The 288,358-nt window shown below is 41.1% G+C and overlaps 6 protein-coding genes and 1 long non-coding RNA gene across 7 annotated transcripts; 5 read left to right on the top strand and 2 right to left on the bottom strand.

Moving 5' to 3' along the window:
• Window positions 1-3,764: 3,764 nt before the first annotated feature.
• Window positions 3,765-139,251, bottom strand: mon2 (MON2 homolog, regulator of endosome-to-Golgi trafficking). The gene is given in 37 exon segments (XM_080436709.1): window positions 3,765-4,965; window positions 9,233-9,315; window positions 11,291-11,498; window positions 12,951-13,074; window positions 13,264-13,324; window positions 13,933-14,123; window positions 17,053-17,181; window positions 21,177-21,194; window positions 23,799-23,942; window positions 30,296-30,564; window positions 31,835-32,314; window positions 35,429-35,627; window positions 39,556-39,660; window positions 39,662-39,850; window positions 43,642-43,804; window positions 47,209-47,384; window positions 51,248-51,358; window positions 54,812-54,913; window positions 55,716-55,806; window positions 56,407-56,480; window positions 57,852-57,932; window positions 59,134-59,238; window positions 64,002-64,114; window positions 71,774-71,955; window positions 75,979-76,060; window positions 77,842-78,032; window positions 80,711-80,864; window positions 83,526-83,665; window positions 84,789-84,913; window positions 85,836-86,030; window positions 87,658-87,783; window positions 88,670-88,767; window positions 95,582-95,711; window positions 99,707-99,838; window positions 103,483-103,610; window positions 109,620-109,683; window positions 138,867-139,251. Coding segments are annotated over 37 exon segments (5,235 nt in total). The 5' UTR covers window positions 138,975-139,251; the 3' UTR covers window positions 3,765-4,801.
• A 3,559-nt stretch (window positions 139,252-142,810) lies between these two features.
• Window positions 142,811-143,269, top strand: LOC308091423 (small ribosomal subunit protein uS13-like; the record flags this gene model as incomplete). Its single annotated transcript, XM_080437041.1, has 1 exon — window positions 142,811-143,269. The coding sequence occupies one exon, from the start codon at window positions 142,811-142,813 to the stop codon at window positions 143,267-143,269; it is 459 nt and encodes a 152-aa protein (XP_080293167.1).
• A 1,125-nt stretch (window positions 143,270-144,394) lies between these two features.
• Window positions 144,395-161,960, top strand: LOC308091622 (uncharacterized protein; the record flags this gene model as incomplete). Its single annotated transcript, XM_080437284.1, has 3 exons — window positions 144,395-144,448; window positions 155,978-156,058; window positions 159,659-161,960. 3 exons carry the CDS (start codon window positions 144,395-144,397, stop codon window positions 160,778-160,780), a joined length of 1,257 nt encoding a protein of 418 aa, XP_080293410.1. The 3' UTR covers window positions 160,781-161,960.
• A 6,353-nt stretch (window positions 161,961-168,313) lies between these two features.
• On the top strand, window positions 168,314-226,565 carry ankrd27 (ankyrin repeat domain 27 (VPS9 domain); the record flags this gene model as incomplete). Its single annotated transcript, XM_080437285.1, has 28 exons — window positions 168,314-168,392; window positions 175,421-175,546; window positions 181,544-181,654; window positions 183,333-183,662; window positions 186,167-186,226; window positions 186,330-186,383; window positions 187,381-187,446; window positions 187,567-187,643; window positions 188,688-188,809; window positions 191,494-191,572; window positions 193,686-193,827; window positions 194,653-194,745; window positions 197,134-197,255; window positions 198,689-198,771; window positions 199,903-200,018; window positions 201,532-201,624; window positions 203,715-203,912; window positions 206,485-206,544; window positions 207,584-207,700; window positions 210,913-210,957; window positions 212,159-212,284; window positions 214,780-214,974; window positions 217,624-217,743; window positions 219,383-219,556; window positions 221,226-221,319; window positions 223,431-223,506; window positions 224,113-224,176; window positions 225,876-226,565. The coding sequence occupies exons 2-28, from the start codon at window positions 175,445-175,447 to the stop codon at window positions 226,563-226,565; spliced, it is 3,609 nt and encodes a 1,202-aa protein (XP_080293411.1). The 5' UTR covers window positions 168,314-168,392; window positions 175,421-175,444.
• Window positions 226,566-227,887: 1,322 nt separating this feature from the next.
• Window positions 227,888-231,534, bottom strand: LOC308091771. The gene is made up of 3 exons (XR_013933740.1): window positions 231,217-231,534; window positions 229,309-230,857; window positions 227,888-228,836 (listed from the first exon to the last, which is right to left on the bottom strand). It is a non-coding gene; the product is annotated as an uncharacterized lncRNA (long non-coding RNA).
• Window positions 231,535-234,736: 3,202 nt separating this feature from the next.
• Window positions 234,737-262,836, top strand: LOC308091378 (palmitoyltransferase ZDHHC7-like). Its single transcript, XM_080436963.1, is given in 9 exon segments — window positions 234,737-234,884; window positions 236,550-236,627; window positions 241,570-241,716; window positions 241,718-241,918; window positions 247,191-247,315; window positions 248,173-248,269; window positions 251,355-251,436; window positions 257,785-257,915; window positions 258,772-262,836. Coding segments are annotated over 7 exon segments (948 nt in total). The 5' UTR covers window positions 234,737-234,884; window positions 236,550-236,627; window positions 241,570-241,575; the 3' UTR covers window positions 258,943-262,836.
• Window positions 262,837-274,026: 11,190 nt separating this feature from the next.
• Window positions 274,027-276,848, top strand: LOC308091624 (transmembrane emp24 domain-containing protein 6-like; the record flags this gene model as incomplete). The annotated part of the gene is made up of 4 exons (XM_080437286.1): window positions 274,027-274,233; window positions 275,239-275,365; window positions 275,873-276,027; window positions 276,492-276,848. The coding sequence occupies 4 exons, from the start codon at window positions 274,027-274,029 to the stop codon at window positions 276,711-276,713; spliced, it is 711 nt and encodes a 236-aa protein (XP_080293412.1). The 3' UTR covers window positions 276,714-276,848.
• Window positions 276,849-288,358: the final 11,510 nt, after the last annotated feature.

Genomic DNA, 288,358 nt, shown 5'->3' on the forward strand with positions numbered 1-288,358 from the left:
GGATAGGTGGTAAAGCCAGGCTTTAGCTCTAATTCACCTTTTGAGGAACAGGCCCCTGGAAGACTAGCTGACGTTAAGCCGTCAGCTATGGGGATCCGTGTAAATAAACATACACTTCAATAAGATTGAATATCTTATCATTACAAACCTTATTACGGGGATCTACAGCGTCGTTCTCACTTGATAGAGTTACGGATTCAGCAGAAGGTGGATGTTCAAGGTCCAGGGGGTCCTTAAGGGTAACATTATCCAAGTGTGTGTATTGGCCATGACAGTTAAAAAGAAGTGAAAAAAATAACAACATGCTATGGTGCTTCCCTGTCATCTATGGTGGTGGTTTTCATATCAAGGTCCATTATTTATTCTGCATTTGAGCCACGGACCACCGTTTGATGAGATTTAGACTCTCAGACCCAAGACTTAGAATATTTTGTTATGGTTACTTGTTAGATAAGATGCTGTAGGTACCATAGGAGAAATAATAACAGGCAAACGTTGATCAAAATAACAATTCTTCTACATTCTCTAATTGTGTAGACTTCTTGTAAATTAAGTAATGCAGATGTTTAACAATAATTTAACTCTTGAGAGAGTAGGTTACCAACTCCATCATTTAGCTGGGGACCACCTGGAACCCCCTCAAGGACCACTGGTGGTCCCCGGACCACTGATCTATGGTGCTTCCCATGGCAAACTCAAATTCTCCTTGTAATTCAGCATATTTTGATCATCGCAAACACTATTGTGAATTGCATTAATTGCATCTTGGCCGCAATAATCACCACATGACATTTGCATTATGGTCCCATGATCCCTAGTGCAGAGAGCAAGGTGACACGAAATACGTTGAACACACGCAACTGTCCTGTTTATTGTGCGTACAGACACGTACAGTACATCCCTTATGCAGGTGGCCGTCTTAAAATGATGACAAAATGGAATGTTACAGTTCAGATTTTCTTGCTTGCATAAAACCCTTGTTGTCGCTCCATGCATGTACTGAACACAGTAGCTTGCTGTGAGCCCCAGGTTGCTCAGTTGGTAAGAGCGCTCACCTTTGAATCACAAGGTTCTGGGTTTGATCCTGGACACTCACTGTGAATAGCAGAGCTTACAAATGGGAATGTCCCATTATTAGATTTTGCAAAACCGGAAGTGATTTATCCTCTTCAAAAATGAAGCTGTGTTTTGACCCGTAGCCTTTATACAAAACATGGATAGAAGACATTTGGGATTTACACTATGAGCGCTATATCGTTTTGCTGCTGTTAATTTTGCCCTCAATTTGTCAAGTATTTTCTTTGCAATTGGATTTCTTCATTCACCGTAAAGGAACGTAAAAAAAAATCTCCCTGTATTCATCACATCATGTGGGGTGAGTAAACCATAGAAATATAGCAATTTTTTAAAGCATATTTTGATTAACGCAAAAACATTGTTAATCACAATTCTTTTTGGCCACAATATTCACATGAAATGTTCACATGGTCTGTCGGGTGGAAACCTCATATGTCCAAACGGTTACTTTTCAGGATTCAAATTCAAAAATGGCAAAAGTAGCAGATCTACAAGCTCGAAACACATCGCGTTTCCAGCTTGTAGATCTGCTACATTTGACGCTTTTGTGTGACTCTGTAGTGTGATCAAGTAGGGCGTTAATTTATGAAAAAACACAAAAAGTTAGAATACGGAGATAAGAGGTTTCTATATGGTCCCCCACAGTGGTGTAAAGTAACTAAGTACATTTACTCAAGTACTGTACTTAACTACACTTTTGAGTTACTTTTACTTTACTGGAGTACTTCCAATTATCAGTACTTTTACTTCTACTCCACTACATCTCAGAGGCAAATATTGTACTTTTACTCCACTACAATTATTTGAAAACTTTAGTTACTTTGCAGATATACATTATTGCTTTATAAAACATGCATTTATCACTTTAGCCCTATTTTATACCTAGGCTATTTGAAAATAGCCGATCTACAAGCTCACAGCGCGTCGCAGCGACGCGTTGTGAGCTTGTAGATCTGCTATTTTCAAGCATTTTAGTACTTTCACTTTGGGTACTTTAAGTACATTTTGATACCAATACTTTTGTACTTTTACTCAAGTACATTTTTAATTCCGGACTTTCACTTGTAACAGAGTATTTCTACATTACAGTATTGATACTTTTACTTAAGTACAACATGTGAGTACTTTTTCCACCACTGGTCCCCCATGATCCCTAATGTCGGCAGAGAGCAAAAGGTGACACGAAATAAGTGGAACACACACGCCCAGTGGTTTGGTTTGTACATCTGTCCTGTTTATTGTGTGTACAGACACGTACAGTAGGCCTACATCCCTTCTGCAGGCGGCCGTCTTAAAATGATGACATCATGGAATGTTACGGCTCAGATTTTCTTGCTTGCATAAAATCCTTCACCGTTTTGAAAATGTCACAAACAAAAAAACGTCTTTTGTTTTCCGTTCGTTCGATTATGTTATCGTTTTTGTTTTAGAGATCAATAAAGCCCAAGTATTTATTTATTATTATTTTTTTATTTATTTTAATTACATCATGAACACCACACACTGTACACCGACTCTCCTCGTCTAGGAAAATAGAACGAAGCTACAAACCCAGAGAGAGAGAAAACACTGCAATTATTTATTACAACACCCGCTTCTCAACGTGCGGTTCCGGGGGACCCACCCAGCGGTCCCACAAAATGAACCCTTTAACGGGGGGGGGGGGGGGGGGTTGGTCTGTAACTCAGAGAGTTGTACAAATGGAACAAAAGTGGACCCTTAAAGGAGTAGTTCACGCAAAAAGTGACTTATTTCCTATCAATTACACACCCCATGACGCCTTGAATTCATGGACTTTTTTTTGGTTTTGTCGCATTCCTAAGGCAATAACTAAGATTACCGTCTCCAATCGACTAATGTATCCGGTAGGAGACACAAAATTCCAATTTTTTTGGCTTAGGAATGCGACAAAACCCCTAAATTCTCCATGAATTCAAGGCTTTATGGGGTGTGTAATTGATAGAAAATAAGTAATTTTTTGGTGTACTACTCCTTTAAGGATTTAAACATAATAACACTGACATATTTGACAGTGTAGATTGGAGGTTCCACTAGAGCTTAGTTTAGTGATTCTCAACCTTTTTTTCTCTCCCAGTTTAGGCCTCGGACCCCCCCATTCCATACCATTTATTTTTTTAATCTCTGGGACCTACATACTTACGGGTTCATTTGGTTCCGTTTGTTCGCCCTTAACGAGTTCTAGACCGGTAGGTAAGGGTCCACTTGGTTCAGTTTTTCTACGAGATACGTTCCTGTACGGGAACACCCTTCAATGACTCGTGGGGGGTCCCCCGGACCCCCGAGAACCACTGTATTAAGAACACACGCCTCCAGCCGCTGGAGGCGGGGGTGGGGGTAGGGGTAGGGGCGGGGGGGCTGGCATTAGAAGCACAACGTTTGTGTGTGTGTGTGTGTGTGTGTGTGTGTGTGTGTGTGTGTGTGTTATCAGCGGAGGTCCGAGCGCGTCGCGGTCACCATGAGATGAGTTACTGTCCGTTCAATGGATGTGGGGGAGGGGCTTCACCTGGTGAAAATGTCCATCCACAGGTGTGTGTGTGTGCGTGTGTGCGTGCGGCATGCTTCTAAATGACACCGCACTAGCCCCTAAGGCCGCACCCCTTGAACCCAAACACAGCCCCCCCCCCCCCCCCCCCCCCCCAACGGCCGTCCTGAGCGTTTGCTATGAGATCATAGGCTAACGCAGCTTTATATATCAAGGCCGATGACGCGACGCAATTATTATATTTATATTATACGCCACTCTTAGTTCTTTTAGATCACCCTTCTGTTTGCTCTGTTTGGACGCATCGCTGTCACTCAAGGCGGCCGTGGGGGGAGTGTTTGGGTACAAGGGGCGCGGCCTTAGGCGCTAGTGCGGCGTAATTTAGAAGCGTGTGTGTGTGTGTGTGTGTGTGTGTGTGTGTGTGTGTGTGTGTGTGTGTGTGTGTGTGTGTGTGTCTTAGGGCTGGGCGATATGGACAAAATCAAATGACAATATCCTTTGACCAAATACCTCGATAATATCGAGATATACATTTTCTTGTTCATTTTTCACATTTTGTTCACAAAATTGCGATACAGCAGCTCTACAAGCTCACTGGAAGCTTGTAGATCGGCTATTTCCGCCAAAAAAAAGAAAAAAAAGAAAGGTTGGATAATTCTTAAAGTATAAAAAAGGTCTTATGTGATTAAAACCAAGAAGAGTCAACTCCTCCTATGACATATTACCATATTACCATATCACCATATCACCATATTACCATATCACCATATTACCATATCACCATATTACCATATTACCATATCACCATATTACCATACTGTTGCTGTCAGGCAGAAACCTTGTATCTCCAAATTTCGATCTACAAGCTCGCACCGAGAGGCGTTGTGAGCTGGTAGATCGGCTATTTTCACTATTTTCAAAAATAATTTTATAATTATAATTTTTTTGAATTCTGAAAAGTAACAGTTTTGGACATGTGAGGTTTTCACCCGACATAATATTGCTCAGCCCTAATACAGTGTGTGCGTGTGCGTGTGTGTGCATGTGTGTGTGTATGTGTGTGCATGTGTGCGTGTGTGTGTGTGTGTGTGTGTGTATGTTTTGGAGTCAAGACACATTCATGAATTCTTCATTGTGTAAAAAAAGAAGAGAAAAAAAAGGGAAAAATAAAACAAAAAGGTTGTTTGTTGTTTGTTGTTGTTGTTGTTTTGGTGGGCGTGGTCAGGACTCTCCGTTTTGCACTGTGCAGACAGGGGGGTGCATAAAGTCTTTGAAGGGCATCAGCGCCTCCTTGAGGGCGGAGCTGACCTCGGGGGAGGAGCAGGTGATGCACTCCACCAGGGTGGGGTAGAGGGCGATGACCTGGGCCCACGTGTTCCCGTCCACTGTGGAGGGGACAGCATGTCCCACCAGCATGACATATGGACACGAGACAAGAGAGACACAGGGTTATTACAGTCTACTGTGGAGGGGACATGTCCCACCAGCATGACATATGGACACGAGAGGAGAGAGACACAGTGTTATTACAGTCTACTGTAGAGGGGACATGTCCCACCAGCATGACATATGGACACGAGACAAGAGAGACACAGTGTTATTACAGTCTACTGTGGAGGGGACATGTCCCACCAGCATGACATATGGACACGAGACAAGAGAGACACAGTGTTATTACAGTCTACTGTGGAGGGGACATGTCCCACCAGCATGACATATGGACACGAGACAAGAGAGACACAGTGTTATTACAGTCTACTGTGGAGGGGACATGTCCCACCAGCATGACATATGGACACGAGACAAGAGACACACAGGGTTATTACAGTCTACTGTAGAGAGGACATGTCCCACCAGCATGACATATGGACACGAGAGGAGAGAGACACAGTGTTATTACAGTCTACTGTGGAGGGGACATGTCCCACCAGCATGACATATGGACACGAGACAAGAGAGACACAGTGTTATTACAGTCTACTGTGGAGGGGACATGTCCCACCAGCATGACATATGGACACGAGACAAGAGAGACACAGTGTTATTACAGTCTACTGTGGAGGGGACATGTCCCACCAGCATGACATATGGACACGAGACAAGAGACACACAGGGTTATTACAGTCTACTGTAGAGGGGACATGTCCCACCAGCATGACATATGGACACGAGACAAGAGAGACACAGGGTTATTACAGTCTACTGTAGAGAGGACATGTCCCACCAGCATGACATATGGACACGAGACAAGAGAGACACAGTGTTATTACAGTCTACTGTGGAGGGGACATGTCCCACCAGCATGACATATGGACACGAGACAAGAGAGACACAGGGTTATTACAGTCTACTGTAGAGGGGACATGTCCCACCAGCATGACATATGGACACGAGACAAGAGAGACACAGGGTTATTACAGTCTACTGTAGAGAGGACATGTCCCACCAGCATGACATATGGACACGAGACAAGAGAGACACAGGGTTATTACAGTCTACTGTAGAGGGGACAAGTCCCACCAGCATGACATATGGACACGAGACAAGAGAGACACAGGGTTATTACAGTCTACTGTAGAGGGGACATGTCCCACCAGCATGACATATGGACACGAGACAAGAGAGACACAGGGTTATTACAGTCTACTGTAGAGAGGACATGTCCCACCAGCATGACATATGGACACGAGACAAGAGAGACACAGGGTTATTACAGTCTACTGTAGAGGGGACATGTCCCACCAGCATGACATATGGACACGAGACAAGAGAGACACAGGGTTATTACAGTCTACTGTAGAGGGGACATGTCCCACCAGCATGACATATGGACACGAGACAGAGGAGAGAGAGACAGGGTTATCACAGTTAACCCATTAAGACCCTAGGCCGATTCTACAAATGTCTTCTAAATCCTAACAGTTTTCTGCAACACTTATGTTGCTATAATATCAGTGGTTCTCAAACTTTTTCATGTAAACATGTAAATATATATATATATAATATAATATAATATATATATATATATATATATATATATATATATATATATATATATATAATATAATATATATATATATATATATATATATAAATATATATATATATATATATATATAAATATATATATATATATATGTATTTGGCTACGGACTCCCATCTCAAAATATTTTGATTTGCACATATGTTCAGGATTTTTCAAAAATAGCAGATCTACAAGCACATAGCGCGGCACTTGATAGCGCTATGAGCTTGTAGATCTGCTACTTTTGAATAGCTAAAGTATAAAATAATGATTAAAGTGGTTAAAATACGCACCATGGGAGCACCACAGTCGGTCGACTGCTTTGAGAGAGGACTAAAGACCTACCTTTTTAGCAAAAAATTTTTTTTTGCTGGTTTTACCTCGAGGCTTTATGCCCCCATGTTTTAATTGTTTTGTTTCAGTTTCTTAGTTGTTGTTTTCTTTTATTGGCGTGATGTTTCTGTTTTTATGCAATTGCCTTCTGTGGCACTTTGAGATTTCTTGCAAATGTAAAGTGCGTTATAAATAAAATCCATTATTATTATTCATTATTGAAGAGGTGAGTCTTCAGATCACGGTGATGCAGTGCAGAGTGTGTGAATATCAGCAGCTGACAGGAGATCAATGTTCTGTCATTCCACTGACAGGCGTACAGAATGCAAACCGTGTTGCCAGATTTGCGAGAGAGAAAAAAGCGGGTCAAGTCATACGAAAATCAGTTGAACCGCTTGAACCCTACGTATATAGGCTACCTGTATATCGGCCATTTGAAAATAGCAGATCTACAATAGCAGCTTGTAGATCTGCTATAAATGGTTGAAACATTCTATCTACACAAACCTTGTATGAGGGTCTTTGGCACAAAACGTTTTCAGATGGGAGGGTCGGGGGCCAAATAAATATTAATTTGGGGGTCCTTGACATGAACATGTTTGAGAACCACTGGTTTAAACAACATTTAGGAAGCAAGCCCGAATGAGTAATAGTCAGGGGATATTAGCAGAAAGATTAACAATCTTGGAATAAATTCCTTACCAAAAAAAATCTTCACCAATGTGTTTGTAAAGGTGTCTAGTAACACATCTCACAAAGACTGAAATTCAGTTTCCCTAGGAGAATTTTTGACAGCTGCTGAAAGTTGGGGTACCCACCATTTCCCTGCATTTCCATGCAGGGCAAAAAAAATCTAATTTTAATTCTGTTTTAAGTAGCATGTGAGGGGTCAAACTAGGGTGTTTTTATGATTCTGAATCCATTGCAAGCATTTGTTTTGCACCAAAACCACTCCTTGGGCTAAAAACGGCCATAGCCATCCTTGTCCAGGTATACTTTTTGTGTAAAAAGCCCATTGAGATTGGGCTGTTTTTAGCCCAAGGAGTGGTTTTGGTGCAAAACAAATGCTTGCAATGGATTCAGAATCATAAAAACACCCTAGTTTGACCCCTCACATGCTACTTAAAACAGAATGAAAATTTGATTATTTTTTTTGCCCTGCAGGGAAATGGTGGGTTCCCCAACTTTCAGCAGCTGTCAAAAATTCTCCTAGGGAAACTGAATTTCAGTCTTTGTGAGATGTGTTACTAGACACCTTTACAAACACATTGGTGAAGATTTTTTTTGGTAAGGAATTTATTCCAAGATTGGAAATCTTTCTGCTAATATCCCCTGACTATAACTACACTTTAGAAACAAGCCCCAAAAAAAATAACCCAACCGCCAGTGTGTTTACACTTTACAGTAGCCTACAAGCGACTTCACAGAAAAACAAGCCCAAAGTCACTTATAATAAGAGGACACGTCAACACTATGAATGCAAACACTTAGTTCAAGGGCACTTCAAAAACATAATCACTGCTCGTCTCATTTCTATCTTTCTGCATTTCACAGACACAGTATAATTGGCCTAATTAACCCTTTAAGACCGGGAACATTCTAAGATTTCTTTGGGCTTTTAAAAAATATTTTTGAAAAATCTTGAAAATTTGTGCAAATCTTTGAATATATATATTTTTTAAAGTGAACATTTGTAACTCAAATCTTTGCTTCTGGGGGATTCTACAATTTTCTTCTAAATCCTAACAGTTTAAAAAAAAAAAAACGTACGTGGTCTCGAACTTTTTTTCATGTCAAGGACCCCTGAAATGCGGACCCCCATCTCAGAATATATTGTTCCAGGGACCCCCCAGAAGCAAATATTTGAGTTACAAATGTTCGCTTAAAAAAAGATATACATATATTAAAAGATTTGCTATCATTTTCACAATTTTTCAAAAAATAGCAGATCTACAAGCTCATAGTGCGGCACTCGGTGCCGCACTATGAGCTTGTAGATCTGCTATTTTTTAATAGCCCAAAGAAAATAAAAAAATGACACACATTCTTTCCCGGTCTCAATAGATTAACCTTGTTGGGTCCATATAAATACATCTCCCCACGACCAGAAACACAAAAATAATCATTCAGAAAGCGGTCCCCAACGTACAGGACCACATTTATGTGAAATTAATAGATGACACATATGCTAATGTAGGTTGGCATTTTCCTTCTTGTTTTGCCTCGTCTTTCTTTCAAAGATCTAAAATGTGTTTTTTCTATTTTTTTTTCTTGGCACAGTTATGAAAGCTCACCGTTTTCCGGCTGGGTCTTTTTAAGAGAGTCCATCAAAGTGCTGATCGCTTTCAAGACGAAGATGATCTCCGTCACCTGTTGCCTGCGACGAAAGAGACGAGACAGGAAAATAAAACGACATGTTCTTTCAGCTTCCGTTTGCACTTGAAAGCACTCTAAACAGTTATGCACACACTGGCAGATACAAAGCTTCAATGGATGCCAGCGACATGAAGACACAAAGCTACAGGCTACCATTCATTTTCAATGTATGCCAACGACATGACGTTTGTAATTGAAGCTGCTTGTAGCTGCTACAAAATCTACAAAGCTACCATTCAAGTTGAGCTGGCTTCAACTACAGCTACAGAAACCACTAAGTAGTTGTTTAACCATTTCCACTCGCATTCTATCTTCACACAATTCCTGTTCGTAATAGTGAGAAAACGTATTTTTCCCGTCATCCAGTTCTGTGTTCGTTTTAACACATTGCCTGCCAAGGACGTATGTTTACGTCCTTTCAAATGTAAGCTTGTAGATTTGCTTTACACGAATCCACGGAGCGCTGCCCTGTAGCGGGAGCCGCCATCATTGCGGTGTCAGACTCAGCAGCTTCTGCTGCTGTTCTGTCCGTCTGTTGACGTTACTCTTCACCTGCTTGGCTGTTGGAGCAGCCATAAACTACACTGGTTCATCCCCATTTTCTGTACATCTTTGTAAAAGTTAGTGTTAGTAAAAGTTAGTGAAAAGCAGGTTAAAGAGTAACGTGAGCAGTCAGTGACAGCAGCTGACTGACACCGCAGCAATGGTTGCGCCACCTACAGGGCAGCGCTCCGTGGATTTGTGTATATGAAATAGGGCTGTCAAAGGAATATTCAATATTCTAATATTATTCGAATATTGGGAAAATATGTATATTCGAATATGAACATTTATATTTGAATATTTAAAAAAAATATTTAAAAAAAAACGTTTTTTCTTTTCTTTTTTTTTATGTTTATTTGACAGGGACAATACAAAAAAACTCATGTCTCAAGTTATAAAAACAAACAAAATATATGTTTTATTGGATCCGAGCACTCGATACATTGTTTTTTTGTACTATGTCTGTAAAAAAAAATATATATATATATATATTTTTTTATAATAATAATAATAATAATAATAATAATAATAATATTCGAATATATTCGAATATCTGCACATTTTAACTCATTGACTGCCAGAGTTAAAACCTCGTTCATAGCAGCCCTTGCCAGCGATTTTCGTGTTTTTTTGTTTCGTTATTTTGTTATTTAATTCACATCTAGAAAGTCTAGCTTGACACTTGAATCGTTTTGATCGTTCCACCACTAGAGAGCAGCACATACCAAGCTTGATCGCCTCTCGATCACACTCGCCCCCTCCCAGACCCACTCACACAGTGAAACACATGAACCGGAAGTGAAATGTCTCAGATTCTGTTATCGGCGAAAATTACTTTGTGATACACAACGGGGATGACTGTTCGTCACCCAGACCATAGATTATAGGAGGGGAGGTCTCCGATCGTTTTTCATAGCGTGTGAAAAACCGTTTGTTTCCCTATTATGGTCGAAAATGACTGGGGGGAAAAATGTAAAACCGAAAACGGAACCCAAGTCATGGAACCGGATGCAGTGGTGGTTGAAGTAAGTGGAACCTGAAACTTAGCCTGATTCATAACAGAATAGCGTGATCAGAGCATAAAGATCAATAAAGACCATAGATCGCATTAACGCGATCCTGGCGGCCAAGCGCGCTATTTATTAGATCGCGTTAATGCGATAATGGCGGCCAATGAGTTAAAGACCAAGATTTGAATATAATCTCTGAGGAGAGTTGACAGCCCTAATATGAAAGTGTTCAGTGTGTCTGTGAGTTTTATAAACAATGAACCAATGGAAAGTAGTAACAAAACCTTGTGACTAAATAATATTGGATGTTTATTTTTTCCCACTTCCACGTTTTTTTGGACGTCCAAGGTTTCCACCCGACAGAGACGATGTATGAATGTTCATGTTGAGTTCATGAGGGGGGGGGGGGGGGGGGGGTGTTACCTTGGCAGGGGGCATCGTCCGCTCAGCCTCTCGTCCTCCACGTAGCGTCTCAGGACGTCCTGGGACCTCTTGAGCAGGACGGAGAGCGCCATGCGGGAGATGTAGCCCTCCTGGGGGGTGCTGACCTTGTTGCTGAAGGAGAACTGGAGGAGGGTCTCGAAGCAAACCTTGGAGAACTCCTCTCGCATCCGTACGTCGATTTCTGCCTCTGTAGAACGGACACAGGGTCATTAAGCGTCACTGAAGATCAATGCTAAGACAACTGGGTCAATTATTTAACCGCTTAAACCCTATATGGTTGACCGGAGCCCCTACTAGTGTATTTTAAATTTTGAGCTCTACATTAGAATTTTATATAACAAGGTTGGATAGCTCTCCTTGGCAGAGAGACGAGAACTGCACTGGCATCTGTTCTTATATAAAGCCATACTTGGAGATTGTCCTATAGCTACATCTCATAGTTTTTGGAATGGGCCCGCTGGACCCCATCACACCCGTTCAAGTACTTTTCTCACATTTAAGGTGCCCAAGGTCAACTCTGAATTTGGTAGATTTGCTTTTAGCTCCTGTGGTCCTACTGCACCACATGGAATGACCTGCAGACTACATTGAAATGAACCACTCTAGTACCCTTCAGTCCTTTTAGAACTCTGGTGACCAAACAGGTCACCACAATGTGTCATTGTTTTTAGAATTTTGAAAAATGTTGTCTTGATTTCTATTTGTAACTTTTATATCTCACATGTACTGTATTGCCTTTTTCTTTTCCAATTCCCAGATGTTTAAAAAATAAAACTGTGATGTTGTTGAATTTGCACCGTATTGTATTACTCGATGACACTGCAAATGAGTTTAATTACTCAGTGTAATTTCGAGAATAAATAAATCTTGAATGAATGAATGAATCTTGAATTAGATATCTATGAAAGTTTTCCTCAGAATACGGATGTTGGGGTTTAAGTGGTTGAGCACTTCATCCATTTCAACCTTATCTTCATATAACTGTTCCTCACTAATTATAAGAGGACACCATTTCTGTCTACCCACTCCGTGTCTCATTGGTGGGCTGTGGACAGTTCATAAACCTGCCTACCAGTGACATCATCGATGGGGATTCCGAGCTAATAGAAACTACAGCCTTTCTCTTCCTGGAAAGTTAGCATGCTGAATTAAATAGAAGCCATTGTTCTAGCGTCGAGAAAAAAAAAAGGTTTGAAATCGTGTTTGGCATGACCAACCCTGCTTACTGATGAATGATATCACAGGTTTCTGCAGTGTCCACAGCCCCCCTCTGAGACACAGAGTGAGTAGACACAAATGGTGCCATATTATAACAAGCATTAGTGAGGACCAATTATATGAGGATAGGATAAAATGGGTGAAGTGCTCCTTTAAGCCCAATTTTATACTTTGTCGTATGACAGTGTCAATGCGAAATTAGCATTGAGATGTGACACAAAGCTTGTAGATGTGCTTTTGTTGGGGAAAAAAAGAGAAAGAATTCAATATCTCTTGAATCTCTTGATTCTAAGTTAGCCTACTGGCAATGTGGACAAGAAATATGGCGCTGATCAATCCTGTAGTTTGTGAGATTAGCTCTGGACAAAACGACACGCACAGACAGACACAGACAGACCCAGTTATAGACGGCCCATGTTACCTGTGAAGGAAGAGGACTGGGAGTGTATGGATCCTTTATTGAGCATGGTCATGATCTGGCCAACAAAGTCTTTGGGGATGAAGTTGGCGTAGGGTAGGATCTCTGTGCTGATCAGCTGGACCACCTGGAATGAGAGGAGACAACATGACACAACCCATGAGCAAACAACACTACGAAAACAACATGGAGACACAACCCATGAGCAAACAACACTATGAAAACAATATGGAGACACAACCCATGAGCAAACAACACTATGAAAACATAATAACAATGACTGATGGGTCGTATACAGAGTCACTGTGTAATGTACCTCAACATCAATGGCCTCGTTCTTCTGGAATTCCTGGATGGACAAGTTGTCCGGAGGAGTGCTGTGAGATCCAAACCAAAAACACAAAAAACAGTCACTATTTCCATTGGCATAATCAACCAAGAGGGGATACATGTTGGTCTGGCCCTAAAACACAGGAAGGGGCTTTACATAATACAAATACCCCCCATTGTACAATATTTAATTATTTGTTTTTTAGGTAGTTTTTAATTTATTTATAATGTGAGCGCAGAGAGGGGGGGGGGGCATGCAAACACAGGAATCTTGAAAACGTATTACAACGTATACACAGGATTCTTATAAACCAGAGTTTCCTAAACTTGTTTAAGCTCGGACCCAAAAGATACATTTTGTTTTCTACCCGTGACCCAAACTTCTGCTATTTTTGAAAAATCGTGAAAATTTGCGCAAAACTTCACATGTATATATATTTTTTGTAACTCAAATCTTTGCTTCTGGGGGGTCCCTGGAACAAAATATTTTGAGATGGGGGTCTGTGGCCATATACATACAATCTTGGGGGTCCTTGAGATGAAAAAGTTTGAGAACCACTGGTCTAAATCCGTCAGAGAAAGCCCTCATAACTCCAGCGGTTGTACAAAGCATGACAGTTGGAAGACAAAAGTTCCGCTGCAGATCAAACCAAACCTTTTGGTAAAGAGGAAGTCTTCAAAGGCGTTGGCCAGCTCGGGCCACATGGTGTCAAACTTCCCCGAGGAGGCGTGCTGGCGCGCAACCAGCAACCCGATGGACAGCACCTTGAGCAAGGAGGACACGGCCAGCTTCCAGGTGCTCTCTGACGGACAGGCGTACTTCAGACCCAGCGGTATCCTCAGAGTCTGGAAGAATCACACAATATCGTCACGTCAAGAGGTTTACACAGGTGTTTGAGAAGAGGTTTACACAGGTGTTTGAGAAGAGGTTTACACAGGTGTTTGAGAAGAGGTTTACACAGGTGTTTGAGAAGAGGTTTACACAGGTGTTTGAGAAGTCGGTGAAATTCAGCTTTTTTTGAGCGAGCTCCATTGTTTTTTGTTGTTGTTTTCAGAAAGAGAAAAAAATAAGAGAAAAGGGGGAGGAGGGTGGGGGGGGCAGGAAGAGCAAGGAGAAAAATCTAACGGTAAAGAAAAACATGTCGAGGAGAGGCAATAATCAAATATATCTACACATCGTCTCTGTCGTGTGGAAACCTCATATGTCCAAAACTGTTAATTTTACGGATTCAAAATCATCAAAAGTAGCAGATCTACAACAACGATATATGCACATCGCATAAACTAGCAGGTACAGTATGTACATGAGATCAGACATTAATGACATTAAGACAATAAATAACGTCACAATCCTTTTAACCACTTCAACCATTATTGTATACTTTGGCTATTCAAAAATAGCAGATCTACAAGCTCATAGCTCATCTAAAAGCTCATAGCTCATCTGCTATTTTTGAAAAATCGTGAAAATTTGCGCAAATCTTTAAATATATATTTCTAAAGCCAACATGTGTAACTCAAATCGTTGCTTCTGGGGGTCCCTGGGGAACAACATATTTTGAGATGGGGGTCCGTGGCCATATACATATATTTTTGGGGGTCCTTGAGATGAAAAAAGTTTAAGAACCACTGGTCTAAATCTGTCGTAGAATTCCATTCTATTTCAGGTTGACATAAAATGGTAGTCCACATAGGGCCATAACTTTTCGTCCATGGGGCTAATGCATATCAAACTGGGGGGTCCTTGAAATGGAAAAAGGTTGAGATTCACTGATGGGGTGGTCTCTAAACAATACTGGAACCCCAATCTACAGTACACTGTCGAATCCTCAGTGTTAACTCTTAAACTGCCAGGGTTTTTCAAAAATAGTACTCAAAAACTGCCAGCAGTTTACATGGTAAAACATACGAAAAATGTTATTTATTTCTCTGTTTATTTTTTAACATTGAAGTGAATGGAGCAGCAACTTTTTGGAAAACGTTATCTCCTGGTTCTTTGTGAAGAACGGAAAAACGGAAAAACCCCAAAAATAAAGAATCATTTTAGATTTATTTTAATTTTGTTTTTGATAAAAAAAATAAAAAAAACGTTTATAAACGTTTTTGGCAGTCAGAGAGTTAATTATACAAAGCATCAAAAGGCTTTTTACATTTGAATCCTGAAAAGTAACAGTTTTGGTCATGAGGTTTCCACCCGACAAGAGACGAAATGGAACCAAACGGTCCTTATGGCTCCATGTGTACACTCTCAAGAGTTACAGACCCCTAAGAGTCCATTTGGACCCCTGGTGGACCCCTGGACCTGACAGTGGTTTAAATTAATTAGCCATGGAACAGCTGGGGTCCCTGAGGTGGATATTTTTCACAAGCAGTGTGTCTTAGCAGAGACACTGAGGGGTGTAGGGATGTGAAAATTGGCCCTCATTTATCAATGGAGCGTATAAACCGGCTTATATTTTTCCATATATTCGGCTGTACACCAACGTCGAAGTCACATTTATCAACGAATACACAGCCAATCCTAGCGTACATCAGGTCGGAGCTTTGATAAATCTCACGTCTGAAAACGAGCGTCATTTAAATAACACGCCCTTAAATATTCTCAAAACGCCCCGATTTTACGACATGAAGAACCAGAATACGACCAAAGACATCAAAAGCCAATAAGAAAGAGTTTCCCCCGATCGCCTCGCCGCACACGCCACACACACACACACACACACACACACACACACACACACACACACACACACACACACACACACACACACACACACACACACACACACACACACACACACACACACAGAGCTGTGTTTTTCATGTATTGTAATCCGTAGTGTAGCGGTACAATCTTTGTCACGTAGGCTTGTAGCCTACATGAATGACATTATGATACCAATCACATCGCCATGAATGGAATACGTTTGTATATTAATTCATTGAACCCATACCAAGCAGTGCGCGTTCGAGTTACACTAAAATAAAGCCGTCATGTAGGCTATTCCCATTTCCCAGTGAGACTCGGACCGTCAGACGGGCGAGTCCGGTCTCGCTCCGCAGATAGCCTGGAGAGAACATTAATGGATGAAGGCTGGTGTGTGTTGGACCATGGGTTAAATGTCTGATCTCCCGGTGGCCATGAAAATATAACAGCAGCGCCGCTGCACCGGTCTAAACTAGACGAGCGCTAAACGAGCGCTCGTATATTTTGAAAATAGCAGATCTACAAGCTCACAACGCGTTGCGATGCGACGCTGCCTTGTGAGCTTGTAGATCTGCTATTTTCAATGCAGCCAGATCTACAATCTTATCTGTTTTTACTCCTTTTTCTCCCAGATTTCACTAATCCATTGAGATTGGGAACGCTTCTGTGTCATTTTAAGATTTCTTTGGCTATTCAAAAATAGTAAATCTATAAGCTCATACGAGCTTGTAGATCTGCTATTTATTTTTTTTAATCGTGGAAAATTTCTGCAAATATTTGAATAAATATATTGTTTTAAAGCAAACATTTTTAACTCAGATCTGTGCTTCTGGGGGGGTCCCTGGAACAACATATTTTGAGATGGGGGTCCGATGGGGGTAAGATGAAACATAAAATAGCAGTATCAACATCAGCATAACATTATAAGGGCAGAGAGAACAAGTATACATGTAAAGGGATAATGAGCCATAGCCATTTAGCCGCAGAGAAACACGTGTGTGTGTGTGTGTGTGTGTGTGTGTGTGTGTGTGTGTGTGTGTGTGTGTGTGTGTGTGTGTGTAAATCTACCTTGATGATGTGCTGCAGGACCTTCTGGTTGATGACAGCTTTGTGGCAGGAGGTTTTATGATAGAGGTCCACAACCACCTCCAGGGAACGCTCCGCGAACGGGACGTAGTTTAAGGCAACCCACTCTGCCTGGGGGGTCCGGGGGGTCCGGGAGAAGAAGAACAACAAGAAGAGAGAGAGAGAGGTTCACCTTGTTGAGTCCAACACAGCCTTGTATTTATCCTGCTATGCCTGGTGATAACACATTCAAAGCAGCATTTAAGGGCTAGTTCACCCAATAGTTTTTTTTCCCCTATCGATTAGAGACTTGAATTCATGGATATTTTGAGACAATAATTTGATGACCAGCGGACCGGTAGCAGTGGTGGAAAAAGTACTCAATTGTTTTATTTAAATAAAAGTATCAATACTGCAATTCAGAAGTACTCCGTTACAAGTAAAAGTCCGGAATTCAAAATTTTCTTGAGTAAAAGTACAAAAGTATTGGTATCAAAATGTACTTAAAGTACCAAAAGTAAAAGTACTAAAATATTTGAAAATAGCAGATCTACAAGCTCACAACGCGTCGCATCGCGACGCGTTGTGAGCTTGTAGATCGGCTATTTTCAAATAGCCTACAGTAGGTATAAAATAGGGCATAAAATAAAGTGGTTAATGTATGTTTTATAATATAATAATTTATATCTGAAAAGTAACTAGTAACTAAAGTTTTCAAATAATTGTAGTGGAGAAAAAGTACAATATTTGTCTCTGAAATGTAGTGGAGTAGAAGTAAAAGTATTGGAAATTGGAAATACTCAAGTAAAGTACAAATACCTCAAAATGTTACTTAAGTACAGTACTTAAGTAAATGTACTTAGTTACTTTCCACCACTGACCGGTAGGCAGCGGTTCCGGTAGGAGACACAGAGGAGACTCTTTGTGTTGCCGCTCATTAAATTATTGGCTTAGGAATGCGACAAAAATAATAAAATATCCATGCATTCAAGTCTCCAGGGGGGGGGGGGGGGGCTAATCGATAGAAAAAAATACATTTTGGGGTGAACTATCCCTTTAACCACATACACCCTCTATACCTGGTAAACCGGACTTGAGTCGGTTTTCCCCTCTACCCTCTACAAATCTCTTTGCAGAAAAATAGCCGATCTACAAGCTCATAACGGTTATGAGCTTGTAGATCGGCTATTTTTTTGGAGCGTATGTTCCCCCACAGAACAGGGATGCTAGGATTCAAGTGGATAAAGGCACACTCCGTATATTCACATGACGCAACAAACAGCAGCACAAATTCATTCATTCCAATGGCAGTGAGATGATCTCTTCTTTTATGTTGAAAGTTGGTGTAAGTGATATTTTTGTTTGTTAAAATAAGTGTTAAAATAGTTCTATATTCTGATTGTAATCATTGCTATAGAGTGTTTGTTCAGTAACAGGAGTCTCCATGTCTCTCCAGCTCTTTAGTTAACAGAAAAACCAATAAAACACCAATTGAATCCAATCACAAGAGAGAGCGTTTACAGGATAAACAAGTGAAATTGGAAGTGATGAAACCAAAGACATGAGCAGACACACAATTGGAACTGGAACGCTATAAAATTGAAGGTATCGCCTGATTGGATGTGAGGAAGAAGTTATACGGCTGCTTATATCTAACCTTTATATTTTACCATCACTTATAATATTCTACGATACATTATGATATATTTGACAGTTCTTTGCTTCACAAACTGTCGTGGAATTCTGGATCAATCAGCAATCGATGAGGCATTATAGGAGTGGAGACAATATTCTAGGTGGAGGTGTTTATGCTTTATGTCAGGGGTGGGCAACTTTGTAGATGCTGAGGGCCACTAAATTTCCACACTCACTCTGGGGGGGCCGCATTTGGGCCTGGGGCCGCATTGAGTGACGGTGCGCGCGGGGCCACCAGTTGCCCATCCCTGCTTTATGTGAAATGATATCATGGTCAGAAGTACATTAACACTCATGTCAGTGGTACGGTAATCTGAGTTCCCAGAAGTTTTCGCCCGCTCTCATACAAACGGGAGGGGCGAAGGAACTTCTGGGCCAAAGCCCTGCTATCTGTGGGCCGGATGTGCGTTGCGCTCAGAATCTGAGCGGACACGCCTCTTACCGGTCTACTCGTCTAAAAAGTCCGACGAGAGGCAAACAGCAGTACACAACAATGGCGGCCGCAATTTCTCAAGGGGAAATTGCTTCCCGTCGCTCCTATTTACATGTAAGACCCACTGCATGTGGATCCCGCCCCCTTTTCTTCATTGGCTGTTGATTTGAATCAGAAATCAGTGGCCGCGCCCCTGCTGTCCAGGCTTTGAGCCGAAGCCTCCCAGACTAGTGGTACGGTAGTTCTGCCTGGAGCACAGGGCAGAGATCATAGTTATACTGTAGCTGCCTGAAGGACAAACTGAACCATAACAAGATAGGCTGCACCAAAACAATAGCTATTATTAGGCCTAGTGGAGACATCTAGGCTCTTACAAGCTGTCAAATATATCATAATGTATTGTAGAAGTATTATAAGTGATGATAAAATATGAAGGTTAGATATAAGCAGCCATATAACTTCTTCCTCAGATGAAATTGGCAACCCACCTGAAAAATTATTTTGTGTTTATTAAAGAGCTGGAGAGACGGAGAGACCCCTGTTACTGACCAAACACTCTATAACAATGACTGCTATCACAATGAAGAGCTTTAACTTTTGTTTTAAAAAAAAGCGTTTTAACTCCCAACAAATATCATTTACAGCACCTTTAAAGTGCCCGGTGATGGCAACAACCCCAACCCACTGTTATCGTGCAACTTCCAACAAAGTGTGCCTTTATAAAAGAGCAAAACAAACTGTGCATAATATGGACGCCACCGGAAAAACAACGACAACAACACAAAAGACAACATAATAAAGATGTGATTTCACAGGTACAGCTTAGGACACCGCTGTGTGTACAATATGGCAACAACAACAACAACAACAAAAATACACCAGTTAGTGGCGGGATGGGGGGGGGGGGGGGGTAGCAGCAATGGAGTGCGAAAGTGAGCGAACGATGTAGATGAGACATCATCCTACGGTACATGCTTTATTGCTTTATTGCTTTATTGCAAGTCGCTCTGGACGTCAGAGCGTCTGCACGATGCCTTTAGATTGTAAATATTGTACATGCGGTGAAATGCCTCATCTAATAAAACACAAAACATAATAATTTAAAAGGTAGTCACCATCATTCAGCACAGCTTCATGCTTAATTCATACGTTGTTACGATGGCGTCCCGCACCCAGAACAATAGGCTCCATGCACAGCGGCCATATAGGAAAGAGATTGGGCCTCTTCCTTACTTACCTTCACAGTTCTTACCAATGATTCTAATGAAGGCTCTGTTCCATTTAAACCTTTTAACTCTCTGCCTACCAAAAACCTTTATAAACGTTTAAAAAAATAATAAAAATAAAATAATAAAAATAAATCTAAAATTATTCTTTATTTTATTTTTTTTCCCATTTTTCCGTTCTTCACAAAGAACCAGGAGAAAACATTTTCCAAAAAGTTGCTGCTCCATTCACTTCAATGTTAAAAAATAAACGGAGAAATAAATAACATTTTCCCTATGTTTTACCATGTAAACTGCTGGCAGTTTTTGAGTACTATTTTTGAAAAACCCTGGCAGTTTAAGAGTTAACCTCAAGGACCCCCATAACTCTCTGAGTTACACACCCGTAAGGAGCCATTTATAACCCCCTCAAGGAACCATTTAGGGTCCCTGGACCACACTTTGAGACCCCCTGGTGTAGCAGAGTGTTTCCAGTGAGCCAACATGCAACAACACCATCACCCTGACTCTGTTTGAGCAGAATGGAACAGAGCCTTCATTAGTATCATGTGGTAACACCTGTGAGGGAAAGTAAGGAAGAGGCCCAATTTCCCATCCAATATGGCCGCTGTGCATAGAGCCTATCGGCTATTTCTTTTGGCATGGTACAACACCGTCATACAACCAAAGTATAAATCAGCCTTTAGTAGTACAATTATATACAGAGTGGAGTGGGGGGGGGGTATGGGGGGGGGGTGGATTGGGGGGGCTTGGTAGGAGATGGTAGAACTCACCGGTGCAAACAGTTGAATCTATAACGGTACATCCAGTGAGTTGTCACCACAAGAAACACAACGAGAGAGAGATCGACATTAAACGGGTTTTTTACACTGATGGCTTTCTCGACTAAATGAGATGAATTATAGGGCCTGAGCTAAAGAGAGGATCCCATTCAAATCTGGGAACCCATCTCTGTCCTTTTTAGATGTATTTGGCTATTCAAAAATAGCAGATCTACAAGCTCATGGCGCGGCACAGAGTGCCGCGCCATGAGCTTGTAGATCTGCCATTTACAGTGAAAATGCAAATATATATATTAGATATTATATATATATAATATATTATATATATATTAGATTCTTAGCAATCATTCTATTGATTATATAATTGACCAATCAAGAAGTGCATTTCTTTTCTTTAATTATGATCTACATCAATTGGCCACTTTAGCATTACGTTTGACATCTTTACACCATGGTGTCGTGCCAATAGAAAATAATCATGTAAGCATGTAGATCTATAGGCTATTTTCAGATCACTAGTTTTGAAATCTTTTGAAACTTTTCACCTATAATGACATGCCCAAAATAGGGATGAATCGATCACATATATATATATATATTTTCAGTTTTCGCTCTACACTAAATATCTTTCTGAAAATATATCTTCTAGATCTTCTATTTTCGGCTAAAATGTCCCCTAGAACATGGGTTCCCAAACTTGTATGTATTAAAATGGTAAAATGTACTATTTGTAATCATTTTTAGATTGTATTTCATCCATTCTGTTGAATTAAAAAAAAGGGGGGAAAAAGTGTTTATTTTTATATGACCCAAAATAATTTCGCGACCCCACCGTCAGTGTCCCCAACTTTGGGAACCCCTGCCCTAGAACACGGATGATGGGGTTAAAACCCCTGTAACACTTTCATATCAAATAACGACATGTCCACGGTGTAAAGACTGGGTTGATTCCTACTCCCGAGCCCCAGCCAGACTAATGGTTGACTGACCAGGCAGACTAATGGTTGACTGACCAGGCAGACTAATGGTTGACTGACCAGCCAGACTAATGGTTGACTGACCAGGCAGACTAATGGTTGACTGACCAGGCAGACTACTGGTTGACTGACCAGGCAGACTAATGGTTGACTGACCAGGCAGACTAATGGTTGACTGACCAGGCAGACTAATGGTTGACTGACCAGGCAGACTAATGGTTGACTGACCAGGCAGACTACTGGTTGACTGACCAGGCAGACTAATGGTTGACTGACCAGGCAGACTACTGGTTGACTGACCAGCCAGACTACTGGTTGACTGACCAGGCAGACAGGCTTTGAGGCACACAGGCAGCGAGTAGCGTGTAGCAGTAACATGAGTTAGACTAGAGTAATGAGCTTCAGACAGCCAGCCAATGCTGCCGGATCCAAACAGCATTGAGCCTATCCCTGTGATAGATAAGGCACAGCAGCTGTTGGATTCCTTATTGCTTCATCAAAATGCATTCTTTTAGATTCCTAAGGAAAACAATGAGCAGGGAAGAAGACATGAAAAAGTCAAAGTATAAAGGGTCCTCTTGTTGAGTAAAGAGGTGAGATTGAGGAGAAAGGTCAATCTAAGCTGGAGAGCATTTTTCTCCTTCAGATGCAGCAGAACTAAGTGGTAAACGGTCTCTGTCAGGGTGGAAACCTCATATTGTCCAAAACTGTTACTTTACAGGATTCAAATTCAAAAACATCAGAAGTAGCAGATCTACAAGCTCACAACGTTTTCTGATTTGTGGATCAGCTACTTTTGATGCTTTTGTGTGACGCTGCAGTATGACGAAGTAGTAGGGCGTTAATTCACTAAAAAACACACACAGTTGAAAGGTTTAAATATGGAGATAAGACGTTTCTGTCCGACAGCGACGGAAATGGTCTGCGTTCCTGGAACCAGGAACCGTGTGTGTGAGTCCCAGACGATCCACTCTGCCTCTCCTGAGACACTGCGTTTTGTTTTGCTTATTACCCCTATAATCTTTCCTGTAGCTGTTTGGATAGCAGTATTGGAAAAAGCTGTCAATACTGCAAAAACAATACTTGTATCTGTATCATGGAGTATGCCACTCTATGGCATATCGATCTCATGATGACATCTTATTTACTGTAAACAATTACTTTGTATTTTGAATGCTTTTGCCCCGGTTTATGTATTAATGATCTATTCCTAGATTTAGTTTTGTTACATACTGGTATGGGTATTGGTATCCTGCAGGTATCGGACAAAAAAAATCTTCCCCCCACTCCCTCCCCACTAGGGCTGGTGAATTATTATTTGAATATCGAATATTCCTCGAATATGGGGAAAATATGTATATTCGATATATATATATATTTTTTTTTTAATGTTTATTTGACAGGGACAATACAAAAAACAATGTATCAAGTTATAAAAACAAACAAAAGATATGTTTTATTGGATCCGAGCACTCGATACATAGTTTTTTGTATCGTTTCTGTAAAAACATTTTGAAAAAAATAAATAAAAAATGTTTTTATAATAATAATAATATTCGAATATCTGCCAATTTTATAAGACCAACATTTGAATATAATTTCTGAGGAAAGTTGACAGCCCTACCCCCCACCCTACCTGGTTGTATTTGGCGTTGGCCACGTGCTTGGTCTCCATCTTGCCGTACTGCGGCGGCTTGCAGGAGAACTCCACGAAGAGCAGCAGCTGCTGGAAGATGGCCGGGTACATGACCTGCAGGTTCTCTGGACCCACACAGATGGCCTGCAAGCAGGGGGAGAACAAACAGTCACTACAACGCTGACATCATGCGGTCAGGCCAGGAGGCCCTGCCTGCCATTTGCATTGCACACAAGGATATTTGTCGCTGACAAAAAGGGTCGGAAAAACCTCGTATGTGTCCGAGAAAAACGGTTGTGCTTTTCAGGAAATAGAAAGAAAGAGCCTGTGTGATACCAAAGTACTAAAAATGTTTACTTAAGTAAAAGTATCAATACTGCAATGTGGAAATACTCTGTTACCAGTTAAAGTCCAACATTTACTTGAGTAAAAATACCAAAGTATTGGTATCAAAATGTACTTAAAGTGCCAAAAGTAGAAAGTACTCATTATGCAGAATGTCCCATTTCACAAGTTTTCAAACGTATAAAATGTATAGAAATCCTTTGAAAATAGCAGATCTACGAGCTCACAATGCGTCGCTATGCGACGCATTGTGAGCTTGTAGATCGGCTATTTTCAAATGGCCGAAATGTATATAGGGCTGAAGTGGGTAATTGTAGTGGAGTAAAAGTACAATATTTGCCTCTGAGATGTAGTGGAGTAGAAGTAAAAGTACTGAAAATTGGAGATACTCCAGTTACAGTAAAAAATACCTCAACATTGTGCAGTACTTGAGTAAATGTACTTGGTTACTTTACACCACTGGTTCCTGATGGATCTAATGTAGTTATTATTTAATCACGAGCAATAGAGTAAGTGCAGATGAATATAAACTATTCTGAGCTTGTAGATCGGCTATTTTCAGAGTGCTGACAGTGACACCCACGTGCAGCCAAGCATAAGATGACTCGTCTTACAGTAGCTATACTGGATCCACTGGATCATCTCTAACATTTTAGTCTAGTTTTTATTTGTTGACGAAATTGTCAATATATTTAGTCCTAGTTTTAGTCATCATAGCTTAGTTTTTATTTAGCTTTTGTCAGTGTAAAAAAAGGTAGTCAACAAACATGTTTTGTCATGGCGGTAATTTTAGTCGACAAAATTAACACTATGACATGGGATGGATCTGTGACATGGGATGGATCTGTGACATGGGATGGATCCGAAAGTAACTAATACTTTTACTAAAGTACTGTACTTTTTTTTTGGGTATTTTTTACTTTACTGGAGTATTTCCTTACTTCTACTCCCCTACATCTCAGAGGCAGAATTTGTACTTTTACTCAACAGTACAACTATTTGAAAACTTTAGTTACTAGTTTAGATAGATTTTGATTATTGATTATTAGCCCCTATATCTACTATATACTACGGCTATTTGAAAATAGCAGATCTACAAGCTCACGACGCATCGCGACGCGTTGTGAGCTTGTAGATCGTCTATTTTCGAAAGATTTTCATGCATTTTGAAAACTAGAAATAGGAAATTTCTGCATAATGACTACTTTCTACTTTTGGTACTTTAAGTACATTTTGATGCCAATACTTTAGCACTTTTACTCAATAAAATTTTGAATACCAAACTTTTACTTGTAACAGACAGTATTTCTACATTGTGGTATTGATACTTTTACTTAAAGGGATATTTCACTTTCAAAAAACTTTGGGTCATTTTATCATCTACTCAGGCTTTTGTCAGCCCCCCAGACCGTTTTTTTTTATTTTATTTATTTTTCATTTTCCAAAAAATAATATAAAAAGTTTATGAAAAAAGTTATCGAAAAAACACGGCCCCCTCGCGTATTAGGAGGGCGGGGTGAGTCACCAAAACCAAGGACGGGTGTTTTAGATGAATCTAACATGTTAAAAATTGAAAACAGAGAACCAGGGCCAAAACAGGTGGCCACCATCAGTTTGATTACTCATCTGACACTGGCAAGTCAAGCACACAGAGTGAGAGTGAGGACATCCCAACCAGCCAAGGAGGGACTTTTTTGGACATACCCCGCCCACACCACCATGGAAGAGGTGGAAAAGGAAAACGAGGCGGGGCAAAAGAGGAAAGGGGGCAGCCCAGGAGGTCCCCAAGACAATTCAATCACCGGTAGTAAATCTGTCCAAAGTCCCCCTCACCCCCTCCCAAACCTCAGTTCTAAGCAAAGGCCTCTCATTTTCAGTGACTAATAAAGTCAATGCTTTCAACTTAAAGGTGGACACATATAAGTTCATGAGACAACTCCATTTGAAACATTTATTTTCTCCCCACCATAAGAGTGCACCATATTCCACTGAACAGATATCACCAATTGAGGAGACTGAAACGGGTGCAAAAAATCTCTCTCCGTTTTATCCAAAGTCATCATTTTGCCCCTCAATTAACTTAAGTCCTGTAATTGTGACATTCAACAAACTTGTCGAACATGACCTTGAAGAAATGTTAAAGAAGGATAAAGGCCCCAAGTATGCAAACTTAACCTATGAGGAGCGGTGTGCACTAAAGGAGTTGGAGAAGAATACAGAGATCATTGTTCGTTCTGCTGACAAAGGAGGTGCAGTTGTTGTCTTAGATACTGAATATTATAATCAGAAAATGCTTGAAAACCTTAACAGCCCCACCTACAGGCAGCTTGTGAAAAATCCTCTGAATGAGTACAAATCTGAAATTGACAATCTATTGAAAGCTGCTTTTGAATCAGACTGGATCACAAAAAAAGAGCATGCCTACCTGACTAATCAGAATCCTGTCACTCCCATCATCTACAGCCTTCCAAAAATCCACAAACATCCCACAGAACCCCCTCTCAGACCAATTGTCTCAGGAAGAGGCTCCCTCACTGAACCATTATCAAAATATGTTGATTTCTTTTTGAAAGACTTTGTGAAGGATCTGCCCGCCTACCTTGGAGACACAAAAGATGTGCTTAACTGTCTGAGTAATTGCACTTTGAATCAGAACACAATATTGGTCTCTCTTGATGTTGAAAATTTATATGGTTGCATTCCTCATGAAGATGCCTTGAATGCGGCTGCCTATTACTTGTCTAAGAGAGAAATAACACAAAACCCCCCAAATAAGTTTCTATTAGAACTGTTGCACCTTGTTCTGAGTCGCAATTACATGCAATATGGATCCAACTGGTACCTCCAACAATCTGGGACTGCAATGGGGACAGCAACAGCGCCTTCTGTGGCTGGATTGGTTGTGGGACAATGGGAAGAAAAAGTTGTACATGACTCCAATAATAACCCCTATCATTCAAAGATAAGATTATATAAACGGTACATTGATGATATCCTGTTATTTTGGGAGGGAACACAGACTGAACTAATGGACTTTGTGATATATCTCAACAACTCAAGTTTCCTGAAATTCACTTGTGAGCAGAGCATTGACAAGATTAATTATTTGGATTTAACTATATCCAAGGATGAAACTGGAATGATTCACACATCTATTTTCAGAAAAGACATGGAACGCAATACGATTTTGCATGCTACCAGTAACCATCCTGGACACCTAAAGGACAACATCCCAGTAGGTCAATTTTTGAGGCTTAAATGTAACTGTTCAGATCTTGATGACTTTCACTCCAAACAAACCATTATGAGTACTCGGTTTAAGGACAGGGGCTATTCTTCCAATTCTATTCAGAAAGCCATACAATATGCCAATAACACCTCCCGCTCTGATCTCTTATCTAATGCACCAAAAACAAAAAATCCAAGTCGGGCTTGTTTTTGTACTGAATATAACCACTGTGCTTCACAAATCAAAAAGATACTCAACAGACACTGGCATGTGCTCCAAACAGAGCCATCTGTGAAAGACCTCTGCAAATCCCCACCCCTTGTTGCATTTAGGAGAGCACCCACAATCAAAGGTACAGTCATGTACAAAAATATGGTTCAAAAGAAGACCACATGGCTGACAACAACTGGAATGTATAGATGTGGTAACTGTGCCTGTTGTGTTGCAACAACACAACAGACAAGAAATCATTCAATCATCCCCACACTGGAAGGAAGATTCCTATTCATGAATTTATCAACTGCAAATCGACACATGTGATTTACATGCTGTTATGTCCCTGTGGTCTAGCATACGTAGGACAAACTAAACGACCCCTCAAACAAAGAATATCAGAGCACAAAACTGCAATCCGTACAGGAAATATGGATTATGCAATTGCAAAACATTATGCTGAAGCAAATCATGGTTCACCCTCTTCATTAAAATTCTGTGGGATTGAGAAAATTGTGATGCCTATCAGAGGAGGTGATATTCTAAAGAAACTGGCCCAGAGAGAAATGCAGTGGATATACACACTCAACACTATGACACCCAATGGACTTAATGACGATTATAGCTTAAAATGCTTTTTGGGTTAAGACTATCTTTGATACCCCTTCACTGTGAATTGGATGTGTTAATTTGTTACTTTATGATATATGCCTCAAATTACCTGTAATTGTCTGTGTTCTTGCATACTAGTGATTGGACCTTGGTGATTGACTTCAGATTTCAGCTGTTGGTGAACTCTGACCCTTTGTATAAAGTGAGTTGAATTGATGTGATATGAATGCTCTGAGGAAGGCTCATAGCCGAAACGCGTAAGCGTTCAATTTATTGGTGTGCCAATAAAAAAAGTGGAAATGTGAGTAATTTGTCCTCCATTTAATTGATTTTTTTTGGATGTGCTACCTTTTTGGATTTTTTTTAATTCCTTTTTTTAGATGTATACTGAATTTGGGTCTAGCACTCCACTGAGAACCCATTGTTGATGCGCAACCTCTTTTTCTTATTATGTTAAAAATTGAGTTTGAAGTTATAATGGGTTTGTATAGGAAGGGGGCGTGTCTGATAAAATGAATATCAAATATCTAAATACTGAATCAAGCAACTTAAAAACGGTCTGGGGGGCTGACAAAAGCCTGAGTAGATGATAAAATGACCCAAAGTTTTTTTGAAAGTGAAATATCCCTTTAAGTAAAAAATATGAATCCTTCTTCCATCACTGGATCAGTGTTAATTTTGACTGTTAGTCTTTGACTAAAAGACTAAAAGACTAAGGTTTTGATATTTAGTCGACTAAGACTAGACTAAGACTAAACAATGTCAGAAGACTAAAATGGGACTAAAACTAAATTGTTAGTGTTACTAACACCATTAAATTAAACACCAACTAAAAACTAAATCATTCAAAAGACTAAATCACAATTTGCTGTCAAAATTAACACTGCACGGATCATTTTAACCCATTAAGACCTGGAACGCATTTGTATCAGTTTTTCATTTGAGCTAAAAAGCGTTATTTTACACTTTGGCTATTCAAAAATAGCAGATCTACAAGCTCATAGCGCGTCACCGAGTGCCGTGCTATGAGCTTGTAGATCTGCTATTTTTGAGAAATCGTGAACATTTTAGCAAATCTTTGAATATATATATTTTTAAAGCAAACATTTGTAACTCAAATGTTTGCTTCTGGGGGGTCCCTGGAACAACATATTTTGATGGGGGTCGGCGGCCAAATACATATCATTTTGGGGGTCCTTGACATGAAAAAGTTTGAGAACCACTGATATATAGAAACATACGTTTTTCAGAAAACTGTTGGGATTTGTAGAATTTCTCGTCCGGGATCCATTTTTCCCGTAAAGTGAATTTATTGTCATTGGTGATTTGACTAGTGGTGCAGTAATAACTGGTGCGTTACCACTGAAAATCAGGTTGAGGGATAATGGTAACCTTCGATATTGACCAGTTTGCAGCTAAACCAACATTAGAGATGCTAGACAAATGTCTTCAAGATGAACTGTTGCAAATAGCTGCTTACTACAAGTTACTTACTGCTAAACAAGATAATGCACATTCTCCGGTGGTCAGTGGACCACATTCTCCGGTGGTCAGTGGACCACAATCTCTGGTGGTCCGTGGACCACATCTCTGGTCCAGTTGGTCCTACCACCTCTCCGGGTTCTGTTCCACAGTCTTTTAATGTGAGTAAGAACATTTCGTTGGTGCCACTATTTCGTGAAAATGAAGTGGACTCATAATTCAGTGTTGAGCGCATTGCGGCCGCTCTCCAGTGGTATAACTGGGAGCTCGTTTTTATGTTGAAAAGTGGAACCTGATTTTGTCATAGTAAAGAGAGAAAAATGGCAACTTTTGATTGGGAGGGTGTTATGTGGCTGATCCCTAAATTGGTAAATTTGAGCAAGGTATGGGTGATTTGTTAACAGTGGACAGATTCAGTGCTGCGGTTTCACAGGGGACGGTGAAGTGTGAAACCTAGAACGTTCACTAGGCAAGTGAACTTGGAGGTTGTTGGTTCTGCCAACACAGGCCGATCTGGTGAACTCGAATGGTGGTGCAGCTAGTGCTATGGGGGTGAATTGGAATTGGCTTGAGGTCTTAATGGGTTAAAGCATGTGGAGAGAGAGGCCTTTATTACCTTCTGCAGGACGTCGAGGGCGGTGAGCACGGCCTCCTGGAGGCTGGTGAGCACGGCCTCGGTGTAGGAGGGCAGGATGAAGGGCGAGGCGTCGCTGCTGATGGGCACGGACACGGCGCCGTGCAGGATGACGCCCAGCTTCTTCAGGTCCTCCATGCTGAAGCCCGTCCTGATGTGCTGGTAGAGCGCCGGGAAGATCTGGATCAGAGCCGTCAGGAAGGGCTGGCTGGGGATGAAGGACAGCTTCTCGGTGCCACCACTACCACCACCTAGGGGTTGTCACCAGCACGACGATTAATTTGTCATACAAATAATTGCGATTCGTAATTTAACCCATTAAGACCTGAGAAGATTCTTAAAAAAAATCTAAATCCTAACAGTTTTTTGAAAAAAAACAAAAAAATATTTTTTCACGATTTTTCAAAAATAGCAGATCTACAAGCTCGTAGCGCGGCACTCGGTGCCGCGCTATGAGCTTGTAGATCTGCTATTTTTGAATAGCCTAAAGAAATCTAAAAGTGACACAGATGCGTTCCAGGTATCAAAGAGTTAATTGTGTTCATTTTGGCATTAAAACGTTGGAACCTAGAAATAACATTTCTGTTTTGGCTTTTATAAACTCATTTTGTAAACCTAAATTATAAATTAAATTATAATTAAATGTACACAGAATTGACTGACAATGACACGGTACCAATAATCAAAATAAAGTGCCTAGTACAGTATGGCCAAAACAGGCCATATTTAATCATTTTATAATAAAAAAAAAATGATATAGGAAATAGTTGATCAACAAGCTCACAACGTGCTGCATAATTTGTGACACATTGTGAGCTTGTAAATCAACCGCTATTCCACTATTTTTGAAAATGTTGATTGATTGATTGAATACTTTATTAACACGATTGTTAAAAGTATTTTGTTAAAAGGTTAAAATACTATATTCTGATAGTAATCATTGCTATAGAGTGTTTTTTCAGTAACAGATGTCTCCCTGTCTCTCCAGCTCTTTAATAAACAGAAAATAAATTTTTCGGTAGGTGTCAAAATCTCAGCCAATCAGGAGAAAGTACCCATTTTTAAGCTTAATTTGTATAGTGTTCCAGTTCAAATTTTGCATGCTCATTTCTTAGTGTCATCACTTCCAATTTCACTTGTTTAATCTGTATCCTGATTGAGTTCTCTGTCCTGGTTGGATAAAATTGGAAATGAAACTGAAACTGAAACGAAAATGCTTTTTCTGTTTAATAAAGAGGTGGAGAGACAAGGAGACTCCTAATACTGAACAAACACTCTATAGCAATGAGTACTATCAGAATATAGAGCTATTTAACAATTATTTTAACCAACGCAAATCACTTACCCTACCTTTAACAGTACAGGTAGTTGAAAATGACACATTTTCAACAGATGAATTCATACAAATGAATGGAAACGACTCGGACAATTCTGCAAACATAACTGCGTTAAGTCTCAAACAACGGCGATCCGGGGCCGACGAACGTAACAATAACGACGACAGGACCGTGAGAGACGTACCTCCGGCGGCGGCGGCGGCGGCGGCGGCGGCAGGGGGCGGCGGCCTGGTGGCCTCGGTCCCCGTCCGGTACCACGTGTTCCACGCCGACCACCACAGCGCCGAGTCGTCCATCGGGGGGCAGCAGGACTCCTCCGCCTCCCCCGCCCCCGGGGGAGGCGGGGCCAGCATGTCGCTGTAGCGCGTCAGCCGCTCCACCATGGAGTCGGAGCGGACCAGCGCCGGTCTGCCGGGGCCCGAGGCGCTGAGCGGGTCCATGAGCACGCCGCCGGGCGGGACGCCGCCGCCGGCGGCGTCCAGGGCGTTGAGCGCCAGCTCCGAGGAGGAGGAGGAGGAGGCCTTCTCGTAGTCCCTGACCGGCGTGACGATCTGCAGGATCTCCTGGAAGCTCTTGAGAGCGGCCAGGGACACCTCGTTGTTCTTGCTGAGGGCCGCCGACTGGATGTGGTCCAGGAGGACCTCCCACGCCTTGAAGAAGTCCCCTGGAACGGAAGAAGGGATTTGTGTTAAAGATGGTTCATATCGAGAACCTAATAAAAAATATTAAGAGGACAAATAGGTTTCCTCTATAGCAGGGGTCTTAAAACAGGGGGTCCGGGACCCCTAGGGGGTCCTCAGAGCTACTATAGGGGGTCCGCCAAATCTTTGAGTGATAGGATTTAGTTTTTTACATTAACCACTTGAACCCTAGAATTCCTTTTCTGAGGAGAACATTAGCCGAAAATAGCAGATCTACAAGCTCACAACGCCATTGTATTTTATTTATCTATAAGGCCTTGAGTGGTAAGCTTCCTTTATACCTATACTCGCTTTTGAAACCAAAGGTTACTGGACATTCAACACGTTCACAAACACACATTAGATATACCAGTCCTCGTAAGAGCAGTGAACAAGGAAAGACTGCTTTAAACTCTCTGAAACGGGTGAGATTGGTCTCAATAGAGACATTCAGGGTGCTTCTCGAGGACACACTATGGTCTCAATAGAGACATTCAGGGTGCTTCTCGAGGACACACTATGGTCTCAATAGAGACATTCAGGGTGCTTCTCGAGGACACACTATGGTCTCAATAGAGACATTTAGGGTGCTTCTCGAGGACACACTATGTTCTCAATAGAGACATTCAGGGTGCTTCTCGAGGACACACTACATAGTGACTACACCTGCTTCATGTAACTATGTTTATTTTAATCTGTGACACTGTAATATGATTCAAATGTTTGTTATTGTTTCTCATTATGTATGTATTGTATTTTATTTGCTGTTCTCAGGGCATCCTTGAAAAAGAGAGCTTGCTCTCAATGGGCTTCCCTGAATAAATAAAGGAAAAAGAAAAGAAAGAAAGAAAGTGTCAAAGGTTGTGTCAAACACAGGACACAGGATCTAAATGTCTCAACAGAAGGGCAGGGAGAGCGAATACAATGGTATGACCCATCCAGAGACAATGGTATGACCCATCCAGAGACAATGGTATGACCCATCCAGAGACAATGGTATGACCCATCCAGAGACAATGGTATGACCCATCCAGAGACAATGGTATGACCCATCCAGAGACAATGGTATGACCCATCCAGAGACAATGGTATGACCCATCCAGAGAATCCAACCTCCACCTCCCAATCTCAGGGCAGACACTCTAATCACAAGACCACAGAGCTGGTAACCACTGCATGAATGCATATTAATCAGGGAAGAGGGACATAGGGTCAATATCATGTGCTTTTGTCGATTGTTTTGGTTCGAGGCAAGATGTTATTTTTTTTAACCCATTAAGGCCTGAGTCCGATTCTTAAAATGTTTTCTAAACAGTTTTTTGAAAAAAATATAAAAATATTTTTTCACGATTTTTCAAAAATAGCAGATCTACAAGCTCATAGCGCGGCACTCGGTGCCGCGCTATGAGCTAGTAGATCTGCTATTTTTTAATAGCAAAATAAATCTAAAGTGACACAGATGCGTTCCAGGTCTTAATGGGTTAAAGGTCCCTTATGGTTATCTCAAATCAATAATTAAAACTACCTCTAAAAAAAATCAATGCACTTCTCTTATAAACAACAAGTCACGGTGGCAGAGAAAATCGAAAAGACAAGCAGTGAAATGAGGTCTTGGATATTGCCTCAAGGCAGAGCCAGCCTTTACAAAACCAAATAAATGCAGAACCAAGATAAATGCAGGAAAAAAAACTATCTCAAGAATAGGGCTGTACAGTTCTAAATCCTTCTCAATCCTGCCCTTTGCCCAAAGCAATGTCGTCAGACTGTAGTATAAGCATTGCAAGCAGAGTGTCGCAACATGTTATCAGCTTGCATGGCCGGCATTGCCAGGTTTATTGCATTGACAACGCGGCACTTTTGCAATGCGTCGATTAGCGTGTTCAAGTTTCAGTACCTAGCATTGGCCCGGGTTATTGCGTTATGTTATAACTAGTCCATACCCGTCCGGGGATATGCACACTCAAAGTACTTGCAGACGCTGGGTTATGCGCTGTGTACAGGCATTGCATTTGTGTTGCTGAACAGCCATAAAAAAAGTAGTAGTAGCAACTATTAGCACCATTCAGGTGAACTGATTATCATTTTGTTTAGGCAGGTCGACCACCATCGAATGCTGCCGTGCAACAGTCAAAGTATTTGCAGACGTTTAGTTATGTCTGGGCTAAGTCTGCCCGGTCTGTGGTCGCGCATGCATGCACAACTTCGTTGCGAACACGCACGCGCACACACGCGCGCACACACACACACACACACACACACACACACGCACACACACACGCACACGCCCACCCGTCGCTCCCACAGCCATGGGAAGTTGATGTTTAAGCTGTTTGAGCTTTGTCTGCCAATAACACAACATGGATAAGAACATTGCGTGTGTGAATCATATATCATCATCTGCATGCTTGTGGCATGCAGATGATATCCAAAGCGCCCTGTGTGGACTGTAACCCTGTGATCGGACATGTTTTTTGCAGAGTAAAGGCCTTTGCAGACAGGGTGCGAATCAGTTTTTACCGCATGCGAAAAGACGCACGAATCGAACTGGGTTCGATTGGAAAAAAAACGCATCGCCGCACGGTAAATTGGGAGCCGGTGTGCATGAGGCCAAAGAGAACCATGTGTTCATTTAAAAAATGATATCGTCCGTTTTTTTCGTGCGGAAAATCGCACCCTGTCTGCAAAGGCCTCAGAGGAGCACAATGGAAATAAGTACTAGACTTTCTTGTGTTTCTTCCTTGGAATGTTATTAGAGTTCTCAACGGGCCCGAAAACCCGAAAAACCCGACAAGATGTCAAGATGTGCTTATTGTCCTTAAAGTCACGCATCCAACAAGCTTTGAACTGAGCGGATTGGACCTTCTGTTCCAGAGATAGTGGCCAAAACATCTTGAAAGCGGCCACTTTCGCCGATTTTCGATCGTCAATTTTCAATTGAGTTTTGGCCATTGTCGCCCGTTTTTCTTTTATAACACGGGCTAGGAAGACAAACTAGAGGTAGGGTCGGGTTCGGGCAGAATTTGAGAACTCTAAATGTTATAACTGTACAGTTTTTTCAAATAAACTAAACTAAACTAAATGGAACCAAGCGCTCTCACCTAGCTGCTGGAGCAGGTATCTCCTGGTGTTGAAGATGCGAGCCACTCCGGCCAGCGTCAGCACCCAGGTCTCGGCCCACTGCTTCTCGGCGGTGTCTCGAGAGTGGTGGATGAGGATGTTCCCGCCTCCGGACTCGATCTTCTCCTTGTCAGCGGTGGAGGAGGACCTCCGCACGCGGTCCAGGAGGTGGAACAGCACCTGGTCACACACACACACACACCTGAAGTTCAGTCAACAAGGTAGGCTTGATTACATGCATCTGTGACATTTTTTTGGATTTCTTTGGCAATTCAAAAATAGCAGATCTACAAGCTCATAGCGCGGCACCGAGTGCCGCGCTATGAGTTTGTATATCTGCTATTTTTGAAAAATCTTGAAAATGTGTGCAAATCTTTGAATATATATTTTTTAAAGCGAAGATTTGGTAACTCAAATATTTCCTTCTGGGGGGTCCCTGGAACAAAACATTTTGAGATGGGGGTCCAAGGACCCCCTAGAAGCACAGATCAGAGTTAAAAATCTTCGCTTTAAAACTAAAGTTTTCACGATTTCTCCAAAAAATAGCAGATCTACAAGCTCATAGCGCTATGAGCTTGTAGATCTGCTATTTTTTTAATAGCCAAAGAAATCAAAAATGACACAAGATGCTATCCTGGTCTAAATGGGTTAAAGCTGTATTATGTGACTTTTTTTTGTGAATAATTCAAGTGAATAACAAACATTTTGGCTAAATTTCATTTTTACGATATGAAAATGCTGTGCCTGTGAATGTGACCGACACACAAAGTCCACACTTTGGAAGTGTGTTCTTTCTCAGCTTCCCTCGCAGCAGGTGAGTCATTAATTATCTCGTGCTGCTGCTACAGAACTGTACAACAATCTGCAGGCGGTCCGATGCATTGTTGTCAATTAACATAAACTGTCTGCTGTCATGTAGTTGTCTTAACGGATTTATTGATTTTAAATGCTCCAAAAATATTCATAATATGGCTCTATTGCACTTGACTATGTAACGTGATCTAAATCAGCACTGAAACGCTTGCAACAATTTTGTCACAAAGACCTACAATTTTGTACAATTGTGCTCAACAAGCTCACAACGTGTCGCGCTGTGAGCTTGATGATCGGCTATTTTCAGCAAAAATATTTAATGTAGAGCTCTAACAGAAAATACACTAGTAGAGAGCCCTAAGGGACTCCGGGGACAACCGTTTAAGTGGTTATAGCAGACCATATGCGTGTGTGAAGTTGACTTGAGATTTGAGCAGAGGAGTCAGCAATATGACGGCTTGACAGCGATGGTGGGTTTGTTTTTTGGAAAATAAATTAGTCCCTTTTTGTTGTTGTTGTTTTTTAAGTTGCTGTTTGGCCTGATTTGAATGGAGCTCCTGTTCAATGAGAGAGCCTTATTGGCTGGCTTCCAAGGACGTACTATATGCACATCCACAGTTCCAAACACCATAAGAATAAAAGAAAGATTAAAAAAGGGAGACTTCATTCATTGAATCTAACAGAGATTCCATTTTCTGTCTTGTTTTCACAGATATTTTTTCAGTTTCATTTCTCTTTTCTATTTTTCTGTCACTTAGTGGAGCTGTCTTCTAGCTAACCTTCACATCTACGCCATTGCTTTCTTTTTTGAGTTGTTGTTGTTTCCTACGTTGTTTGTTCTGTCTTCTTTTCCTTAAGAGTCCAATCAATCTATCGTCGCCGTCTCACAGAAACCTCCATATTTAAACAGATTTTTCTTTCGTAAATGAATGCCTTACTTCGTCGTACAGTATCGTGCAAAAAATAGCGAACGAAGGCGATCTACACGTTCACTACGTGTCGCGAACTTGTAGATCTGCTTTTTTTTTTTGTGTGAACATTATTTAAAATGAAAATGGGTCAAATACGTCTGAGTTTTATAAATATTTTCCAATGAAGTGTTTCGCAATGCAACGCATGGTGAGCTTGTAGATCTGCTTGTAATGCTATTTAAAAAAAAACATGATAATAATCAGGGGTGCACATAACTGGTGCGCAGGTGCGCATGCGTGGTCAAAATGCATGCTGCGCGGCACATCAGACGAAGGGAAGCGCTTTCGCGTACCAACAGCTGGGACCGCTGGGACAGGAATTTACCTCCTGAAGCCACACTCACACAATCACGCTAAAGCACCCGTCGGCAGTGGTGGAAAAAGTACTGAAATGTTTTACTTAAGTAAAAGTATCAATACTGCAATCTAGAAGTACTCTGTTACAAGTAAAAGTCTGGAATTCAAAATTTACTTGAGTAAAAGTACAAAAGTATTGGTATCAAAATATACTTTAAGTAACAAAAGTAAAAGTACTAAATATTTGAAAAAAGCAGATCTACAAGCTCACAACGCGTCGCGATGCAACGCGTTGTGAGCTTGTAGATCTGCTATTTTCAAATAGCCTATGTATAAAATAGGACTGAAGTGGTTAATTTATGTTTTATAATGTAATCATTTATATCTGCAAAGTAACTAGTAACTAAAGTTTTCAAATAATTGTAGTGGAGTAAAAGTACAATATTTGCCTCTGAGATGTAGTGGAGTAGAAGTAAAAGTATTGAAAATTGGAAATACTCCAGTAAAGTAAAAGTACCTAAAAATTGTACTTAAGTACAGTAAATGTACTTAGTTACTTTACACCACTGCCCGTCGGCCCCCTACACAGCCATTAGGCGGAGGGGGAGGGGACGCATGCTGCACGTGATTGTGTGAGAGTGGCCTCGAATGCTGACACACAGACACAGTCAGTCGCGCGTCTTGTACGCAGCACGCTGCTGGCTGTGCACTCGTCACCGATGATGAACGCAACGTGATGGTGCAAAATATGCCGCGAACGTCCCAATCTGGCGGATAAAAACAGCGCAGCACCGGGCACCGACCTTGGTGTGGGGGCACCAAACGGCGTGAAGAAAAGAAAAACCGGACCTTTTATTTACCATTTATTTGGCACGCACCAAGTTACATCTCCAGGTGCCCATCTGAGAACTACACCAAAAAAGTTATGTGCACCCCTGATAATAATAATTAAAGGTAGGGTAAGTGATATTTTTGGGTTAAAACAAAAAGTATTTTGTTAAAAGGTTAAAATACTATATTCTGATAGTAATCATTGCTATAGAGTGTTTGTTCAGTAACAGGAGTCTCCCCGTCTCTCCAGCTCTTTAATAAACAGAAAATACATTTTTCGGTAGGTGTCAAAATCTCAGCCAATCAGGAGAAAGTACCAATTTTTAAGCTTAATTTGTATAGTGTTCCAGTTCCAATTTTGCGTGCTCATTTCTTAGTGTCATCACTTCCAATTTCACTTGTTTAATCTATATCCTGATTGAGTTCTCTATCCTGATTGGATAAAATTGGAAATGAAACTGAAACTGAAACGAAAATGCATTTTCTGTTTAATAAAGAGCTGGAGAGACAAGGAGACTCCTAATACTCAACAAACACTCTATAGCAACGAGTACTATCAGAATATAGAGCTATTTAACAATTATTTTAACCAACGCAAATCACTTACCCTACCTTTAAGTTAACCCTATTTTGAGAACCAATGCCATAGAAGACATGCTGGCTTCTATGGAATCTAAATGAGTGAAATCAGTCGTGGGCGACTGGAAACTTTAACCCATTAATACCTGGGACGCATCTGTGTCACTTTTAGATTTCTTTAGGCTATTCAAAAATAGCAGATATACAAGCTCATAGCGCGGCACCGAGTGCCGCGCTATGAGCTTGTAGATCTGCTATTTTTGAAAAATCGTGAAAAAATATTTTTTATAATTAAAAGAAAAAAAAAACTGTTTGGATTTAGAAAACATTTTTAGATCAGCCTCAGGTCTTAACCCATTAAGACCTGAGGCCGCGTCTAAAAAATTCAAAATCCTAAAAAAAAAATCGGAAAAAAATATAAAAAAATAATTTTCACGATTTTTCAAAAATAGCAGATCTACAAGCTCGTAGCGCGGCACTCGGTGCCACGCTATGAGCTTGTAGATCTGCTATTTTTGAATAGCCAAAGACATCTAAAGTGACACAGATGCGTTCCAGGTATCAATGGGTTAATGGGTTAATCTATGCAGATCATTAGCTACAGTTAGTAACGTTACCTTCCAGACCACGATGTGCCAGGTGGGCTGCTGCAGCAAGGTGCCGTGGGCCGCGATGGTGGAGAACATGGTCTGACTGGCGCTCTTCCGCACGGCGGGCCGGGGGGTCCACGCACAGCTCGCCCAGCTTGGCGTACAGGCACAGCCACAGGCAGTCGAAGGGGGGCGCCGGGTGGAAGGGCCTGTGGAGGGCCTCCCCTCGCTCCTGGGCCTGCTTCTGGAGGGACGCCTCCTCGCGCTCCAGCTCCGCCGTGATGGCCTCGCCCCTCTGGAAGAAGTAGTCTGAGATGTTCCACTGAGGAGGGGAGGGGGAGGGGGGAGAGAGAGAGAGAGAGAGAGAGATAGAGAGAGAGATAGAGAGATAGAGAGAGATAGATAGATAGATAGAGAGAGAGAGAGAGAGAGAGAGAGAGAGAGAGAGAGAGAGAGATAGAAAGAGAGAGAGAGAGAGAGAAAGAGAGAGAGAGAGAGAGAGAGAGAGAGAGAGAGAGAGAGAGAGAGAGAGAGAGAGAGAGAGAGAGAGAGAGAGAGAGAGAGAGAGAGAGAGAGAGAGAGAGAGAGAGAGAGAGAGAGAGAGAGAGAGAGAGAGAGTGGTACGGATCAGTTGGTGGAACGTAACCAAATACTTAACCACTAGGGGTGTGCCGATATATCGTCCCGCGATATATCGCGATACGTTTTCGTGACGATATGTATCGTTTTGGGGAAAAAATAAATATATATATTTTTTACAATAATAATAATCAGGCTTGAAAACAGCCCCGAGGTGAAAAGGGTGACAACATGTTGTTTTTTTTCGGGTCAGGTGTCACACTATTGCCCTATTTGGATTCAAAACGGCTATTGTAGCTGAAAAGCTACAAGTTTGCGTCTGAATAATGCAAAAACAGAATTATTTGTTTGCATTTTTTCTCCCCCATATATTTTCATAATAAAAAAATGCGTATCGTATCGTATCGAAATCGTATCGAAGTTGTGAGCCAAATATCGTATCGTATCGTTTGGTGAAATTAGTGTATCGGCACACCCCTATTAACCACTTAAACCCCAGCATCCTTATTGTATTGGGGAAGGATATTGGGGAAGGCTTTCGCAAAAGAAAATAGCAGATTGACAAGCTCACAGACGCGTTGTGAGCTCCAGTCAACCATAAAGGGTTTAAGTGGGTTTTCTTGGTATTTTTTACTTTACTTCAGTATGTTCAGTTTTCAATACTACTCTACTCTTCTACTCTTAACTCTCTCAGTGCCAGACCCCGAGTTATCCCGAGTTTTAGGGTTATACCCTCAGTGCCAGAACGAGATTTTTTTTTTTGAAAAAAGTGTTCAGAACCCAAGATATCATTATCTGAAGATTTGCAGCTCCATCCACTCTTTGTTTAACCTATAACTGAAAAAGGCTGTATCTCGCTTCCTAAGCACTTTTTTTTTACTTTGAAAAAAAGAAAAGAAAAAAGTTGGCATGGTTCGCAATATATATATTTTTTCATTGGCACTGAGAGAGTTAAGTTACTATGCATATTTAGATTGTTATTGCAAAGCATACATTAACCAATTAAGCCCTATTTAAACTTCAGCTGTTCGGAAATAGCCGATCTACAAGCTGATCGGCTATTTTCGCAAAACATTTTGTTTTCTATTTTTACTGTAACTTAACTATGTACCTTTCCCGTTCTACCCCGGATTTGAACCCAGGTCTCCTGCGCAAGTCTGACATTTTTACCACTGAGCTAATATCGCTTAGAGCCTGTCTGCTTGCTCAGGGGAGAAATAGAATTTTGACCTTCAGGTCAAAATTCATGTCAAACCCCAATTGTATACGTTAAATTGTATTAACATACTCTACCATACAGATTGGGTAAGTTATATTGTATCAACATACGGCTCACTCCTTCTGTGAGCTTTGCTATGTCTCTTGTGAGTGGCATCCTCCATGTGTCATATACCTGTCCCTCCACCTCCTTTCTACTGTATGTTATTATCATGAATTGCTTAAAACTGTATATTTTGTATTGTTGTCCAGGTGTCTTAGTGTTGAATGTTTAACACATACAGTGCCAAGATCGCATCGATGCGTTCTTTCAAATCCATCGCTTGAGTGCCAGGATCGCATTGATGCGTTCTTTTGAATTTTCATTGTTTAATCTGTGATCGCACGGCTGTGTTTATTTCTCATCAACACTTTAGTTTTCCACTTACGTCACACTCACCCGGAGCCGGATGTAAAAAAAAAAATTCATTTCCGGGTCACGTTGTTTTTCTCCGGTGATTTTCGGCCAGAATAAGGAAAAACACGGTTTTTCACACGGTATAACAAACGAACGGACAGCTCAACTTCTATTTTCTTTGGTCCGGGTGACTAACAGTCATCGTCGTAGTGTATCACATCGTTTTCAGGCCGATCAGCGGGCCGGGAATTGTCGAAAACGTCACATCCTTTGAATGACCGGATATGACGTGGGCCTGTTTGGGAGGGGTGCGAGCGAGGTGATCAATGTCTGGATGTGCTGCTCTCTACTGGTGGAACAATCGTAGGTGCTTGACAACACAATCAGAGAATGTATTTGAATGAAAAATTACAAACAAAAAAAAATTAAAAACACGCAAATTGCTGGCACAGGGGTGAGTACATTATGAATAAACTCTGGCAGTCAATGTGTTAATGGACCACAATGTAAACAAGCTATTGGCGTTTTGGGGTCTCGTCTATTTGTCGTCTTTTTTAACTCATTGTACTGCTGTACTTAGAAAAACTAAAAACAAAACAATAAAATAACATTTTATTCACTAATAAATAGTGCATAATAATGCTTTAAGTACAGAATGTGAGTACTTCTTCCACCGCGGGTGGGGATGGCGGCACAGGCAGGGATTGGGAGGGCGGTGGGGTTAATTGGAGAGATTGCCTCTGGCGTTATAGCTATCATGTTTCCATAATAAAGAAGTCTCACAGGAAACCGCCGGCCGCGCTGCCAGAAAAAATAATCCCACAACCCGCAGATCAATATCAGCTCTTACATTCAGATCCACCCACCAGATTGCACAGCTTCAATGTACAGTGTGTCTTAAGTACAGTACTTGAGTAAATGTACTTAGTTACTTTACACCACTGATGCAGTGTACACACCTATTAAGTCAAATATGCATGAAGTCCAATATGTGTCTTGTAGTATGTCTTCTTCTTTAAAATTATGATTTACATAAAGTATACAGACTATTTTTTTCTTTTCTTTATGTTTTGTTTTTAAATGCATGTATTGTTTTTATATGTGGACTCCAGGAAGGCTGGCTGTGCATTAGGGCACAGCTAATGGGGATCCTAACAAATAAACCTGCTTATTACAGAGAGTAAGAGAGAGTAAGAGAGAGTAAGAGCCGAAGAAAATACATACATAATGTATTTTCTTCGGCTCTTACTCTCTCTCTATCCTCTCTCTACAAAACGATGGAGCGCGCACAAAAAAAGGGAAAAAAATAAGTATTTCACCCACTAACTTACTCCTGTGATGTGACAATGAAGTTGATTCAGATTCTTCATTGATCTTAAATGTCATCCACTGACATTCATGTTGAAACGGTGTGGTAAAAACTCTCTATGAGACTTTAACCCTTTAAGACCTGGAACGCAACTGTGTCACTTTTTGATTTGAGCTTAAAAGCATTATTTTACACTTTGGCTATTCAAAAATAGCAGATATACAAGCTCATAGCGTGGCAGCTAATTATGAAAATGTGTGCAAATCTTTGAATATATATTGTTTTAAAGCGAACATTTTTAACTCAAATCTTTGCTTCTGGGGGGTCCCTGGAAAAACATATTTTGTGATGGGGGTCGGCGGCCCAAATACATATCATTTTGGATGGTCCTTGACATGAAAAAGTTTGAGCACCACTGATACAGAAACATACGTTTTTTCAGAAAACTGATTTAGAAGACATTAGTAGAATCGGCCTCAGGTCTCAATGGGTTAAAGTTGCTAGGCGTGGATAATTCACCCCTTTGAAAGTCACTACAAAAAAACTGAACTTACTCTAATACATGCCAGCTTATTGACATCACAGATATGAATAAAGTAGTTGCTCTCACCAGCAGGCCGATGGAGGTGAGGCTGATGTTCAGCTCCTGGTTCTGCAGACCAAAGCTACCGGCCACATCCACCACGATCTGGAGGCACGTGCAAGGCATTGTGGGTAGGAAGTCTGTCACCACCAACTGCAGGCACTGGAAGGCTGTTCGGATCAGAGACTCACTGCAGGACACAGAGCGGACAGGACACATCACTGTTAGTTCTGATAGTGAACAGGACACATCACTGTTAGTTCTGATAGTGAACAGGACACATCACTGTTAGTTCTGATAGTGAACACATCACTGTTAGTTCTGATAGTGAACAGGACACATCACTGTTAGTTCTGATAGTGAACAGGACACATCACTGTTAGTTCTGATAGTGAACAGGACACATCACTGTTAGTTCTGATAGCGGACAGGACACATCACTGTTAGTTCTGATAGTGAACAGGACACATCACTGTTAGTTCTGATAGCGGACAGGACACATCACTGTTAGTTCTGATAGTGAACAGGACACATCACTGTTAGTTCTGATAGTGAACAGGACACATCACTGTTAGTTCTGATAGTGAACAGGACACATCACTGTTAGTTCTGATAGTGAACAGGACACATCACTGTTAGTTCTGATAGTGAACAGGACACATCACTGTTAGTTCTGATCATAGACTGTAAAAAAGAATGGACAACGTTACGCCCGTAGACTCATAGTATATATCATACATTTTAAAATAAATGGGACCACAGTTTACCAAAACGCATATCACGATGATTGAAAGACTACTTTAAACTAGCGACTTGAAGCATATAGTATTTATGACAATGTTTATTAAGGTAAGAAAATCAAGTCTAAAGTTTGTCAAAAACCCATCTGCTTGCATTGAGAGCAGGGGTAAAACAGAGAAACCTCAGGCCATTCATAAGAACTGTCACTTCATATATACTCTAGACTCAATTTGAAAGGCGGATGCTGGGCCCTGGGTTCTGCTACACACCTGTGGTGTGGTTAATGATGGTTAGTTCAGTGATTCTCAACTTTTTTACATTTTATTTTGAGGAACCCCAGGGACTAGTGGGTAAAATTATGATGTTTAGGTATTATCATTCTAAACCCATGTCCCTGCTGTTTTACATACAGCCAACCAGTTGAAGAAATTGCAGCTTAAGGCTTTAACCTTTGCTTTTATGAACATATCCCAGCCATTAGGGTTTTTTAAGATGCTTCTGGACATCAATTTAGAATTTAAAGGGATATTTCACTTTCAAACATGTATTGCTAGTTTGATCTAATAGTCTTTAATCATAGAAAAATGACTGAAATCAGTCATGGAGACTGAGAACCTCAATCCATGCATGTAGGCAAAAGAGGGCTGGCACGCAAAATGTCAAAATCCTTGGTGCCATTTTAACTCTGAAAGAGCACGAATGGAACCAAAGGGTCCATTTGGACCCCCGGGTAGTCCTCGGGACCTGAGGTTTAGAAACAGTGGTTGGTGCATTTTGTTTTGAAATACATTTTACCCGTTATAAATGTAAGAGGAAGTGGGCCATCTGTGTGTAATCCCACTGGACTACAGTATGCTTGTCTACTCTTGTTCCCTCGTTTTTAAGCCAAGTTGTTTTCTGTACGTCACCACAGATTATTTCCCTAAAGACTAACTGAGTCTTGAGGCTGTAAACCTTCTGGTGAATGAATGAATAAATGACTGACTGAGTGATTGACCACAATTTGTTCTGCCCAGTCTACAGGGCCTTAACATATCGTTGCAGTCGGGCAGAAACCTCTTATCTCTAGATTTAAATGTTTTGTGTTTTTTCGTAATTAACTCCCTACTTGATCATACTACAGTGTCACACAAAAGCATCAAAAGTAGCAGATCTACAAGCTCAAAACGCGTACGCAAAGCGACAAGTTTTGAGCTTGTAGATCTGCTACTTTTGCCGTTTTTGAATTTGAATCCTGAGAGTTAACAGCATGAGGATTCTACCCGACAGAGAAAGGAAAGGAAACCTCATTATGTCCAAAGCTTTCAGGAAATGTGGGGAAAAGGAACCTGTGTTCCAATGGATCCAATGTAGTTATTATTTAGCCACAAGCATTTGTTATATATATACTAAATACTTTCCATTAGTTCAATATTTATAAAACTCACTCACTTAACCACTTTCGCTTTCACTTGAACATAGAGAAAATAGCACATTTTCAAGCTCACAACGCATCGCTTTGCAATCGACAATTTTCACAGCTTTTGCCTGACACAGTTGGACGACAAAGTAGGGAATTCATTTATGGAAAAAAACCAAAACATTGAAATATGGAGATTTCAAGGTTTCTGCAAGAGAATGAAAATTAAAAAATCGATTTGGCCAGTACTTTCCCACTTGTAATTGAAGAGCTCTTGTAAGGGCAGATTTGCAAATAAGCCTATTGTATGAGTCTGCTCAAGTGGAAGATTGTTTTTATTGTCCTGATAAGAACCCTGTTCCTGTCCTTCTGTTTGTTGCTTGTGCTGTGAAGAATATCACTTCTCTGTACTAGGAGGACGTGACTTCTGCAAATCTTTAATAAGAAAAGTTTCGGTTCCACTGTCTACGACGTTTACATCAGCGGTTCTCAAATATTTTCCTGCCAAGGACAACCTAAATTTATATATATAGTCACTGTCAGGCAGAAACCTCCTATCTCCATGTTTTAAATGTTTATGTTTTTTAATAAATCAAAGCTCTACTTTATCATACAAGAGTGTCACACAAAAGTAGTGAAAATAGCAGATCGTCTATTTTCGCTAGAATGTTTTAAAAATAATAATGAAAAAGGAACGGTTTTGGACCGTTTCCACCTGACAGTGACGATGTATTTGTCCGCGGACTCCTATCTGAAAATATGTTTTGCCAGAGACCCCCCATAAGAGAAGATTTGCTGCTATGCATTTTTCTAAACGATTCAAAACGTTCTACAATGTTTCGAGATTTTTTTTAATGTTTCAAAAAATGTCTACAAGCTCAAAACGATCAACCAGTGTTGATTTTGACAGCACATTTTGATTTAGTTTTAGTCATAGTCTTTTGAATGAATTCCATTTAGTCATATTTTAGTCATCTGAAAAGTTTTAGTGTAGTTTATCATAAGATTTTTGTCGACTAAATCTACAGTTGATTTAGTCGACTAAAATGTATGTTGGCGGTGCCTTGATGGCGTCGTAATGGCAGATTTTACACTTGGTTGCATGCTGAAAATAGCCGATCTACAAGCTCACAGCTTGTAGATCTGCTACTTTCAGAGCGCAACACCCGAGCGCAACCAAACATAAAATAACTTGTCTATTAGTTCTACTGGATCTCTTCTCCACTAGATCCCTCACTAACATTTTAGTCTAGTTTTTATTTGTTGACGAAATTGTCAATTATATTTAGTCTTAGTTTTAGTCATCAAAGCTTAGTTTTTATTTAGTTTTTATTTAGTTTTCGTCAGTGAAAAAAAGTAGTCGACCAACATTTTTCGTCATAGTTTTAGTCGACGAAATCAACACTGAGATCAACACCACTTCTCTCTCTCTCTCTCTCTCTCCAGCAGCTCACCCCTGGTCGTTGCGGATGGCCCCTATGACCCCCAGCACCAGGGGCCAGCCGGGCCCCAGGCCGTCCCCCTGGCTCTGCAGGATCTGCAGCACGCTCTCCAGCTGCTTGTGTCTGATGTCGGCGTGCAGGACGTTGGACAACTCCTTCAGAGGGTTGAGCAGCAGAAGCTGCAAGCGCTGCATGGAACAGAGGAGAGGAGACACGGTCAAGTATTACTCTACCTATGTTTTACTTAAGTAAAAGTATCAATACAGCAATGTAGAAGTACTCTGTTACGAGTGAAAGTCCGGAATTCAAAATTAACTTGAGTATAAAAGTACAAAAGTATTGGTATCAAAATGTACTTAGAAGTACCAAAAGTAAAAAGTACTAAAATGTTTGAAAATAGCAGATCTAAAAGCGCACAAGGCGTCGCGGTATAAAATAGGGCTGAAGTGGTTAATTTATGTTTTATAATGGAATAATTTATATCTGCAAAGTAACTTAAAGAGTTACTAAAGTTTTCAAATTATTGTGTGGAGTAAAAGTACAATATTTGCCTCTGAGATGTGGTGGAGTAGAAGTGAAAGTATTGAAAATTGGAAATACTCCAGTAAAGTACAACTACCTCAAAATTGTATGTAAGTACAGTACTTGAGTAAATGTACTCAGTTACTTTACACCACTGCCTGGCGTTATTTCTTTCTCTACATTCCTGTTTATTCTCTAATTTCTCTAATAAAGCCAACTGGCAGCTACAGTACTAACGATGCGACTTAATATTTTCCTCGCTTGTCGGACGCATGCTTGACACCGATGAGTGTGTTGAACCACACTTCACAACGTTCACCTCTTTTTTATTCAGGTTTTTATTCCATTTAACAAACCTGCCAACAAACATCACTTCCAATTCATACCGTCTCTGTCTGGCGGTCCAAAACTGTTAATATTCAGGATTCAAATTCTCAAACGTTTGGAGCTTGTAGATCTGCTATTTTTTATACTTTTGTGTGACGCTGTAGTATGATCAAATAGGCCGTTCATTTACAAAAAAAAACACAAAGTTAGAATATGGAGATTCTAGCTGTTCTCCCACAGCAACGACATGAAATACTCTAATGAGGGCAGGAGGCTGTGGACTCTGTACAGCAGCAGTCAGACCTTGAAGACGAGCTTGGTTAGTAGAATTCTCCAGAGACACAGACACGTTTCTTTACTGTGTGTGTTTAAAGAGTCTGTTCTCTGTGTGTGTTTAAAGAGTCTGTTCTCTGTGTGTGTTTAAAGAGTCTGTTCTCTGTGTGTGTTTAAAGAGTCTGTTCTCTTCCAGACGAGCTGACCTAGTGTCTTTATCTGTCTGACTAAAGGGGGAATTCACAGACTGTGTGTTTGAAGCGTGTGTGTGTGTGTGTGTGTGTGTGTGTGTGTGTGTGTGTGTGTGTGTGTGTGTGTGTGTGTGTGTGTGTGTGTGTGTGTGTGTGTGTGTGTGTGTGTGTGAGTGGATGTGGGATAGAGAGGTAGAGACCTTATGAAAAACAATAGAATTGCTTTAAGGATGGAAGTGATCTATTTTCATGTAATATCATAGAGCAGTGGTTCTCAAACTTTTTCATGTCAAGGACCCCCAAAAATTATATTATATTATTTATATATTATATTATATATACTAGACCAACATGGGGTTATTGCACGTCCTGTCGCGTTTCTTGTGCATTTCCCTCTCTAAATCCCAACATTTAGTAACAGCAGAGTGGTAGCTCTACTCTAACAGTAACAACATCTAGTAACAGCAGAGTGGTAGCTCTACTCTAACAGTAACAGCAGAGTGGTAGCTCTACTCTAACAGTACCAGCAGAGTGGTAGCTCTACTCTAACAGTAACAACAGAGTGGTAGCTCTACTCTAACAGTACCAGCAGAGTGGTAGCTCTACTCTACTACTCTAACAGTAACAACAGAGTGGTAGCTCTACTCTAACAGTAACAGCAGAGTGGTAGCTCTACTCTAACAGTAACAACAGAGTGGTAGCTCTACTCTAACAGTAACAGCAGAGTGGTAGCTCTACTCTACTACTCTAACAGTAACAACAGAGTGGTAGCTCTACTCTACTACTCTAACAGTAACAACAGAGTGGTAGCTCTACTCTACTACTCTAACAGTAACAGCAGAGTGGTAGCTCTACTCTAACAGTACCAGCAGAGTGGTAGCTCTACTCTAACAGTAACAGCAGAGTGGTAGCTCTACTCTACTACTCTAACAGTAACAACAGAGTGGTAGCTCTACTCTACTACTCTAACAGTAACAACAGAGTGGTAGCTCTACTCTACTACTCTAACAGTAACAGCAGAGTGGTAGCTCTACTCTAACAGTACCAGCAGAGTGGTAGCTCTACTCTAACAGTACCAGCAGAGTGGTAGCTCTACTCTAACAGTAACAGCAGAGTGGTAGATCTACTCTAACAGTAACAACAGAGTGGTAGATCTACTCTAACAGTAACAACAGAGTGGTAGATCTACTCTAACAGTAACAACAGAGTGGTAGCTCTACTCTAACAGTAACAACAGAGTGGTAGCTCTACTCTAACAGTAACAACAGAGTGGTAGATCTACTCTAACAGTAACAACAGAGTGGTAGATCTACTCTAACAGTACCAGCAGAGTGGTAGCTCTACTCTAACAGTAACAGCAGAGTGGTAGCTCTACTCTAACAGTAACAGCAGAGTGGTAGCTCTACTCTAACAGTAACAACAGAGTGGTAGCTCTACTCTAACAGTAACAGCAGAGTGGTAGATCTACTCTAACAGTAACAGCAGAGTGGTAGATCTACTCTAACAGTAACAACAGAGTGGTAGCTCTACTCTAACAGTAACAGCAGAGTGGTAGCTCTACTCTAACAGTAACAACAGAGTGGTAGCTCTACTCTAACAGTAACAGCAGAGTGGTAGATCTACTCTAACAGTAACAGCAGAGTGGTAGATCTACTCTAACAGTAACAACAGAGTGGTAGCTCTACTCTAACAGTAACAGCAGAGTGGTAGCTCTACTCTAACAGTAACAACAGAGTGGTAGATCTACTCTAACAGTAACAGCAGAGTGGTAGATCTACTCTAACAGTAACAACAGAGTGGTAGCTCTACTCTAACAGTAACAGCAGAGTGGTAGCTCTACTCTAACAGTAACAACAGAGTGGTAGCTCTACTCTAACAGTAACAACAGAGTGGTAGCTCTACTCTAACAGTAACAACAGAGTGGTAGCTCTACTCTAACAGTAACAACAGAGTGGTAGCTCTACTCTAACAGTAACAACAGAGTGGTAGCTCTACTCTAACAGTAACAGCAGAGTGGTAGCTCTACTCTAACAGTAACAACAGAGTGGTAGCTCTACTCTAACAGTACCAGCAGAGTGGTAGATCTACTCTAACAGTACCAGCAGAGTGGTAGATCTACTCTAACAGTAACAGCAGAGTGGTAGCTCTACTCTAACAGTACCAGCAGAGTGGTAGCTCTACTCTAACAGTAACAACAGAGTGGTAGATCTACTCTAACAGTAACAACAGAGTGGTAGATCTACTCTAACAGTAACAGCAGAGTGGTAGATCTACTCTAACAGTAACAGCAGAGTGGTAGCTCTACTCTAACAGTACCAGCAGAGTGGTAGATCTACTCTAACAGTACCAGCAGAGTGGTAGATCTACTCTAACAGTAACAGCAGAGTGGTAGCTCTACTCTAACAGTAGCCTCGGAAACCCAGGCTTTTTTTTTTTTTACGAAAGAAAAAAAGCCTGGGGGAGCCATGCAGGAACGATGGTCTTGTACCTTGTTATCTCCTAACCAATCAGAGTGCAGAGGGGCGTCGCTCTAAATTTGGTGACGTCAGCGTGCTCCGTGCACAGGCCGAGGGGGGGAGGGGAGGGGAGGCGGGGACATAGATTGGTGAAGCAATAGGAAGCCACGCACAAATCCGGGCGGCTGTGTTTGGGTCCGCCCTTCAAGACCATGGATTGAGCTCGTAGCCTCAGGCTACTCTAACAGTAACAGCAGAGTGGTAGCTCTACTCTAACAGTACCTGGTTCTGGACCAGTGGGGGATCATGCTTGTAGGCCAGGCCGGCTTTGATGAGCGCCGTCACAGCCTCTGCCCCCCACTCTCTCATCCTGGAGTTGGGATGCTGGCAGACCTGCACACACACACACACACACACACACACACACACACAGAGGGGGGGGGGGTATGGAGAAAGATATCAAACGGACTGCAGGAACTTTGTTCATGTGTGTGTGGATGAAAAAAAGACATCAGAGGAAGCGAGAGGCTGCTGAGGTGGTTGCGTTTCCCCCAGTGGCGGTCCCACTGGGTGGGTGGGACCCCTGATTTGAACCCCCCCCCCCTGGTCAAAGGATATTCTTCAGACACACAGACAGACAGACAGACAGACAGACAGACACAGACAGACAGCATAATCATAAAGGTGTGGTATTGATACACAGTGAGTACAGTAGTACAGTAGGACTAAGTTGGGGAAGCAATTGTCCCGTCTAAACTGTGGAAATATTGACATATTAAATAATTTTTTTATATGTAAAAATAGCAGGAATAGCTGATCTACAAGCTTGTTATAGATATTTCTGCTTTTTGTAATATTTGAAAATGTGTGAACATTATTCAACATGGAAAAGATTATGACGATTATGCAAAGAATAATTGTGATTATCTCAAATAATTGCGATTAGACGATAATGTAATAATTGTGACAGGCTTAGTGAGCTTGTCGATCTGCTATTTTCAGCAGAAGCTTTCCCCACAATACCGATGCTGGGGTTTAAGTGGTCAAGAGTTTAAAACTAGTTTTTTGGCTTATTTTCAAGATTATTATTATCATGAATTCATTATTAATATTAGGCACAATTAATTCTATATCTACAGTAGGTGTCTTATACATTACATTACGTTCTATAAGTATCCCTGCCATACCCATGTGTATCTTATACCATCATTCATAGCTTCATTAGCTCTGCTAGAAAAAAAAGACAAGTAATGGCTCATATCTTTAAATGATATAGATCACGTTATACCAAGGAGCTGTATTTGAACAGAGACCAAACAGGTCTGTCCGTGCAAAGATTTTGCAAAACAAACATGAGCAGTACAGTAGCTTATTACAGCTATAGGTAGGTATAGCAGCCCGGCGCCTTTTGCTTCTGTGCTGAATGAATCAAAAGCAATTTTTGTGTGAGAGAAAAAAAAAAAAGAGACAGAGAACAATTAGATTGGAAGGCATTAGCAGAGTGATGGCAATGCAGACAAACAATGACACTTCAATCCCTCAACTCCAGCAATGGGGGGTGGAGAGAGAGAGAGAGAGAGAGAGAGAGAGAGAGAGAGAGAGAGAGAGAGAGAGAGAGAGGCAGGCAGAGAAAAAGAATGAAACAGAATCTTAGCTTACCTTCTGCAAAAACAGACAGGAGTGCAAAAGAGAGGGGAGATAGAGAAAGAAGACAAATTTGAAGAGATATGTACGTACGTTGTCCAAATGCACACCCCCCCACACACACACACACACACACACACACACACACACACACACAACAGTGACCACAGTTAACCACTTAAACCCCAGCATTCTCCAGTAAGTATAGAAAATAGCAGATCTAGCTTGTAGATCGGCTACTTTCAGCAAAAACATTTAACGCTTTAAGACCGCGAAAGCATCTGTCACTTTAGATTTTAACCGCTTAGACCATTATCTTACACTTTGGCTATTAAAAAAAATAGCAGATCTACAAGCTCATAGCGCGGCGCTCTGTGCCGCGCTATGAGAACATTTGTAACTCAAATCTTTGCTTCTGGGGATTCTACAAATTTGAGTTAAAAATGTATATATATTCAAAGATTTGCACACATTTTCACGATTTCTTTTTCAAAAATAGCAGATCTACAAGCTCGTAGCTATGAGCTTGTAGATCTACTATTTTTGAACAGCCAAAGTATAAAATACTGGTTAAAGTGGTTACACAGATGCGTTTCCGGTTTTAACGGGATAATGTAGAGCGAAAACAGAAAAGACACTAGCATAGAGCCCTGAGGGACTACGGGTCAACCATAATGGGGTTTAAGTGGTCAAGAGGACAGGGCGTTTACTCTAACTACAAAGATCACACAAAGACTACAGAGAAAAACCACACACACACCACCAGTTAGTAACAGGTGATAACATGGGGCTGTCCAGATCATGACGTTTTTAGTTCGACCATTCACTCTCACACAAATAATTGGGATTAATGATTTAATTGTGTTTGTTGTGTTTTTTTTGCATTACTGTTTGGCTTCTAGGCTTTATAATTTACGTATGTTGATTGATTGAATATTTTATTAGGCAAAAAATGTAAAACATCACAATTACATTTAAATTATACTTTGTCTAAAAAAGTCCTTGCGGTCTTGTTTCCATTTGGGTCCTTGGTATTCAATTCATAGACATATATAGTAGCAACCAAACAGTTCAAATATCAACAAAAACTTCAGAGAAAATAACACTATATGTACAAACGATGGGGGGGGGGGGGGCGTCTGTCTAACGGGAAAATGGTACTACCTCCTCTTTTGGCCTCCAGAAAGGTGAGTTTTTAAGACTGTTATGCTCTACTCTTGCTTTTGTGGACTATGGACTGTGGTCTAGCATAATGCTGTTGTTTTGTCTCTCTTGATTGACAACAATAAAAAGATGCACACGGCACAGGAGGTGTGTGTCTAATATACACATGTTGTACATTTGGTAGCAGCATATCTGGGAACGCATCAAGAGTCATTTTAGTTTTCTTTGGCTATTCAAAAATAGCAGATCTACAAGCTCATAGCGCGGCACCGAGTGCCGCGCTATGAGCTTGTAGATCTGCTATTTTTGAAAAATCGTGAAAATGTGTGCAAATCTTTGAATATGTATGTTTTAAAAAGAAAACAACTCAAATCTTAATTTGCTTCTGCGCGTCCCTGGAACAACATATTTTGAGATGGGGGGGTTCGCGGCCAAATACATATTTGTATAAAATATATAAATAAGTTTTGGGTGGTCCTTGACATGAAAAAGTTTGAGAACCACTGATATAGCAAATTAAGTAAAAATAAAAAAAGTTAGGATTTAGAAGACATTTGTAGAATCGAACCGCAGGTCTAAATGGGTCAGAGGCTTGTACTATTGTACTTGGAGCTTCTCAACAGTGTGGATAAGAACTGTCATATTCTGTTTGTATGTATCATTTTTTTTTATAGCTAGAATGTGTTTTTTATCAATATTCCCGTTTCCTCCAGTATGTGTAACTTCTGCCAAACTGCAAATCAGCAGATGAGAAAAGCTGAATGAAATGTCAGCCTACACCTTACAGCCTAACCCACAGCTGCTGCAGAGACTGCAAAGAGGGACTAACCAATTCAATCCACATCTCTGCCATTTTAGATTTCTTTGGCTATTCAAAAATAGCAGATCTACAAGCTCATAGCGCAGCACCGAGTGTCGGGCTATGAGCTCGTAGAGCTGTAGATCTTAAATGCCTAAGTAGTAAATAGTGATTGTGAACAGTAATAAAACCAGTTAAAAAGGTACACCAGTAGTGATGAAGGAGGTGCTGGATGTTACCTCCAGTAAGTGACCGGTCAGAGGTCTCCATAGGATCTCGATGCGGTCCATGTTGACCAGGCCCGTCTCCAGCAGCTTGGCCACTGCAAACAGAGAGGGCTCCTACAGCCAGGGGGACACATGGAGGTCAATGAGGTCAGGTCTGCTCTTGACATCCTATCAAGACTGATAGGATGATCATCCATGAGACTTTATAAAATATTATGTTCCTATTTCCTAAATGCTTAAAAAATGTTATACATTTTGTAGGGAAACCATACGTAAGTACCACAGGAATACATTGTCTCTGTCGGGTGGAAAACTCATATGTCCAAAACTGTTATTTTTCAGGATTCAAATGAAAAAATAGCATAAGTAGCAGATCTACAAGCTCGAAACGCAACGCTTCACTGCCACGTTTCTAGCTTGTAGATCTGCTACTTATGACACTTTTGTATGACGCTGTAGTATGATCAAGTGGGGCATTAATTTATGAAAAAAACACAAAAGGTTAGATTATGGAGATAAGAGGTTTATGCCCGACAGCGACAAAATATTTGAGACCTTCACCACATAGTATGTACTGTATAGTTGATATGATTCACCTTGTTGTTTCATAGTATGTACTGTATAGTTGATATGATTCACCTTCTTGTTTCATAGTATGTATAGTATGTAGTAGTATGTATGTATAGTAGTATGTAGTAGTACTGTATGTATAGTTGAAGTGATTCACCTTGTTGTTTCATAGTATGTATAGTAGTATGTATAGTATGTAGTAGTATGTATAGTATGTAGTAGTACTGTATGTATAGTTGATGTGATTCACCTTGTTGTTTCATAGTATGTATAGTAGTATGTATAGTATGTAGTAGTATGTATAGTAGTATGTAGTAGTACTGTATGTATAGTTGATGTGATTCACCTTGTTGTTTCCATAAGCCATCTCCATGGCCTCCAGAGAGAGGGAGCACAGAGCGTTGATCAGGTGATGCAAGGAGACATCGTCCAGATATCTACACACACACACACACACACACACACACACACACACACACACTTGTATTACTATACTTCTGAGGACAATATTTGAAAACAGTGATTCTATGAAGGACATTTCCTGAGCCAATCAGGTGTGCATAAGACTTGGTTTGCCACCCCCCCCCAAAATAATTGCCATTTTTAACCGTAAGCCTAAAGCCGAAAAATAGAATATCTACAAGCTTGTAGATCGGCTATTTTTCGGTGCATGACACCACCAGCGTCCAACTAAGTTTAAATAAGGCATAACTCCTTCCCTAATCCCCAAATCTAACCTCTAAATGTCTAATCCTAAACCTGAACTGAACCTAATTGTAAACTTATCTCTAAAGATATATTTTATCTTGTGAGGACCAGGAAAATGGTTCTCAACGTCTATTTCTCACATTCTACTATACCTGTGGCGACATTTAGTCTATGTCACACACACACACACACACACACACACACACACACACACACACACACACACACACACACACACACACACACACACACACACACACACACACACACACACACACACACACACACACACACACACACACACACACAGGAGAATAAGATGTATTTACTGTGAGCTCTCAAACAGTCTGGACAGGATGTTGGAGATGACGGGCAGGTCTGTCATCACCGCTGTGGTCAACACCTGGATATATGATACACAACACAAACATAGATACCGTCAGTACTCTGTACACACACACACAATACATACAGTACATACAGTACACGCCGTCAGCTGTGACCGTAACCCATTAAGACCTGAGGCTGATTCTAAAAATGTCTTGAACAGTTTTCTGAAAAACGTATATGTTGCAGTGGTGCTCAAACCTTTTCATATCATGGACCACAACATTATATGTGTTTGGCCGAGGACCCCCATCTCAAAATATGTTGTTCCAAGGACCCCCCCCAGAAGCAAAGATTTGAGTTAAAAATGTTTGCTTAAAAAATATATACATATATTCAAAGATTTGCACAGATTTTGAAGAAAAACAAATAGCAGATCTACAAGCTCATGAGTTTGTAGATTTTTTTTATCGTGACACACATAAATGTAGCTAAAATTTAAATGAAATAAAAACAGATAAATACATTTAAATCTAAAAACAGATAGTTTCCTGGATTGAATGGGTTAAGAAAACAGGAAATTGGCAGCTTTCATTCAGGCTTTGTTAGACTTCTTTTGGTTCAGTACATGAGTGCTCCAAAATTTACCTGATTTAAAAAAGAAAAGTAGGTGAAGTGCAGCACAATTTTTTTGCAGGCAAACAATAAGAATGATAAATAGTGTCTTTAGTGCCTTTTATCCAAAGCACTTTACAATGTGCGTTACAGTCAACCATTCACACACACAGTCACACACCAACGGCAGAGGAAACCATGCAGTTAGGGGTTCAGTGTCTTGCTCAAGGACACTTCGACTTAGGCCTGTCCCCGACTAAGGATTTGTTTAGTCGAATCTAATTGGCGACTAATTGTCAATAGTCGACTGGCAGTCGACTAATGCCAAAATACATTTTATTTCAAAGGGCCAAGTCTACACAGTTTGTTTTGTTTCTCCAGCAGAGTTTCTAGTGTCTCTATCTCTCTCTGGAAGAGGTTGCACATGAACTCTGCAGCCGCACTGAGGCGCTCCAACACAAACAATACCAATACAAAGACGAGGAAGAAGTGAATAAAGTGGAAGTTACGTGTGGTTGCAGGTGTACACTTGGCCAAAAAACTATTTAGAACAACAACAAAAAAACGCGACTAACCAGTCGACTATTCGACTTAGTCGAGTTCAGGCCTACTTCGACTTAATGAGTATAGAGCAGTGGTTCTCTAACTTTTACAAGTCAAGGACCCCCAAATTGATATGTATTTGGACACGGACCCCCATCTGAATTTGTTTTTGTGTCAGGGACCCCCAGAAGAGAAGATTTATGTTTAAAAAATATATATATTATAAAAAACTATTCCACATTTCTTTCTAAATGGCCTAGTAATCAGGGTTGCGGGTTGGAACACTCACCGTGCTGGGTCCCTCCACTGCCCTGCCAGGCTTCAGAGCTCCTCCAGTCCCCGGCTTCAGCCCTAGAATCCACACCAGGTGCTGAAAACAAAGAGAACGACAGTGAGAGTGAAACCTAACCCTGTCACAATTATTATATAATCACCTGATTATTTTAGAGATAGTTGTGATAATGTTTTGCATAATCGTCAGAATATTTTTTCTTCATCTGAATAAATTAATCTGTCAAAAAATGTTCATACGTTTTAAAAAAAACTGTGCATTGTGTACAATATTTCAATATAAAATTATTAAATATAACCCGTTTTGGCCATATTACAATATTTATTTAGATAATTAGTACCAGTCAGTGTCAGTCATTTCTTTGTACATTGACGTTATTTGTCTTATCCGCCGTGTTCAACTTTTGGCCTAAAAGCCAAACAGAAATAAATTTTTTATACATCCAATGTTCAATGCCAAAAAAACACAATTATAAATCATTAATTGCAAATCATTTATGACACAATTCATGATTGTGACAATCCTAATGAAACCGTAGACAAAGTAAACTATAACAGTCAATTATTAATTTCCACCTTTCATTCTATTCATTGTTGGCAGTACCTGTGTGTACGTTTGTTTGTTTGTGTGTGTGTGTGTGTATGTGTATGTGTATGTGTATGTGTGTGTGTGTGTGTGTGTGTGTGTGTGTGTGTGTGTGTGGGCGTGTGCTTCACCAATTGCTGAATCAAATACTACAGTGTGTGTGCGTGTGTGTATAAAGTACATGTTTTAAATCAACTTTACTGGTTAAATAAGGGTGAGTGCAAGCATACTGTGTGCGTGCATGCATGCATGCGTGCGTGTTACTATACTAGCAAGGACCAAATGTCCCCACAAGTATAGTAGAATATGAGATAGACGTTGTGAGGACAGCCATGGACAGCCAGACAAGAGAAGTGCTGGTTTAATGGTTGAAAACATATTTTTATGTTGAGATGTTTACAATTAGAAAAAGATTGAGTTTGGGGTTAGGAGGATTAGGATTAGACATTTAAAGGTTAGATATGGAGTCAGAGTTAAACATGATTTACTTAGTTGTGTGGGGGTGTCATGCACCGGAAAATAGCCGATCTACAAGCTACGAGCTAGTAGATCTGCTATTTTTCGGCTCATAAAATTGCTGTCTTCACAAGTATAGAAATACGAACCTGTGTGTGTGTGTGTGTGTGTGTGTGTGTGTGTGTGTGTGTGTGTGTGTGTGTGTGTGTGTGTGTGTGTGTGTGTGTAACAGTAGTACCTGTAGTGTGGCCAGTACCAGTTGCCAGGAGGTCCCCAGCACAGCTCCGTGGCAGTGGGCCAGGTTTAACAGGGTTCTCATACACTGGATGTTCTTAGCAGTCAGCTGGAAGGGGCAGACAGACAGACAGACAGACAGACAGACAGACAGACAGACAGACAGACAGACAGACAGGCAGGCAGAGAGTGAGACAGGCAGGTCACTAGCCTGGGATCAACTCCTATTTCGGTTTTCTGATCCGGTCCTAGATCCATCATGCCTGAGAGAAATTGTTGACGTCTGCATTTCATTAACCACGTAAGCCTTAAAGGGACTATGACATGGCCCGAAAATGTAATATTTGATACTGTACGTCACGTGGTATTTCTGAAAACAGTCTGAAAACAGGGCGGGACGTATCATAGATTGATTGGCATTTGCAGTAGCTCTGCTCTGAGCTGGCCTCTCGCACGCGCGTCAAACAGACCAGCAAAAATGAGCAAGTGACCTAAACATAATTTGTCTTTTATTTGTAAATCTGTGTATATAAAATATATATTCCCCTTCAAATCTCTTAGTTATACCGACATCGTTCATGTGAAGTAGTTTGTTTATGCTTATTTATTGAAATGAAAAAAATCGCTATAGTTTGAACGCTGCATGGGTCTCCGTCTCTCCGAGGGGTCTCTCAGCTCTCCTCGGAGCCGCTCTGGGCCCCCGCTGGTGGGGTAGAAATGGAGATACACGCATGGCGGGGTGGTGACCGTCACAGCTCGTTTCTAAACAAACTATTCATTATTCTATTCATTTTCAGTCCAATTATAAATGAATGACATTCTTATCGAATATAAAATGTATTCTAACCGTGTTTTGGGGTTCATTCATGTATTCTCCCGGCTCGCCGGGCGGGTCATGCACTGCAGACTGAGACGAGACCCAGCGAGTCTTAGCTGCTGATGTCAAAGTCCGTTCTACACACGTGCAACACGCATGAAATTCATCAATACGAGACTTCAAGAGTTTTATTTTTTTTATGAACACCAGTTCCTTGCTCCATTGCTCACTAAAATAAGTTTATCTTTTCGGCGTCTTTGGTTGATTATTTGCGTTACACAAACAGTAAGCCTAGTAAGCGAGTGAGCCAGTGGCGTGCACAGACATTTTGAGGGGCAGGTGCTCAAGTAAAAAAAAAAGGGCACCTTGCGCGGCGCGCGGAACCGCCGGCTGCCCTAGTAGTGTGAGATTCATAGAAGAAAATTGCAATGCATATTTTGGGGAATTGTTAATATATTAGAAGCTTTTAATCCAGAATTGATCGATGTCACCATGGGCTACATACTGTAAACTGGGATAAAACATTTAAAATAAAAAATAATCTTTCAAAAGGGCACTTGGTCAAGAGGGCAAAGGGCAGGTGCTCTAGCACCACCTAGAGTCTATCTGTGCACGTCCCTGGAGTGAGCGCAGTTTCATTCACAACACCGGGGTGTCACCGGCTCTCCCACGGCAGTCACACGTATACAGTACAAGTATGTGAGAGGCGTTTTCAGTGTGAGTGACTGTTGAGTGAGCCAATGGCAGAACAAAACACTTGCAAAAAAAAAACGTGCGTGTTCACGTAGCAATGCGGAGCCAATAGGCTGGCTCATTATACCAGTGCTTCCCAAACTTTTTCATGCCAAGGACCCCCAAATTGATATGTATTTGGCCGCGGACCCCCATCTGAAAATATGTTGTGCCAGGGACTCCCGGAAGCAAAGATTTGTGTTAAAATGTTCGCTTTAAAATAAATATATTCAAAGATTTGCACAAATCTTAAAGATTTTTCAAAAATAGCAGATCTACAAGCTCATAGCGCGGCACTCGGTGCCGCGCTATGAGCTTGTATATCTGCTATTTTTATATAAGTAAAAGTATAAAAGGTTAAAATTATTGTGACGCTATTTTCACACATTTTGCTGGGGACCCCCTGGAACCCCCTCAAGGACCCCTGGGGGTCCCCGGACCCCACTTTGAGAACCGATGCATTATACCAATGAAACATGAGAATGACCGTGATATGTAAATGTATGCCCGTAGGCTGATTGCTGCGCAGAGCTGTGTTCTATAACGATGAAACGGGTGATTTACCGAGACATAAATGACACGTACACAGCAATCACTCTCACAAAACCCGGACATTTATGCGTGTCCGGGCCCCAAAGGGACCAGCCTGAGATTTTTACATTGACGCCAATACGGAAGAGACAGTTCATATGAATGGCCTGTAGTTTCACTGTTTTACCCCTGCTGGTGTCAGAGAGAATTTATCTCAATGAAAGTGGATGGGTTTTTGACAAACTTTAGACCAGATTTTCTTACCTTAAAGTAATACTAGGTAACGTTTTCAACAAAACTAAAGTTAAATTGTATATCTTTTGTGAGTGGCAAAAGTTTCACAACACCCACTCCATGAATTTCACCCCCGGAAGCCTTTTATTTATATATTTACTATTGAACGATGTCGGGGGGGACTTTCCCGGGAAAATGACGTCATCCTGTTTGGCCAGGAACTACCGCAACGGTTTCCTGTTTGGCCAGGAACTACCGCGCTAATAACAAAAAGGAACCTCACGCTGATTTTAAGAGAATGTAGGATTGGAAGATCGAAAAAGAACAGAAAAAGAAAGCACAGCTCATGGTATCTAATGCTCCACTGGCTAAGAGAAACGATCCGCAGATAGTATAAAACAATTAAAAGAACGCTTTTTGAAACGCTTCCGGTGAAAACAAATGGAATTCTGGGTAATCGAGGACTACGGAAATTGTATGCAGTGACGGTAGTGACCAGCAGAGGTTGCTAAAAATCGTTATTTGTGAATCTGCATTGTACAACTTTAATAAAACATGTCATAAATTCTACTGTATATGCTTCCAGTCGCTAGTTTAAAGTCTTCTTTCAATCATCATGATATGTGTTTTGGTAAACTATGGTCCCATTTATTTTAAAATTGACGATAAAGTAGGTTATGCTCTAGGAGGGGCGGGATGATTTGATTGACAAGCTACACAACCAATAGCATTAATTTCCGGTTGCAAAGGATGTGACGCGATATTGAAAGATGGCGGATTGCACACAGCTGAACAATCGGCTTCATTTTTCGGTCTGTAGAAACCAATGGCGTGACGCTGTCCATTCTTTTCATACAGTCTATGGTCCGGCCAGAGGTTGAGCTGAAAGGGGGAACAGCTAGGCCTCAAACCCACCCTAGCAAAGAGCCTCTGTGTCCCCGCTCTGAGATGCCTTGAGCCCCCCCCCCCCCCCCCCCGGACACCCAGCGCCAAAAATCACTATAGAGATTTTTATCATTTCAATAAATAAGCATTAACTCATTAAGACCTGGAACTGTGTCAGTCTTTAGATTTGAGCTAAAAAGCATTATTTTACACTTTGGGCTATTCAAAAATAGCATCTTGTAGATCTGCTATTTTTTTAAAATCGTGATTTTTTTTAACTCAAATCTTTGCTTCTGGGGGGTCCCTGGAACAAAATATTTTGATGAGGGTCCGCGGCCAAATACGTATAATTTTGGGGGTCCTTGACATGAAAAAGATTGAGCACCACTGATATAGAAACATACGTTTTTTCAGAATACTGTTGAGCTTTAGGAGACGTGTAGAATCGGCTTCAGGTCTTAATGGGTTAACAAACTACTTCACATGAACGTGCGATTTGACGGGGGAAATATACTTTATATACACACATTTACAAAACTATTTCCTGGTTCAGTGGTGCGAGTGAGGGGGAGACGTGTAGGCAGGGAGAGGCAAAATGCTTCTCTCTGTGGTGGGAGGAGCCGTAGAGAGGAGGGTTCATAGGAACAGTCAAATACAGTAGATAAGAGTACATTATAAATGCGGGGGGGGGGGATAAATAAAATATACCCCAGGCGCAGTGTGACGTCATCAAAATATTAGCTAATCTGATTAGCCTTATTACCCCTTTTTTTGGATGTCATAGCCACTTTACGGGCGAAGACAATTTTTTGAGCGGCGCGATTACGCCGATGCAAAGAAACAACTTACCGCAATGTTGCATCAAGCCGGGTGAATGTGTGACAATTTGATGTGTGTGCGTGCGTGTGGAGCTTACTATGAAACCGTGCTCGGGTTGTGTGTGTGTGTGTGTGTCTGTCTGTGTGCAGTATTGTGTGCACTACCTGTGTGCAGCCGCGCCCCCATGTGACTCACGCTCTCATTGGCTGCTGACAGATCTCAGAGTGCACTAAAGTGTGGCTGAAATCCGCCTGCCCTTGGGTGACTAATTACACTCCTCTGAGAGAAATATAGCAGCTACAGTAAAAAAAAAACACATCTAAAAGCATCTAGACGAGTTCAGCTATTGGGATATCTAAGAATTCCATGTCATTTGTGCATATTTCAGAACAATTTAAAAAAGACAAAAAAAAAAAATGGGGCTAGCGGTATGGAGCCTTCTTGTGGCGGCCCTGTTCTCACTAATTTCATTGTACCACCCACTTCTCTACAATTGCTCATTCCTTTCCATTCTTCTTATTGTTATTTTCGAGCTGCGTTCGCTTCCCGCGTTCGCTTCCCGCGTTCGCTTCCCGCGTTCGCTTCCCGCGTTCGCGCGTCTTACTTGTAAAATAAATGTCATTCATATAATTGCCATCCTAAAAATGTCTATGTCCTCATTAGGCCTGTCCCCGACTAAGGATTTGTTTAGTCGAATCTAATTGGCGACTAATTGCCAATAGTCGACTGGCAGTCGACTAATAAAAAACTAGTCGACTTAGTCGAGGTCAGGCCTAGTCCTCATAAGGTAGTAATACAAACGTAATGTGTGTGGGTGTTTGTGTGTGTGTGTGTGTGTGTGTGTGTGTACCCACCACCACAGTGCCCTGGGGCTGGGCAGAGAGGGGCTGTCCCACGGCCACTACCTGTTGATGAGACTCACTGGAAGGGCTGATCATCTGGACACTCTGGCCCTGGATGGAGAAGGCTGTGGAACACACACGTACACACACACACACACACACACACACACCCCCACACACACACACACACACGTGTTAAACTTTGCTGTCAGGCAGAAACCTCTTATCTCCATAATCTAACTTTGTTTTGTGTTTTTTTTCGTTAAAAGCCCTACTTGATCACACTACAGCGTCACACAAAAGCAGCTAAAGTAGCAGATCTACAAGCTCAAAGCGTGGCGCAAAGCGACACGTTTTGAGCTTGTAGATCTGCTACTTTTGAATTTGAATCCTGAAAAGTAACAAGTAAAAAGTAACAAGTAGTTGTGGACAAACTATGAGGTTACTTAGACAGAGACAAAATGTAAAATTAATCAATATTGAACAACTTCATGGATTATTTCTCACCTACCTAACAATGTTATCAGAAATATATATTTTTTTATTTATTGTATTAGGTCACAACAAAGATGAGAGAAAAGTTTGTTGCTCTTGTTTGGACCTGGAACAGGAACATCTGACTGGAACACCACAAAAAGCTCTTCCATTCAGATGCGTATTTAGCCAAACAAGACAAAAGGAATCAATGCTCACACACCAACATAACGTTTTTTTTTCTTTTTAAACGTATGTTGCTATAATATCAGTGGTGATTTTTTCATGTCAAGGACCACTCAAAATGATATGTATTTGTCCGCGTGCCCCCCCCCCCCACATTTAAAAAATAAATAAAATAGAGTGCCATAGGCCTGACCTCGACTAAGTCGACTAGTCGACTGGTTAGTCGCGGGGGGTCCGAGTCGACTAAGTGTCTCTTAGTCGACTCTAGTTTTTTTAACTCATTTCCTGCCAGAATTATTTCAGATTTTTGGCTGTAGACTGCCAGAGATTTTTCATTGAAAAAAAAAATTCTCAGGAGCCGAGATACAGATTTTTTAAGTTTTAAGTTAACAATGAAGTGGATAGGAGTTTAAATCTTTGATATATCATATCTCCTTGGTCTTTTTTTTTTTTTTTTAAATAGAACGCATATCTGCGTCTTTGGCAGCCAGGCGAGAAATTAAATAGAACGCAGATATGCGTCTTTGGCAGCCAATGTGTTGAGGGCCAAAAATGTTTTAAATTGTTTTTTTGGCCAAGTCTACGCCTGCAACCACACGTAACTTCCACTTTATTCTTTTTATTCCTCGTCTTTGTATTGGTATTGTTTGTGTTGTTGTGAGTTCATGTGCAACCTCTTCCAGAGAGAGATAGACACTAGAAACTCTGCTGGAGACAAAACAAACTGTGTAGACTTGGCCCTTTGAAATAAAATGTATTTTGGCCCAAAAAAAAAAAATTAGTCGACTGCCAGTCGACTAATGGCAATTAGTCGCCAATTAGAGTCGACTAAACAAATCCTTAGTCGGGGACAGGCCTAGCTCAGTGCCACAATGAGTTTGTATATCCGCTATTTTTGAATAGCCAAATAAATCTTAAAATGACACACAGATGCGTTCCCGGTCAGGGTTAAAACTACGTAAGCTACTGTAACACCCACGAGCTGATTGCAGGGACAAGGGATCCAGGGCCCATACAGAGCACAGAAGTCCTGACGTCACTCGTTCATCCCGCGTGGGTCCTAAACAGTGGTGGAAAGTAACTAAGTACATTTACTTAAATACTGTACTTAAGTACAATTTTGAGGTATTTGTACTTTACTTGAGTATTTCCAATTTCCAGTACTTTTACTTCTACTCCACTACATCTCAGAGGCAAATATTGTACTTTTACTCCACTACAATTATTTGAAAACTTTAGTTACTAGTTACTTTTCAGATATAACTGATGATATAATGAAACATGCATTAACCACTATAAACCTATTTTAAACATAGGCTATTTGAAAATAGCAGATCTACAAGCTCACAACGCGTCGCATCGCGACGCGTTGTGAGCTTGTAGATCGGCTATTTTCAAATATTTAGTACTTTTACTTTTGGTACTTTAAGTACATTTTGATGCCAATACTTTTGTACTTTTACTCAAGTAAATTTTTTATTCTGGACTTTTACTTGTAACAGAGTATTTTTATATTGCAATATTGGTACTTTTACTTAAGTAAAGAATTTTAGTACTTTTTCCACCACTGGTCCTAAAGTCATTTCTCTATGGAGAATAACATTGGGTCATCTTAGAATCGTCTCATCTATAAGAATTGTGTTCCAAAAATAAACAAACTGTCTCTGCGATATGGTCAGGGAGGAGGTTCTGTATCGTTTATGATAGTCAGTCACTTATATTTGATACAGCCTGTTTCTGGGGAAAATTTAAAGGATGACTTCACCGATTTTCAACCTATCTTCATATAATTGGTCCTCACTAATACTCATGATAAAATGGTACCATTTTTTTTCCTACTTGGTCTGTGTCTCATAGGAGGGCTGTCGACAGTTCAGAAACCCGTCTACCAGTGACATCATCGTTAGGCATGATTTTTTTCCCAACAAGATTTCACATTTTTTATTTAGATTTTTATTAACACGAGAACAATGGCTTCTTTTATTGCATTGCAACTTTCCAGGAATAGAAAGCCTGCAGTTTCTATTAGCTTGGATTCCCCATTGATGATGTCACTGGTAGACGGGACTCTGAACTGTCCACAGCCCTCCTCTGAGACACAGACTGAGTAGATTTTTTTTTTACCATTTTAGTGTATTAGTGAGGACCAATTATATGAAGATAGGTTGAAAATCGGTGAAGTCGTCCTTTAACTAATTCGGCGGAAGTAACATAGTGTTTTCTCACCGTCAGTTGATGCTTCATATCCATATTGGTGCGTTCACACGGGCAGATTAAAAGATACATGTTACCATTCATTTTCAATGGAAACCAGTGACATGAAGATACAAAGTTACATCCCACGTTTGTAGCTGTAGCTCTATAGCGACAAAGATACAAAAGCTACAAATTCAAGTTGAGCTGCAGGTTCAACTTCCAGATGCAAAGCTACAACTGTAGCTCCGATGTCCGCACGTTTGACGACGTCAGCGACCGCGTTGAGCAACACGGATACAAAGCGACACAGCCACAAAGACGCTGTGTAATTTTTGTATCTTTGTATCTTTTAATCTGCCCGGTAGGAAGCGTAAATTACGTCAGACTTTGGTGCTCTATAGGTCAGTGGTTCTCAAACTTTCTCATGCCAAGGACCCCCAAAATGTATATGTATTTGGCCACGGACCCCCATCTAAAAATATTTTGTTCCAGGGACCCCCCCCAGAAGCAAAGATTTGAGTTACAAATGTTCGCTTAAAAAATATATATATTCAAAGATTTGCACACATTTTCAAGATTTTTCAAAAATAGCATCATCTGCTATTTTTGAATAGCCAAAGTATAAAAGGTCATAATTATTCTGATGCTATATTTACACATTTTTCTGGGGACCCCCTGGAACACCCTCAAGTACCCCTGGGGGTCCCCGGACCCCACTTTGAGAAGAATAGGTGGGAGCAGCTTTGTGACAAAGTGTCTTTCTGTGTGAGAGAGAGAGCAGGGCTGGAGAAGCTTTGCTTAATTAACCCTGAGGCAAACATCCTTCACGAGCTGAAACCAATTTACAGACCGTATCTCTTCCAGCTAGTATGCAAATAGAGCAACGCCTCTGTGTTGATCCGTCTGTCTGTGTGTGTGTGTGTGTGTGTGTGTGTGTGTGTGTGTGTGCGCGTGCGTGCGTGTGTACGTGCGTGCGTGCGTGCGTGCGTGTGTGTGTGTGTGTCAGTGGTGGAATAAGTACTCAAATGTTTTACTTAAGTAAAAGTATCAATACTGCAATGTAGAAGTACTCTGTTACAAGTAAAAGTCCGGAATTCAAAATGTACTTTCGAACAAAAGTATTGACATCAAAATGTACTTAAAGTAGCAAAAGTAAAAGTACTAAAATGTTTGATAATAGCCGATCTACAAGCTCACAACACGTCACAGATCGGCTATTTTCAAATAGCATAGGTATAAAATAGGGCTAAAGTGGTTAATGTATGTTTTATAATGTAATAATTTATATCTGCAAAGTAACTAGTAACTAAAGTTTTCAAGTAATTGTAGTGGAGTAAAAGTACAATATTTGCCTCTGAGATGTAGTGGAGTAAGTACAGTACTTAAGTAAATGTACTTAGTTACTTTCCGCCACACTGTGTGTGTGTGTGTGTGTGTGTGTGTGTGTGTGTGTGTGTGTGTGTGTGTGTGTGTGTGTGTGTGTGTGTGTGTGTGTGTGTGTGTGTGTGTCAGGGAGAGGGAGGGAGAAAGTGGTGTGCATATCAGTGGGTTTATGTGAGCATATGCACGCGTTCCCCAGCCAAAACCCTGCCCCCACACTCCTAATTATAAGGCCCAGAGTAACAGCGAGGATTAGTGCCTGAGAGCGGAGCATCAGGTTCATGCAGAGAGATGCTCTCATCATATATAATACATCATATTGTCGCTGTGTCGGGCGGGAACCTCATATCTCCATATTTCAAAGTATTTTTTTTCTTTGGAAATGAATGTCTTACTTCGTCAAAACTACAGTGACACACAAAAATGGTAAAACAGTGGTCGATCTACAAGCTCACAACGTAAAATTACATTTTAAGATGTCTTTGGCTATTCAAAAATAGCAGATCTACAAGCTCACAACGTAAAATTACATTTTAAGATGTCTTTGGCTATTCAAAAATAGCAGATCTACAAGCTCACAACGTAAAATTACATTTTGTTTCCATTTTGTTTTGTTTGTTTTTTAACCCATTAAGACCGGGTTCTGTGTCATTTTAAGATGTCTTTGGCTATTCAAAAATAGCAGATATACAAGCCCATAGCGCGGCACAGAGTGCCGTGCTATGAGCTTGTAGATCTGCTATTTATTTTAGTTTTAATCGTGAAAATTTTTGCAAATCTTTGAATGTATATCTACATTTTTAACTCAAATCTTTGCTTCTGAGGGGTCCCTGGAACATCATATTTTGAGATGGGGGGTCCGTGGCCAAATACATACAATTCTAAGGTTTGAGAATACAAAAAAGTTTGAGAAACACTGATATAGAAACATAGGTTTAAAACAAAAAACTGTTAGGATTTAGAAGACATTTGTAGAATCCCCCAGAACAAACTTTCCCGATTAAAAAAAAAAATTAGCCAAATAAATCTTAAAATGACACAGATGATGCTTTCCTGGTCTTTAAAGGGTTAAGTGAAAGTGGTTAAGTGTGTCCGTGGGTTTCATATATATTGAACCAATGAACAGTATTACATTTTTTTCCATTTCCTGAAAAGTAAAAGCTTTCAGAAATACACGGTTTCTACCCGACAGTGACGATGTAGAATACATCAAAGCTATGATAACACAACACACGTCTAGCCATATGAGAGATGATGATGAGAGCTCATTAAGGTGACATAAATATACATGGGTTAGGATGAGGAGCAGTCCTCTACACTCAGGGGGATTTGGCTTCAATGTGCATCATGTGCAACATGTCTGGTTTCTGCTAAACATGCATTCATACTGTATGCCAGCAGGCACGCAGCCAAGCAGACATGCATGTATGTAATCAATGGCAATGCATGCACACACACACAAACACTCTCTCTCTCTGTGTGTGTCTCTCTCTCTCTGTGTGTGTGTGTCTCTCTCTGTGTGTGTCTCTCTCTGTGTGTGTGTGTGTGTGTGTGTGTGTGTGTGTGTGTGTGTGTGTGTGTGTGTGTGTGTGTGTGTGTGTGTGTGTGTGTGTGTGTGTGTGTGTGTGTGTGTGTGTGTGTGTGTGTGTACCTCTCTGTGTGTGTGTGTGTGTGTGTGTGTGTGTGTGTGTGTGTGTGTGTGTGTGTGTGTGTGTGTGTGTGTGTGTCTCTCTGTAGACGTGCTATTTTGTGTTCATATAGACGCCCGACAAACCGAGGCTTTCTAAAGCAGTGGTTCTCAAACAGTCTTAAAAATGTTCGCCTTTTTAATTTGCACACATTTTCAAGATTTTTCAAAAAATAGCAGATCTACGCTTGTAGATCTGCTATTTTCCTTTAGAACCAATGTTCTAAAGGATGTGCTTTCTACAAATCCCTGTATTACTGTGCAACATGCTGTCCTATGCTTGGCGTTTTTCAGGTACACCTCCCTAGGACTGTACAAGCTATTAAATGTCATGTGTGTGTGCTCTGGTAGGGCACTGGATGATGCAACATCCCATCCCTGGGCTTGATTCCTACCAGAGGCCTGTTGTATGTCCCTCACCTGTTCTGTTCTGTTCTGTTCTGTTCTCACTTCCCTGTCTCTCTAATGTCCTTTATAAATAAAACACACAAAAAAGAGGAAACCCTGCTAAGAACTAAAGAGTCTGAAAGCTCCGTTAGCGCCCCCTAGTGTCCAGCTGCTCCTTATACCCAAGTGGAAACTGGCTGCAGATACTAAACAACGTACTCCACTGCAGTACTCGAGTCAAAGTATAGATACTCCTGGTCAACGATTACTCAACTACTAAGTGAAAATTGCTCAGCCAAATTTGTACTTGAGTTAAAGTACTGAAGTACTTGCGTGTAAAAAAAGATTTAAGTATTCAAATCTACACGTTACAAAGGTAAATATTCCCCCAAAAGTTGAAACATTTTCCAGAAGTTTCCAAAAAAGTCAAAAATCAATAGTGAAAATAGCAGATCTACTTGTTCTCGCCTAAATCGTCCCTGATTTAGGGGTCTTCAATGTTTTTTCAGGCCAAGGACCCCTTAGCTTAGGGAAAGATGAAGCAGGGACTTTTTTAAAGGTACATAGTTTCATTTAACAGCACTATCCTTTAATCATGTAACCCCTCACTTAGTAAATTTGACCTTTGGCTCTGTACTTGGTCTGCTCTTTTTATCCCTCTACACCAAACCTCTTTGCCGAAAATAGCAGATCTACAAGCTCACAGCGCCTCTCAGCGCGAGGCGTGGTGAGCTTGTAGATCTGCTATTTTCGACTAATGTTCCCCTCAGAACAGGGATTCTAGGGTTCAAGCGATTAATGTAAAAAAAAAAAAAGAAGTTCCGATCACGCAAAGATTTGGAGACCCCCCCCCTGTAGTAACTCTGAGGACCCCCCCCCCCTCTAGGGGTCCTGAATCCCTCGTTGATGTGATTAACCCATTAAGACCTGAAGCCGATTCTACAAATGTCTTCTAAATCCCAACAGTATTCTGAAAAAAAAAAAATATGTTTCTATATCGGTGCTCAAACTATTTCATGTCAAGGACCCCCACCATTATATGTATTTGGCCGCCGACCCCCCCATCTCAAAATATATTGTTCCAGGGACCCCCCAGAAGCAAAGATTTGAGTTAAAAATGTTCGCTTTAAAACAATATATATATATACAAAGATTTGCACACATTTTCATCATAAAAAAAAAATAGCAGATCTACAAGCTCGTAGCGCGGCACCGAGTACCGCGCTATGAGCTTGTATATCTGCTATTTTTGAATAGCCAAAGTGTAAAATAATGTTTTTTTAGCTCAAATCAAAAAGTGACACAGATGTGTTCCAGGTCTTAAGTACAGTACTTAAGTAAATGTACTTAATTACTTTACAAGTGGTTAATGGTAAAAACCCCCCCCCCCTCCCCGTAGGGGTCCTGGACCCCCCACGTTGATCGTATTAAAACGGGAGCAGTGGTCCCGGCGGTTTGTTAACCCCGTCAGTACCTTTGTTGCTGAGGTTGGCCGAGTTGCTGCTGAGCACGGTCAGGGCGTAGTGGGGGGGCAGGGAGGCCTTGCAGATGGCCGTGATGAAGGCGTCCCGCGGCGTCACCAGGCCCAGGCGACCGCACAGCGACGCCACGGTCAGCTCCGCCTTCAGGATGTTCTCTGTGGCCGTCTCGTCCGTGCTGAGGACACACAGGGCGCTCATCATCATCATCATGACCTTTTACTTGACCATTTAGTGGTCATACAAAGGGTGATTTATGTCTTAATTGTGTTTTTTGGCATTGAACATATCAATCAGTGGTGGAAAGTAACTAAGTACATTTACTTAAGTACTGTACTTAAGTGCAATTTTGAGGTATTTGTACTTTACTTGAGTATTTCCAATTTCCAATACTTTTACTTCTACTCCACTACATCTCAGAGGCAAATATTGTACTTTAACTCCACTACAATTATTTGAAAACTTTAGTTACTAGTTACTTTTCAGATATAAATTATGATATTATGAAACATACATTAACCACTTTAGCCCTATTTTATACATAGGCTATTTGAAAATAGCCGATCTACAAGCTCACAACGCGTCGCTTGTGAGCTTGTAGATCTGCTATTTTCAAACATGTTAGTACTGTACTTTTACTTTTGGTACTTTAAGTACATTTTGATGCCAATACTTTTCTTACTTTTACTCAAGTAAATTTTGAATTCTGGACTTTTACTTGTAACAGAGTATTTTTATTTTGCAGTATTGGTACTTTTACTTAAGTAAAGAATTTGAGTACTTTTTCCACCACTGATATCAATCCAAATGACATTTCTGTTTTACCATTTAGGCTTTGTGAACACAGCTAATTGCTAATTTTCTGCAGATTAATTTATACAGATGAAAATGATTATGCAAAATAATTGTCTCAAATAATTGGGATTGTCTCAAATAATTGCAATGAGGTGATTATGTGAGAGTGTACAAATGGAACCACAGGTCCATTTGGTTCCATGTTGTGTACACTCTCAGAGTTATAATTCAGTAAACACTGAGAATTAGGATTTTACAGTGTAGATTGGGCTCGCAGAGAAAGAAAAAAAAAAGGTGTCAAATGGGGGTTTGTGGCCAACTTGACTGATTGATTGATTGAACACTTTATTAGCAGTTTGCAGAAAAAAAGCACATGAAAGTACAGTTCAATACAAGGTCAGCTAAGAGGTTAAAACGAGGAACAATGTTTAAAGCTTGGTAAACATGAAGTGTAATACATACACTTACACACAAGTCGGTACTAGGATCTCTACAGGGTCCCCACACATTTTTAGCAATGAATTTCCAAAACTTTTCCAAAACTTTTCCAGAATATTTAGCCCAATTTCCAGGCCTATAAAACAATCATTCAGCGCAATAATGTGTCTCTTACTCCTATGTACAATGCCCAAAGATAGGCAGTGTAGCAAAAATAAAGCATAGAATATAAAATAGTACAATTTCATTAAACATTTCGTGCAAAATTAGGGCATAGTGACCCTGCGAGCGAAAATAGGAGGGGTGGACGACGTCGTTGCACGGTTCGTTGTCGCTCGCGGTAGGTCAGGACGGTCTCATTCAAAAACATGTATTTTAATGAGATTTCATCGCCCGCTCGCTTCGCGTCACGTCGCATCGCTGGCAGTGAGGATGGGGTGTTACACAGCCCGTTCGGCGAAAAACTACTTATGTTACATATTTTGTGTAATGTTTATGCATGTTTATGAAAATGTTTTGTATTAAAAAAAATCAATAGCCAAAAACAATGCATAGCCAAATATTTTTCCAGGACCCTTGATAAATTCCAGGACCTTTGATCAATTCCAAACCTTTTCCAGTACTGGATTTAAAAAAAAAATAATTCAAAATATTTCCAGGAATTTCATGACCGTGGGGACCCTGTCTCTAGGACGTTGTTTTTGCGTCTAGCAGCAGTGAAACTAAACCCAAATCCCAACAGCCCCGTGGGGGTAGATGACACTAGACAGCTACAGTACGTTTCTATTCTAAAGCTAAAGTTTGATCTCCTTTGTAGAAGAGAAACACTCTGTGAAGTAAAGTCCCAGGGCAAGCTGCTCTGTTGAAAACAAGTCAAAGAGACTGAGGGTGTTCGTTAGGGCGCTGCACACACTGATGAAGGAAGGCTCCCTTCAAACTGAAACTGAAGCATTGATCTGCACAGAACTTTAATCATTTTGCCAAAGCCACGGAAACATAAAGGCTTTTTTAACTCGTCCCAGTGGAAAAGTTTTAGTTTAGGATTTCACACACGATTCTGTTCTACAAAGTGGATCATCTTAAAACGTCTCTCTTTATTTGACCCGTCTCTCATCTCATCTTATCTCATCTCAGGATTTGTTTTAAATCACACAAGCCCTGGCCTCCCTCTCCTGGGCATGGCATGATAGGCAAACATTTGGCCTAAACTAGCAGATCTGATATTTTTGCAAAAGAGATTTTTTTTTTGTGAGCTTGTAGATCTGCATATTTCAATTTAACCCATTAAGACCGGCAACGCATCTGTGTGTCATTTTTAGATTTATTTGGCTATTCAAAAATAGCAGATATACAAGCTCATTGTGCGGCACCGAGTGCCGCACAATGAGCTTGTATATCTGCTATTTTTTGAAAAATCTAGAAAATTTGTGCAAATCTTTGAATATATATATTCATGTTTTAAACATTTTTAACTCTGATATGTGCTTCTGGGGGGTCCCTGGAACAACATATTTTGATGGGGGTCCACGGCCAAATACATATCATTTTGGGGGTCCTTGACATGGAAAAGTTGGAGCACCACAGATATAGCAACATCAACGAAAAACTGACTTTTTCACGATTTTTCAAAAATAGCAGATCTACAAGCTCATAGCGCGGCACTCGGTGCCGCGCTATGAGCTTGTAGATCTGCTATTTTTGAATAGCCAAAGACATTTTTTAATGACACAGATGCGTTCCCGGTCTTAACTCATTGACTGCCAGAGTTAAAACCTCGTTCATAGCAGCCCTTGCCAGCGATTTTCGTGTTTTTTTGTTTCGTTATTTTGTTATTTAATTCACATCTAGAAAGTCTACCTTGACACTTGAATCGTTTTGATCGTTCCACCACTAGAGAGCAGCACATACCAAGCTTGATCGCCTCTCGATCACACTCGCCCCCTCCCAGACCCACTCACACAGTGAAACACATGAACCGGAAGTGAAATGTCTCAGATTCTGTTATCGGCGAAAATTACTTTGTGATACACAACGGGGATGACTGTTCGTCACCCAGACCATAGATTATAGGAGGGGAGGTCTCCGATCGTTTTTCATAGCGTGTGAAAACCCGTTTGTTTCCCTATTATGGTCGAAAATGACTGGGGGGAAAAATGTAAAACCGAAAACGGAACCCAAGTCATGGAACCGGATGCAGTGGTGGTTGAAGTAAGTGGAACATGAAACTTAGCCTGATTCATAACAGAATAGCGTGATCAGAGCATAAAGATCAATAAAGACCATAGATCGCATTAACGCGATCCTGGCGGCCAAGCGCGCTATTTATTAGATCGCGTTAATGCGATAATGGCGGCCAATGAGTTAATGTGATAAATGTTCGCCTATAACAACATACCCCAAAATAGGGATTGACTATTGATCGATTATTGTTATTAACACATTGTGTGCCGAAAACGGTCCGGACCGTTTTTGACCCATTTTTTTTTTATACGTGGGGCCCACGTGGGGCGCTCTAACGAAACTTTGGGATCATCCACGGAGTCTCTGAGAAGGAGAGGCCGGGTGTGGATCCATGTCAAAAATCCTTCCGGTCGGCCTTTCCAATGTTATCTCCTTGACTAAAAGCTTAATATCTCCATTTCTTTTTAACGTGGTGGAAACGAGCCGTTTTCGATCGGCGATCACTCTGCAATGGAGGATCGCGTTAGAAATATTATTGTTCCAGGCGTTAGTCGGGACCCTCCGCCGTCTCGCACGCACGCTTTGTTTACATGCACTTCCGCGTCGGGGCTTCTACGGCACGAAACGTATCAACGCAAGTGGATGGAAGAAATGCAGGCACTGAACGTATAATATTCTAATAAACCTCTGGCACCCAATGTGTTAAAATATGCATTATAGATCCATTTTGCGTAAGCTCTGAGCCCCGTGCACAATGAAGTATAACACGTGTTTAATGTGTGTGTACCTGGCATCCAGCAGCAGAGACAGAGCAGCGAGCAGACCACACCAACACGCACTGACCATCTCCTCCCACACCACATGACAACCTGAAACACACACACACACACACACACACACACACACACACACACACACACACACACACACACACACACACACACCTTTATTCAGCTTATTCACTAGTTTTATTTTAAATAAAAATAATGCTCCTCCTGTGCATATTCACTATCAGTGGTGTAAAGTAACAAAGTACATTTACTCAAGTACTGTACTTAGGAACTTTTGAGGTATTTTTTACTTTACTGGAGTATTTCCAATTTTCAGTACTTTTACTTCTACTCCACTACATCTCAGAGGTAAATATTATACTTTTACTCCACAAAAAATATTTGAAAACGTTACAAGTTACTTTGTAGATTTAGATGATTACAAAACCTACATTACCCACTTCAGCCCTATATTCATTTCGGCCATTTGAAAATAGCAGATCTACAAGCTCATCGCGACGCATTGTGAGCTTGTAGATCTGCCATTTTCAAAAGATTTTAATTTTTCATACATTTGCAGACGTTCTGCAAAATGAGTACTTTTACTTTTGGTACTTTCAAGTACATTTTGATGCCAATACTTTTATACTTTTACTCAAGTACATTTTGAATTCCGGACTTTCACTTAAACAGAGTATTGATACTTTTACTTAAGTAAAAAATGTGAGTACTTTTCACTATACAATGTAAGTCAATGGGGAGCATATTTTGAGTTATCAATTTCTAATCAATGGAGCAATTATTTTGTATTTCTTGTCCACCTTAACTCATTCACTGCCACAATTATTGCTGGCCGCGTTTGCCCACTGCCAGAGATTTTTCATTTAAAAAAAAAAGTACTCAGGAGCCGAGATACAGAATTTTTAAGTTTTAAGTTAACAAGGAAGTGGATGGGAGTGTAGATCTTTAAACAATCATATCTCCTTGGTCTTTGGGTCAAATTTGAAAAAAAAACTTTAAAAAAAAAATTAAAAAAAAATTACGTTTTTTACGTCAGTGGCAGGATTGGTAAACGGGACAAATTACGTTTTTTACGTCAGTGGCAGTGAATGAGTTAAAGTTGCATCATGGCAAGTTAAGTACACAACCCAAACCTCTACCAGAGTGGTCTATAAGTTAAGTACACAACCCAAACCTCTACCAGAGTGGTCTATAAGGTAAGTACACAACCCAAACCTCTACCAGAGTGGTCTATAAGGTAAGTACACAACCCAAACCTGTGGTCTAGCCCTTTAAATACAGTGCTTTTTATTTATTTATTATAGTGCTTTTCTGAAGGTACCAAACATGCACAGGTGCAATAGTGACCACCAGGGGTCAGAAGAGTGCTTCCATTCAGAGTGACATTCAGTATGACAAACATAAACAGACATGGCATTAATAAAGTATTTGGTGTCAGAGACATAGCTCCCCCCCGGACCCCCAGTAAAAACCACCGGTGTCACAAAACCTTTTCAGATGGGGGTCTATCCACAGCCAAATACATATCAATTTGGGGGGGGGTCTTCTGTAAAAAGTTTGAGAACCACTGGTCTACACCATTGATCACCGTTGGCACAGAGTGCCACGCTATGAGCTTGTAGATCTGCTATTTTTGAAAAATCGTGAGAATTTGTGCAAATCTTTGAATCTAATATTTTTTATTTTGTAACTCATATATTTGCTTCTGGGGGTCCCTGGAACAACATATTTTGACATGGGGGTCCCCGGCCAAATACATATCAATTTGGGGGTCCTTGACACAAAAAGGTTTGGTCTACCCATCCTCCCCCCTCTTCCTCCTCCTCCCCCCTCCTCCTCCTCCTCCTCCTCCTCCTCACCAGGCTGGGGCTGCCACTCCTGTCCGGGGTGCGTCTCCCTGAAGTCGTGGGCCTGGGCCTCCTCCTTGGCCAGCTCCTTCTCCATCATGGAGGTGATGCCTCTCACCAGGTCCAGCAGGGCGGAGAAGGCTACGGACATGGCATAGCCCTCTGGGATGGAGGGAGGCTCCACCTTGTCCAGCATCTCCAGGCTGTACGGGGGAGGAAGGGAGGACCACAAACATCTGTGTTTTTATTTATTCATTTATTTGGACGGGACAGAGCATATTAACACATTCAAACCAGCATCTGTGTCATTTTAGATTTTTAGCTGCAGTATACAGTACTGTATATATATATATATATACAGTACTGTATATATATATATATATATATATATATATATATATATATATATATGTATATATCTCATTGGTTCTATTCTCATACTTTTTCATAAAAAAATAGCAGATCCTGTATACAAGAACATTTGTAACTCAAATCTTTGCTTCTGGGGGGGTCCCTGGAACAAAATATTTTGATATATATGATTGATATATATGATGAATACATATACCATATAATTTTGGGGGTCCTTGACATGAAAACGTTTGAGAACCACTGATATACAGTAGAAACATAAAAGTTTTTCAAAAAAGACATTTTTAGAGTGGGGCCATTTTTAGAATCGGGTGCTCTGAGCCAAAACAGTTTGAGAACACTGTGGCTTAAGAGAACATCTGGTCATGGATGGACTTGTTACAAAGAAAAAAACGTGTTGAATGCAGACTTTAAATGTGTTTTCTTATGAATGCAGACTTTAAATGTGTTTTCTTATGAATGCAGACTTTAAATGTGTTTTCTTATACAGCTGGAGAATTCTTTATGCAGATTTTGAGTCAAACTGTGTGCGTAACATGCGCGCGTGCATGTGTGTGCACATGTTTTTGAAACAAGAATGCAATAGTTCCGAAATCTTCCATTATTCAAGGACTTTGTTTGTGTGTGTGTGTGTGTGTGTGTGTTTCAAAAGTGGGATTCAACTCCTGTGCACGTACAGTACATCTGTCTTCCCATCTGCTTCTGTTTACAGCAGAGTCTAGTCAAGTAAAAACTGTCTCCAAACACACACACACACGCACACACACACACACACACACACACACACACACACACACACACCTTTCTAAACCACATGCGGTATCATCTCTCAGCCTTAATAATTCAATATGCATTACAGTGTGTAATATAAAACATAAATAGGACTTCCCTTCTGAAACATCAAAAACCAGATCACATTACCTTCAGAGGAAAGACCCATTTATACAAAATAAAAAGCTCTCTGTTACAAAGCAAGGCTGCTGCCCTGTGGCTATCACTGCCATTTCCTGTCTTTTAAGGCCCTGTAAAACAGAGCCTAATGATAATACTGTTTATCATTACTGTCAGCCACAAACATTGTATCTCCTTATTTCAACGTTTGATGTTTTTTTCCCCATACATTAAAAGGTAGGGTAAGTGATTTTCTTTGGTTAAAATCAGTGTTAAATAGCTCTATATTCTGATAGGACTCATTGCTATAGAGTGTTTGTTCAGTAACAGGAGTCTCCATGTCTCTCCAGCTCTTTATTAAAGGGATAGTTCACCTCAAAATGGGAGTCCTTCAAAACTGCCCTAAAAGAGTACCTTCAGATGGCTGCAATTCGAAACTGGCCCGTGTAAAAGTCATAACCTAACCCCCCCCCCCCCCCCCCCCACTGTTTATATGATGTTCTGCATAGTAGTGTATGTCTGTCATTTAATGTCACTATGAACTGAGTACAATGGACCCCAATGGAAACAAGCCAATTGGCTTTCTTGGGTTTTTTAATTCTTATTAGCTGACCTTGTATTGAACTGTACTTTCATGTGCTTTTTTCTGCAAACTTCTAATAATATAATATTCAATCAATCAAACTAGAGAGTTCATGTTTACTCTGCTTATTCTGATCTCACACTTAACACATGGGGTGCCAAAACCGTATATATACGGTTTTGCAAAAGGTGCAAAAAGTGACGCGGAGTGCCAAAACCGTATAGAAACGGTTTTGGTGTCTTTTTTTCCTTTTCGTTTTTTTCCACACGGGAGGGGCTAGAGCAGCTCTGGGAGTACCCATTGTGATCCTGAGAAGGATAGGCCAGATGGATCACCGAAAAAAAAACATGGCTCCCCATCCGCTTCCTGTCTATTTCCTTCTTTAAAACGTCTGTATCTCCGAATCTGTTTCCGGTGGGTAAAACCGCTCGTCATGGAGTCTAGAGCTTTAAACAGCAAAGCGCAGTCAATGGGGAGAATGCTGGCACCCAACGTAAGTTAACACACCCAATGTGTTAACACATTACCTGCCAACAACGAGTATAACCGTTTTTTTCAATTTATCCACACAGAACCAGAGCTATCACGATCCAAAGATTTCTAGCTCCATTCACTCCTTGGTTAACTTATTACTTTAAAATCCTGTATCTCGGCTCCTGTGTACTTTTTTTTTTACCATGTTATTTTGGGTGAAACATGCTATTTTCAACTGGCTGCAATTATGGAACGGATTACCGCAATCGGATTATTTTTTTCCACGATTCTACGAGACTCCTGTGTGTGTGTAATGAGGGGATCACCGTGAGGACGGTGATCACGGAAAATATTTTGTGACTACTTAAAAAATTGTTAAAAAAGGTTAAAACAATGATGGCAGTGGGGGAAGTAAAAAAAAAAAACCCTCTGGCAGGGAATGTGTTAAGGAAGTTGTTCTGGGTCAGAGCCTCTGCTAAATGCCTAAATTGTAAGACAGAAAATGACAGAGACTAACAAGTTGTGCATGCGTGTGCGTGCGTGCGTGGCAGCGGTACTCACTACGTGGCCTTGGCGCTGCCCTGCACGCTGACGGTCATGAGGGGGATCCAGGTGCCGCGGTACTCGAAGGCAGCCTGGGTGGTCAGACTGCCGCCCACCCCGGCCGTCCCCTGTCCCCCCTGGACTGGCCCCGGGGCCCCCGACGCCGACCCACCTGCACAGAGGAAGGACACAGGGAGAGGGTGGGAGAGGAATGCAAAGGTTAACCCATTAAAACCAGGGAACGCATCTCTGTCATTTTTGGGCTATTCAAAAATAGCAGATATACAAGCTCACAGCGCGGCACCGAGTGCCGCGCTGTGAGCTTGTAGATCTGCTATTTTGGAAAAATCGTGAAAATGTGTGCAAATCTTTGAATATATATATATATTTTTAAAGCAAACATTTTGTAACTCAATTTTTTGCTTCTGGGGATTCTACAAATGTCTTCTAAATCCTAACAGTTTTTTGAAAATATCAGTTTCTATATCAGTGTTTCTCAAACTTTTTTATGTCAAGGACCCGCAAAAATGATATGTATTTGGCCGCGGACCCCCATCTCAAAATATTTTAGTTTAAGGGACTCCCATGAAGCAAAGATTTAAGTAAAAAGATATTCACTTTAAAAATATATTATATTCAAAGATTTGCACAAATTTTCACGATTTTTCAAAAATGATGTGCCTGTGAAAACAAAGAACAGTGTGTATGATTGGTCAACCTTCCAACAGTGAAAGCAGTGATAGTTTAGAAGGGGCGGCAGGCAGTAGCTCAGGGGTAGAGCGGCCGGATGGGAAACGCGAGGTTCCCAGTTCGATGCCGGGCTCCCCCAGATTTAGTGTCGAAGTGTCCTTGAGCGATACGCTGAACCCTTGCGCAGGTTGGTGCCTTGCATGGTTTCCTCCGCCATCGGTGTATGAACGTGTGTTTGAATCCATGTAAAGCGCTCTGGATAAAAGCGCTTTATAAATGCACCATTTACCATTTTAGAAGAGCTGCTGGCTAGGGAGGTATAGGAGATAGGTACTAGTGGGGCTGTCACGATTACAATATCTAAGTTGACGATTAATTAACTGTGTTTTTGGCATTGAACGTTGGAACATATATGACAAATATAAATGTGAACTTGTAGATATACTATTTTTGGAAAATGTTTGAAAATGTATGAGCATTTTTCGACATTATGCAAAAATAATTGCGATTATCTCAAATAATTGCAATAATGTAATAATTGTGACACTTGTAACAGCTCTGAAATCCCTCTCTGAGAGACCATGCATTTAACACAGTCTGTTGCCATACAGGAAATAGCAAAACCTCCGTTATCGCCGTAACACATCATGTCGGAGGGAGATCCAGTTATTAAAACCAGCCGGTTCCAGTGCTGGCTGTACACGGTGCTTCAGCAGCTAGAGCGAGGGAGCGAGCGACGGTGTTGCTAGGCAGATTCAGTGAGCTATATGTGGGCAGATTACAGAGTTGGCCAGAACTGAGTTCTGAGGCAGTATATATAACAATGTTGTCCTCTCCAAACTTTCTTTGGATCTGCAAGCCCCTAGTTCCTAAACCATAAATAGTTCTTGCTTGGTTGGGTCTAAAATCCCCAGTTTCAAACGTTATCAAACTTTATTTATAGATGGGGGGGGGGGGGGGGGGGACTCAATCATCAGTACATTCACTTAAATAGGGACCAGAGAAAAGGCCATGGGGTCAGAGAAATCAACCCACCCATGGACTGGAAAGATCTCCCTCATTCTCTCAGATCTGTTGCCTCTCTTGGCCGCTTCAGGACTTCCTTATAGTCACATCTCCAAACAACCTGTTCATGCTTTTAAACTATTTGTCCTTATGTTGATTTCTGTTATGTACTCTAGGCCTGGCCTCGATTATTCCAATAGTCGACTAATCGATCGAGGGAGTTTGATTCGACTGCCGTTCTCTTAGTCGAATCATGAAAAGATTAATATTTTTTCATTATTCGACTGAGAGATTGGCCTCATTTGTTATATTAATTAACTAGTAGTTTGCCAAAAATAGGATATATATCATGATTTATTGGGAGAAACCAAGCAAGTATATGTTAAATTAGACATTAAGCACCCCTACAGCCCAAATGGAATGTTCCTCTATTGCATAACATTTTTTTTGCATGATTCGACTATAGAAATCCTTAGTCGGGGACAGGCCTACTGTACTCTAAATGTTGTTTTTAATTAGTTCATTAGTGTGTGTGTGTGTGTGTGTGTGTGTGTTAGGGATGGGTATTGGCAAGAATCTCACGATACGATACGTATCACGATACTTGGGTCATGATACGATTATATCATGATATATTGCGATACGATACATATTGCCATATATTACGTAATTATTGCGATATATTGCGATATATTGCGATATATTGCGATTCGATACATATTGCAATATATTGCGATACGATACATATGGCGATATATTGCGATATACATATATCACAACTACATATTGTATATATATACACCGGTACACTACATATTGAGTAGCTGCAGATCAGTGACAGGTTTTTCGAATGTTTTTTCATAAACCTGTATCTGAAAAAGATAAAAGATTATATATTTTTTTCTAAGGCCGTTTTGACGGCCTGGAGTATCGATACAGTATTGCGAAATAAAATATTGCGATATATTGCTAAATCGATAATATTGCCCATCCCTAGTGTGTGTGTGTGTGTGTGTGTGTGTGTGTGTGTGTGTGTGTGTGTGTGTGTGTGTGTGTGTGTGTGTGTGTGTGTGTGTGTGGGTGGGTGGGTGGGTGTGTGTGTGCGCGTGCGTGCGTGCTACTGTGTGTATGAACTCACCAGTGGGTGCGTTGGCAGCAGCAGGGTTGCCAGCGTTGGGGATGATGAAGAGGGACTGGATGAAGGATCCCAGAGCGTTGACGATGTCTCTGAACACCTTGGTGGAGTGAGGCTTCATGTCGTAGGACTGACAGAAAGACCTGCACAGGAGAGAGAGCACAGACACATGGCTTTATTTGTTCACATCTCTTCCATTGGAGAGGTCTGAGACACACACTAGGGCTGTCAACATCATTCCATTTTACTTGACGATGAATTGGCAAGTTTGAGATGGTTTGAGGAGGTTCTTCCACCTCCTCAAACCTCACGTCCCCTCCCGCTCCCTCAGGTCTGGTGACGCCAACCTCCTTGAGGTCCCTAAGACCAAGTACCGTACCTGGGAGGCGATAGGGCTTCTGCTTTTGCTGCCCCAACCCCGTGGAATGCACTCCCAAATACTCTCAGAGAAGCCCACACCCTCCGAAACCGTTCTCAAAACCCACCTCTTCAATACGCGACCGTGTGTTTCCTCCCGCGTCTCGTAGTCATGCAGTACTCCGTGGTGGAAGATAAGGCTCTGCGCTGGCATTGCCTAGGTGGGGGGGGGCGATAATTTACAATTCTGTGCCTATCGGTACATAACTCGGACGGGGCTGAGTAGGCTCAAGCGAACGTCGTAACGTTCAGCACGGCAACTCGCTCGCTTTAGCGTGCTCGGTGGTGCTTCTCGTGGCTCAAGTTCGCTTGAGACTGCGCCCCTCCGTCGTGGTCCAAAACTATACTTATATGGTGGGAAAAAAAGTATTCTGCGGTTATTGGAAAAAGTAGTGTCATCAGCGGGAGTTGAACCCTGGAGGTGTGGGTTGGGAGTCTGGTGATTAACGAGGCAAGCCACTGAGGCCGGCGCTGAGATTTGGGTATTCGGGCTGAATTAGAATGTGACAACCCCCACCGTTCCCAACTCTTCTAATGTATAGCGAAAGAAGCGGGGCTACTGAGACGCGGGAGGAAGCACCCGTTCGCCTTGAAGGCGGCTTTCCCCAGTTAACTGCACACCCCCCCTGTCTCGCCATTCCACTGTTTTTATTGATAGTCTGTTTTATTCCATAGTCTTAGCCTTTTCTACGAGTTTTTTTTCCTAATAAAGTTGATTCTCTTTTGTTGTTTTCTCCTCCCCCCAAAGTGTTATATAAATTTGAGATATTATTATTATTATTATTATTATTATTATTATACAATTACAGTGTAGCAGGTGTTTTGGTGTAATGGATCATGGTTTTTTACCGTAGCAGGTGTGGCTGCACACACAGTCTGTGCACAGACTCCACGGCCACTGCTCTCAACCACTGGGGCTTCTCTCCATCCAGGAACTTCACCAGCAGAGACAGGAAGATCTCACATTCTGTCACCTACAAGACGCACACGTTACCGTCACTGTGGCGTGGAAACCTCATATGTCCAAAACTGTTACAATTATTCAGGATTCAAATTCAAAAGTAGTAAAAATTTCAGGTCTACAAGCTCACAGCTTGTTTTGAGCTTGTAGATCTGCTACTTTTGATGTTTTTGTGTGACGCTGTAGTATGATCAAGTAGGATGTTAAATCTCTGCCTGCCAAAAAAATGTATAAACGTTTTTAAAAATTAAATTAAAAACAAAATAATAGATAATAGATAACATTTTCCAAAAAGTTGCTGCTTCATTCACTTCAATGTTAAAAAATAAACGGAGAAAAAAAAAAAAAATCCCTATGTTTTACCATGTACACTGCTGGCTGCTGGTTTTTGAGTACTATTTTTGAAAACCCCTGGCAGTTTAACTCTTTCAGTGCCACAATACGTCAAATACGTCATGAGGCCTAACGCCCTGTGTGCCACAATACGTCAAATACGTCATGAAAAAAATTAATAATAATAATATATATTTTTTTTTTCTTTTTTTTTTTGGAAAAACATGTTCAGAACCCAAGATATGATGATTTGAAGATTTGCTGCTCCATTCACTTCTTGTTTAACTTTTTACTGAAAAAGGCTGTATCTCGGCTCCTAAGCACTTTTTTTTTTACAATAAATTTTGGTTGTGGCACTTAGAACCAAAATTCCATAAATAAGCATGGCACTGAAAGAGTTAAGAGTTAATTTACGGAAAAAAAAAAAAAAAAGTTAGAATATGGAGATAAGAGGTTTCTGCCCGTTTTCGTGCATAGTTCCCATCGTATTGTTATTTACATAGAAAAAAGAAAGGGAAGAAGAAGAAGATAAAAAACTAAAACTAACCCACCTGTAACCCTGTGATGTGACAATGAAGCATGATTGTGATAGTAATGTTTACCAGTAAGGTGTAGAAGTGCTTGATGAGCACGGAGACCACGCGCAGCAGCCTCATGCAGATGGGGAAGTAGGGCTTCTCCACGGGGGCCGGCGAGGCCGCACTGCCACAGCCCTGACGGAACTTAATGTTGGGAGAGAACAGCTTGATGACCAGAGGACACACTCGCTCCTTCAGCAGGAAACTGAACTCCTGGTGCTGTGAGAGAGAGAGAGAGAGAGAGAGAGAGAAGAGAAATATGAAAACATGAAATATGGAGAGTCAAGGTTTTTGCGAGACAATAACGAAGCGGTGTAAAGTAACTAAGTACATATACTCAAGTAATGTACTTAAAAGGTAAGGTAAGTGATTTACTTTAGTTAAAATAAGTGTTAAATAGCTCTATATTCTGATAGTACTCATTGCTAGTGTTTGTTCAGTGAAAGGTGTCTCCATGTCTCTCCAGCTCTTTATTAACACATTCGGTGCCAGAATTTTATAATAACAGATTACGTTCGGTGCCATAAATCTCACCGTTGAGCTGCGCGGCGCTGTTTACGCTGTAGACTCCAAGACGTGCATTCCATGTGAAACAAAGCATGCGTTCATTTTGCACGATGGTCCTGGCTAACGCCTGGAACGATGACATCTTTACCGCGGGTCACAATGGCGCATACAAAATGAGTCGTTTTCCCCAACGTAAAAGGTTTCGGAGTTATAGGGGTTTTAGAGAAGGAGATAGAACGGAAGCGGAGCCATGTTTTTTGACACGGTGATCTATAAGGCCCTTCCTTCTCAGAATCACCGTGGGTGATTCCAGAGCTGCTCTAGCCCCTCCCGTGTGGAACAAAAACGAAAAAAAACAAAAGCGACTGAAAACACGGTTCAGACCGTGTTCGGCACCAAAGCGCTACTCTGTGCAAACACGGTTCAGACTGTGTTTGGCACCCGATGTGTTAACACATTAACCGCCAAGAACGTAGTCCTACGGTCCGTTAAATCCAACTGTTAAGCGCCGAGACCGTAGCCCTACGGGCTGCGGTCTTTTCGCGCATGCGCGGTCCGGGTGCACTTTCGGATTTTTTTTGATCCACTTCCGTTTCCGGTTTGATGACCGGAAATAGAATTATTTGGGATCCGGTTTTGACGATCACGCCCGCTCCCATTCTACAGACGAAACTGAAACTCAATTCTCTTCCTGTAGTTTTTTCTCCTTGCATTTCACTGTTTAACGTAATCCGCTCTAACTACAACATGGATACCCCGTTTGACACGCGATCTTCACTGGGAGATACAGGGAGATGTCGCGGATGTAAACAGACCGTGTAGAGCTCAATCTTAAGGATTTTAACAAGATCTATGGCGACATGAAAAAAACAAAAAAACAACAAAAACACCTTGGCACTGGTGAGTACATTATGAGATTAACCTCTGGCGGTCGATGTGTTAAACAGAAAATGCATGTTCAGTGCTCTCTCCTGATTGGCTTAAATTGTGTCACCTACCTGAAAATGTGTTTATATTCTGTTTACTAAAGAGCTGGAGAGACCCCTGTGACCGAACAAACACTCTGTAGCAATGATTATCAGAATATAGTACTTTAACCTTTTTAACAACAAACAAAAACAAATTAACAAAAAGTATCACTTACCCTACCTTTAAATAAAGAGCTGGAGAGACATGGAGACTCCTGTTACTGAACAAACACTCTATAGCAATGAGTCCTATCAGAATATAGAGCTATTTAACACTTATTTTAACCAAATTAAAAACACTTACCCTGCCTTTAATTTACGAAAAAACACAAACAGTTAGAACATGGAGATGAGACGGCGTGGACATGTACCTGTAGGAAGACTTGAGGAAAGTCATTGAGGACAGACTCCAGCAGCTCCAGTCCAAACGTCCTGGTCATCTCTGTCATCCCCACCAGCCAGTAGGGGGCGTCTGCGTTCACCAGCTGACACAGGTCCTGCGCACACACACACACACACACACACACACACACACACACACACACACACACACACACACACACACACACACACACACACACACACACACACACACACACACACACACACACACACACACACACACACACACACACACACACACACACACACACACACAGTGATTGATTTCACACAGTATATCCACCAGCTTCCAGTGTCCCATGAGGCCTTGCATGAATACCGGGCATCACTTCCTGTTGTCAGTCATTCAATTCATTTGAGTGATGCGTGTCAGTCAATAATAATGTGGGAACACAACCTGACAGAAATCAGAAAGGCTCACTCTCAGAGTTACACACCCGTAAGGAACCATGAGGGTCCCTGGACCACACTTTGAGACCCACTGGTGTAGCAGAGTGTTTCCAGTGAGCCAACATGCAACAATATCAGCACCCTGACTCTGTTTGAGCAGAATGGAACAGAGCCTTCATTAGCATCTATTAGTAATATATGGTCTCTGTCGGGTGGAAACCTCACGTCCAAAAATGTTCAGGATTCGACAAGCTCACAACTACTTTGGCTAATGTTGTGTGGGATGATGAAGTAGGGCGTTGATTTAACACAGACAATTACAATATGGAGATAGGAGGTTTCTGCCCGACAGCAACGATGATATGTTCTCTATAATCTTGCTCTGTGTGGTTTCCTGCCTCTCATAATATACACTTTGTAATTGGCTCTGGATAAAGAGCGTCTGCAAAATGCTGGAATAATCACATTTAAATGATAGTCCTTGGTTCATCAATGTGACAGCAGGTGCATACATACACACACTCAGGAGATGAGAGAGAGAGAGAGAACATCAAAGCGGCATGGAGAGTCGTCTCCCCCTGGTGGCCATACCTGGAAGAGCATGTAGGCATCCTTGGCGCTGGGCCTCAGAGTGCTGACAGACCTCCTGTTGGTGTTGCCCTGGACAGGAGGGGGCTGCTCTGCTATGCCTGGGGGAGAGGGAGAGAGGGGGAGAGAGAGTATGGATTCAAGCAGAGCTCTTCAACAGGGGGTCCGGGACCTCTAGGGGGTCCTTAAGAGTTACTACAGGGGGTCCAGACAAATCTTTTTTTTGTGGTGGGGAAAATAGCAGATCTACAAGCTCACAACGCCTCGCGCTGCGAGGCGTTGTGAGCTTGTAGATCGGCTATTTTCAGAGAGTCTGTGTAGAGGGAAAAAGAGCAGACCAAGTACAGGGTTTAAAGGTTAACTATCTGAAACACATAACATGAATCCAGCTATCTAAGAAATCTGTGAAAAAGTTCAATCTGCAACACAGTTTTATACAATATGTAGAGGGGGTCCCTGCTTCATCCCTCTCTCAGCTAGGGGGTCCTTGGCCTGAAAAACGTGGAAGACCCCTGGATTAAAGTCAAATAAAAGCTCACCACTGAAAAGTTAAGGCTTGTTACATTCCAAACTCATCATCTGCCTAGGTCATTTTAAGTCAACTTTTGAACTTACGCTGAAAAGATTTTTGCTTGTAACAAGCATTCCGATAGGCTGAGGACATAGGCAATGATGCAGGGTGGATCAGCAGTGTTAGTAGAGTAGAGTAAAGGTCTTAACAGACGGGGAGCGGGAATACTCTTCAACCTTAAAATAACAAACTACCGAAAATAGCTGATCTACAAGCTCACAACGTGTCGCAACGTTGTGAGCTTGTCAATCAGCTATTTTCGGTTGTTTGTAGAACGGCTATTGAAGCTTGTAGATCGGCTATTTTCGGTGTGTTTCCATAGAAGTCATGCTGCCTTGTATGCAAATCCAAATGACTGAAATCAGTCGTAGTGACTGACCACTTTAATCTATGAGAGAGAGACACAGAAACAGACACAGAGAGAGAGGAATAGAAATAGAGGGATGATTGAAGGGTTGTGTGTGGGGGGGAGAGGAAGAAAAGATGAAAGGAGAGAGTAAGGTGTTATGACAGGGAGAGAGGGATGGGCGGGGGGGGAGAGAGAGCGAAAGATGTTAGATGAGGGGAGAGTGCGGGGCAGACATAAGGAGGGGATGGTGGGATACGACTGTCTGGCTGGCTCACACACTCCAAACACAAGACATGCAGCTACAAACGTACGCACACACGCACACGCACACACACACACACACACACACACACACACACACACACACACACACACACACACACACACACACACACACACACACACACACACACACACACACCACACACACACCCAAAACAAATAATAACAACAAAAAAGGCCAACCCACACATGTGTTCATTCATGCAGCCAGCAGAACCCCCAGACTCACACAAGCAGGTCAGTCACACCCCTTTCCCTGCAATGGAGAAGCTGGCAGCGTGATTATAGTTACCGGGTAACTAAAACTAAAATGGTAAAAGCTCTATATTGTGATAGTAATCATTGCTATATAGTGTGTTTGTTCATTGTATCAGTAACAGGGGTCTCCCTGTCTCTCCAGCTCTTTAATAAACAAGAAGAAATACATTTTCTTAGGTTGTTGGTTGCCAGTTTCAGCCAATCAGGAGAGAGTACCCATTTATCAGCTTAAATTGTTTAGTGCTCCAGTTCCATGTGTGTCTGCTCATTTCTCTGTGTCATCACTTCAACATTCCATGTGTTTCTCCTGTGTCCTGTGTGAGTTCTCTCTCTCCTGAATGGAGGAAATTGGTATCCTAACCTGAAAATGTATTTTCTGTAGGCCTGTCCCCGACTAAGGATTTCTAGAGTCGAATCTGATTGGCCAAAGGTTGCCTATAGTCGACTGGTAGTCGAATAACGCAACAATAATTTTTTGTATGATTCGAACGAGATTGGCAGTCATCACTGTATTTTATATGATAAAGTGGGTTGGCCATCTCTCGCAGTTCGTAGAGAGCAACATTGTATTTTATTTATTTATAAGGCCTTGTGTGGTAAACTTCCTTTGTACCTATCCTCGCTTTTGGAACCAAAGGTTACTGGACATTCAACACGTTCACAAACACACATTAGATATACCAGTCCACGTAAGAGCAGTGAACAAGGAAAAACTGCATTCATGTATTATGCTCCACACAAATGGAACAAACTTCAGGACTCTCTGAAACTGGTGCGATTGGTCTCAATAGAGACATTCAGGGTGCTTCTTGAGGACACACTACATAGTGACTGTACCCGTTTCATGTAACACTGTTTATTTGCATCAGATTTTTAAATCTGTGTGTTGTTATCCATGTCCTCACTGTATTGTCTGATTCACCGCCTTTTGAGATTATTTTAATGTTGTTTTATGCTTCTGCTTTTCTTTTTTGCTTTATTGTTAAATTAGCTGTGACATTGTAATGTGATTCAAATGTTTGTTATCAGGGCGTCCTTGAAAAAGAGAGCTTGCTCTCAATGGGTTTCCCTGAATAAATAAAGGAAAAAGAAAGAAAAGAAAGAGTCTGAATACATTTTTCCGACTGCAAAAAGGAATTGTTATGCAATAGAGGAACATTCTATTTGTGCTGTAGGGGTAATTATTAATACAACAAATTACAAAAAAAATGTTGAATAATGCAAAAGAAAAAAAAGCAGAAAACATATATATATATATATATATTTTCTTCATGTTTTGACTAAGAGATTAGCAGTCGAATCAGACTCCCTCAATCGATTAGTCGACTATTCAAATAATCGAGGTCAGGCCTAATTTTCTGTTCACTAAAAAGCCGGAGAGACCCATGTTACTGAAGAAGTGGCGTGCACAGACATTTTGAGGGGCAGGTGCTCAAGTAAAACAAAGGGCACCTTGCACGGCGCGCGGAACCGCCGGCTGCCCTAGTAGTGTGAGATTTATAGAAGAAAATTGCAATGCACATTTTGGGGAATTGTTAATATATTATAAGCTTTTAATCCAGAATTGATCGATGTCACCATAGACTACATACTGTAAACTGGGGGGGGAAATGAAGAAAAAATAAATAAATGAATTTCCCCCTTTTTTTCAAAAGGGCACTTCTGGTCAAGAGGGCAAAGGGAAAGTGCTCTAGCACCACCTAGAGTCTATCTGTGCACGTCATTACTATCACAATGTAGAGCTATTTAACAAAACAAAAACACTTAAAAACTATAATAACTTTGGAAGCGGGCAGCTTTTGATTGGTTTGTCATTCCCAACCTGACCGCGCCTCCATTCTGACTGGCACATGGACTAATAATGTAAGCAGGCACAGAGCCTCATTATGTATAATATTATGCATTAAAGCATAATCTGCTTTAGGTAACTTAACCCTTTAAGACCGGGAACGCATCTGTGTGTCATTTTAGATTTGAGCAATAAATATTATTTTATACTTTGGCTATTCAAAAATAGCAGATCTACAAGCTCATAGCGCGGCACTGAGTGCCGCGCAATGAGCTTGTATATCTGCTATTTTTTTTTAATCGTGAAAATGTGTGCAAATCTTTGAATATCAATTTTTTAAAGCGAACATTTATAACAGTCAAATGTCTCAACAAATGTCTTCATTTTTCAGAAAAACATTTGTTGCTATATCAGTGGTGCTCAAACTTTTTCATGTCAGGGACCCCCAAAATGATATGCATTTGGCCGCGGACCCCCATCTCAAAATATGTTGTTCCAGGGACCCCCCAGAAGCAAAGATTTTTTCGCTTTAAAAATAAATATATTCAAAGATTTGCACAAATCTTTACGGTTTAAAAAAAATAGCAGATCTACAAGCTCATATGAGCTTGTAGATCTGCTATTTTTGAATAGCCAAGGTATAAAATAATGGTTCCCGGTCTTATTGGGTTAAAGAGGGAACTTTTCTCTCCTTCAAATCTGCTGCAAGCAAGGGACAAACTCAGCTCCGTGAGAGAAAGTTCCTAAGACAACAGAACGGATCGACAGGAAGCTGCTGGCTGAAAGACAACGGCGTTTCCTACGAAACGCTGACGGACTTTGAACTTTGGTACGATTGTACGTACAGATTTCTATTTTGGGATTGTGGCCGGCCTCCATGTATCATGAAACTGGAACTGAACTTGACTCTTTGTGAACTCAGCTGTCGTGGGGTTGCTGACTCCCTCGCTTCCTTGCAGGAAATTCACTCAACGTATTGCCATAAAACGCTGACGTCGGCTGAATAATACAGTGAGATATGTCTGTATGGACTCAATGATGTCCCACGAGCACAGAGTGTCTAGAGGACTCTGAAGGACCTCTCCACAAGGGTCATCTTCTTTACAATAGACCTGTGGTTCTCCGACTTTATTATCATGATTTCAGTTCCGCTTGGTACACTCTCTCTGAGTTGCAGATCTACGAAGGTCCATTTGGTTACCTATTAACTCGCAATCGTTTAGCTGGGGACCCCCTGGAACCCCCACAGGGACCCCTGGGAGTCCTCGGACATCACTTTGAGAACCACTGAAATAGTGGTACCGAAGACCTGACCTCAAAACCACGCCCCCTGGATCACATAAGTGTTTTTTTTCCCATTCAAAATCCCATTCACTTAACCTATTAAGACCTGGGACGCATCTGTGTCATTTTTTGATTTGAGCCAAAAAGATAGCAAAAATAGCAGATCTACAAGCTCGTAGTGCGGCACCGAGTGCCGCACTACAAGCTTGTAGATCTGCTATTTTTGAAAAATAGTGAAAATGTGTGCAAATCTTTTTTTTTAACATTTTTAACTCCAATCTTTGCTTCCGGGGGTCCCTGGAACAAAATATTTAGAGATGGGGGATCCGCGGCCAAATACATATAATGTTGGGGGTCCTTGACAATTATGTAAAAGTTTGAGAACCACAAACATACGCTTTTTAGAAAACTGTTGGGATTTAGAAGACATTTGTAGAATCGGCTTCAGCTCTTAATGGGTTTTTAAAAAAGTAACATTTTTAAAACTAATTTCAGTTTTAAACTTTGGTGTCGCGGGGAGACAGCAAATGTTTCTTGTGGGTCTGCGGTTGAAAGAGTTTGATAAGCCCTGCTTTAGACACTCTCTCCACTTTAGACTAGACAGAGTAACATGACATCCACCGTTCTGCTGTGTCCTGTTGTAAGGTAAGCAAGTCCTGTTCGTCTGTGTACTTACTACTGTCTACTTTCCCAGGTGTCCTGGTGTTGATTGTTTGACGTTGGTTTGTCACCTCACCACACCACACCACACCACACCACACCACACCACACTACACTACACTACACTACACAGCCCAAAGCAAGCATGGCTGTGTGTGAATCTAATACACAACACAATCCCCTGTGTTCATTTAACTCTATGCACTCTAGTTTGAGGGCAGCTCCTCTGGGGTGTTCTTGTCACTGTACATGTATCACATAGTATGTGGAATGTGTCCTCTTCATTTAACCCAACCTAACAGCAGCAGTGGGTGCCATTAATACAGCGCCCGGGGAGCAGTTAAGGGTTAATCGCCTTGCTCGGGGGACACTTCGACTTCGCCGGGGGGCAAACCGGGGTCCTTCCAATACCAAGGTGTTGCCGTGGCTGTTGCTAATGGCTGTTCATCCTATATTAAAATGGCCTAGAGGGTGGGTGGACGGTGCAGCCAGACTTGTGAGGCGTACCGTGTACTGTACAGGGCTCTGCCATGATAATACTCACACAAAAAAAATGACACAGACATGCACTACAGCACGTTTACAGCAGCGTCTAACAGCAATAACTCAGTGACCATTGCGCTGATCAGCGCACTAAGACTGGATTTGACGGCCGCATAAAAGGCCTGAAAATCTAGTTGCATAATTCTGTGGAATATTACTGATACTCCCACATCCGTGACACCACATAATCCACCATTTTGTCTCAGGATATACAGGGTCCCCACACATTTTTAGCAATGAATTTCCAAAACTTTTCCAGAATATTTAGCCCAATTTCCAGGCCTATATAACAATCATTCAGCGCAATAATGTGTCTCTTACTCCTATGTAGAATGCCCAAAGATAGGCAGTGTAGCAAAAATAAAGCATAGAATATAGAATAGTACAATTTCATTCAAAATTTCGTGCAAAATTAGGGCATAGCTCACTGGAAGACTCATTATGGCATCCGTATGACTTATTTTATTTAAATAATATATGCCATCACACAGCCCGTTCGGCGAAAAACTACTTATGTTACATATTTCGTGTAATGTTATACATGTTTATGAAAATGTTTTGTATTAACAAAATCAATAGCCAAAAACAATGCATAGCCAAATATTTTTCCAGGACCCTTGATAAATTCCAGGACCTTTGATCAATTCCCAAACTTTTCCAGTACTGGATTATTTTTTTTTCAATTTCAAAATATTTCCAGGAATTTCATGACCGTGGGGACCCTGGATATAATGTGAATCTCACCTCAGACAGCGGTTATTATCAGGCGGTTATCATTAGCACCTGCATGGAACTGAGACCGATCACTGAGCTGGGTTGTTATTATTATTTTACACTTTGGCTATTCAAAAATAGCAGATCTACAAGCTCGTAGATCTGCTATTTTTGAGAAATCGTGAAAATGTGTGCAAATCTTTGAATATATATATTTTTAAAGCGAACATTTGTAACTCTAATCTTTGCTTCTGGGGGGTCCCTGGAACTAAATATTTTGAGATGGGGGTTGGCAGCCAAATACATAATAATTTTGGGGGTCCTTGACATGAAAAAGTTTGAGAACCACTGATATAGAAACATAGGTTTTTTTCAGAAAACTGTTAGGATTTAGAAAACATTTTTAAGAATCGGCCTCAGGTCTTAATGGGTTAAATGACACATTGTTGACATTATGTCCCTGACCTTTGAAGCGCTCGTCCTCGGCCACCATCCTCTCAAACACCACGGTGACCACCTGCCGGACCGTGGCGGCCGCGGTGTTGTTGGTGATGTTGTCCTTGGTGAAGTGCAGGCGGAAACACAGCACGATGGCCTGATGGAGAGACAGCCATGGGTTATTATTACTCATGTACAATTGTCGATCATACTAGAGCAGAGGTTTTCAACCGGTGGTCCGCGGACCATTGCAGGTGGTCCCTGGCCATGCATTAAAAAAAAAATTAAACTTCATTCTTTATTTTTATTTTTTTACTTTTAACACATTGAATGCCAATCGCGTAAATCTACGCCAGCGCTACTCAACCCGCGGCCCGAACGCAGCATCTTGGCGGCCCCCTCATGGTTTTTTAATTTCCGTTCAAATATATGGGTTGCTAAAACATTTTTCAAAAACAGACAGACATACATACAGGTGCGTCAATTGTTACAGGTATAATGCATAGTTTTCTATGCATTTCGGGTTTTTGGGGGGGTTTGACCCCCACATTTTTCCGGCCGCGCGGCTTTGCCGCGCGCCCAGGATAGGTGTCCCTTATTTCAATCTCTGGGAGTTGGCAACCCTAACCTTGCCATACCTTAGCTTTTGCTGAACTGATGCCACTGGACATACACACAAAATAAACTGGTACAGTGAAAAGAATATGATGTCAAAATGTACAATTTCTTGTGTGTTACAAAATCGAAAAATCCAAAATAGGACCGTCATTTTTATGGCGGCCCCTTGGACTTTTGGTATTTTGCTGAGTGGCCCCTGAGCCATCTTAAGTTGAGTAGCCCTGATCTACGCGAACCTATTTAAAGCCGCAGCGTGCCAGTCGCGTAGATCTACGCGAACCGCCGATTCGCGTTGAAAATGTTCCAGGTGCACTTTCGGATTTTTTTGATCCATTTCCGGTTCCGGTTTCATGACCGGAAACAGAATTATTTGAGATCCGGTTTTGACTTTCACGTCGGCTCCCATTCTAAAGCGCACACTGAAACTCAATTCTCTTCCTGTATTTTTTTCTCCTCGCATATCACCGTTTAACGTAATCCGCTCTAACTACAATCATGGAAATCCGTTTGACATGCGGTTTTCACTGGGAGATACAGTGAGATGTCGCGGATGTAAACAGACCGTGTACGGCTCAATCTTAAGGATTTTAACAAGATCTATGGCGACATGAAAAAAACAAAAAAACAACAACAACACGTTGGCACTGGTGAGTACATTATGAGATTAACCTCTGGCGGTCAATGTGTTGATAAGTTACAGGAGTTCTTACTGTATTGTATGTGTGATATGAAATGTGAGCTTACCATAATCACAGTAATCCTTAATCATATTCCATCATATTCAGACAAAATCACTGTATTTTATTAGATATTACATTGATATTATAGCTATTTTCTCCAGCTCCCTGCGGTGCATGAACCCCCCACCACTATTGTGTGGGGTGGGTCTATGATGGACCCACCACGCACAATAGTGGTGGTCCCCAGGTTGCTCTTAGTCAGGATGGTGGTCCCTGGGTCAAAATCAGTTCAAAACCCCTGTACTAGAGCGTCACACAAAAGTATCAAAAGTAGCAGATCTACAAGCTCGAAACGCGAAGCAACGCGCTTTGAGCTTGAAGATGTGAAGCTATGTTTTGTACATTATTTATTTTGATTGTTGGTACCGCCAACCGAAGGTTCCAATGTTCAATGCCAAAAACCCAATTCGATCATTAATCGCAATTATTTGTATGACAATTAATCGCTACATCGTGACTGAAATCGATCTAATCAACCTGACAAATTATTATTTTGTCCATTTGAGTAGAGTCACAAATCTGTTACATATGACCAAACTAACTCATTGAGTGCCATTCACGTGTTTCACGTGTTTTACCGCAATGGCGCAACGTGCCAATGATGTGTTTGACGTGTTTTTGAAAAAATAAATAAAAAATACATTTAAAAAACTTGGAAAACAATGTTCAGAACCCAAGATATCATTATTTGAAGATTTGCTGCTCCATTCACTCCTTGTTTAACTTATTAGTGAAAAAGGCTGTATCTCGGCTCCTGAGCACTTTTTTTTAACTATGATTTTTTGGTCCAGACATGTTATTTTCAACATCAGACAATTAATGTCAACAAGGTCGCGATGACCTCGTTGACATTTGTGAAACCACACAGTGCAACCCTCAGTGATTAGCAACCACCCTAGGATCGATAATACTGGAGATAAAAAATCTAAGATAAATTGAAAAATCTCTGGCACTGGGACCACAGAAAACATAGCCAGAAATAAATAATTCTAACATCTTTAAAGACTGTTACTGTTCCTGAAGAAACAGGGTTTGCTCGCTGTGACCTCACACTGACTTTCTGATATGGAGTTAGTTTCCCATCCATTGACTGTTAGTTAGAAAAAGTTAAATACATTTCAAAAAGTTTTTAAAAAGGCTCCGCAATTCCCAAAGAAGCATAACATTTTAAAGTTTGCTTCTCTAGGTGAAAGTACAGTACGCTGGACCGGTCCAAAGTTTTTTAGAAGCATACTGTATATAATGTATAATAAATAGTGGAAACAACATGACTGTGGCTGCCCTAGCGAGCACACCAATTAGACTTACTGTACCTCCTACACAGAAAAGTTCCTCTAGACTTTAGGAACAGGTTGCATACTATATAATGAAAAAAATATTATGACAGAGGTAAGCTATAGTGTACAGTAATAAAGTGGTTCTTTTCTCCTTTCCTGGTGACCAGGACTACAGTCTTTTTCCCTCCCACCAAGTAGCTAGGCAATTTTTTTTTCATCGTATGGCGAATAGCGAAAATAGCCGATCTACAAGCCCAGAAGGTGGTGCATCACAAAGCGTTGTGAGCTTTTTTTCACTATTTTATTTTATGTGACAATGTTTGAAAATGTGCCCAAACAAAGGGACACGTGTTAACACATTGAATGCCAGTTATTTCAGTTATTCTGAGTTATTTCAGATTTTTTTGCTGTTTTATGCCAGAGATTTTTCATTGGAAAAAAAAAAGTACTCAGGAGCTGAGATACAAAATTTTTAAGTTTTAAGTTAACAAGGAAGTGGATAGGAGTTTAAATCTTCAACAAATCATATCTCCTTGGTCTTTGGGTCAAAAAAAAAAAAAAAAAAAAAAAAAAAAACCAGTTAACTCGATCTTGGCAATCAAGTGATGGATTTTAAAAACGAGTAAAAACGAGTTAACTCGTTCTTGGCAATCAATGTGTTAATGTGGTTAAATAACTAGATGAATGAAACCATTAAGTACTCTGTGTCACCAGCATGGGAGTTAACCATCACCGCCCCCCATTAACACAGAAGGGAGCAGATGGAGGAATGATGTAATGCTTGAGTCAGCAGTGTTAGTGTGGGGAGGAGAACTTCATCATGGACGTGATGCGTTATAAGCCCAATGCAAAATCCACAAGAACGATGGCGTTTGTTCTGGTTGGTCCAAAAATACAACAATATGACGTCATTCAGAGGTTGGGCGTGGCCGGGAGCAGAACTGATGTCGGGTGTTCGGTGCTTCAGAGATGTTGTGACAACCCGAACTAGTTCCACTACTGTGACTAGTCAGACGTTGGTCAGACGTTCCGCATTGCTTCTGCATGCATTCATTCAGCACAGCTTTAAGCCAGGGAAAGGCAGCAGTAGTTTGGAAGAGACACAAGCCAACTTCCAGGAGGTAGAAACACTTCTGAAATCTCTCTCTAGTGACCATTCATACACACAACCAAATCGCAAGAAAGGGCAAAGCCCCCATAGGCCCATACCTCCGTCATATCCAGGTATTAATTTAACCGTCTGCTCCAGCAGTGCTGCTGGCTAGTGTACAGTGCTTCAGTCAGAGCAAACAGCACCAACTGAGGTGGGTGGGGCCTGGGCAGGGTCTGGCTTCCAGAACACAGAGCTTCCGAACCGAACTAATTTAGCCTAATTTAGTGTGTGTGTGTGTGTGTGTGTGTGTGTGAGATGGTGTTGTAGTGCTGTGAGGACCATGGAGAGGACTTCATCATGGACCACAGTGTTGGTGTGGGTGTGTGTGTGTGTGTGTGTGATGGTGTTGTAGTGTTGTGAGGACCTTGGACAGGACTTCATCATGGACCACAGTGTTGGTGGTCAGCAGAACCAGGACGGTCTGCAGCAGTTTCAGTTCCTCCAGGCCGTTCTCCATCAGCTGCCACAGCATGTTGATGATGTTCCCTGCTGCCGCCTGGAAAGAACACACACACACACACACACACACACACACACACACACACACACACACACACACACACACACACACACACACACACACACACACACACACACACACACACACACACACACACACACACACACACACACACTTTTGCATTTAAATCAGGTAGGAAAGACCACAGGAGGCTCGTGAGGCCTCGTCTGTGTGGAAGTAGTCCAACATTTTAAACATGTTGCACAAAATCATAACTTGGATAACTTGAAAATAAAATAATAATAATATCTATAAAGGTCACACCGCAGGACGGCGCAGCGCTGTTTTTGCTATTTGTTGGACGGGAAATATATCGGTGCATAAGTGGTTAATATGTCTTCCAGCACCTCTGAAATCTCTCTCTAGTGACCATTCATAAACGCAACCTCTGGCTGTAAAGGACAAAACCATCATACCATCAGGTCTGTCACTAAGTCCCCACAGCGTGATATCCAGGTATTAAGAGCATGGGTTCCAGCAGTGCTGGCTGCAGTGTAGACTGCGTGGCTTGAGCAACAAACAACAGTGTGCGCCGTGGTGGGTGGGGTCTGTGTTTTCAGAACACAGAGGTGTTCTGTGGCAGTATTTGCCTGTAAATAGCAGATTATACAAGCTCACATCACGTCACTTCGTGCCGCAAGCTTGTGCATCTGCTATTTTTGAACATTTTTGAAAATAATTGAAACAACATTTTTATCATTTTGAATTTGTTAACACAATTCTTCTCTTCTGAGGGTCCCTGGCACAAAAGTTTACAGATGGGGGGTCCGCACACAAATACATATCATTTTGGGGGTCCTTGGCACGACAAAGTTTGAGAACCGGCCTCAGGTCTTAACACATGGACTGCCAGAATTATATATTTATTTTTTTCAAAAAACGCATATATGCGTTCTTGGCAGGCAATGTGTCAGTGACCTGGCATACAGAACCTATAAAACCTTACGTTAACCCTAACCTAAAAAGCTTGTGACAGCCCAAGCTGGAGAGCAGGGACAGCTCACTGAGCCCTTAATAACCCTATATCAGCCTGTCATGGTGCGGCAGAGCAGCGTTTATGCGAGTACCTTATTACAGTGAAACCTTAGTACCTTAGCATTTCTCTCGGTGTCCGAGGGCTCTGGACTGCTAGCTTTAACCCATTCAATCTGGGAACGCGTCTACAAAATGTCTTCTAAATCCTAACAGGTTTCTGAAAAACTTATGTTGCTATCAGTGGTGCTCAAACTTTTTCATGTCAAGGACCCCCCAAAATTATATGTATTTGGTCGCGGACAGAAGCAAAGATTTGAGTTACAAATGTTCGCGTTAAAAAATGTATATTCAAAGAGTTGCACAAATGTTCAAGATTTTTCAAAAATAGCAGATATATAAGCTCATAGCGTGGCAGAATGCCGCGCTATGAGCTTGTATATCTGCTATTTTTTGAAAAGCCAAAATATAAAATAATGGCTGATCACTGAGCCGGAATGTTGCGTTCATGAATACATGCCCTCCGTTTGAACTCTGGAAAACATCCAAATACAGTGCATGTCTGAAAGTGGCTTATGTTTGCTCTGCAGTAAAGTATCAAAAATCAAGAAGGTTTATGTCACCATTCCTTCAGGTATAAGAAGCTAAAGGTAATTTTGTAAGGTCGTAAGGTTGTAAGGGTTCAGGTCCCCAGCTAAATCAGTGTTTCACACACTTTTTTACCTGGAGAACCCCCTTCTTAGATCTGACAACAAAAGATGGGACCTCCACATTGTAAACACACACACACACACACACACACACACACATAGCACAAATGACAGATTTAGCTGCTTTTCAAGCTTTTTGAAAATGTCTGAAAAAAAATTGTGTGTGACAAGTTGGACTGATATCACATGGTGAACACACAGGCAGACAATCATTGAAAGCAAGTTAAGATTGTGTGCAACATGTTTAAAATGTCGGACTAACTAACTACCTCCAAACAGACCAAACAGACCTCACAACCTTTGGCGTTTGGCGTTGACCTTTGGTGCCCCGTGAAGGGGGTTCCAGATCCCGGATTGAGAAAACACTGAGCTAAATTATTGATATTTACGGGTGCATTTGGTTCCATTTGGACGCTCTCAGAGTTATGGGAGAGAGTCTGTGGCTTAATAATGCATACCAAACTGGGATCCTTGAAATGAAAGAGTTTAATAACCACTGCAGTGTAGAAGTCCTTCTCCAGAGAAAGACCCTCAGCCGTCTGTGTGTGTGATATATATTAAGCTAGTAAAACAGCAGAGTGAGACTGAAACGAGGCCTCAGAGGTTTGGAGGTACTGTATTATAGACGAATCCACAGACACGCTGCCTGTAGGCGGCCATTGCTGCGGTGTCGCGTCCGCGGAGCGTTGACACCGCAGCAATGGCTGCGCGCAGGGCAGCGCTCCGTGGATTCGTGTATAGTGATAATGGACACAGAGCCGTTTAGATGTTCTTTCTGCTCAAGTCATTTAAACCCATTAAGACCTGGAACGCATCTGTGTCACTTTTTGATTTGAGCTAAAAAAGCATTCTTTTACACTTTGGCTATTCATAAATAGCAGATATACAAGCTCATAGCGCGGCACCGAGTGCCGCGCTATGAGCTTGTAGATCTGCTATTTTTGAAAAATCGTGAAAATTTGTGCAAATCTTTGAATATATATATTTTCAAAGCGAACATTTGTAACTCAAATCTTTGCTTCTGGGGGGTCCCTGGAACAACATATTTTGAGATGGGGGTCCGCGGCCAAATACATATACATTTTGGGGTCCTTGACATTAAAAAGTTTGAAAACCACTGACATACTGTAGCAACATACGTTTTTTTCAAAAAACTGTTAGGATTGAGAAAACATTTGACATTTTGTAGAATCGGAACCTCAGGTCTTAAAGGGTTAAGTCGTGAAAGCTTAGTTTTTGGCCACTTTCCCCCCACAGGATAAATGACACTAAATGTGTGTCAATAGAAACATTAGGTTTAGACCAGTGGTTCTCAAACTCTTTAATTTCACGGATTCCCAAATTGATATACAGTATATTTGGCCGCGGACCCCCTCATTTTGTGCCAGCCAGGGACCCCCAGAAGCAAAGATTTGAGTTAGAAATATTCACTTAAAAAAAAAACATATATATATATATATATATATCAAAGACATGCACAAAATGTTTTTTTCCATTTCCATTTTTTCCAAGCAGATCTACAAGCTCATAGTGATGCGCTATGAGCTTGTATATCCGCTATTTTTGAATAGCCAAAGTATAAAATAATATGGTTAAAGTGGTTAAAATGATTGTGACGTTATGTTAACTAATTTTGCTGGTACTCCCCCAAGGACCCCTGGGGGTCCCCGAACCCCACTTTGAGAACCACTGGGTTGGAGCCCTGCTTCTCGATGTAGGGCCCGGGGACCCTTAACTGATTGACTGCCAATCGCGTAGATCTACGCGAACCTATTTAAAGCCGCCACGTGCCAGTCGCGTAGATCTACACGAACTAAACAAAAAAAAAAACCAGGTCCCCAGAGAAGATTAAACCTTTTCTTATCAAAATGGGGGTCTGTGTGTGTGAGCTCAAACTGAAAGGAATGTCTGGGTTTGGATGGAAGTAGAAGCACCCACCTCAGACACCACCTCGTGGGACATGAGTCTCTGGATGGCAGCCAGACACAGCTGGGTGATCTTGGGCTCCTTGGTTCCACAGCCCATCAGGAAGGGCTGGACCACCTCCGAGCTGTTCTCCTTCAGAGCTGCACGGGGTCAGAGACACATTACATTACATTACATTACATTACATTATATAACATTACATTACATTACATTACATTATATAACATTACATTACATTACAGTCATTTAGCAGACGCTTTCATCCAAAGCGACTTACAATAAGTGCATTCAACATAGGTAGGGAACGAATTAAACTACTAATCACCAGAAGCATTTAAAGGGACTACACCATGAATGTTAACTTTTCCTTCTTTTTTGTGTGTTTTTGGTCTCCCCTACCTCTCTTCTATCCCCAAAAAATACCCCAGTTTGAACACTCAGGCTTTCACAGCAAATCTGGGGTTTTCTGTAAATTGGTCTCAAAACAGGCCAAACTGATTTGCACCCTGACGTGACGTCACGTCAGGGTGCAATCCATCCCGTGTTTCAGTTCCAATAATAATAAAAAGATTTTCTTTTTTTTCCCTTATTTCTTTTTTTTAAACTTTTTCCACACAGAACCAGGAGATAACATGCATACAAACTGGCTGTGTGGTATGTGGTATTGCAGGTGAAAGTGCTTTATAAGCAAGAGAGAAGTTAGTTGGAATGAGTATATCTGAGGCTTGATTTAGGCTCAAACCTTTTGAAAAACGTTTGAGGGACATAAACAATATGATATTAAATATTATTTTATTTTTTTTAATTCCTGGTGTAGATCCTTTAAGTGCATTCTCTTCTAAAACAAGCCACCAAGAGTATACCTAGCGCTAAAGTAAAAGTGCAGTATATCAGCTACCTACTTTTTTAAACAGATGAGACAAAATAGGAAAATCAACTGAGCAAGAGCTACAACAAATAAGTGTATCGAATAAACAAGATCCAATAAGACAGTAAAACAAGAGTTCGTACAACTAGTTAACAAGTAGGCAAGGCGAAGAGGAAGGGTAGTGTTTCCTGAAGAGGTGGGTTTTCAGCCTGCGGCTAAAGATGGGCAGTGACTCTGCTGTCCTGACATCAGTGGGGAGTTCATTCCACCACTGTGGGGCCAGAACAGAAAAAAGGTTGTGACCGTGTAGATCGGCCAGAAGGACCCTTGAGCGACGAGGCAATCAGTCGCCCCGAGGTGGCAGACCGCAGTGGTCGGGGCAGGGGTGTAAGCATCGACCATAGCCCGGAGGACACACAGCGGCCGTGTTGATTAGAGTACGACACATGCCATATCATGTACAGCAGCGTTTCTCAAAGTGGGTGTGCCGCGACGCAAGTCCAGGGGTGCCGCAGAATGCTTTGATAATATTTGGATATTTATCATCATATCAATATCACTTCAGTTTAACCAATGAAAACTCTCCATACTTGGTAAGAAGGACCACCAAACCTCCTTGCCAAAAACAGCCGATCTACAAGCTGGCGTTGTGAGCTTTTAGATCTGCTATTTTTTTGGTGAATGTTTCCCCCCAGAATAAGGATGCTGGGGTTCAAGTGGTTAAATGTCAAGTATGAAGTTATTTTCAATCTGTCCTAATGGAAACTACTATTCTCTCAAAGTTTTCCTCGTGACACATCCTGTATCTTAGGGGGAAGGATTTACATATTTATGCACCGTAATATGACATAAATGTAAAGGTTCTTTAACCCTGTAAGACCCGGATTCTTTTCAAGTTGTGATGATTCCTGGCTCTGTGGGGGGTATTTATATGCAAATATCCTGGCCAATGGCATTGTAAGACTAAACAATAGGAACCCAATGAGGATTTAGAGGTGAAAAAATGAAAAAATAACAGAAAAATAAATTATTTAAACTCCTTTCTTTATGAAATATAATTGTTGCTAAAAAAGCATCGCTGGGTCTTACAGGGTTAAAGTAACAATGTAATTCAGGTGTGCCGTGGATGAAACATTTTTGAACCACTGATGTATATATATATATATATACTGCAGCAGATACAGTATATCTGCTGCTATGCTCACGCACCTTTATGTCTTACCTAAGGTACATAGATATACTATGTGTAAATATGTAGATAAATAGTTTTTCCTTCCCTTTCTCTTATGGATATAACAAAAACCATGGGGCTTTGCACAAAAACGTATTTCACCCACAGGTTTTAAACCTGTAAACCTGTGATGTTACAATAAAGATGATTTTCCTTCTGCCACACCTTTGGGTTGACCTGAACTGAATATTTTTTATTGACATTTGTTAAAGTACACGGTGCAACAATGCAGTGTTGCAAACTTATGAAACACTGCAAACTTTATGGAAAATGTCTTCTATAATGACCGGAATAGGGACACAAAGTTTAAAGAGGTAAAGAAAAATCAGGACATATCGGCTGCATAATAGCCTCGGCTTGGACCTGTCAGAATCGATGATCTCAAACATGGTTGATTCTTATGACAAACTCTGAACCTGACCCTGTTGTTTGTGATTCTTGTCTGCACGTGTGTTTGTGCCTTCATGATGGAGTGTGTGTTTAAACTGTGAAAGTGAAAGTGTGATGTTGAGGCTTTTCACAATGTTAATGGTCTGGTAGAGTGTTCAAGCCTTCAGCAGTGTCAGTGCAAACGTTCCCACAGCAGGGCTCTTTTATAGCAGTGGTTCTCAAACTGTGAGTCGGTTTGGGAGGGTATCTGCAACATTTCTAAAGTGACAATTTAAGGACCTTTTTAAAACCTACAAAATGTCAAAATATGACCTACTGTAAGAAAGAGGGAAACATTTTGAAAATATTTCTTGGCCATTTCACAATATTTATCTGTGGAACCGAGTCAAACTAAAAGTAATGCCTCAACTCCTACAATTCCAAGTGCTTGTCAGAGTGAGGGTTCAAATATGATTATTTTTGAAAAGTTTGAGAACCACTGTTTCATAGGGCTGATAGTCCTTCCTTTGTGGTACATGTATATCTGGATCTGTATTTATCCTCAGGAATGAATCAAGCATAGATCAAGTCTTATCTTAGCAATATACTCTAAACAACACCTTCAGAGACACCAGATTGTTCTTTGATTAAAGCAAATATTTGATCAAGTGATAAGAGTCAATGATTTAATCGGGTACATACTGCATATGACAATGGTTTCCTTGTCAATGCCAAATAGCTGATCTACAAGCTTACAGCGTGAGATCTGCTATTTCTGAAACTTTTCAGACTATGATGACATGCTCAAAGCAGGCCAACCAGGTTGAAAATGGTTCAAAATCATAATTGCCGATACAATGATAAAAAAAAATCTAATAATGACTGATATATCGGTCAGGCTCTAGTTGTTTCTTAGAGAAGAAAAGTCATTTTAATTGTGTTTTCCCTTCATCATGTTGTGAAATGATGTTGTGAACATTGTTGGATAAAAAACAGGGCTCTGGGACTGAGAACGTCTGATGAGGAAACTAACGAAGCGGTGTTTGTTTAGCAAGTCATTTAAAACTTCATTATGAAGGAAAAACTTTGTCTAATTATACCAGCAACTGCACCACACACACACACCTGGAACCTCAGCAAACACTGAGCAATACAATCACACTCACCAATATACCAATGTGTAAGAAACCTTGTAGCTTCTCCACATTTCTTTTTTATATGTTTTAACCCATTAAGACCTGGAACACATCTGTAATTATTATTTTTTTAGCAAAAAAAGGCATTATTTTACACTTTGGCTATTCAAAAATAGCAGATCTACAAGCTCATAGCGCGGCACCGAGTGCCGCGCTATGAGCTTGTAGATCTGCTATTTTAAAAAAAATAGTGAAAATGTGTGCAAATCTTTGAATATACTATATATTTTTAACAACATTTTTAACTCAAATCTTTGCTTCTGGGGGTCCCTGGAACAACATATTTTAAGATGAGGGTCCGCGGCCAAATACATGTAATTTTGGGGTCCTTGACATGAAAAATATTGAGCACCACTGATATAGAAACATACGTTTTTCAGAAAACTGTTGGGATTTAGGAGACGTGTAGAATCGGCTTCAGGTCTTAATGGGTTAATCTATTTTACACTTCGTCATATGACAGTGTCACGGAAAAGTAGTGAAAATAGCTGATCTACAAGCTCACAAAGTGTTGCATCACAAAGTGTTGTGAGCTGCAGATCTGCTATTGTTGCCATCCTATGTTAAACTTGGCTTAAGGGAGGGCCGGCCGGCCGGCGGGCGGGCGGGCCTCCGACATCACATCATGTCACCATGACTCAGCCATAACCATATAAGGAGTTTTCAATGATGCTACGCCCAAATATGGTGTGCTGTGCTGTCTAACCTCAATGTGTCGTCACGGCATCATGCGCAAACAAATCACTCAGCATCCATATATGGGCACAAAAGGGGGCATGCCCATATATGGCCATATGATGACATTAGGGATCTCCATATATATGGGCATAACGTTGCGTTGCGTTGCGGCCCGAGCCTCTAGTTTTGGAAAAAACACATTTAAGCTTTTAGCCTATAATTACGAGCCCAAAACAGGGACGCCTGTGGGTTTTATAAATATTCAACCAATGGCAAGTATTAACACATTGAGTGCCAAAAACGGTCCGGACCATTTTTGAGAAGCTATGCGTTATTTTTTTAATATATATTTTTCCCACGTGGGGCGCTTTAACGAAACTTTGGGATCATCCAAGGAGTCTCTGAGAAGGAGAGGCCGGGTGTGGATCCATGTCAAAAATGCTTCCGGTCGTCGGCTCCAATGTTAACTCCTTGACTAAAAGCTTAATATCTCCATTTCTTTTTAACGTGGTGGAAGTGAGACGTTTTCGATGGGCGATCACTCTGCAATGGAGGATCGCGTTAGAAATATTATTGTTCCAGGCGTTAGTCGGGACCCTCCGCCGTCTCGCACGCACGCTTTGTTTACATGCACTTCCTCGTCGGGGCTTCTACAGCACGAAACACATCAGCGTAAGTGGATGGAAGATATGCTGGCACTAGATGTACCCTATTTTAATAAACCTCTGGCACACGATGTGTTAACAAGAGCTTGTGACTAAATAATAACCACATTGGAGCCATTTCCTGAAAAGCAGTAGTCGTGGACATAAAAAGGAATGTCTGCCTGTCAGCCACACCATCACACCACCACCACAGACAGACGGATTAAATCAATGGCACACAGATGCAGACGGTAGTTTTACAGTCACACACACGAGGCAGCAGTGAGTACTCTACCACTCACTGTGCTGTGCTCAGCATCTCTGTGGCTGGAAAAGTCTGAGGTGAAGGTCAGTGAGAACATCCTCTACTGGCTTATAAATATCTATACCACACCCATCAGTCTGTATCGTATGGTATCACGCTGATGCAAGTAGTGCATCTATCTACAGACTCACACAATGTCACTCTGCACATTCAATTGACTGTTCTACTTTTTGTTACTAGTGTTTATTACAGTAAATCAGTGGTTCTCATAACTTTTTAGTGCCAAGGAACGCCAAATTGATATGCATTTGGCCACGGAACCCCACCTGAAAACATGTTGTGCCAGGGACCCCCAGAAGCAAAGATTTGTGTTAAAAATGTTGTCCTTTTACAAAAAAAAGATTTAAAGATTTGCACACATTTTCAAGATTTGTCAAAAATAGCAGATCTACAAGCTCATAGCGCGGCACCCTGGTATCCCCTCAAGGACCACCTGGGGGTCCCCGGACCCCACTTTGAGAACCAACGTATTAAATCACATAACACACCATGTGCTTTAATAAAGACTAGAGGATGCCAAATGGGAACATCAGTACTATCGGGTCGGGACGGTTCTCAGATACTTGAAGGAGAAGACAGAGCTATCACAAAGATGGAGACGTTCAGGACCAGACATGGGATTAATCCCCCCGCCAGTGAGACATTTCATTTCACGGTGATAAAGAGCCGTCTTTCACCCGGAGAACGAGCTCATTTTCTCTCATCTGCCTGCAGTACAGTGACACGTTCCACCTTTATGAATAATAGTGGTCCCATTGCTTCCTTGGAAATGGAGTGAAGAGCAGGCATCATCTTGGGGTGTGTGTAGCTCTGTTCAGCGCTGTCTGCCATCACTCACCTGCTAATATGTCAGAGCTCCTGGCCGCGATGGTCTTAATCTTCACTATGCCCGACTCTGCAGCCTGGGGGGAGAGAGAGGGGGAGGGAGAGAGAGAGAGAGAGAGAGAGAGAGAGAGAGAGGGTCATTGTTAACACCAGCTGTTACGCATATGGAAGGGTGGCGATGGGTGCACCATCACCACCAGTGGTGGAAAAAGTACTCTCATTTTTTTACTTAGGAAGTACTGCAATCTGCAATGCAGAAATACTCTGTTACAAGTAAAAGTTTAAGAGATTGTAGGAATTAGGAAAAGATTCAGGTTGGGGTTAGGGTTAGAATTGAATTATGCACTTAGAGGTTACTGTATAGGGGTTGGGGTTAAGAGTTAAACTTGATTTATACTTTGTTGCGCACCGGTGTCTAACAAAGAAAGTAGCCTCTCACTTGTGAGCTTATAGTTAAAAAAATGGCAAAAGAAATGAAAAAACTGGCGTTGATATAATCACCGTCCTAAAATGTTGATGTCCTCAAAAGTGTATTAACACATTAAGATGTGGAACTCATCTGTGTCACTTTAGATTTCTTTGGCTATTCAAAAATAGCAGATATACAAGCTCATAGCGCGGCACCGAGTGCCACGCTATGAGCTTGTAGATCTGCTATTTTTGAAAAATCTTGAAAAAAATGTTTTTAGATTTTTTTCAAAAACCGTTAGGATTTTGAAAACATTTTTGAGAATTGCCTCAGGTCTTAATGGGTTAATACGACATGTGCGTGTGTGTGTGTGTGTGTGTGTGTGTAAGAGAGAGACAGAGAGATGTAAAGCATTGAACGCAGGACTGTTCATCTCTCTACAGGTACAGTAGCACAGGGCCTGTCAGGACGTTCTCTGTGGTACCATCGCACACCCACATGCTGCGATGCTTTATATGACTTCAAATCAATAAATCACGCTTATTTTACACTTTTTGAAACGATTACGATCACTGAACCATTGTTTAAAGAAAACGTGAAAATAGCAGATCTACAAGCTCTGTAGATCTGCTATTATTTTAACTATTTTAGTACGGCACCATTGCACAACAAAGGATAAATAAAAGAATAAAGGATTTGGTCGATTAAACAAAAACGAAAATCACAGCATATTCACTGGACTCTCTGATCAAAGCCTTTCCAGTGGTCTATCAGCTTTCTCTTTGTCTAGTTCGTGTAGATCTTCATTCTTATGGAGCTTTTAATCTTTTCCTCGATTGTCTTTCTGCACTTCTCCTTTGTCACAGCTCTTCATGTGGTTCACTTATTTTTTTTATGAATAAAATGTAATTTTGTCCAATCTGTATGGCAGAGTATGTTAAGGCGTTAAGACCTGGAACACATCTGTGTCACTTTTTGATTTGAGCAAAAAAAAAGCATTATTTTACACTTTGGCTATTCAAAAATAGCAGATCTACAAGCTCGTAGCGCGGCAGATCTGCTATTTTTGAGAAATCGTGAAAATGTGTGCAAATCTTGGAATATATATTGTTTAAAAGCGAACATTTTTAACTCAAATCTTTGCTTCTGGGGGGTCCCTGGAACAAAACATTTTGAGATGGGGTCGGCGGCCAAATACATAATAATTTTGGGGGTCCTTGACATGAAAAAGTTTGAGAACCACTGATATAGAAACATACGTTTTTCAGAAAACTGTTAGGATTTAGAAGACATTTTGTAGAATCGGAACCTCAGGCCTCAATGGGTTAAGCCAGGGATAATTGACGGCGAGCCGGTCATCGCTGAGAAATAAACCCAGACAGGGTGACTAGAACCCTGATGCGATAATCTGATAATATTTTTTTTATTTCAAACGATAAAAAAAATGCATTGTGAGCTTGTAGATCGGCTATTTTCACTACTTATGAAATAGGGCTTAATAAGTGGTTATTTCATCGAGCTGAAAACGTATAGGGAAACGCTGAAATACCAAGGCCTCTCGCTCATACAGTCCTACAAGACCCCCGATGCGTTTTTCACATCGTCATTGTCGGGCAGAAAAAAACTCTTATCTCCATATTCTAACGTGTTGCGTTTTTTCGTAGATCACTTTCATTTTTTTTTTTTGTCATTTTATCGTCTACTCAGGCTTTTGTGAGCCCCCCAGACAGTTTTTAAGGTGCTTGATTTAGTATCCATTATAACTTCAAACGGGGGCCGTGTTAATTTTTTTAATGTATTACATTTTTTTCATTTTCCAAAACAAATATTTAAAGGAAATGAAAAAAGGAATGAAAAAATACTCGCGTATTAGGAGGGCAGGGTTAGTCACCAGAACCAAGGACGGGTGTTTTTGACGAATCTAACATGTTAAAAATGGAGTTTGAAGTTACAATGGGTTTGTATAGGAAGGGGGCGTGTCTGATAAAATGAATATCAAATATCGAAATAGTGAATCAAGCAACTTAAAAACTGTCTGGGGGGCTCACAAAAGCCTGAGTAGACGATAAAATGACCAAAAGTTTTTTTGAAAGTGAAATATCCCTTTAACGCCTTATTTGATCGAACTACAGCACCACACAAAAGCCCACAAAGCGAGGCGTTTTGAGCTTGTAGGTCTGCCCGCTTTTGAATTTGAAGCTCTGCCATAAGCGAGACATTGAGTGAATAATACTCAAATAGCCGGGGTTACGTTTGTAACCTATAGTTTGGGATATATGAGGTTTCCACCCGTGTTGATTTAGTCGACTAAAACTATGACGAAAAATGTTCGTCGACTACCTTTTTTCACTGACGAAAACGAAATAAAAACAAAATAAAAACTAAGCTATGATGACTAAAACTAAGACTAAATATATTGACAATTTCATCAACAAATAAAAACTAGACTAAAATGTTAGTGAGGGATCTAGTGGAGAAGAGATATGAAGTCATTTTATGTTTGGTTGCGCTAGGGTGTGCATGCTGAAAATAGCCGATCTACAAGCTAGCTTGTAGATCGGCTATTTTCAGCATGCAACCGAGTGTAAAATCAGGCATTACAACGTTATCAAGGCACCGCCAAAATGCATTTTAATTTATAATCTTATGATATTTTGTCGACTGAAACTAGACAAAAACAAAAATATTTCAGATGACAAAAATATGACTTAAAACTAAAATGGAATTTGATTCAAAAGACTATGACTAAAACTACATCAAAATTTGCTGTCAAAATCAGCACTAGTTTCCACCCAACAGAGACGATATAGATATTACATAGTCTGACCCCATCCCTAGCATGCATAATACGCTGTCTAACAAATGACTCTCTCTCTCTCTCTCTCTCTCTCGCTCTCTAGGCAAATCAGTGATAATAATGTCAATGGTCGATAATGTCAACAGCTAAAGAAAACACAGGCACAGTTCTGACATTGAGTCATTGTTTCCCCTGGCTGCAGCCGTTTACAGCTGCTGTCCCATATGGTCGGGAAAGAAGGCAATCCATATTAACTCAGTGTTGAACAGATGGATAGATAGACACTAGGGGTGTGCCGATATATCGTCCCGCGATATATCGCGATACGTTTTCGTGACGATATGTATCGTTTTGAGAAAAGAAAAAAAATCGTTTTTTATTTTTTTTACAATAATAATAATCAGGCATGCAAACAGCCCCGAGGTGAAAAGGGTGACAATATGTTGTATTTTTTTCGGGTCAGGTGTCCCACTATTGCCCTATTTGGATTCAAAACGGCTATTGTAGCTGAAAAGCTACAAGTTCGCATATCTGAATAATGCAAAAACAGAATTATTTGTTTGCATTTACTTTTTTTCTCCCCCATATATTTTTCATAATAAAAAAAGTGCGTATCGTATCGTATCGAAATCGTATCGAATCGTTTGGTGAAATTAGTGTATCGGCACACCCCTAATAGACACCGCTATTGATCCCGCGGGGGGAAATCCAGGCGCCAGAGACAGCACAGCAGTAAAGGTTACAGATACCGGGCAGAAGTAGTACAGCATACAGACGTACGTATACACCCTATACCATCATCCTGCCTGGTGCAGAAGAAGACAACGTCAATGATAGTAATAGTAAAGTATACGGACATGTCCAAAAGTGTTACTTTTCGGGATTCAAATTCAAAAATAGCAAAAAGTAGCAGATCTACAAGCTCGAAACGCGTCGCGATCTGCTACTTTTGATGCTTTTGTGTGACGCTGTACTATGATCAAGTAAAGCGTTAACTCATTCACTGCCAGGCTTATTTCAAGCTTGTTGATCCCTGTGCCACAGGCAGGAAAAATGGAAAAATGTGATTTTTTTCTCCGTTTACATTTTAACATTGAAGTGGATGGAGCATTAACTTTTTGAAGTTAAAGTCCTAGTTCCTTTGAGATAAAAATAATAATAATAATTTTAAAAAAAATTAGGTGACGTCAAAAGACGTCATTGGCACTAATGGCACACTGAAAACGGCCGTCAAATTGGCACTCAATGAGTTAATTTACGAAAAAAAAACACAAACAGTTAAAATATGGATGTAAAGGTTGACCCAACGGCCAAGGCTCCAAAAAGTGAAAAAGTCTAAGAATACCATTTATGGTGTTTTATTCTTCCCAATGCAGCATTATGTACAGTGGAAAGGCCTTGAACAAACAAAAAACACTGAAGACCTAACTTACCAAAAAAAAAGATGAAAGGCAAAATAAGAACACTAACAGCCCAACAGACAAGATCACTAAACCAAGTACTAAACCTACATATATCACTTCAATTTTACATATATCATTTCAGGAACCACATCATCATGATAACATAACATAACACTGTCCATTCACACAGTCTTCCAAGCCGGCTTGCTGTTAATTGGAAGCAGCTGTGTAGTGAATGCATGTTTGCTCCTCTTTAGTCTATAGCGCACAGGCTGCCCCGTGACAATGGAGATAAGGGGTTTCTGCCCGACAGCAACAATACACACAATAAATGACAATAAATAATAGTTAAGTATACTATACACCCTTATACAATCATCCTGTCTGATGCAGTACAAGACAGGGAGAAGCAACGTAAGCCTGTAGTTATGAGTTATTATGACATCAGCACAAACCACATGTAAACGTAACAGATGACGACCGAGTGGATGTTTACAACGTCGTAGTGCTGCACAATTAATCGAAAAAAGATCGTGATCTCGATTCAGACACCTATGCAATCTCATTTCTAAATTATGACGATTTATTTTATTATTATATATTTTTATATATATATATATATATATATATATATTATTTTTCTTGCTTCTGAATAATACCAGCTTGCAATGTCAATCATACCTAAACGATGTAAAGCAAAAAATAAATTTAACATTAAATTAATAAATATATACATATAAATTTAACATTTTTATATTTAAAAGAGAATCGTGTGAGAATCGTGATCTCAATTCTTATGGAGGAAAATCATGTTTCACATTTGAGCAAGAATCGTGCAGCACTACTTATACTGTAATGGACTGACACAGTTGCTATGAGGGTCTTTCAAACTGTAATCACCCAGTTTCTTCAGAGAGCTAAGACAGGGGACTCCACGGACTCTTATTTAACTGTATAGGCTCTATGCACAGCAGCAATATTATAAAGAAATTGGTCCACTTCCTTCACAGGTTGTTACCAATGATGCTAATGAAGGCTCTGTTCCATTCTGCTCAAACAGAGTCAGGGTGCTGATATTGTTGCATGTTGGCTCACTGGAAACACTCTGCTACACCAGTGGGTCTCAAAGTGTGGTCCAGGGTCCCTCATGGCTCCTTGAGGGGGTTATAAATGGCCCCTTGTGGGTGTGTAACTCTGAGAGTGTACAATTGGAACCAAATGGACCCGTAAGGGTCCATTTGGTTCCAATTGTACACTCTCAAGAGTTATGGGGGTCTACTGTGCTACACTAAATGGAACAGAGCCTCCATTCACTGCCTTTTGCTATTATCTTAACTACAGGTTTGGGCTGCTTCGCGGCCCGATCAGCTACATCACAGCTACGTTGCACCAGTGATCCAACTGATATGGCCATATATGGAGATGTGCAGTAGGGTGGGGTGCTGTGGCTAAAATGTTAAAATGTACTTTTATATTAACTGTACAATATGTAAGTACATGGAAGATGGGGAAAGAAGCCTATAGGTATTAGCCAGAGCACTGATCATCAACAGTCTGTGGCAAGTTTGGAGGCAAATGGAGCGATCGTGTGCTGACCAACCCCGGACGTACATTGGTGGTCATTTCAATTATATAGTAATAATAATAATATAATAATAGTAGGGATGTTGTTTTATGCTTTTGCTTTTCTTTTTTTGCTTTATTGTTAAATTAGTTGTACTTTTTCTGTAATTGTATTCTTGCTCTGTAAAGCACTTTGAGCTGCATTTCATGTCATGAACGGTGCTATACATACAAATAAAGTTTATTATCATCATTATTATTAGAATAATTGTTAACACCTGTGAAGGAAGTAAGGAAGAGGCCCAATTTCTTTCCAACATGGCTGCATGTGCATACTAGACCCCATTGAGTTGGTTTCCCTGTGCGTTGGAGCCGGCTACAATGTGACCTCCGCAGCAGCATGCGTGGCATTGAACAGTACAGTACAGTACAGTACAGTACAGTACAGTACAGTACAGTACAGTACAGTACAGTACAGTACAGTACAGTACAGTACAGTACTTCTATAATCAGCTGTAATCATCTGACCTACCACAAGGGCGCGCCCGCACTGGGGGAGTCAACAACTCATAACCTTTTGAACCGCCCAGTTACTAAGCAACCGGTGTGGTGGGCCGGGCAGCACAGAGAAAAGGCACACTAGCCTAGTATCGCCTCTCAGGAGTTATGTTTAACCACTCACACACAAACTGAGTTTTTTTGTACTTGGACCGTTTTTTCCCCCGTCGATACCAAATCTGTTCGCCAAAAGAATAGCCGATCTATGAGGCGTTGTTGTGAGCTCGTAGATCGGCTATTTTTGGGGGCGAATGTCCCCCTTCCGCCATGAAAATGGATGCTGGAGTTCAAGTGGTTAAAGTTAATCTTCCAAAAATGCAAGTCTCTCCCTCTTTCTCCTTTGTTCCTTGCATGGAGCCAAAGGGGCTTTGCAGGAACACAACACACACAGAAACCCAAAGCACTGAAACTCTGCTGTGTCAACTTTACATGTTCCCAAGGGAGGAGATATTAATACAGCCAATAGAATGAAGAACAATAGAATGGTGCATGCCGTAGGGGGGGGGGATGATTATGCAAAAAGAATTGTGATTTTCTCAAATAATTGTGATCTGATGATTATGTAATAATTGTGACGGGCCTATAAAGCGAGGGGAGGAGGAGGCTCAGGACAACACAGTATTGTGACACAATTCTATCTCAGGCTTTTTGACACACAGGCCCTGCACCATTATACTGTAGTCTACAGCTTGGAGAAAGGTCAGTCTAAGTCTAAGTATGAATTAGCATACTACATTATTACTATCTCTGGGGCAATATGCCAGATGTTGGGTCTGACTCCGATCCCACAAAGATTTACTGATGTTTTCACATCAACGTGGGGGGAAAAAAGTAGAAAATTCAGAAACAGCTGCTATTTTGGGGGGGAAATTTAACTTGGAAAAATGTTTTGACATACATACTAATCTAACATTTGACATACATACTAAGAGATTACATACAGTACTAATAATAACATGACCAAAATAGGGAGTGGTTAACACATTGATTGCCAAGATCGCATTGATGCGTTCTTTCCAAAAAAACATTGAAAATTCCACAAGGGGCGACCTAACACAGCTTTGGAATGATCGATCGTCACTCAGAGAAGAAGCAGTCGGATGTGACGTCCTTCCAAAAAAACAGGAAGCCATCCGCTTCCCTTTTGGGATTTTCAGAAAAACAGCTCAAACTCCAGTTTATTTTTTTTTGCATTGAAAACCACCCGTTTTCAGCGGACCAAAGCCCCAAAATGTCGGATCGCGGTAGGAACGTTATTGTCCCTGTGGATTCACAGATCCCTCCGCCTACTCACAGGAACTTTTTTTCGTGTCTTTTTTTACACAATGTATCTTCCACAGCGTTTCAAAACGATCGTTGATTTAAGGTAATTACGCTGGCATGGGGATAGAAAACTATGTGTAATATCTTGGCAGTCAATGTGTTAATGATGTGGATGATGTCACAGGTAGGTACTGTAGGTTTCTGAACGGTCTACAGCCAGACTGAAGAGACGAAGTGAGTAGACAGACATGTTGCCATATTATAATGAGCATTTGTGAAGACCATTTGTATGAAGATAGCTTGAAAATGGGTGACGTGGTCCTTTAAAGCAGTGGTTTTCAACCAGTGGTCCGGGGACCACCAGTGGTCCTGGGGGGGGGGGTACAAGGGGGTCCCCAGAGAAATTAGTTAACATACCGTCACAATCATTTTAACTACTTAGCTTTGGCTATTCAAAAATAGCAGATCTACAAGCTCATACGAGCTTGTAGATCTGCTATTTTTGAAAAATGTCAAAAATGTGTGCATATCTTTGAATATGTTTATTGCAAGAGAACATTTTTAACTCAAATCTTTGCTTCTGGGGGTCCCTGGAACAAAACATTTTCTGATGGGGGTCCGCGGCCGAATGTATATGTTACAGGTAAATTGGCATTCCAGGTAAATTGGAAAAGAAGCGCTTGTTTTCACCGCCCCTCCCCCCCCCAGGCAATTCTGTAGAATCAACGCTAGAGGGCAATGCAAGCCAGACATGAGCCCCACACCACACACGCATGCACACACGCACAAACGAGCACGCACACACGCATGCGCACACACATACACACACACACAGACACAACCATATTCCATGCAGTTGAAGCACAAGGGGGCGGTGCTGGCGGGCTATGTTAGTGCACTGAGTGGCAGTTGGGGCAAACGCAGTCCCCACAACATCATTTACGGTTCTGTGCCTATCGGTACATAACTCGGACGGCGCTTTAGTCGACTAGCAGACCATCGGCCGGTCGTCGCGGGCAATCGCGCGCGACTCCTCGGCCTCAAGGTCTGCTGAGTCGGCGCGCCTCCGTCATGGTCCAAGTCCGCGGTTGTTTGAAAAAGTAATGTCCCAAGCTGGAGTCAAACCCAGACTCCCAGTGGTAGTGGATGGGGAGTCCAATGATTATCGAAGTGCGCCATTGAGGCTGGTGCTTGCATTTCCTGGTTGCTATTTTGTTCTTGTCGTCCTCGCATCAAAGCCTCGCCTCGCAGCCCCGCGCCTAAAAACAAGCACTCCACTTCCAATTTACCTGGAATGCCAATTTACCTGTGACATATATACATTTAGGGGTCCTTGCCATGAAAAAAGTTGAAACCCACTGCTTTACAGCACAGAACAGAGCCAGAGAGGGAGTGCTTTTGGAGCCTTGCCAAAGTGAGTAGATTAAATAGTGTGATGATGGATAGAGAAGGGTAATAGTGAGGACAATGGAGATGAAGTCATTTCTTCCAGGCCGTGCCCGTAACGGGCACGTACCACAAATTATGCCGCCGCTAATGAGGTCTGATGGTGGTACGGCTAATTATGATATGAGAGTGTGTGTGTGTGTGTGTGTGTGTGTGTGTGTGTGTGTGTGTGCGCGCGTGCGTGTGCTTGTGTGTGTGCGTTGCTATATTTGTGAGGACCCAATATCCCCACAAGTATAGTAGAATTAGAGAAATAGACGTGTGGAAAAGACAAAAAAAAACGTCGTTTTATGGTGGAAAAAGATTTTTAAAACGATAAAAAATATTTTTAGACGTAGGTTTACAATTAGAAAAGGATTGAGGTTGGGGTTGGTGTTAGGATGAGGCATTTAGAGGTTAGTTTGAGGGGTTAAGGTCCTTACACACCGGGGCGATTTTTTCGTGCGAATAATACGCTTTTTTTAAAAACCTTATAAAGTCAATGCAAGCGTACATGGCGCGAAAAAGCGGAAAAGCGAAGCGAAAAAGCGTCTTTTAATTATTCGGAACGAGTCCGAATTTTGCGTATATTCGCACATTCGCCGGTGTGTAACCGCCTTTAGGGTTAGATTCATGCCCGATTTATACTTTGTCGCACGCTGGAGTCTTACACCAGACAATAGCCGATCTGCAAGCTCACAACGACGTGTTGTGAGCTTGTAGATCTGCTATTTTTTCAGCTTTAGGTTACGGTTAAAAATGGGGGAAATGGGTAAATGTATCGCTCACAAAACTGCTGTCCTAAAATGATGTCCTGACAAGTATAGTAATACAAATGTGTGTGTGTGTGTGTGTGTGTGTGTGTGTGTGTGTCTGTGTGGGGGGGGGGGTGGGGGGCTCGCTCTCTGCTGTCTTGCTGTGGTTTATAAGGAGGGCTCGATCCGCTCTCTCTGTCCTTAGAGGACCTTACTGTAGGTCATCTGAGGTCTCTGTCCTTAGAGGACCTTACTGTAGGTCATCTGAGGTCTCTGTCCTTAGAGGACCTTACTGTAGGTCATCTGAGGTCTCTGTCCTTAGAGGACCTTACTGTAGGTCATCTGAGGTCTCTGTCCTTAGAGGACCTTACTGTAGGTCATCTGAGGTCTCTCTGTCCTTAGAGGACCTTACTGTAGGTCAGCTGAGGTCTCTGTCCTTAGAGGACCTTACTGTAGGTCATCTGAGGTCTCTGTCCTTAGAGGACCTTACTGTAGGTCATCTGAGGTCTCTGTCCTTAGAGGACCTTACTGTAGGTCATCTGAGGTCTCTGTCCTTAGAGGACCTTACTGTAGGTCATCTGAGGTCTCTGTCCTTAGAGGACCTTACTGTAGGTCATCTGAGGTCTCTGTCCTTAGAGGACCTTACTGTAGGTCAGCTGAGGTCTCTCTCTGTCCTTAGAGGACCTTACTGTAGGTCATCTGAGGTCTCTGTCCTTAGAGGACCTTACTGTAGGTCATCTGAGGTCTCTGTCCTTAGAGGACCTTACTGTAGGTCATCTGAGGTCTCTGTCCTTAGAGGACCTTACTGTAGGTCATCTGAGGTCTCTCTGTCCTTAGAGGACCTTACTGTAGGTCATCTGAGGTCTCTGTCCTTAGAGGACCTTACTGTAGGTCATCTGAGGTCTCTGTCCTTAGAGGACCTTACTGTAGGTCATCTGAGGTCTCTGTCCTTAGAGGACCTTACTGTAGGTCATCTGAGGTCTCTGTCCTTAGAGGACCTTACTGTAGGTCAGCTGAGGTCTCTCTCTGTCCTTAGAGGACCTTACTGTAGGTCATCTGAGGTCTCTCTGTCCTTAGAGGACCTTACTGTAGGTCAGCTGAGGTCTCTCTCTGTCCTTAGAGGACCTTACTGTAGGTCATCTGAGGTCTCTGTCCTTAGAGGACCTTACTGTAGGTCATCTGAGGTCTCTGTCCTTAGAGGACCTTACTGTAGGTCATCTGAGGTCTCTGTCCTTAGAGGACCTTACTGTAGGTCATCTGAGGTCTCTCTCTGTCCTTAGAGGACCTTACTGTAGGTCATCTGAGGTCTCTGTGTCCTTAGAGGACCTTACTGTAGGTCATCTGAGGTCTCTCTCTGTCCTTAGAGGACCTTACTGTAGGTCATCTGAGGTCTCTCTCTACCCTGGTGGTTCTGTGGGGCATTGCAAGTGGGCCAACAAAAAATGTACCATGTGAAAATAAAAGGTGGTATTTTTTCTTTCAAACCTTGGGGAAAGTTATTTTCATTGTGATACTAAAATAGGAACTTGAATCATACTTCCGAGCCGGAACACAATCGATTGATTGATCACTAAAATAAATGTGCTGTGAAAATGCACACAGTGGCCCACCCAACCTCCATTTAGCCAAGGCGCCAAGGCTTTTATTTTATATCAAAACTAAAAAATAAAAGCCTGGAGATCGCGGCTAGTGTTCATTTAACTCTGAGAGTGTACAAATGGAACCAAATGGACCCGCTAATTTGTACACTCTCAAGAGTTACGGACACACAAGGTTCAATTTGGTTCCTAACTATTCATTTGTCTGGGGACCCCCTGGAACCCCCTCAAGGACCACTGGTGGTCCCCTGGACCACTGGTTGAGAACCACTGAGTTAGAATATGCAGATAAGAGGTTTCTGCCCGACAGCAGCGATATATAAAAGAAAAACCAGACATGTGTCTCCAGCCACAGCAGCATAGGGGGGTATGAGTCTATGTGTTCTCATTAAAAGCAGATCATTTGGCAGCATTTCCTTCGCTCTGTGTTGAGTGAAACCATGTGTTTGTCCCTCTGTCTCTCCTCAAACTAAAGATTGATTTATACGTAGTTGCGTGCGGGGGGGGGTCACACCCGGAAAATAGCAGACTTACAAGCTCACAATGCAACGCATGATTGCACTATGCTCCTATTCAAAAACGAAATAAAATGTACATACAGTACGGTGTCAAGCGTCCAATTACTATTTACCTACATTAGGGCATTAACAGAATAATCAAATATTCTAATATTCGATTACCAAACCACTATTTGACCACTGTACATCAAAGTCGATTATTTGAAGAAAAAAAAAGAATAAAATGTTTTGATTTTGTATTTTTTTCAGTGGCTTTTCTACAGCAGACACGCAGCTGTGAGCTCTGGTGTTGGTAGTTTTCCTAAATCCATTCATGGTTGATTGTTGTCAAATCATTTCATGCTGTATGTGAGGTTGTTGGGCTGTCCCCTAAAAGTCGACGTGTCGGGCGAGGAGCCTGACGTCGACTCGCATTCCTTGAGTGGAGTCGTCAATGCCATTTGGCCAAAAAATATATAATAATTTCTTCTTTTCTTGTTTTAATAATCAAATCAATTAATCGAATACTTATAGGTCGATAAGTTGAATGCTAAAAATCACTATTCGTGAATGCTCTAACCCACATTCCTGCTGTTTGAGACTGTTATAGTCCAATACACATGATAGATAATCGCAATTATTTTGCCAAATCGTCATTATCGTTTCCATGTTGAAAATTTTTCACACAATTTCCGTTTCAAAAATCAGAAATAGCAGATCTCCAAGCTCACACAAAACGTTGCAATGCCAAAAAAAACAATTATGCCTGTGCCGATTTAATCGTAAAGTCAAGTGAAAATATCATGACTGTGAGAGCTTTGACCTCAAACAGCCAACAACATCAGCCTGTGTGTCAGCATTGTGTCAGGAGGCCAGAACATTGTGGTGGAGGATGGAATGTCATTGGTCAGGTCTGGTGGTGATGTCATCATCAGTGCATTGGGGAACCAGTTCAGTTTGTACCACTGTCTGCCTTACTTCCTGTTCCTCTGTCAGTCCTCTGCTTTACCACGGCATTAGGCAGAACTGTGCCCTAATGCTGAGCAGTGGTGGGAAAAGTACCACTGCACTGTTTTACTTAAGTTAAAGTATCAATACTGCAATGTGGACGTACTCTGTTACAAGTAAAAGTCCGGTGTTCAAAATGTACTTGAGAAAAAGTACAAAAGTATTGGTATCAAAATGTACGTAAAGTAACAAAAGTAAAAGTACTAAAATGTTTGAAAATAGCAGATCTACAAGCTACGTGTCGCGATGTGACGCGTTGTGAGCTTGTAGATCTGCTATTTTCAAATAGCCTATGTATAAAATAGGACTAAAGTAGTTAATGTATGTTTTATAATGTAATAATTTATAGCTGCAAAGTAACTACAATTTTCAAATTATTGTAGTGGAGTAAAAGTACAATATTTGCCTCTGAGATGTAGTGGAGTAGAAGTAAAAGTACTGGAAATTGGAAATACTCAAGTACAAATACCTTCAAAAAAAAGTACAGTACTTGAGTACATGTACTTAGTTACTTTCCACCACTGCCACAGCATTAGGCATAACTGTGCCCTAATGCTGAGGACCCCCGCCCCCCCCAAATTAATATGTTTATGGCTGCAGACCCCCATCTGAAAACATGTTGCCAGGGACCCCCATACAAGATTTGGGTTGTTTAAAAATATTTCAGAAAATATTCAAAATTTCAAAAAAGATTGTCAACTATTTTTTTGAAAATAGCAGCTGGCTATTTTCAGATAGCCAATGTATACAGGGTAAAGTAGTTTAAACTGACTTGGATGCTTATATTAACACATGTTTCTGGGGACCCCTTGGAACCTCCTCAAGGACCCACTGACCTAATGTATGACCCGTCGTACGACGGATTGGCTATTTTCGGTTGGCTATATGCATTCGCTATAACGAAGACCTTTTCTGCCTATAACAGGGCAGCGGTCGGCAAGTAAGTTTGGCTTCGAGCCAATTTGTTTTCCAAGCCATTAGACAGCGGGCCAGAACATCGTCAAAGGTTAATTAATTGAAGAAATTGTTAGTCTACATTTCTTTTTTACTGAGACGTTAGTACCTACAGTACTGCTTAGAAGAGGGCGGCAGGGGTCGGCAAGTAAGTTTGGCTCGGTGCCAGACAGTATTCACATTCTATCATAAAAAGCTGCTCCAATTTGTATGCAAGAAATGAAGAAGAGTGTTCTGTCACAGAGGAAGGTTGTTTGAGAGAGGAAGAGGGTCATCGCTGACTTTGAATGACATAATTCATCGAGTAAAGTCTGATGCTTTTTTCGTTGCACTTTCGGGTCTGATTGGAATTCTATGCTAGTGTTCATCAGATCAAATAGGCCTTTCTAAACATTCAGCAAATAGGCCTGTATGTCTTATCAAATGTATGGAAACTGTATAGAAGTATTTTGAAAATAGCAGATCTACAAGCTCACAATGCGTCGCGTCGCGACGCATTGTGAGCTTGTAGATCGGCTATTTTCAAATGGCCTAAATGTATATAGGGCCTAAGTGGTTTAATGTATGTTTTGTATTTGTAATAAGAATCAAAATCTACAAAGTAACTAAAGTTTTCAAATAATTGTAGTGGAGTAAAAGTACAATATTTGCCTCTGAGATGTATTGGAGTAGAGGTAAAAGTACAGAAAATTGGAAATACTCGGGTAAAGTACAAATACTAAGTACTTTAGTAAATGTACTAAGTTACTTTACACCACTGATTTTGAAATTTGAAACTTTAATCACTTAAACCCTGTATAATTCGTTGACCAGCGTCTCCCAGGTGCCTAGGCTGCCTACTCATGGTCCTTTTTTACTCGTTTCCCTCGACTATATATCTCTCTTTAGCGAAAATATCTCACATGTGGCGTAGCAATGCTTGTAGGGCTGACCATTTCCTTCTCGTTGAGAAAGCAACATTAGCACAGCTCATCCCAGACTGATTGTCTTAGCGGCAGACGCATTGTCACATTTTCTGTCAACTCAGCAGTATTTTTGGCACGGGCTTTGCATAATTGAGGTCTTGCTCAACAGCGAACATTTTGTCTAATACTAATAACACCATTAGAGATCTTCCTAGTTATTGCTTCCCGCGCCTCTTGTGTTATCTTCATTAGACTGTCTGTACATGACGAGCATGGCAAAGCCAGCTAGCCCGTAGCGGACTGTAGTGAACTGTGCTCATACATAGTGTTCACTGTAGTGATCTGTGCTCATACATAGTGTTCACTGTAGTGAACTGTGCTCATACATAGTGTTCACTGTAGTGATCTGTGCTCATACATAGTGCTGCTGTCATCAATACCACAGCTTTTCCTAAGACCAGGAGCCATGACTGTGAACAGCTGGAAGTCATTACAGAGAGAAAGAGAGAGAGAGAGACAGAGAGAGAGAGACAGAGAGAGAGAGAGAGAGAGAGGGGGGAGAGAGAAAGCGAGCGAGGGGAGAGAGAGGGAGAGAGAGGGAGAGAGAGAGAGAGACAGAGAGAGAGAGAGGGGGGAGAGAGAGAGCGAGCGAGGGGAGAGAGAGCGAGAGCGAGAGAGCGAGAGCGAGAGCGAGAGAGAGACAGACAGACAGACAGACAGACAGACAGACAGACAGACAGACAGACAGACAGACAGACAGACAGAGAGAGACAAGGAGGGAGGGGGGGGAGAGAGAGAGAGAGAGAGAGAGAGAGAGAGAGAGACAGACAGACAGACAGACAGACAGACAGACAGACAGAGACAGACAGACAAGGAGGGAGAGAGAGAGAGAGAGAGAGAGAGAGAGAGAGAGAGAGAGAGAGAGAGAGAGAGAGAGAGAGAGAGAGAGAGAGAGAGAGAGAGAGAGAGAGAGAGAGAGAGAGAGAGAGAGAGAGAGAGAGAGAAATAGATACTGCAAACTGTCACTGTACTGGGAAATGGATAGCGAGTAAATACATTCGTAAATTAATTCCCTATTTAATTTAGTGTTGTGCAGACAGAAATAGAGATCTTGCAGATCAGCTATTTTCACTATTTAAAATAAAGAAGTGGTTGAGTGTGTCTGTGGGTTTTATAAATATTGAACCAATGAAAAGGATTAACAAGAGCAATAGACTAAATATAAATGGCTAAAATACACTGGATGCAACGTCAGGTTGTTTCCATTTCCTGAAAAGTAGTGGTTTTGAACACACGCCATGTTTTTCCCATAAAGGTCTGAATAAGGCATCATGATCGGCCAGGTGTCTTCAATGTTTCTCAGCCCAAAAGGTCCTCTTAGCTGAGAGAGACCCCTTAGCTCAGTGGTTCAGCCCAAAGGTCCTCTTAGCTGAGAGAGACCCCTTAGCTCAGTGGTTCTCAAACTTTTTCACGTCAAGGACCCCCAAATTGATAAGTATTTGGCCGCAGACCCCCATCTGAAAATATCCCCCCCGAAACAAAGATTTGTGTTAAAAATGTTCACTAATGTTCAAGATTTTAGATTTTTTGATTTTTGATAGCTTGTCTATCTGATACTTTTGCTACTTTTGAGTTTGAATCCTGTAAAGTGCGTTCTGGATGTATGAGGTTTCCCCCCCGACAGAGACCATATACTAGACCTCCTGTTGTTCTTTGATGTGTAAAAGATCATCCATGCTGGCATTGATTTGACTTGAGCTCCGTGCTGTGATGCAACTCCCTCTTTTAAAAGATGAGAGAGGCTTATTACTGCACTAATAGGGCTGGTAACTTTCCTCAGAAAATGATATTCGAATATTGGTCTTAAAAATTGGCAGATATTCGAATATATTAGAATATTATTATCATTATTTAAAACAATTTTTTTTTTTTAAATAAACGTGTTTTTTTTTAATGTTTATTTGACAGGGACAATACAAAAAACAATGTATCAAGTGCTTGGATCCAATAATACATTGTTTTTTGTATTGTTCCAGTCAAATAAACATTAAAAAATAAATTAAAAAAACGTTTTTTTTGTATTTTTTTTTATTCAAATATTAATTTTCATATTTCCCTCATATTCGAGGAATATTCAAAATTCGAATATTAATTTACCAGCCCTACTGCACACTAATGGTCCTTTATCACACTCTCAATAACAGATCAACTCAAAGTTTCAAATAAATCTCTGTCTCTGCAAGCCACAGGTCCAACTCTGTCTCAAAACAGATGCAATCGCTTCCCAAGTCTAAAGTTTGATATCGTTGCTGTCCGGCAGAAACCAGCTAACTCCATTTTGACGCTTTTGCATTTTTTTCCATAAATCAGGGCCATTGAACACCCTTTACGTCTGTGTTGGTAAAACAAATATTGAACCAATGAAAAGCATTAAAAAGCGCTTCTGACAAAACCAGCTAACTCCATTGGATCCTCAAACTTTCTGCTAAACGGTTTTGCTGACTCCAGGCTCCACCCCCTTTTGACCTCCAACCTCCTTGTGAGCTTGGAGGTTCATTCAGCTGTTCTTATCAATGATGAACAAAACCTCCTAACTCCACTTTTTTTTTCATTTCCTCAAAAATGTACATTTTGGAGTTAGCTGGTTTCTGCCGGACAGCAGAGATATATATATGCATTGTAGGGATGTGCATGACTGCCCAAAATCAAAGACGATTATTCTACAGCTATTAATAAAGAAATGTATTATTCGGTTTGGATGACAATATAGCCTTTGCAACTAAAAACATTTTTAAATAGTATTTTTGTAATCGATTTTTTTATCCTCAAAAACAAGGATATTTATTTGAATATTCGATTATTCTGACCCATCCCTAATGCATGGGTTCCCAAACCCAAAGCCCGCGACCCCAAAATAAGGGGGCCATTGACTCGCGACCCCACCCAAACCTGGAGGTAATTTATGCACATAAACTTGCACGTTCGGTGCGCATTTAAAAATGTATTAAAATGGTAAAATGTACTATTTGTAATCATTTTAGGTTGTATTTCATCCATTCTGTTGAATTTAAATTAAAAAAAATAATATATATATATATATATATATATATTTTTTTTAATGACCCAAAATAATTGCGTGACCCCACCGTCCAGTCTCCCGCGACCCCCAACTTTGGGAACCCCCTGCATTGTCGGTAACAAAATGGATATCAAAATAATCCTGATAATTTGGCTATAATATTCATGTTTGAATGTGAAGCTGAAAAAGCCTTTTGGGGATTATTGAAGGCAGCAGATTGAATCCGTGTTTTCTGGGGAAGCTTCCAAATGGGTTTACTTTGTAGAGCACATAAAAGTAAACAAGTTGTAAAATGTTATGTAAAAATAAAATGTTACATCATCTTTACTACATTGAAGTTGTTTGAACTAGTGTGTGCTCATCTCCTTCAGTACTAGTGAAAGCAGATACTTGGAAACAGCGTTCAGCAGACCTGATAAGAATGCACCGTTTTGGTTAGTTTTTGTTAAGTCTGCCTCTGTACCCAGAATCACAGTTATTATAACAGGTGTAAACACCACTATAACAGGTGTAATGTAAACCCTACTGGAAAACTTGTGCTGCAATATTGCGTTTTGAGCTTGTCGTATCTGCTGTTTTTTCATTTGAATCCTGACAGAGCAACAGTTTTGGACATATAAGGTTTCCCACCCGACAGAGACAATATTAATCATCTTACTGATCTTAGTCATCGGATATCAGCCAAAATGTCACTATCATGGCATGTTTAAAAAACAACTAGTTTACTTTTCTTCTTTTTTTTTTTTACACATAGAATCCTGTCCCTGAAATGAATATGGTTTCAATCATAACAATCTAGACTTTGACTGCATCTCTAGAGCCTCATACTATATATACTTTTTTCATACAACGACGTAGTGCTGCACGATTAATCGAAAAAAGATTGTGATCTCGATTCAGACACCTATGCGATCTCGATTTTGAGTTATGACGATTATTTTTTTTTTTGCTTAATATTTTTATATTTACAAGAGAATTGTGTGAGAATCGTGTGAGAATCGTGATCTCAATTCTTATGGAGGAAAATCGTGATTCACATTTGAGCAAGAATCGTGCAGCCCTACAACGACGCACGCCATTTTCAACTGGCTGCAATTATGGAACGGATTACTGCCGATCTGATTCCCCCCCCCCCCCCCCCGATTCTACGAGACTCCTGTGTGTGTAATGAGGGGATCACCGTGGGGACGGTGATCACGGAAAATATTTTGTGACTACTTGAAAAGGTTTAAAAAAATCGTTAAAAACGCTGGCACTGGCTGTACCCTGTTTTAAAAAACCTCTGGCACTCAATGTGTTAATAGAGACCTTGAGTGGAGGAGCCTCGGGCTCTGAGATGACCTAATGTCAGTGCAGACGTCCAACCTGGCGCCCGTGTGGAAGAAGCATCCATTTTCACACAAGGTTGTATCCATGGATCTCTGTCAGCCTGAGGGTCAGGAGCTCCTCTCGCTCCTCAAATCGATGCACAACAACAGGCCTGATTCCTTACCAGAATCTTTCTCTCCCTGAACAAAGAGCCGTTAGCAGAAGAAGCCCCCCCCCTTTTTCAGAACTCTTATTTTGGCGTGCGTCGTTGTATGAAAAAGTATATACAGTATGAGGCTCTAGAGATGCAGTCAAAGTCTAGATTGTTATGACATGACATATTGCATTACAATGTATCAAGTGCTCGGAGTCAATGAAAAATATACTTGTTTTTTGTATTGTCCCTGTCAAATAAACAACTTTTTTTTAAATCGAATATTAGTTTTTATATTCGAACATACATTTCTTCCCCCATATTCGAGGAATATATCGAATATCGAATATTAATTTACCAGCCCTAGTATCGACCAATCTGATATAAGGGTTTGAAGTCTTCACAACAGGAAAAACACAGAGACACTGGCAAGACTGGATGACTCCTCCAACATCACATCTACTAACTTACTACGCACTTAAACCCAAGAATCTTTCTGGCCATGTCATAATAACCCATTAAGACCTGGAACGCATCTGTGTCACTTTAGATTTCTTTGGCTAACTATTCAAAAATAGCAGATATACAAGCTCATAGTGCGGCACAGAGTGCCGCACTATGAGCTTGTAGATCTGCTATTTTTGAAAAATCTTTTTTTTTTTTTTTTTTTTTTTTTTCAAAAAAGGATTTAGAAAACATTTTTAAGAATCGCCTCTGGTCTTAATGGGATAATAGGTGAACTACTGACAAAAATAGGCGAACATTCGCCTATTACATATCAAACTGGGGGTCCTTGAAATGGTTGAGCATCACTGGTCTAGACTGGAGTGTCCTGCAATGCATTACATCATCTGTCAGACACTGGGCTGGCTGCACTCTGTATTTCACTAACATCACCACACAATGTGTGTGTGTGTGTGTGTGTGTGTGTGTGTGTGTGTGTGTGTGTGTGTGTGTGTGTGTGTGTGTGTGTGTGTGTGTGTGTGTGTGTGTGTGTGTGTGTGTGTGTGTGTGTGTGTGTGTGTGTGTGTGTGTGTCTCTCTGCACCATCAAGTACATGTTGTTACCATAGGAACACACTCTACCTACCTTTAACCACTTTCAACCTGTTGTCCCCATTTCTTTGTTTCTCTACATTTTTATCCCACGATTTTGCAACCCCATTGTTTTTTTCACCCAGTGCCAAGTGTCTAAGTCAGGGGTCTACAACCTTTTCAGGCCAGGGACCCCCAAACTGATGGGGAGATGGAGCAGGGACCCCCAAACTGATGGGGAGATGGAGCAGGGACCCCCAAACTGATGGGGAGATGGAGCAGGGACCCCCCCACCTCATAGGGTAGGGGGGGGGCTACCACATATATTGTATAATTATGTATAAAATTGTGTTTTATATGTCTAAACATGAAAACATGGTTGCCTGCTCCTACTAGTCCCAGTAGGTGTGCAAAAGGACCTTTCTCTACAAAATATGTATAAACATAGTACATACCATGTTATTGTGCATTGTGCCTCCATGTATCTGCTTGCTAAAAAATGGTGGATTCATGTTATGTTTAAAGACAATTTGATTTTATTTATTTATTTATTTAAAAAAAAGTTTTTAAAGTTTTTTAAAACAAAAATATTGTTTAAACAAAGAACAATTTTGCAGACCCCCTGCAGTACCTCCGCGGACCCCCTGTTGAAGACCTCTGGTCTAAGTAATCCTGGGCACTACACTCCCTCTGCCAGCCTAGGGAGAGCCCAGAGCCGAGCTCATGCCTCCTTCAATGCCTGAGAGCTAACAAGCCTTCTCATCACCTGACAGGGGGGGGGGTTTCCCCGGTAGGACGTAGCGCGTGGAAGGAACACGTTATTCCAACCTGTTCCTTTCCCCTCCATCAGGCGCACCGGCTGACCAGGGGGACCGCGGGGGAAGAAAGGCCCTTTCACCAACCCCACCTAGGGTATGGGCACTGATGACGCGGAGGAGTGGACACGCCCCCAGCGTCCCCGGCAGGGAATCGAACCCAGGACCTTCTAGCTGTGAGGCGACAGCGCTACCGACTGCGCCACCGCGCCCCCTGTTGTCCCCATTTTAATAGGTCACAATAGACTTAAAAGCTTGCGTCGCAAGCTTATAGATCTGCCATTATTTGCTGTTATAGAAACAGGGCTTCAAGTGGTTAAAGAGAAAAGACCATCATCACATCAAATTCATATAATTTTTTTTTTCTCTGCTGAGCCTCTGAGCTAAGGTTCAACGCAGGACAAAGACATCATTTTCCTCATGCAAATGTGCACCAGCCTAATGGTCAGAGGCTCGCTGCATTTTATTACAGCTAGTGGCTCTCATTAGAACTAGGATATTATGTGGATCTCTGGACCCACATAGAAACATGGCTGCCATGGCTGTGGCTCCAATGTGGATCTGAGGATCCTTAGGTGTTGAGATCCGGAACCCTTGGGAGCCGGATCCAACATTGAGGATCAAATCCGTTGGTATCAAAATGTACTTAAAGTAGCAAAAGTAAAAGTACTCAAATGTTTGAAAATAGCAGATCTACAAGCTCACAATGCGTCGCGACGCGACGTGTTGTGAGCTGGGGGTCCGCAGCCAAACACATTTTGGGGGTCCTTGACATGAAAAGGTTTGAGAACCCCAACCCTACCTGTGATGTCAGTCATCTAACTACACTATGACATCTGTCATCTCTGACCACAAATGTCCAAAGTCCAGCCCGAGGTCCAATCGTGGCAAGAGGGCATATTTTATATGGCCTGCAGTGTAATGCGACTTCCTTCCTAAAAAAGGTATTGTTCATCATGGCCTGTCAGTAATAGTCATGCAAATAGAATAACAGCGGGGGTAAAAAAAAAAGGTTGAATTGTTTTGGTTTTGTTCACAGGTGAATGGCTTCCATTTGGCTACACTGCCAACTACAGACTACTGATAGTGTACTGTAGTTAAATAACATTGTTGTATTGTTGATATCCTAACCTGTGAGGTATTTTCATACGTTCAAATATTTGAAAAACATATTTGGACACCCCCTAGTACAGTATGACTCCTAGTTTGGGAAACGTTTCAGTGTGATCACAGCCCCACCCGACTTCCATTGGAAAATTGAAAAGTTGAATATTTCAAAAAGTATAAAACTTAGTTTGGCCATGATCGGTCCAGCAGAGATTATCTCTGGACAGACAGACAGACAGACAGACAGACAGACAGACCCTCTAGTACATTGGTACCCCCTGGAGGGGGGGGGTTCCAGGGGGTCCCCAGCAAAATGTGTTAATATGCCATTACAATAATTGTAACCACTTTAACCTTTTATACTTTGGCTATTCAAAAATAGCAGATCTACAAGCTCATAGCGCGGCACCGAGTGCCGCGCTATGAGCTTGTAGATCTGCTATTTTTGAAAAATAATCTTGAAAATGTATTCAAAGCTTTGAGTACAGTATATATATATTTTAAAAGCATTTGTAACTCAAATCTTTCCTTCTGGGGGGGGTCCCTGGAACAAAATATTTTGAGATGTGGGTCCTCGGCCAAATTCATATCATTTTGGGGGGTCCTTGACATGAAAAGGTTTGAGAACCACTGCTCTAGTAGACGGCTAGCGTCTAGCCACACTGTCTGTAAGAGCAGGTTAAGTTTTTCGAGGCCTGAAAGGCAGATCTACAAGCTCACAACGCGTCGCGAGCTTGTAGATCGGCTATTTTCAAATCGCCCGGGTATAAAACAGAGCTAAAGTGGTTAATGTATGTTTCATAATATCATCATTTATATCTTAAAAGTAACTAGTAACTAAAGTTTTCAAATAATTGTAGTGGAGTAAAAGTATTAGATTTGCCTCTAAGATGTAGTGGAGTAGAAGTAAAAGTACAGCAAATGGGAAATACTCCAGTAAAGTCAAACATTCCTCAAAAGTGCAATTATGTACAGTACTTGAGTAAATGTACTTAGTTACTTTACACCACTGCATGGAAATGATCATAACACAAAATAATTGCCATTATGTAATAATTGAGAGACAGGCCTACCTAACAAGAGCCTGACATCACACAGCCTCTGGTGTTCTCATAGTACTAAACCGTGAGGTCACCAGCAGCATGATCAACAATGGGGCTTGCCCTCCCTGGTGGCACATCCAGGTTGCACTGTCATGGCTGTATCACATGTCATCCCCCTCTCTCTCTCTCTCTCTCTCTGTCTACCAGCTCTTTCTTTTCTTACTCTACTAGTAGGACAGAGTCTATTGTTTACAAAAAAAAAGACAATGCCTTGAAAAATGATCTCGACAAAGGAAGCAACAAACAATTAGGTCAGTCACCTGGACTACAGTGGTCAACAAGAACGCACACCGCAGATGTAGAGTACATTTGGAAGCATATTTCTACGCTATTACGCTACTATTACTGATCATATTACCCATTTAGACTGGGAAAGAATCTGTGTCATTTTTAGATTTCTTTTTTTTTTAGATCTACAAGCTCGTAGCGCGGCACTCTGTGCCGTGCTACGAGCTTGTAGATCTGCTAATTTCTTTTGAAAATCTTTGAATATATATATATTTTTAAAGGGAAATTTTTTAACTCAAATCTTTGCTTCTGGGGGATTCTACAATTGTCTTCTAAATCCTAACAGTTTTTTGAAAAACACTTATCCTGCTATAATATCAGTGGTTCTCAAACTTTTCTCATGTCAAAGGACCGCCCAAAATGATATGTATTTGGCCGCGGATATATTTTGTTCGCTTTGAAACAATATACAAATTCAAAGATTTGCCAAATTTTTTTTTTTTCAAAAATAGCAGATCTACAAGCTCATAGCGGGGCACTCTGTGCCGCTCTATGAGCTTGTAGATCTGCTATTTTTGAATAGCCAAAGAAATCTTAAAATGACACACACAGATGCGTTCCCGGTCTTAATGGGTTAATACCGGTGTTACACGAGAGGAACATGCCAAACTAAACTTCCTCCTATTAAAGGAGGAGTTCACCCAAAAAAAATCTTATTTTCTATCAATTACACACCCCATGAAGCCTTGATTTCATGGATTTATTTTTGTTTTTGTGGCATTCCTAAGACAATAATTTGATGACCGTGTGTATTTCCGGTAGGAGACACAAATAATCTACTTTGTGTCTCCTACCGGATACATTAGCCGGTAGGAGACGGGAATCAAATTATTAGCTTAGGAATGCGACAAAAACAAAAAAGAATCCATGGATTCAAGGCTTCATAGGGTGTGCAATTGATAGAAAATAAGTAATTTTTTGGGTGAACTCATCCTTTAATGGTGGTGTGAGTGATATCATGTTTTTGTTCAAATAAGTGCTTAAATAGTAGCTCTATATTGTGATAGTATTCATTGCTATAGAGTGTTTGTTCAGTAACAGGTGTCTCCCCATCTCTCCATCTCTTTAATAAACAGAACATACATTTCCAGGTCAGGATACCAATTGATCCAATCAGGAGAAGGGACTCATATAGAGGATACAGGATAAACAAGTGCAAGTGGAAGTGATGACACAAAGCAGACAACATTGGATCTGGAACACTATCAAATTGAAGCTGATAAAGGGGTACTCTCTCCTGATTGGATGAAATCGGCGCCCCACCTGAAAATGTCTTTTCTGTTTATTAAAGAGCTGCAGACCCCTGTTACCAGGGCCGGATTAGCACTATGTGGTGCCCCAGGGCGACCTCAAGTTGAGGTGCCCCCCGCGCGCCCGCGCGCAAAGCGTGCGGGCGCCGAAATCGTGCACTCGCGCGAAAAATTGCCGGATTTTGTTAGTTTCTTTTCGGTTTTTGGTTACTTTATTTCGGTTTTAGGGTTAGGGTTATGTTAAGGTTATGTTATTTAATTCTTATTTAAAAAAAAAAAAGTTTTTTTTTTTTTTTTTTTTTGGGTGCCCCCATTGGCTGGTGCCCCAGGGCACTCGCCCCCAACGGCCTATGGGTAATCCGGCCCTGCCTGTTACTGAACAAACACTCCATACAGCAATGATTCATTTAGTTTAATTCAATTCCATCTTTATTTCAGACTCAGGGTTCCGTATCACATACCAAATGACAAAACCAATAAATAAATAAATCAATGAATAACGAAAAATGACAAATATCTTAATTTTTCTGGAAAACTATTGTTACTATATCAGTGGTTCTCAAACTGTTTCCATGTCAAGGACCCCCAAAATGATATGTATTTGGCCGACCGACCCCCATCTCAAAATATGTTGTTCCAGGGACCCCCCAGAAGCAAAGATTTGAGTTATAAAATGTATAAGTTAAACAAGGAGTGGATGGAGCCGCACATCTTCAGATAATGATATCTTGGGTTCTGTTTTTTTTTCTCCCAAAAAAATAATTCATATATTTTTTTATAATAATAATAATAATAATATTCGAATAACTGCACATTTTTAAGACCAATATTCAAATATCATTTCTGAGGAAAGTTGACAGCCCTGGTACCCTCACCAGCGACCACAAAGCATCATTGTATGCAGCCTTTAGTGTGTGCATGCTGCTAGCCCTGTAGTAACTCCACAGGTGAGAGCAGTCTACAACGGTGTACAAAAAGCCTTAACTCATTAACCCGTTAAGACCTGAAGAATCTGTGTCATTTTTAGATTTGAGCTAAAAAGCATTATTTCACACTTTGGCTATTCAAAAATAGCAGATCTACAATGAGCTTTGCAAATCTTTGAATATATATATTTTTAAAGCCAACATTTTTAACTCAAATCTTTGCTTCTGGGGGTCCCTGGAACAACATATTTGGTGGGGGTCGGCGGCCAAAATACATATCATTTTGGGGGTCCTTGACATGAAAAAGTTTGAGAACCACTGATATAGAAACATACGTTTTTTTTCAGAATACTGTTGGGATTTAGGAGACATCAAAGAATCGGCTTCAGGTCTTAAAGGGTTAAGACCGGGAACGCATCCATGTCATTTTTAAGATTTCTTTGGCTATTCAAAAATAGCAGATATACAAGCTCATAGCGCTATGAGCTTGTATATCTGCTATTTTTGAAAAATGTGTGCAAATCTTTGAATATCTCCTCTATACCAGGCAGTAATCAGCCACTGGAGCAGTGTGGTGGTGTTAACCTGCAGAAACACATTGTCCTGTCGCTGTAATGTGGTGTTTTCACTGTTGTTTTGGTAGACGGGATATTTTTGGGCTACCCAAAAACACCCCTGTTGACGTTTGCCCCCAAAAACACCCCTGTTGGCGTTTGCCCCCAAAAACACCCCTGTTGGCGTTTGCCCCAAAAACACCAACACCTACATCTACCAAAACAAAACCTCAATAAACCCTCAACTTAGCACATACTATAGCTGTAGTATACAACCCTCGTAGACGTATTTATGATTCTGACGTTTTCAATCTACGAGAGTTGTAGGGTGCACTTCCCATAGTGACCTGGACTTTCTGCACTATGCCCCGTAGACACTCCAAACATTGTACAAAATGAAAATAAGGTGCTTACCGCCGAGCCCCAAATGTTAACTGGGTCTACGGGGTAGTAGTGTAATGTAATAATCCATATATTTCAATGAAGAAGTGTTTTAATGTCGTCTGTGGCCGAACGCCATTTTTTAACCCTCGTTTACTTCCTGTTTACATTTAGTGTAATTCCGGGTTCCACCGGATGCGCCCCGTCACTACCCGTCACTACCGCCCATTGGGAACTTCCGACAGAATCGGCCACAGGCGGCATTAAAACACTTCTTTATTGAAATATATGGATTATTACATTAAACTACTACCCCGTAGACCCAGTTAACATTTGTATGTTACACATGTATTCTGCTGCTACGCTCATGCACCCTATGGATTATCTCAGGTACTTACCGCACCAGATAGATATACTATGTGTAAATATGTACGTAGATAAATTGTTGTTGTTTTTATTGATCTCTTTATCTTCCCCTTGCCCCCCACCCCCCTCCTTCTACTTCCCCTTTAGATCCCTTTCTCTTTTTATGGAAATAACAAAACGATGGAGCTTGCACAAAAACGAATTCCACCCTCTGTTTTACACCTGTAAACCTGTGATGTGAGACCATAAAGTTGATGTGTGCAGGCTAACACCACCACACTACTCCAGTGGCTGATAACTGCTGGTGTTGTAGACAGAAATGACTGGTTAAAAAAATACATATACAGTATGTTTATTGTTTTGTTTTGTTATGTAAACACAGAACAGTTACTATGCCAGGAACATAACATAAAACAAACAAAACATGTACGTAATTCAAACTATAAATGTGTGAGTCCTGCAGCTGATACAACTTGTCAGTAGGAGGAGCTGCAGGTGTGTCCACACACCATAACAATACATACATAGTGTAGGTCAGCAGTGGGCAACTTTTGATGATGGAGAGGACCACTATATTTCTACGCTGACTCCAGAGGGCCACATTGCATATACTGTCTCTCCGTATTTTAACTTTTTTCGACATTCTATATCACACAAAAAAGTAGCAAAAATAGCCGATCTACAAGCTCAAAACGCGCCGCAGCGCGCCGCGTTTTGAGCTTGTAGATCTGCTATTTTTGCTACTTTTTGAATTAGAATCCAGAATTTCTTTTTGCTATTCTTGAATTGGAATCCTGAAAAGTAACATATTTAATTTCAAATGTATTTAGTTATACTTATGTTAGCTTTATGAACTTAAATACAAATACATTGGACATAAAAAAGACAATAGAATTTTAATACTTGTCATTAAGCTACTCATATAGACTTTAAGTAATTAAAGCGGGTCATGTTTGCATGTTTGGAATCATAACAGCTGAAATCAATAATATATCAGTATTCTGATATTAACCTGCGGGCCGCATTAAGTGAAGGTGGGGGCCGCGTGTGGCCCCCGGGCCGCCAGTTGCCCATGTATGATGTCGATACATCACTGACCCAATGCCTCACAACCTCAACATATACACAAAATATAGACGTTATACAACTTAGCACAGTGACTCTCAAACCTATTTACTTTCAGGGACCCCTCAGGGTGATATGCATTAGCCCAGGGACCCCCAGTTTGATGTGCATTAGCCCAGGGACCCCCAGTTTGATATGCATTAGCCCAGGGACCCCCAGTTTGATATGCATTAGCCCAGGGACCCCCAGTTTGATATGCATTAGCCCAGGGACCCCCAGTTTGATGTGCATTAGCCCAGGGACCCCCAGTTTGATATACATTAGCCCAGGGACCCCCAGTTTGATATAGCACATGCACCCCGCTGTATCACACGATTTTCACCTCTGGGAGCCCTAATCTACAATCCTGCAGTGTTTAATGTTAGTGAGTCAGTGTGTGTACAAATGGAACATTTGGTTCCATGTGTACACACAGTCACACACTCAAGAGTTGCAGAGCAGTCATGGAAGGGTTCTAATTGGGTTCCTAGCATGGGGGGGACCCCCCTACAACCCCCCCCCCTCCTCAAGGACCCCTGGCTGTCTGGGGGTTGGGGGTCCCCATCAGACCCCCTACCAGTGAGAACCAGTAGATGTACTTTATAGCACATGGAAAAAAAGCAATGAATGGGTCTCTGATGAGAAGCCCTTCTTACCTCTTTGACTGGAGGGAATTTCTTCTTGCATTCCATGGACAGAGAGCGCAGGTCCGTCTGCATGTTCTCCAGCAGTTTCTTCACCGCTTCGGGACTGCTCGTCGACATGTTTCAAACTGACGATTCCCTTCCAATTATCACGTCTTGAAAAGAAGGAGAGAAAAAAAACGAACGTCCAAGACAGTAAGGTTACTAAAAAAAAAACCTCTTCAAACTCGTGCTACTTTATGTCCAGCTCGCTGTGGTGGAGGTAGAAGAAGAAGAAGAGAAAAAAAGGGCACAGTTTGTGGTCATGATCCACACACACAGTACAGTACACACTAGCGTCCATTCACAGTCACACAATAATATCCCACTTTTGTTTCCTCCTTCCTTGTTGCTAGATCCAGCCCTGATTCACACAATAATATTCCACTTTTTCCCCCCCTCGTCGGTAGATCCGGCCCTGTACTGTACGGCCCTGCTGACAGCAGGCATGCGGCTGTTCCTCCTCTCGGCCTCAAACACACAGAACCAAGGCGTCCAGCGGCATCGTAATGTCAACGTGTTCGCTGTGGAATATCCCCGAGATATGTGTGTGAGTTTGTTTAGGACTGTTGTGGAAGGCTTTTCTTCACGCCATCATACCGTCACCATTACTGCTGCCAGAGAGCTGCTCCTCCGCTTCTTGGGTTTGCTTTTCCCACAATGCTTTGGGGTAACACACTTGACACGTCATTTGGACTTCCGTAAACAGTTGGATGGAGTGGATGGGGTGGTTCCTTAACTGGTGTGGCTGCGGCGCCCTCTGCTGGGTGGATGCGAACATGACACGATCAGCTCATAGCCGGTGCCGCGCTATGAATGAGCTTGTATATCTGCTATTTTTTTTGAAAAATCGTGAAATTGTGTGCAAATCATAAAAAAATGTTGTTTTTTTTTATTTTTAAAATATTTTTGTTCCAGGGACCCCCCAGAAGCAAAGATTTGAGTTACAAATGTTCACTTTAAAAATACATACAGATTTGCACACATTTTCACGATTTTTCAAAAATAGCAGATCTACAAGCTCATAGCGCGGCACTCGGTGCCGCGCTATGAGCTTGTAGATCTGCTATTTTTGAATAGCCCAAATAAATCTAAAATGACAGAGATGCATCCCCGGATTGAATGGGGTAACCTATAACTAGGCTAAGTTTGAACTTAGTGTGAGGTGGTGCAACTGGAATCTATTTTATAAGGAAGAGTCGCCGACGTCATTTTTCTCTATCCTACAATAGGGTCTATCTTCCTTACTTCCTTCACAGGTGTTACCACATGATGCTAATGAAGGCTCTGTTCCATTCTGCTCAAACAGAGTCAGGGTGATGATATTGTTGCATGTTGGCTCACTGGAAACACTCTGCTACACCGGGGGGTCTCAAAGTGTGGTCCAGGGACCAGTGGCGTACGGTGGAGTCTAACGTTGACCGGGCCAGAACCGGTTTGACGGCTAAACTGGTTTTTAATGGCCACTCATTAACAATTCGGCCGAATGCAAATGAGCCCCACTTGAAAACAAAGGCAACTTTCTGTGGTCGGCTACAACAGAATAGGGTGACTACTTTTTGTGGTCACAGAGTGCCTTGGAATTATTTTCTTTGCCAGTCCGCAGTCCACACCTTATGGGAGTTAAGCTAGTATACTTCTTTGAAAACTATTTTTTGTTCATACAGTATGTTCCTACCTGTATCACCAAAGAGCACCTATCTAGTCATAATTTGCTGCTTGCTCAAAATAAATCCTATATTTTTTCATCAAAGACGGCGTGCCTTGGAATCATTTTCTCTGCAAGTCTGCAGTCCACACCTTATGGGAGTTAAGCAGTAGCCTACTTCTTTGAAAACCCTTTTTTGTTCATGATCCCAGTGTCTTTCTGGATCAATCAGCAATGGATCAGGCATATAGGAGTCGAGACAATATTCTAGGTGGAGGTGGTTATGCTTTATGTGAATGATATCATGGTCAGAAGTACATTAACACTCATGTCAGTGGTACGGTAGTTCTGCCCGGAGCACAGGGCAGAGATCATAGTTATACGCAGTGGTGGAAAGTAACTAAGTACATGTACTCGAGTACTGTACTTAAGTACAGTTTTGAGGATTTTTTACTTTACTGGAGTATTTCCCATTTTCAATACTTTTACTTCTACTCCACTACATCTCGGAGGCAATTATTGTACTTTTACTCCACTGCAATTATTTGAAAACTTTAGTTACTAGTTATTTTGCAGATATTAATTATTATATTATAAAACATACATTAACCACTTTAGCCCTATTTTAAACCTAGGCTATTTGAAAATAGCAGATCTACAAGCTCGCGACGCGTTGTGAGCTTGTAGATCTGCTATTTTCAAACATTTTAGTACTTTTACTTTTGCTACTTTAAGTACATTTTGATACCAATACTTTTGTACTTTTACTCAAGTAAATTTTGGATTCCGAACTTTTACTTGTAACAGAGTACTTCTATATTGCAGTAGTGATACTTTTACTTAAGTAAAACATTTGAGTACTTTTTCCACCACTGGTTATACTGTAGCTGCCTGAAGGACAAACTGAACCATAACAAGATAGGCTGTACCAAAACAATAGCTATTAGGCCTAGTGGAGACATCTAGGCTCTTACAAGCTGTCAAATATATCATAATGTATTGTAGAAGTGTTATACTGTAAGTGATGGTATAATATAAAGGTTAGATATAAGCAGCCATATAACTTCTTCCTCACTCTACAGAAGATGTGTTCAGCCAGCAGTTGGTCTCTGTGTCAAACACTTTGATGTCATACTATGACATCATCAATAATGACAAGTGCGCTAGGACCAAACTGTGAAACTCACGATAGTAAACAACAACAAGTGTCGCTCAGCGAAGTCAATCTCTGCCAGAAGTCATGTTATTTTCCGTACGTTAATACAGCCTCCCCAAACTCTGTAAATAAGTTTAACATTTTCAACGTAATCGAGGAAAGTTACTTAAAAAAAATAATTAAGGAGTTTGGCAGCACACAGAAATTAATGCAATAATGTAATTACCGACGCACAGATCAATGGAAATGAGACATAAAGCACTGAGACCAAGTAATTCATATTACCAAGTAATTTCATAAGTAAGCAATTAATTTTTTACCATTTGAATACTTGACTACCTTAAAGGCCATAGTTGAATGGTTAGAGAGGCCGCCTGGGAAACAGACGAATCGGTTCGTCCCATAGTGACTAACACAACAAGTGCCTAAGATGGGCTGGCATACTGGATTACTTGACGACTTTGTGGTTAAGTAAGTAACTAGAAGTTCGGGCTGCTACGCAGGCCTCACATCTACGTCACACTGCCGATCGCCGCTCCGACCAATAACCCTAACCCATATATGGAGATCTCTTGTCAGTCCTTGTCCCTTTTATGCCCATATACAGTATGGAGATCGCTGATGTCATCAGTTTACACCTATGTATGGGCATGCCCCCTTTTGTGCCCATATATGGAGCTGACTGATTTGTTTGCACCTGGTGCCGTGACAACACATTGAGGTTAGACAACACACTCCATATTTGGGCGTAGCTGCATTGGGAACTCCTTATATGGTTATGGCTGAGTCATGGTGACATGAGCTTGACGACGTGGTCCGCCCGATGGTCATTTCTCAGTTGATTCAGTCGCCCTAAAACCGAGGGTTAGACACAAAAAACACAAGCTAGTTTGAATAGTAATTGAGATATAGCCACATCTCAATTAGTCATATGGCCCAGCCCTAATAGCACCCGAATGCCCAAATAAGGACGCTTACATCACAAGGAGCATCATCACGCGCAAACCACCCATGGAGGTTATAAGGAACCAAAGTCGTTTAGCGTTACAGAACCTGTTTAGACTGAGTATCATTTTTAAACCTCCCACTTTGCACGGAAATCTGCTCTCCAAGATGTCTCTGGTCGTCCCTGACAATTTCCAGCACATTCTTCGTGTGCTGAACACGAACATTGACGGCAGGGAGAAGATCGCCTTCGCCATCGCCGCCATCAAGGGCGCCGGGAAACGTTACGCTCACGCGGTCCTAGCGCGGGCCGACGTCGACCTGGACAGGCGGGCCGGAGGGCTGACCGAGGAGGAGGTGGAGAGGGTGGTGAGCGTGATGCAGAACCCGGGTCAGTACAAGATCCCAGACTGGTGCCTCAACCGGCAGAAGGACATTAAGGACGGTACCTGCGGCCAGGTTCTGTCCAGCGGCGTGGACAACAAGCTGAGAGAGGACGTGGACACCCTGAAGAGGACCAGAGCTCACCGTGGCCTGCGGCACTCCTGGGGGCTGCGCGTCCGCGGTCAGCACACCAAGACCACCGGCCGGCGCGGCCGCACGGTCGGCGTGTCCAAGAAGAAGTGAAAACCCGGTGTTGCCAGATTGCAAGCCCAAATGAAGCGACTATCAATTTAAACCACTTTTAAACATTATACATGGGCTATTTGAGAATAGCCAATCTACAAGCTCTCATCGCACCGTGATGTGACTCGTTGTGAGCTTGTAGATCTGCTATTCTTTTTCATCTTTAAAGAAAAAAAATTTTTTTTTCTACATTTTAACTATACAAATCTTGTATGGGGATCCCCGACACAAAATATGTTCAGATACAATAAACACTTAAGGGCCCTATTATGCACGTTGTATTTCCAGGTCTTAACAGTCATAACACCACCATCTTACTGTATGTACAATCGCTATTTTACAAGTCGCGCTGAACGCAAACACTGGTGGCTTAAGACTTGCCAGCATATTTAACTCCTGGGGGAGTGTTCAAAAGTTAATTAAGGGTGATATGCGGTATCTGCTATTTTGCCCCTTGACTTAACAAGACTCACCGCATAGCGCTAAGACGTGGTCAGGACGGTGGCGCAGTCGGAGGAGGCACGGTGGCGCAGTCGGTAGCGCTGTCGCCTCACAGCTAGAAGGTCCTGGGTTCGATTCCCGCCGGGGACGCTGTGGGCGCTGGGGGCGTGTCTTCTCCTCCGCGTCATCAGCGCCCATACCCTAGGTGGGGTTGGTGAAAGGGCCTACTCTGTGTGGAGTTTGCATGTTCTCCCCGTGTCTCCTAGGGTAGTTAATACCCTCACAAAAACATGTAGTAATCCTGGTCGCTATACCGCCTCCCCCATGACAGCCGGGGCGCCTGATGGAGGGGAAGGGAACTGGTTGGAATAACGTGTTCCTTCCACGCGCTACGTCCAACCAGGGAAACTCCCCCCTGTCGGGTGACAAGAAGGTCAGTTGGCTCTCATGCCTGAAGGAAGCATGAGCTCTGCCCTGGCCTCCCTACTGTGAGGGACTGGTGTAGGGCTGGTGTAGCGCCCAGGATCACTTAGGAAATTGGCACCGGGTGAAAAAATATGGGTTACAAAAATCGCGGGATAAAAAATGTGAGTAAAAAAAAAAGACGTGGTCAGGACCAAAATAAATCTTTGGTTGTAGGACACCGAGGGCCCTATTAATTACCGTTAAGTCTTGACTTAAGACATGGAGGCGTGGGCAATGCCATTTTGCTATTATGAGAGCGGTAATCTGTGCACGGTGAGGCCTTTGAGGAGGGCCATTCAAGCAAGCCGCAAGTGGAGCCTGCAGTATCACCACGGCCCAAGAGACCATCACGCCAGAATGAAATGTTTGGAACGGGGGAGTCTGTTTATTTTCGGCTGCCATTACCCAGCTCAAGACACACGTTTTCCGTGTGAGACTGATATGGCTATTTTTAATAACACGATGAGAAATAAAAGAATATGAAACAAGCTGTCTTCTGTCAATTTATTAAATCGTTCAAACGGATGCACTCCTGACTACAGCGGTGGTCAGAGGAGCAGTGACTCGATCTCCCCCCAGCACACAGATAAAGTGTCTCTCAGCCCCTCCCAAAGGAATCTTACGGGGGGGTTTCAAGACACCCAGAGGAGTCGAGCCCAAGGTAGTGTCCTTGAGGAGCTCACAGGCACAAGCACACACGTCCGCGAGACACACAAACAGTCCATTGTCAGAATGTGATGTTACTATAGGACACACTAGGACATACACACATGATAATAAACATATTGATACTATGTATGAACAGAAATGAATGAACAGAGAATGCTAGCATCTTCTTCTGCATTTCTCCAGCGCCAGAGGGGACCATAACAATGATATCTTATGAACATGGTCTGACATGTATAGGTCATGACCATGCAATAGTCCTCCAAGGCCCATTGCTCCTGGCCCAGGTCCTAAATCTACACATTAGTAACAGATAATAAACGTATGGTCAGAGTTCATCATGACAAAGGGCAGACTGTCTGCAACATAGATGTTCATACTTCACTTACACAAATCAAACTCAAGTTCATGACAGTAAAGACAGACTGCTCCCCTTAACTAAGTAGCTCATTCACTGCCACTGACGTAAAAAACGTAATTTGTCCCGTTTACCAATCCTGCCACTGACGTAAAAAACGTAATTTTTTTTTAAAAATTTGACCCAAAGACCAAGGAGATATGATTGTTTAAAGATCTACACTCCCATCCACTTCCTTGTTAACTTAAAACTTAAAAATTCTGTATCTCGGCTCCTGAGTACTTTTTTTTTCAATGAAAAATCTCTGGCAGTGGGCAAACGCGGCCAGCAATAATTGTGGCAGTGAATGAGGACTCATTATGCAGAATGTCCCGTATGAAATGTATAAAAAATCATTTGAAAATAGCAGATCTACAAGCTCACAATGCGTCCCATAGGGACGCATTGTGAGCTTGTAGATCGGCTATTTTCAAATGGCAGAAATGTATATAGGGCTGAAGTGGTTAATGTATGTTTTGTAATAATGATCACAATCTACAAAGTAACTAGTAACTAAAGTTTTCAAATAATTGTAGTGGAGTAAAAGTACAATATTTGCCTCTGAGACATAGTGGAGTAGAAGTTATAGTACTGTAAATGGGAATATAATCAAAATTGTACTTAAGTACAGTTCTTGAGTAAATGTACTTGGTTACTTTACACCACTGCCACCAATACAGCGGTTCTCAACCTGCAGGCCGGCGCCCACTGGTGGGCAGTGAGGATATGGCAAGTGGGCCCCCAAATGGTTGGAAAAAAAATTAAGATTCACCATATGAGTGCGGACTGTTTCTATTGACTTTAACAAGTAACATAATAGACCACCGAAGTCTGACGTAATTTACACATCCTTTGTTTGTCTACCTGGTTCGCAGTTTTCCACCCCCATTCTGAATCCCATAGACGTATTTAATATCGCGTCAAATAAGAACTGTGTTCCAAAAATAAACAAATGACCCCGGCGGTTTGACTCTTATGGATATGAAGCATCAACTGACGGTGAGAAAACGCTAATGTTACTTCCGCCGAATTAGTTACATTTTCGCCAGAAACGGACTGTATCAAATATAAGTGACTGACTATCATAAACGATATAGAACCTCCTCCCTGACCATATCGCCGAGACAGTTTGTTTATTTTTGGACCACAATTCTTATATGAGACGATTCTAAGATGACCCAATGTTATTCTCCATAGAGAAATTACTTCCGCAAACCTGGGGATGAACGAATGACGTCAGGACTTCGGTGGTCTATAGGATAAATACAAATAATAATAACTCGAAAAGTGTGCTCCTCTGAGCACAGGTCTCTGCCAGGCCGGGTTGCCTACCCAGGGCCTGCAAACTTTGGAAGGAAGTAATAGCCAATTGGAATGGGATCTGAAAAACCTGACTCATACATCTTGATCACATGACCTGCAGAGATAATGTGTACCGATTTGTGCAAGTTTTGGACAACCTGTAGGAGTAGTAGCAAAAAGTGTATTTTTAAAGAAAACGCACTATGACAGACAATATAATCTGGCACAAACTCTTGTTGTTCCCGAGTGTTTCTAGATATCTAGCAGGTTTGATATTTGGCCGCAATATTACCGTCCAGTCCTGTATTAAGTTAAACATTATAAAACAGGATGAGAGAGTGAGCAAGCGTGCTCGATGGGGGGGGGTTATTTGAGAGGAATTGCAGACAGAGAGAGAGAGAGAGAGAGAGAGAGAGAGAGAGAGAGAGAGAGAGAGAGAGAGAGAGAGAGAGAGAGAGAGGTGTGTGTCTGTGAGCGTGCAGCGTGTGTCTGACTCTGAACAGTGTTGCCAGATTTTGAGAGAGAAATAAGCAACCAGGTCTATGAAAACAATCCCAACAAAAGCGCTAGGCCACATCAGCACGTTAAACCTATATACAAATACATTGGATATTTGAAAATAGCCGATCTACAAGCTCACAACGCGTCGCAGCTATTTTCAAAGAAAAATCTTGAAAAAAAAATATTTTTGGGGGGAATATTTTCTAAATCCACACAAATCTTGTATGGGGTCTATGGCACAACATATTTTAAGAAGGGGGCGTCTGCGGACAAATACATATTATGTGTTGTTTAAACCACTGGTTTATGTGTTGTTTAAACCACTGGTTTGTGTGTTGTTTAAACCACTGGTTTATGTGTTGTTTAGACCACTGGTTTAAACAACATTAGGAATTAAGGCCAAATAAGCAACTGCACAAATAAGCCTAAAAAAACGCAACCCACAACAACCAATATTTACAAGCAACTCTACAGAAAAACAAACCCAAAGTCGCTTATAATAAGCGGACATGGCAACACTGTTTCTGAGTTGCATTGCGCAGTAACACTGTTTAAGCTGGTTGACTTGTTGTTTGTTTCAGAGAGAGAGAGAGAGAGAGAGAGAGAGAGAGAGAGAGAGAGAGAGAGAGAGAGAATTATTTAATGTCAATCAATAGCGTCCTGTCTCAGTCTCGTGCATATATCACGGGAGCCTTGCACGTTTTCCTGAGACGTTGAAATGAATTGTAATAAAAACAAATGTATGTATCGGGTCTAAATAGCATCCTAGTGAACTATCCTACAGTGTGTGATCCCTTGTTGGTGATCAATCGTATAGTGTGAAAACCACAACGATATATATAACAGCCGATTTCAAGAAATAGACTCCTGTAGTGTGAAATGCTTAACGATCAGATGACTACCCGACCACTGTAAAAGTCCTACAGTGTGTACCTGCCCTAACTCCCTCCTTTTCACCTCCAGTCTACTGTCAGAAGCCAACATATCTGGTGTAATGGCAGGATCTATGGGAGCTTCACCACCTCCCCCTGCAGTTAAAAACCCACAAGCAAACACTTTTACCAGCTTCTCCACTTCAATTCATATTCAACAGGTTACAAATCAAACAATGTCACTAGAAAAAACTATCATGTTGTGGTATCTGAATCCACAGACTTCACTATATTTGGTAAAGGTTCTACTGCACTTTTAGTTGCCAAAAACGCCATATTGTAGTTAGTTTGATGTTCCAGAGATGTGTATGAATGGTTGAAGAATGGATTGAGGCATCACTCCAGTCAGTGAGGTTACTTGCTTCCAGTTTATGTCATAGTACAACAGAGTTCCTATGGACCCTGAGGTCCCTCAGCCAGCTCCCCAGCCTCACGGCTTGGAGTGGCACACACACTACACCAAGTTACCTTTCATAGTTAATCTTTATAGCAGTGGTTACATTCAGGGATTTTTCAAGGATTTTTTTTATACCTACCCTAGGAGACACGGGGAGAACATGCAAACTCCACACAGAAAGGCCCTTTCGCCAACCCCACCTAGAGTATGGGCACTGATGACGCGGAGGAGAGAACACGCCCCCAGCGCCCACAGCGTCCCCTGCGGGAATCGAACCCAGGACCTTCTAGCTGTGAGGAGACAGCGCTACCGACTGTGCCACCGTGCCCCTGTCAAGGATTTATTTTGATAAAAACATTACCTCAGGAATGGGACCATCAAATCCTAACTAAAGCAAAACTTCTTCTCTTATCTAACAAAGGAAACCAAAATACAAATATCTATCCCAATATAAACTAACAAAAACAGAGAAACTAATAAGAAAAAGAGAGTTCACCCACCCCTACACACCCAAGGCATTACATTATCCAGAACTTTAAAACATAGTCATTCTAAAAACAGAACAGAGTGCTGGTGTTTGGAGGCTGGCTAAAATTGTAGACCACATTTTTTCAAATGGCCAAAATGTATATAGGACTGAAGCGGGTAATGTATGTTTTGTAATAATAATAAAAATCTACGAAGTAACTTTAAGTGACTTTGAGTACCTAGAAAAGCGCTATATAAATGGTATGGATTATTATTATTAACTAGTACAAGTTTAAGTAGTAAAAGTTATGGATACCTGATGAACCTTCTCCTCCAAATAGAACAACTGCCTATTATTCAGTATTGATCAAGCTGCTTTGCCTGATATTAATTACACTTGGACAACCTCATAATCCTCAAGCCCCCCTGGCCACCAGCCTGTGGACATCGTGGCCCAAGCTGCCAAATATAAAAGCAATGAGCTGACACTACAGTAGAAGTGTCAGCTCATGTATAAGATGTATAATGGCTTGTACTAATGGTTGGTACGTTACTTGTTTAGCGAGGATCTAAACTTGAAATCAAACAGTTAAAACCTCTCTGTTGTCCTCGTCGGTCACAATGACATCCGGTGTATTTGCAGTTATATTTGCAAATACACAGGGGGGGGGGGGGGGTCAGTGCATTGAAACACACACCACACACACACACACACACACACACACACACACACACACACACACACACACACACACACACACAGTTTACAGCACTTTCAAAGACCTGAGACAACGTGTATGTGGTCTTTGTCGCCCTCAGGTGGAGAAAATGAATACTACAACTTAATGTTGTCACCCATCTCTGCCAATGTGGTGTGAGAGAAGAAAAACATCTTAAGTTATAAAAATGAGATACTTTCTCATAATAATGTATAAGTATCTCATAATTAATCATTAGTATCTCATCATTATGAGATACGTAAGTGACAAAGTCCTAATTTAGATATTTATCATATATTTGGATATTGTTTTCTTACATCAAATTGGCGGAAATGGGCTTCAATAGAATGAATATGGCTGAATGGAGGTCTTAGCAGAGACAGTAAACGGACTGATAGGAAGTACTGTACTTAAGTACACTTTTGAGGAATCTTTACTTTACTACAGTATTTCCCATTTCCAATACTTTTACTCCACTACAGAGGCAAATATTCCACAACAATTATTTTAAAACTTTAGTTACTAGTTACTTTGTAGATTTTGATTACAAAACATATACTGAATTAACCACTTCAGCATACAGCATACATTCCATACATTCCGGTCATTTGAAAATAGCAGATCTACAAGCTCACTAGCGTCGCATCGTGACCCATTGTGAGCTTGTAGATCTGCTATTTTCAAAAGATTTTCATAAATTTGAAAAACTTGTGAAATGGGACATTCTGCATAATAAGTACTTTCTACTTTTGGTACTTTAAGTACATTTTGATGGCAATACTTTAGAACTTTTACTCAAGTAAAATTTGAATTCCGGACTTTTACTTGTAACAGAGTATTTCTACATTGCAGTATTGATACTTTTACTGAAGTAAGAAAAGCGTACTTTTTCCACCACTGTATCTTATATCATTGTATCTGTTGTATCAAATAAATATACTGAAAGGCATTAAGTGGCAATTCTTTATTCTCTCACCAAGGAAATAACTACCTTCTACAACCCTAACCTTAAGAAGAGAAACACATGTATGTAAAAATAAGTTTCACCACAGTACTAGTTCCAGCATATCCAAGAAAAATGAAACTACATTAATGTTTACAAAGAGATACCCAATTTACAAGAGGTAAGCGTTAGTCGTTCTACATGGTAGAGAATCAGTAGATCCTCACAGCGTGTAGCTTATCTTGTCTATTTTAACCCATTTAGACTTCTTTGGCTATTCAAAAATAGCAGATCTACAAGCTCGTTGGAAAAAATCATGAACTTTTGTGCCAATCTTTGAATATATATATATTTCTTAAAGCGAACATTTGTAACTCAAATCATTGCTTCCGGGGGATTCTACAAATGTCTTCTAAATCCTAACAGTTATTTCTTTTTTAAACGTATGCTCCTATAATCAGTGGTTCTCAAACCTTTTCATGTCAAGGACCCCCAAAATTATCTCTATTTGGACGCGGACCCCTCCATCTCAAAATGTTTTGTTCCAGGGACCCCCCCAGGAGCAAAGATTTATTGAGTTAAAAATGTTGCTTCCAAAAATATATGTACTCAAAGATTTGCACCAATGTTCACGATGTTTCAAAAATAGCAGATCTACAAGTTCGTAGCACGGCACTCTGTGCCTATGGAGCTTGTAGATCTGCTATTTTTGAATAGCCAAAGAAATTAAAATGACACAAGCTTAATGGGTTCAGAAAATACATAACCTCACAGATCCAGTTGGGGGGGGGGGGGGGGGGGGCAGTTGTTCTTCCATTTCATAAGAATCTGATGCCTTGCTAAGAAGACATGGTAGGTGAGTAACTCAAAGAGTGTACAAATGGAACCAAATGGACCCGTAAGGGTCCATTTGGTTCCATTTGTACACTCTCAGAGTTATGGGGGTCCTTAAACTAAAATAACCACTGTGCCACACTAAATGGAACAGAGCCTTAATCAGTATCATTGGTAACACCTGTGAAGGAAGTAAGGAAGAGGCCCAATATAGAGCCTGAGTTGTGATATTTTATATATCTGTGATATTTCCATGGGTCTCAATACGTTTTCAGGAAGTAAGTTTGCTTCTCCAGTATATCAAACCTAAAACCTTATAACGCATTTTAGTTCTTAGATAACTATTGACTTGGAGTGACTTTTGACAGCAGATCAGTTCTGTGGTCAAAGCAAGCTTTTTCCAACTCAGGCTTTTGGCCAGGATAAAGGCCTATATCTGCCCTCACCCGACCTAGAGAGGGTCATCCATGGCTTTATTTCTTCGAGGCTCGATTACTCTAATGCTCTGTATGCAGGTGTAACAGGGGGGTATGAATGAATATAGCTATGGAATTGCACTCTAGGAAATGGTTCCTGAGGTGCACCTGATTACACAGTATGACTCCCCACAAAGTTTGAGACATTTTAGAATTGGCTCTACTCCAGTGATTCCCAAACGCTTTAGACCTGTGACCCTAAAGAGAACGTTGACGTCTCCCAGGACCCAAACAAGTGAAAATAGCAGATCTATAAGCTCACAACGCGTTGTGAACTTGTAGATCGCCTATTTTCACTTCCGCTTAAAAGTTGCATTTGCGGAATGTATGTAATTTATTTTAATTGTTTTAATTTTATTCATGAAATTCTTTTGAAAAATTTGTTGAATTTCTTTTTAATGTAAAAAAAACATATGTTTTTAAAAATAATTATGGAAAATATTTTGAAATAGAAATAATAAAAAAAGAGAAAAAAGGGGGGTAATATCTGACACCTCTGATCTGTTTTATACTTGTTTTCTTTCTACCTCTATTCTTTTCCCCCTTCCTGAAAACTGCAAATGATGGGAGCTTATATACACCATTAAATCAGTGAAAATACTGAAAAATCTGATCTACAAGCTCACAACATGTCGCACTGTGACACGTTGTGGGCTTGTAGATCTGATATTTTTGGTGCACAACTAAAAATAAGTCACTATTTAGAGGTGAGACGTGTTCCCCAACATGAACAGTTGACTTGAGTCACGTTGCTGTTACAAGCTGTTCTCAACAGTCAGCAGCATTAAATGCAGCAGCAGAGCAACAGGCTCATATGAACACTAAATATCCTCTCATTGCTGCTGTTTGAAGGGTAACTTTTAACTTACAGAGACTTCAGAGTCTAATGAAAGAACTTAATAATTTAAGGCCACACTGTCTGCCCCTTTAAGCTGTCAACTTACACAGGCAGTGTAGGCTGTGTCCCAATAAAGTTTACTGTTTATGTCATTTGGACGAATGCTGTGTAGACTTTAGTCTTACCTAGTTGACCTCTATTATATTTAGTTGTATTGTTTGATAATAAGCAAAATAAAGAATATGTTACATGCACTTTAAAATAACAATTAAAGAATGGCCTATATAATGACTAAAGCCGTTTTCTATACTAGAGTGTTATGGCTATGTTTAGTCAAGCCTATATGGAGAGTAAAGGATGGTTCTATATTGTGTGGATGTGTAATTGAGTCTATACTCTGTGTTGGGGGTCCACTCATCATTCAGAGATTCCATTATTCCCACCATTAGGTTAGTGTGAGGTTAGGGTTAGTTAAAATGGGACACACACACACACACACACACACACACACACACACACACACACACACACACACACACACACACACACACACACACACACACACTCACACTCACACTCACACTCACACCTCATGAGGTTATGAGGTTAAATGTTCATATTCCATCAATCTCCATACAGTGTCTATAATATTTATATAATATGATAGATATAATATAATATAATATACTAGGTATCTAAAAATCTATTAATACATGTACACACATTTTCATTATTATACTATGCTATATATACATATTAATATAATCTATATTAATAAAATATGTCTCCATATTGTCAATAATAAAGATGGGTTAAATATATTACATCTATATTAATAAAATATGTCTCCATATTGTCAATAATAAAGATGGGTTAAATATAATACATCTATATTAATAAAATATGTCTCCATATTGTCAATAATAAAGATGGGTTAAATATAATACATCTATATTAATAAAATATGTCTCCATATTGTCAATAATAAAGATGGTTAAATATAATACATCTATATTAATAAAATATGTCTCCATATTGTCAATAATAAAGATGGTTAAATATAATACATCTATATTAATAAAATATGTCTCCATATTGTCAATAATAAAGATGGGTTAAATATAATACATCTATATTAATAAAATATGTCTCCATATTGTCAATAATAAAGATGGTTAAATATAATACATCTATATTAATAAAATATGTCTCCATATTGTCAATAATAAAGATGGTTAAATATTATTGCTGTCGGACACAAACCTTGTATATCTGCATATTTAAACTTCTTACAATTGTTTTATTTGTAAATTAATGCCCTACTTTGTCATACTATAGTGTTATATAAAAATAGCAGAAACATAGCAGATCTACAAGCTCACAATGTGTCACAATGCCATGCGATAGGAGCTTGTAGATCTGCTATTTTTGCTACATAAAATAAATACTTTTAACTTTAAGTGAAAGTGGTTTTGGACTTACAAGGTTTCCACCTGACAGTGATTGAAAAGCAGAAATTATTTGACAATGTTGTAATGAAATGAATGAATGTTTCATAAGTTTAATTAAAATATAACCTCTCTCTCTATCTCTCTCTCCCCCCCCTCTCTCTCTCTCTCTCTCTCTCTCTCTCTCCCCTGTGTGTGTGTGTGTGTGTGTGTGTGTGTGTGTGTGTGTGTGTGTGTGTGTGTGTGTGTGTGTGTGTGTGTGTGTGTGTGTGTGTGTGCGCGCGCGTGCGTGCGTGCGTGCGTGCGTGCGTGCGTGCGTGCGTGCGTGCGTGCGTGCGTGCGTGCGTGCGTGCGTGCGTGCGTGCGTGCGTGTGTGCGTGTGTGTGTGAGAGAGCTTGTGAATGGTGTGTCCCCTCTTCTTGTATGTCCCTGAACCGTTTTTTAAATTTAAATTTTTATTTTATAAACATTTTAAAATAGTGAAAATAGCCGATCAACAAGCTCACAACGCATAGTTCCTAGGAGTTAGGAACTCGTATAACTCGCGGAAACAAGATAATACATGTCATGCTGATTTTGTATTTGTCTTAAGTTTATCTCGAACAAGTTCCTAACCCGTGGGAACGAGATAAATGTAAGAAATGTTTTAATCAACATGACAAAAATAACCAACACATCATGTCCCTTTAGTGTTTCAGTGTTTTTGTGTTGGTTGAGGGGGTTCCGTACCCTGGAACCCCTCAAGAACTCCTGGGGGTCCGCGGACACACAGAGTAAAGTGTGTCTAGGAGTGTATATATTTCTGGTAAGAAAATATTTTTGACGGCTAAATTTGACTGTGCAACTTTCACTAGTAGTGCAGTAGTATTTGACCAGGACTAGGTTGTGTACCTTGTCCACCACTTGCTGCTGTATAGGGAGGGATATGGACAGAATCAAATACTGTATCGCAATATTTAGGACCACATATCTAGACATCAATATTGTGATGATATTATTTGCAATTGGTGCTTTCCCCAAATATTTGACCCCGGATCTGACTCAAGTAGAGCTGTGTAGCCTACTTTATACTCCACTGTCAGAGAGAATGATTGTGTTGTCATAGTAACAGGCAGTCAGCCCACTCAGCTGAGAGTCAGCCAGCGTGCGTGCAAGTGTGTGCGTGTGGACTTGCTTTACAGAGGATCAGGCCATTTACAAGAAATGCCCCACACACATAATAGTGTAAGATATACTATCTTACACTATTATATTTGCTACTATTGTTATTGCTACTACTTGTATCTCTCTTCTGTCTCTCTCTCTCTCTCTCTCTCTCTCTCTCTCTCTCTCTCTCTCTCTCTCTCTCTCCCTCTCTCTCTCCCTCTCTCTCTCTTCTTTCCCCCCGACACGGTCGAGGCAGAAGGCCCCCACCCTAGAGCCTAGGGTCTGCCTGACGTTTCTTCCAGTTAAGAGGGAGTTTTTAGTTGCCACTGTCGCAAAATGTCTTGCTCAGGGTGGGACTGTCTGGTCTCTGCTCTACATGTAAAGTGTCTTGAGACAACTTGTTGTGATTTGACACTTTAATAAAATGGAATTGAATTGAATTGAATTGCACACAGCCACACACTCACACACTGTTGCCTCTGAGATATAATGGAGTAGAAGTAAAAAGCACTGAAAAATGGAAATACTCAAGTAAAGTAAAAGTACCTAAAGTAACTAAGTAGATGTACCTAGTTACTTTCCACCACACTGGAACTGGGGGGCGGGGGGGCATTTCTTGTAAATGGCCTGATCTGCTGTAAAGCGTGTGCACACACAGGCACGCACATAAGCAGCAGCTGCTCCGAGTCCACGCTGCTGATATGGTGAGAGAAGGGAGTGGCTTTGTCTTTCCAGACGATAAGAGGAGAGGACAGCCTGTCCTCTCAACTCTGTGCTGGTTACAGCCTGGAGCACCAACACAACAACAACAACACAGTAAGTCACTTTACCTCTACATAATACAGTCTGTTCTCTGTGGTTCTCAAAGTGGGGTCCTTGAGGGGGTTCCAGGGGGTCCCCAGCAAAATGATGTTATATAGCATTCAAATCAGTTTAACCACTGTGACCCCACGGTAAATACAGTGGCTATTTTTTGTATTATGTTGTAATTCTCTCCATGTTATATTTACCACTTTAAGCCCTTACTTGGTTGGTAATACACGTGTCTTTTTTTCTGACCACTGTAGTTCCTCAGATTACATCCTGCATGTTTTCTTCTCGTGCTTTTAGACTTTGGAAACTTTGAGAACTACTTAGTTGGTTGGTGCACCCAACTTGAAGTTTTGTACAGGATCTCGTCTCTGGTCAGTAAGAATACATTGAGGACTCTATAGCAGGAGCACTCATCCAAAGTCCGACTACGACTACGCATGCACCTCATGGCACTCTATCACCACCAAGGCCTGAAAAACAAGGCTCCAGACATCCCTAAACAAACTGGTCAGGCTACTGCTTGGCCTCACACCTACAACTCATCTAACCCCTGCTCACTTTGCTAGGGTGGGATGGCTCAGGGTTGAGGACAGAGGACAGCAACTGGTCTGCAAGATACGCTACACCACAAAGACACCCAATGTACCGTGTCAAAATACTTCAAAAACGTCGATGACGTCCACGATCACAACACCAGAGGGAGCTCCACAAATCACGTTCAACGTTCCGTCAGATTTGGCTCTAACAAGGGATTCAATTAGTTCTACTGCTATGCCACAAAAATGTGGAATGCCCTACCAACAGTTATAATCCTTACTCTCCTTCAAAACCGCTCTAAAAGAGCACTTACAGGTGGCTGCAATTCGGAACCTGCCCCTGTAAAAAGTCGCTGCGTTGCAGTCTTAGACATTATGTATAGGGGCCGGGCATAGCGACGTCTCAGGGTCGAGACGCCGTTAAATCAGCCCACTTTCGCCGCCATAGTGAGTGAGTAGATTGACAGCTGCCACAAGTGTAGAGTAGTGTAGTGTAGTCTGTAGTCCTGTTTGTTGTCCAGCAAGTAGACGGTGTACATTATTATCTATCTCTAACCTGTCTGTTGCTCTAATTTAGCAATGGTAGGACAGTGCTGCATTATCGGATGCAATGCCAAGGTTTCAGACGTTAAATTAAAAAAGTTAAATTGCATACATTTCCAACCTGGAAGAAAAGCTTTGGAGATCAGATGTCGGAGATATCAAAGAAACGTCGTATGGCTTGGCTTGGGTATCTTAAATACAATGAGATTGAGCTAACAGCTAAATTGTGTTTCTCTATGTGTCCAGTCTGAGAAACGTTGTCTAACGTGGGTGGCTCTAGCCTGGTAAACCCCCCCTCCCTCCGGAAATCTCATTTGCATTTGGTTTCAGGAAGGAGGGTCTGGGATTGCTCACAGAGTAAAGCTGCCCGAACCGCTGCGCATACGAACCAATCAGCGGCTGCTAGGGGCGGGATCATCCAATCACCTGCCTAGTAGCTTGAAAAAATGAAACTCCGTCTGTCATCGATTCTGCGCCCGGAGTCTCAGATGCAAGTACGCTGTGAAACAAAATGTGTGTCGCAAGCTTCTTCCATTTGACGGAGTGAGGTTAGGGTGGCTCACAGTGGCTGAGTAAACAGCCAGGGACTCTTGTCTGTCTGTCAGCAAGTGTTCAGACGTCGGAGATATCAAATAAATGTAGTATGGCTTGGGTGTCAGCTGACAAAAAAACATAACCTTCAACAACATTCCCAAACACATATAAGCTCAAACGAGCATGACAGCACACAATCAAAAATATAAACGAGGCAAGGCGAGCATCAGCGTTGCCATGTCGGCTTATTATAAGCAAATTTGGGCTTCTTTTTCTGTAAAGTTGCTTGTAAAATTGGTAGCTGCGGGTTGCGTTTTTTTGTGTGGCTTATTTATAAAGTGTACTTGCTTATTTAGGCTTATTTAGGTACTTGCTTATTTAGGCTTTAAAAAATAAATAAATTAATTTAAACCAGTGGTTCTCAAATCTTTTCATGAAAATGTTTTGTGCCAGGGAGCATTTGTGTTGTTAGAATGTTTTTAAAAATATTCCAAATATTATTTATTTTATTGCAAGAGTTTTTTTTAATAGCCTATGTACAAGCTCACGTGAGCTATTCGGCTATTTTCAAGTAGCCGATGTCACTAAGCCACTTCTTTTGGGCTTGTTTTCATAGACCTGGTTGCTTATTTCTCTCGCAAAATATGGCAACACTGATCGCAACAGGTCCGTTGTGCACTTTCTCAATGATCAATGAACAATATAAAATGAATAATAATACTTCGCTATAATAATATTATAAATATATATATATAAATAATCAGTACTCATGATGACTATATTTTATTTCCGTTACACAACTAAGCAACAAAACGTTGTTCTTTTCAGGTAAAATGAATGACTGACTGGGCACTGTCATTACATCTGATCTAGGGCACAGATGTAATGACTTTTTTCCAGGTAGCGTGCCTTTGCGTCTGATTTCAGCTTCTCTCTATAGAGCGTGCCAAAAAACCTGAAGGGGGCGTCAACAAGTGTCTTTTGGCAGCTGCGGACATCTTTGAGGGGTAAAAACCAGGTTGACTTAACATTGCCCAATGCCACGCCCAATGCCTCGCCCCCCGTGGTGACGACACGTTGGCACGCTTAATATGGTATCTCTCTGTCACGCATTGCCCGGTCCATCTTCTGTCCTTTACCAATAAATTCGCTGTAGTTCAGGACACGGTCGTGACTCGTGAGTAACTGTCAATGTTGTTGATACGAGCTGTTGTTATGGAGCTCACCTTATATGGCCACCGGAACTACTTCCGCCTAAGCTTGGCCACGCCTTTTGCCCGTTCTCTATATGTCACAGGGAAATTGGCATTCCAGGGAAATTGAAAGAGGAGCGCTTGCTTTTTTATGCGCGGGGCTTCGGCGCGAGGCGGGGCTTTTCTTTTTTTCTTTTTTTTACGCGAGGAGCAGGAGGAGGAGGCGCTAGGCGGGGCTTTGATACAAGGTGGCGCGAGGAGGAGGAGGAGGAGGCGCGAGGTGGGGCTTTGATGCGACGCGCGGACCTGGCTTTTGTTGTTCCCCCCCACACAGCAACCAGGAAGCTACGCTAGGGGAATGCTGAACAGTTATTGTCCATGACGGAGGCGCGCCGACTCAGCAGAGCTTGAGGCCGAGGAGACGCGCCCGAGCGCCTCCAGGCGCGAGTGCCCGCGCCGACCGGCCGAAGGTCTGCTAGTCAAATCAGCGCCGTCCGAGTTGTAACCCGATAGGGGGAGAATAGATCTTTATATGGGTTACTATCCACGACGACACACATGCGTGCGTGTGTGCATGCGCACACATGCACACGCACACACGCATGTGCATGCGTGTGGCTTCATTGCCCTCTAGCGTTGGTTCTACAGAATTGCCTGGGTGGGTGGTAAAAACAAGCGCTCCTCTTTCAATTTCCCTGGAATGCCAATTTCCCTGTAACATATACACTAAAATAAAAGTGCACTCAGACTGTCTGGCCACTTTTGTTTATATTCAACTTCTCTTTTCTCCCATAAAGGTGCTCTTCATCATCTTCATCTTCTCGTGGACTGGAGCTTGTTGGGGCAACCCACCGGAATTGACTGACCAGGAGCAGACCAGAGGATCGGGTAGAGGTGGAGAGATGTCGGTGGGACGCTTTTTCTCTGACGTCTGTGATGGCATCCCCATCGTTGGGCACGTCAAAGGAGTTATCCACGACATCGCCGGAGACAAAGAACAGGCCAAAAGATCCTACATGTCCGCCACCAGAAGCACGCTGGTTTTGGGCGGCGGGGCGTTGGGAAGCCTGGCCGGTCCGGTGGGGGCGGCAGCGTTAGCCGCCTACACGGGGGCCTTGACGGACACGGTGGCGTCCGTCGTGACCAAGAAACCGGTGGGAATCATCAGGAACGTGGAGAGACTCGCCGAAGCACGGGATCTGGGAGACGTGATCGTCGGCGTGGGAAGAATGGGCCTGGACATCGGCTTGGACGCCGCCACTGGGGTTTCGGTTGGGGCAGCAACCAAGTCAATTGCGCGGCAGTCAACAAAACAACTGCTGAAATCTGCCCCGAAAGAAGCAGCAAGACAAGTAGCGAGACAGGCTAAGGGCATCGGAAGACAAGCTGTCAGGCATGCTGCAGTTGGGTTGGTCACAAAGACGCAGAAACCAAGACTGAGAGTAGATTACTCAGATGATGATCCTAGTACAGACCTCAGTGACGTATCCACTCATGAGTCATCTAGCAGTTCTGAGGAAGACGAAGATGAAGGATTTATCTATTTGTTCACTTGCCCAGATGGATCATACAAAATTGGCAGGACCGGTAGGACGTCGGTATTAGATAGACTTAATGAACACAGGAGAAACGGCTTAATAAAACCATACTCTGATATTACAGTGTATGTATGTCCCCGTAATGTGACAATGGCAGAGGGAAAGATCCTCAGTGAGATTGAAATAAATAATGCGAGAAAAATAAGACAGCGCAAAACAGAAATTTTGGACAACTGTAGACTCGAATTGCAGTATGTTAAAAGTGTCATCAGAAGAGTCGTTGCAGAAGTCAACAACATACCAGAGTCAGCTGTGAAAACTTTCTATTTTCATTTCAATTCTATCAAGATAAGTGAGATAAGCCGCAAGTACAATCCGTAATTCAAAATTTACTTGAGTAAAAGTACAAAAGCATTGGTATCAAAATGTGCTTAAAGTACCAAAAGTCAAAGTACTAAAATGTTTGTAAATAGCAGAGATCTACAAGCGGCTTGTAGATCGGCTATTTTCAAATATCCTATGTATAAAATAAGGCTAAAGTGGTTAACGTATGTTTTATAATGTAATAACTTAATATATTATATAGTAATATCTGCAAAGTAACTAGTAACTAAAATATTCAAATAATTGTAGTGGAGTAAAAGTACAATATTTGCCTCCGAGATGTAGTGGAGTAGAAGTAAAAGTATTTGAGTAAATGTAATTAGTTACTTTACACCACTGCTCCATAGTCAGGATTCAAACTAACGATAATGCAGCTTCTTCCTCAAATACACATTAATAGTATTTAACAGAAGAAAAGGTTAATCTAATCTATACTGTTCCAGCAGAGAGGAATTCCTTTGTGGTACATTACATTACATTACAGTCATTTAGCTTTTATCCAAAGCGACTTACAATAAGCGCTCTAAAACAAAAGTTCGTACAACTAGTTAACAACAAGTAGGCACGGCGAAGAGGAAGGGTAGTGTTTCCTGAAGAGGTGGGTTTTCAGCCTGTGGCGAAAGATGGGCAGTGACTCTGCTGTCCTGACATCAGTGGGGAGTTCATTCCACCACTGTGGGGCCAGAACAGAAAAAAGCTGTGACCGTGTAGATCGGCCAGAAGGATGACTGAGCGACGTGGTAGGAGGTTTACCTTGGTTGGCACTTCTGGAGAGCCTATTTAATAATACAAATATGGCCCCGAGTCGGGTATTTTCTGTCACAGTTCAACTTAAGCAGCCTCTGTTCTCTGTTCAGTCTACGTGCTTCGCTGTCTAAGCTGGGTGTACAGCTGTTTGTTTTCTAATTCCCTCCACCTCCCCGGCCTCCTCCCTGTGGCATTTAGTTCATATTGTTATGGTGTTGATTCTGTGTTGTATACTGTGTTCTATGATTCTGTGTATTGTATTGTGTTCTATGGATTGTACTATGATTGTGGTGGTTTAATTATGCATTGAAGGTTCAATTTTATGTAAAACTGTATTTTATGCTCTGTTCTGGGGGGTTTGTGATTGAAGATCTGTGTCATGTTTGCACAGGGAATCTTTTAATATCACAGGAGCAGAGTCACACCGCCAAACTTGAATGCAATATCATTGCTAGATGACTGTCTCCCAGTCAAATTTGGTCACATATGGTAATGGTTAATATGGGAATGGTTAATAAATGGTAAATGGTTCATTAACGGTCTGGTTATTTCTGAGCTGAAGTGTCTAAATGAACTATGGTTGTGTGTCTACAAAGCACCAACCAATAGACCACCATAATAATCAAGTGATTTGTTCTCTTCCTGGGGAATCAGACAACATTCCCAAATAATTGAATTTAAAAGTTTACAGTCCATGCCAATGTTGTGTATGAATTTGTTTTAAAATACAAAATGACTGTCTGTGTTCGTCAGGGCTGGTATGGCCGACTCCAGAGGATTAAGACTCATGAAGAAGAACTTTTGCTCTTAGATCCTACAAGAACCTGAGAGACAAAGAGACCTCAAGAAGGTCTAACAGGATAATATTAGTTGAGATACTCTTGAACCTTGATTAGATCAATCCTTGATTGTGTTATTCCTACTTTGCTGTTACAGTATCTTCCTTGATGCAAATGTGACTTTGCTTAATCAGGTCACATAATCCCTTCACAGCATTTATAATGAACGGCCTCTCTTCATGTAAACAATACAGATAGATCTCTGACTTGTGACTTCCCCCATTGAAGGAATTGCACACTGAAATATATAAAAAGACAGGGAGACACCAGAGATGAGTAAGTGAGTGAGCTGGTCCTTGTTGATGAACCTTCATAGCCTGTCTTTCCTCTGTCTCTCCAGACCTACATCAGGATTTCAACATTGAAACAGGTAAGACACTGAGACCTCTTATATCTTTTCGTAACATGCAGATGGGAAAGTGTGACCTAACCGGTGACACTTCCTATGAATCCTGTCTATAATACCTTATACAGTAAACATACTTTAAAATGCACAATAATCTAAATAACACTGTATGAGAACTCATAAATAAATAAATACACATAATGCTTTATAACAATAATTATAGCACATTATAAATAATTTAGTATAGACTTTTTCGAGTATCATAATTACTGGTCACTTATAGACACGAAAAATCAGCATCCTACAGACTGGGGACAAATGTAGACATGGGTGTGTGTCCCCTTTGAAGTTGAATCACCTGTGTGATACAAATTGCTAAATTTTACTTACCTTACGGTCTTATAGAAATCATGATGACATCGCAAATCTATAGATGCAGATTCAGCATGGTAGTCAATTGACCCACATTTTCCTTCTTTTCCCTCTACTAAAGATCAGACTGACACTGATTTGTTGCAGTTAGTTAATCAAGTATCATGTATTCTTGTTTGAGAATGTCAAACTGGGAGTACTTCTCTCCCTGGCAACACCGAGTTGCCAGGTTCTGGGAGAGAAACAAGCAACCAGCGTTAGCTCGTTCGGCATTAGCATTAGCCTCTCAGGAACTTTCAGTGCATGTTTGAGTATCATGAGACTCTACAATGAGTAGTAGTAGAGAAAAAAAATAACTTTGCATCGGTTATAATAGACAAATTTCCCTTAGCCACGCGCTCCCATTATGCCACTTTCGCCACTTTCTACGTCGGTAGGTGAATAACGACACATCAAAGATAACACTTAAAATGTCCGGATTTCTCCTTTAATGAAGTCTAAATGTGAGAGTTGTTACTATTACTCAATGACAATACCTACCACACTTATTTCCACTGATAGGTTCTCCCTGCAATCAATACACAGTTAAAGAACCACTACAACGATCAGGAGGGCCGTCTAATACCTTTCCTGTCTTCAGGTGAGTGATGGAAATGAATGTCAAGTTCCGTAACTTCTACTACTTCATCATCATGCATGTCAAATGTCCTGCAATAGTTGTCTGTCGAGGCTAACATGAACAAAATTGACAATATGCTAAATAAAACAAATTATTATTACGGAACAGGTCTATAGGCCGAAATGTTATATTTTTTTTAAATTTGGAGGCTTTGGAGCATTTGTAACTTTTAAGAAGTACCACTCTTATAAGACGACTCCCCTGTTTACAGTATAAAGAGTCTATTCTTCTGTTCTTCTACTGTTGCTGCATTTAGAACATCATCTGTCTTATAAGAATATCTGTTGCTATAATCATACCGTCCCCTCTTACAGAGTAACAAAAACACAAGACAGAAATGGATTCGACAGGTACGTACTCCCTCAACACACACACACACACACACACACACACACACACACACACACACACACACACACACACACACACACACACACACACACACACACACACACAGTATGACTATGAATGTAATCATATCTGTTCTTTTTTTCCATATCATTGAAGAATTTCGGGTGGTGCTGGTTGGAAAGACTGGAGTTGGAAAGAGCGCCGCTGGAAACACCATCCTGGGTCGTGAAGCATTTGAATCTGAATGTGGTCATGAATCTCCTCTGATAATAAACTGTAAGAAGGACAGAGCAGTAGTGGATGGTAGAAAGATCTCTGTTGTTGACACGGCAGGATTGTTTCACACCAGATTTCATAACGAAAGAGTCATTCCTGAGATCAAACAGTGTATTTGTTTTGCTGCTCCTGGTCCTCATGTTTTCCTGGTTGTGATCAGACTGGGCACATTCACAGACGAGGATCAGAAATCGGTGGAAATGATTCAGGAGGTATTTGGTCCAATGACAAACGAATACACCATGGTTCTCTTCACTGGTGGTGACCTGCTTAAAGGTAAACCAGTTGACGACATTTTGAAAGCGAATCCAAAACTACAAAAACTGATCAGCAATTGTGACAACCGCTACCATGTCTTTGACAGCAAAAGCAAGGATCACTCTCAGGTCACTGAGCTGCCGGGGAAAATCGAGTCGATGGTGGAGGATAATGGAGGAACCCACTACACCACTGAGATGTTAAGAGAAGCAGAGAAAGCAATAAAGGAGAAACAACGAAGGATTCTTAAAGAGAATGAACTTGAACAGAAGGTGTTCACCTTCAGAAGGTGCAGTTGCTGTCCAAGAAGATATTTAAAATAATTCCTGTAATGTTGTACTAAAATGAGAAAGATTTGACCACTAGAGCTGTTCTCTGTGTTTTGTATGAAAATGCATAAGGTTTCGGCACTTTGACACTGCATGACAATAGAATACAATAATCCTCCTATAATTCTACAAAGCTCTGTGAGGGTGGTGAGGCCAAAATCTCTTCTGCCCGGTTCTCCTCAGTGTCTGGAGCAATTGATCTGAATTTGCACACAGCCATTGACCATTACCATGTGTTACACACACACACACACACGCACGCACGCACGCACACACACACACACACACACACACAGTATTTTCTAGTTGCATTATTAACATTATTTGAATTAGTGGTAGCCTGCTGGATATTGTCAGTCATTTCTCTGTGTATTCCAATAATATGCTTTGTAAATTATGATTTGTCTACAAACCATACAAACAGAACATTTTCAATGCCAAAACATTAAAAAAAATCATCGCAATTATTATATTCATGACAATTAATGTTTTTGCATAGTATTGTATATTTGTCTGTCATTTCATGTTTCGATTAATTGAATACAATGGACCCCAATGGAAACAAGTCATAGCGCTTTCTTGGGTATAATCTTCTTAGCAGACCTTGTATTGAACTGTACTTACCTGTGTTTTTTTTTTTACAAACTGCAAATAAAGTATTCATTCATTCAATCAATCAATCAATCAATCAATCAATCAATCAAGCAAGCAAGCAAGCAAGCAAGCAAGCAAGCAATCAAGCAATCAATCATCCCATTCAGGCTTCGGTCTGGCAGAGAATATCAATGTTGATGCTCCATTCTCACCAGCAGGTGGAGTCATACACCAAGATGGAATAAAGCAGAATTGGAAGCTTATGAATGTGTCAGAAACAGGGGTCATCATCACCATGCCAGCTTGTGATGGACATTTTGATTTGAATATTTGAGATCTATTTAGCCACTGCCTTTTCATCTTATAGATCGTTATTCAAGAGAATAAGTTTAATATGAATGAAAAAAAGATGACTTATGAAAAAAGTGTTCATGCACATCAAAACGATTTATGGGACTTCAAATCCTGGCTTGAAACTTAAATGGCTTGATCTTTTTAAATAGAAAGAATGTTTGAAATTTCAGTTCCTTAGTTTAATTTATTTTTCTCAGTTCTCTGTCTGCTGGAAATGTTTAGTCAAATCGTTTGTCCGCAAGCGTCTTTCCAAGATCCCTTTCTTCACCATCAGGTTGCTTCCCACAGACCCTGAAAACAGCGCTACCCTCAAAAAAATTACTTGGACACGTCACTGTTAAATAAACCTCTCGGTTCTAAGTAAAATAATTGAAAAAGCTGTATTTCAACAACTGAACAGCTTCTCAAGACTAAACAATGGCCTTGATATCTTACAGTCAGGTTTTCGACCACACCCCAGCACTGAGACTACTCTGTCAACGTTTTCAATGACATCCACATAAATACAGACAGTGGCAAAATGTCAGTCTTAGTAATACTAGATCTCAGTGCTGCATTTGACACGGTCGACCACAATACTGGACAGATTGAAAAATTGGGCGGGACTTTCCGGCACAGTTTGAATCATATTTAGAGAACAGAGACTAGTTTGTATCTATAGCTAACTACTACATGCAGAGTTCTGCAAGGATCCATTCTAGGGCCCCTACTACTAATATCTACATGCTCCCACTAGCTCAGATTATGGAAAACAACCAAATAAGCTAGAGGACTATATGGTCCAATACAAACACTGAGTAAATGCAACAAATCAACAATTGGATGTGCCATAATTCTCTTCAATTAAACTGGCAAAACTGAAATAATCGTTTTTGGAGCCAAGGAAGACAGATTAAAAGTCAGCGCCCAACTCCAATCGGTAATGTTAAAAACCTCTAGCCAAGTCTAAAACCTTGGAGTATAGTCATGGACTTAGACCTATGTATGGTACACCAATACATATGGCTGAGATTTCAGTTCGTTATTTATTTTTCTCAGTTCTCTGTCTGCTGGAAAGCTCTAGTCAAATTATGTGTGGTTTGTCAGAAAGTCTCTTTCCAAGTTCCCTTTCTTCACTATCACTGCATAGTTCCCCCCAAAATAACTAGTTGTATACTATGTCTTTTGTCTCATGAAGTCTGTTTGTCTCATTCTACTGGTGTCTTGTCTCATTAGTTGTGGTTGAAAAATAGTAGTAGCTTAATAAACAGGTAACACACCTGTACCATTGATATGCTGCCAGGGTCAATCCATCCATGTGTTAATTCACACTGCCCCACTCATTTGTTGAGGTTCACGTTCAAACCAACAAACCTGAGCCTGGTTGGACGGTGGACGATATGAATGCATTAGAATTCTGGACTTTTACTTGTAACAGAGTATTTCTATATTGCAGTATTGGTACTTTTACTTAAGTAAAGATTTTGAGTACTTTTTCCACCACTGTATGTAGCCTATACTCTTTAAGTATTTTTTTTTAATAATACTAAGTCTTATAATACTGACTCATCAGTTATTTATTGACCGTTGTAAAAGGGGTTATGTTTTTGAACATCAACCAGATGTTTATTATAATACAAATCTGGTCTGTTACATAGTCGTTAATCAATGCTCCTTGTGGTGTTTACATGGTGATAAATGTAATAATGATAATGATTATTAAATGTATCAGCCACTATTGTCAGTTTTATTCCTTTTTTTCCCATGGGGTCTTAAGATTTATTTAACCCATTAAGACCTGGAACGCATCTGTGTCACTTAAGATTTTTTTTGCTATTCAAAAATAGCAGATATACAAGCTCATAGCACGGCACCGAGTGCCGCGCTATGAGCTTGTAGATCTGCTATTTTTGTAAAATCGTGAACATTTGTGCAAATCTTTGAATATATATATATATATATATTTTTTTAAAGCGTTAGGATTTAGATTTTTTATTTTAATCGGCTTCAGGTCTTTTGAGCTTAAATCTCAGCCCACCTATCTGCAACCCTGTGCACATTCTACTGAGACCCCTGATATCTGGCAACCCTGTGAGACCCCGCCCCTGTACACAGTCAGTAGTACGCATTTTGCTGACTGAAACCTCTGGCATCTGGCAACCCGGCCATTATGCTGACTAAGACTGGGACTTCTGGTATCTGGCAACCCTAGGCTGTACACGAGAGGAAGAGACCAGCTGATCAATGTGATCAATGGAGCCGACAGACAGACAGACAGACAGACAGATAGATAGACAGATAGACAGACAGATAGATAGATAGATAGATAGATAGATAGATAGATAGATAGATAGATAAACAGACAGACAGACAGACAGACATCAGACAGACAATTCAGACAGACAGCTACTGTGTGGATTTGGACAACAATGCTGCTGCTCAACCTGCATGATCTGACTGTGGGAATAACTGGTCGCTAAAGCAGGTAAATTGCTTAGATTGCTATTCAAATAGCACAGGCTTGTTGCACTGCAGGGTCTGGTCAGTTTGAGGCTGTGGTTTTTGTAAAGTCACATTTAGGAAGAAGTCTAGCCTTGAGGATCAAGGAGGCTGTCATAGATGTATTTAATCGATTTTGATACATCGCAGATATATATAAAAAAAGTCAAAATCTCTAAAATAAAAACATCTATGATAGTGTTGATCCAAGGCTATAGGAAGAAGTCCACTGACACACTGACACACAGACAGACAAGAACCCAAGCAGGTTGCTAGCTGGTTATGCTAACTTGTAGCTTAAAGTGACATATGGGTGCTGTCTGTGATGTTGCTACATTGTGTCATTGTGTGTAGCTGTTGTAGCCATGGTTCACATGACGCTTGTACAGTCATGTTTCAGGGCTATAGCTGTTGTAGCTACACACAATGACACAATGTAACCTTTAGAACAAAAGAACAGCTTCGCCTTTATTATCTGATCTGACACTAGCTCCATAAAGAACCTCTCACTCCGCTATACAGCTCCGAGATGAGGTTCTATGTCGTTACCTTCCAGAATCGGGTGAACGTCCACCAAGGCTCCGCTGTTTACCCTTTTGTATACATCGTATCCCAAAACTAATGGTAGATTCCAAACCACACGGATGTTTAAGGTTTGGTTCGGAGCATAATATTTTAGGTCCGGCGCGAAACTACCCGTTTAAATCGCTTATTTAGTCAACCTGTGGCCATGTTTCCCATTGTAGCAAAACCGGGAGCAGTACTGGCAGCGGACGTAGGGGGGTTTTCCGGGTTGAATGGGAAACATGGCCACAGGCTGACTGAATGAGCGATTTAAACGGGTAGTTTAGCTCCGTTCCTAAAATATTATGCTCCGAACCAAACCTTAAACATCCGTGTGGTTTGGAATCTACCATTAGTTTTGGGATACGACGTATACAAAAGGGTAAACAGCGGAGCCATGGCGGACGTTCACCCGATTCTGGATGACAACGACATAGAACCTCATCTCGGAGCTGTATAGCGGAGTGAGAGGTTCTTTATGGAGCTAATGTGACATATGGGTGCTGTCTGTGATGTTGCTACATTGTGTCATTGTGTGTAGCTGCTGTAGCTACACACAATGACACAATGTAAGTAACCTTTAGAACAAAAGAACAGCTTCGCCTTTATTATCTGATCTGTCACTTGTTGTGTTGTCTGAAAGGTGTAGCTCAAAGTTAGCCTGGCTAATAATGAAACCTCATTTATTCTAGAACCTCGTTGTACGACGTGGTGTGTCTCGGCAAAAAAAAGAAGAAAAAAAAAGAACAGATCTACAAGCTGTCAACGCGTTGCATAGCTTGTAGACTTTTTTTTTGTTGCTTAAAGCTACATTAATATAGCCAGCTCTACTCTTAAGAAAGAAGTGTGCAAAGAAACACTTACATTGACTTAATGATTAATAAACAATACCAAAACAAACCAGTTGATGCTGGATAGATGTTTGTATTTGACATTTATAACCTTTAGAGATGAGTTTTATTACTTTGATATAAGTAGCAGGATGAATTAAGTCAGTTGTATTTGCAACAACACAACAATGTGTCTGTCTGTCTATCTATCTATCTATCTATCTATCTATCTATCTATCTGTCTGTCTGTCTGTCTGTCTGTCTGTCTGTCTGTCTGTCTGTCTGTCTGTCTGTCTGTCTGTCTGTCTGTCTGTCTGTCTGTCTGTCTGTCTGTCTGTCTGGCTGGCTGGCTGGCTGGCTGGCTGGCTGGCTGGCTGTCTGTCTGTCTGTCTGTCTGTCTGTCTGTCTGTCTGTCTGTCTCTCTGTCTATCTGTCTGTCTGTCTGTCTGTCTGTCTGTCTGGCTGGCTGGCTGGCTGGCTGGCTGGCTGGCTGGCTGTCTGTCTGTCTGTCTGTCTGTCTGTCTGTCTGTCTGTCTGTCTGTCTGTCTCTCTGTCTATCTGTCTATCTGTCTATCTGTCTATCTGTCTGTCTGTCTGTCTGTCTGTCTGTCTGTCTGTCTGTCTCTCTCTCTATCTCTCTATCTCTCTATCTCTCTATCTCTTTATCTCTTTATCTCTTTATCTCTATCTGTGTCTGTCTATCTATCTGTATATCTATAATAGCTATATCTACATTGCTGTAGTGTACAAGTAGTTAAAGTGTAGTTATACTGTATCTATTATGTTATAATACAAATCTTAGCATTGTATAGAAGGTAAAGTATTGTTTATGTTACACCTGGTACAATTTAATTTACACTGAGCACCTAAACTCAGCCCATGTTGTACCATAACCATACCTAGGATTCACATCTATTTTTGGCATAATGTTGGCAATGCTTGAGTTGTTGTGGGCTACCTGCCCAGGCCAGTCCATCTGTATCACAGCATTCTGGTGATAATTCAAAATGACACAATGCTGTCTGTTACAGCAAGTGAATTATGTCATTAGAGTCATTTGGCCCGCCGTGCTGTGACATCGCTTTGCTGCGGCTGCCACAAATGTGTCATTGCTGATCATGGCTTTATTTTTCAGACAGATGTACTGTCCACAGCATTGGTTCTCAAAGTGGGAGAACCAGGGACCCCCAGGGGTCCTTGAGGGGGTCCACAGCTAAATGTGTTATTACAGCATCACAAACATTTTAACCACTTTATCCATATTTAACCCATTAAGACCAGGAACGCATCTGTGTCACTTTAGATTTCTTTGGCTATTCAAAAATAGCAGATCTACAAGCTCATAGCGCGGCACCGAGTGCCGCGCTATGAGCTTGTAGATCTGCTATTTTTGAAAAATCTTGAAAAGGATTAGGATTTAGAAAGGTTAGGATTTAGAAAACATTTTAAAGAATCGCCTCAGATCTTAAAGGGTTAATACATTGGCTATTCAAAAATAGCAGATGTACAAGCTCGCAGTGCGTCACTTCGTGCCGTGCTGTGAGCTTGTACATCTGATTTTTTTTAAACACAAATCTTCCCTTCTGGGGGTCCCTGGCACAAGACATTTTCAGATGGGGGTCCGCGGCCAAATATGAAAAAGTTTGAGAACTACTGGTTCACAGCGTGCAGTACATAAATCCTACTGTATAAGGCTTAAAGATTATGATAATCTTTAAGCCTTATACTTAAAGTAGGGATGGGAGGATAATTGTTATTATAGTTTATCATGATAAAAAAAATGCTCACGATAATAATGTTGCGGAGATTTTCATTCATGGTGAAATTGTCCCGTCAGACACTGGACCTGAGTTGGCTCTGTTCTTGGAACGCTGATTGTCCCGTCTACGCCAAATCTCTTTGCCAAAAACAGCAGATCTACAAGCTCACAGATGGGAGCTTGTAGATCTTCTGTTTTTGACTAATATTCCCACCCAGAATATCGATGCTGGGGGTTCAAGTGGTTAACAAAAATTGTATTTTAAGACTTTTAAGCATATTTTGATTATCACTATAATCTTATCGTTAATCACAATTATTTTGTCCACAATAATCATGACATGAATCCCTATTGACCCGTTGACCACTGTAAAAAAATGGGTCAACAAGCTCTTTATTATAATAGAAAATCTGGTCTCGCACAGATTTGACTCATAGCTGAGAGTGTATGGAACCTGTGAGGGTCCATTCGGTTCCTAACAATTAGTCATTTAGCTGGAACATTATCTATTGAATTTCTGCTATTATAAACAAAACCAAGGTCTCCCCCCCCAGTGCCTCTGTACTTGGTCCGCTCCTTTTTTCCCCTCCACACCAAATTCTCTTCACCGAAAATAGCCGCGTTTTAAGCATTAAGGACGCTAAGGTTCATTTTGGTTGGCGTGGTGGTTTTCGGTATAGTCAAGTTTGATGTTGGGGGAATTTGAACTTATAAAGACATGCCAGTGGCTGATGCACACACAGCCCCTGTAAAGTGTGCATTTCAGCTGCAGGAGTCAGTTGCAGTTGCATCAAAAATAGCAGATCTACAAGCTCATAGCGCGGCACTGAGTGCCGCGCTACGAGCTTGTAGATCTTATATTTTTTGAAAAATCATGAAAATGTGTGCAAATCTTTGAATATATATATATATATATATATATAACTCAAATCTTTGCTTCTGGGGGTCCCTGGAACAAAAATATGTTACAAATGTAAATATACATTTAAAGATTTGCACAAATTGTCACGATTTTTCTAAAAATATCCAAATAAATCTAAAAATGACAGATACTTTCCTGGTCTAAATGTTTTTTTTTAAAAGCCATTTAAGCTGTAACTAGGCTAAGTTTGAACTTAGTATGAGTCGGTGCAACTGGCTCCACTGCTGTTTGTTTTTGACGTGTCATTTCTCAGCTTCGCATGTGAATGCTGCTCCGTCATGTTCAAGTAATTGCCGTCATGTCTCCCCGTTCAAGCGGTCTCTCATTTTTCCCCTCTGCCATGATATAGCACTCTGGTTTTTTTTTTCAGCTTAAAAATGGGGGGGTGGGGGGGAAATTCCATTGGCTCCAGAAAATGTGCCGTGAGCCTGTGGATCACGAGTGGAGAGGAGAGGTTCTCCCCCGGTTGGGTTTCTCAAGGCCCAGTAGAACAGGCAAGTCACATGGCACATTCTTAAAGCGTTTTCTGATGCTGAGCAGAGATGAACTGTGGTGGTGTGTGTGTGTGTGTGTGTGTGTGTGACGTTCTTCTCATCATCACGCTTAGCTTTACCACACACTGACTGTAGCTCAGTGTGTGAGGAGAACATATTATTCCGCTTCCTTCTGCCCACACAGCTCTCAAAACCCTTTGCCTCGCCTGCACTGCACGCGTGGCATCGACATGACAATACGTCTTTTGCGTCTCAGGTCAAGCAAGTAAGTGTAATGGTGTAATTCTTGAACGCTTTGGAATCCTTTCTCCGATGGAAGAGCCAGAGGTTGATATATAGTAGGACAGCATACCTTTTATTAAAGAGGGTGTAAGTGTCGTGATATGTTTTCTTTTGTTACAAATAGGTGTATAATAGCTCTATGTTCCCATAGTAATCATTGCTATGTAGGGTGCTTGTTCAGTAAGAGGGGTCTGCCTGTCTCTCCAGCTCTTTTAGTAAACAGAAAATACATTTTCAGGTTGGGAGGGATACCGATTTAATCCCCAATCAGGAGAGGGGACTCGTAGAGGATACAGGATAAACAAGTGACATTGGAAGTGATAAGGGGGAGGGACAGACATTTGGAACACTACTGCATTAAAGCTGATTGAATGAAATATCAAAGGTGGTATCCCACCTGACAAAATACTTTCTGTTTTGTAAAGAGCTGGCGAGATGGGAAGACCCCCTGTTACTGAACAAACACGCTATAGAAATGATTATTGTTAGAATATAGAGCTTTAACTTTTTAACAAAAAAAAAGTTTAGTTTTTCTGAAACAATATCACTTCTTACAGCACCTTTTTTAAGACATGGAACATAAGATACTTTGAGAGTTACTGAAAGATGGATACAAACTATTTATGATCAATGTCCAGTAAAAGGCTTGTGGATATAATGCAAAGTTTTATGTGAATTCATTTTTAAGAAATTAGGCCACATATTTGTATGACTGTGTGGGCCTTGTGTGGTAAATCCTTTCTCAACCAGTTAATTAAGAACGATAATATTGAAGAATGAATCAGTCACTTGAAATACGTATTGTACAGTATAGGCCAAGTCTTGATTGAATCACAAAGAAACCTTCGTGAGTCTGTGTTGCCTCATCCAGTATCTCTTGCCATGAAACAATGGATGGCCTTTCTTCTACAAGCTCCATATTGTTGTGTGTAGTAGATTATGTTTTTCACAGAAGCATCCTGTGTCACAAGTAGTTTTATGACTGTCACAGTCACCCTTCCTCTCGTCCTCCTGACCCGATTGTTTACTTTCGTGTTGAATCACTTTAGCTAATTTCATTTCCTATGGAACCTAAAGGGAAACTAAGCCAATTTTGAACCTGAATCCCTTTCTTTTGATGTGAGGATACATTATATAATGTGGCGGGAAAAATACCCTTTGTCTTCTGTGTATTTCTCTGCAAAATGTTGACAATGTGATATGATGACGTGACACATCTCTTTTGCGCTGCACAGCTGTCTGTGAGATAACTAATCAGACGCAAACAGCTGTCTTCCTACGTTGCTCCAGCACTACTCTGAGATGCTCTACAATTGACATTTTGTCTACTGCAAGAAAAGATGTTGTCTGCACCTTCATTAAAACTTGAGCTAACCATCATCTACCTACAGTAGCTAATCAACACACACTTAACCACTTTGTTCTCTCTATTCTTTACCTTTATTTACCCAGGGTAGGTATGCTTAGCACAAGTACATTTTTCAGCAACTGTCCTGCTTCACACAACACAGACACACACACACATTAAAACCTGGGAACTGACCAGTACAACAACAGTCTGATACTGTTGTACTGGCAGCTGACCAGTACAACAACCACAGTCTGATACTGTTCTACTGGCAGCTGACCAGTACAACAACCTAATACTGTTGTACTGGGAGCTGACCAGTGTTGTCAAGTCTGCTTATTATAAGCGACTTTGGGCTTGTTTTTCTATAACGTTGCTTGTAAATAGTGTTAGTTGCCTTTTTTGGGCTTGTTTCTAAAGTGTAGTTGGACCCCCAAATTAATATGTATTTGTCTGCGGACCTCCATCTGAAAATAATTTGTGCCAGGGAGGACTCCCATACAAGATTGGTGTGAAAGAAAGAAAAGATAATTTTTGAAAATAGCAGATCTACAAGCTCTTGGTACGCTCTTTTTTTCACTCTACACCAGTGGTTCTCAAAACCTTTTCATGTCAAGGGCCCCCAAAATGTATGTATGTATTTGGCCGTGTTGTGAGCTTGTAGATCAGCTATTTTTGGGCAAATACAATACAATTCATTTCAGATCACCAAGGACTTCACAAAACCCATGTGAATGGATGCTTTGTTTGCACCCCGGGATCATGGGCTCCTCCTTCATCCCTCCTCCTTGTTTTCTCTGTGTCTCCTCCTCAAGGAGTCCGGACTCCTTTAGTTCCCTATGGCTGTGTATGATGAGAACATCCTGAAGAACCCTTTCTATGTGGCGCTGGAGAAGCAGAGGCCGGACCTGTGCAGCCGAGTGGCCGAGCTCCATGGCATCGTGAGTAACGGGCAGTGGTGGAAAAAGTACTCAAATGTTTTACCTAAGTAAAAGTATCAGTACTGCAATGTAGAAGTACTACAAGTTACAAGTAAAAGTCCGGAATTCAAAATTTACTTGAGTAAAAGTAAAAAAGTATTGGTATCAAAATGTACTTAAAGTACCAAAAGTAAAAGTACTAAAATGTTTGAAAATAGCAGATCTACAACATCGCGACGCGTTGTGAGCTTGTAGATCTGCTATTTTCAAATAGTCTAGGTATAAAATAGGGCTAAAGGTGTGTGTGTGTGTGTGTGTGTGTGTGTGTGTGTGTGTGTGTGTGTGTGTGTGTGTGTGTGTGTGTGTGTGTGTGTGTGTGTGTGTGTGTGTGTGTGTGTGTGTGTGTGTGTGTGTGTGTGTGTGTGTGTGGCCATTGTGTGTGTGGCCAGAATATGGAGTTTTTGCCCAAATATGTTTTTATGACTTTTCAATGAAATTGAAGAGACCCGACATTGTCCCTCCCCGAGCGAACTTTTTTGGTGAAAATATTTGGTGAAAATAGTCGATCTACAGCAGTGTAAATTTTGACAGCATATTCTGATTTAGTCTTAAGGCGGTTACACACCGGCGAATATACGCAAAATTCGGACTCGTTCCGAATAATTAAAAGACGCTTTTTTCGCTCCGCGAAACTGGTGTGGAAGCTTGCATTGACTTTATAAGGTTTTTTTAAAAAAACGTATTATTCGCATGAAAAAAATCGCCCCGGTGTGTAAGGACCTTTAGTCTTTTGAATAACACACCATTTGGTTTTAGTCATATTTTAGTCTTCTGAAAATTGTTTAGTCTTAGTCTAGTCTTAGTCGTCTAAATATCAAAACCTTAGTCTTTTAGTTAGTCGACAAAATTAACACTGATCTACAAGCTCACAACGTGTCGCATCGGCGACGATATTTAGTTTTAGAGCGAAAAACAGGAGGGAACCTGGTAGTATAGATAGAGACTTAGGTCTCCAGTCAACTAAGTATAGGGTTTAAGACTTGCGGTTAAAGGTACTTACAATAGAGCAGAGACCCGACATCGTACCACCCTGAGCAACTAACTGTTTTTTTGCGACAGAGGCAACTGGGAGAAACGTCAGGCAGGCCCCATGCAGGCTCTAGGGCAGGGGTCTTCAACAGGGGGTCCGGGACCCCTAGGGGGTCCTCAGAGTTAATACACGGGGTCCGCCAAATCTTTGTGTGTTTTTTTTTTACATTAACCACTTGAACCCTAGCATCCTCTTTTCTGAGGAGAACTTTAGCCAAAAATAGCAGATCTACAAGCTTGTAGATCGGCTATTTTTGGCAAAGAGTTATAGGTGTAGACTCTACACCTATAACTCTTTGCCAAAAATAGCCGATCTACAAGATCTGTAGAGGGGAAAAAAGAGCCGCAAAAGTTGATCTGAAACACAATTTTATACAATATAGAGTAGGGGGTCCCTGCTTCATCTCTCTCTCAGCTAGGGGGTCCTTGGGCTGAAAACATTGAAGACCCCTGCTCTAGGGTGGACAGCCATCTCCCTCGACCGTGTCGGGGGACGGGACGGGGGGGGCAGAGAGGAGAGACAGAGAGGAGAGAGAGAGATACAAGCAAAAGCAACAATATAGCATCAACAGCAGTAAAAACAGTAATAACGGCTGACATGGCACCGACGAGGTCAGCCAGCCGTGACCGTCTCTAATCCTGAGTTCCATATGGTTCCAGACATGTCCTCCACATCCTCACTGCACAGCCAAGCCACGCTGTTATTAGATAGATCCTGTTTTTGTATGCACCGCTCAGCACAATGCCTCAGACGGGGAAGGAAAAGCACACTTTTCTTTTCAAAGGACGTGCGTGTACAGTTACTCTGAGTGTACATTATGTTGTGTTTCCAGATCAGGTCGGCTGCACATTCAATGTGATTTAATGTCATTTGGACACACAGCATAAAGTCCTGCTGTGCGTTTCAGTGCCTACATTGAGTCCCTTCTTTAACCGTTTAAGACCGGGAACGCATCTCTGTCATTTTTAAGATTTCTTCGGCTAATTAAAAAATAGCAGATGTACAAGCTCATAGCGCGGCACCGAGTGCCGCGCTATGAGCTTGTAGATCTGCTATTTTTTGGGGGGAAATCGTCGAAATGTGTGCAAATCTTTTCTACAAATGTCTTCTAAATCCTAACAGTTTTTTGGAAAAAAAACTCACGTTTCTAGTATGTATGTATTTGTGCCAAAATGATATGTATTTGCCCGTGGACCCCCATCTCAAAATATTTTGTTCCAGGGACCCCCCAGAAGTTGTAACAGAGTTAAAAATATTTGCTTTAAAATACATATATATTCAAAGATTTGCACACATTTTCAATTAAAAAAAATAATCTACAAGCTCATAGCGCGGCACTCGGTGCCACGCTATGAGCTTGTAGATCTGCTATTTTTTAATAGCCAAAGAAATCTTAAAAATGACACACAGATGCGTTCCCCTCCATTCTTATAATGTCACAGATTTAACAATGAACTTTACACAGTATGTTAAAGCTGCACTATCCAACGTTCCTCTTCTCCCCCGGATTTGAACCCGGATTCCAGCGCAAGTGCTGAACGTTTTACCTTTAGTTAATGGAGCCTGCCTGCTTGCTCAGGGGATACATTGAATCTTGACCTTCAGGTCAAAATCCCTGTAAAACCAGAAACGGGATTGTGTCACGTGTCTCACCTAGACACAAGAGCAGGGAGACAAAATACAACCAACCAACCAACCCCAATTGTATAAGTTATATTGTATTAACACATTACATTTGTCCAAAATTACATTTTATTCATAAAAAAAAAGTTACATAGTGCTGCTTTAACTGGAAAACAAAAGGGACAGTGTTCATAATTAAATGTGAAACATTTTAAAGGTATCATGACATTCATTTTCACTTTTTTTATTTACAATGTTTTATTTGGGGTTTTATGACCTCAATTACACCCAAAAAAACCTGAACTTAGAACATTCAGTGGATTTTCTGTGGTCTGGGGTTTTCTGAATAATTAGGCTGAAAAGTAATCTGAGCTTGGCCCTTCGACAGTGAGGTCACAGCCGATTAATCCCGCCCACTCTCCTCCTCGCCCCTCCCCTCCCCTATCCTTTCCTTTGGGGGGGGGGTGGAGCAGAGGCGATGATTGACAGGCAAAATCCCTCACCAGCGACACCCGCAGGCGTAAGATTTCTTTTTTCATTGCAGTTGAAAAGGCTTTAGAAATGTGAGAGAAAAACACCTGCCATGGATCACTGGAGTGGAATTTTCACTTAAAACTTTTTGTACACTTTTGAAGGACCAGGACAAAGACTTTGAATGTGGTGTAAAAGTGAATGTCATTAAACCTTTAATATGGCATTTTAATGACTCTTTATGTCTCAGTGTAGAACAAAAATCTTTGTCTTTGAGTTGAATAAAAAACAACTTTTGACAAAATAGCACCAGTGATTCCTCACTGTTCTGGAAGATGTGTGTGTGTGTGAGTGTGTGCTAACTCGGCCACAAGGAAGGAAGACAAGGAAGCGTTGCTCTAAATGGCACACGTCCAGCTGTTTAACCCTTTAAGACCGGGGGACGCATCTGTGTAACCACTTTATCCATATTTTATACTTTTGGCTATTAGAAAATAGCAGATATACAAGCTCATAGCGCGGCACCGAGTGCCGCGCTATGAGCTTGTAGATCTGCTATTTTTTTTTTAATCTTTTTTTTTTTTTGCAAATCTTTGAATATATATCTATAAAGCAATTGTTTTTTACTCAAATCTTTGCTTCTGGGGGTCCCTGGATTTTTTTTTTTTTAGATGGGGGTCCGCAGCCAAATACATATCGTTGTGGGGCTCCTTGACACTGACATTAATATTATAGCAACATAAGTGTTTCAGAAAACTGTTTTAAACTGATTTAGAAGACATTTGTAGAATCCCCAGAAGCAATAACATTTTAGCTAGAAATGCTCGCTTTAAATATATATATATTCAAAGATTTGCACAACATTTTTCACGATTTTTCAAAAATAGCAGATCTACAAGCTCATAGCGCGCGGCACTCGGTGCCGCGCTATGAGCTTGTAGATCTGCTATTTTTGAATAGCCCAACGAAATCTAAAAATGACACACAGATGCGTTCTCAGGTCTTAAAGAGTTAAGTCATGAGAGACGAATGGCCCGGGGCAGCAGAGAATGTGGTTGTAAAAGGAATATCATGAGGGTGGAATCAGTAGCCTTGTCACATGTTTAACCACTTGAACCCTGAGGAAGAATTATACTATATTGTGGTTGTTTACAGACCCATAGAGAGAGAGTTATGACACGCTGTGATCTCTCCGCAAAGCGGGCCGCTATCGGCTATAGTTCCAAACACTGGAACTGTCTCATTGAGATAGAGCGAGCATTTCCGCATTCCATTCTTACAACGCTGTCGTCACTCTCATATTAGATCACGCTGGTTGTTTATATCTAACCTTTATATTTTACTTTCACTTATAGTACTCAACCCACACATTGACTGCCAGAGTTTTTTCAGAACAGTCTGTAGCCTCTGCCAGGGTTTTGAACGATTTTGGTACCTTTTCGCATAGCCACAGAATATTTTTCTCCAGTATGATTGATCCCAGATCATTTCTAATCACAGATGAGATTCAGGTGTGGTTTCACAAATGTCAACGAGGTCATTATGACCTTGTTGTCATGTGTTGTTTGATGTTTGAAAATAGCTCAAAACCAGTGGTTTCAAACCAAAAAACAATGTGAATTGTTTGTCCGTTTGAATTTTAACATTGAAGTGGATGGAGCAGCAAATCTTTGGAAATTGTTATCTCCTTATTCGTTTGGAATATCGAAAGAGTGTCAATACTAAATAATTAGAGAATCTTTTTAGAATTTGTTTTTTAAAAGTTTTTTTTTTTTTTTTTTTTTCATGACGTTTTTAAACGTCTTTGGCAGGCAATAGCTGAAGGCCCAAAGACGTTTATAAACGTCTTTGGCAGTTAATGTGTTAAAACCGGGAACTTATCTTTGGCTATTCAAAAATAGCAGATCTGCAAGCTCACCGACCTACGAGGCACCGAGTGCCGCGCTATGAGCTTGTAGATCTGCTATTTTTGAAAAATAAAGCAAAACATTTTAACCCAAATCTGTTGCTTCTGGCGGTCCCTGGCACTAAATATTTTGAGATGGGGGGTCCGCGGCCAAATACGTATCATTTCGTGGGCCCTTGACGTGAAAACATTTGAGAACCACTGATATTATAGCAACATACGTATTTTTCAAAAAAACTGCTAGGATTTAGAAGACATTTGTAGAATCCCCCCAAGAAGCAAAGATTTGAGTTACAAATGTTTGCCTTAAAAAAAAAATATATATATATATATTCAAAGATTTGCACACATTTTCATGATTTTCAAAAAATAGCAGAACAGGAGGCGACCTAGTAGTATAGAGCAGGGGGTCTGTTTTCAGGCTAAGGACCCCCTAGCTGAGAGCGAGATAAAGCAGGGACCCCCTACTCTATATTGTATAAAATTGTGTTTCAGATAAACGTTTGCTGCTCTTTTTTCCCTCTACACCTATAACTCTTTGCCAAAAATAGCCGATCTACAAGCTCACAACGCCTCGCAGCGCGAGGCGTTGTGAGCTTGTAGATCTGCTATTTTTGGCCAAAGTTCTCCTTAGAAAATGGATGCTATGGTTCAAGTGGTTCATGTAAAAAAAAAATATATATCATATCACAAAGATTTGGCAGACCCCCTGTAGTAACTCTGAGGACCCCCTAGGGGTCCCGGACCCCCCTGGTGAAGACCCTTGGTATTAAGAGACTTAGGTCTCCAGTTAACTAAGTATAGGGTTTAAGACTTGCGGTTAAAACTCAGAGCAATGGAGCCTTTCTTTTAGGGTTTGACCACGGGATGCACTGCTCTTAATCGTCTCTTATTTGCCTCCAATTATCGATGTGTGTTTGTTGGCCAGGTCTTGGTGCCTCGCAGCGGAAGCCTGAGCCCAGGCACGTACACATCGCTCCAGTTTGACAGCTACGTTCTGAAGCCCGTGGAGGATGGGTATCAGACTCTGGATGGAAAGGTACGTCCGTTTATGGTCTCTAGTCCAGTGGTCCCCCCCCCCCCCCCCCCCCAAAAACAATCCTATTTGAACTGGGGACCCCCCACCACCCTGACAAGCACTTGGAATTGTAGGAGTTGAGGCGTTACATTTAGTTTGACTTGGTTCTACAGATAAATATTGTGAAAATAGCCGATTCTACATGCTTGTGGATCAGCTGTTTAGAAAAGAAAAAAAGAAAATCAAAACGTTTCAATTATTTCACAATGTGGCCCATGTTTGACCAGTTTTATAGTATAGTTTGTTGATTACTTTTGATACAGTAATGGTCTTTTTATTTTTCATTTAAAAAGGTCATAAAAGTCCTTAAAGGAGAAATCCGGACATTTTAAGTGTTATCTTTGATGTGTCGTTACTCACCTACCGACGTAGAAAGTGGCGTTGTTTTTTTCCAGCGATTCCCCTGTCGTCATTTTTAATTTAATTTAATTAATGGGAGCGCGTGGCTAAGGGAAATTCGTCTATTATAACCGATGCAAAGTTATTTTTTTCTCTACTACTACTCATTGTAGAGTCTCAGGATACTCAAACATGCACTGAAAGTCCCTGAGAAGCTATCGCTGCCGAACGAGCTAACGCTGGTTGCTTGTTTCTCTCCCAGAACCTGGCAACTCGGTGTTGCCAGGGAGAGAAATAAGCAAACAACGTTAGCTCGTTCGGCATTAGCGATAGCTTCTCAGGGACTTTCAGTCCCTGAGTAGCATAATGTAGCTCCCATTATGCCAACGGAGGGGGTCGAAAATATGACGACAGGGGAATCGCTGGAAAAAAACAACGCCACTTTCTACGTCGGTAGGTGAGTAACGACACATCAAAGATAACACTTAAAATGTCCGGATTTCTCCTTTAACTCTCTCAGTGCCAGGCCCGAGTTATCCCGAGTTTTAGGGTTATACCCTCGGTGCCAGAACGAGAAATCCAGAGTTTTTATTTATTTTTTTATTTTTTGGAAAAAAGTGTTCAGAACCCAAGATATCATTATCTGAAGATTTGCAGCTCCATCCACTCTTTGTTTAACCTATAACTGAAAAAGGCTGTATCTCGCTTCCTAAGCACTTTTTTTTTCTTTGAAAAAAAGAAAAGAAAAAAGTTGGCAAAGTTCGCATTTTTTTTTAAATTTCATTGGCACTGAAAGAGTTAAATGGTCGCTTTACTGTCATCTGGGGACCCCGCTGCAACACAGGCCCCCACCTGCAACAGTTTGGCAACAGATTTCAACAGTAATAAGGGAGCATAAGGCAGTAGGGAGTCAGTAATAAGGGAGCATAAGGCAGTAGGGAGTCAGTAATAAGGGAGCATAAGGCAGTAGGGAGTCAGTAATAAGGGAGCATAAGGCAGTAGGGAGTCAGTAATAAGGGAGCATAAGGCAGTAGGGAGTCAGTAATAAGGGAGCATAAGGCAGTAGGGAGTCAGTAATAAGGGAGCATAAGGCAGTAGGGAGTCAGTAATAAGGGAGCATAAGGCAGTAGGGATTCAGTATTAAGCGAGCAAAATAAACTAATTTTACTCGTGTTTTATTTTGTATTTCCGTTCATTAAAATGTTAGTTCAGTTAAATGCAGTTTTCCCCCAGTTCTAGTTTTTGGTTATTTCGTTAAGTTGTAGTTAAACTATAAAAACCCTGTGACTGTGCCACACAGGAAATAAGCATCCAGAACCGCCAGGTGCTCCTGAGGGCCGGTTTCCCCGCTCCGGCTGCCGTCTCCATCCTGTTCGAGGAGACCTTCTACAACGAGAAGGAGCAGAGCTACAGCATCCTGTGCATCGGCCAGCCGCTGCACACCGACCACAGCCCCGAGGAGGACGCGCCGCCGCCGCCGCAGGAGCCCCCTACCGCCCCCTACTGTCTGAAGAACGTGGAGGACGTCAAGGAGTTCCTGGGCCGCCACACCGACAAGCTGGACAAGATGGTCGCCGCCTTCTGCCTGTCCTTCAGGGAGCACGAGAGGAAGGGTCTCCGTCATCACATTGTACGTCGATTCATGACCGCGCACGCACACACACACACACACACACACACACACACACACACACACACACACACACTAGAGCAGGGGTCTTCAATGTTTTTCAGGCCGAGGACCCCTTAGCTCAGTGGTTTTCAACCCTTTTCATGCCAAGGACCCCTAAATTGATATACATTTGGCCGCGGACCCCCATCTGAAAATGTTTTGTGCCAGGGACCCCCAGAAGTAAAGATTTGAGTTAAAAATGTTCGCTTTAAAAAATATATATTCAAAGATATGCACACATTTTCCAGGATTTTTCAAAAATAGCAGATCTACAAGCTCATAGCGCGGCACTCGGTGCCGCGCTATGAGCTTGTAGATCTGCTATTTTTGAATAGCCAAAGCTAGGTGGTTAAAATGATTGTGAGGCTATGTTAAAGGTAGGGTAAGTGATTTTCTTTGGTTAAAATAAGTGTTAAATAGCTCTATATTCTGATAGTACTCATTGCTATAGAGTGTTTGTTCAGTAAAAGGAGTCTCCTTGTCTCTCCAGCTCTTTATAAAACAGAAAATGCATTTTTGTTTCAGTTTCAGTTTCATTTCCAATCTTATCCAATCAGGACAGAGAACTCAATCAGGATATAGATTAAACAAGTGAAATTAGAAGTGATGACACTAAGAAATGAGCAGACAAAATTGGAACTGGAACACTATAAAAATGAAGCTTAAAAATGTGTACTTTCTCCTGATTGGCTGAGATTTTGACACCTACCGAAAAATGTATTTTCTGTTTATCAAAGAGCTGGAGAGATGGGGAGACTGAACAAACACTCAATGGCAATGATTACTATCAGAATATAGTGCTTTAACCTTTTAACAAAATACTTTTTGTTTTAACCAAAAAATATCACTTACCCTACCTAAATTAGCTGGGGACCCCCTGGTACCCCATCCAAGGACCACTGGTGGTCCCCGGACCACTGGTTGAAAACCACTGCCTTAGCTGAAAGAGAGATGAAGCACTACATATTGTATAACATTGTGTTGCAGAAAATAGCCCATCTAGAAGCTCACACCACGTTGCATTGTGGCGCGTTGTGAGCTTGTAGATCGGCTATGTAGCGCCAAAAGTCCTACACTTTTAGGCACTACTGGTTTGCCAACGGCTAAAAGGATGTTTCCACGTGTGCTCAAAAACTGAATTCCAAACCGTCCTTTGAGTTCCTACGAAACAGGTTTATTCTCCGTCACTGTCGGCGTACAAAATAATAAATACAATTAAAACTTAACGCACGGGAATATAGCCCCACGGCCCTCTCAAAAACTGCGTGCCTCTGCCACAAGCAACCACCTGCGCTTGATTGCAGACCCTGTTAAGTACCTACGCAAACTTGACAGCGCTCCACAGACGCAGTGACGTCATAGAAAAGAAGGATAAGGATAATTCCTTTTAACTCTTTGACTGCCAGAGTATTTTCATAAAGTACTCTAGTACCCTAGTGCCAGCAATTTTCGTGTTTTTTTATTTTTATATTTAGAATTTTTTTCATGAAAATAATTGAAAGACGCAGCACAAATCCGCCACTAGAGAGCAGCACATGACAGCTTGATCAGGTCGTTGGGTCACTGTCACCCTTCTTGGGAGATTAGACAGGGAAAAACATGAAAACGGATGTGACGTATTCCCAGATTGTCTGATCGGACAAAATTACGATGTGATACACGACGGCGATGACTGATCGTCACCCAGACCATAGATTATAGAAGAGAACCTGTCCGTTCGTTCGTTATACAGTGTGAAAAACCGTTTGTTTACCTAATCTGGACGAAAATGACCGGGGGAAAAGAATCAAAAACCGGAAACGGAACCCAGGTCATGAAACCGGATGCAGATGTGGGTGAAGTAAGTGGAACTCGAAAATAATATTGAATTTTAAGCAGCATAGCGCGATCAGAGATTAAACAATGAACGTGATTCCAACGCGTCAAACGCGTCAATGGCGTGGGTGGATTAAGTAGTAATTGACGCGTTTTCGAGTCAATGGCGTTTATAGAGTTAACAGGACGTTCATGAAAGTCCTTGCGGGCTTGTTTCCAATGAGGGCCTGTGAGCAATTAGGGGTTAAGAGTCTTGCTCAGGGACAAATTTCATTTCATCGACACATATGCTGGCGTGGCCTGGAATCGTACCTGGGGCAACCAGGGCCTCTGGCTCCCTAGGCGGGCTCACTAACCACTCAGCTATGGCCGCCCCCTAGAAACAGAAATCATATGGCTCTTACAGGCTATTTCCGCTGTTTTTGTTAAATTTTGAAATATATTACTTTTTTTTAAAGGTTTCCTCTATAATGCCATGCCCACAATAGGTGCGCCAGGTTGAAAGTTTTTTTAATTTTGGAATGTTTTCATATTTATGGACCATGCAAAAATCACAGTGTAAAACAGTTGAGCACTGTTTTTCACGTTGCTTGCAGGAAGCATAAATAGTGTGTTCATTCATTAAAATGTTTTCCTCTTGCCTTCAGGACTCGGTGAATGCCCTTTATACTAAATGCCTTCAGTGCCTGTTGAGAGAACCTCGCCTGGTAAATATGAACACTTAACGGCAATAAAGAAATATATGATGTATCATATTAATAAACTATTTAACCACTCATGACTTAACTCTGATTTCTTCCTCCCTGCCAGAGACTTCTGGCCAAACAGGAGCTTCAGATGACTCTCCTCAAACAAGCAGTGGAGGTAAAACAATGGAATATTGGTTACCACTGTTCATTTTGTCTAAAAACTATGAGGAAAAGTGTTTGTCGACTACCTTTTTAACTGACGAAAACTAAATAAAAACTAAACTATGATAACTAAAAACTATGACTAAATGTATTGACAATTTTGTCAACAAATAAGAACTAGACTAAAATGTTAGAGAGGGATCTAGTGGAGAAGAGACCCAGTAGAACTAAGACCTCCGAAAATAGACGATCTACAAGCTCACAACGCGTCTGTGACGCGTTGTGAGCTTGTAGATCGGCTATTTACGGCCGCCATCAAGGCCCGCCAACATAAACTTTACGCGACTAAATCAACTGGTAGATTTAGTTGACTAAAATCTTTTGATATTTAGTCAACTAAAACTAGACTAAAAGTACAAAATTAAAGATCGCTAAAATATGACTAAAACTAAGTGGAAATTATTTCAAAATGTGCTGTCAAAATTAACAGTTACCTTTTTAACCCATTGAGACCTGAAGCCGATTCTACATGTCTCCTAAATCTCAACAGTATTCTGAAAAACGTATGTTTCTATATCAGTGGTGCTCCATCTTTTTCATGTCAAGGACCCCCAATATGATATGTATTTGGCCGCGGACCCCCATCAAAATATTTTGTTCCAGGGACCCCCCAGAAGCAAAGATTTGAGTTAAAAATGTTCGCTTTAAAAATATATGTATTCAAAGATTTGCACACATTTTCACGATTTTTCATAAATAGCAGATCTACAAGCTCATATCGCGGCACTCGGTGCCGCGATATGAGCTTGTATATCTGCTATTTTTGAATAGCCCAAAGTGTAAAATAATGCTTTTTATCTCAAATCTAAAAATGACAGTTCCAGGTCTTAAAGGGTTAAATGAGCTCAACTCTACTGTTTTGTCTCATCTGCATGAAAGTTTACTGTATCTATCTGTGTTGATGAAAATAAACATGTCTTCTCTCTCCACCCCCCCCCCCCCCCCTATAGATGTATATTCATCATGGTATCCATGATTTAATCTTTAACTTTGTGGGAACGCTTGAAGCCAGCCAGGTATTTGTTTAGTTTTTTTATATTCTTCACATAAACCGATAAGTCCTTCACATCAGGAGGACCAACCTGGTGTATGAAAGGCTGATCCCAGAGCTGTCCTTATGTCCCCCATCATCACAGGACGCCGCCTTCAACAAGACCGCACGAGGTCTGCAGGATCTGCAGCAGAAAGACTTGGGGGTGAAATCTGAATTCAGGTCTGTTTGGTCTTTTGTGTCCTAAACCAGTGGTTCTCAAACCTTTTTGTGCCAAGGACCCCCAAATGTATATGTATTTGGCCGCGGACCCCCATCTGAAAAGGTTTTGTGCCAGGGACCCCCAGAATAATTATTTTCGATTTTTTCTAAAATGTTCAAAAATAGCAGATCTACAAGCTCACAGCACGTCGTCGTGCTGTGAGCTTGTAGATCTGCTATTTCTGAACAGCCAACATATAAATGGATAAAGTGGTTAAAATGATTGTGATGCTATGTTAACTACTTTTGCTGGGGACCCCCTGGAACCCCCCCGGACCCCACTTTGAGAACCTATATGTGCTAAACTGCGTTGTAGGAACGTGCGTATTTGCAGAGATTTGCTGAGAGATGTCCGTAATGTTTTGAACTGCCTCCCAGAACAAGCCAAACACTGAAATAATAACCTTCCTATGCTTAGGGTGACCATTTCTTTAAAAAGAAATAAAAAAAAGGGAACTTTTATCACTTAAATCCAAAAATAGCAATGCGTTATGAGCTTGTAGATCCGCTATTTTTGCTACTTTTTACAATTTCTTAGATTTTTATTTTCACCTGGATGGGGGACAATTATTGTAGCGCTTAGCACACCTAGTAATTAGACCTACTTTCTCCCACGGGGGAAATTCAGTTTTCAGCTTTACCCAGCTGATGGCTGCCCCCTGTCCTATCTACACTGTATACTATCAATAAAGGCAGAATAAAAAAAAAAAAAATATATATATATAAAAATAAAAATAAAGAAGTGTCTTGCTCTTGCTGGCCTGGCCTGGGACTCGTACCTGGGACAACCAGGGCCTCTGGCTCCCCAGGCCCCAACTGTGGTGAAAACCTGGACAGTTTGGTTCTAGTGAATGTTGAACACTGGGACATTTTAGTGTTTTAGAGATATTTGTCGGGACTCGGGACATTCATCTTGAAAAGCCGGACAATCCCGGTCAAACATGTGGTCACTAACCTAGCATTTACTGTTTGTTAACCACTATGCTGTCTTCTTCATTCCTCCAGCATCAACATTCCCCGGGCCAAGAGAGAACTCAGCCAGCTGAACAGCTGCACCTCTCCCCTCCACAAGCTGCTCTGCCTCAGGAAGGTTGTTCTCACCATCATGCAGTCCCCCAGCCGCACAGGTACAAAGAAATATACTGTAGCACCTCTATCCAAAGTGCCTTACAACGTGCATTACGTTCACCCGTTCACCCTGACAAAACCCTGATTTCTTCAATGGTCTGGTGGCGTAGCCTCGCTGAGCATTTGACTGCCGACTTCAACTCCCCGTGTTTTGAATCCCTCTGCCGGCACTCTTTTTCCGACAACCGCGGACTATTAGTCGATAAAGTATAGTTTTGGGCCGCGACAGAGGCGCACAGTCTCAAGCGAAGTTCGTTTGAGAGAACTCAGCGCCGTCCGAGTTATGTACCGATAGGCACAGAATCGTAAATCATGTTTTGGGGCGAGCGGTTGCCCCAACTGCCACTCAAAGTGACTAACTGGCCAATCACAGCGCGTCTCGCTGCATTTCACTTTCACGCCTCCCTGCCTCAGGCTGCGCTATGCGCTCTCATCAGTGCAGTGTGTAGAGTTCAGAGATCCCATAGCCCGGAGGGAACGGGACTGTCGGCTGACACTGTGATTGGTCCGATAAAACCCACACCCCTGTTTCAGAGCTAAACAAAAATGTTGATAAAGCCATTTCATAAAAAAAAAGTCAAACACGGTAAAAAAAAAATCATTTTTTTTTAAAATAAAATAAAAATACAATTCCCTCCCAAAAAAAGATTTTGCTCAAATCGATTATTGTATTTATTTATAATCGATGAGTTCGATTAACTGTTGCACCCCTCACTCCCAACTCAGCGGTATCTCCTCCTACTGCCTTCCATCCATGCTGCTGACAGCCCAACTCCTCACCATGTTGTGGGTAATGCAGTGTGACGGTGTGAGCCCACACAGGCACAGTAGGCCCACTGTCACATCCCAGTGTGTTGTTTGTCCAGTTTGTTTTGGAAATCCAAGCTCTGCGGTCCCTCACAGCAACTCACAAGAAGTGGAACCATCCTCTTCCAATTACCTCTGGCCAAGCGGCCAATCATCCAATTAAGGGCCTTGTCAAGGAAGGACAGAGGGAGAGTGTGTGTGTGTGTGTGTGTGTGTGTGTGTGTGTGTGTGTGTGTGTTAGCGGAGGATCCAGACAAGACAAGACAGAGTGCCGGGGTTCCAATGTTATTATAGTTAATTTAAAACTAACAAAGTAATGAAAACGAGATGTGAAGAAAATGTGTATTTAACTGAAGGCAAGGTACAGTACATAGTACAGTACATAGTACAGTACATAGTACAGTACAGTCCAACAACAAGGCAATGTGCTGTACACAGAACATCAAGCGAAGGAAACACAATGATGTGTTTATTAGTGTGTCCTGAAACTGTATATTGTGGTTGGGCAAAATGAACTGAAAGTAACTGAAATCATAGAGAAAATGTCCTTAGTTTTCATCTTTTAGTCCAGTTATAGTGTTTTGGGTGGATAAGATTTTTTTCCTCCAGTTTTTTTATCTGTCCCAGTTTCAACTGTGAATACATTTCTTTAACACATTGGGTGCCAGCATTTTATAATAACTGATTACGTTCAGTGCCAGAAATCTCACCGTTGCGCTGCGCTGTGCTGTTTAAATCTGTAGACTCCACGACCAGCGATCCATGAAATAAAAAGCATGCGTGTAGGTTGCGCGATGCTCCTGGCTAAAGCCTGAAACAACAACATGTCTCACACGAGTCACCATTGCGGAGCGATCGCGCATCGAGAATGACTCGTTTTGCCCACTCTAAAAAGTTAAGGAGATACAGAGGTTTTTAGCAAGGAGATGGGATGGGAGCCAGATTTTTTGGCACGGTGATCCATCTGTCCCTTACTTCTTAGAGTGTTCATGGGTGATTCCAGGGCTGCGTTAGCCCCCCCCCCCTTGTGGAAAAAACAAAAAAACAAAACAAAACGGTAAAACAAACGTATATTTACGTTTTTTAGGATTGTTGGCACTCCGCGGGTGTATTTGCAAAACCGTAATATTATGGTTTTGGCACTCAATGTGTTGTGGTATGATGTTTTATTGAGTTTTTTGTGCACAATCCTTTTTCTGACCTTTTTGAATTTTGCCTCTGACAAAAAATACCCCATATTATATTATATCGTCTCTGTCGGGTAGGAACCTCATTATGTCCAAAACTGGTACTTTTCAGGATTCTAATAAAAGATTAGCAAAAGTAGCAGATCTGCAAGCTTTGCCCTGCGTTTCGAGCTTGTAGATCTTCTGCTTTTGTTGTTTTTGTGTGACGCTGTAGTATGATCGAGTAGGGCGTTAATTTATGAAAAAACATAAACAGTCAATATGGAGATAAGAGGTTTCTGCCCGACAGCAACGATATTCAATACGGCCAAATACATAACACTTTTGAGAACCACTGATATTATAACAACATACGTTATTTTTTCTAAAAACTGTTAGGATTTAGAAGACATTTGTAGAATCACCCTGAAGCAAAACATTTTTGTTACAAATGTTCACTTTAAAAATACATACATCGTGGGTCTTTGAATATATATATATATATTCAAAGACCCACGATTTCCCACGATTTTTCAAAAACAGCAGATCTACAAGCTCATAGCGCGGCACTCTGTGCTTGTATATCTGCTATTTTTGAATAGCCAAAAAAATCTTAAAATGTCACACGGATGCGTTCCCGGTCTTAAAGGGTTAAAGGCACATTTTGAAATGCTAACAAAGCTGATTGAGGGTTTCCCTTTCTTTCTCAGTCAACATAGAGGCCATGTGTGCGGATGACCTCCTCTCAGTCATCTTGTATTTGCTGGCCAAGACGGAAATCCCCAACTGGTGAGTACGCAGTGGTGGAAAAAGTATTTTAATGTTTTACTTAAGTAGAAGTATCAATACTGCAATGTAAATGTTTTGTAATTATAATCCAAATCTACAATGTAACTAGTAACTAAAGTTAGTTAAATGTAGTGGAGTAAAAATACAATATTTGGATCCGAGATGTAGTGGAGTAGAAGTAAAATAATTTGAAATTGGAAATAGTCAAGTAAAGTACAAATACCTCAACATTGTACTTAAGTACAGTACTTAAGTAAATGTACTTAGTTACTTTACACCACTGCATTTACATTTAGCCACATCAACCCTGCCTTCCCTTTTTTGGGCAAATTTTCCCAATTTTGAACATTATTTTACAATATTTTCAAAAATAGTGAACATAGCCAATCTACAAGCTCGCAACACGTCGCATGGCAACACGTTGTGAGCTTGTAGATAGGCTATTTTTGCTATTTGTCATACTACAAAGTAAATGAGGCTTACGCTGTTAATACTTCGAACCTTGAGCTTGAACATCCATTAAACACCTGCTCAGTTGATCAACGTACAGTAGTAGATTTTCTTTATTATTATTATGGTTATTGAAAGATATCGTAGAGAGCTTTGTGTGCCATTTAGCTTATTTTATTAAAAAATGTTTTATATAAAATAATGGGGCCAAACAATTCTAATTGTTTGGCCCCATTATTGAAACTTTAACACCATTATTGAGACGTTAACACTTAACTCTCTCACTGCCAGACTTATTTCTGGCTGCGTTTGCCCACTGCCAGCATTTTTTTACATTTTCTTACCTTTTTCAAGTAGTCACTAGGGCTGACCCAAATAACTCGAATATCTTTTTTTTTTTAATCGAGTAATTGGCCTTTTTTTTTTATTTGATATTTTTTTCTCCAAACATGTACAAATGCAAAATATAAGGTGCTTACCCGCTTGCCCCAAATGTTAACTAGGTGTCCGGAGTATTTGTGCAATGTATTAGTCCATATTTTTCAATAAAGAAGTGTTTTAATCCCGTATGTGGACGAACGCCATTTCCCCCCCTCGTTTAATTCCTGTTTACATTGAGTGTAATTCTGACTTTCACCGGATGCGCTCCGTCACTACCGCCCATTGGGAACTTCCGACAGAATCGGTCACAGACGGGATTTAAACACTTCTTAATTGTACATGTTTCACAAATGCCGGTGTGTCTTAAGTCTATCTAACCTACTGAAACTTTTGTTACACTCATTACAATAGAATGTTTTTTCTCCAGTGTGTACACGCAGGTGGGTCCTAAGACTAGTTAACTGACTGAAACTCTTGTCACACGATTTACAGTGGAAAGGTTTTTCCCCAGTGTGGATACGCTGGTGTGTCTTAAGACAAGTTAACTCACTGAAAGTCTTGTCACATAGTTTACAGTGGAAAGGTTTTTCCCCAGTGTGGATACGCTGGTGTGTCTTAAGACAAGTTAACTCACTGAAAGTCTTGTCACATAGTTTACAGTGGAAAGGTTTTTCCCCAGTGTGGATACGCTGGTGTGTCTTAAGACAAGTTAACTCACTGAAAGTCTTGTCACAATATTGACAGAGGAAAGGTCTTTCTCCAGTGTGGATACGCTGGTGTTTCTTCAGACTTTCCATCTGACTGAAACTCTTGTCACATAGTTTACAGTGGAAAGGTTTTTCTCCGGTGTGGACACGCTGGTGTCTCTTCAGGTGGACTTAACTTACCGAAACCTTTATCGCACTGTTTACAGATGTGAGTTCTTTTTTCCCATGTAAATCATCAGATTTTCCTTTACGTCTCCTGGTCGAGTTAAAATCTCGGTAAACCGTTGATGACTTTGAGATTTCCGCGTGTCTGGTTCTGCTCGTTTCCGGCTGGTTACAGAGCTGACTATTTGCTGACGGGCCTCTGAGCAGATACGTCCATTCCTCAGCGTTTGGCGGTTGAGGTCACTGATATGGATGGAGATAAGAGGTTTCTGCCCGTCAACGACGATATATTTTTGGGGGGTTTCATATATTATAGATGGGGGTTATCACTGCCACCAGAGCTGAATCGATGGGAACCTCCCTGTGTTCAGCTGTGCTATAAGAGGTGTAACCAAGAGCTCTTTCTGTAGGATGGCCAACCTGAGTTACATCAAGAACTTCCGCTTCAGCCACTCCAGTGGCTCCAGCAAGGATGAGCTCAGCTACTGTCTGACCAGCTTTGAGGCCGCCGTGGAGTACATCAGCCAGGGCAACCTGAGTCAGGAACACACGGTGGGTCACACGCACACACACACACACACACACACACACACACACACACACACACACACACACACACACACACACACACACACACACACACACACACACACAGACACTGGAAGGCTTGGTTCAATTCCTTTCATTGGCGGGTCATACCATAGACTATGGAGTAGTGTTGATTTTGAGAGCAAATTTTGCTAAATTAGTTTTAGTCATAGTCTTTTGAATCAAATTCCATTTAGTTTTAGTCATATTTTAGTCACCTGAAATGTTTTAGTTTTTGTCTAGTTTCAGTCGACTAAATATCATAGGATAGTCGACTAAATCTACAGTTGAATTTAGCCGACTAAAATGTATCGTGGCGGTGCCTTGATGGTGTAGTAATGGCTGATTTTACACTTGGTTGCATGCTGAAAATAGCAGATCTACAAGCTCACAACGCAGATCGGCTATTTTCAGCATGCACACCCTAGACGCAACCAAAAATAAACATTTTAGTCTGGTTTTTATTTAGTCTTAGTTTTAGTCATCATAGCTTAGTTTTTATTTAAAATTGTATTTCAGTTATTTGTCATATCTGCCCTGTGCAATTTTTTGAGAAATTGAATTTGTATTCATATGTTCCAATGATCAATGCCCAAGAACACAATTCAATCGCAATTATTTGTATGACAATTAATCGTCTTAACTTAAGTGACAGCCTAATAAGCTGCTTACTGACACAACAAACATCAGCGTATCTTTTTGTGGCAATGAAAGGACATTGAACTTGCCAAGAACAGCCACAGGTTCATGCCACTACTAGTCAATGCTCTGGACCTCTTCTCCTTGCAGGGCTTGGGGGACCTGAAAGACAAGGCCTTGTTCAGGCAGAAGATGAGCCTTCTCTCCCAGAACGCTGCTACCCCCATAGACTGTTTGTTTGAGGTGAGTCCCACAACGCTGCTATAGAATGCTTCTAGAACCCGGCACAGCGGGCAATATGAGTAACTTACTCCCATGCCTCTCAGAGAAGGAATGGATGGCTCAAAATGATCAATAATCATTGTTGGTCCCCCTAACTTTTCACTCCAGTCAGAGCTTAGTAGCTTATCTTCCAATGTCACGCATACCTAGACCTAGAAAAGGTCATTCACGCCTTCATTTCATCACGTTTGGACTTCTGTAATTCTTTATACTCTGGCCTCTGTAAAAAAAAAAGCTATTTCCCGCAGGCCCGGATTGGACGGTCTGGCACTTCTGGCAAGATGCCATAGCTGGGCAGTCTGGGGCCGCGGCCAAGCCAAGAAAAAAGAAAAAAGAAAAACACCCAGCCCTGCACCGGGCCCAGCCCCTGGCTTAACGCACGGGCTGTAGGTGCTTTAGCACAGGGCAGGGGGCGGGGGGGCACCAAAGGGCGTGGAGAAAGTGAAAGAAGACCGAACTATCGCCGACATTTAGCTCTTAAACTGCCAGGGTTTTTCAAAAATAGTACTCAAAAACTGCCAGCCGTTTACATGGTAAAACATATGAAAATTTTTATTTATTTTTCCGTTTATTTTTTAACATTGAAGTGAATGGAGCAGCAACTTTTTGGAAAATGTTATCTCCTGGTTCTTTGTGACGAACGGAAAAACGGAAAAACCAAAGAAATAAAGAATAATTTTAGATTTGTTTTTATTTTGTTTTTGATTTAAAAAAGAAACGTTTATAAAAAAATGTTGGCAGGCAGAGAGTTAAAAGCAGCGGCTGCTCCAACTGGTACAGAATTCAGCTGCCAGACTACTAACCAACACTAAGAAACGTGATCACATTACATTACACCCATCCTAGCTGCACTGCACTGGTTTACCTGTTAGATTCGGAATAGATTTTAAGATTTTACTGATAACTTTTAAAGCCCGGCAGGGACTGGCCCCCGGCTACGTCAAAGACTTGCTGCCCCCCTATGGACCTGGGCGCCGCCTTAGATCCACGGGTAAGGCTCTCCTTAAAGTCCCCTCGTCTCACCTCGTCGCCCCGGGGCGATCGGGCTTTCGCCGTCCGGGCGCCCACGCTTTGGAATCAATGCCCCGCCCGTAGAGCTGAGGCCAGCTAAATCAGTGTCTTCCTTTTTTTCTTCTGTTTTAGCCTTTTGTTTTCAGCTTTTGTATGATCAGTTTTTAATTGTTTTTTCTTCTCTGTTAATTGTTTTAATTATGTTACCTATTGATTTTATGTGTTGCTTTTATGTACGCTGTTTTAAGCTGTGTGGTTATTATGCTGCTCTTTTATCTGTAAAGCACTTTGTAACCTTGTTTGGAAAAGCGTTATATAAATACATTCATTATCATTATCATTCATTATCATTCATTATCATTCATTATCATTATCATTATCATTATCATTATCTATAAAAAAAATAGCAGATATACAAGCTCACAGCGCATCACTTCGTGCCGCGCTGCGAGCTTGTACATCTGCTATTCTTTTAATTGTGTTTGAAAGATTTTGAATAATTTTTTAATTTTTTAACACAAATCTTCTCTTCTGGGGGACCCTGGTCACAATATGGAGGCCAAATACATCATCATTTTGGGGGTCCTTGACCATAAAAAGTTTGAGAACTACTCCTTTAGAAGGCATTCGTAGAATCGGCCTCAGGTCTTAATGGGTTAATGGGTTATGTGCTGTTTTGTTTTTCAGCTATTTTAAATATAGCCCATCTAGAATGTGAGCTTGTAGATCTTTTCAAGTGTGTGTCCGCAGCCAAATATACATACAGTATCAATTTGTGGGTTCTTGTCATGAAAATGTTTTTTTAACCACATCCGCCATGGTTCCTACGATTACAATATAATGTTTGCAGTTGTTGAAATATAAAGCGGTTTACCTGAAACTCTTAACGCACAAGGACACTTTGGTAGAGATTTGGGTTGTGTAGTTACCATGCCAGGATGTAACTGCTAATATTGGGGAGATATCTTGCTCCGTTGATTAGACATTGATATTCCAAAAATAATTATTCTCCTCATTGACTTACATTGCACAGCAAAACAGCTCTCAAAGCCACTCTTTTAGGTTTAGCTTTTTGTTTTTTCTGTTATGTGGTTATGTATGTCTTAAAATGGTATAAAATAGGCCTTAAGTGTTTAATCAGAGTTGAAAAGCCCAGCAGGTGGTAAATTACCTTTAAACTCTGCAGCAGTTGAATATGTCTTTTAATATATTCCCGCTTCAAGATGGGTGTATTTTATTTAAACACTGTGTGTGTGTGTGTGTGTGTGTGTGTGTGTGTGTGTGTGTGTGTGTGTGTGTGTGTGTGTGTGTGTGTGTGTGTGTGTGTGTGTGTGGCAGCACATAGCCAATGGCAACGAGGCGGAGGTCCAACGTCTGCTGAGTGAGAGTGAGGGCGACGAGGAGGTTAGGTTGTGTCACCCTCTGTGCTCATGTGACCACTGTGAGCTCCACCTCTCTGGGTGCGTACACACACACACACACACACACACACACACACACACACACACACACACACACACACACACATGAAATATTTTTTATGTCCACATAAACAGAAGTAGAATAGTGCCTTGTACAAAGGACATAAACAGACAGACAGACAGACAGACAGACCATTTGTTCTGTAAGTGGGGTCCTTGGGGGGGTTCTAGATCTGGGTTCTGGGTTCCAGATCTACAAGCTCACAGTGCGTGCCACGCTGCGAGCTTGTACATCTACTATTTTTTTTTCTCACATAAATCTTCTCTTCTGGGGGGTCCCTGGCACAAAACATTTTCAGATGTGTGTCCGCGGCCAAATATGTATCAATTTGGGGGTCCTTGACACGAAAACGTTTGACAGTTTGTCTGTCTGATATAGACAGACAGACAGAATACTAATTCTCAAGAATCAGTTGTCCTTTTCAGCTTGTGCTACATCATCCTTTTGATGGTATCACTGCTGTAAATAAGAGCATCAAAACACTTCCTTTACAGTGGAATCCACCAGCCTGTGTTATTTCCCCTTTTCTCTTCCTGTTGCCCTTCTGTATGCTGCTTATGCCTCTCATAGAACTTGAATGTTGAATGTGTAGAATATATAGTCATATGTACACACACATACACTATGTCTTTGTGTGTATGAGACCCCATCATCATGTGGTTTTTACCACATGTCAGCATATAATAATAATAATAATAATAATAATAATAATAATAATAATAATATAAATAAACAACTTTATTTGTATAGCACCTTTCATGACTTCAAATGCAGCTCAAAGTGCTTTACATAAAAGAGAGAAAGAAAAGAAAAACTAGAGCATTAAAAGAAAATTGCACTCAACAAAAACAGCAAAAGTGTATGTATTAAGGGCTGGGGCGATATGGACAAAATCAAATACAAATAATAGTTTTAACCATATTATACCTCAATATAGATATTGTGACGATAATATAAATTGTCTTAACCCATTGAGACCTGGAACGCATCTGTGTCACTTTAGATTTCTTTGGCTATTCAAAAATAGCAGATATACAAGCTCATAGCGCGGCACCGAGTGCCGCGCTATGAGCTTGTATATCTGCTATTTTTGAAAAATCTTGAAAACTTTTTTTTTTAAATTTCTTTTCAAAAAAACGTTAGGATTTAGAAAACATTTTTAAGAATCGCCTCAGGTCTTAATGGGTTAAGTGATTAAAACCAGGAAAATACAACACTTTTGTCACATCACAATATCACAATATGAGAATCCCAGACGATCTAGTCTCCTATGACAACATCAATATGGATCGTAATATGGATAATATACTGCCCAGCCCTTGGTTCACCACAGGTATGTACTGTACTTGGTTATTATACCTTTTCTCATTGAAGTGATTTTTATTCCGATTCCGTGTGGATGATTCTCCAGGCGACTGAACGACCCGTCCATCGTAACGCCCTTCTCCAGAGACGACCGAGGATACACCCCGCTCCACGTTGCTGCTATCAGTGGTGAGTGGCAGCTGCAGGATGGATTGATTTATTGATTGATTAAACGAACGCTTTATTGAGAACGTCTGAATGTCGGTGTAACGGGTTCTGATCTACAGCTGCTGGTCATAATCGTCTCTTGTCGGGTAGAAAAACCTCATTACAAAACTGTTACTTTTAAGGATTCAAATTCAAAACGCAAATTCAAAACGCTTTAATTACTTCAGTCTATATTAGTAGCTTAAAGGAGGAGTTCACCCAAAACATGACTTATTTCCTATCAATTGCACACTCCATGAAGACTTGAATTCATGGATTTATTGTAGTTTTTGTGGCATTCCTAAGCCAATAATTTGATGACCGGGTGTATTTCCGGTAGGAGACCCAAATAATCTACTTTGTGTCTCCTACCGGATACATTAGTCGGTAAGAGACGGGAATCAAATTATTAGCTTAGGAATGCCACAAAAACAAAAACAAATCCATGGATTCAAGGCTTCATGGGGTGTGCAATTGATAGAAAATAAGTTATTTTTTGGGTGAACTACTCCTTTAATGACTAGTATAAAAATCAACAGTTTTTTTTATGTCCAATGTATTTGTATTTAAGTTCATAAAGTTTAACATAAGTATAACTAAATGCATTAGAAATTAAATACAAATGTTTCAGGATTCAAAAAAAAAAAAAGCAAAAATAGCAGATCTACAAGCTCAAAACGCGTCGGACTGCGACACGTTTTGAGCTTGTAGATCTACTATTTTTGTTACTTTTGTTTGACAGAATGACAAAGTACGGCATTTTTTTTGCGGAAAAAAAAAGTTAATTTACAGAGATAAGAGGTGTCTGCCCGACAGTATTATACAGTGTGTCCCTCTGGAGTGAGTGTGGAAATATATAGTGACCCTCTACATCACCCCTGATGTAGTATGACCAAGTAGGGCGTTCATTTACAACAAATAACACTACAAGTTGGAATTGGAGATAAGAGGTTTCTGCCCGACAACAAGGATATGGAAAGTAGAAGTGTGTGTGTGTGTGTGTGTGTGTGTGTGTGTGTGTGTGTGTGTGTGTGTGTGTGTGTGTGTGTGTGTGTGTGTGTGTGTGTGTGTGTGTGTGTGTGTGTGTGTGTGTGGTGTTGTGTTGTGTTGAAGGTCAGGCGCTGCTCATCGACCTGCTGGTGTCAAAGGGAGCTACGGTCAGCGCCACAGATTACCACGCCCTCACCCCCCTCCACCTGTCCTGTCAGAAAGGTTACCAGGGAGTCACGGTATTATTACGTTTTTATAAACTTTACCTACTTACTCTCTTAGGATCAATTCCTCGTATTGATCATGTCGATGGGTTTTCTCATGAGCCTTTAATTAATGAGGTGGACACGTCGATATTAACTTAATCACTTAAACCCTATATGGTTGACCAGAGTCCCTCAGGGCTCTATGCTAGTGTCTTTTCAGTTTTTTGTGATTGTGGAGAAAGCCTTCGTAGAAAATAGACCATCCACAAGCTTGACGATCTGCTATTTTGTGCGAAAGCTTTCCCCACAATACGGATGCTGGGGTTTAAGCGGTAATCTTGTATTATACTTATATGTATATATTAGTGATGAGCGGGCCGACCCGTAACCCGCGGGTCAACCCGCGGCGCGGGTGGGTCGAGTCAGGATTTCAGAGGCAATTATGCGGGCTACGGGTTAGCGGGTCAGCCGCTCTCACACGCAAAAAAAATAAAAAAAATAACATGCTCTTGTTTTGTCTTTATTCCTAATAAGAATAAGAATAATAACAATAAAACAGTTTGAATACACTTGGGGTGTATACTTGAAGATTATTTTCCTTCATGATTTTACCGTTTTTTTTTTACCGCGGGTCGCGGGCGGGTTGAGCCATAGATTTATATATGGGTTCGCGGGGCGGGTTGAGGCGGGTTGGGTTCCGTGGCGGGGCGGGTCATGAAAAAACCCGACCCGCACATCACTAGTATATATATATTCTGTTTCCAAGTGAATGTCCTGATATTTGAAAAAAAAAAAAAAAATCTGTTGTTTAACACATCGGGTGCCAGCATTTTATAATAACAGATTACGTTCGGTGCCAAAATCTCACCGTTGAGCTGCGCAGCGCTGTTTAAACTGTAGACTCCACGACGTGCATTCCATGTGAAAAAAAGCATGCCTCCATTTTGCCCGATGGTCCTGGCTAACGCCTGGAACGATAACATCTCTCACACGAGTAACAATGGCGCAGCGATCGTACATACAAAATTAGTCGTTTTCGGAGTTATAGGGGTTTTAGAGAAGGAGATAGAACGGAGGCGGATGGGAGCCATGTTTTTTGACACGGTGATCCATCTGTCCTTTCCTTCTCAGAATCACCGTGGGTGATTCCAGAGCTGCTCCAGCCCCTCCCGTGTGGAAAAAAAAACAAAAAACTAAAAGACTGAAAACACGGTTCAGACCGTGTTTGGCACCAAAGCGCTACTCTGTGAAAACACGGTTCAGACCGTGTTTGGCACCCGATGTGAATATGTCTGCCAAATTGTCCTGTTTGTTTTGTTTCTTTTTTATTTGTTTTTCTGTTTTGTTTTTCTAACAAGGCTCTTTTTCTTTTCTTTTTCTCAATTTTCTCTATTTTTCTGAGCTTATTGAATCTCTCCCCTGACTACACCATTTAGTACAATAACAAACTAAAAACTGATAAAAACTGAAGAGTGTGTGATGTCAGCACTATGGCTACGGTGTGGAAAACAATGGTTTTCATGCGGCGTCTTTGATTCCCTGCCAGCTGCTGCTGCTGCACTACAAGGCCAACACGGACGCTCAGGATAACAGCGGCAACACCCCTCTGCACCTGGCCTGCATGTACGGACACGAGGACGTAAGTCACACGTTCAAAACGCCACGTCTCTCCTTTCACCACATTTCCCCATCCATCACATTTCGTTGCTGCCGGGCAGAAACCTCTCTGGAGGATCTCCTGGAGATCAGAGGTTAATTTACGAAAAAACACAAAAAGTTAGAATATGGAGTCCATATTCCATTTTTTTTTTTTTTTTTTTAATTAATGTAATTGTACTTGATCATACTACAGTGTTCCACAAAAGCATCAAACGTACAAGCTTGAAACGTGGCGCGAAACGATCTGAAACAATCTGCTACTTTAGCTTTTATCTCAGCTACCGTACATTGAAAATGGGGGCCTGCTCCTCAACTGTACTCAGAGCTGAAATAAAGGTTATGATGATGATGCTTCAGAAATGTCTTGGCATGAAGTGGCTGTGTCCACAAAGCGTTTTCTTGAGCTACACCGCTGTACTTGGCACTCTTGCTTTGTACAAAGCACATGCCGTGTGTCACGGTTGAGAATGTTTCGGATAAACCCGGCCAGTGGTGGAAAGTAACGAAGTACATTTACTTAAGTACTGTAATTAAGTAACATTTTGAGGTATTTGTACTTTACTTGAGTATTTCCAATTTCCAATACTTTTACTTCTACTCCACTACATCTCAGAGGCAAATATTGTACTTTTACTCCACTACAATTATTTGAAAACCTTGGTTACTAGTTACTTTTCAGATATAAATTATGATATTATAAAACATACATTTACCACTTTAGCCCTATTTTATACATAGGCTATTTGAAAATAGCCGATCTACAAGCTCACAACGCGTCGCGATGCGACGCGTTGTGAGCTTGTAGATCTGCTATTTTCAAACATTTTAGTACTTTTACTTTTGGTACTTTTAAGTACATTTTGATGCCAATACTTTTGTACTTTTACTCAAGTGAATTTTTAATTCCGGGCTTTTACTTGTAACGGAGTACTTCTACATTGCAGTATTGATACTTTTACTTAAGTGAAAAATGTGAGTACTTTTTCCACCACTGAACCCGGCACGAGGAAGGAAGCCAGACGGGGGAGTGGCAAGGGCATTCCTCGCCACTGCACCAGCAAACTCCTACAGGACACCTGTCATCAGGGGTGCTGAACGATGAGGAATAGGGTGTTCCTCCCCATACGTCCTCCTGGTGAAGCTCCTTCTCACTGTCAGGTGATGAAGAGGAGGCAGCCGATTTCCCTGTGGATCGGAGGTGGCATGTGTTTCAACACCATCCCTATAGGACCAATAAGTCAGAAGACCGACTAGTAGGGGTTAGCAGTGACAAGACTACACAAGTTTGTGCGGAAATCAGGAATTGGCAAAAAAAACATTTTTTTGGGGGGGGGGGATGTTAACACATTGGGTGCCAGAGGTTTATTAAAATATTATACGTTGAGTGCCTGCATTTCTTCCATCCACTTGCGTTATACGTTTCGTGCTGTAGAAGCCCCGACACGGAAGTGCATGTAAACAAAGCGTGCGTGCGAGACGGCGGAGGGTCCCGACTAACGCCTGGAACAATAATATTTCCAACGCGATCCTCCATTGCAGCGTGATCGCCGATCGAAAACGGCTCGTTTCCACCACGTTAAAAAGAAATGGAGATATTAAGCTTTTAGTCAAGGAGATAACATTGAAAACGCCGACCGGAAGGATTTTTGACATGGAGCCACATCCAGCCTCTTCTTCTCAGAAACTCCTTGGGTGATGTCAAAGTTTCGTTTTAGCGCCCCACGTGGGCCACTCGTATAAAAATAGAATTGGGTCAAAAACGGTCCGGACCGTTTTCGGCACTTCTCGTTTGGATCCTCAAAAACGGTCCGGACCGTTTATGGCACTCGATGTGTTAAAAAAGTAATCGGTCACTGATTATATTGTAAGAGGTTTCTGCCCGACAGCAACGATATAATGAAATGCCTGATGAATGCAAGATGGAACATGAGCCAGACAAGGAAAACAGTGTTCTAGGTGACGTGTGTGTGTGTGCGTGTGTGTGTGTGTGTGTGTGTGTGTGTGTGTGTGTGTGTGTGTGTGTGTGTGTGTGTGTGTGTGTGTGTGTGTGTGTGTGTGTGGTCCTTCCAGTGTGTGAAGGCCTTGGTGTACTACGACCTGCACACCTGTCGCCTCAACATCCAGAACGACAAGGGAGACACGGCGCTGCACATCGCCGCCCGCTGGGGGTACGAGGGCATCATCCAGGTGCTGCTGGAGAACGGAGCCAGCACCTCCATCCACAACAAGCACAAGGACACCCCGGTGCAGTGTGCCCTCAACTCCAAGGTATGTATTCAATCACACACTACACCAAGGGTTCCCAAACTCGTCAGGCCCCCCTCAAAATAATCCTATTTGAACTGGGGACCCCCCCCACCCTGATAAGCACTTGGAATTGTAGGCATTACATTTAGTTTGACTGGGTTTCACAGATAAATATTGTGAACATAGCCGAACTGCAAGATTTTTTTCAGGACAATTTTGAAAGAAACCAGTGATTCACATGCTTTAATGGATGGTGTCCCAAATAGGCATGCCAGGCTGAAAGTGGTTAACCGTAGCAGACTTTTTTGGGACTTCACAGTTCATTCATGCTGCTCGATGAATCAATTCATAATCGTTTTTTATAATCTGTTAAATCAGAACCCCTAGATGGACGTGGCCACTCATGTTTGCTTAACCCACTCAATCCAGGAATGAATCTCTCATTTTAGATTCTTAGCTATAGCCTATAATAACCATTATTTTATACTTTGGCTATTCAAAAATAGCAGATATACAAGCTCATAGCGCAGCACCGAGTGCCGCGCTATGAGCTTGTAAATCTGCTATTTATTTATTTTTTATCGTGAAAATTTGTGCAAATCTTTTAATATGTATATTTTTTTAAACTACAATTTTAACTCAAATCTTTGCTTCTGGGGGTCCCTGGAATAAAACGTTTTCATGTCAATGAGCCCCCAAATTATTCGTATTTGGCCGCGGACCCCCATCTCAATTACGTTGTTCCAGGGACCCCCCAGAAGCAAAGATTTGAGTTAAAAATGTTCCATTTAAAAAAATATTTATATTCAAAGATTTGCACAAATTTTCACGATTTAAAAAAAAATAGCAGATCTACAAGCTCGTAGCGCGGCACTCGGTGCCAAATAGCCAAAGTATAAAAATAATGGTTAAAGACCCTAAAGCAAGGTAAGAGGATCAGTCGGCTACGTCTCCCACAAGCCTACAACAAGCCCAAGGAATTTGTGGGACAACAGCTGATTTTAAAAGAATACGCAACTGGGGGAGAAAACCCTGTCCACACCAACGTCTCTTGTTCTACGTCTCTCAGTCAGTCGTGACCTTGAACTTTGAGACCCTATAACTTCATCTCTTCGGGGCAGCCTATTAGTTAATCATTCCATGGGACATGGATGGTTAGGGGCATATCCTTGAGAGCAAAATGGCTGCCGTGCGAATATCGTCACTGTCATATATTATAGCATATTTTAAAGTTGTACAATGCAGATTCACAAATAACGATTTTTAGCAACCTCTGCTGGTCACTACCGTCACTGCATACAATTTCCGTAGTCCTCGATTACCCAGAATTCCATTTGTTTTCACCGGAAGCCGGAAGCGTTTCAAAAAGCGTTCTTTTAATTGTTTTATACTATCTGCGGATCGTTTCTCTTAGCCAGTGGAGCATTAGTTACCATGAGCTGTGCTTTCTTTTTCTGTTCTTTTTCGATCTTCTAATCCTACATTCTCTTAAAATCAGCGTGAGGTTCCTTTTTGTTATTAGCGCGGTAGTTCCTGGCCAAACAGGAAACCGTTGCGGTAGTTCCTGGCCAAACAGGAAACCAGTGCATTTCCGCCTCCGTTTTCCGGCCAGATGACGTCATTTTCCCGGGAAAGTCCCCCCAGTCCACGTTCAATATAAAATATATAAATAAAAGGCTTCCGGGGGTGAAATTCATGGAGTGGGTGTTGTGAAACTTTTGCCACTCACAAAAGATATACAATTTAACTTTAGTTTTGTTGAAAACGTTACCTAGTATGCCTTTAACTTTTTGCGTTTTTTCGTAAATGAACGCCCTACTTGATCATAATACTACAGCGTTGAATTTGAATCCTGAAAAGCAACAGTTTTGGACGTATGAGGTTTCCACCCGACAGAGACCATATGGTCAATAAAGCAACTCGACAATTTAAGCAAGTTCACAAATACTGCAAAAATAACAAGCAACTATCCTGGGGGCCAGTTGCACCACCTCACACTAAGTTCAAACTTAGCCTAGTTATAGCTTAAATGGCTTTTTAAAAAGCCATTTAACCCATTTAGCCGGGAAAGTATCTGTGTCACTTTAGATGTCTTTGGCTATTCAAAAATAGCAGCTATACAAGCTTGTAGATCTGCAATTTTTTTTTTTTATCGTGAAAATTTGTGCAAATCTTTAAATATATTTGTTTTTAAGCGAAGATTTGTAAAATATTTTTGTTGTAGGGACCCCCCAGAAGTAAAGATTTTAGTTACAAATGTTCACTTTAAAAATATATATTCAAAGATTTGCACACATTTGCTGTAGTTCTACAAGCTCATAGCGCGGCACTCGGTGCCGCGCTATGAGCTTGTAGATCTGCTATTTTTGAATAGCCCAAAGAAATCTAAAATGACAGAGATGCGTCCCCGGATTTAATGGATTAAGCTATAACTAGGCTAAGTTTGAACGTAGTGTGAGGTGGTGCATCTGAGCCCCCTGCTGTATAGGAACGGTAAACATATGAATGATTACACAGTGCAGAGTGTTAGTTTTATCAGTAGAAAGTGATCAGTCCCAAACCATGTTCTCAAAGCCATTTCTCTGCTGTGTAGATTCTGATGTTGTTGGAGTCGACGCAGAACGGCTCTCACCGGCGAAAGGGCAGCATCGACGTGAGTATTTTACTCTTTGAGTGTTTACTCAAAACAAAGACTAGATTTCCAAACCTACCGTTGCAATTTAGCCATTCTTTACCCACCTCCCCTTTCCCCCTATCCCCCCAGGTATAGTTCATTTAATTTAATAGATTTTAGATTTTTCATTTTATTGAATTCGCTTTCTGTGCCAATTTATTTGACTGTAAATGTGTTTTTATTTCACAAATTTGTGTGTGTGTGTGTGTGTGTGTGTGTGTGTGTGTGTGTGTGTGTGTGTGTGTGTGTGTGTGTGTGTGTGTGTGTGTGTGTGTGTGTGTGTGTGTGTGTGTGTGTGTGTGTGTGTGTGTGTGTGTGTGTGTGTGTGTGTGTGTGTAACATGTTCAAATATTTTAATAATAATGAATACATCCAAACCTATATAGTTTCATCTTAGTTTAATACAGGGGTCTTCAACAGGGGGTCCAGGACCCCTAGGGGGTCCTCAGAGCTACTACAGGGGGTCCACCAAATCATTGTGTGATATGAACTTAGTTTTTTACATTAACCACTTCAACCCTAGCATCCCAATTCTAAGGACAACTTAAGCCGAAAATAGCCGATCTACAAGCTCTCAACGCCTCGCAGCGCGAGGCGTTGTGAGCTTGTAGATCTGCTATTTTCGGCAAAGAGAGGGGGGGAAAAAAGCAGACTAAGTACAGAGTGAAAGTTTACTAAGTATCGACTGTTTAAGTGGTTAAATGTCTGAAAATCCACACAGTAACATGAATACAACATCTACGAAAAAGCTTTTAGCTTTTACAGTTTTATGCAATATATGGTGGGGGGGTCCCTGCTTCATCTCTCTCTCAGAGAGGGGGTCCTTGGGCTGAAAACGTTGAAGACCCCTGGTTTAATATACAAACCTATGTCGTTTAATAGAGTACTAGAAATTAGAATAAATAGTGAGTTAGTGTTGATGAGATACTACGTACATATTGTTAGAAATGTAAACTGTTCTGTCCTCTCTCCTGTGTGGGACTCCCTCTTTCTTCTTCTTCACCTTCGTCCCTGCCAGTCTTCAAACCCCTCCCCCCAGGCGTCTGACTGCAGCAGCCGGCGGTCGTCGGTCTCCAGCACCTCTTCCCTCAACTCTGAGGCCAAGCCCGAGGGCGACCGGGTCCGACACAGAGAGGTACACGCCTTCCTAGGCACTTTAACCCATTAAGAACACATTCCACGCCAGAGTTTAATCTCATAATGTACTCACCAGTGCCAGCGTTTTATTGTTGTTTTTTTTGTTTTTTTCACGTCGCCACAGACCTCGTTAAATTCCTTAAGATCGCACGTTAAACTGTTTGTAAACACACAGGGGCGATCCGTCTGCGTCGGCCAGCGAAAACCATTTCGATAGGCCATCCGCCATCTTGTAGTTACAACGGTTTATGTTAACTCTTTGACTGCGGACGACGCGATAACGCGTCAAGTGCTACTTTGTCCAGTTGGCCGCCGACGCGTTCGACGCGCTTGACGCGCGTTCATTGTTTAATCTCTGATTGCGCTATGCTGCTTAATATTCAATGTTATTCTCGAGTTCCACTTACTTCACGGACATCTGCATCCGGTTTCATGGCCTGGATTCCGTTTCCGGTTTTTGATTTTTTTCCCCAGTCATTTTCGTCCAAAATAGATAAATAAACGGGTTTTCACACGGTATAACGGACAAACGGACAGGTTCTCTTCTATAATCTATGGTCTGGGTGACGATCAGTCATCGCCCTCGTGTATCACATCGTAATTTTCGCCGATCAAAACAATCTGGGACGACGTCACGTCACAAACAGTGATCAGCGACGAGAAGAACTACAACCGAGAAAATGGCGATTTTGTGTCCGCTTTAGAATGCGGACACAAGGCGGATGGCAACGAAAATCTCCGGAGAAGAATAATTCCGCTTCCGGTGGTGCTACAATGAAATGTGTCGTGGCGAACGAGGCCTACAATGAAATTTCAACCTGTGAATAAAAATAAAAAAAAAAGACCACTTTGCGTATATCTACGCGACTGGCACGCTGCGCAATTAAGTAGGTTCGTGTAGATATACGCGACTGGCACTCAATGTGTTAACTTATTCAGTGCCACATGACGTCTAAGACGTCACGTGGCCTGACGCCCTGAGCGCCACATGACGTCTAAGACGTTTTTTTTAACATGTTCAGAACCCAAGATATGATGATTTGAAGATTTGCTGCTCCATTCACTTCTTGTTTAACTTCTTACTGAAAAAGGCTGTATCTCGGCTCCTAAGCACTTTTTTTTTTACATTGAATTTTGGCTGTGGCACTCAAGAGCCAAACTGCCATAAATAAGCATGGCATTGAATGAGTTAAGACCGGGAACGCATCTGTGTCATTTTAAGATTTCTTTGGCTATTAAAAAAAATAGCAGATCTACAAGCTCGTAGCGTGGCACCGAGTGCCTCGCTACGAGCTTGTAGATTTGCAATTTTATTTTGAACATTTGTAACTCAAATCTTTTCTCCTGGTGGATTCTTCAAATGTCTTCTAAATCCTAACAGTTCTTTTTTTTTTACTTATGTTGCTATAATCAGTGGTGCTCAAACTTTTTCATGTCAAGGACCCCCAAAATGATATGTATTTGGCCGCGGACCCCCATCTCAAAATATGTAGTTCCATGGACCCTCAGAAGCAAAGATTTGAGTTAACAATGTTCGCTTTAAAAAAATATATATATATTCAAAGATTTGCACACATTTTAAAGATTTTTCAAAAATAGCAGATCTACAAGCTCATAGCGCGGCACTCGGTGCATCGACAAGGCTTGTCGATGTGCTGCTTTTGCCGTTTTTTGAATTTTAATCCTGAAAAGTAACTGTAAATAGCCGATCTACACGCTCTCAACGCGCCTGCGTTGAGAGCTTGTAGATCGGCTATTTTCGGAGCATGACACCTGTGTGCAGCCAAGCCTGAAATGACTCGTCTTATTCTACTGGCTCTCTTCTCCACTAGTCCCTCCATTTTAGTCTGGTTTTTATTTTGTTTTAAATTGTCAATACATTTAGTCATCATAGCTTAGTTTTCATTTAGTTTTCCTCTGTGAAAAAAGGTAGTCCACGAACATTTTTTTTGTCATAGTTTTAGTCGATGAATTAATTGAGACCTGGAACGCATCCGTGTCACGTTAGATTTCTTTGGCTCTGGAAGGATGCTGCCCCGCCCGTGCTCACTCAGTGGCTTCGCGATATAGAGCATCGCAGTTCCCGCCCACTTCCTGGTTTTTCATGGTGCCGGAAGGAACAACTCAATGCATTTTTCCCATTGACATTTCCAAAAATATTTTTATCTATTAATTTAAGCCTCGAATCAAGCCATCATGACATGACATGAATCATGACCATAAAACGTTTTTTTCTGTGATTTATTTAATTTTATATTTAATTATATGATATACTATATTTAATAAATACCCTTTGTTTTGCCGTTTTCAAAAGAAAATAATCACAGAATCAAACGTTTTATGGTCATGATTCATGTCATGTCATGATGGCTTGATTCGAGGCTTAAATTAATAGATATAAATATTTTTGGAAATGTCAATGGGAAAAATGCATTGAGTTGTTCCTTCCGGGAACCACGAAAAACCAGGAAGTGGGCGGGAACTGCGATGCTCTATAATGTCTTGCCTTAAATTGGAGATGTTGCGATTCTCAATAGCCGGCTCCGAGAAAAACATTCTATAAGACCTGGGGTCCGTTCATGATATTTTACCACAACACTCAGGCTGCATAGTGTGGCGTATCCCTGCTGCGACTGCAACACACAGCAAACCTAAAATGTTTTATTTTTATTTTTATATATCTGCTTTTTTTCTCTATTCTATCTGCTTTGATTAATTGTCGTGCCTTTAGTTTTCCTTTCATGTCTATTTTTTTTTCTTACGATTGTTCCCTACAACTGTCCTGGGGATTGAGGGTGGGGGGAGGGTGGGATAGGGGTATGTAGTACATGTACATTTTGTTTGTCTTTTTTGTGATATAATATGAAAAGATTTGTGTGTGCAGTATGCTTGCCCCTGGGCCTTGTACTAAAAACCAATAAAAAGATCTTGAAAAGAAACAGATTTCTTTGGCTATTCAAAAATAGCAGATATACAAGCTCATAGCGCGGCACTCGGTGCCGCGCTATGAGCTTGTAGATCTGCTATTTTTGAAAAATCGTGAAATCGTGAAAATAATCGTTTGCGTTATTTTCAAAAAACTGTTAGGATTTAGATTTTTTTTTTAATCGGCCTCAGGTCTTAATGGGTTAACACTGATTTATCTCAAGTATAGTTTTTGGTGCTGGAGTAAAGGTGAAACAAGGTGTCTTTACCTGTGCTGATTGACAGGTGGAGAAGCTGCTCCGTGCTGTCGCTGACGGAGATGTGGAGATGGTGAGTGTTTGTTTCTTAAAGGGTAAGACCACTTTGGTAGAGGTTTGGGTTGTGTAGTTACCTTGCCATGATGTAACTCCAAAGGTGGGCAATAGATCAAAAATAATTGCTCCATTGATTAGAAATTGATAATTCAAAATATGCTCCTCATTGACTTACATTGTACAGTTAAACAGCTCTCAAAGTCACTCTTTTAGCACATAAATGAACCCAAACATAGCTGATTCAGACAATATAGAACATCACCAAACCCAGTACTGTTTGTTTTTTCAATAAAAATGTCAACTTCCTGTTGATTTTACTATTTGAAGATCTGGATCCGGATCCGCCGATCCAGTCCGGGTTTTCTACTTATTAAAAATGGCAAAATCAACAGGAAGTTGACATTTTTATTTAAAAAAAAACCAGTACTGGGTTTGGTGATGTTCTACTGTATATTGTCTGAATCAACTTTGTTTGGGTTCGTTTTTGTGCTAAAAGAGTGACTTTGAGAGCAGTTTTACCGTACAATGTAAGTCAATGAGGAGCATATTTTGAATTATCAATTTCTAATCAATGGAGCAATTATTTTTGATTTCTTGCCCACCTTTGGAGTTACATCATGGCAAGGTAACTACACAACCCAAACCTCTACCAAAGTGGTCTTGCCCTTTAAAGCACCTTATTGATGGACTCTGATATTTAACTTTCTGTTTTTAGCAGGAACTCTGTTTTGCATTCCCTCAATTTCTAGTAGGGCACACTGCTCTTTTTCCTGACACACACACACACACACACACACACACACACACACACACACACACACACACACACACACACACACACACACACACACACACACACACACACACACACACACACACACACACACACACACACACACACAGTGAGTGTAACCATCCTTTTTATCAGGAAATGCCCTGGTACTTCCCTTCTTTGTTTCTGTTCTTTATTGTACTGTGTTTGTACAATGACTCACAGATAACACATTGAAAACTACAAACATATACCTGCTGAATAAAATACTTCTGATTAAAGAATCCTTACTTATTTTCCCTTTTTATTTAGCTGGCCATTACATCCCTGACTTAGGATCCATCTTGCGTTAAAATCAACACCTTGTGTTGCTTGTCTGTCTGTCTCTGTGCGTGTGTGTGTGTGTGTGTGTGTGTGTGTGTGTGTGTGTGTGTGCGCTCTCCAGGTGCGCTACCTCTTGGAGTGGCTGGACGAGGAGCCAGAGGAGGACCTTGACGGAGCAGAGCTGTCGTCCCACATCCAGCTGTGTCATCCTCTGTGCCAGTGCACCCTCTGTGCTCCTACACAGAAGGTTCATAATATAATGTATTAGGGGTGGGACGATATATCGATATCGCCATACTTTCTCCCGCGATAAATAATCGATATACTGCCGGAAAAACTCGATATCAACTCTCTCAGTGCCAAGCCCCGAGTTATCCCGAGTTTTTTCTGAATGCCCTCAGTGCCAGAACGAGAAATCCCGAGTTTTTACTTAATGTTGTTTTATAGACCGTCACGGTCTGATCTTGAATCCGAAGGGAGCAGTAAAACTGTAGCACAAACGGATACGGAAATAATGGATTTAGCGTCATTCGGTTGCCGTCGTGTAGTTTTTTTTCTTTCGCCTGTATCTCTGTTCTTTTTTTTTTTGTCCATATTTCCGAGGAGACGCGTGTTTCCAACGGCCTGTAGCGAAGGCGACACTAGCTCCGGATGCAATGTTTTGCTTCCGGAGCAATAGTCAGAGACTACTGCTTCGGAAACGCACAGTGAATCGATCGATAAATATGGATCTAAACTTTTATGACTATCGTCCCACCCCTATACTGTATACACATCCTCTGTGCCAGTTCACCCTCTGTGCTCCTACACAGAAGGTTCATAATATATACTGTATACACATCCTCTGTGCCAGTGCACCCTCTGTGCTCCTACACAGAAGGTTCATAATATATACTGTATACACATCCTCTGTGCCAGTGCACCCTCTGTGCTCTACACAGAAGGTTCTGCCAGTCACACATAATGTTATACACATCGCACTGAGATATTACAATGTTACAATGTTAATGTAGCCTCATTTTATACAATAATTACATAATTGCCTAATCGCAATTATTTGAGATAATCCAATTTTTTTTTTTGCATGATCGTCATAATCATTTCCCTGTTAGAAAATGTTTCTAAATATTTTCAAACAAAAAAAGAATAAGTGAAAATAGCAGATCTACAAGCTCAAACACCGTGACGCGTTTGAGCTTGTAGATCGGCTATTTCCACTATTCGTGTAGTGGAAATAGCCATAATCATATCTGCCCTGTGAAATGTCATTTTTATTCATAATGTCCCAACGTTCAACTACAGCAGAAACGCATTGAAATCGTTGATCGCAATTATTTGAGTCGACAATTAATCGTTGAGTAAAACGCCATAATCGTGACCAGCCCCCCTAGATTTGAACACGCTGCACTTGCAGATCTCTAGTATTTGGTAACGAGTTGGAACTGCATTCAGTTAACTCATTCACTACCACGGAATTAATTAATTAATTCATCCGTCTACCGTCCACTTTCCAGCGAAAACGGCGAGTTTACCGTTCCTTAGAAAGATCATGGAATATTCTCCGTGACCTCCTTCCTCACGGAGATCGGCTCATTACACGCACGGGGGGGAAAAGATGGCCGGCCGCGACCCTCCATTCCAGAGCTATGGCCGTCTGAATGTCGCTTGTTTTTTGAAAAACACAAAAACAACAAATACGAGAAAATTTTACTTTTGTGAATCCTTTAACATGAAAGGAGGCGACCGTTTTTTTTATCGTGGTCATGTGATTTCTGGGTGTACTCTTCATTCAAGCGAAAAAAAAAAAAACACGTTACCACGTCAATTACGTCCTTTTTAAACTTATGTCGCTATAATCAGTGGTGCTCAAACTTTTTCATGTCAAGGACCCCCAAAATAATATGTATTTGGCCGCGGACCCCCATCTCAAAATATGTAGTTCCATGGACTCTCAGAAGCAAAGATTTGAGTTAACAATGTTCGCTTTAAAAATATATACATATTCAAAGATTTGCACACATTTTTAAGATTTTTCAAAAATAGCAGATCTACAAGCTCATAGCGCGGCACTCGGTGCATCGACAAGGCTTGTCGATGTGCTGCTTTTGCCGTTTTTGAATTTGAATCCTGAAAAGTAACTGTAAATAGCCGATCTACACGCTCTCAACGCGCCTGCGTTGAGAGCGTGTAGATCGGCTATTTTCGGAGCATGACACCTGTGTGCAGCCAAGCCTGAAATGACTTATTCTACTGGATCTCTTCTCCACTAGTCCCTCCATTTTAGTCTGGTTTTTATTTTGTTTTAAATTGTCAATACTATGGCCGTCTGAATGTCGCTTGTTTTTTGAAAAACACAAAAACAACAAATACGAGAAAATAGTACTTTTGTGAATCCTTTAACATGAAAGGAGGCGACCTTTTTTTTTATCGTGGTCATGTGATTTCTGGGTGTACGTCTCTTCTTCGGTGGTGCTTGGATCATTCAAGCGAGAAAGAAAAAAAAACACGTTACCACGTCGAATTACGTCCTTTGGCAGCATGGGAGTTTGGACAAAAAAACACGTCAATTACATCCTTGGCAGTAAATGAGTTAACTTTGACCGTTTGGTGTAACTAGTGTGTGTAGTGTGTAGTGTGTAACTAGTGTGTAGTCTAGTGTGTAGTGTGTAACTAGTGGTGTAAAGTAAATGAGTTAACTTTGACCGTTTGGTGTGTGTTTTGTGTGTTTTGTGTGTTTCCCAGCTGGCCAGCCTGCAGGCCAGCGGTCTGGGTGTGAACAGCAGCAGTGGCGACGGCTTCTCGCCGCTCCACGTGGCCGCGCTGCACGGCCACACGGCTCTGGTCAGCCTGCTGACCCGCCACGGGGCCAACGTCAACGCCCGCAACAGCCAGAGCGCCACGCCTCTGCACCTGGCCAGCCAGAACAGCCACGTACAGGTGGGTGTAATGTAAAGCCCGGTTCCATCGTACTTTGTGGCGTGATGGTGGAGGTGGAGGTGGAGGTGGAGGTGGTGGTAAGCCCAGAGAATAGCCCACCTACTGTACAAGCTCACAACATGTGGCCACACTGGTTGCTTGTTTCCAGAACCTGGCAACACGAGTTGCCAGGTTCTGGAAACAAGCAACCAGTGTTAACTCGTTCGCCATTAACGGTGGCCTCGCAGGAAATTTCAACGCATGTTTGACTATCATGAGACTCCACAATGACTAGCAGTAGAGAGAAAAACAACTTTGCCTCGGTTATAATAGACGAATCTCCCTAACCCACGCGCTCCCATTCTGACAACGGAGGGGGTTTAAAAAATGACGACACGGGAATCTATGGGAAAAAAGAACGCCACTTTTCACGTCGGTCGGTGAGTAACGAGACATCAAAGACAACACTTAATTTGTCCGGTATTCTCCTTTAACACATTGATTGCCAAGATCGAGTTAACTCGTTTTTAAGAAGAAAAAAAAAAAAAAATAATAATAATAATAATAATAATAATAATATATATATATATATATATTTTTTTTTTGACCCAAAGACCAAGGAGATATGATTAGTCGAAGATTTAGACTCCTATCCACTTCTTTGTTAACTTAAAACTTAAACATTTTGTATCTCAGCTCCTGAGTACTTTTTTTTTTTTTCAATGAAAAATCTCTGGCAATAAACTTAAAAAAATCTGAAATAACTCTGGCAATCAATGTGTTAACCCATTAAGACCTGGAACGCATCTGTGTCATTTTTTTGATTTCTTTGGCTTTTCAAAAATGACAGATCTACAAGCTCATAGCACGTCACCGAGTGCTGCGCTATGAGCTTGTATATCTGCAATCTATTTTTGAAAAATCGTGAAGATTTGTGCAAGTCTTTAAATATATATTTTTAAAAGCGAACATTTGTCAAATATTTTGTTCCAGGGACCCCCCAGAAGTAAAGATTTGAGTTACAAATGTTCGCTTTAAAAATATATATATATTCCAAGATTTGCAAAAAAATTCAATATTTTTCAAAAATAGCAGATCTACAAGCTCATAGCACGGCAATCAGTGCCACGCTTTGAGCTTTTAGATCTGCTATTTTTTTATAGCCAAAGAAATCAAAATGACAGAGTTACGTCCCCGGATTTAATGGAATAAGCCCCTTTCTCACAGGGAATCCATAACATTGCTGGATAGAATTTTCTTTCCTGCAAAGGCAATGGATAGTCTTTCACTGAAGCAATCTCTTGGTATAGGCCCACTCACCCACTTATCAAACATATGGGTGACTTGTGCATGACTCATCTGACCGTATCACCTTTTTCCACGTCTCTATAGACCAGTGCCTATGATTTTTGCAATGAGGGGTTTAATGCACCACAACCCACTATAATAGTCCTCCCTATGTCGTTTCCATTCACCGCATTGACATTCTCAGTCACCTGAGAAATAAGTTCTCTTCTGTTTTTACATTTTGTCATTCATTTAATTTCTCTACATGTCACAGAGAATGATTGGATTTTATAATGATAATAATACATTTTATTTATAACGCACTTTACATTCTCATGAATCTCAGAGTGCTACAATTAAAAGCAAGGCATAAAAACAGCATAGGCAACAAAACAATTACAATAGACCCAACTAGGCTAAACTAAAGGGCCAAAAATTTAGAAATTAAAACTTGGTACGAAAAAAGTCCATAAAATTAGAAAAATGTTTTTTTTAAAAGGTAGGTTTTTAGTCCATTTTTAAAAGCATCAGTGGACTGTGGTGCTCTCAGGTGGTCTGGGAGGGCATTCCACAGACATGGGGCTGTGTGACAGAAGGCCCGGTCGCCCATGGTGCGGAGGTTGGTGTCAGGGACAACAAGAAGGTTGGTGTTGTTGGAGGAGGCTTCGGGTGGCGGGTTTTGGGGGTGAGGAGTTCTTTGAAAATGCATTGATGGGTGCCGTAAATGCATTGATGGGTGAGAAGAGAAATCTTGTATTCGGTCCTGAAGGAGATGGGGAGCCAGTGAAGTGAGCGGAGGGTGGGTGTGATATGGTCATATTTTCGCACTCTCATCAGGACCCTAGCAGCGCTGTTTTGGATGTATTGGAGCCTTTGGAGGCTCTTGCTAGGGATCCCGATGAGTAGTGCATTGCAGTAATCCAGCCTGCATTTTATTTGCTTAATTGTATCATGCAATACGCCAGCCTGCATGGAAGCAGATGCCCTTGTTTCTCCACTCACTTATTCAAGTTTGTCCTTTATTTTGCCACCTGTCTGCTCAGTATATTGTGCTTTAAGAGAGTTTAGAGAGACATTAAGTGTGCAACGCTTGACTCTGGCTGGAATCAAACAAACCGCATATGTTGCAACCATTATGGCCGGTGCAAACACACTACATTCATGTAGTGGTAGTGGTAGTGTTATGCCTAAAAATTACATTTTCAACAGAAAACTATTATTTGAAAATGATGTTTGTCTTTTTTTTGTGGAGGAAAATTGTCAAGTGATGAAGTACAAATTTGCCTCCAGTTGGTGAGAATTCTGTAAATACTCACAAATGGCTCATCTATTCTGTTGGTTCTAATTGACCTTCCTGTGCATTCATGAATGGTTTTGTTTCAGGTGGTCCGCTCACTGCTGGAGTGCAACGCAAAGCTGAACAAAAAGGATCACTATGGGAACACCCCTCTGATCCACGCCTGCCTCAAGGGTCACCTGGACATAGCTACCACTCTCATCCAGGTAATGATGCGCACACGCACACGCACACACACACACACACACTGAGACAGACAGACAGACAGACAGACAGACAGACATGTGAATACACACATCCTCACTGTTAGTTGTAGTTAAGTACAATAGCCCTGCACTAAGGTGACCTGTAGACAACAGCATTTCCAGGTTCGCCAAAGCTGTGTCATTTTATCTGCCTCTTGGCCAGTTCACACTCATAAAAGAGACTTTGTCTCAACGTGCTTTTGCTGGTTAAATAAAGGTTAAATAAAATTAAAAGCTGTGACATTAACCACTTAAACCCGCAGGGGTCATTTACTAGACCCCTCCTTTTTTCCCCTCCGCACCAAATATCTTAGCTGAAAATAGTCGATCTACAAGTTCACAACACGTCGAATCGCGACGTGCCTCATTGTCCATCTCTGTGTCTGTCCATCTCTTGTGTGTAGAGTAATGAATCTTTATCTCTGTGTGTGTAATGTTACCTCACCCTTGAGGGGGTTCCGGGGGGATAGCAGATATACAAGCTCACAGTTTGTCCCTTCGTGCCATGCTGCGAGATTTTTTAACACAAATCTTCTCTTCTCTTCTGGGAGGTTCCTGGCACAAAATATTTTCAGGGGGGGGGGAATCCGCGGCCAAATATATATCAATTTGGGGGTCCTTGACATGGTGTGTGTGTGTGTGTGTGTGTGTGTGTGTGTGTGTGTGTGTGTGTGTGTGTGTGTGTGTGTGTGTGTGTGTGTGTGTGTGTGTGTGTGTGTGCTGAAACCATGTCCCACATCTTAAATGGGTGCCATGTATACAGGGGACTCTACATAAGTAGGCATGACAGAATAGTGGATTTGATATCTAAAGATATCACTTCTATTTTCAGGTCCTCCATCATGCTGTATAAGCATTCTACTGTGAAGCCGAGCATGTTTAACCTGTGTAACGATGATTCTGTGTTCTCTAACATTTCAGCTAACACCCCTGATGTCATTGTTGTTAATGAAAACCATAGGGAGGTGTTCATTCTCGAGGTCGGCTGTACTTTTGATTACAGCTTAGAGGAAGCCTTCCTAACCAAAGTGCTAAAATATCATCAGCTAGAGCAGACCATCTCTCAGCTAGGCTACAGATTTAAACTTTTGGTTTTTATCTTTGGTAGTCTAGGGCACAAGTTGGTTGTGAGGGGCCTCCAAATGGCCGGCCTCTCCAAAAGGAGGGCTAAACAATTAGCAAGGTACTGCTCAATATCAGCTATTATAGGAAGCCGCTCAATTTGGAGGAGGCGTTGCTTCCTTTACCCATGATTGTTGCCCGCTGTGTTCGACAAGTATGCCATCTTTTGTTTTGTATGTAACGTTGCTCTGCTTTACATGCACTTTGTAACTAACTGTTTTCCCTTCATCTGACTGCACTGGCAGTGTTTATGTCCTTTGTACATCCTGTACTTCTCATTATGTGGACATAAATAAATATTTCAAATGTGTGTGTGTGTGTGTGTGTGTGTGTGTGTGTGTGTGTGTGTGTGTGTGTGTGTGTGTGTGTGTGTGTGTGTGTGTGTGTGTGTGTGTGTGTGTGTGTGTGTGTGTGTGTGTGTGTGTGTGTGTGTGTGTGTGTGTGTGTGTGTGTGTGTGTGTGTGGTGTGCGTGTGCAGAGTAATGCCCTGGTGAACGTGGCCAACAACCAGGGCAACACGGCCCTCCATGAGGCGGTGAGAGGGAGCCACCTGGGCCTGGTGGAGGGTCTGCTGAACGGGGGGGCCGCGGCCCACCTGAGGAACAAGAGGCAGAGGACCCCGCTGGACTGTGCCCACGAGATGGGTGGCAAGGTAGCTATATAGTTTAAAAAGTTGTGAAAATTGCCGATCTACAAGCTCACAACGTGTCCTATCGCGACACGTTGTGAGCTTGTAGGTCGGCTATTTTCACTAGTTTGGGTCCCAGGGAGATGACAAATTTCTCTTTTCGGTCTCGAGCTAAAAAGTTTGGGAACCACTGGTTTAGCAGATGCTTTGATTCCTGCACATTGACATACATACATATATTATAGAGTATAAAACAAACATCAAATCCAGTCAGCGTTGCATTATACAGGATGTAAAAGGACAAATAATACTACTACTAATAGGTTTTGATCTAATATTGCTTTGCACCTTTCTGAAGAACCGAAAGCCCACTTATAAGTCAAAATGAGAGACATTGTACTCTACAGTAACAGGATGCAATTGTCAAGGAATGCCATTTCCACTGATCATGTATTTTTGCCCTCGACCCTGTAGCCTTGACCTCTGATCTTAAAGCTGCACAAATTTTTTTAAATGCTTTTTTTGTACATAGTGGTATTTTTTCTGTATTATCTGTATTTTCATGTTGATTTTTGAACTGTTTGGTTGCTACTATATATGTCTATGAAATTAACTCAAGGACCCCAACGGAAACAAGTCCGCAAGGACTTGTTTGGCCGGACCTTTTAGACAAAAGCATTATAAATGTAACTGTGTTGTTTTACATTCTTTTGCCTAATAAAAATTTCAATCAATCAATCAAAAAGCTGCACTATGTACAGTAACTTTCCTCTTCTACCCCGGATTTGAACCTGGTTTCCTACGCAAGTGCTGACATTTTTACCATTGAGCTAATAGAGCCTGCCTGCTTGCTCAGGGGATAAATTTAATCGTCCATCAGGTCAAAATTGGTGTCAGATCCTGTGTCTAGGGTGAGACATGACCTTTGACACCATCTAAATGTCTCAATAGAAGAGCAGAGAGACAAAATACAACCACCCCAATTATATAAGTTATATTGTGTTAGATTAGACAAAATAACAATTATTAAAAATAATAATTTTATTAATTAAAAAAAAGTTCCATAGTGCCGCTTTAACTGATCATTCCCACAGAGTTTCATGAAAACCCAGCCATCCAATCTTCAAATTCAGACCTTCACCTTGATTGAGACCTTGACCTTCTGGACCCAAAGTTCATCATGTCTTTGGGCCAGCCTCTTGATCTTTCCCACCAAGTTTACTAAACATCCAGCCAGTACATACTCATGGATTTAAGTTCTCAGTCGCCACGACTGATTTCAGTCATTTGGATTCCATAAGAAGTCAGCATTTCTTCTATTGTCTGTTTATTTTTTAACATTGAAGTGAATGGAGCAGCAACCTTTTGGAAAATGTTATCTCCTGGTTATTTGTGACGAACGAAAAAAAAAAAAAAAAAAAAAAGGTAAAATTTGTTTTTGGCCAAAACGTTTATAAAAGTTTTTGGCATCAGCGCTAGTGTGTGTGTGTGTGTGGGGGGGGGGGGGGGGGGGGCACTCCTTTCACACTGTTATACAAATTGTCCATACAACATATTTTTCAGTGGTGAGATTTTATTTAGCTTTAATCCATACATACTAATGGAATGTGGTGAAAACATAACCCTATGAGAACTGATGTTACTAACAATACTAACGATACTTTTAATGATATTTAATTGTCTACCCGTCCAGAATACTGAGATCCTCAGGGCTCTGCAGAAGGCCTCCGGGCTCTCCCCCGACGCTGAACCAATCAAACTCCTCTCTGTGCCCAAAGGTGCTCTGGGTAAGGAAGATAACATTTCAGAAACTTGTTTTTTTTAACTCAGCAAAATGTGCATGAATGTAGGTCTCGTGACTATGATGTTATTCATTTTTATTAACCCATTAAGACCGGACACGCAACTGTGTCATTTTTAGATTTATTTGGCTATTCAAAAAATAATAGCAGATATACACGCTCATGGCACGGCACCGAGTGCCACGCGCGCTATGAGCTTGTAGATCTGCTATTTTTTTTTTATCCTGAAAATGTGTGCAAATCTTTGACTGCTTATTTTTCTAAGCAAACATTTTAACTCAAATCTTTGCTTCTGGGGGATTCTGCAAATGTCTTCTAAATCCTAACAGTTTTTGGAAAAAAACGTATGTTTCTATATCAGTGGTTCAATTTGAGTTAAAAATGTTTGCTTTAAAATAGCAGATCTACAAGCTCGTAGCGCGGCACTCGGTGCCGCGCTATGAGCTTGTAGATCTGCTATTTTTTGATTAGCCAAAGACATCTAAAATGACGCGGATGCGTTCCCGGTCTAAATTTAAAGAAGCTCATAAATAGAAGCTCAGTCTAATACTAGCTACTGAGGGGTTTGAACCCCAAGCTGGACCTGGCTGACGCGCTGCTTGTTTGTTTGACTGTGATTACCATAGCGTTCGCTGTGTGTTAGTGGTCAAGGCATACGATGCATGCAGTTCTTCATGCTGACAGATATAGTCTTTTTATTAGCTCCACAGTGCAATAAGCAATATTTTTGTGCCACAGCGACAGAGACGGAGGTCAAAAACCTTTTGCCCTTCCGGGTCAAACCTCCTGACAAGAACAGTGAACTTCACACTTAAATACCTGCGCCACCCCATGGTCACATACTGTAATAACAACCCATTAAAACCAGGAAAGCATCTGTGACATTTTAGATTTTAACCACTTTAACCATTATTTTATACTTTGTATATTAAAACAATAGCAGGTATACAAGCTCATAGCGTGGTACAACGTGACATCTGCTATTTTTGAAAAATCATGAAAATGTGTGCAAATCTAAAAAAAAATACGAATATTTTTTTTCCATAAATCTTTGCCTCAGGGGGTCCCTGGAACAAAATATTTTGAGATGGAGGTCGGCGACCAAATACACATAACTTTTGACATTTATAACTTTTTGAAATGAAAAAGTTTGAGCACCACTGATTGTTTTTCAGAAGATGGCCTCAGGTCTTGATTGAATAATTTATTTAATATTTTATTAGGCAAAGAAAATGTAAAACAGCACAGTTACATTTAAAATACTTTGTCTAACAGGTCCTTTCATGAAAGTCCTCGCGGACTTGTTTCCAATGAGGGCCTTGGTTCTGACTGTTAAAACAATGGTTACAAATATCATTGGAAATTAGAAATTAAAGTAAAAATGCACATATAGCCTACTCTCTCTCACTGTTTCTCTCTCTCATATATATATATATATATATATATATATATATATATATATATATATATATATATATAAAGTGGGGGAAATACACATATAACTGTTTAAATCTATTGTGAAAACGATATATAAGGCTGAACAGTAGCAGGTGAACATTAGGCCTGCCCTTGTATTTTTTGCAACCAAGAGGGCCCAACGATTCCAAAAAGACACAAGTATGAATCATGCTCTAATTTAAATTTGGGACATATATTTCACAATAAGACCTTATGTACATGTTCTAGACATTGTAATGTTCACCAAAACAAATATTACAGGCATATTACTTACGTTTTTGTGAGGAATATCTTCCAGAGAAAAAAGAGATGCTGTTCCAACAGAGATTTTTCAAGTTGTGATGATTCCCCGCTCTGTGGGGGGTATTTATATGCAAATATCCTGGCCAATGGCATTGTAAGACTAAACAATAGGACCCAATGAGGATTTAGAGGTGAAAAAATAACAGAAAAAAATAATATTTAAACATCTTTCTTTATAAAATATAATTGTTTCCAAAAGGGATCACTGGGTCTTAGAGGGTTAATGGGATACACAAGAAATGTGTGTGAATGTTTTTCACCCATCTAGGCTCTTACACTCTTCTCTCTCCGACCATCAATAATGACAGCTTTGACCTGTGTTTTCCACCTCTCAGCCCACTCCATCGTCCAGCATCTCAAGTCCCAGGACAACGAAGGAAGGAGACACAAACTGGCCCAGTCCATCACCCGGTACACTTTTCAGCTTTCACATTGTATCTGTATGGTGTATTATTTTAACACATTAACTGCCAAAGACGTTTATAAACGTCTTTGGGAATTCAGCTATTGCCTGCCAAAGACGTTAAAAAACGTCCTGAAAAAATAATAATAATAATAACTTTAAAAAAAAAAAAAAAAATTCTAAAAAGATTCTCTAATTATTTAGTATTGACACTCTTTCGATATTCCAAACGAATAAGGAGATAACAATTTCCAAAGATTTGCTGCTCCATCCACTTCAATGTTAAAATTCAAACGGACAAACAATTCACATTGCTTTTTGGTTTGAAACTACTGGTTTTGAGCTATTTTCAAACATCAAACAACACATGACAACAAGGTCATAATGACCTCGTTGACATTTGTGAAACCACACCTGAATCTCATCTGTGATTAGAAACCATCTGGGGATCAATCATACTGGAGAGAAATATTCTGTGGCTATGCGAAAAGGTACCAAAATCGTTCAAAACCCTGGCAGAGGCTACAGACTGTTCTGAAAAAACTCTGGCAGTCAATGTGTTGTTAAATGGATCAAAAAAAAATTTGGTGTTTTTTTTTGCTTCTAATGTGAAGGTGTCAGCAGATGAAGAAAGGTTCCTCCAGTCCGCCCACCAGACGCTCACCAAACCTCGGCCAGGTAACTTCTTCAGGGTTCATCTTCTGGCGTGTCCACTTCAGAAAACCACATTCATTTGGGGTCAGAATAAGAATCTTTCTAAGTTGAATATCGTTACTGTCGGGCAGAAACCTCTTATCTCCATATTCTAACTTTTTGTGTTTTTTCGTAAATGAACGTCCTACCTGATCGTACTACAGCGTCACACAAAAGCATCAACAGTAGCAGATCTACAAGCTCAAAACGCGTCGTTTCGAGCTTGCAGATCTGCTACTTTTGCTATTTTTGAATTTGAATCCGGAAAAATAACAGTTTTGGAGATACAGTATGAGGTTTCCACCCGACGGAGACGTTATAAGAGTTGAGAATCACTGGAGTAGCATAGAATAGATGGATAGGCCTTTATTGATCTCACGAGGGGAATTTTGTCACTAAGGCATTTAACCGCAGTCAAACTACAGACCAAAAAAAGAACAGATAATGAGAACACAGCAATGAAAGATACAGAGACACCAGTACAAGAGTCACATTGTCATTATTCATTAGTACAGGGGTCTTCAACGTTTTCAGGCCAAGGACCCCCTAGCTGAGACTGAGATGAAGCAGGGACCCCCTACTCTATATTGTATAAAATTGTTTTTCAGATTTTTTTTTTTTTATTAGTTAGTCTGCCATTTTTTCCCTCTACACCTCTAGCCTCTTTGCCAAAAATAGCCGATCTACAAGCGTTGAGAGCTTGTACAGTAGATCTGCTATTTTCGGCTAATGTTCCCCTCAGAAAAGGAATTCTAGGGTTCAAGTGGTTCATGTAAAAAAAATGAATCCTATCACACAAAGATTTGGCGGACCCCCTATAGTAGCTCTGAGGACCCCCTAGGGGTCCCGGACCCCCTGTTGAAGACCCCTGCATTAGTGCTTAGTCCATGATGGGGATAATAAGGGTCAAGAACCACAGTCATATTGGTCATTGGTCCATGAACCGGGCAGGACGCCTGGTGGTGGATCGAGCATTAGCGTCATTGTACAGCTTCATGGCAGCCGGCACGAAGGAATGACCCTGTGATGGAGAACCATGATGCAGATCTTTCACTTAAAGGGATTCTAGGCAACATTAACACATCGACCGCCAGAGGTTAATCTCATAATGTACTCACCAGTGCCAAGGTGTTTTTGTTGTTTTTTTGTTTTTTTCATGTCGCCATAGATCTTGTTAAAATCCTTAAGATTGAGCCGTAAACAGTCTGTTTACATCCGCGACATCTCAACGTATCTCCCAGTGAAAATCACGTGTCAAACGGGGCATCCATGTTGTAGTTAGAGCGGATTTCGTTAAACAGTGAAATGCGAGGAGAAAAAACTACAGGAAGAGAATTGAGTTTCAGTTTCGTCTGTAGAATGGGAGCGGACGTGATCGTCAAAACCGGATCCCAAATAATTCCGTTTCTGGTCATCAAACCGGAAACGGAAGTGGATCAAAAAAATTCCGAAAGTGAACCCGGAAATTTTTAGCGCGAAAAGACGCTTTTCTCGGCGCTTAACAGTTGGATTTAACGGACCGTAGGACTACGTTCTTGGCGGTTAATGTGTTAAGCCTACATTTTGAAAATATTAATATATATATATTTTGCATTTTGTTGTTTGACAACAGTTTTTTTTCTTTTTTTGATCTCTGAACGTGCCTAGAATCCCTTTAAGTCGACTCTTATCTTGTTTTTTCTAGGCGAGACCAGACAGGAGGAGGCTGAGGCGAGGGGAGACGGTGGAGACCAGCAGCCCGTTCAGCCGCTCCCAGAGCCCCGACACCAGGCACGGCGACCGGGAGAAAACCCTGAGCCGCTGTCACACCGTAGACATCGAGCAGCCCCCTCCGTCGCCCCCCCGGTCGTCGGGGGTCGGAGAGACGGCGGAGAACACTCGTGCGCACCTCGCCTCGTCCTCTCTGGCGCACGTCGTAGACGCAGCCGGCGGCGACTCCGCCCTCGCTCGAGGCTCAAACGGCGATTTATCGCCGCAGACAGACGTGCCGGAGCGGCCGCCCGTGCGGGCGTCTACGGAAAACTGTCGGAGAGACGAGACGGCGGAGAGGGAACCCTCCGACCCGCGACCGGACAACGACTCCTGCGAGGCTTGTCCTAGCCACGGCGAGTGCGAGCTTCCTGCGTCGCAGCAGCAGCAGCAGCCCTGGAGCGAGGACTCGCAGCCGGACGACTGCGGCGAGTCGCCTCGGACACGCGATCACCAGATCACGGAACCCTCTCCGGCGGACGCGCCCGCCGTCGAGTCCGATCCCGCGCGGACTTTGAACAGTGACGCCGGTCCTAGGGAACCTTGCGGCAACAACAACAACAACAACCGACACCTTCGTTCTATGGAGTTTAACCCTTTAAGACCAGGGGACGCATCTGTGTAACCACTTTATCCATATTTTATACTTTTGGCTATTAAAAAATAGCAGATATACAAGCTCATAGCGCGGCACCGAGTGCCGCGCTATGAGCTTTTAGATCTGCTATTTTTTTTTAAATCGTGTTTTTTTTTGTGCAAATCTTTGAATATATCTCTATAAAGCAATTGTTTTTTACTCAAATCTTTGCTTCTGGGGGTCCCTGGATTATTATTTTTTTAGATGGGGGTCCGCAGCCAAATACATATCGTTGTGGGGCTCCTTGACACTGACATTAATATTATAGCAACATAAGTGTTTCAGAAAACTGTTTTAAACTGATTTAGAAGACATTTGTAGAATCCCCAGAAGCAATAACATTTTAGCTAGAAATGCTCGCTTTAAATATATATATATTCAAAGATTTGCACAACATTTTTCACGATTTTTCAAAAATAGCAGATCTACAAGCTCATAACGCGGCACTCGGTGCCGCGCTATGAGCTTGTATATCTGCTATTTTTGAATGCACACACATCCAGGGAGCTGATGTTAGGCTCACGTCTGGGGAGCACGACGAGTCCTCCCAAACGCACCGCCAGCTCGAGTCGCCTCTGACCCCCGACCAGAGCCAGCAGACGTGTCAGTCGGAAACACAGGAAGACTCTGGTCTCTCCCACACACGCTCTGCAGGTCATTTCAAGCCCTCTCTCTCCCGACGACACCGGCGGGGACCACGAGGAAGTTACTCACCCGTCCGCGGAGTGACACTGACTGGGTCAGCGCAACAGGCGGGTCTGTTGAGGGACTTGACTAAAAAGGAACGGTGGACTCGGATCTCCATTTCTACTAGAGGCAGAGCTCTCTCTCTCTCACACACACACACACACACACACACACACACACACACACCTACTTAACCCTTTAAGACCTGAGGCGATTCTTTAAAAAAAATCTAAATCCTAACAGTTTTTGGAAAAAAATCTAAAAAAAAATTTTTCACGATTTTTAAAAAATAGCAGATCTACAAGTTCATAGCGCGGCACTCGGTGCCGCGCTATGAGCTTGTATATCTGCTATTTTTGAATAGCCAAAGACATCTAAAGTGACACAGATGCGTTCCAGGTATTAATGGGTTAAAGGGATACTTCACTTTCGGGCCGGGGACACATTTAAAAAAAATATTAAAAATAAATGAAAAAAGTTATGGAAAATTCATGGCCCCCTCACACATTAGTAGGACACTGCGTGTCGTGAGGGGGCCATGAATTTTCCATAACTTTTTTCATTTATTTTTAATATTTTTTTTAAATGTGTCCCCGGCCCGAAAGTGAAGTATCCCTTTAAGCTTTAATTTATACTCCATCGCACGACAGTGTCGCTTGCCTAAAGGCTTCAACAGACCAAGCTGTCTTGTTCTGCCTAACTGAGCTCAGATCATAACATCTCATTTTTTAAAAGTATGCTCCCAACACACGACAGCTAACGATGAGCTGTGTCAGAGGAAATAACTCTTTACCATACCGGCTGAATAGTGATAGAACGACATTATACCCCTTTTTCCACCAAATTTATAGCATACTGTATGTATATCGTCTCCGTCGGGTGGAATCCTCATGTTAATTTACGAAAAATAACAGAACGTTTGAATTTGGAGACAACGGCAACGATATGCAAGGTTTTTTTTTTGCTTTTTTTTTACATAGGAAATCCAACAAAAAAAGAATTGGTGATTGACTCCTTTCCCACTGCCAGTAGACGAGTATAGTATACCTTTTTGTTTTTGTTTCTGATGTGTCACATTCGACCCCAGATCATTATGGGCACAAAACTCACCACAGGAACTATATCTACCATTACAAATAAAAGGGTGTCTGTCATCTTATCAATCGTTTTGCCAGAAATTAGTGTGTTCGTGAAGTGCCTGCTTTCTCTCTCTCACGCACACACTCACACTCTGCCTCTCTAGCCTTTTCTCTCTCTCTCTCTCATAAATGCTGTCGAAATACATTTCCCGGTTCGCACATTTGTTTTTAATTGGCAAATGCGATGAAACGCTCTCCCTCTAATAAGTAAGCTGAGCTCTGTATCTCCTGTTTCTGTAGCGTGAGGCAGCTTGACGTACAAGTACATCCCCGGGACATGACGCTAGTATATGTCACAGGGACTTAGTTAACCCCACTGCAACCCTTTGATGCTGAGTGCCAAGCAGGGAGGCACTGGGTCCCATTTTTTTTGTTTTTGATATGACCCGGCCGGGGAATTCGAACCCCCGACCTCCCATTCTCAGGGTGGACACTCTTAAAGGTTCGATGACATTCATTTTCACTTTTTTTTTTTTTAATGTTTTTTTTGGGGTTTTATGACCTCAATTACACCCAAAAAATCTGAACTTTGAACATTCAGTGGATTTTCTGTGGTCTGGGGTTTTCTGAATAATTTGGCTGAAAAGTAATCTGAGCTTGGCCCTTCGACAGTGAGGTCACAGTCGATTAATCCCGCCCACTCTCCTCCTTGCCCCTCCCCTCCTCTATCCTTTCCTTTGGGGGGGGCGGAGCAGAGGCGATGATTGACAGGCAAAATCCCTCACCAGCGACACCCGCAGGCAAAGATTTCTTTTTTCATTGCAGTTGAAAAGGCTTTAGAAATGTGAGAGAAAAACACCTACAGTGAATCACTGGAGTGGAATTTTCAGTTAAAACTTTTTGTACACGTTTGAAGGACCAGGACAAAGACTCTGAATGTGGTGTAAACATGAATGTCATGATACCTTTAACCACAAGGCCACTGAGCTGGTCTCCCTCTAATGCCTGGCTACCACCAGTGGTGCGGGCCGCACAAACGACGAGCAATTCTCGGGCACAGGCGCTCCTCGACGGCCTGATTGCTTGCTGGTTGAAAATCAAACAACTTGGTGTGCAGAGGTCTGAAATAAGAACTGATGGGGCAAGCGACACCTTCGTTCGATGGAGTTTAAATTAGGCTTTACGGTCCGACAGCGCCAGCAAGCCAGTCTGGTGCCGTTGTAGCTTGTTTTCTTGGACGGTTCCTCAATCCATTTTGTCACGATTCTTTGTCTTTTTTTTCTTCTTTTTTTTTAAAGCACTTTTTCCTCTAGCCTTCATACAAAAGGGATGCAAACCATAAAATATGTTTTATTGTGTTACTGTAACCCACTATACACAAAATACATTTCAGCAGAGGAAATGGATTGATACACGTTTTATTTTTGTACTTGAATACTGGCCATAGTTTTGATTTAATTTACTGAAAGTAGGTTGTTGTTGCCATTTTTATGTTGTACTACTACCACTCATTTGTTTCATCACTTATCTTTATGTTGTCTTATTTATGACCTGTTGCCATTCTTGGTAACAGGCAGCAATATAAGTTATTTTCCAAATTCAATGTTTCACTAGACGAATTCAAATGATAGATTTGACCGACTCTAATGCAAGATTTTTATTTTGTCACCATTTGTTAGTAGGCCAATGTATACTTTGTCATATGACACTGTATATGTTGTCATGTGACACTTTTCAAGTGTTGCTTGACAGAAATGGCTTATTTTCTAACTGAAAAAAATGTTGTAAAAAATTAATTAGCCTTAAAGGAATTCTTCATCCCAAAAAAATGTACACACCCCACGAAGCCTTGAATTCATGGAGATTCTTTAGTTGTCGTATTCCTGAGTGAATAATTCCATATTGACCCAGCTGCGGTAGACCAAAATAAAACTATATAAAAGAATAATATAAACTCCAAAACAACTCTCACAGTGTCATCACTGATGAGCCTACTGATGATTGAGGTTCAAAGAGAATGTTTTAAACATATGGTTTTGCTCTTGTTAAGAGTTTTGCTATTTCCAATTAACTTCAATTAGTCAAATATTGGATTATTGGCTCAAGAATGTGACAAAAACTCAAAACCTTTTTGGATGAAGTATTCCTATAAGAGTGGATGAAGTATTCCTATAAGAGTGGATGGCACTTTTGTGAAAACGGTGGTTCTCAATTGAAACGTATTAAACTATTTGGAGAAATTAGCCTCCATTCCCTTAAGGTTGATGTGTGTTTTTCAGTTAGAGGCCTTTAACACAGATTAGCAAATATTGCTCCACCTGCAAACTTATTGTAGCCAGTTATATGAAAATATAATAGAATAGCTACTGTATACTGTATCGTCACCTTTCCACACTGCAGTCTGCACTATGTCCCACGCACTAGATGCTTACAACTATTTAACAGAAGACACTGTGTGTGCGTTTGTAGGATTGGATTCATTAGAGAATGTTTGCATCTGTGGATGAATCTCATCTATACCAGGGGTCTTCAACAGGGGGTCCGGGACCCCTAGGGGGTCCTCAGAGTTACTACAGGGGGTCCGCCAAATCTTTGTGTGATATGATTTTTTTTTTTTTAACCACTCAACCACTTGAACCCTAGCATCTCTTTTCCGAGGAGAACTTTAGCCTGCGAGGCGTTGCGAGGCGTTGTGAGCTTGTAGATCTGCTATTTTTTGGCAAAGAGGTTTAGAGGGAAAAAAGAGCAGACCAAGAAAACAAAAAAAGTTTAATCTGAAACACAATTTTATACAATATAGAGTAGGGGGTCCCTGCTTCATCTCTCTCTCAGCTAGGGGGTCCTTGGCCTGAAAACGTTGAAGACCCCTGCACTATACTGTAGTTCAGTGGTTCCCAAACTGGGGGTCTGGAGCCCCCAAATAGTTTTTTTTGGGGGGGTCCCCAGATGATTAGCCTAATGTGCAACATTGTTTTCTCACTCAACGGCAAACAAACCAACATACAGTATAAGTGTATACAGGGTATCTGCACATTTATGAAGTGACCATTTAAGGACTTTTAAGACCTTTTTAATACCTCTAAAATGATTTAAAAAAAATAATAATAAGACCATTACTGTGTCAAAAGTAACCAACAAACTATACTATAAAAAATTGTCAAACATTTGGCCAAATTGTCAAATATTACCTAAAAAATAGGCAAACATTGTGGAAATAGCAGATATACAAGCTCACAACGCTGCGTTGTGAGCTTGTAGTTTGGATATTTTCACTGTGGAACCGAGTCAAACTAAATGTTAACGCCTCAACTCCAACAATTTCAAGTGCTTGTCAGGGTGGTGAGGGGGGGTGCCCAGTTAAATTATGATTATTTTGGGGGGTCGTGGCCTGTAAAAAGGTTGAGAACCACTGCTGTAGTTCACATTACTAAAGTGTTGAGAACCTCTGCTGTAGTTCACATTACTAAAGTGTTGAGAACCTCTGCTGTAGTTCACATTACTAAAGTGTTGAGAACCACTGCTGTAGTTCACATCACTAAAGTGTTGAGAACCTCTGCTGTAGTTCACATTACTAAAGTGTTGAGAACCTCTGCTGTAGTTCACATTACTAAAAGTGTAGTCTATATACTTTCATGTGTGATCCTGTATGTCTGGTGGTTGGTTCTCTTTAACCAACTGAGGCCACTAGAGGGCAGTGGTGTCTTGGTCAGCTGGCCAGTGAAGAGCTGGTCAAGAGTTGATACCATACTAGGCCGTTTGAATTATACTGTACATTTGTGTGGACTCAAACAATTCCTCTCACAGATCTTCCTTTTCATTAAAAAGGGGAAAGTTCCCACATCTTCACAAGTCATTGGCAACATACACTCAAATTCATTAATTGAATCACCAGCTCAAAATAGTGATAATATTTTTTTTTTTTTTTTTTTTTGAAGGTGGCTAGTTAATGCAAAGTGTTAGTCAATGCCAATCAGAATACTTACATTAATAATGTATCTTAATTATTTGTATGTTAAAGATGCAGTGAATGTGCCTTATTTAATTCATGTCTATACACCTAATAATAATAAATAAATAAATAAATAAACCCATGATTAAATTAGGTTCTCATGTTGTTTTCTAGGTTTGGAGTGCGCTGCTTGGTCACCTTTTATATAATGCTAATCTTGTGATCTATAAAGTATATAATGATCACATTTAATGTGATCATTAAGTCTATTTTTAATATCTGGAATCTAGAGTTGCAATACCAACCCTTGACAGCCCGAATTCATCCAAACAGAAAAGTCCTATTGTGTTAAACAACCTTAAACTCACCAACATTGCAGCTCTACGGAAAGCTTGAATTATCCTCTATCTGCAAAGTTTTTGTTTCATAAAAATCCACTAGACCTGTTAGAACTTTCTCAGTAAGCTCATAACATGTCTGGTGCAGGGGTCCGGGACCCCTAGGGGGTCCTCAGAGTTACTACAGGGGGTCCGCCAAATCTTTGTGTGATATGATTTTTTTTTTACCTCAACCACTTGAACCCTAGCATCTCTTCTCTGAGGAGAACTTTAGCAAAGAGGTATAGAGGTGTAGAGGGAAAAAAGAGCAGACCAAGAAAACAAAAAAAAGTTTAATCTGAAACACAATTTTCTACAATATAGAGGGGGTCCCTGCTTCATCTGTCTCTCAGCTAGGGGGTCCTTGGGCTGAAAACGTTGAAGACCCCTGGTCTAGTGGATTTTTATGAAACAAAAACTTGACAGGAAGTCTCTCTGTCAATAAATTCCGTGCAGGTGATCATTTTTCTAAGTGGAGTTTGGAAGAGCTCCAATACCTCTATGGCTCCAACACTTCCATAACATGATGTCTAATATGGTGGATTTTTTAATGAAACAAAAACACTTTGCAGATAGAAAGAGGATGATTCATGCTTTCCGTAGAGCTGCAATGTTGATGAGTTTAAAGTTGTTTAACACAATCAGATAGGAGGACTTTTCTGTTTGGATGTATGGGCTGTCAAGGGTTTGGTATTGAAACTCTAGATTCCAGATGTTAAAAATAGGAAGTTGCTTGCGGCTACGGGAGGGGAGGGGCTACGGGAGGGGAGGGGCTACGGCTCCACACACCCATGTTGCACCGAAATGACTAAACTATCGAGTTTTGAGACTCCTCTGCGGCTAAGAGCTGACACATCGTGCTATCTGCAGTGGTGGAAAAAGTACTCAAATTCTTTACTTAAGTAAAAGTACCAATACTGCAATATAAAAATACTCTGTTACAAGTAAAAGTCCAGAATTCAAAATTTACTTGAGTAAAAGTACAAAAGTATTGGCATCAAAATGTACTTAAAGTACCAAAAGTAAAATATTTGAAAATAGCAGATCTACAAGCTCACAACGCGTCGCGATGCGACGCGTTGTGAGCTTGTAGATCTGCTATTTTCAAATAGCGTAGGTATAAAATAGGGTTAAAGTGGTTAAAGGTAGGGTAAGTGATATTTTTTGGTTAAAACAAAAAGTATTTTTTTAAAAGGTTAAAATACTATATTCTGATTTACTTTACTGAGTAATCATTGCTATAGAGTGTTTTTTCAGTAACAGATGTCTCCCTGTCTCTCCAGCTCTTTAATAAACAGAAAATACATTTTTCGGTAGGTGTCAAAATCTCAGCCAATCAGGAGAAAGTACCCATTTTAAGCTTAATTTGTATAGTTTTCAGTTCAAATTTTGCATGCTCATTTCTTAGTGTCATCACTTCCAATTTCACTTGTTTAATATGTGTCCTGATTGAGTTCTCTGTCCTGGTTGGATAAAATTGGAAATGAAACTAAAAAAAAACAAAAAAAAACTACAAAATACATTTTCTGTTTTATAAAGAGCTGGAGAGACATGGAGACTCTTTATATGGACAGGACACCCTATAGTAACGAGTACTATCAGAACATATACCCATTTTGCAATTATTTGAAACTTTGCAAATCACTTACACTACCTTTAATGTATGTTTCATAATATCATAGTTTATGTCTGAAAACTAACTAGTAACTAAAGTTTTCAAATAATTGTAGTGGAGTAAAAGTACAATATTTGCCTCTGAGATGTAGTGGAGTAGAAGTAAAAGTATTGGAAATTGGAAATACTCAAGTAAAGTACAAATGCCTCAAAATTGTACTTAAGTACAGTACTTAAGTAAATGTACTTAGTTACTTTCCACCACTGGCTATCTGTAGTAGTAGCTCACCTGAAACGAACATTTGGTATTCAAATAAGGTTATTTATGTATTGTAGTTATACTTATACAACACATAATAATAATACTAATACAACACCAAACGTACAGGATCCCCTGGGGTCACTGAATTCAACAAGTCACCAATTTCGGCGAAACACCGGAAATACGCACCACACAACTCCAAATAAAAACAATTTGCCGGCGATTGGGGCGTTCATTCAAAACAACAACTATTTAATTAGGAATTTAGAAAACACGAATAACTTGATCTCTATGACCCCCCCCCCCCCAAAAAAAACATAACTGTGGATTCTCCTCGTGGTAAGGAATTAAACAAAATATGATCTATAAATATCATGTATGATGATGACGGATCAACCTCTATCTTCCACCTTGTCGCTGCAACAGCTGATAGCCAGATGTTAGCTTTGAGCTACAGTTAGCGTGTTAGCATTAGCTACAGTTAGCATGTTAGCATTAGCTTCAGTTGCATGCTGAATGTATGTTAGCATTAGCTACGGTTAGCATGTTAGCATTAGCTACAGTTAGCATGTTAGCATTAGCTTCAGTTGTATGCTGAATGTATGTTAGCATTAGCTACGGTTAGCATGTTAGCATTAGCTACAGTTAGCATGTTAGCATTAGCTTCAGTTGTATGCTGAATGTATGTTAGCATTAGCTACGGTTAGCATGTTAGCATTAGCTTCAGCTATGTGCTGTATGTATGTTAGCATCAGCTACAGTTACATATGTGTTAGCATTGTGGCTACCGTTAGATATGTACTCTCGAGCTACTAATTAGAGATGCTATGGCATTAAGTCCTGTTAAGGCTAATCTCGTTTAGTTTGCGGTTTAAGTTAATGGCACTTTTAAGTAACAGGTCGCATTGTGTGCATTAATAAGCAGCTGTTATAGCTGTCATGTTAGTGAATATATGATGCTAAAACTACCTAGCCTTCCTTGTTTATGACGAGAAGGAACAACTGCAATGTTACTACTGAGCACCTCTTTATTTGTGGCACCTTTATGTGTAATAATGTAGTTATCTCTGTGTGTGTGTGTGTGTGTGTGTGTTAGTTATATGTAATAACACACACACACACACACACACACACACACACACACACACACACACACACACAGCTGTTTGAATACTTTCAAGCTGGTGTTGGTGACATTTCCTGATTAAAACAACATTAAGTTAAAAGCTCTTATCTATAATCATTGAGAATAATCACTGCAGGGGGTCTTCAACGTTTTCAGCCCAAGGACCCCCTAGCTGAGAGAGAGATGAAGCAGGGACCCCCTACTCTATATTGCATAAAATTGTGTTTCAGATTCAGCTTTTTTTGTTAAATTGGTCTGCTCTTTTTTTCCCTCTACACCAAACACCTCTTTGCCAAAAATAGCAGATCTACAAGCTCTCAACGCCTCGCAGCGCGAGGCGTTGTGAGCTTGTAGATCTGCTATTTTTGTCTAAAGTTCTCCTCAGAAAAGGGATGCTAGGTTTCAAATGGTTTAAGGTAAAACAAATAATCATACCAAACTAAGATTTGGCGGACCCCCTGTAGTAACTCTGAGGACCCCCTAGGGGTCCCGGACCCCCTGTTGAAGACCCCTGCTCTAGACAGTAAATACATCTTCCAGGTGGGACACCGATTTCATCCAATCAGGAGAGAGAACCCATTTATCAGACACCGTTTTATAGAATTTCAGACCCTGCCGTGTCTGTGCTCATTTTAGTTTTTGTTTCATAACTTCAAATTTCACTTGTTTATCGTGTATTCTGCATGGAACATAATTTCGAAAATGCATTTTCTGCTTTACTAAAAAGCTGGAGAAACGGGGAGATCCCTCACCCTGCTACTGAACAAACACTCTATAGCAAGTACTATCGGCATATAGAGCTATAGTATTTATTTAAATCACTTAGTAACTTGTTCCATGGTTTGCTTCAAACCTCTGCTCTTTTAATGGTCTCACAGCGTAGGAGCGTTGACCCTCTATGGACGATGGAACTGAAACTAGAGATGACAACGCTATGAAGTAGAGGCTGACTTAAAGTAAGTGCATATTGACTCTGGTAACGGGCAATAGAGTCTGTTCTCAGACCTTTATTAGGGCTGGGCAGTGGTGGAAAAAGTACTCAAATGTTGTACTTAAGTAAAAGTATCAATACTGCAATTTAAAGAAATATTCTTGTTACAAGTAAAAGTCAGAAATTCAAAATGTACTTGAGTAAAAGTACAAAAGTATTGGTATCAAAATGTACTTAAAGTACCAAAAGTAAAAGTACTAAAATGTTTGAAAATGCTGCGACGCGTTGTGAGCTTGTAGATCGGCTATTTTCAAATAGCCTAGGTATAAAATAGGGCTAAAGTGGTTAATGTATGTTTCATAATCATCATAATTTACATTTGAAAAGTAACTAGTAACTAAAAATGTCAAATTAGTAGTGGAGTAAAAGTACAATATTTGCCTCTGCCAATGTAGTGGAGTAGAAGTAAAAGTATTGGAGATTGGAAATACTCATGTAAAGTACAAATACCTCAACATTGTACTTAAAGTACAGTACTTAAGTAAATGTACGTAGTTACTTTCCACCACTGGTGAACGGGCAATAGAGTGTATTCTCAGTCCTATAGTAGGGATGGGAAATTAATCGAAAAGAAGCAGAAAAAATAATCCATCCCCCAGGGGTCTAGTAGTGCATTGAAAAGGGGATTGACACCCTTCTTCTCGGTCAATACCGACAGTAAGCCACTCCGACCTTATAGTCCATAATTAACACGCCTGCCAGTGATTAGTATATTTGACTGGATTCCACACTGTTGCTGCTGCTGTCTTAGGGAGAGCTTACACGTCGTCTCTGTCAGTTGGAAACTGACAGAGATCGGCGTAGCTGAAATACGCTGCGGTGCCTGTGCGTTTCAGTGACCGCCGAGTCATGATCGTATCGGCGCTGTGACTGTCAGGCAGATTTTTCTACATTTTTCATAAATTAACGGGCCTACTTCATCGCTCAAGTCATTGATGCGATGCGTTGTGAGCTGGTAGATCGGCTATATTCGCTACTTGGGGAAATGTTGAAAGTGGAAGTTGATGAAAAGTATTAACAAGAGCTTGTGAATAAATAATAATAATTTTCATTTGATTTCTTGAAAAGTAATGGTTTTTGTACAATCATACAAGGTTTCCCTGCGACTTGCCTTGTGTCACATTACCAGGTTGTGTTTTTTTTGGGCTTGTTTCTAAAGAGTTGCTTATTTGGGCATGCTTCCAATTGTTTTGATAATTCCAGGGGGGGTCAGGGGGCTCCAGTGAGAATGAGTGACATGACAGCTGCATGGCGAAAACGGGGGGGAGGAGGGGGAGATCCTACTTTATAGGATTCAAATTCAAAAACAGCAAAAGTAGCAGATCTACAAGCTCAGATCTGCTACTTTTGATGCTTTTTGTGTGACGCTGTAGTATGAGCAAGTAGGGCAGTGGTTCTCAACCGGATTCCAGGTGGTCCCCAGCTAAATGGAGAGTTAGTAACCAAATGGACCCTTATTAGATCTTTAACTCTTGAGAGTGTAAAATGAAACCAAATGGACCCTTATAGATCTTTAACTCTTGAGAGTGTAAAATGTAACCAAATGGATCCTTATAGATCTTTAACTCTTGAGAGTGTAAAATGTAACCAAATGGACCCTTATAGATCTTTAACTCTTGAGAGTGTAAAATGTAACCAAATGGACCCTTATAGATCTTTAACTCTTGAGTGTAAAATGTAACCAAATGACCCTTATAGATCTTTAACTCTTGAGAGTGTAAAATGTAACCAAATGGACCCTTATAGATCTTTAACTCTTGAGAGCGTAAAATGTAACCAAATGGACCCTTATAGATCTTTAACTCTTGAGAGTGTAAAATGAAACCAAATGGACCCTTATAGATCTTTAACTCTTGAGAGTGTAAAATGAAACCAAATGGACCCTTATAGATCTTTAACTCTTGAGAGTGTAAAATGTAACCAAATGGACCCTTATAGATCTTTAACTCTTGAGAGTAAAATGTAACCAAATGGACCCTTATAGATCTTTAACTCTTGAGAGTAAAATGTAACCAAATGGACCCTTATTAGATCTTTAACTCTTGAGAGTAAAATGTAACCAAATGGACCCTTATAGATCTTTAACTCTTGAGAGTGTAAAATGTAACCAAATGGACCCTTATTAGATCTTTAACTCTTGAGAGTAAAATGTAACCAAATGGACCCTTATAGATCTTTAACTCTTGAGAGTGTAAAATGTAACCAAATGGACCCTTATAGATCTTTAACTCTTGAGAGCGTAAAATGTAACCAAATGGACCCTTATAGATCTTTAACTCTTGAGAGTGTAAAATGAAACCAAATGGACCCTTATAGATCTTTAACTCTTGAGAGTGTAAAATGAAACCAAATGGACCCTTATAGATCTTTAACTCTTGAGAGTGTAAAATGTAACCAAATGGACCCTTATTAGATCTTTAACTCTTGAGAGCGTAAAATGTAACCAAATGGACCCTTATAGATCTTTAACTCTTGAGAGTAAAATGTAACCAAATGGACCCTTATAGATCTTTAACTCTTGAGAGTAAAATGTAACCAAATGGACCCTTATTAGATCTTTAACTCTTGAGAGTAAAATGTAACCAAATGGACCCTTATAGATCTTTAACTCTTGAGAGTGTAAAATGTAACCAAATGGAACCCTTATTAGATCTTTAACTCTTGAGAGTGTAAAATGTAACCAAATGGACCCTTATTAGATCTTTAACTCTTGAGAGCGTAAAATGTAACCAAATGGACCCTTATAGATCTTTAACTCTTGAGAGCGTAAAATGTAACCAAATGGACCCTTATTAGATCTTTAACTCTTGAGTGTAAAATGAAACCAAATGGACCCTTATAGATCTTTAACTCTTGAGTGTAAAATGTAACCAAATGGACCCTTATAGATCTTTAACTCTTGAGAGTAAAATGTAACCAAATGGACCCTTATAGATCTTTAACTCTTGAGAGTAAAATGAAACCAAATGGACCCTTATTACTAGATCTTTAACTCTTGAGAGAGTAAAATGAAACCAAATGGACCCTTGGTGGGTCCATTTGGTTTCATTTTACGCTCTCAAGACTAGAGTTAAATTAGTTAAACATCTGCATTACTTAATTTACAAGAAGTCTACGCAATTAGAGGATGTAGAATAATTGTTATTTTGACAAGATCTTATCCAACGACAACAAAATGTTCCAAAGTTTTGGGTCTGAGAGTCTAAATCTCATCAAATGGTGGTCCGTGGCTCAAATGACGAATAAATAATGGTCCTTGATATGAAATGGGTTGAAAACTACTGAAGTAGGCCATTCATTTACGAAAAAACACAAAAAGTTAAAATATGGAGGGAGGTTTCTGCCTGACAGCAACGACATGTAGCACGTACGTGTTTATGTAATACTGTACGTAGCCACTGTTATCGGCTTTGTGCATAAATGTCGTCCCAGGTTTTCAGAAGGTTCCATATATACCCGTTTCCTGTCCCAGTGTTATTTTCCCATAGCTTCGTTCGATTGGCTCGGCCTTTCTACCCAGAACACGGGCCTATTGTGTTCGTGTAGACGCTCGACAAAGCCGGATGCACCACTGTGGATTCGAACCTACAACCTCCGTGGTGGTGGGCAGGGACTTTACCACTGCGCCACCCGAGTGCCCCATTTTAGACGTTAGCTATGTATATATATAGCAACATACGTTTTTCAGAAAACTCTTAGGGTTTAGAACAGTGGTTTAGAACAGTGGTTTAGAACAGTGGTTTAGAACAGTGGTTCTCAGAAATGGCAGATATATATTTTCGAAATCATCTTTTAACACAAATCTTCTCTTCCGGGGTTCCCTGGCACAAAACCTTTTCAGATCAGGGGTTCCCGGGCCAAGTACATATCAATTCGGGGGTTCTTGGCACGGACAAAAAGTGTGAGAACTACTGTTTTAGAAGACATTATTTGTAGAATCTGCCTCAAGGTCTTATCAATGGGTTCAGGGGGCGCCGATTTATGTCCGCGCTTCTGGGTGCGCAACGGACGCTCGCGCAGCGCGCGTGCATGCGCGGCCGTTCCGTGTGCGCGCGTAGATTTGCGGTTATTTTCCGGGTTTGTTACTTTTTTAGTTTTTTTTTGTTACTTTAATTTGGTTCGTTTGGTACCAAAAATGCATGAAGTGAAGATGTCGGTGGTTTTTTCTTTTTCTTTTTTTTGTGATGAGTTTGTGATGGGTGCTTTTAGCCCCGAGGCACCCACAGTATCGGCGCCCTTGAATGGGTTAACTCTTTGACTGCGGACGACGCGATAACGCGTCAAGTGCTACTTTGTCCAGTTGGCCGTCGACGCGTTCGACGCGCTGGATGCGCGTTCATTGTTTAATCTCTGATTGCGCTATGCTGCTTAATATTCAATGTTATTCTCGAGTTCCACTTACTTCACGGACATCTGCATCCGGTTTCATGGCCTGGATTCCGTTTCCGGTTTTAGATTTTTTTTCCCCAGTCATTTTCGTCCAAAATAGGTAAATAAACGATTTTTCACACGGTATAACGGACAAACGGACAGGTTCTCTTCTATAATCTATGGTCTGGGTGACGATCAGTCATCGCCGTCGTGTATCACATCGTAATTTTTGCCGATCAAAACAATCTGGGACGACGTCACTTCCGTTTTCATGTTTTTCCCTGTCTAATCTATCAAGAAGGGTGAGAGAGACCCAACGACCTGATCACGCTGTCATGTGCTGCTCTCTAGTGGCGGATTTGTGCTGCGTCTTTAAAATATGTGTCCTTAAATTATTTTCATGAGAAAAATTCAAAATATAAAAATAAAAAAACACGAAAATTGCTGGCACTGGGGGAGTACTTTATGAAAATACTCTGGCAGTCAAAGAGTTAATATTGCTCTTCTTCTCTCTCTCTCTCTCTCCCTCCACACAGGGCAGAATGTCCTCCGCTCACCGGCTGCGAGACGTGGAGCAGCACCACCCCCTGCTGGGGGACGGGGACCGGGACGAGGAGGCTTCGGTGGGCGGCGGTCTGGGCCCCGGGGGCGGGGGGCCGGCGGGGGGGGGCGGAGCCCCACAGGGTGTGGTTCATCCAGGACGGCTGCGGCATGGTGTGCGCCTTCGTCACCTGGTTCCTGGTGCTCTACGCCGACTTCGTGGTCACCTTCGTCATGCTGCTGCCGTCGCGGAGCTTCTGGTACGCCGTGGTCAACGGCGTGCTGTTCAACTGCCTGGCGGTGCTGGCGCTGGCCTCGCACCTCCGCACCATGCTGACCGACCCCGTGAGTTCAACTCCCGCCCCCCCCCCCCCCCCCACATTGGATTATTAACCCATTGAGACCCGGGAAACGCATCTGTGTCTGTGGCATTTTAAGATTTCTTTGGGCTATTCGAAAAAATTGCAGATCTACAAGCTCATAGCGCGGCACCGAGTGCCGCGCTATGAGCTTGTAGATCTGCAATTTTTTGGAAAATCGTGAAAATGTGTGCACATTTTTGAATATATATATATATTTTTAAAGCGAACATTTTTACTTAAATCTTTGCTTCTGGGGGGTCCCTGGAACAAAATATTTTGAGATGGGGGTCCGCGGCCAAATACATATAATTTTGGATGGTCCTTGACTTGAAAAAGTTTGAGAACCACTGATATTATCGCAACATAAGTAAAAAAAAAGAAAAAAATAACTGTTAGGATTTAGAAGACATTTGTAGAATCCCCAGAAGCAAAGATTTGAGTTAAAAATTTTCACTTTGAAAAATATATATTGAAAGATTTGCACACATGTTCACGATTTTTCGAAAATAGCAGATCTACAAGCTCGTAGCGCGGCACTCGTTGCCGCGCTATGAGCTTGTAGATCTGCTATTTCTGAATAGCCAAAGATATCTTAAAATGACACAGATGCGTTCCCGGTCTTAACCCATTAACACATTGACCGCCGGGCCCGTAGTTCTACGGGCCGTTAAATCCAACGGTTAAATTTTTTTTTTTTTTAATTTTCTAGGGGGACCATTTTCAGTGTAACACCACCCGATCTCGACCGGAAGTGCGATCACGTTTTTTGTTTCCCGTCTGTCTCCATTCTAAGTCGTACCCAAAAACCCCTGTAAAAGCCCCTGTAAACATGTAGTTTTTCATCCTCGCATTTCCCATGTTAACTTAAACGGTCAGAACTCAAACATGGCGGCTCCGTTTGACACGTGGTCTTCACTGGTAGAAGCAGTGAGATCTCCGCGATGTTTACAAACAGTGCACAGCTCAATCTTAAGGATTTTAACAAGATCTGTGGCGACGTGAAAAAAACAAAAAACAACAATAAAACGTTGGCACTGGTGAGTACATTATGAGATTAACCTCTGGCGGTCAATGTGTTAACTGCCAGAGGTATTTTCATATTTTCTTAGCCAGTGCCAGAGTTTTTAATTGAAAAAAAAAGTACTCAGGAGCCGAGATACAGAAGTTTTAAGTTAAAGGAGAATACCGGACAAATTAAGTGTTGTCTTTGATGTCTCGTTACTCACCGACCGACGTGAAAAGTGGCGTTCTTTTTTTCCATAGATTCCCGTGTCGTCATTTTTTAAACCCCCTCCGTTGTCAGAATGGGAGCGCGTGGGTTAGGGAGATTCGTCTATTATAACCGAGGCAAAGTTGTTTTTCTCTCTACTGCTAGCCATTGTGGCGTCTCATGATAGTCAAACATGCGTTGAAATTTCCTGCGAGGCCACCGTTAATGGCGAACGAGTTAACACTGGTTGCTTGTTTCCAGAACCTGGCAACACGAGTTGCCAGGTTCTGGAAAGAAACAAGCATCCAGTGTTAAATCGGTTATAATAGACGAATCTCCCTAACCCACGCGCTCCCATTCTGACAACGGAGGGGGTTTAAAAAATGACGACACGGGAATCTATGGAAAAAAAGAACGCCACTTTTCACGTCGGTCGGTGAGTAACGAGACATCAAAGACAACACTTAATTTGTCCGGTATTCTCCTTTAACAAGGAAGTGGATAGGAGTCTAGATCTTCGAAAAATCATATCTCCTTGGTCTTTGGGTCAAATTGGAGATTTTTTTTTTTTAGTTCGCGTAGATCTACGTGATTGGCAGTGAATCAGTTAATGGGTTAAAGCTCTCAGTCGCCACGACTGATTTCAGTCATTTTGATTCCATAGAGGCCATGCATGTCTTCTACCGAAGCATGTTGTGCAGCAAAAGTAGCCGATCTACAAGCTCTCAATGCGTCGCTTATAGATGGGCTATTTTTGATTATATTAAAGGAGTAGTTCCACCCAAAAAAAAATGCTTATTTGCTATCAATTACACACCCCATGAAGCCTTGCTTGAATTCATAGAGATTTTTTTTTTTTAAGCCAATAATTTGATGAACAGTCTCTGGTATGAGACTCTAAAGAGTCTCCTGCTGAATCTCCTACTGACCGATGACCCGGTCATCAAATTATTGGCTTAGGAATGCAACAAAAACAAAAAAATCTCCATGAATTCAAGTCTTCATGGGGGGTGTGATTGATAGAAAATAAGATTTTTTTTTAGAGAGATTGTTTTGAAGTGGTCAAACATGTTCAGAAACATCTTCCATAAAACCCTAATGGTCTCGTATATTTCATAAAAGCCAAAGGTTAAAGCCTCAATCTGTGATTTATTCACATAGCAATATGTAGAACAGCAGCCCGGGACAATATTACTAATACGTCATCGTTTTACATATTGTGTTGATTGTTTAGGAAACAGCGCTGGTGTGTGTAGCTTTAAATATGCAATCTGTAAGATTTATTAGACGTTATACACAGGGGTGCACATAACTTATTAGGTCTGGTACTCAGACGAGCACCTGGAGATGTGACTTGGTGCGCAACAAATAAATGGTCCCGTCCCGTTTTGTCAACGGGGGGGGGGGGGGGGGGGGGGGGGTGCTGCTGCGCGAGAAAAAAGGACGCTCTACTTCCAAATTCCGCCGATTTTAGCCTTTTTTCCCCCTCATACCGTTTGGTGAAGCCCCCAAGGTTGGTGCCCTGTGCTGTGCTGCGCTGCTTTTATCCGCCAGATTTGGACGTTTACGGCATATTTTGCGTTTATCATCGGTGACGAGTGCCTCTAACAGCCGCTGCTGGCTGCGTGCACGCAGCTAGGCAATGCGAGGCGATGCGAGACACTCACACAATCACGTGCAGCATGCGTCCTCTCCCCCTCCAGCCTAATGGCTGTGTATGGGGCCGACGCGTGCTTTAGCGTGATTGTGTGAGTGTGGCTTCAGAAAGTAAATTCCTAGCCTCGATCTCCAGGCTTTTATTTTTTAGTTTTGCTAAAAGATAAAAGCTAGGAAATTCCTGTCCCAGCTGTTGGTACGCAAAAGCGCCTCGCGTCGTCTGATGTGCCGCGCATTATTTATTTTGGGTGCGCATGCGCACCTGCGTACCAGTTATGTGCACCCCTGGTTATACAGGAAAAAACACATGTTACATCATGTTCATCGTAGAAACGTCAAGGATACAGACACATAAAAGTCTTGCGACTTATTTTCATTGTGGTCCTATTTTCATTGTGGTTCCACACAGGAGACCCGGGTTCAAATTCCAGGCCGTTGCATTAGTTATATTGTATTAACATACTCTACCATACAGATTGGTTAAAATATGTTGCTGTGTTTATATAGTAGTGCATTTATTGCTGCATACCATGTTTCCCATCTTGTACAAGAGTGCTTTGAACTAAAATAACAACAACAAAACAAACACAAGTTTGAGAAAGACCAGTGAGGTGGTTTTGGTTCATTTAGGAAAACTATCCGAAGGTTTGGTCCAGACAGAGTCCAAGACTCATCAGATGTCAGGGCCGCTTCAAACTCTCCAAACATTTCCTCTGTCGTCCCTTCTAAATAGTAAATTTCCTCCTCGTGCTTTAGTGGTGTGTGTAACAGATTCACGTCATCATCCTCTTCATCCTCGCCCACATTGTATTGTTCAAGTTCTTCCCGATTTACATGGCTGGTGTCTTCTTGGCTCAAAGTTAAGACACCATCGCTATTGCACCATCGTTTAAACCACCACTCGTCATCGTCTCCAAACATTTCCTCTGTCAACCCTTCTAAATAGTCAATTCCCTCCTCGTGCTTTAGTGGTGCGTGTAACAGATTCTCTTCTGAAGTTTCTGTCCTTTTTTGTGGTCCTTTTACGCTTTACGCTCTTGCTTTTACAGCGTGTTGCGTTTAGATGTTCTCCTGCACGACGGAAACACTTGCGCTTGGCGTTTCGGGTCCAGACGGCCCAGAGATGGCTTTCTTTTCCGTGGCATGGCTCTGTAAGAGATATTCTGAACCATGACGGCGACCTGCCCTAATTATAGCTCTGCACACACGTCATGCGAAGTCCGGCCTCTGGCCTCTCCTCTCGGCTCCTCTCCTCTCCTCTCCTCTCCTCCCTCCCCGCTTTGCTTTGCGGCCCTAACCTCTAGTCCAGGGGTCTTCAACCTTTTCAGGCCAGGGACCCCCAAACTGATGGGGTGATGGAGCAGGGACCCCCTACCTCGTAGGATAGGGGGTAGGCTAACACATATATCGTATACGTATGTATAAAATTGTGTTTCATATAAATAAACATGAAAAATGGTTGCCTGCTCATACGCACAAGTTTTCCCAGTAGGTGTGCAAAAGGACCTTTCTCAGGGGGACCTTTCTGGATCCAGAAAAAAAAAAAAAAGATCATGAATAGTAGCCTAATGCAGGTGTAAGACCATTGTGTTTGAATTGTGTTATAGGTATAATGCATAGTTTTCTATGTATTTCGGGGGTTTTGGGGGGTTTGACCCCCTAAAAAAAGGATAGGTGTCCCTTATTTTAATCTCCGGGAGTTGGCAACCCATAACCTTGCCATACCTTAGCTTTTGACGCCAACTGACGCCACTGACCTTTCTCTACAAAATATGTATAAACATAGCATGTTATTGTGCATTCAATACTAAACTATTAAAATATGTCATGTTATGTTTAAAGACAAATTGACATTTTTGAAGAAAACATTAAAAAAAAAAAGTTTTTAAAGTTTTAAAAAACAAAAATATTTTTTAAGCAAACAACAATTTCGCGGACCCCCTGCAGTACCTCCGCGGACCCCCTAGGGGTCGCGGACCCCCTGTTGAAGACCTCTGCTCTAGTCCCAACCTCCCAACCTCCCAACCTCGGTCATGTGATAAAGAGGTCAGACTTCCTGTATCTGGTTGCTATGGCAACCTGCCAGATCAGGCTGAGGGTCTGATAGGCGAATCAGAGAATCAATCAAACCGAGAGTCTGATCACTGATGGAGGTGGGGGTAAGATGCCTAAATGATAGCCATAGCTCTGATCAACAGTCTGTGAGGCCTCCAGCTTGGAGGCATGTGGAGTGATCCTGTGCTTGCGAATCGCTGCCGAACATTCGGAGCTTTTGTCAATTATATAGTAGTAAGATGGGAGAACTATGAATGTTCAGCCAGTGGAGTGTTTCTATCCTGGTTGTTCATGATGCTGTTTCCTCTCCATGTCCCCCCCCCCCCCCCGTCAGGGAGCTGTGCCCAAAGGCAACGCCACCAAGAAGTACATGGAGAGCCTGCAGCTGAAACCTGGGGAGGTCATCTATAAGTGTCCCAAATGCTGCAGCATCAAGCCTGAGAGGGCCCACCACTGCAGGTGAGACGACCTTTTAGCTCGAGACCCAAAAAAAGAGAAATTCGATGTCTCCAACCACTCAAACTAGTGACCAGCTATTTTCACTACTTCTTAAAAGTTTTTTTTTAAATTCATTTTCAAGATTTGTTTTGAAAAGTTATGAAATTCTCTTCACTTTTTATTTTATTTTTTAATTATTCTTTTTTGTAGTAAACAAAAAAAAGTGGTATTCACTTGTGACCCATAATTATGAGTATGTGACCCACAAATGGGTCCCAACCCACTGTTTGGGAAACAGTGATTTAGGTTTCACTCTACTCAGAGTGAAGTCATGTTGCATGTGGTATTACGTAGAGCTGCAGCAGTTCATCGAATTAATCTATTTTAATCAATAATAAATAAAAAACTATCGCTAATCGATAATTTAATAAAATAATCGACTAATAATCTATCCTTATTTTACAACAGCAGTGACAACACAGAAATGTGTGTGGGGAGGAATCAATTGGCATAATAACTAAATGGGGGAGAAAAAGGGGCTAAAAAAATACAACTAATCTATACTTATTTTGAAAATGAATATCTCCCCTGAGCAAGCAGGCAGGCTCTATTAGCTCAGTGATAAAAAAATGAATAAATCAGCACTTGCCACACAGGAGACCCGGGTTTAAATCCGGGGGTAAAACATTATAAAACATATAATGTTTTTTTCATTCAACCTTTATTTAAGATTCTCGGAGAGATCATTGAGGGAGACCCTCATTTACAATGACGCTGAGATTACACACATGTAGATAACATAAGAGCAACAAGATATAATGTAAACTAGATAGGAAATTGTGCATTTGTTAATCCTGCTGTTTGCACTCTCTCTGCAGTATATGTAGGCGCTGCATCCGCAAAATGGACCACCACTGTCCCTGGGTCAACAACTGTGTGGGCGAGAACAACCAGCGCTTCTTTGTGCTCTTCACTGTAAGTATAAAGGAACACTTCTACCTTCATATTGACATGATGGACTGATTCATCCAGAGCAGCTCTGGAATCACCCACAGTGATTCTGAGAAGGAAGGGCCCTTCTGAGAAGGAAGGGCCTTAATAGATCACCGTGCCAAAAAAACATCTCCTTCTCTAAAACCCCTATAACTCCGAAACCTTTTTACGTTGGGGAAAACGACTCATTTTGTATGTGCGATCGCTCCGCCATTGTGACCCGCGTGAAAGATGTTATCTTTCCAGGCGTTAGCCAGGACCATTTGTGCAAAATGCACGCATGCTTTGTTTCACATGGAATGCACGTGGTGGAGTCTACAGCTTAAACAGCGCCGCGCAGCTCAACGGTGAGATTTCTGGCACCGAACGTAATCTGTTATTATAAAATTCTGGCACCCAATGTGTTAATAGTGAAAATTGTAGATCTGCTAGTTTCACAATCTTTCCACGATACTGTTGTGCGATGAGGTATAGAACAGGCCTTGCGTAGTTAATCAATTCGTCGATATTAAAAAAAACACTTCTCGATTAATGAAAAAGTAATGTTGATGTGTGCTATCATCTCCTCACCTGCCAATCCAAACGCTTGGAGGAAAGTCAGTGGCCGCTGACTGATTCAGGACCCAGGTGACTATATTGGTGACCCATTTGATAGAATAGGTAGAATAGAAAAGTCTCTTTGGCTATTTTAGAGGTCATGTCTCTCTGCAGAAAGCGTTTTTTTTTTTGGAGCCGAGGAGCGCTCTGAATACATGGATTAAAGTTCTCAGTCACCAGACTGTCACCATGTCTCTCTTGGCTTTCTCTAAAGGATTGTTTGACTTCTTTGCGGGCCGTGTGTCGCACACTGAACGTAGCCGATCTGCAAGCTTAACACATTCCATGCCAGAGTTTAATCTCATAATGTACTCACCAGTGCCAGCGTTTTATTGTTGTTTTTTTGTTTTTTTCATGTCGCCACAGACCTCGCTAAATAAGTTAAAAGTGCGCGTTCATTTGGTTCTAAACACACAGCGGATCTGTGAGAAACGGCCAGCGAAAACAGTTTCCAAATCCGTGCCGCCATCTTGAAGATACAGCCGATCAACGCTAAACAGTGATCAGCGAGGAGAAAAACAACAACCGAGAAAATCGAGTTTCAAACAGGATCCCAGACAGGAAGCGGATACGATCGAAAAAAACGGAACCCGAATAATTCTGTTTCCGACCGGAAACCGGAAACGGAAATGGATAAAAAAAAATCGGAAAGTGCACCTGGGGCAATTTCAATGGGAATCGGCGGTTCGCGTAGATCTACGCGACTGGCACGCTGCGGCTTTAAATAGGTTCGCGTAGATCTACGCGATTGGCATTCAATGTGTTAATAAGTAATAATCTAGGTTTTCTAGGTTTTCACACACAGCTAGGAGGATCCTCTCCAAATGTTGAACTATTTTCTGCTTGAAGCGCGATGTTCGGGGTGCTAGTAAGAGGACCGCACCGGCACCTATTTACCATAGAAATACATGGCAGACAGGCGCTGCCAGACCAAAAAAAAAAGCATTCTGTGAACAAAGCCCTTTTTGCAGTACTTAGTTGTCAAGGTGCTGCAGTAGTTGTGGTTATTATTGACATTGTCATAAATGTGTAACAAATAGGGATGGGCTTCTGTTAGAATAACATGAGATTGCATATTATTTAGCCCATTTTGGGCGGGAACCCCTATTTGTAACTATACCTTTCAGGGCGGGAACCCCTTCTGGGGTTCCTGTTGCTATGTACAGTATATATGTACAGTATATAGCAACATACATTTGTTGTAATCTTTGAATACATATTTGTGTCTGAAGTTTTTCAGAAAACTTAGGGCAGGATTTAGAAGGCGTTTTTAGAATGGGCCTCAGGTCTAAATGGGTTAAATATCAGTGATTCTCAACCTCTTTTTTTATTTCAAAGAACCCCAGTTTGATATGTTTTTAGGCCATGAACCCCCATTTGATACGATTTCTATCTCTGGGACCCCAAAATCTACGCTGTAAATTCCTCAGTGTTATTTCAACTCTTGAGTGTGCAAATGGAACTAAGTTACTAGTTACACTGTCGTGCACGCTTTTGGAGTTACAGACCCCGTAATGGTCCATTTGGTTCCTAACTATCAATCGTTTAGCTGGGGACCACCCTGGAACAGTGGAACACCCTCGAGGACCCCTGGAGGTCCCCCGACCACACGTTGAGCACCAGTGATAGAGATCGTACTGTAGTCCCCTGCTGCGCTGCCTGGATACTGATGACTTCTTTATATCAGAAACACGAACAATCATATCTCCTTGGTCTTTGGGTCAAATTTTAAAAAAAAAACTTTTTTTTTTTTTTTTTTTTTAAATAGAACGCAGATCTGCGTTCTTGGCAGCCCACGTATTTATTAAAAATAGAACGCAGATCTGCGTTTTTGGCAGCCAATGTGTTAACAAGTTTCGGCCACAAGCCTTCATCAGAGCATTTACAGCACATAGATTCAACTGCATTTATACACAAGGGCAGAGTCAACACACAGCTGTAATCAGAAGCCAATCACCAGGAACCAATCTTGTATGACATGATGTTTATCTATAATTATGTCATCAATGTCATACAAGTGATTGGTCCATGGTAATTGCCTTCTGAAAACAGTGTCAAGTTTGTTGGTATACTATGTGCCAAATAAAGTGTTTTGTCCTCTTATTGACTTGACGTTTGGGATGTGCTACCTTTTTGAGTATTTTAGATATCGTCTCTTGTCGAGTGGAAACCTCGTTATGTCCAAAACTGTTACTTATCAGGATTCAAATTCAACAGCAAAAGTAGCAGATCGTCGAGCTCAAAACTAGCTTGTCGATCTGCTACTTTTGATACTTGTGTGTGATGCTGATCAAGTATGGCGCTAATTCACGAAAGAAAAACGCAAACATTTAAAATATGGCGATAAGCGGTTTCTTCCCGACAGCAACGACATGTTTACTGGATTTTGGGGATAGCACTCCTCTGATAAAAGCCCATTGTTGAGGCACAACCTCTTTTTTCTAACTCACCTCTCTTCATGTGGTTGTAGATGTACATCGCCCTCATCTCAACCCATGCTCTGACCCTCTGTGGGTACCAGTTCATAACCTGTGTCAAAGTCCAGTGGAATGGTAAGTATCCCTACATTCAAGCTTTAGAGGTCTCAGGTGTTGTGATATTCTTTGTTTAAGTAAGTTACATAGCTCTACATATAGTAATAGTTGCTATAGAGTGATTGTTCAGTAATAGGGGTAACCAGCTCTTTAACACATCGACCGCCAGAGGTTAATCTCATAATGTACTCACCAGTGCCAAGGTGTTTTTGTTGTTTTTTTCATGTCGCCATAGATCTTGTTAAAATCCTTAAGATTGAGCCGTACACGGTCTGTTTACATCGGCGACATCTCACTGCTTCTACCAGTGAAGACCACGTGTCAAACGGGGCATCCATGTTGTAGTTAGAACGGTTTACGTTAAACAGTGATATGCGAGGAGAAAAAACTACAGGAAGAGAATTGAGTTTCAGTTTCGTCTGTAGAACGAGGGCGGACGTGATCGTCAAAACCGGATCCCAAATAATTCTGTTTCCGGTCATCAAACCGGAAACGGAAGTGGATCAAAAAAAATCCGAAAGTGCACCCGGAATTTTTTTGCGCGAAAAGACCGTGGACCGTAGGGCTACGGTCTCGGCGCTTAACAGTTGGATTTAACGGGAGCTTGGCTGGTGTAGTGCTACAGTAGAGAGATACAGCTGGGTGTCAACAGCATAGCAATGGAAATTTAGACCATGGTGGAGGATCATGTAAATGGTGAAAAGGAGGGGACTAAGTACAGAACCTTGTGGCACGTGGGAGCTGTATCCATTGATGGAGTCACAAACTGTTGCCTGTCGGATGAGTATGAGTTGAACCATGAGAACCGATCGGGTGAGTCTGAGGTGTGGGTGGAAAGGCGCTTGAGGAGCCTGAGTCAGTAGCAGAGAGATGGTTCTTAATCAATCTGTTGGCAGATTGGAAGGGGTGTGTTGGGCCTCTGTTGGACAGATTGGAGAGGTTCATAGAGCTCGTGGTTTGGAGATCTTGCTCGCAAGCTCCCAAATTGCAAGGCGTTGGCAAACCTGGCCTCCAAATCTAAGAAACACAGGTCATCAACATCATCATTAACTCTTTGACTGCCAGAGTATTTTCATAAAGTACTCCCCCAGTGCCAGCAATTTTCGTGTTTTTTTTATTTTTATATTTTAAATTTTTCTCATGAAAATAATTTAAGGAGACATAATTTAAAGACCCAGCACAAATCCGCCACTAGAGAGCAGCACATGACAGCTTGATCATGTCGTTGGGTCTCTCTCACCCTTCTTGATAGATTAGACAAGGAAAAACATGAAAACGGATGTGACGTCCCCCAGATTGTTTTGATCGGCGAAAATTACGATGTGATACACGACGGCGATGACTGATCGTCACCCAGACCATAGATTATAGAAGAGAACCTGTCCGTTTGTCCGTTATACCGTGTGAAAACCCGTTTATTTACCTATTTTGGACGAAAATGACTGGGGAAAAAAATCAAAAACCGGAAACGGAATCCAGGCCATGAAACCGGATGCAGATGTCCGTGAAGTAAGTGGAACTCGAGAATAACATTGAATATTAAGCAGCATAGCGCAATCAGAGATTAAACAATGAACGCGCGTCAAGCGCGTCGACGGCCAACTGGACAAAGTAGCACTTGACGCGTTATCGCGTCGTCCGCAGTCAAAGAGTTAACATCCTTTGACTTTTCAATTCCTCCAAAGAAGATGATACGACCTCCCACCATGCAACAGCACATCCCCTCTCTCACACATGGGCCATTCCCGTTGGGCTCAACCCTCTTCCAGGAGGAAGTCTTTGCATTGAATTTCCACAGATCATTGAATAACTGTAACCGGTTTTCGTGGTGGTTCCTGCCACCAAATATGTACAGCTCTCCTTCGTAGGCAAAGGCTGAATGTTCATCACATCCTGGGGGAACTGGTTCCCCTTCAGGTACAGGAATGCTCTTCCAGTCGTCGGTCTCTGTGTCAAACACTGTGATGTCGCTGTACCAGTCGTCTCCGTCCTCGCCCCTCGAGGAGCCCCCCGAATACAAACATCTTTGTCCCGATCATGGTGGCAGAGTTGCTTAACCCTTTAAGACCTGAGGCCGCTTCTAAACATTTTCTAAATCCTAACAGTTTTTCGGAAAAAAATGTAAAAAAAAAAAAATCACGATTTTTCAAAAATAGCAGATCTGCAAGCTCGTAGCGCGGCACTCGGGTATCAATGGGTTAATGAAACAGGTGGTCGGTCGCCTTTGGCTTTAACTAAAGTACATTTCATTGTGTTGGTGTCCAACTTGTAGATCATAATATGTGCAATGGAGGAATAGCCTTCTGTCCACTCATCCCAAATTCCATAGATATACATGACCTTATCCAGGACACAGGCAGAATGGCAACACATCACCTTTAGAACTTCCCCAGAAGTCTGAAGCTTTAACCATGTGTGAGTGTCGACATCAAATCCCCACAGCTCGTTGCATATCTCCTGCAAAGATTTCTTTCCACGGTATTTATACCCCCCCCCCCACAGGTAGATGGTGTTTTCTATGAGCACAGCCGTGTGATGGAGGCGCTTAGTGGGAACCTCAGGCTGTTCATTGTTAACATTCGCTGGGGGGCAATGTCTTCCAGCAGAAAGAGTCTTTATCAGTGTGCAAGATGTGCACATCAATCGGACCCGAGGACAGAGCTCCATACCCCTGTGTCCCTCCAAAGGAGTAGACCGTGTTCCCCACCACCACGGCTGCATGGCAGAACGTCCTCGATGCTCCTTTTACAGAATTCATCTGGCCAAACATTTCACTCACCAGCACCACTGTGGACCAAAGTGATTTTGAATTGAATCTTGCTCTGTAAAAGATCTTTAGGGGTTCACACATGCAATTCAGTTCAGTATCAGGCTTGTTATTTCTGTTGCAACCAGAACAATTTGAAGAAATTGATGGACTACCACTTGTATAATATGACATCACGTGAAGCTTGGCCAATCAGGGAAGCTGATGCCCTAATATGGCGTGAAGGTTCTAACGCTCCGAAACTGACATACAGTGATCTCCATATATGGGCATAAAAGGGGCACAGACAGACAGAGAGGTACAACTGGTACTCTGAGAAGTATGACGGGTACAACAGGTATTACATAACCGGGGGGCATGTGTTCCCACCCGGCATCGGCCTAGTTTATCATTATCTGTATAACACGGAAGAGATTCTGTGTGTCTGTCTGTGTGTCTGTCCTTGTGTCTGTCTGTGTGTCTGTCCGTGTGTCTGTCTGTGTGTCTGTTCGTGTGTCTGTCTGTGTGTCTGTTCGTGTGTCGTCGTATATCTTGAGAACCGTCTGACCGGTCTGAATCATCATGTGTATCACCGCGGGCTTGAGGGAGTGACGTACAGGGGGACACATAGAGTTAAAAATAATAGAGAGGGCACCGGATATCCCCTCCCATCCACTTGCTCACCCAGCGCATGAGGCGAATTCACCCCTTCTTCCGGGTTGTAAAGTGTGATGGCGTAGCCTATTTGGGGCACTGTGACGCGTTTTGCGTCACAGAGGTGCACAGCCCCGTGCGCAAGTGTAACCCTAGTTACGAACTAGTAATAGAGAAAACAGGTAAGTAGTAGCCAATGGTGTTTATGTCAATATCTGGGCTAATATCAGAAAACTCTAGTGTTTTTAAGAGCCAGTGTTGCATATCAATAATGACACAGACAACGATGAATTGAATTTGTTGAGTGGCCACTTATTATTACAACCAAATAATAAGTGATGTTGGGTATGGAGACTGTGGAGTCTCACATGCACCTGGGCTCCTCAGTGAATGGAGGGGAAGCGCTGTCCTCTTCTCCACATGAAGCACTCCAGGAGATGATGATGGTTGGAATCAGAATCACCCAATAATAAAAAACCTGACCTACTATAGTAGATCAGACAAGACCCAATAGCTTGTGTTATTCACACACACTCTGTGTAGATCATGTTTTTAAATCCCCATGAAATAGCAATCATCAGCTTTTTCTATTCTGTTCAAAATTTAAAAGGAAATTTGTCATGTCATAACAATGTTATTAAGAGTGGGCAAATATGCTTTATTTATTATTGGAAATCAACAACCCAAAACAATGGAAAAATAAGAACTACATTTAACATTACTTAGTAATAATGTGTACTTGTGGAGGCCTACTCACACAATGCAGTGTCCATCTTTATGCTCATAAAAGCCGTGCACAATTGTGAGCCACAAACACTGTTAAAACCCATCAAGACCTGGAACGCATCTGTGTCACTTTAGATTTATTTGGCTATTCATAAATAGCAGATATACAAGCTCATAGCGCGGCACCGAGTGTCGCGCTATGAGCTTGTAGATCTGCTATTTATGAAAAATATTGAAAAAAATATGTAGATTTTTTTTTTTTCAAAAACGGTTAGTATTTAGAATTTTTTTAAAAGAATCGCCTCAGGTCTTAATGGGTTAAATAAATAGGCATCCTCATCTACCATTATGCATTATGTGACACAGTAACACATACTGTATACGTTATCAACTGAAAACAACAAGCAGAACTGCCCTGGGTAGGTAGTGATCTAACACATCTACAAGTTAAGAATCTGTGTTTGCATACTGTGCATGTACATGGATATATAGAGCTGTGCCCTAAACTACAGACAAGACCTGTTGAGCTTGTAGATCAGCTATTTTCAAATATAGTATAAGTATGAAATATGCAGGGCTTATTAATAAACATACAAACAGTGACCCATATAAACTCTTATGTCCTGCACATCAAAATGAACGACATTTACCAAACAGTATATAAACACAGTGTATTATTTGCACTACAGACCTTTTTATGAACAAAGTTATTAACCCTTTAAGACCTGGAACGCATCTGTGTCACTTTAGATTTCTTTGGCTATTCAAAAATAGCAGATCTACAAGCTCATAGCGCGGCACCGAGTGCCGCGCTATGAGCTTGTAGATCTGCTATTTTTGAAAAATCTTGAAATTGATTTCTTTCCAAAAACTTTCGATTTTTTTAAAGAATCGCCTCAGGTCTTAATGGGTTAAAGTGCTTTATATGAACTGAATGAAACAAAAGCTAGCGTCAATGTGAGTAAAAGTAAAAGACTGCATGTGACTAAACACAGAAGAAAGAAAACTAGGGCTGTCAAACGATTAAAACTAATGAACTCAGTGGTCAAGTCACACCGCAAATACAATTGTGATTTCCGATCATATACTTCAAAATAAATAACACCCATGAAACATTTTAATATAGGATACAAATCTGGTGTGGGAGTCCCTGGCACAAAATGGACAAATTTGTGCCAGGACAAATGCATATTAATTTGGGGGTCCTTGCTTGACATTTTGAGAACCACTGGTTTATCCAAATAAGCAACTACACGCAAAACACGAAACAAGCGCAAAAACCCGCAACCCGCAACTACCACAATTTACAAGCAACTTCACAGAAAAAATAAGCCCAAAGTCGCTTTTAATAAGCAGACATGGCAACACTGACTACAAACTGGTTTCAGACACAGACACAGATGCACAATGTTTGGCTCAAGGACCCCCAAATTAATATGTATTTGGCCGCGTGGACTAATCATTCACACAAGTGAATTTCTTTGGATTTAAACAATAAAATCGGTGCCTATAAAGTAACTCAGTACTTGAGTTGTCTTCTCACTAGATACTTTATTACACGTACTCAAGTAAAAAGTTTTATTTAAAAAATATATATAGTTTGTGGCTACTCTACCCACCTCTGACGTTATGATGTGAATTGCGTTAACCCATTCAATCCGGGGACGCATCTCTGTCATTTTAGATTTCTTTGGCTATTCAAAAATAGCAGATATACAAGCTCTATGAGCTTGTATATCTGCTATTTTTTTTTGCTATAAATGGTGAAAATTCGTGCAAACCTTTAAATATATATATATATATATATGTTGTAACTCAAATCTTTGCTTCAGGGGGTCTCTGGAACAAAATATTTTTATTTTGTTCCAGTTTGCTTTTAAAAAATACACATTTAAAGATTTGCACAAATTTGCAAAAATTTGCACAAACGATAAAAAAATAAATAAAAAATAGCAGATCTACAAGCTCATAGCGCGGCACTCGGTGCGGCACTATGAGCTTGTATATCTGCTATTTTTGAATAGCCAAAGAAAAAAAAAAAGACAGAGATGCGTCCCCGGATTGAACGGGTTAATTTGGACAGCCCTAAAATTAAAATCACGTCGTAGATGAAGAATCGCATGAGAAGATCACATGCTCTAATCACACGTAAAGTGCGTTAAACTTGTACCATCATTTAACCTTTGCTGCTACATGACGCCACGCTGTGCTTGTTTTGGGCCGGGGCCTTCTCTTCTCAGAGTGCAGCGACTTCTCCCCTCCCGTGACGGTGCTGCTGATGATCTTCCTCTGCCTGGAGGGCCTCCTCTTCCTCACCTTCACGGCCGTCATGTTCGGCACCCAGGTCCACTCCATCTGCAACGACGAGACGGTGAGCAGCGAGCACTACAACCTGCTGTCAGACACAGATCCACAATGTTTGGCACAGGTAGATCCAGTGATTTGGTTCTCAAACTTTTTCATGTCACCCCCCCCCCCCCCCCCCCAAATGAATGTGTTTGGCTGCACGGATCCCCCCATCCATCTGCGAATGTTGTGTGCCAGGGACCCCCAGAAGATGAAATGTGTGTTGAAAAAAAAAAAACGTGAGCTTTGTACGTCAGCTATTTTTGAATAGACAAAAGTTTAAAATGTAGATAAAGTGGTTGAATAATTAATGCTATATTTAAAATGTTGCTGGGGCGACCCCCGGGAACAGTGAGGATTTAGAGCTGTTTAATTTCTCACCACTGTGACTGTGTATAGCCCAGTGTTCATTTTTACAGCAAGTTTTAGTCTTTTGAATACAATTCCATTTAGTTTTAGTCATATTTTAGTCATCTGAAATATTCGATTTTTAAGTCTAGTTTTAGTTGACTAAATCTACAGAACTTTGATTTAGTCGACTAAAAATTATTTTATGGCATTGTAATGCCTGATTTATACTTAGCTGTGTGACAAAAATAGCAGATCTACAAGCTCGCGACGCGTTGTGAGCTTGTAGATCGGTTATTTTCGTAGTGTGACACCTGAGCCTAAAATGACTTGTCTTAGTTCTACTGGATCTCTTCTCCACTAGTTCCCTCGCTAGCATTTGGGTCTAGTTTTTATTTGTTGACGAAATTGTCAATTATATTTAGCCACAGATTTAGTCATCATAGCTTAGTTTTTATTTAGTTTTGCTCAGTGAAAAAAAGACAGTTTTAATAGTTCGACAAAATTCACACCGCTTTGCGTTGTGACCACAGGAGATCGAGCGGCTGAAGAACGAGAAGCCCACGTGGGAGAGACACACGCGCTGGGAGGGCATGAGGACTGTGTTCGGGGGACGGCCGTCTCTGCTGTGGATCAACCCCTTCGCGGGCTTGAGACTGCGCCGCGGCCGCTCCAGAAAGAGCGGAGTCGAGTTCGCCGTCTGAGAAAGCCGGAAAGCCCGGACACACACTCACACTATCCTCCTCCTTATAGCTGTGAGAGTTCTTTCTTTGCACTGATTTTTTTTTTTTAAAAGGAGAATGTTGTGCACGTCCAGTTGATGCTGGATGCAGGACAGGATGAGCAACGGTTTTAAAGAAAGAGGAAAAATCAGCACAACAGCTTAGCTCTGAAAAATATTTTACTGTGGCAAAAAAAGTGTCAGTACTTCTTCACAGGTACTGTACAACAACGTTTGGGCCTTCCTCAGGTGAGGAATGTGGAAGGCCAAATCGTTTGGCTGAAACGTTGTACCTGTGATGTACTGGCACTTTTCCCTACAAGTAAAGTATTTTTTTAAGCTGTTGTGCTTAGCTGTTGTTTTTTTTTAACCAATTCTTGCACTGATGCCATGATCACACCAAACTGAACCGAACCGGAGGGTGTCCGGTTGGTCGCCTATGATTTAAATGTCTCAACTGGCGTCATCCTCCGGAGTGGCACTGTACAGATATTTATGCATAAGCACTGCAGTTATGAAACGTTAATGGAGGAGCGTCTCGCATTGCTGGACTCATTCTGCAGGCGTATGGACGGACGGACGGACGGACGGCGTTCACCTTTGCTACCGATTCGAGTTGTTGACAAATAGTGAAACTCCCCCATCCTGTCTTTTAGATGGACGGATCAATCAAGGGATGCCTGTCTGTCGGAGAGGAGAGAAGGCTGCGAGGGAGTAGCATTTTAAACGCATCTCGCGCCAATAAATCCTATCATGGTTTCAAGATGAGAAGTCGTCTCACCGCAGAATGAAGCATATATGAGATGATTCACTTTAGAAGACACTGGTTTCTGCTTTCTTCTGAATGTGAGCTGAAGTGGCTCCGTTTGACTGTCTGGCACAATCCCATATTTATACCACTGTGTATTCCATTATTATCTCATTGCTGGGGAATCATATTGCTCTTAATCAACCTTTTTACCCTATAGGACCACTTCATCCATTGTCAACCCATCTTCATATAATTGGTCCTCACTAATTGCTCATTATAATACACTATTTGCATTACACTATAATGCACTATTTCTACTCTGTGTCTCAGAGGGAGGGCTGTGGGACAGTTCAGAAACCTGCCTACTAGTGATGTAATCGGCAGGCAGGTCTAGTCATTTCAAACACCATTTCAAACTCTTTTATTTTGTAGTATTAATGTAATGCAAGAACAATGACTTCTATTTCAGCATTATTTCCAGGAAGAGAAAAGGCTGTATTTTCTATTAGCTTGGAATCCTCCATTAATTGTGTCATTGGTAAGCAGGTTCCCTAAATGTCCATAGCAGCCCACCAATGAGACCTGAAGATAAGGCTGAAAATGGGCGACGTGCTCCTCTAATGTCAGTGTATCTGCTACAAGTCTTTACCTCCAGTGTGTTGAATCCTTGTAAGCAGCAGTTCTATCAGACGTATTGTGAAGATCGTCAGTTCATTAGATCGGTGGTAATAATCAATGCTGGGCAGAAGGACTTAAAAGTGTGACCACGATATCTTACAGACAAAACGACGGAATTCAATGTTTGGAGTTAACGTCCATAATGCCATAATTGAGCAGGAAATACCTTCCTGTTTTATATGAGTTTATTTAGAACTGAATAACAGGTTTCAGGGGAATCGAGGGAGATTAAATCATTTCAGATTTGAGTCATATCGGAAATATTTAACTTTTTTTTAAAACTTTTTATTTATCTCTGTTTCATTTCATTGACCCAGTTTAGAACTCTTGGTACCCAGAACTGGAGTAAATTTTTTTTTATGTTAAATTATGTTTTTTAATGTCACGATTTAAAACATTGTGCTATTGTGATGATGATCCAGCCGAAAGAGATTGAACCTTGTAGGAATTTGAGGGTTGGCATCAAACTTGAAGTGTGTCATTTTAACGAACCATTACCTCAGCAAATTCAATCATACCATAGTACTAGGGACCGGTGTTGAATCTCTGAGCTCAAACATATTCAATCACATTAAATTCATCACGAACTGTCTTTATTTCACCGCGATTCAATTTGTTTTGATACACTGAATCCTTTTCAATGCTGAATTGTTGTTATTTTTAAAGAATGCATTTTAAGTTCTGAGCAGATTTCATTTCAAGAAGTGCCATATTTAATTGGCCAAAAATGTATCGATGCAGTTGAATCCTTATAATCATCTTAAGATTGATTCACAGTGATGCAGTTTTTACAACCCCTAATAGCAAGGATGCCACCAGCTAAATACTGTTAGGTTTGCCTATCCGACCTGCCGCTTTGGGAGGTAACCAGTCCATCATTCAAATGGCCTTGTTTCATTTCTACATTCTTGTGTTGTATTTGTATTTATCTATCAGCCACTTTAGGCAGTGGACTTAACAGTCGTTTTGTTGCCATGAGCTGTACAATGAAATCCCTCACCGTTATGTTTATTTATGCTATTATTAACCACTTAAATCGTGTATACTTTGTTGACTGGGATACCCCAGGGCCCTATACTTGGTCTGCACCTTTCTTTTCCCTCTACACCAAATATCCTCGCCGAGAATGGCCGATCTACAAACTCACAACAACGCGTGCTTGTAGATCTGCTATGTTCTGCCTTATGCTCAGCCCAGAATAGGTACTACTGTAAGTGTTCATGTGGTTATTTCACTAAGCGTAGAACACTGGAGGTTATTTATTTTGTGTGCATGTGCTTCTCTCACAGTTACTCCATGCTGCACATTTAAACAAAAAAGGGGGACACGGTCAGCATTTCTATAGCGCCTTCATCCAAAGACATTTACAATGTGCATTACATACAGGACAGCGATGGCGGGGGCAACCAACCAACCAACCGAACCATGCAAGGCACCGACTCATCAGGATCTATTAGCCCATTAAGACCAGGAGCGCATCTGTGTCATTTTAAGATTTATTTGGCTATTTTTGAAATAATCAACGTTTGTGCAAACTTTTTTTTTTAAAGCGAACATATTTAACTCAAATCTTTGCTTCTGGGGGGTCCCTGGAACAACATATTTTTAGATGGTGAGGTCCGCGGCCAAATACATATAATTTTGGGTGGTCCTTGACATGAAAAAAGTTTGAGAACCACTGACATTATAACATAAGTTTTTTTTTTAAACTGTTAGGATTTAAAAGACATTTGTAGAATCCCCCAGAAGCAAAGATTTGAATTAAAATGTTCACTTTAAAAAATATATATTTATTCAAAGATAGACAAAAAATAGATAGACAAAAATAGCAGATCTACAAGCTCATAGCGCGGCGCTATGAGCTTGTAGATCTGCTATTTTTGAACAGCCAAATACATCTTAGAATGACACAGATGCGTTCCCGGTCTTAATGGGGTTGAGGGGTTCCGTTTATTCTTGCTCGAGGACACTTTGACACAAGGCCAGGAGGAGCCAGTGGTCGAACCGGGAACCTTTCTAGTTCCCAGGAGGCCCTCTTACTCACACTGACTGTGTAACGCATTATTCAACACTGCCGCCAAGTCATTACGGTTATAGGGTAGCTTCTTCTCATTTCATTTCTATCCTAATGAATGGAGTTGGGAGAGACAATTCAGAGATTTATAAACCACTTATAAGGCCTATTCATATTCAAAAACAGATCTACACGAGGCTGTGAGATTGTAGATCGGCTATTTATTTTGAAAATTCCTGACCGTGTTTGAACATTTCCAACCAACGTCATCATCACACCCCACACAGGGACGCTGGGTCAAAGTGGTTACAGAATATACCTGAAATACATGAGTTTTAATTGACAAATCCGTCTTACGTTCTTTTGTTTTGAATCCTGGTCATGCTGTTCTTTGACCATTTTAGTGGGCAGACATTAAATGAACTTTATTTCTACCTCTCTAGAAATCTGTCTCAGAGAATGTTACTGATTGATCGTATGTTTGAAGATGAAAACACTACGTGATCAGTTTAAGAAAAGAGTCATATCTAATCCGTCATTCAGTGTCTATTGCAGTGGTTCTCAAACCTTTTCACGTCAAGGACCCCCAAATTGATACATATTAGCCCGCGGCCCCCCATTTGAAAAGATACGCCAGGGAGCCCCCATTAGAGACCATTTTTACAGCGTGATTCTATAGCAGTGATAATTGTTATCAGTTTTGATTTAACTCAGAGAGCGGTTCCATTTGGTTCCATATGTACGAGACCCATTATTGTCCATTTGGTTCCAAATTATCAATTGGCTGGGGACCCCCCCCCCCCCCCAAGGACCGCTGGGGGTCCCTGGACCCCACTTTGAGACCCACTGCTCTACTGCCATCGGTTGGTCAACAACTTGACCCAGTGGTTCTCAATAATTTTCATGTCAAGGACCCCCAAATAAATGTGCACTTGGCCGCGGACCCCCGTCTGAAAATAGTTTGTGCCAGGGAACCCCATACAAGTTGCATTGCGACATGTTGCGAGCTTGTAGATCAGCTATTTTCAAATAGCTGATGTATATACTGTAGGGTTAAAGTGGTCAAACTGATTTTGATGCTATATATTAACACATTTTGCTGGGGGTCCCCGGTCCTCACAGATCTACAAGCTCTATGAGCTTGTAGATCTGCCTTTTCCCCCCCAGCCAATCAGGAAAGACTTCAGCTTCAATTTTATTTTACCACTGGTATACAGGGTTTAAGTTGTTAAATGATACTTTACATGTCTTTATTACACGGCTTGGTTGAATGCTCGATTCTGATTGGTCAATCATCGGTCATTATTTCTGGATAATGACCGATGAGCTCAATAACGGACCGCTGTGTAATCAGAGACTCGGAACACCTGCTCATATCAACCTGCGCTGCTTGGTTTTATGCTTTATCCAACATGACAGCCATGTAAACAAACAAACAATGTCATTTACAACTAAACGTTGCTCTCAAGAATGTTTTTGAAAACATTTGAAGTGAGAAATAGATGATGCAATAACCGAAAAGTGATTCTATTTGATCCTCTACACTTCCTTGTTTATCGTGGCACAACAACGGGGGAATACCAAAACGCTCGCCCCAAAACGCAGTCGCCCCGGGGCAAATCCGGCGGTATTACAGGCAAATCCGGTATATAGAATGGGGGGTGAGTGTGTTTTGGGGAGAGTCTTCGCGTTACCTTGTGGAATACTGTCATTTGTTTTCCGAGGCGAACTTGTCCGCCCAGCCCAATACTTATGGAATACTTTCATTGCCGTAAGCAAGGAAATACTTCGTTTTGTTGTTACTTTTGAGTCAATTTATTTATTTATGTATTAAGTAGCCGTGTAATAAGCGGGTGCATTATCACCCTGTCGGGCTTTAAATTTCAATAATGACCACCTCCCCATACATTATCCCTTGCATATTTTATCACTAGATAGGAGGAGACCTACCATGAGGGACAGCAGCAGAGAGGCATCATCGTCATCATTGTGTGTTGGGGGCGACGGGTAAGGGCGGTCTGTCACAGAAGATGTCATGGGTCAAAAAGACCGGTGACCTGTCCATCACCTGGCTGCTCTCTGCTCCACTTTGGGCCGTCTCCTTGTAATACGCAAACTTCTTGGCGACCAGCTCTTCATTCACATACATCTGGAAGAGGAAAGTCAGGCAGTGGGATAACTTAGAAAATACACATGAAATCACCGTCACTTTTCTTACAGCTTCAGTAAAGTGATATTTATTTTTGGTTAAAACAAGTGTTAAATAGCTCTATATTATGATTGTGATTGCTATAGAGTGTCTGTTCAGTAACAGGAGTCTGCCCGTCTCTCTTTAGTAAGAAAATAGATTTTCAGGTCGGGATACCAATTTGATCCAATCAGGAGAGAGGACATTTGAAATAAATCTGTGCTTTAAAATGCTTTCACACACGACAGTGTAACAACTCTGGGTCACCAGGACCAGAGGAACAATATCGTCGATGTCGGGCATGGTCTCTTATCTCTTTTTGGTAAATTAACGCCCTACTTGATCACACTACAGTGTCACACACAAGTATCAAAAATAGCCGATCCCGATCTGCTTGTCAATCTGTTACTTTTGCTGTTTTTGAATTTGAATCCTGAAAAGTAACAGGGTTTCCACCCGACAGAGACCATATAAAATCAATGAAAATATAACTTGCGTTGAACACAAAAGCACAGTTTTGTCCGATTTCTTTAGAACAGCCTTCCTTGTGTCCAATACTTTACCATGACGTTCTTGACGGTCAAGTAGAGCTGGATGGCAGTCGAGTCAGCTTGTGTTTCAAGCAACACCGCTTCCGTCCGGCTGGAAGCTTCATGGAGAGAAACACAGACAAGACACACATATTAGCGCTGCCAGACAAGAGGCATGCTTCTTCTGTAAAATAAAAGTTTGAGAGCTACTGGTTTAAAGGACCAAAGGGTCCTGATGTTTGCAAAAGAGTAATACACAACTATCCATTATAGTATGTAGCAATAAGGAACAAACAGCAGACCTTGTAAGAGGTTGTGAAGATAGCGTGTTGTAGACTTGTCCCACTGGGTGGTTGGTCTGGAGAGAAATACAATACAAAACAAAAAAGTATTTCCATTCTACGTTGCAAGACAATTCTTGGATTGTGCAGAACTGTAGGTAACCGGAACGCTCGCCCCGGTTCTTGTGTTCTTGTATTCGTCTTACTGAGGTTAAGTTGAGGAGTAAGGTTAGGTTTAGGCATAGTTTTACTGAGGTTAAGTTGAGGAGTAAGGTTAGGTTTAGGCATAGTTTTACTGAGGTTAAGGTTAGCAATAAGGTTAGGTTTAGGCATAGTTTTACTGAGGTTAAGTTGAGGATTTAGGTTTAGGCATAGTTTTACTGAGGTTAAGGTTAGCAATAAGGTTAGGTTTAGGCATAGTTTTACTGAGGTTAAGTTGAGGATTTAGGTTTAGGCATAGTTTTACTGAGGTTAAGGTTAGCAATAAGGTTAGGTTTAGGCATAGTTTTACTGAGGTTAAGTTGAGGAATAAGGTTAGGTTAGGCATAGTTTTACTGAGGTTAAGTTTAGGAGTAAGGTTAGGTTAGGCATAGTTTTACTGAGGTTAAGTTGAGGAATAAGGTTAGGTTTAGGCATAGTTTTACTGAGGTTAAGTTTAGGAGTAAGGTTATGTTTAGGCATAGTTTTACTGAGTTTAAGTTGAGGAATAAGGTTAGGTTTAGGCATAGTTTTACTGAGGTTACGTTTAGGAATAAGGTTAGGTTTAGGCATAGTTTTACTGAGGTTACGTTTAGGAATAAGGTTATGTTTAGGCATAGTTTTACTGAGGTTAAGGTTAGGAATAAGGTTAGGTTTAGGCATAGTTTTACTGAGGTTACGTTTAGGAATAAGGTTATGTTTAGGCATAGTTTTACTGAGGTTAAGTTGAGGAATAAGGTTAGGTTTAGGCATAGTTTTACTGAGGTTAAGTTCAGGAATAAGGTTAGGTTTAGGCATAGTTTTACTGAGGTTACGTTTAGGAATAAGGTTAGGTTTAGACATAGTTTTACTGAGGTTAAGTTTAGGAGTAAGGTTAGGTTTAGGCATAGTTTTACTGAGGTTAAGTTCAGGAATAAGGTTAGGTTTAGGCATATTTTAACTGAGATTACGTTTAGGAATAAGGTTATGTTTAGGCATAGTTTTACTGAGGTTACGTTTAGGAATAAGGTTAGGTTTAGACATAGTTTTACTGAGGTTACATTCAGGAATAAGGTTAGGTTTAGGCATAGTTTTACTGAGGTTAAGTTTAGGAGTAAGGTTAGGTTTAGGCAAAGTTTTACTGAGGTTAAGTTCAGGAATAAGGTTAGGTTTAGGCATAGTTTTACTGAGGTTACATTCAGGAATAAGGTTAGGTTTAGGCATAGTTTTACTGAGGTTAAGTTCAGGAATAAGGTTAGGTTTAGGCATAGTTTTACTGAGGTTAAGTTCAGGAATAAGGTTAGGTTTAGGCATAGTTTTACTGAGGTTACATTCAGGAATAAGGTTAGGTTTAGGCATAGTTTTACTGAGGTTAAGTTCAGGAATAAGGTTAGGTTTAGGCATAGTTTTACTGAGGTTACATTCAGGAATAAGGTTAGGTTTAGGCATAGTTTTACTGAGGTTAAGTTCAGGAATAAGGTTAGGTTTAGGCATAGTTTTACTGAGGTTAAGTTCAGGAATAAGGTTAGGTTTAGGCATAGTTTTACTGAGGTTAAGTTCAGGAATAAGGTTAGGTTTAGGCATAGTTTTACTGAGGTTAAGTTCAGGAATAAGGTTAGGTTTAGGCATAGTTTTACTGAGGTTACATTCAGGAATAAGGTTAGGTTTAGGCATAGTTTTACTGAGGTTAAGTTCAGGAATAAGGTTAGGTTTAGGCATAGTTTTACTGAGGTTAAGTTCAGGAATAAGGTTAGGTTTAGACATAGTTTTACTGAGGTTAAGTTTAGGAGTAAGGTTAGGTTTAGGCATAGTTTTACTGAGGTTAAGTTCAGGAATAAGGTTAGGTTTAGGCATATTTTAACTGAGATTACGTTTAGGAATAAGGTTATGTTTAGGCATAGTTTTACTGAGGTTACGTTTAGGAATAAGGTTAGGTTTAGACATAGTTTTACTGAGGTTACATTCAGGAATAAGGTTAGGTTTAGGCATAGTTTTACTGAGGTTAAGTTTAGGAGTAAGGTTAGGTTTAGGCAAAGTTTTACTGAGGTTAAGTTCAGGAATAAGGTTAGGTTTAGGCATAGTTTTACTGAGGTTAAGTTCAGGAATAAGGTTAGGTTTAGGCATAGTTTTACTGAGGTTAAGTTCAGGAATAAGGTTAGGTTTAGGCATAGTTTTACTGAGGTTAAGTTCAGGAATAAGGTTAGGTTTAGGCATAGTTTTACTGAGGTTAAGTTCAGGAATAAGGTTAGGTTTAGACATAGTTTTACTGAGGTTAAGTTTAGGAGTAAGGTTAGGTTTAGGCATAGTTTTACTGAGGTTAAGTTCAGGAATAAGGTTAGGTTTAGGCATATTTTAACTGAGATTACGTTTAGGAATAAGGTTATGTTTAGGCATAGTTTTACTGAGGTTACGTTTAGGAATAAGGTTAGGTTTAGACATAGTTTTACTGAGGTTACATTCAGGAATAAGGTTAGGTTTAGGCATAGTTTTACTGAGGTTAAGTTTAGGAGTAAGGTTAGGTTTAGGCAAAGTTTTACTGAGGTTAAGTTCAGGAATAAGGTTAGGTTTAGGCATAGTTTTACTGAGGTTAAGTTCAGGAATAAGGTTAGGTTTAGGCATAGTTTTACTGAGGTTAAGTTCAGGAATAAGGTTAGGTTTAGGCATAGTTTTACTGAGGTTAAGTTCAGGAATAAGGTTAGGTTTAGGCATAGTTTTACTGAGGTTAAGTTCAGGAATAAGGTTAGGTTTAGGCATAGTTTTACTGAGGTTAAGTTCAGGAGTAAGGTTAGGTTTAGGCATAGTTTTACTGAGGTTACATTCAGGAATAAGGTTAGGTTTAGGCATAGTTTTACTGAGGTTAAGTTCAGGAATAAGGTTAGGTTTAGGCATAGTTTTACTGAGGTTAAGTTCAGGAATAAGGTTAGGTTTAGGCATAGTTTTACTGAGGTTACATTCAGGAATAAGGTTAGGTTTAGGCATAGTTTTACTGAGGTTAAGTTCAGGAATAAGGTTAGGTTTAGGCATAGTTTTACTGAGGTTAAGTTCAGGAATAAGGTTAGGTTTAGGCAAAGTTTTACTGAGGTTACGTTTAAGAATACCTGGTGACGACTGTTCCGAGGTTAGGGTTATTTGACCCGGGACGAGCGCCGAGCGTGTTTTGGTGCTCTTGTATTCAAAAAGTATGCCTCTAAAAGCATAATGATGAAAAATAGAACAATCTGAACGAGCCATAATTAAAAAATAATAATCTGATAGCAGTGGGTGAAAGTGGATCCTTTTCAGGGCTGCACAATATCAGTAATATCAAGTCTTATGAATATTGTGTGGTCGCCCTTGTTAGTGTAAAAATGACTGAGCCTTACATGAGCTCAGCTTTCTCTCCAGCAAAGGACACCTGCAGTGTTGTGGGATGAAGTCCAGCTAGGTGGAACTTCTTCACCCAGAAGGGCAGCTGCAGGAAGTTCTCCACAGCAGTGCGAATCCTGAACGATATGGAACGGAAACATTGTTATTTTTCGCACACAAGGGTCATGCACAGCTTAAAGGGTAAGACCACTTTAGTAGAGGTTTGGGTTGTGTAGTTACCTTGCCATGATGTAACTCCAAAGGTGGGCAAGAAATCAAAAATAATTGCTCCATTGATTAGAAATTGATAATTCAAAATATGCTCCTCATTGACTTACATTGTACAGTAAAACTGCTCTCAAAGTCACTATTTTAGCACAAAAACGAACGCAAACAAAGTTGATTCAGACAATATAGAGCATCACCAAACCCAGTACTGTTTGTTTTTTTGATAAAAATGTCAACTTCCTGTTGATTTTACTATTTGAAGATCTGGATCTGGATCCGCCGATCCAGTCCGGGTTTTCTACTTATTAAAAATGGCAAAATCAACAGGAAGTTGACATTTTTATTTGAAAAAAAACAGTACTGGGTTTGGTGATGTTCTATATTGTCTGAATCAACTTTGTTTGCGTTCGTTTTTGTGCTAAAAGAGTGACTTTGAGAGCAGTTTTACCGTACAATGTAAGTCAATGAGGAGCATATTTTGAATTATCAATTTCTAATCAATGGAGCAATTATTTTTTATTTCTTGCCCACCTTTGGAGTTACATCATGGCAAGGTAACTACACAACCCAAACCTCTACCAAGTGGTCTTGCCCTTTAACTTGAAACAGATGTCAAAAACAATTATAAGCAGCAGGGAAACGTTGGTCTTACTCATCGGCCTTAACGATGACGTATGTTCCATGGTCTACCAGGAAGCAGGTGGCATGTGTTTGGTCCGTTTTCAGGTTGACAGACTCCACCATGGCCCTGCACCAGTTCCTCATAGCCGACCAGTACACCACGCAGACCTGGAGATAAAGAGAGGGGCGCTGGTACTGTATTTCGTCAAAGCACTTGTTGACAATGTATTTCACATGCACACATTCACGCAGAGGCAACCATGCAAGACACCAGCCTGCTCATCAGGGGCAGTTAGGGGTTAATTGTCTAGCTCAAGGACCGGGGATTGAACCGCGTACCTGGTGATTTTAATTTGCTCATCATCTGTATCATTCCTCACAAGCCAAATATGCTCCGAATATTTAGACATGTGACATTGTGTTTTTCAGACAGATAATGCAGGAGGAAATTATCTTAACGAGAGCTGACGCCAAACCACGGCCTCTTAGGAGACTAGAAATGTGTACCATTTCATACTAGTGGTGAGCCGTGGGACGGCCTATTGTGACGGCCTTATCCCCTCTCTGCCTGTCAGGGGCTGGCACTTCCCCATCAGGGGAGATGATTGGCAGAGTGGGGCAGGTCGTCAGCCACTGGGCCTCACCTGGGGGTGATTTGGGGAACCCTATATAAGGCTGAGGGAACTACCAGCTCATTTTATTTTCTTCTCCTCCAGTGAGCAGCTGTTTGTCAGAGTTCCTGCCTTTATTTTCATTCATACATTCACACACCACTCATCCATACACTGCAGACACTACTGATTCCTACCATTTATTCACACATCGTTGTTGTGTATGTTCACTTCTGTTTACTTTATAGCATTTACGTTTAAATAAATTACTTTGTTTTGCACTTAAATTGATGTTCTATGAACTCCCCTCTTTGTCACAAATATGTCACCCGGTTTGTGACGCTATCTTGGTAATATATGAAGGATCTTTGTGCCTACCCATGTGTGTCTTTGTGTGGCCGTAGACTTGGAAAAATACATAATAGGAAACTCTAGCCACCCCATACTTTTTTTCTGAGATGACACCTTTGCGTGACACCAATATTGGAATGACAAGGAAAGGTTGCTTAAATATATAAATCATATTTATTTTACTCAATTAAATCCCTTACCTGTCCTTCCTCTACAGAGGTTAGTTGTAACTTCTGCACATTGAGCTTGACATCATGATAAAAGACATTCATCTCCACTTGTAACTCTGCATACTTTGCAGTATTCTCTCCAGGAACCTCACTCTGGACAATATGACCCCACATGCAGGAGGGATTCTCAACCTGTAGACGGATTAAGTCAATTAATTAATGATATATCATTATGGCCTGGTAACAATTGTTATGGTCAGACCCCTAAATGTCTCATTGCCCAGCCCAGATAAATGTGGCATGAGTTGGTAACATGCAAAATGTATTATCTCCAACATGACTATAGTCATGTTAGAGATAAAGTTTGAGTTTTACTTTCTTTATAAAGAACCTTTCAAAACTATTATTAGGGTGCTGTACAAAGAGAATAAAATAAAACACAGTAACAAAAGTAGGAAGTTAAAAACAGTCAAGTGTTGGTAATCAGTGGCATGCATTAATTTGAATGTTAGCTAATTAAATCAAAACATGGAGTTTCCACTCAGAAATAAAAATCCATATATGTTATTATTCCATATGCCTCAATATGGCAGACGTTTGGTTTCGGCTATCCAGCCTTATAGCCTAAACCTCTGTCATCTTGTAGCATAGGCCTATGGAATAATACAAAACAATATGGACTTTTATTTCTGAGTTTTGATTTATTGAACATTTATTTGGACAGTTTATTTGGACAATTGCACCAGCGTGGTCAGAACGCGGTGGCAGAGATGCAGGCTACGTTTGTTATTTCATAGATATTCGTAATTAACCTGCTTTCATTACCCTCAAAATGGACATTTCCATCATAATGTACAGGCTTCTGCCTCCACCAAAGTGCTCACTAGTCAGTCAAGATGAAGCTAGACGGTGTTTGACTGCGTTGTGTTGTTGTTTTCACTGTGTGCACTCTGTACTGAAATCATCAATTTAACTCAGTACACCTGGAGAGTGAGATAACAGATTAAAGGAGTAGTTCACCCAAAAAATGACTTATTTTCTATCAATTGCACACCCTATGAAGCCTTGAATCCATGGATTTATTTTTGTTTTTGTGGCATTCCTAAGCCAATAATTGGATTCCCGTCTCCTACCGGCTAATGTATCCGGTAGGAGACACAAAGTAGATTATTTGTGTCTCCTACCGGATACACACTCGGTCATCAAATTATTGGCTTAGGAAAGCCACAAAAACAAAAATAAATCCACGAATTCAAGGCTTCATGGGGTGTGCAATTGATAGAAAATAAGTAGTTTTTTGGGTGAAATCCTCCTTTAACAGGGGAGCTGTGATTGGTGAAGCTGAAGGTGTAGCAGTGTCAGCTGTGTGAGCCATCTCTGGTCCAGAGCCTGCCATCTAGTGGGGGAAAAATTAACACTTTTCTTGCAGTCAGGATTGCAGATTGTATTCAATGAAATGACACAATTGGCTGTGATTCTCAAACTTTTTTACGTCAAGGACCCCCAGTTTACTATATGCCTTTAGGCCACGGACCCTCATAACTCTGAGAAGGCACAAATGGAACCAAATGGACCCCTTTGGTTCCATTTTGTACCTTAGAGTTACCAATCATTTAGCTGGGGACCCCCTGGCACTGGGCTAAAGCTAAATCTTTCTCTCACACACACGCACACACACACACACACACACACACACACACACACACACACACACACACACACACACACACACTGTATAGTGCTTTGCCCAAGGGCAACTAAGTGCTGATGCGCATCATTGGTGCGATATCAGAAGATAGAACCCATAACCATTCTAGCTTTTAAAGCAAAGTTACGGTATAATTAGTTGAGCAACGTATTACACTGTGTCATCTGCAGGTGTCATATTGTCTCACCCCTACTCTACCACCACACCAAGGCAAGCTGCTGCCCAACATAATGGTACATTCATGTTATCAAGTACACAGTAGATGTACTTTAGAAACAAGTGCTGGCCTTCAGACAGGCAATATTTCAGTGGTGGAAAGTAACTAAGTACATTCACTTAACACATTTTGGGGGGGAAACCCCTATGTGTAACTATACCTTTCAAGACGGGAACCCCTTTTGGGGTTCTTGTTGCTATGTACAGTATATAGCAACATATATATATATATATATATTTTTTTTTTCTTTTCAGAAAACTTAGGTCACTCAGGATTTAGAAGGCGTTTTTAGAATTGGCCTAAACTAAATGGTCTAAACTGTACTTGAGTACAATTCTGGGGTAGTTTTACTTTACTTGAATGTTTTTTCAATACATTATACTTCTGCTCCACTACATCTCAGAGGCAAACATTGTACTTTTTACTACTATTTTATTGTTTGTTTGATTGATTGATTGATGTAGTTTATTTAGAAAGACATGAGAATAGTACATGACAGTACATAACATATACATGGAAGTACAAATTCACAATACAAGGTCTACTAAACTGGAAACTCTCATTAAAGGGATACTTCACTTTCACATAAAATAAACATTAAAAATATATATATATAAAAAAATGAAAGAAGTTATGGCAAAATAAAGGCCCCCTCACACATTAGTAGGACACTCTAATGCGTGAGGGGGCCATGAATTTTCCATAACTTTTTTCATTTATTTTTAATATATTTTTTAAATGTTTCCCCGACCCTAAAGTGAAGTATCCCTTTAAGCACTAAGCTTGTTTAAGATGAGAACCCCATGCACACAAATCATGATGACATATAAGAGGCAGACAGATATACACACTACTATACAGAATGTCATACAATCAGCTTACAGGTTACTGGTATGAAGAGAGAAAAAAATATATATATATATATACAAAAGAGGAAAATGAAGGGGGGGGGGGGGGTAGCAGAGTACAGTATTTCTACATTGTGGTATTGCTACTTTGAAGAGAAAAAAAAGCAGAGTAGTCTACTTCCTCCACCACTGCAAGATTTTAACGTGGTTAATAATTCTCCTTGGATTTTGATATCTCTAAATCAACAGGAGAAAGCGGTGGCTGTATACCCTCAGTCAGCAGCTCCTACTACTACCACCACCACTACTACTACTCAGCCACCAGACCAGGCATATTTATACTGTAAGCATGCTGCCTTATGGCTACGTTATACTGCTGCTTATGAGCAGTCACAGTGGCTGGACGCGCAAATCCGAGCCCTACCTGGAGCAGGCGGATCAGGGCCTGTTCAGAGGCTCTGACAGGTACCACTTTGCCATGGTGGTACCGGCCGCACACATGGAATGCTTCTGGCACTTTGCCCACCAGAGTGGAAACTTCTACCTGACCTACATGGTAAGACAGACTTCACTCACAACACACTGATAGATGCACTCCTGGTCGTAATAGTAGTATTTTGTTTCTGTTGGATGGAAACCCTCATTTATGTCCAAAACTGTTACTTTTCAGGATTCAAATTCGAAAACGGCAAAAATAGCAGATCTGCAAGCTCGAAACGTGTCGCTTCGCACCGCGTTTCGAGCTTGCAGATCTGCTATTTTTGATGCTTTTGTATGATGAAGTAGGGCATTAATTTACGATTTTTTTTTTTATATGGAGAGTTTTTGCCCGACAGCAACGATTTGTATTATCATCATCGTTGCCTATATTATGAGCGATAATTCAATTAAGCGCTTGAGCCCTACTGTGTAACGCCCCTATTCTGGGGCACACGTTCAACGCAGATGCTGATCTACGAGTTGTGAGCTTGTAGATTTGGGCTATTTGCGTAGAGTGAAAACTGGAGGGGACCTAGTACAGAGCCCTGGGGGACTCGACTAAGTAGGCCTATATAGGTTGTGTAAGTGGTTAATGTCGTACACTTTCTGTATTTGGCTGACACTGTGAGCCAGACTTGTAGTCTACTGCAACGGTAGGTTTTTATCAAAATTCTCAAAAATAAAAGTAACTCCATAAGTAGCAAGCGTACCAAACTCTGAATAATCATATTTTCATGATATTTCAAGGTGTGCTGACAAGCATTTGCATTGAGTATAGTCAGAATGTACCCACACGACTTAACAAAAAAAAATACTGTTCTTATCAACTTATCAGCCTGACCTTCAAAGTGAACGAGCACAGCCCTTTCTATGGCTACAGCCTTTGAAGATTAAGGGACATATTTTCGCCGGTGCCTTACCCATTATCCTTAAACTTCTTTGCCATTTTTTACAATTTTTTAAAACATTTTCAAATAGTTCAACTATAACGGCTGTGAACAAATAGTATTTGTGCGTGTGCGTGTGCGTGCGCACGCGCGCGCGCGTGTGTGTGCGTGTGCGTGTGTGTGTGTGTGTGCAGGTGCAGTGGGTGACAGGGATGGCCACAGACAAGCGTCTCATGGTGTCGATCACGTCACCAGATGGTTTCCTCGTAACAACATCCAATGATGCTATTGGTACAATCAACTTTGAGACCAAAGAGACAGGTACAGTTGTACTAACAGCAGCCTCCTGTTTCATTACACCATTTTCTATTACAGTTTAGTTTCAATTAGTTCTTTTTTTTTGCACTTTACATATTTACATTCTGTAATCACATTATACGGACATACGTACATACACAAAAAAAAAACAAAAAAAAATTGCATCACACATTCAACATCCGTTTCAATTAGTTCTAAAGGGGGTTTTCTAGTTAATTTCGTTTTTCAAATAAGACTAATTGTCAAATCATTAAAAAAAAAGTGTCTAATTTAGCTACTTGTTGTGCAACAAAGTATATATGGCTTAACACTTGAAGCCTAGCATCCAATAGCCAATCTACAAGAGCTTGTAGATCGGCTATTTTCGGCAAAGACATCTAGTGTAGAAAAAGGAGGTGCAAGAGTCTGCACACTGCAAACCTGTGTCAGATGTATTACTTCAGTAATGCGTAACATTTTGGGATATTTTGAATGTCTCCTCCTTGTCTGGCGGCATCTTCCACCTTCCAGGATTCTACCAGATGTGCCTTGGTAACTTCCACAACAAGTTCGGGGGCGTGAGGGTCTTTCTAAACTTCGGCGTCTACTACAAGGGCTTTGAGGAGACCAAGAAACAGATGGAGAAGGAAGGAGCAGAGCTCAACAGCACGTTGTCCGGTATTGAGGTTAGCATGTGATTACATTGTTTTGTCACTGTGAACTCTGTGAATCCAGCAAAGAGCCATTTCTTCATTTAAAGCTCTATAAAAAATCATTCTGTCCAATCTGTATGGTGGAGTATGTTTGTTTTTTGATTGAATACTTTATTAACAGTTTGCATATAGTACAGTGGTACGATTATACAATGGTGCTAAAAGGATAACACAAAAAGCCCTGAGGGCTCATTTCCATTGTGGTCCTGTGTACAATTCATAGAGAATGTTAATGCAATATACCAAATACAATGGTTGTATTTGGTCTCCCTGCTGTTCTACTGAGACATTTAGATCCTGTGTCTAGGTTGGACACGACCTTTGACACCATCCTGTTTCTGGTTTGACACAAATGTTGACCTGAAACACTTTCATGGGCCTTGAACTCGTTTTTAGTTTTTGTTTTGTTTGACTAATTGGATGTCATCTTTGTTCAGTTGAGCACCCTGAAGTTGCAGAACCAGATCATCCACATGTGGCGATACTACAACTACGCTCGAATGAGGAGAGGGTCCGACCACTACCTCCTGCTGTCCAACAACAGCTATATGATGTGGTGGTCCGCGGCCCAGAGCGTGGCCATCGTTCTGTCTGGATGCCTGCAGCTCTTCTGCCTCAAGAGGCTGTTCCACACGGACACCCAGAGACCTAAATGCTGAGACCAGACACTGGAGAGGACATGACGAGGCCTTTCTGCCCTTCTGGCCTTCTTCTAGATGAATCCCAACCTGTGGGCCGGGCCCGCTGGTGGGCTGTGAGGTTGTTGCAAGTGGGCCCCCAAATAATTGGCAAAACACTTAAGATTCATGTAACATTAATATTTAAAAAGACTATAAAAAATAAAAAACTAACTTTTAAAACTGAATTTTCATTGTGATAATATACATTTCCTCATCTCTTCCGCAACTCTCACTCTCCAACTCTCTTACTGCAAGTCATGATATTAACCCTCCAGTCTCCAGTTTGAGTTTACTTTGAACTACTGTTTACTGAACCAGTTTCAAGTTTACATGCATTAATAGATCTTCATCTATCATAGATATGGAAAATAACAAACACTTGACACATTATTTCATAAAAGCCTATATACAAAATACCCCATAGCTCCCATTCCACAAATTCCCCATAGCTCCTTTTCCAAACTCCCCCACCCCAATGGTCCCAGTCAGTCCATGCCCAAAGGAGGATGATTCATATCGTCCTCCACGTCGGTTAAACTACGGACCTGGGTGCTTGGATGGTCTTCCTCATCTGGTGGTGTCTCAGGCGTTGGAATAGAGGGGGAATAAGGTGGATAATATGGGCTAGAGGGGGAATAAAGTGGGCTGTAAGATGGGCTGTTCACATCCCATCCTCCCGGGGGTGTTGTGGGTGCGAGGGGGGAGGGGGGAGGGGGGGGGGTACTTCCCAGTTCTGGGGTGGTCACCTCATACTCTTCTCTTATGCCGGCATGGGAATGATGGGCTCTATCTGGTGATCCAATCTGCCTCATCATTCGTATTATCTGTCGCTGCCGGAGGGTCAGGTCGTCCAGGTCCATCTCATCCAAATCTGAACCCTGCTCCTCTAATTCCCCCTCACTGTGCTCGTTTCTCTCCTGCTGCAACTCCTCTCCCTCCTCTCCTTCATCGTCACTGATTTCTATCACTGCCCTCTGACGCTCTCTTTCTCTCATTGTTCCTCCTTCTGCTCTCTATATGCTGAAGGCGTATAGAGGTAGGTTAAAGGTAGGGCATTGCATCATCTGGGAGTTTCCTCTTTTACAAACGCTGTTTGTTTAGGCAAAATGCCTGATGGGGGACCAATGGTGGCAGTGGGTCGGCTGGGTCCTCTCAGAGGAGGCTCTCGACTGATGCAGATCTCGCCCTCAACGACAACATACACATACACATACACATGCACACCAAAAAAAAGGGTGCAGTGTATTTTATACCTTGACCATGTTATTGTGCGGCTCTAGTCGGCCAGCCCCACAATAACACTAAGTGTAAAACAAGGACGAGGGAAAAAAACACACAAGGATTCAAGTGCAGTTTCACACAGCAGGTGCAAGCAGCTTAACCACAGAGCTGCATGAACATCTCCTTCTGCTGGAAAACCTTATCCAACATTTTGTTTTGCTTCTTTGTCTTTGACTCTCGCGATCGTCTGTGATACGTCAAGCCTTAAGGTAAGATATTTTCTCTGTTTTGACTGATTAAAAGCACATGTGATAAACACTACAGACTTGGGCCTATGCCATCGGTGTGCCGTAGCCTATGTAGTGGGGCAGTTTAGAGGCTATACCATAACTCTTGAAGTAAACAACATACAGCGACAAATTAACACATTTGTCTATATCATTTTGACCCAAGGAATTCATTAAAGTGGTTATTAAAAGATTCAAGCACATCTCGACTCTCTTTGTACTAAACTTTTAAGGTGTATTCTTTTTTTACCATATGTTTTTTAGGACCTCTATGGTGTCTAGTTAAGATTTATTCTTGTTGCCCTGGTCAAATAATGGCCCATGCCATGGGGTTCATTTTAACCCTTTCTGACACCTATTCCCAATCAAACCATAAAATGGAGATAACAGAAAATACCATAACTCTTGAAGTAAACAACCTACAGAGACAAATGAACACATTTTTCTATATCATTTGGACCCAAGGAATTAATTAAAGTGGTTATTACAAAGATTCAAGCACATCTTCACTCTATTTCAGGACATAAACAGCCTAAAAACTAGCAGAAAATGTTCAAATCACAATTATCACATCTATATTTCTCTTTGTACTGAACTTTTAAGGTGTATTCTTTTTTTACCATATGTTTTTTAGGACCTTTATGGTGTCTAGTTAAGATTTATTCTTGTTGCCCTGGTCAAATAATGGCCCATGGGGTTCATTTTAACCCTTTCTGACACCTATTCCCAATCAAACCATAAAATGGAGATAACAGAAAATACCATAACTCTTGAAGTAAACAACCTACAGAGACAAATGAACACATTTTTCTATATCATTTGGACCCAAGGAATTAATTAAAGTGGTTATTACAAAGATTCAAGCACATCTTCACTCTATTTCAGGACATAAACAGCCTAAAAACTAGCAGAAAATGTTCAAATCACAATTATCACATCTATATTTCTCTTTGTACTGAACTTTTAAGGTGTATTCTTTTTTTACCATATGTTTTTTAGGACCTTTATGGTGTCTAGTTAAGATTTATTCTTGTTGCCCTGGTCAAATAATGGCCCATGGGGTTCATTTTAACCCTTTCTGACACCTATTCCCAATCAAACCATAAAATGGAGATAACAGAAAATACCATAACTCTTGAAGTAAACAACCTAAAGAGACAAATGACACATTTTTTTTCTATATCATTTGGACCCCAGGAATTCATTGAAGTGGTTAATATTAAGATTCAAGCACATTTTGACTATTTCAGGACAGACACAGCAAAAAAATAGCATATTTTGAAATCACATCTATATTTCTCTTTGTACTACATTTTTAAGGTGTATTCTTTTTTACCATATGTATTTTAGGACCCTAAAGGTGTCTAGTTAAGTTTTAATCTTGTTGCCTCTTTGTTACACCTATTCCCAACCCGAACCATACAATGGAGACAATAGAAAATACCATAACTCTTGAAGTAAATAACATACAGAGACAAATGAACACATTTCTATATCTAATTTTGACCCAACTAATTAATTAAAGTGGTTATTATTAAGATTCAAGCAGGTCTTGACTCTATTTCAGGACAGAAACTGCAAAAAACTAACAGAAAATGTTCAAATCACATCTATATTAATCCTTGTATTAAATAAGGTGTATTCTACTTTACCCCATGTTTAGGACCCTTATGGTGTCTAGATAAGATTTTTTCTTGTTGCCCAGGTCAACTAATGTTCCATGGGGTTCATTTGGTGACCATTTGGAGTGGCGTTTTCATATCTGAACCAGACAACGTACAAAGATAAATAAACCCACTTTTTCATAGAATGTTTACACCAGGAATCTAATGGAAAGGTCACTGACATGGTACAACCATTCTTTATTGGTTAAAAACACACAAATATCAAATTCTGGCTTACATTTAGGCATAATATAACTTTCTTAAATAATCAAAACTTAATTTCACTGATCAATATCATCCATCTCAACCTCTTCCCTCTTATCATCATCATCATCATTAAATATTGTTAGGATGATCATACACCAACCTGAAAGCCTTTTGAAATTTGGGGTTCTTCTGGAGCTTTTTGAGTGGTGCCACCTTGCCCTTGCCCTTGAAGGAACTAGTATAGCCCTGACCACTGAATACATGATACCCAAGCAGGGTGCTACAGTATGGCTGCCCAAGAGAGGTTGCTAGCTCCGTGACATTTACCAGCTGACGGTGCCTGCCTGTGCCAGTGTCAAGGTAGATGAGCAGGTTGATGTCGTCATCAACATCAACAATCATTCTTGGCAAATCTGCTAACACAAGAACTCACCAAGGTTATCTAGGTATTGATCAATCACTCACTTCTCAATCTAATGACACAAGTTTATGAGCTGTTCCTTCCACGATGAGAGCAGCTGTTTCACATTTTGCCAGCCGGGATGCTGCCTCCTTACTCCCCCAGACCTTGAGCATCAACTGGCAGAGCTGTCGCTTATTTTCCTCATTGCCCAGAAATAACTTAAAGTCCTGGGGTTTCCTGGTGGCTGGACCTTGCACTATGAATTTCGAAAGTCCACTCCTTAGCCTCTACTGCCCCTTGATGGAATCAAGAGTGGTCTTGATTCCATCAAGGCGCAGTAGAGGCTGAGGCGTGGACCAGCTTGCTTGCCCCCATGCCAGGACACACTCATCCCCCACATCCAGCGGGTGAACTATAGAGTGACCTGTTACAAGCGAGCAGCTGAGCCAATCTTTTGGAGGCCTAAATCCTATGATGATGGTCAGGGGTGGCAGAAGACAGAAGGAGGGATTTTGGAGCCTGTCTGGTCTTGTGGGCCAATTCTGCCCCTATTTCTCATTGACCTGTTGGCTGCTGGTGTCATCAGTGATGATGATGATGATGATGATGATGATGAGAGGGAAGAGGATGAGGTGGAGTTTGATGATGAGATGGATGATACTGATCAGTGAAATTGTGTTTTGATTATTTAAGAAAGTTATATTATGCCTAAATATAAGCCAGAATTTGATATTTGTGTGTTTTCACCAATAAAGAATGGTTGTACCATGTCAGTGACCTTTCCTCCATTAGATTCCTGGTGTAAACATTCTATGAAAAAGTGGGTTTATTTGTCTATGTACGTTGTCTGGTTCAGATATGAAAACGCCACTCCTGCGGACATCGATTTAAAATGGTCACCAAATGAACCCCATGGGACATTAGTTGACCTGGGCAACGAGAAGAAATCTTAACTAGACACCATAAGGGTCCTAAAAAACATGGGGTAAAGTAGAATACACCTTAAGTATTTAATGCAAGGATTAATATTGATGTGATTTGAACATTCTCTGTTAGTTTTTTGCAGTTTCTGTCCTGAAATAGAGTCAAGACCTGCTTGAATCTTAATAATAACCACTTTAATGAATTCCTTGGGTCAAAATTATATATAGAAATGTGTTCATTTGTCTCTGTATGTTTACTTCAAGAGTTATGGTATTTTCTATTGTCTCCATTGTATGGTTTGGGTTGGGTAGGTGTAACAAAGGGTTAAAATAAACCCCATGGGACATTATTTGACCAGGGCAACAAGATTAAAACTTAACTAGACACCATAAAGGTCCTAAAAAACATATGGTAAAAAAGAATACACCTTAAAAGTTTAGTACAAAGAGAAATATAGATGTGATAATTGTGATTTGAACATTTTCTGCTAGTTTTTGGCTGTTTATGTCCTGTAGAGTCAAGATGTGCTTGAATCTTTATAATAACAACTTTAATGAATTCCTTGGGTCAAAATGATATAGAAAAATGTGTTAATTTGTCGCTGTATGTTGTTTACTTCAAGAGTTATGGTATTCTCTGTTATCACCATGTTATGGTTTGGGTTGGGGGTAGGTGTCAGAAAGGGTTAAAAATAAACCCCATGGGACATTGACCAGGGCAACAAGAATAAATCATAACTAGACACCTTTAGGGTCCTAAAAAAACAGGGTACAGAGATGTGTTTTTGGGGTGCTCTAAACTGCCCTACTAATGTCACTCACCAGGAAACCTCTTTTTATTGCCTATTACAACATCATAATTTGGTAGTGAGCACAAATACTCATACTCAGTTTTACCGCATCACTTACACAGACTTTCTCGTGTCATGTCTTAAACATTGTTTAAGTCTATTGTAGTTTATTATTTTACCATAACATACACTATGGGTCATATTGCTCAATTAGAGAAGCATGTGCACACATTCAAATATGTGTTGTTACATGTAGCCTATGTATAACACTGAGACAATGTCACATTCTGTGGTTTCACTTGAAGTAAAAGTATAGAGAAAAAATTGTTTAGTTGACACTTGAAATAGAAAGTGAAAGTGTTTAAGTGACACATCTGGCCCTTCTGGAACATTCCATGAATGGAGATGAGTACATACTGCCATCTAGAGGCAAAACAGCATGACATTTAATGCCAGAACATATGATACTACATATCATATGTATACATAATACACATAATACATATTACGCCACGGTGGCGAAGTCGGTAGCGCTGTCGCCTCACAGCTAGAAAATCCTGGGTTCGATTCCCGCCGGGGACGTTGTGGGCGCTGGGGGCGTGTTCTCTCCTCCGTGTCATCAGTGCCCATACCCTAGGTGGGGTTGGCGAAAGGGCCTTTCTGTGTGGAGTTTGCATGTTCTCCCCGTGTCTCCTAGGGTAGGTACCCTCACAAAAACATGTAGTAATCCTGGTCTCTATACTGCCTCACCCTGGTCAGCCGGGGTGCCTGATGGAGGTTAAAGTAACTGGTTGGAATTATGTGTTCCTTCCATGCACTACATCCTACTGGGGAAACTCCCCCCTGTCAGGTGATAAGCAGCGGTCTGCTAACTCCTCATGCATTGAAAGAAGAGGGAGAGTAGAGTCCAGGATTACATGCTTAATTGGCAATTGGCACTGGGTGAAAAAATGTGTTGCAAAATCGTGGTATAAAATAATAATAATAATATGCTTAATGCAACCTTTAGAATAATACAATGTGGACTTTTGGTGGTATAATATAGGCTACTGGTGTTGATGAATAGCACACAAAGAAGAATACAACCTCAAAACTAAGCAATTGTTACCTGTTAGATAACAGATTATTTATAAAATAATACTGAATTTCACTGCACAATTTTTCACAAAATTTCATTTATCTTCCCCTATAAGCATCATTGGGTTATTAAACTACTGCCTACCATAAGTGGAAATATAACATGTTAATTCTTGAAGGTAAAATACCAATCCCCTTATCTACACCACTTACCAGACACTCAGCATGTATTTATGTATGTATAATACGTACATGCAGTTGTATGCACATACAGTACAAGCTGATCAGTACATACAGTATATACATAAACACTTAGATACTTTATATGTATTCTTAACTTTTTTCATCATCACAACAAGACTAAATTATTTCTTTGCTTGTCAGCTGTGCCTCATCCAGAGAAGACCATGGATTCCACTCAGGTAGATAAATATAGCAACTCAAAATAAGGTGTACCTTGATCACATGTTATTGATACAAAAAAACCTGCTACTCCCTTTGACAGGAACCTTCTGTGAACATATTGAAAAAGAACAAGGTGAAACTTGTCAGGTGGCTCAGCACAGATTTCCAGTGCATTCTGCAGCATGCACACTCTGGAGACATCGTTGATGACAGAGTGTATCGACAACTGAGGCATAAAGTATCACCAGAAGATGCTTGTATTGATCTTATTGATTCACTGATGTCTAGAGGAGAGGGACCTTCATCTGCCTTCCTTGAACTTCTCAAAGATCCAGAGATTCACAGAACTTATAATACACAACTCAAGGGCTGGATTCTTTCTCTTGGTAATAATAAAAAAGGTGAAATCTTTGTGCTGTCCGGCTTGGCCGTGTTCGGGGCAGGGAAGCCAGACTGGGAGGGTGATCTTTGTCGCAGTGCTGGTGGTTATTTGACATAAAGAATACATTGGGAGAAATAATGGGTAAAATATTCAGCTGCTCTAAATTAAATAATATAAACAAAAAAATAATAATAATCATCTTTGTGCCAGGTGGGGGTAGTAATTTGGAACAACTCCCGAACGGCCGGTCCATTCCAGGCTGAACCGGGCTGGCCTTTTTTTCTCCTATTCTTTTTTGCTTTTTGTTTGTTTTTCAATTTAGGTCCATTTATATCATAGTTTTCCTGACTACTCAACGTTTTTTTTCTTCCTTTTCTTCGTACAGGTGCAAATTTGCAGATCTTTGTCGAGGACATTACTGGCTATACCATCACCCTTGAGGTCAAGCTAAACGACACCATTAAGAATGTGAAGGCCAAAATCCAGGACAAGGATGGACTTCCCTCTGACCAGCAGAGGCTGATCTTTGCCGCCAAGCAGCTGGAAGATGGCCGAACCCTGTCTGACTACAACATCAAGAAAGAATTCACCATCCACGTGCTGCCGCGTCTGAAGGGTATTTTTGTGTGTGTGTGTGTGTGTGTGTGTGTGTGTGTGTGTGTGTGTGTGTGTGTGTGTGTATATGATTTCCACCCCTGTGACAGCACAGAAGTGAATGTCAGTCCTCCTGGACTACACTTCATTAAAACAGGAGTTGGGTCCATAAGACTACAATATTATTATTAATCATGTGTAAACGCTAACTGTGCCATAAAGGCTTTCAATTCTCTCATCCACAGGAGCAACTGAACCACAGAGAGCAAACATCAGCCGTCCTGTTGCAGGTATACAGACACATTGTCTTCAAAGTTCATTCACTGTGAATGAATGAGGGGCCCATCATTGATGACCTGCAAAGTAATGGTTTACATGAGGAAATGGCCACCAACGTCCATGCTGACAACACACCCCAAGCACGCATGAGGAGGATCCTTGAAAGTGCGAACAGCAGCAGGGCAAGAGAGGCCCTGCAGGGGCGGGGTGCCCACTGGTAAATTTGGAACAACTCCCGAACGGCCGGTCCATTCCAGGCCGAACCGGGCCGGCCTTTTTTTCTCCTATTTTTTGTGTTTTATTTTTTTTCAATTTAGGTCCATTTCCAAAATACACAATCATCTTTAAACAAAACATAAGTATAGCCAACTATTTGACAAAAATACAGATCAAGATGATACTATATTGGATACAATGTTGTCAACATAGCAATAATATTGTGGCAGGACCACTCTGTGCCTCACACGGCCTGCAGTCAGTTAGATAATTGCTCGAGTTGACACAGCTGCGTTGCGCATGTTTATACTTTGTCGTACGGCGGTGTTGCACGCTAATCATAAGAAGCTACAAGCCCACAACTTGTCAAATCCGTGGCGCGTTGTAGGCATAGAGCGGTTTCAGACTGGATCCGTTTGAATCGAAGCGTTCCCGAGTACGCTTGGCTTCTCCCAGCTGGTCAGCATTCACACTGGCCAAAATCCTTTCGTACTCGACCATTTAATTTAGCAGTAATGGTAAATATGTGCCTCATGGGGGCGCTGTTGACTATGGGGCTTTGGAAGAGAGAATGTCATTCACAGAAGAAAAGTCACTCTAGAGTGAATAATAAAGTTTGACTGTGTTCCTGACGTTGTCTTGAGTTATAATAACAACAGATCAACAATACACAACCAAAGCAGTGTGTGTACTGGTCTTTGAAACCTCGAAATGTAACGTCATCTGTTAATATGATATTGGCGTCACGGACGCATCCTTGGTATGACGTCACGGACTAACCCTTGGTGTATTTATCCTTATAAATACGTTCGCCACACATGTGTTTTTTGTTTATTATTTTTCACGGCTCGTGCTACTCAAACACTAACGGGATTATTATTTCTTGTCAACATTCAAGTAGAACAATGAGAAGGTATAACCCATCTAAAATAATGCGTCATTATAACAAATATATAAATGATATATGATTAGCAGTCCAGTCTGTCCACTTCCTTCTCTTGGTACGGATGGATTCACACTGCCGCGTTCCGTTCCCGACTCCGCAGCAATCGGACCCGAGACTACCTCCCCAGGTGGTTTCGAGTACGGTACGGTGATGCGTTACGGGGAACGGTTCGCTACGTTCACACTACCACAACATCTGCCATGTGGTCTGGAGTGCGCACCCGGGACCTGAGTGTGAAACGGCTCATAGACTGTAACAAAGAATTTAGCCAGTACTAACTGGTGTCAGCTTTACCTGATACTGATGATGTCACAACAGTTGGTAGAATATGTTTAGAATTAGAAAACACATTTCCATCGCTAGCTGGCACGTTTCCTATTTCCTGCATGTTTCATTTCAGAATCTTTGCCCCAAATCTTTCACATGGGCCTGTTATAGCGCCACCAGGAGGCCGATTTGTGCAAAACCCATTGTTTTATATTACTCCCACAGATTTGATCCAAACATTATGCAAATCGGTACACAGTATCTCTATAGTCATGCCATTCTCCATAGTCCATCCTTATTGGCTAAGGTTGGCAAGTGCCTCAAATAATGAATGCAGCGTGTAAACGCTAACTGTGCAATAAAGGCTTTAAATTCTCTCATCCACAGGACGAACTGAACCACAGAGAGCAAACATCAGCCGTCCTGATGCAGGTATACAGACACATTCTTCTCTTCAAAGTTCATTCACTGTGAATGAATGAGGGGCCCATTATTGATGACCTTCAAAGTAATGGTTTACATGAGGAAATGGCCGCCAATGTCCATGCTGACAACACACCCCAAGCACGCATGAGGGGGACCCTTGAAAGTGCGAACAGCAGCAGGGCAAGAGAGGCCCTGCAGGGGCGGGGTGCCCACTGGTAAATTTGGAACAACTCCCGAACGGCCGGTCCATTCCAGGCCGAACCGGGCCGGCCTTTTTTTCTCCTATTCGTTTTTGCGTTTTGTTTGCTTTTCAATTTAGGTCCATTTCCAAAATACACAATCATCTTTAAACAAAACATAAGTATAGCCAACTATTTGACAAAAATACAGATCAAGATGATACTATATTGGATACAATGTTGTCAACATAGCAATAATATTGTGGCAGGAGCACTCTGTGCCTCACACGGCCTATAGTCAGTTAGGTAATTGCTCGAGTTGACACAGCTGCGTTGCGCATGTTTATACTTTGTCGTACGGCGGTGTTGCACGCTAATCATAAGAAGATACAAGCCCACAACTTGTCAAATCCGTGGCGCGTTGTAGGCATAGACTGTAACAAAGAATTTAGCCAGTAGTAACCGGTGTCAGCTTTACCTGATAGCCTACTGATGATGCCACAACAGCTGGTAGAACAAGTTTAGAATTAGAAAACACTTTTCCATCGCTAGCTGGCATGTTTCCTACACACAATAAAAACCCAAGTCAGCCCATAGTCACTTGGTCTTTTTCGCCAAAACTGTTGTAAGTGCATGAAATGAAATGTTATTTATTTTTTATGCAAATTATTTGAAATGTAAAGAAAGGCGAGGCTGATGGTCAGAATACATGATGGAACCACAATGGAACTCATCAAACAATAATATAATACAAAAGTAACCAATCATTGATGAAACAAACAATACCACCATCCAACCTCGAATTGTAAGTATTAATTCACGTTTGTTAGTGCTTAGTGCTTAGAAAACGCGCTCCTCGGAGCACAGGTCTCCGCCAGGTCAGGTAGGTTATTGTGGCCTCCTGGTGGCGCTATAATAGGCCAATGTGAAAAGGGTGCCATTTCTTCTTAGGCCTTGCACGGCAATCGGAGACTGCATTCATGATTTGAGGCATTTTGTTCCAAAAATGTGGTTTGCGAAATTAGACCTGCTGGTGGCGCTATAACAGGCCAATGTTAAAAGGGTGACAATTGCTCCTCAACATAGTGAGAATGTGCGTGCAAAGTTTGACCCCAATCGGACGCTGCGTTCATGATTTGCGGCATTTTGTTCAAAACAAGCCACTACTGCAAACTTTAGATGTCAATCTTAGCCAATCAGGATGGAATATGAAAAATCTAAGACATCCGTCTTGATCTACTGTCAAAAAATATGTTTTGCACAAATGGGCCTCCTGATGGCGCTATAAAATGCCCATGTGAAACATTTGGGGCAGAGGTTCTGCTGTGGCATCCAGGGAGTGTGTGTGCACAGTTTC

This window comes from Gymnoscopelus braueri, assembly GCF_963280865.1.
Source record: "Gymnoscopelus braueri genome assembly, chromosome: 9".
Classification (NCBI taxonomy): Eukaryota; Metazoa; Chordata; class Actinopteri; order Myctophiformes; family Myctophidae; genus Gymnoscopelus; species Gymnoscopelus braueri.